At 41.5% G+C, this 288,358-nt stretch overlaps 2 protein-coding genes and 3 pseudogenes across 2 annotated transcripts; 4 read left to right on the forward strand and 1 right to left on the reverse strand.

Annotated features, from left to right (window-relative positions):
- The first annotated feature begins 9,556 nt into the window (after positions 1-9,556).
- On the forward strand, positions 9,557-36,193 carry LOC108407689 (immunoglobulin superfamily member 10-like; annotated as a pseudogene).
- A 32,097-nt stretch (positions 36,194-68,290) lies between these two features.
- LOC108386324 (pleckstrin homology domain-containing family G member 4B-like) lies at positions 68,291-78,362 on the forward strand. Its single transcript, XM_073221415.1, is given in 12 exon segments — positions 68,291-68,341; positions 69,856-70,090; positions 70,093-70,199; positions 72,270-72,278; positions 72,505-72,744; positions 74,290-74,379; positions 74,452-74,682; positions 75,943-76,111; positions 76,765-76,944; positions 77,812-77,928; positions 77,973-78,024; positions 78,158-78,362. Coding segments are annotated over 12 exon segments (1,686 nt in total).
- Positions 78,363-86,128: 7,766 nt separating this feature from the next.
- Positions 86,129-89,000, forward strand: LOC118969340 (leucine-rich repeat-containing protein 14B-like; annotated as a pseudogene).
- Positions 89,001-93,662: 4,662 nt separating this feature from the next.
- LOC140846150 (coiled-coil domain-containing protein 127-like) lies at positions 93,663-100,770 on the reverse strand (annotated as a pseudogene).
- A 1,438-nt stretch (positions 100,771-102,208) lies between these two features.
- On the forward strand, positions 102,209-189,631 carry LOC140846149 (1-phosphatidylinositol 4,5-bisphosphate phosphodiesterase eta-1-like). Its single transcript, XM_073221638.1, has 4 exons — positions 102,209-102,436; positions 183,616-183,749; positions 187,233-187,404; positions 189,557-189,631. Exons 1-3 carry the CDS (start codon positions 102,374-102,376, stop codon positions 187,315-187,317), a joined length of 282 nt encoding a protein of 93 aa, XP_073077739.1. The 5' UTR covers positions 102,209-102,373; the 3' UTR covers positions 187,318-187,404; positions 189,557-189,631.
- Positions 189,632-288,358: the final 98,727 nt, after the last annotated feature.

Consider the following 288,358-nt stretch of genomic DNA (forward strand, 5'->3'; position numbering starts at 1 on the left):
TATATTTATGAAAATACAATAAATACAACAATTCCTAAAAGAGACACCAGTGGATGCAGTACAATAGCCAGGATGCATCTACATCTGTGAGAACTCAACATCACATGAAGGCGGTAAGATACAAGACGTGGCCAGGCAGGACCCGAACACTCCCCCACCCCAGAACCTGGCAGGAAGAAAGGAGTCAGAATGGGGAGGGAGTGAAAGCCCAGGACTGCTAAACAACCAGCTCTAGAAACTGCACACACAGCACAGACACAAGGTGCACAGGGTGCTGGATATTAGAGAAATGGAAAAGCAAAACCTGCGTGCAGGTCCCCACAACCAGAGACCCTGAGACAAAAGAAAAGCGAGTGCTTTCTGCAAGTCTTAAAGAGACAGGGACCCCATAGCTAGAAGAAGTCGTCCCAGCACACTTAGCCAGCAGCTGGGAATCCCAGGGAACCTTAGGAGCCCTAAATCCCGGGAAGGCAGCACAGCTATGAAGCTCCTCATGGGACTAAGCAGCCTGCCAGTCATTCCTCCAACTGGCACGGACCGCGTCACACCAGCCCAGTAGCGGAAGAGTGGCAGCGCATGCCGGGGGCGGCAGTGCCAGAAGGGGCAGGGAGCAGATCGCATGCACCAACGGTACCAGAGGGGACCAGGAGAGGCTTGTGCAAGGCGCAGCAGCGGCGACCGAACAGCCTGGGTGCAGCTGGCATGCTCCGGCGGCAGTGGAACCAGAGAAGCCCGGTACAGGCCAACGTGGGAGAGCCCCGCACGCACCTGCAGCGGAACCAGAGGGAGCAGGCATACTCCCAGAAGCCAACCAGAATCCCAGCCCAATGCACAGCCGTCTGGGCCAGACACAAAGGCTGCTGCTGGTACACAGCTGCCTGGCAGGGGCACCGCTATCACAGAGGAGTGCACCTGGCATGCCTGCCACTCCCTGCAGGGCTCTGCACTGCTCTGATGGAGACCCCACCCACAGCAGCTTAGGGGACTAAACCAGTAGCTGCTCCAGTAATGTGGGTAACTGACACAGGCAGCAGAGAAGGGCAAGGCATCCAGCAAGCAGGAAAGGACTTTCTCTCCCAGTTGACACACCCACAACCTGCCTATAGCCACTGCTATCACCATGAAAAGGCAAAAAAATTTAGTCCAGTCCAAGGTAATTCAGACAACACCTGAGAGAGGAGCTGCAGAGACAGACCTAACCAGTCTCCCTGAAAAAGAATTCAAAATAAAAATCATAAACATGCTGACAGAGCTGCAGAGAAATATGCAAGAGCTAAGGGATGAAGTCTGGAGGAGATTACAGACATCCAGAGGGAGATCACAGAAGTGAAACAAACTCTGGGAGGATTTTTAAGCAGAATGGATAAGATGCAAGAGGCCATTGATGGAATAGAAACCAAAGAACAGGAACACATAGAAGCTGACACAGAGAAAGATAAAAGGATCTTCAGGAATGAAACAATATTAAGAGAACTGTGTGATCAATCCAAAAGGAACAATATCCACATTATAGGGTTACCAGAGGAAGAAGAGAGAATAAAAGGGATAGAAAGTGACTTTGAAGAAATAATTGCTGAGAACCTCCCCAAACTGGGGGAGGAAATAGTTGCTCAGACTACGGAGGCACACAGAACTCCCGAGAGATGGGAACCAAAGAGGACAACACCAAGACACATAATAATTAAAATGGCAAAGATCAAGGACAAGGACAGAGTACTAAAGGCAGCCAGAGAGAGAAACAAGTTCACCTACAAAGGAAAACCCATCAGGCTATCATAAGACTTCTCAACAGAAACCTTACAGGCCAGAAGAGAATGGCATGATATATTTAATGCAATGAAACAGAAGGGCCTTGAACCAAGGATACTGTATCCAGCATGACTATCATTTAAATATGAAGGAGGGATTAAACAATTCCATGACAAGCAAAAGTTGAGGGAATTTGCCTCGCACAAATCACCTCTACAGGGTATCTTAGAGGAACTGCTCTGGATGGGAGTACTCCTAAAAAGAGCACAGAACAAAACACCCAACATATGAAGAATGGAGGAGGAGGAATAAGAATGGAGAGAAATAATCATCAGACTGTGCTTATAAAAGCTCAATAAGCAAGTTAAGTTAGACAGTAAGGTAGTAAATAAACTAACCTTGAACCTTTGGTAACCATGAATCTAAAGCCTGCGATGGCAATAAGTATATATCTTTCAATAATCACCCTAAATGTAAATGGACTAAATGCACCAGTCAAAAGACACAGAGTAATAGAATGGATAAAAAAGCAAGACCCATCTATGTGCTGCTTACAAGAGACTCACCTCAAACCCAAAGACAGGCACAGATTAAAAATCAAGGGATGGAAAAAGATATTTCATGCAAACAACAGAGAGAAAAAAGCAGGTGTTGCAATACTAGTATTAGACAAAATAGACTTCAAAATAAAGTAACAAGAGATAAAGAAGGACATTACATAATGATAAAGGGCTCAGTCCAACAAGAGGATATAACCATTATAAACATATATGCACACAATACAGAAGCACCAATGTATGTGAAACAAATTTTAACAGAATTAAAGGAGGAAATAGAATGCAATGCATTCATTTAGGGAGACTTTAACACACCACTCACTCCAAAGGACAGATCCACCAGACAGAAAATAAGTAAGGACACAGAGGCACTGAACAACACACTAGAACAGATGGACCTAATAGACATCTATAGAACTCTACATCCAAAAGCAACAGGATACACATTCTTATCAAGTACACATGGGACATTCTCCAGAATAGACCACATACTAGGCCACAAAAAGAGCCTCAGTAAATTCAAAAAGATTGAAATCCTACCAACCAACTTTTCAGATCACAAAGGTATAAAACTAGAAATAAATTCTACAAAGAAAAAAAAAAAGGCTCACAAACACATGGAGGCTTAATAACATGCTCCTAAATAATCAATGGATCAATGAACAAATTAAAATGGAGATCCAGCAACATATGGAAACAAATGACAACAACAACACAAAGCCCCAACTTCTGTGGGACACAGCAAAAGTTGTCTTAAGAGGAAAGCATATAGCAATCCAGCCATATTTAAAGAAGGAAGAACAATCCCAAATCAATAGTCTAATGTCACAATTATCAAAATTGGAAAAAGAAGAACAAATGAGGCCTAAGGTCAGCAGACGGAGAGGCATAATAAAGATCAGAGAAGAAATAAATAAAATTGAGAAGAATAAAACAATAGAAAAAAAATCAATGAAACCAAGAGCTGGTTCTTTGAGAAAATAAACAAAATAAATAAGCCTCTAGCCAGACTTATTAAGAGAAAAAGAGAGTCAACACACATCAACAGAATCAGAAACGAGAAAGGAAAAATCACAATGTACCCCACAGAAATACAAAGAATTATTAGAGAATACTATGAAAACCTACATGCTAACAAGCTGGAAAACCAATGAGAAAGGGACAACTTCCTAAAAAAATACCTTCCAAGACTGACCCATAAAGAAACAGAAAATCTAAGCAGACCAATTACCAGCAATGATATTGAATCAGTAATCAAAAACTACCCAAGAACAAAATTCCTGGGCCAGATGGATTTACCTCAGAATTTTATCAGACATACAGAGAAGACATAATACCCATTCTCCTTAAAGTTTTCCAAAAAATAGAAGAGGAGGGAATACTCTCAAACTCATTCTATGAAGCCAATATCACCCTAATGCCAAAACGAGGCAAAGACCCCACCAAATAAGAAAGCTACAGACCAATATCCCTGATGAAAATAGATGCCAAAATACTCAACAAAATATTAGCAAACCTAATTAAAAAATACATCAAAAGGAGCGTACACCATGAACAAGTGGGATTCATCCCAGGGATGCAAGGATGGTACAACATTCGAAAGTCCATCAACATCATCCACCACATCAACAAAAAGAAAGACAAAAACCACATGATCATCTCCATAGATGCTGAGAAAGCATTTGACAAAATTCAACATCCATTCATGATAAAAACTCTCAACAAAATGGGCATAGAGGGCAAGTACCTCAACATAATAAAGGCCATATATGATAAACCCACGGCTAACATCATACTGAACAGCAAGAGACTGAAAGCTTTTCCTCTGAGATTGGGAAGAAGACAGGGATGCCCACTCTCCCCACTGTTATTCAACATAGTATTGGAGGTCCTAGTCACAGCAATCAGACAAAACAAAGAAATACAAGGAATCCATGTTGGTAAAGAAGAATTCAAACTGTTACTATTTGCAGATGACATAATATTGTACATAAAAAACCCTAAAGACTCCACTGCAAAACCACTAGAACTAATATCAGAATTTAGCAAAGTTGCAGGATACAAAATTAACACACAGAAATCAGTAGCTTTCCTATGCACTAACAATGAACTAATAGAAACCTACAAGGCACTCTTAAGAGAAATTAAAGAGGTCACTAACAAATGGAAACTCATCCCATGCTCCTGTCTAGGAAGAATTAATATCATCAAAATGGCCATCCTGCCCAAAGCAATATACAAATTCGATACAATTCCTATCAAATCACCAACAGCATTCTTCAATGAACTGAAACAAATAGTTCAAAAATTCATATGGAACCACCAAAGACCCCAAATAGCCAAAGCAATCCTGAGAAGGAAGAAGAAAGTCGGCGGGGGCAGGGGATCTCGCTTCCCAACTTCAAGCTCTACTACAAAGCCACAGTAACCAAGACAATTTGGTCCTGTCACAAGAACAGAGCCAAAGACCAGTGGAACAGAATAGGGACTCCAGACATTAACCCAAACATATATAGCCGATTAATATAAGAAAAAGGAGCCATGGACATACAATGGGGAAATGACAGTCTCCTCAAAAGATGGTGCTGGCAAAACCGGACAGCTACATGTAGGAGAATGAAACTGGATCACTGTCTAACCCCATTCACAAAAGTAAATTCGAAATGGATCAAAGACCTGAAGGAAAGTCATGAAACCATAAAACTCTTAGAAAAAAACATAGGCAAAAATCTCATGGACATAAACATAAGTGACTTCTTCATGAACATATTTCCCTGGGCAAGGGAAATAAAGGCAAAAATGAACACGTGGGACTATATAAAGCTAAAAAGCTTCTGTACAGCAAAGGACACCATCAATAGAACAAATAGGTATCCTACAGTATGGCAGAATATATTCATAAATGACAGATCTGATAAAGGATTGACATCCAAAATATATAATGAGCTCATACACCTCAACAAACAAAAAGCAAATAATCCAATTAAAAAATGGGTAGAGAGGCTGAAAAGACAGTTCTCTAAAGAAGAAATCCAGATGGCAACAGGCACATGAAAAGATGCTCCACATCGCTAATTATCAGAGAAATGCAAATTAAAACCACAATGAGATATCACCTCACACCAGTAAGGATCGCCATCATTGAAAAGACAAAGAACAACAAATGTTGGCGAGGTTGTGGAGAAAGGGGAACCCTCCTACACTGCTGGTGGGAATGTAAATTAGTTCATCCATTGTGGAAAGCAGTATAGAGGTTCCTCAGAATGCTCGAAATAGAAATACCGTTTGACCCAGGAATTCCACTTCTAGGAATTTACCCTAAGAATGCAGCACTCCAGTTTGAAAAAGACAGATGCACTCCTATGTTTATCGCTGCACTATTTACAATAGCCAAGATATGGAAGCAACCTAAATGTCCATCAGTAGATGAATGGATAAAGATGTGGTATATATACACAATGGAATATTACTCAGCCATAAGGAAAAAACAGATCCTACCATTTGCAACAACATGGATGGAGCTAGAGGGTATCATGCTCAGTGAAATAAGCCAGGCGGAGGGAGACAGGTACCAAATGATTTCACTCATATGTGGAATATAAGAACAAAGGAAAACTGAAGGAACAAAACAGCAGTAGAATCACAGAACCCAAGAATGGACTAACAGTTACCAAAGGGAAAGGGACTGGGGAGGATGGGTGGGAAGGGAGGGATAAGGGTGGGGAAAAAGAAAGAGGGCATTACGATTAGCATGTATAGTGCGTGGGGGGCATGGGGAGGGCTGTGCAACACAGAGAAGACAAGTAGTGATTTTACAGCATGTTACTACGCAGATGGACGGTGACTTTGAAGGGGTATGTGGGGGGGACTTGGTGGGGAGCCTAGTAAATATAATGTTCTTCATATAATTGTAGATTAATGATTCCAAAAAAATATTAGGTAAGCTATAGTAAGATCTAAGTAAGATGGCAAATGATCCTGAAAGTACAGGTGAATGCCCATAGTCTGGGAAACAGGGTGAGGAGTTCAGATAAAGTCCAAATTCCCATTCTCAGGTGTGAGGCCTAGGAACAGAAAGTATGGTCGGAAAGGAGAATGGTCATATGTCAATCCTCGGTTTGCTGTTTTACAATAGTGAACATGGAAACGGAAGCAGAGGTGGCTGAGAAAGCTCGGGTTAAATGCAGGGCCCTTGTGGTCTAAGATTAATTCAGTGTTGTATTATGGCTCTGAATCACTTAGCTCAGTGGTCCACCTAAATAATAGGTATACTTTTGAGTATCTACCTCAGATGAATATTTCTGAGAATTGAAAAACATGTATAAAGCCGTTGGCACACACATGCTCTAAATATGAAAGCAATTATTGACTTTATTATTTTAATTATTATTACACAGAGCAAGTTGAATAAAATTAGTCCCAACATGCCTTTCAATTTTCTAGTAATTCTAGCAGAAAAAATAAAATGCAGAAAATACATGGAGACCTCTGACGCAAAACAGTTGTAGAAAGGCTTCTCATTAAAAGCCTGAAAACAAGAAACACTCCTAATGAAAGTTCTTAAAACAACAACAAAAATGACCACTGACAACCCTCCTGAGAAAACGAGTAACGTATCACAATCATCTTTCTGTGGTTCATCCTAGCATAGCAGGGCTCTGAGAGTCTAGACCTTGGGTAGAAACTGGCTAAAGAATATGAAGCCATGAGGTTGGTCGCCAAGGTGCTTTGAAAGAAAAACTGTGGATGCCAATAACCCATCAATATACCGTGTTTCCAGAGCAAACGTCCAAGTTTGGACATCACATGTGAATTTTTAACTTAAAGAACCATGTCAGCTCTGAAGAGCAAAAGACCAAGTTCATATCACACATGCTTCTAGATTTACTTCTAGAGTCCCTGATTCTATAATTCTGCCTTGGTAACTGGCTTGCTGATTACTAACTATAAATCACTTCACTGCTTAGACACTGGATATGGGAACAGTCCCAGTGTGTAGCTAAATAAGATAGCCTCGTTTCTGTTGTTAAACATTCAGACTACCGTGCCAGACTGCCTTGGTTTGAATCAACTTTGGCTTTGCCTACTTAAAAGCTGCAGTGACCTGGGGTGAGTCACCGTTATGTGCCTACAAAATGCAAGTGACATAAATAATTTTCTTTTAGGTTTTTTGGTGGTGGTGTGAGGTTTTAGTGAGTCAGTATTGTGAAAATATTTGTAATTGTATTTGTCATGGAGTAAGCCCTCAATAAATATGAACTACAGTCATTACAAGAAGTTATTTTCCTAAACCAGAAATTCTCAACATGAAGCTGCATGGAAATCATTTGCAAGGCTTGTAAACACGCAGACCCCTTCACCTTATTCCTTCAGTTTCTGATTCAGTAAATCTGGGGTAGAGTCTGAGAATTTGTATTTTTAACAAGGTCTATGTTTCTGGCCCCTAAGGACCACTGTCCTAAAAATTCTAAATGAAAGCTCAAATGCAGTGTAAAATAGAAAGAGTGAAACAAGGTCATTTTAGTTATATTAATTGTTTATGAGTCAAAATATTGGGAGGCCTATCTACAGTTGCAGGAACTGGTAAACAAGGTTTGAGCTGCTAGGGGCGATTCTAGAGGCTATTTTCATGGATGGTGGGGGTGGAAGTGAGTGGGGAACCACAACCCAAACAAACCATAAGATTTTAATGCAGTTTTCTGAGAATCGCGTTCTCCAATTGGGCCAAACAGAAAATTCAAACTGAAGGTATCACAGGTGCTCATCACTAATTCTCAACCTTCAAACACAAGTTTGGGAAGCCCCAGAACCAAGGAAGCCCGCCATGATTACAGCAAACCCGTCAACCAAAAAGGCGCATCTGCCAACAGGTCACGGTGGCATGAACTTCCCCGCGCTGAAACTGCCCTGCCCACCAGCTCGGACAAGCCTGGAGAAATCCCGGGAATTAGAAATCAAGCAGGAAATGAGACCGCAGAGAAAGAAGAAATTGGTGATCGTTTATTTTTCATGCTGCGCGAAGTCCCCAGACACAAGTCATCGTCACCCCGCCCCGCCCCGCCTCCCCTCCGTCGGCTCCAGACGGTCCCCAGACGCGGACCACCGAGCTCTGGACACCGCCGGGGGCCCGAGCCCATCGGTCACCTGAGCAAAGAGGTGAGCGGCCGTGTGGAGGGGAGCAGCCTGGGGCCGGGCATGGGAAGGCAGCTGTCCCGCCGCAGGAGCGGGCAGCAGGCAGGGTAGGGGCGGCGGAGGGCTGAGTGCCGATGGACGCCCAGGAGAGCGCGGAGGGCAGCAAGCAGGAGCGCCCCCTCTTCAGTGACTGATGCCGGAGACCCTAACTGTGAGGCACCTATGACAGATTCTTCCAAAAAGGCAAATTGAAATTTAACTCCTGGGACCTGGGGGAAAAAATGGGGTGACACTTTTAAGAGGAATTAAAGCACACTGTTGAGGGAGGAAAAGGAACTTTTAAAACCCCACTTTGCCTTTGTTTCTGTAATAAGAAATTATAATAAAGGAACACTTCTTATGGATTAATGTGGGCACGGTTATAATACCCTGAAGTTGTGGAAGCGCCTCCGCGTCTCTGTCCAGAGTATTAATTCTCAACTGCAAGCCAAAAAGACTAAGCTATTTGCTTACTTTGGGAGCAGAGAAATTTTTTTCCATTCAGGCTTGAATACAATTTTTCATTTCCTGGGAATATTCTCTGTCTTTATATCAGGAAAGGATTCAGGACCAGGGAAGAAGAGCTTAGGTATTGTCAATTTCTAGTTATTTCATTATGTACATTTTAGGGGTTAAGTTTGTGGAATCCATTATCCGCATGTTCTTTTAGACTTCTGATTTCTTCTTAAATGACTCTTATGTGGGCATACCCAGAACTTTATAGCTAAACAAGAGAATTACCTTCATCCTACTGATCCTTTCTTTGCTTACATAATAGTAAGAAGGTGGAAATGCTGTTTCCAATAATACAATCTTTAACGTTTTAGAAACCAGATGTTACAATTAAAAAAGTGGTCATGGGATTAGTCCCATATTAATTTTAATGTGTTCTAAATGCTAACAATAATTCCATTATCTTTATATTTATATGGAGATTCAAGCAATTTCGTATCTATGTTATTTTTTGCAATTTATGGCTAGAGGATGATTGCTGGTAGAATCCAAAAGAAACTATTCTATTCCAAAGAACGTTTGGATTTATAAATTATGAAGGTCACTCTTCTTAGAAAGCATAATGAAGATTTTATTGCAACCTTTGTTATGCTCTGAATTTCAGGAAAAAATTAGGTATCCCTGGGCTTGCTCCACATGTAGGTAACATCAGTTTTCCAACAAACAGAGCATATTTCTTTCCTGTTAATGCTCCTCAACCCCCATGGCAGATGTGGGGATAAAGGAGCAAGGAAAGAGGCTAAGCAGAGCAAAAGCAGAGAGCCACATATGTCAGCAAGGGTCGGTGTGACCCACTACAGTGCAGGTACAAGGCTCAAGCCCTCTCAGCAAGTCACTGTTGCTTATGGTCATCATTTGTCAGGGAAGTATGTAATGTGTCTTTTTTTGGCAAGAGTTTGACATGTTAGAGATTTATTCACCTTTCCAGTGGATTATTACAGCTCTTAAAAATGTTTTTGAACAAGGCTTAATAAAGTGAAAAGTATGTATATATATATATATATATACATTTAACAATAAAATGTATTATAAAATTTAGTTTGATTATATACATATATTCAGAAATATACATACTATCTAAAAGACTGGAGGAATACAGCAAAATGTTGATTATATATGGGTGGTAGGAATATGAGTAATTTTCCACTTTTTTACAGCTGCCAAATTTTCTATGATGCACATTTTTAGTTTTATAAAGTTTTTTAAAAGTTAGTCTAAAAGAACTAATATATAAACAGAAAACTGAGCTGTATGTTTTCCAGTTATCATAATATCTTCATTATAGTCTTCATTTTCTCTCCTTAAAGAATTCCTGAGTAATTGGGATTGCTGCTTTTCACTAAGAAGGGAGAAGCTGTGAAGCAGTTTTCACAACAATAAATAACCTGCATAAGCACAAATCTCCAGCACAAACTAGGGTTTTTAAAAAGTAAATTTTACCAAAAAAGTTGTGAATGAAATTTTCCACCTAGTGACCTTTCAGGAAGGTCTCCCAGACTGCCAGAGTAACTGTGCATGGTCAAACTGGAACTCTGTTCAAACCATGTCTATAATTTCAAGGTGTGATGTTTTTTCAGGATGAAGGTAACGGACAGAGAAATCACTTGCTGGCTGTTCTTCACTGTGATCTGCCTGGTGGCCTCCACCAGGGGCAGGGCCTGTCCTCGCCTCTGTGCCTGTTATGTGCCCACAGAGGTACACTGCATGGTTTGGTACTTGACCTCCATCCCAGACAACATCCCCCGTGATGTGGAGCGTTATCAATTTAGGGTACGTGGGGGCCCTTGTGTTGTCCGCTTCTCAAAGAGGGATGGATCACACTGGTGACTTGTCTCCAAAACACTTGTGACTTTGAGAGATTAACCAAAGTTGTTTTAACAATATTTTTCTTCTGAAATGAGTGCACAAAGACCTTAGTTTGTTAGAGGCAATAAAAAAAATTTCCTGGTAAGATTTTACTAGGAGGCAGTTTTTTTGGAATCTAGAGTCACTCTTGGTAGGTTGAAAGTCCCATGAATTTTGAAAAGCTTCCTTCTGGCTACATTTTAGCTGGAAAATAATATAGCTCCTGTTAAGAATCAGGGTTATGATATATTTGAGATAACAGGACAAATGGAAGTGTCCTCCCTTATATAAAAGATATGTATGAAAAGGTAGCTAGATCCTTTTTTATGCCCTTGGAATTTCCCTGTACAAAGTGACTTACTTAAAATGCTTTTTAAAATGCATATCTAATTAAATCTAACAAAAGGTGATTATATTTTAAAGTTTCATGAAAACTGTACATGGGCACACGTAGTCAGACATCAGTTATTTGATATTAATGAGCACCTACTAGTTGCCAAACACAATGAGTGGTACCAGGGATGGAGTGATGAAAAGATGTATTGTTCAATTCTATAAGATATAGTTAAAAGAAAGATGACAGTCAGTACAATTTAATAAGAACCATAAGAGAGCATAAACACTGCCTTGGGAAAGATCACTAGTAATAATGAGCATATTAACTGTGTGCTTATTAAGTCCTGGCATTGAGCTAAGCACTTGTCATGTATTCCATTTAATCCTCATAACCCCTTTGGAGTAAGTTATATTATTGTATCTATTTATAGATGGGGAAACTCAGGCACAGAAAGATTACTGATTTTACCAGTGTGTCAACACTACCAAGCACCTGAGTTCAGAATCATGGCCAAACCATCTGGCTTCAGAGCCCAGGGTTCCTAACCACAGGGATGAATTCCAGTTGGGAGAGTAACGAGACATGTCATGAAATAACGGGTCTTAACAGTGCTCACAAATAGGGCTGTAATCAATCCAACCCAAAGAAACAGCATATCCCTACAGCTTTGAAAATGAGAAGGAATATGGCATGTTCTGAGAATGTGGATGGTAATGTTAACTAAGACTGCAAGGGCTAGGTAGACGGTAAACCCTCTGTGGCATTTGATGAGTTCTAATCATATTTCAAGCATTTGTGTATCCCTCACCACAAGTTAAAGAACAGGAGACTTTGGGCTTGGTATGTGCTTGTGTGTGTGTTTGCTTTGACATTTGAACTTTAGTTGACAGTCTTGGCTTATGCTGGGTATTTTATTTCAGGTACAACAGCTTGGCTAGACTGACAGAAATGGATTTTTCTGGCCTCAAAAAATTGGAGTTACTAATGCTTCACAGCAATGGCATTCACACAATCCCTGCTAAGACCTTCTCAGATCTGCAGGCCTTGCAGGTAAGACCGGTGAGGGAAAGTGGTAGTTTCAAGAAGCGAGAAGTACTTCCAAATGCTGGCTATTCATGGAGAGTCCAGAAATCAAAATTCTGTAAGTTAGAAATAGACATCAAGGAGGATATGAAAGAATGGATTTCTTATTAAATGCAATAGTATGTGAAAATTAGAGTAAGAAAATTTTGAGGCAAGTTTTCTGAGACCTCAGGCTAACAGATAAAGAAAAGTCAATACACCAAGATTACTAAACCTTTAACATTTAATCTTGAAAGGAAATTTCCAGTCATACTCATTGGGGAATTGAATGAGGTTCCTAAAATTAATTGCTGTCTTAGACAGAAGTTAGCTTTCCATTACATCAGCATAATTTTCTTCATTTCACTTTGCTTATTTATACCCTTTATTTATACCTTATTTATTTATAATTGTCTTCAAATCTTTTAAAGTTATGGGGCCATCCAAGAATGCATCAAATGTTGGAAAAATTACATTCCAGTAGGTAATAAAGTAATGGTAAAAACAAATCAAGGGATAAGAATAAGAGGAATACAGGGAAATGTATACATAAAGATCAGGATGTCTGCTATAGGTAGAACTTGAAGCTTTCGAGAAACTGACTCACAATTTGTACAGTCTGCTAAATTTCTCAGGAAATAAAAAATTGTTCAGGAAAAGCACAACCTTATTTGATTTTTTAAATTAAATTTTTAAGTGAAATGTAGTTTATATGTAATACTAGTTTCCGGTCTTCAACACAGTGCTTCAATTTTTATATATATTAGGAATTGATGAGGATAAATCTAGTTACCATGCAAATTTGTTACAATATTGTTAACTATATTCCCTATGCTGTACATTACATCCCCTTGAGGTCTTTATAACTGAAAGTTTGTATCTTTTATTCTCTTCCCCTATTTTTCCCATCCCCCCAGATCCTCCCCTCCAGCAACTACCAGATTGCTCCCTCTATCTATAAGTCTGTTTTGTTTTTTAGATTCCACATATGTGAAACCTTATAATATTTAATGTCTTTCTTTGACTGATTTCACTTAGAATAATACCCTCTAGGGCCATCAATGTTGTTACAAATTGCAAGATTTCATTCTTCTATGGCTAATATTCCATTATACATATGTGTGTGTGCACGTATGTTTGTAAAATTAGTGATATTAATTAGTGATATTGAGCATCTTTTCATTTGTCTATTGGTCATATATATGTCTTCTTCAGAGGAATGTCTGATCAAGTCCTCTGCCCATTTTTTGATTGGATTATTTTTTTAAATTGAGTTGTATGAACTCTTTACAGCTTTGGATATTAACCCCTTATCAGTTATATCATTTGCAAATATCTTCTCCTGTTCAGTAGCTTGCCTTTTCATTTCCTTGATGGTTTTCTTCAATGTGCAAAAGCTTTTCAACTTGATGTAGTCCCATTTGTTTATTTTTGCTTTTGCTGCTCTTGTCTGAAGAGACAGTTAAAAAAAAATTAAGACCAATTTCAAAGAGCTTACTAAGTTTTCTTCTAGGAGTTGAATGGTTTCTGGTCCTAACATTTAAGTCTTTAATGCATTCTGAGTTTTTTTTTTGTATATGGTGTAAGAAAACAGTCCAGTTTAATTATTTTGCATGTAGTTGTCCAGTTTCTCCACCACCATTTATTGAAGACACTATGTTTTCCCCATTGTATAGTCTTGCCTCCTTTGTTGTACTTATTTTGGGTATATAGCCTTTTCTTTTCTGCTTAAAAAAGTTCCTTTAACATTTCTTGTAAGACTAGTTTGGTGTTGAGAACTCTTTCAGCTTTTCATTGTCTTGGAAACTCCTTATCTGTTCTTCAATTCTGAGTAATAACCTTGCTGGGTAGAGTATTCTTGGTTTTCAGGTTTTTCCTTTCAGCACTTTGAATATATCCTTCTGGCCTATAAAATTTCTGCTGAAAGTAAGTTGATAGTCTCCTGCCAGCACTGGACCAGCAAAGGAGAAGGGAAGTGGGAAAAAATGATGCCCATCAGTGCTTTTGTCCCTGGAGAACATTCTAACAGATTCCTGCTCCTCTGGAACATGTCCTCAAAGTTGTCAGTGAATCCCCTTCATGTGTAACCCAGGCACTTTCAAACTGCTGTCACTGCCCTGGGACTCAGGGCGAGTGAGGTTGTGTGTGTGCTCTTAGAAGTAGAGTCTTAACTTCTTACTGCTTTCCAGCTCTCCTGGGTATAAGCCCTGCTGGTTTACAAAGCTAAATGTTATGGGGGTGCAGGCCCATCATGTCTTCCTGATACAGGTTCCCTGGGCTTGGGAGCCCAATATGGATTTCAGACCTCTTGTTCCTCAGTGGGGTTCTCAATTGTTGTGATACCCCTCTTGTTTGTGGGTCACCATTCTGGGGGGCCCTGACTAGACTGCAACTCCATGCTTCTTGTCCATCTTGATGTGGTTGTTTCTTCATATCCTTGGTTGTGTAAAAATCTTTTCTGCTCATCTATAGTTTGATCTCAAAGATAGTTGTTCTACATGCACTTGAAATTCTGGTTTTTCCATGGAAGGAGATGAGCTCAGGATGTCTCTACTCTACCATCTTGATCCACAAGCCACAACTTCTATCCCAAAATTCTCATAAAAAGATACATTATAATAAAATAGGTCAGTAATATCTTTATAAAAGATAAAATGCCAGTGTTCACAAAGCCTTTTGACATATCAGGGCTGCGTTAAACGATGAAATTCAGTCTAGTTATGTACTTCTGTTGCTTTGGCTTCATCAGGCTTTATTTGGAATATATGTCTTCAGAGAATGCAGGTGTCCATAACACATTTATTCTGCTGACCAGCTTAGCAATAGATACTGAGGAGCTCTGAGCACTGAGTTTAAGAGTGTGCTGTCAGGGAATGTTTCTATGTTGCCTATTTAAGTCTAATCAGGAAACATAGGAGAAATCATTGTTTTCACTACCATTTCTTTTTCTTTTGGGAGAAAGAGTATAAGTAAAGAAGGTATTGGAGAATACCCACAAACTGTGGAAACACTCAAAAAGTTATTTTAATTTCAATTAAATTCAAAATCATGTGACTCATAATAGCCAAAAAGTAGAAACATCCCAAATGTCTATCAGCTGATAAGTGGATAAACAAAATATGTTACATGGAATACTCTTTGGCAATAAAGGGCTGACACATGCTACAACAGGGATGGGTCTGGAAAATATTAGGCAAATTGTAAAAAGCCAGACACAAAAGACCACATACTGTATGACTCCATTTGTATTAAATGTACAGAATAGGAAAATCCATAGAAACAAAGTAAATTAGTGGTTTTACAGGGGCAGGAGGAATAGGGAAATGACTGCCAGAGGATATCGGTTTTGATTTTATGGCAATGAAAATTTTCTAAAATTAATACAGGTGGTTGCACAACTCTGTTAAATACTACTTAATTGCATATGTTAGACAAGTGACTTTTATGGCATGTTAATTGTATCTCAATAAAGCTATTAAAAATGTGAGAGGTAAATTAAAATCACTATTTTTATTAAAGATTTAGTATCAAGATACTTTTTATTATGGAACTTTTCAACCATACACAAAAGCATAATGAAACCCAACGTATCTTCAATAGTTAACAGATCTTGTTTCACCTGCACCCTACCAACTACTTTTCTTCTTCACTGCATTGTTTTGAAACAAATTCATGACATCATAATGTTCCATTTTTAAGCACCTCAGTATATCTATGTCTCTCTATCTATAGAGATATATTAAGGTTAAGGAATCTTTTAAAAAAACAATTTCATTTGTATCTTAAATTTTTAGCAATAATTTATCAAATATTCAAAATTATTCTAATTTTCCCTGATATTCTCATATTTAATTTGTAGCTAACATGCTTGAATTAGGATCCAGACAAGGTACACACACTGCATTTGATTAATCTCAACATGTTTTCTATTATTGATATGTTTTTCCTTTTTGTGACAACCCGTTTGACAAACTGTGTTCTTTTTATTCTTAGGTCTTAAAAATGAGCTATAATAAAGTCCAAAAACTTCAGAAAGATAATTTTTATGGCCTCAGGAGCTTGACATGGTTGCTTCTGGACCACAACAGTATTGAGTTTATAAACCCAGAGGTTTTCAATGGACTTACCTTTCTCCGATTGGTGCATTTGGAAGGAAATCAGCTCACTAAACTCCATCCAGATACATTTGTGTCTTTGCGATACCTCCAGATATTTAAAGCATCATTCGTTAAGTATCTATACTTGTCTGATAACTTCCTGAGCTCCCTTCATCAAGAGATGGTCTCTTATATGCCTAATCTGGAAAGTCTTTATCTTCATGGAAACTCCTGGACCTGTGATTGCCACTTAAAATGGTTGTCTGACTGGATACAGGAGAAGCCAGGTATCTATGCCACTTACTCCTTTGTCCTAAGTAAGTAGAGGAAACCTGACTGAAAGTGTTATATCAGTCAGTGGGGAGGCAAAGATAATTTAATATCAGTCAGTGGGGAGGCAAAGATAATTTAGCTGAAGAGTAAATGAACTCTTATTAATTCAGTCATTAATGAATTCTCTTAATTCATCTGTGTATTAATGATCCATTGTTTCAGTCAACTATCCACTAATTACTCCTGGCTTTTGGAAAAATCTGGAAATAAGAAATGTATGTATGTGTTGCTCTTGCCTATCTCTTTTCAGCCAGTGCCTATTTTTTTGGCACTCTATTCAAGGTCTTGTGCTTGGCAATGGGAATACCAAGAGCACTGTTTCTGCTCTAACCACACGTCTAGAGGGTTACAGATAAGCATGTAATCAGAGTATGAAATGTGCTTTGAGGGGGAATGTAGAATTTGCTGTGCAGGGGGCAAGGGCCCACTGGTTTTGGCATCTGAAGGGTGCTTGGTTACTTTGGAAAGAGCAGTGGGAACTGGATTGCCATGCATCGAGGATGGAAGTGTGCAGTCACACAGGACTTGAGACTGTTGAGGGCGAAGGTGAGTCCACTGCAGAGGGGCAGGTCATCACCTAAGCAAGTCCTCTGAGAAGACTGGAAGGTAAGCACTCCAGCCAGAGGTGGAGAGCTTTTCCTTAAGAGAGAAAGGAGACCTAACTGGACACAGAGGTAGGGGAGCTCCTGCGCCTGGCGGAGGAAAAGGGAGCTCATAGAGGATGGCTTCTCCTCCTCTGTGTCCTTGTAGGAGAGGTGACTGATGAGGGGTCAAGCTTAGAAGCTTGAGAAAAATGGGAAAGGTTTGAAGTTGCTGCTATGATATATACTGTATCTATGTGTATAGGTATGTCCAATCATATGTATGTAGGTGTATATATAGATACGTAGTCAGTTAATATAAATAGCTAAAAAGCTAATCAAAAAATAAATTGAACATTGTGAGGTACTGTAGAGTCTTTTAGGTAAATACACTAAATACATAGACAATAAGGCTATGCATGAAAACATCAAAATACTTTAGTTGATTATTTAGTTCCAGAGGAACTGAGACTCACTAAAAATTACTTCTGCCTTGACTAAAAAAGAGGGAAATATGGCACAAAGGTTACTTTGAAAGAAAAAGAAGGAATAAGAGCGAGCAGGGAGGTAACATACTCAGTTTGTGCTTGACATTGTGCTAGCTGTTTTCTATTTAGTCTTCACAAAAATCCACAATTTACAGATGAAGAAATTGAGGCTTAGAAAAGTTGGTATTTTGGACTAGTAATTTGGACACTTTATTCCCATAAATGAAGCTTCACAAGACATCTAAAAGGGGAGCTATTGAGTGGGGTTTTCTCAATATCCTCAGTGCCATGGAGACAGACAGGAGAATGAGGTCACTACCTGAATTATAGGGGAAGGATGGTGCAAACAGAGAAAACTTATTTGAGAAATGTCGCAGTGAAAGGAGAAATAAGAGGGAGAGAATTGTATAACCAGAGAGAAAATGAGTCTGTTCAGTTTCTGCAAGGTGGGAAACCTACTTGCCATTCTGCTCATTACATGCTCAGTAATAAAATCAGGCTAATATATATTGTTACCAGCTAACATTTTACCAAATGGATTATGCCACTGATTATAAGATATTTAGTTATTCTACATACTAAAGGAAATTTTTTAATGACCAAAAAGAGTTCAGTAACGGACAGGCTGTAGCTCACGGGCCAGTTCCAGCCCTTCACAAGCTTTTTGTAAGTAGTCATGCCCGGTCTTTACAGACCATTTAGGGCAGCTTCGGTGCTACAGTGGTGTAGCTAAATCGTGTCAGAGATCTATAGTCCAAATAATCTGAAATCTTTACTACCTGCCTCTTTATAGAAGAGGTTTACTGACCCTGGCCTCGAGAACAAAGCCTGTGCATGCCAGGTCCTCCTTGACCAGCCTCAGCCTCATTTCCCACCCTCTGCCTGCCCTCACCCCAGACTCCCCATGAGCTGTACCACCTGCAGCTACTGCTTACCTGACTACGGGGCTTCCCTTTCTTTTCTGCCTGATGGGCTCCCAGCCAACCAGCAAACTGCCCAGCATTCACCAGTTCTAGGAAGCCTGGAAGTTCCTCCAACCACCTCATCTGTATCAGAATAATCATTTACTACTTGTAATTTCCCACACTTCTGTTCTTGACTGGATAACACTTTATTATATTTATTAACATTAAATGCCTGTTGCCTTTTTTATGTCTAATTTATTGATCCTTGGCCCCTAGAATGTGCCTAGAAAAATAGTTTAACAAAAATTACTCAGTACCTACTAAGCTTTTATCATTATCCATTTCGATGGTGAGTACAAATGAGTTCACGGCCCATCTGTGGTCTTAATATGCCCCCAAATTGTACATGTATGTCTGTAAAATAATTAGGCAAACCCACTAGCACTAACAACTTTCAGTTGTGTCTAAAATATGATGTGTTCTCCTTTTGACTGAGATGCTAATGATAATCCTACAAGACTCATAAATCAGTCATGTCAACTTCTCTGAAATAGTTTTCATCTTTTCTAAGAGCTGTGACAGTTTCTCATGCCTTCAGTTCCCTCACGTGCCATGTGATATGTAGTCAAATGAAACCCAGCTTCATCTATTTGTGGGCATCTTCCATTCTTAGATTCTACAAAGCTCTTGCCATTGCTTTTCTATCAAATAAGGGTTTGTAGCCATTTTTCTAGTAAACATTTGTTTCACAGATGATAAATTTATGTCCTAATGTTCTGCTTCCAGGCCTTTCTACAAAATAACTTATTGTTTTAATGTCAAAGTATAATAACAAATACATTTTAAGTGGCAAAAAATATATGTATTACCAACAGAGCATGTAACTCAAGTGAAGAGAAAACAATAAAATAGGTATGACAGTCTGTGTGTGACCAGGCAGCCAGCTGCCACTCTAAAACACGTTCAACTGTTAAGACACACCTCAATTTATTAGTTAAAATATGGAATAAATATGGTTGTAGAATTAAGCCTATCTCCTTCCAATCTTTCCTGGGCATCCTAGGACAGCACTAGGGACATACAGGTGAACAGCATGGAGCTGGAAGTCTTGTGGAGGACACACAACCTGACAAATAATTTGAAGAGTGGGTGACAAGGGTAGGAGAGGAGAAGTGAGAGACACTAGGAGACAGTAAAGCAGGGAGCCCACCCAGAAGAAGTGCTGTCCTGCCTGGGTCATGAAGGGCATCAGTAAACGTGGAAGAATGTGTGTCAGATACCAAGTGTATGCGAAGTGGAAGGAACAGCATATACCAGAGGAGGACAGGCATGGCAAGGTTGAGGCATGGAAACCATTTATGTGTGACAGGAACCTAGTGTGAGAGAGGCAGTGGAAGTGAATGATCTGATTTGCATCTCAGGTAAAATACCTGATGTCCAATAATAGGCATACCAAGATGTGAGCAAGAATAATTCTGTGATAAGGCTTAATTAAACCAGAAGTCTGCCATGATCTTTGCGACAGCAGGGTCTGAGCCCAGGGTACTGATAAGTAGGTAAAGGTGCATAGCTGCTTGGTAAGTGGGTGGCTGAAAAGAGCCTCTTATGAATGTTCAAAGGCTTTCAGGATTTTCAGCTACTTCATCTGCATAGTAAACTTTAAAGTGTGCTGAAGAATTCTGAGTAGCCAGATATATATGGCATTACCTGTCATACTGAGGTACACACTAAAGGGTTGGGAGTCCCTGGTCAGACGGACTTAAGCCTTTGAGAGGATTTGTGCACATGGGGGAAGGTGATCTGACCCTGTCCAGCCTCTGCCAATGGGATAATGTTCCCTTAAGTGCCATGTCCAATGCATGATATGGGAGCTACTACCGGAAATGGCATGGAAGTCCCGGGTTGCATTTTATGTAAGATTCAACTCCGTAACCTCTTATCAAGTATTTCAGTGATCAATTACTTTAAATAGGCTCACCAGAGTGGTGTTTTTTAAATGATTAGGTATAAGTGATATTTGAATACCTGAAAGAAAAGCCTTCCATGATTCAGAAAGACTGAGGGTAGGTCTCGTGCTCTAAGACTTTCAGGCTTCTGACGTCACCGAACTGTCACCGTGAATGGGCCGCCCCTTTATGGGGACATGCTGTTCTCCTTCCCCATTAAACTAGATCCTCCTCCAATGAGTCTGCCTCAACCAATGCATCACCAAAGTCAGGTGCACGTGTCTGCACTCGTGCCCTCAGTCGCCCCCCATGTTCACCCGAATCCTCACCCCTTGTTGATCACTCCCACCTGTTTCCCTGTCTCCATGATCTATAAGTCACTCTCCATTTCTACTGAGACTAAGTGAGACCAGACCAACACATCTTATAATTCAGGTGTTGTTCTTTTGGATAATGGGAAAAGAAAGTTTGTGTGTTTAATGATAACTTATGAAAACAGTTTCTCTCTTAAAGGGCAATGAAATTCTAGGACTCTTAAAACATCAAAATGAGGAATTAGAACTCAACTACTGTTAATAAAAAGTGACAATCATAAGCATATCATTATGTTTCCCTAGATAAGGAAACTATTCACTGAAACAATATTTACTGAGTATCAGATACTTTCTAGGCATGGGAAACACATCAGCGAACAAGACAAATCCCTGTGTCTACGGATATAATATTGTGGCAAGGGAAAGTGTTATTTTTTTTAAGAAATCAACAACAGAATTTCCAAATGGTTTTAAATTCTAACAAAAACTATTCAGTCTTCAAATATTAATTAATAAGAAGGCTACAAATGACAATAATTCAATTGTCATTTTTCCTAGATATAATAAAATGCAAAAAGAACAGAATTCCCCCCAGTCCTCAGAAATGTCCACTTTGCATGAACCCCAGGACCTCTAAAAGCAAGCCCTTAGCTATGGTCCCAGCTGTGGCTTTCTGGTGTGCCAAGCCAAGCATTGACCCATCCCTGAAACTGAAGAGCCTGCCGATTTTGGAAGACAGTGGTTCTGTGTCCATGTCTCCCCAAGATTTCATGTCACCCTTGGGCTCCCTCACATTGAATCTGACAGACCAGTCTGGAAATGAAGCGAACATGGTCTGCAGTATCCGGAAGCCCTCCCAGACATCCTCCATTGCACTCACTGAGGAAAATGACTACATCATGCTAAATACATCATTTTCAACATTTCTGGTGTGTAACATAGATTACAGTCACATTCAGTCAGTTTGGCAAGTTGTGGCTTTGTACAGTGACTTTCCTCTGATACTAGAAAGGAGCCACTTGCTCCCTGAAACAACACAACATGGCTACCAATATAATCAAGTGGTTCCTGAGCCCAAAGACATTTTTACCAACATAGAGGCTGTTCTCAAAGCAGATCCCCTTTGGCTAATGCAAGACAGAATTTCCTTGCAACTAAACAGAACTTCCACCACACTCAGTGCACTGCAGATCCAGTACTCTAGTGATGCTCAGATCTCTTTACCAAGGGCAGAGATGAGGCCAGTGAACCACAAATGGACCATGATTTCCATGGATAACAATACTAAGCTGGAACGCACTGTTTTGGTCAGTGGGACCATTGACCTAAAATGCTCAGGCCTGGGAGATCCCACATCTGGAGTGGGTTCTAACTGATGGAAGTAAAGTGACACCCCTTATGTTAGTGAGGATAGATGAGTCCTAATAGACAGAAGTGGCTTCAGATGGCTAACAGCTTTGACACAGGCACATACCACTGCATAAGCACCAATTAAGATGATCCAGATATTCTCACCTACAGGATTACTGTGGTAGAGCCCTACATCAAAACCTACCATGAAAATTGTATTCATCACACAGCATTCATTGATGAAACACTTGACCTCCCATGCCATTCTACTGGTATCCCAGATGCCTCTGTTAGCTGGATTCTTCTAGGAAGAACTGTGCTCTAAAAGTCCTCAAGAGACAAATTCTCAACAACGGCACACTAAGGATATTACAGATCACCCCAAAAGACCAGGGTCATTATCATTGTATAGCAGCCAACCCATCAGGTATAGATTTTTTGATTAACAAAAATTTCAATCAAAACAAAAGGGCGAAAGACAGTGGACCGTGATGTAGAAACAGATGGCTCTGGACTGGATGAGCCTAATCCCGCGGCTCACTCTCAAGAGCCCCCAGTCACCCAACCCCCTACAGCTGCTCCAGTGGAACCTGCAGTGGGAAACCAAGCCTCCAGCACGAGGGAGAAGCACAACTACTGGGAACCAGTGCACCTGGGGGGGTGGAGATTCAACAACCTGCCACTTTAGGGAGCACAGGAAGCAGTTCCCTCCCTCTCTTCAGAGAATTGACCCATTACGCTGGGCAGCACTTTTGGAGAAAGAATGTTGTGTCAGAGAGGAAGGAGAAAAGCACAACAAGGCCACTTCCCCTGGTCACCGAGCTCCTGGACATACATGGTGAGGAAGTGGACTCTTCAGGCCTGCTCTCTCCAAATGAGGAATTTAAGGTCCTGGCAACTGAAGTTCGCAGTGTTCTGGTAAGGATCAGGGCTGCCCACCCCAGGACAGTATCTAACAGCCCTGTGACAAATACAACAGCTGGCACCAAAGTCTCCCACATTGCAAGTCCACAAACACTACCACCAGGGAAACCAGTAGATTCCAAACGGTATGCTGCTGCTGAAACTACAGCTGTGTCAATGGATGTAAACCGAGCCACATCAAGCAAAAGGCAAGGTGCAGCAAACCAAAAGGTACCCACCATCTCTCTTCTGCTACCTAAAGAAACTCAGTTTCATGGCAGTGATGACATGGGGAAGAGGAGAGAGCATCTGGAAACTGTCCACCCAGTAACAGAGGGAACTGCAGCTGAAGATGTCAATATCAAAATGCTTCATAGTGCTAACAACAAAGCTGATGTGTTCTCAGGGGCAGTAAGTGCCATGGAAAGTCATCAGACATCTGTAACAGGAACCAGTAAACCCAGGAGCAACTGCATCTCTTCTCCTATGACTCAAAAGCTTAGCATCTCTAAGCGCCCGTTGAGCACACACACTCCTGCATATTCTCAGTTACAGATTTCTAGAAATAGTACAATTAACATCCCGTTATACAGACGCTTTGGAAGATGGAGGAAAATCTGGGGCAGGGGGAAAATTATCAGCTCATACAGAACTCCACTTCTCTGACAGCACAGATACAGCTTTGTGAGACCAATTTTCAGAGGCTCTTCTGAAGAAAGTGGCAGTGCATTTCCATCCACAGGGCACAACAAGGGCTGCCCGTCCAGTTCTCCCAAAGGCTCGCCACTTCCACAGCAGCAAGGCCTTTTCCAAGTTCTTTGACCATTTCCTCCACTAAAGCTGAAATTGCCACAGTCACTGCAGCGCATCTACAACTCTAGTCCACGGTCCATTGTTACCATTTGAGAACAGACCAAATGTACACACTGAGAAAACAACACCCACGATAAAATATTTCAGTACTGAAGGTACACAAGTGACTCCAGCTGGTGCAGTCATGACTCTTGCCGCAATAGCCTGGGTATTTATGGAAAAAGCTCACATAAAAAATATTGTTTACCAAACTCAAAATGGATCAAAGACCTGAATGTAAGTCATGAAACCATTAAACTCTTGGAAAAAAACTTAGGTAAAAACCTCTCAGACATAAACATGAGTGACCTCTTCTTGAACATATCACCTCAGGCAAGGAAAACAACAGCAAAAATGAGCAAGTGGGATTACATTAAGCTGAAAAGCTTCTGTACAGCGAAAGACACCATCAATAGAACAAAAAGGAACCCTACAGTATGGGAGAATATATTTGAAAATGACAGCTCTGATAAAGGCTTGACGTCCAGAATATATAAAGAGCTCACACACCTCAACGAACAAAAAACAAATAACCCAATTAAAAAATGGGCAGAGGAACTGAACAGACAGTTCTCTAAAAAAAAATACAGATGGCCAACAGACACATGAAAAGATGCTCCACATCGCTAATTATCAGAGAAATGCAAATTAAAACTACAATGAGGTACAACCTCACACAAGTAAGGATAGCTGCCATCCAAAAGACAAACAACAAGTGGAGAAAGGGGAACCCTCTTTCACTGCTGGTGGGAATGTAAATTAGTTCAACCACTGTGGAAAGCAGTATGGAGGTTCATCAAAATGCTCAAAACAGACCTACCATTTGATCCAGGAATTCCACTCCTAGGAATTTACCCTAAGAACGCAGCAATCAAGTTTGAGAAAGACAGATGCACCCCTATGTTTATTGCAGCACTATTTACAATAGCCAAGAATTGGAAGCAACCTAAATGCCCATCGGGAGATGAATGGATAAAGAAGATGTGGTACATATACACAATGGAATACTACTCAGACATAAGAGGAAAAATCCTACCATTTGAAGCAACATGGATGGAGTTGGAGGGTATTATGCTCAGTGAAATAAGCCAAGTGGAGAAAGAGAAATACCAACTGATTTCACTCATCTGAGGAGTATAAGAACAAAGGAGAAACTGAAGGAACAAACAGCAGTGGAATTACAGAACCCAAAAATGGACTAACAGGTACCAAAGGGAAAGGAACTGGGGAGGATGGGTGGGCAGGGGGGAATAACGGGGGGAAGAAGGGGGATATTAAGATTAGCATGCATGGGGGGGAGGGAGAAAGGGGAGGGAGGGCTCTACAACCCAGAGAGGACAAGCAGTGATTCTACATTTTGCTATGCTGATGGACAGTGACCGTAATGTGGTTTTTAGGGGGGACCTGATATAGGGGAGAGCATAGTAAACATAGTATTCTTCATGTAAGTTTAGATTAAAGATTTAAAAAAAAAAGGGGATTACTCCTTAATAGAATAAAACTATTGGTAAATCAAAGATTAAGGCATGCTTTAAATATCCTTAATGTTGATCACTTAAAGGGTGTCAGATGATCAGCTGTGGAGGTACTCTCTTCTGACAATATTCCTTTCTCTTAATAAAAATTTAAAAAAAAAGCAGTTCCTGTGTGCTGACCTCCAATGAGTTCTACACAGTGGTATAGAGGGCATGTCAAAGTGTGGGCAAAGGGGCTGTTTGTTTCTATGCAGATCAAGGCCTAGCTTGGATACCCAGAAAATGAACTAAGATACGATATGAGGAGGAGCTTCCAGCATCAGCACTCTCTGGAGGACTCGTACCGGGAGATCATCATCAAAAAGCCTTCACAGGGATCCGGGCGATGCTGCAGTTGTGGCTGCGTCCACCCCACCATTTCCTGGACTTGCCATTGGAATGAGGAGGGAGATGTCTAGGCTGGCATGTGCATACAGTGAGACAACGAATTTGACCAGATCTGTACTGTTGGAACTCAACCAGGAGTTGGGAGGGGTGCAAGTTGTAGCGCTCCAAAATCTTACGACTATAGACTATCTACGGTTAAAAGAACATAATGGGATGTGAACAAATCCCAGGAATGGGTTGCTTTATTCTGTCTGATTTCTCAGACTGTTCAAGTACAGTTGGACAATATCCATCATATCATACACTAATTTTCAGAAATGCCTAGGGTGCCGAAATGGTTTTCTTGGCTTCACTGGAGATGGATGGTAATTATAGATTTGCTTTGTTTATGTCACCGTATTCCTATTATGTTAATATGTGTGCACAAGTTAGTAGTTTAAAACCTGTATGTTTAAGGTACTCTACAAGAAGATATGTCAAAGAAATAATCAATCCTCCCATGTTTTCTTCCATATGCTACCTCTATAGCTTTTCTTCTTCCTTCCTAATTACAACCCTTAAATAGAATTCGTGCCGCATATCGAATTTACTGAGTATCATAATTCCTCCAGGTGGTAAAGATACCTCGAGACAAGTGCTGGACATAGAAGCCACAGGGCATAATTCTGCAAAGAAGTAAAAAGCTAACCTTTTCAAACAATATGGCTTCTCTCTCACCAACTTTACATTTCCCTGTATGGTCCTGGAAGATGATTGGTTAGCCAGAGACGGGTAAGATTCCTCAAGGGAGGAACAACCTAAGACAGGCACAGTTGCAGGGGGGCCATCAGGTGAGAAATTGGGGAACAACAGTGGTGAAGCTTAGAACCTCAACCGCCCCTGTGTTGAGAGAAACATCCATGGATGTTTTATTGCCCTTGTCTAGCTCAGGTTAGCACATAGTCTACAGGCACACACCTGATCATCTACAATTGCTCTCTTACAACACTAAACTATGTTTTCTACCTTTATCTGGCATCTACCTACCACTTCAGCAGTTTATTAAAAATAAAAATAAAAATAAAAATAATAATAAAAGGAGAAATGTGGGATCCACATATAAATCAAGTATAAAAATCAAACGAATATTCATATTTGACCTGATTGTTTATAGTTCATAATGCGTGATCAGAACCGAAAGTTTCTGTGATGACTGCCCTTGTACTGTTCACCATGTAAGAACTTATTCACTATGTAAGAATTCGTTCACCATGTAAGAACTTGTTCGTTATGCTTCAGAAGTTGGAGACTGACGAGAACTAGGCTTGAGATGGATTAATGACTGTGCATTGAGCATTGACCCCCCATACAGAATTTTGTTGTTGTTAACAACCATTTGATCAATAAATATGAGAGATGTCCTCTCAAAAAAAAAGGTGATTAAAAAAAATATTGATCATAAAAGTCAAAATTTGTCATAAAAGGGATTACATTTGGTAAGAACATAGTTTGCCCACACAGTGCTGTACATTTTTTAAATCATTGTCAATATTTAATAATGGATAAAATGCACAGGAAAATTTTAGGTTTCTGTGAAAAATCAGTAAGTCTGTCAACCCTGGGCCTGCATTCCACATAGCACCAATTGACTGGAGGGAGCTTAGTGGTGGGTTCAATTCTTTAGAAAGACATGTTTTGTTATGCCCTGCTTTTCATATTCACATTATCTAGTGACTGCCCTGACCCTTAGAGGTACTTCAATTTGTAGTCTCTAACCCATACTTAGAGCATTTCACAAGTAATGTTGAACCAATGATTCAGCAAGCTATTTGGAATTTGGCCCAATTTGAGACTCAAGACCTTTTTATGTTCCAAATCTGCAGTGTACAATATGGTAGCTATGAACCACATGTGACTATCAGGAACTTGAAATGTTCCTAATGCAACTTGAGATGTACAAAGCATAAAGCATACACAGGATTTAAAAAACATAGTACAAAATAATGTAAAATATCTTATCAATAATTTTTATATTGATTGCATGTTAAAGTGATAGCATTTTAGATACTGTATGAAATATAATATATTATTAAAATTAATTTCACCAGTACTTTATATTGTTAAAGAATATGGTTATGAGAAAATTTAAAATTAGATATGTAGCTCACATTATATTTCTATTGAACTATACCATTCCAAATCACTTTAAAGTTATACCATACTTTTTTTAATCAAAAAGCCTTAGTTTAAAAATTTCCAATAGTAAAAATGATACACATTCATTTTGGAAAACACAAAGGAGGAAAGTTTTAAATATCATTTTAATCTAATAAACATTGTTAAATATTTTTTAAAAAATATTGTTTACCCAAGTGCATCTAACACCGGTTAAGTTAAAAGAGATTCAGTGATTACACCACCTCTGCCAGGTCCCAGCACAAAGCCATCTATGCCTACTTCTATAGCCATTACAAGATTTTCAAGAAGGAAAATTCCCTGGCATCAGATTTTTGTAAACAACTATATGCAAAAAGGGAGGATAAAGAGTCACCATAAATTTGGTCCACAAAAGAGCAGAAACACAGTGCTTGCTAAAATACCCCCTGCTTTACCCAGGAAAAAAGTTTCCCCCACCTTCCCTAGCACAACACTCTCAGCAGGTGTGATGCAGATTCTATCAGTAACATCAGCTGCAACTCACCACGATCTCACCGCAACACAGTCCTGTCAGTCTCCCACCAGTGAAGCAGCTGCTCTTCCCTCCTGTTCACACTGTACCTCCTAGTATCTCAATCAAAGAATCAAGTAACACATTTCATATCAATGCAGACAGCCACCCTGACGACTCCCTCTCCTGCCCCTGTATCTGTCATCAGTAAAACCCAAATAATCAGACCCAGGACACGAAAAGTCCAAAGGAAAAAGGAGCCTCAGGAGAACAGGAATGACCCAAACACCTCTCCAAACCAGAGTTCTGGCTTCAGAACAACCAGGGCTATGACACCTCCTGATCTCACTTCCCATGAAACTTCAGCCCAGCCCAGTGTCTCTGTTTTCACTCATTCTCCCATAGAAAGCACAAAAGGAATCTCAAGCATAATTGGTCTTCATCCAAGAACACTTAATCTGACAGATACAGGTGAGAGACTACCCCAAGAGAGTACTCAAACTTTGAGCACAACTGCTTCTGAAACCACTTGGTCCAGAAGACCACACCAGACTACATCTAGAAATACAATCCCTAGGCACTCAACCGTGCCACCCGTCCTGAGCAGCTGTGCTACTCCAGCACCCATCCACACCTCCCTGCCTCTGAGCGATCAAAGTGCAGTTACGGGTAATGTGGCAAATTACTCTTCCAGGATAATGACAAATATAATGGCCAGGCCCCATGAGTCCTCAGGGCACAATGCTAATCCACAGGAATTAGTGGCAGAGATTGCTACACCTTCCAAAGCTCGCCCAAATGCCAAATACACAATGGGAACCACCACTTTCTCTATTCCAGTCTCTTAGTCTACTCCTGTGCCAGCACTAACAATAGTCAAACCACAGAGTTCTAAATTGACTCCCTCTTCCTTGTCAGAAAACCACTTCTGGAACAAGTCATACCGAGAAATTGCTGAAAAAGGCAAAAAGTCAATAGTGAGCATGTTGCCCACCCCAGGCTTGCCAGAGGACACCACTCGTGTTTCAAACTGGGATATACGGAAGATTGCAAAGAAAAGTCGCTTTGATAAGATACCAGTTCAGATAACAACTTCTGAACTCCTTCCCTGTGACTCTTTGTCCAGGAATGTATTAGAAAGGCCCAGAATAGTTGGAGGAAAAGCAGCAAGTTTCACTGTTCCAGCTAACTCAGTTGCCTTTCTTCCTTGTGAGGCTGTTGGGAATCCCCTCCCCACCATCCACTGGACCAGACTCTCATCAGGTATTTGAAATTGTTTCTTTAAACTTAGTCTTCTTTGGTTATAAAACAAGGAAAAGATTATGCTGTTTCTGGAATCAACCCATTTCAAATTTCTCTAAGATACAGAAACTATTAATGTCCTCATTTGACATTTTTGCTGTGCAGCTTTTTTGCTCATTAAAAGGTTTTAAAACATGTTAATTAGGAATGTTTAAAAAATATTTGAAAGTGGATCCAAAGAAATGTGATATGAAAAAGAGAGAATGGGTATTGAATTGGGACATCTGGCTTTTAAATTAAAATTATGGTGATAAGAAATTCCAGGAATAATTTTAGCAATCTGAAGAACAGGCATCATAACTTTAAATATATTTGTTCTCAGGAGCCTAACAAAAAGATGGCTTTCCTCTTGAGACTTCCACTTGAACAATTTATGTCTCCTATCTAAACTTTGATGACCTATTGCTATAAATTCCTTTCTTACCAGGATTTCATTTGTCTAAAAGGAAAGAGAACAGCAGGTTCCAGGTGCTCCTGAATGGCACTCTGGCCATAAAGGAGGTGGACATTCAGGACCGTGGACAGTACCTGTGCTCTGCTTCCAATGCCCTGGGCACAGACCACCTTCACGTCACCTTGTCTATGGTTTCCTATCCTCCCAGGATCCTGGAGAGACGTAACAAAGAGATCATAGTCCATTCTGGAAGCACTGTAGAATTGAAGTGCAGTGCTGAAGGTAGACCAAGCCCTATGATTTATTGGATTCTTGCAAACCAAACAGCGGTCTCAGAATCCTCTGAGGGGAAAAGGCAGGCCCTGGTGAAATCTGACGGAATGCTGGCCATTCACAGTCTCAGCATCTACGACAGGGGCTTTTACAAATGGATGGCCAACAACTCAGCTGGCTAGGACTCACTGCTGGTTAAACTTCAAGTCATTGCAGCCCCACCTGTCATTGTAGAACAAAAGAGGGAAGTCATTGCAGGGATGTGGGGTGAAAGTTTGAAACTGCCTTGTACTGCAAAAGGAACTCCTCAGCCTAGTGTCCACTGGGTCCTCACTGATGGCACCAGTGACACCATTACAGTTGATCAATTCCAAGTTGTTCTTATTTTCAAATGGGACACTGGATGTAAGAAATGTAGTTTCTTCAGACAGGAGCACTTATGAATGCATTGCTACCAGCTCCACTGGCTCAGAGAGAAGAGTGGTAATTCTTACATTAGAAAAGCAAGAGACCATCCCCAGGATAGAATCTGCATCCCAGAAGTGGACTGAGGTGAATTTTGGGGACAAATTACTACTGAAATGCTTAGCCATTGGGGAAACCAAGCCCAAAATAATCTGGAGGTTACCATCCAAGGCTGACGTCGACCAGTGGCACAGGTAAACCATACCATTGTGTTGAGATTATCTTCTTTATCTATTTAGATGTACAACTTCTGAAATGAAAAGTCATACAGTGAGGCTGTTTTAGAGAGCCCTTAGACTCTGCAAGTAACTCTGAAGAGACCTATTCCTTTTGAGATTAATATAATAAATAATATAAAAACCAAGATTCTTTTATGCTAAACTCTAAGGCAAACTTGTTGAGTTTATATAGTTAAAGAAGAATAAAATTCTTATTTGCTTTCATACTTGTAACAGTTTTAAAATGGTAACTGTGTAGGCACACTCATAATTCCTCTATCCAGGAAAGAGGAGGGAGTTTTGTAATGCAACCAAGGCTCTGGAAAGACATACTCTTACTTCACTCTTGAAGGGCCTCCTATCCAACATTTTAAATTTCAGTATAATCTGTCATTTCTTCTAGCCTAAGATTGCAAAGCACTTTATGAAAGTCACATTAAGACCTTCACAAAGTGAAATATATTCTGGATCTGCATCACTCCAATGCTGTCAGACCCATAAACACACATAAAAATTTCCTCTAATATGCTCTCTTACAGGCATATTCATTTTTATCTGATTTTCTGTATATATTAAACCCTGTCTCTGAAAATAATTATAGCTTATAAGAGTTACAAAGTTAGGCCATTTGAATGACTTTGTGCAGTGGCTTTCTGTATGACAGAAAAAGATCGGAGTGAGCATTTACATTTTTTATATTTTCTTATTCATTAATAGAAAATATCCATGCAGAAGAGACTAGACATAATAGAGTTGAATTTGTACTCATGCTCAGATGTTGAAGAATAGAGTTCTTTTTCTAGTGTCACACTATAAGCTGGTTTTGAATGTAGTAAATGAATTTGGCTTGTGATCTTTAATTCAAATGTGTTTATTTTCAGGTTTTTCAATAAGACATCAAGATTATCTGCCCAGTGTTAAATTGAAATTAGTTTAGATTTTAAATGTTTTTAAATGCTGAGTTCTAAGATGTAAACTTTAGGAATGACATGTTTACTATACATACAACCATTTATGACAAAATATTTTTGATGTTTCATCAATTTCTGCATTTACTATTATATTAGCAGGTCTCATTTGTTTGCCTTTAAGTACTTATTTTATTAATGTTGAATGGCAGTTCTCTTTTCTGAAATGAATGCATTTAAAATAAATTCCATGGAGCATGGTGATGATTCTCATTTACCCAGAGAGAGCTCATTATTCTGTGTAATTTCCAACATCATTTTCATTACCAATACAAAACGTATAAAAGGCATTACATTTGTGATGGGAGTAAGAAATAAAGTTCAAAACCTAGGTTGTAAAGTTGAGGCCTACAACATTTATCTTCATTAAGTCAATTATAGAAAGTGGAAATCTTTTGTCAAGAGCTATGAAAAAATGTAAGGGAATGTGTTAACAAGTTAATCCAGAGGAAGTCTGGTGAGTATTCTAAAGCACATTACCTCAATATCTCAGAATACACCTTGACCAAATGTTCCAACAAATCCCTCAGAGATATCGAGCAGAAGAACAGGTAGCCATTTTAGATTTTGTTTTGGGAAAGTATTTACAAAACATGGAAAGATAGTTCATACTATTGAAGAGGCAGCAGAGTGTGTAAAGATCACAGATGCTATCATGGGCCACCACGGGTACTGGTGTTTTTGACAGTGAAATTCAACTTGTTTGCTAACTGAACAAGCCAATGATTATTTTGCAACTCACTCCTAAAGAAGGCCAGAATATTCATTACTTAGATGCTTTACATATGTCAACAGAAAAACAGCACTGATATTGAAACATCCTTACTCTTCCTACTTCTTAGTTTTAGAAATGTGAATTTTAGATTATGAAAATGAGAAAACTTTCATCAAAGCTGTGCTTATCCAAGTCCACTCCATACTCCCCCATGACCTAAAGAAGCAAAACTCTTTCACTTTCTGAAAACCACTCATCAGCTGAACCAAAAAGCTTTCTCTGAATTTTTTCCATGGTCCCAGATTCCGAGCACTATCAGTCTACCTCTACTACTTTCAACATATGTTACCTACACCACAGCACAGAACTGTGCTTCCTCTCTTTTGGAACCCTGCTCCTCATGACCTTACCTGACCTGGGAGCTTATTCTAAGAGCAGACCTCAGGTTCCCCCAACTGCTGAATCCGAACCTTCACTTTAACAAATCCACAGTGAATCAAATGCACAATAAAGTCTGAGAAGTGCTGCTTTACAAAGACTGCAGATGCCTGCACAAATAAATCTTTTTCTTTTGTTGGATAAAATTTTTATTTTATAAAATAAATACTCTTAAAAATATAAATTTATAAGAAGCAGCAGCTATACTTCTGTTTATTTTCATAACCTCCAGATGCTTCAGCTTTGGGGGATGTCACTATGAATCACTGGTTTTCAAAGTGTAGTCCCCTGCCAGAGTATTGCCTAATAACTTGTTGAACCAGAAACTCTGAGTCTGCATTTTAAAAAGCAATCTGTTAGAGGCAGAGCCAGGAAGGCGGCGTGAGTAGAGCAGTGGAAATCTCCTCCCAAAACCACATATATCTATGAAAATATAACAAAGACAACACTTCCTAAAATAGAGACCAGCGGACACAGGACAACATCCAGACCACATCCACACCGGCGAGAGCCCAGCGCCTCGTGAAGGGGATAAGATACAAGCGCCGACCCGGCGGGACCCGAGTGTCCCTCCCCCTGGCTACCGGTGGGGGGAAAGAAACGGGAGTGGTATTTATTTTTTCTTGGCGAGTGCTTTTTGGAAGCCTTAAAAGGACAGGGACCCCAATACTAGTGAAACAGCGCAGCAAGACCGGTGAGCGGGTGCCTTAGACCGAAGCCTGAGGACAAAGAAAATAACATGTTTTTCCCTTTTTTTCCCCCCTCTTTCGTTCCTGCTGTAGTTGTTTTGGTTTGGAGAGTGCTTTTTGGAAGTCTTAAAGAGGCAGGACAGGACACTTAGACCAGAGGCAGGGAATCTGGGGATCTCTGGGCACTCTAACCCCCTGGGCAACAGGGAGCACAGAGGCCCATTAGGGATATAAATAGCCACCTGGCCGCTCCCCCTCCAATGGGGCTCCACCATTTTGGAGCAGCCCCAGCCAGGCCGCGCCCACAGCAACAGCGGAAATATACTCTATAGCAACCGGGCAGGTAGCAGAAGACCTGTCTGCGCACAGCTGTCAAGCATAAGCCACTAGAGGTCGCTATTATCCCAGGAGAGGAAGGCCACAAATGAATAAGAAGGAAAGCTCTTCAAGCGGTCACTCGTACCAGCTCTGCAAACTATCTCTATCACCATGAAAAGGCAAAGTACAGGCAGACAAAGATCACACAGACAACAACTGAGAAGGAGACAGACCTAACCAGTCCTCCTGAAAAAGAATTCAAAATAAAAATCATGAACATACTGACAGAGATGCAGAGAAAAATGCAAGAACAATGGGATGAAGTCTGGAGGGAGATCACAGATGTCAGGAAGGAGATCACAGAAGTGAAACAATCCCTGGAAGGACTTATAAGCAGAATGAATAAGATGCAAGAGGCCATTGAAGGAATAGAAACCAGAAAACAGGCACGTATAGAAACTGACATAGAGATAAAAGCATATCCAGAAACGAAACAACACAAAGAGAATTATGTGACCAATCTAAAAGGAATAATATTGTATTATAGGGGTACCACAAGAAGAAGAAAGAGGAAAGGGGTAGAAAGTCTCTTTGAAGAAATAATTGCTGAAAACTTCAACAAACTGGGGGAGGAAATGATGGAACAGACCACGGAAATAAACAGAACTCCCAAATGAAGGGACCCAAGGAGGACAACACCAAGACACACAGTAATTAAAATGGCAAGCATCAAGGACAAGGAAAGAGTTTGAAAGGCAGCTAGAGAGAAAAAGGTCACCTATAAAGGAAAACCCATCAGGCTAACATCAGACTTCTTGACAGAAATCCTACAGGCCAGAAGAGAATGGCATGATATATTTAATGCAATGAAACAGAAGGGCCTTGAACCAAGGATACTGTATCCAGCATGACTATCATTTAAATATGATGGCGAGATTAAACAATTCCCAGACAAGCAAAAGCTGAGGGAATTGCTTCCCACAAACCACCTCTACAGGGCATCTTACAGGGACTGCTCTAGATGGGAGCACTCCTAGAAAGAGCACAGAACAAAACACACAACATATGAAGAATGGAGGAGGAGGAATAAGAAGGGAGAGAAGAAAAGAGTCTCCAGACAGTGTATATAACAGCTTAGTAAGAGAGTTAAGTTAGTTAAGTTGGGCAGTAACATACTAAAGAAGCTAACCTTGAACCTCTGGTAATCACGAATCTAAAGCCTGCAATGGCAGTAAGTAAATATCTCTCAATAGTCACCCTAAATGTAAATGGACTTAATGAACCAATCAAAAGACACAGAGTGATAGAATGGATAAAAAAAGCAAGACACATCTATATGCTGCTTACAAGAAACTCACCTCAAACCCAAAGACAAGCACAGACTAAAAGTCAAAGGATGGAAAAACATATTTCAGGCAAACAACAGTGAGAAGAAAGCAGGGGTTGCAGTACTAATATCAGACAAAATAGACTTCAAAATAAAGAAAGTAACAAGAGATAAAGAAGGACACTACAAAATGATAAAGGGATCAGTCCAACAGAAGGATATAACCATTCTAAATATATATGCACCCAACCCAGGAGCACCAGGCATTTGTGAAACAAATACTAACAGAACTAAAGAGGGAAATAGACAGCAATGCATTCATCTTAGGACACCTCAACACACCACTCACCCCAAAGTATAGATCCACCAGGCAGAAAATACGTAATGACACAAAGGCATTGAACAACACACTAGAACAGATGGACCTAACGGACATCTATAGAACTCCACATCCAAAAGCAACAGGATATACATTCTTCTCAAGTGCACATGGAACATTCTCCAGAATAGACCACATACTAGCTCACAAAAGGAGCCTCAGTAAATTCCAAAATACTGAAATTCTACCAACCAATTTTTCAGACCACAAAGGTATAAAACTAGAAATAAATTCTACAAAGAAAACAAACAGGCTCACAAACACATGGAGGCTTAACAACACGCTACTAAATAATCAATGGATCAACGAACAAATTAAATAGAGATCAAGGAATATAAGGAAACAAATGACAACAACAACACAAAGCCCCAACTTCTGTGGGATGCAGCGAAAGCAGTCTTAAGAGGAAAGTATACAGTGATCCAGGCACACTTGCAGAAGGAAGAACAATCCCAAATGAATAGTCTAACATCACAATTATCCAAACTGGAAAAAGAAGAACAAATGACGCCTAAAGTCAGCAGAAGGAGGGACATAATAAAGATCAGAGAAGAAATAAACAAAATTGAGAAGAATAAAACAATAGCAAAAATCAACGAAACCAAGAGCTGTTTCTTTGAGAAAATAAACAAAATAGATAAACCTCTAGCCAAACTTATTAAGAGAAAAAGAGAATCAACACAAATCAACATAATCAGAAATGAGAATGGAAAAAACACAACAGACTCCACAGAAATAGAAAAAATTATTGAAGACTACTATGAAAACGTATATGCCAACAAGCTGGAAAACCTAGAAGAAATGGACAACTTCCTAGAAAAATACAACCTCCCAAGACTGACCAATGAAGAAAACCAAAGGTAAACAAACCAATTACAAGCAAAGAAATTGAAACAGTAATCAAAAAACTACCCAAGAACAAAACCCCGGGGCAGGACGGATTTACCTCGGAATTTTATCAGACACACAGAGAAGACATAATACCCATTCTCCTTAAAGTGTTCCAAAAAATTGAAGAGGAGGGACTACTCCCAAACTCATTCTATGAAGCCAACATCACCCTAATACCAAAACCAGGCAAAGAGCACACGAAAAAGGCAAATTACAGACTAATACCCCTGTGATGAATGCAGATGGAAAAATACACGATAAAATATTAGCAAACAGAATTCCACAGTATATCAAAAGAATCAAACACCATGACCAAGTGGGATTCATCCCAGGGATGCAAGGATAGTACAACATTCGAAAATCCATCAACATCATCCACCACATCAACAAAAAGAAAGACAAAAACCACATGATCATCTCCATAGATGCTGAAAAAGCATTTGACAAAATTCAACATCCATTCATGATAAAAAATCTCAGCAAAATGGGAACAGAGGGCAAGTACCTCAACATAATAAAGGCCATATATGATATACCCACAGCCAACATTATACCGAACAGCGAGAAGCTGAAAGCATTTCCTCTGAGATTGGGAACGAGACAGGGATGCCCACCCTCCCCACTGTTACTTAACATAGTACTGGAGGTCATAGCCATGGCAATCAGACAAAACAATGAAATACAAGGAATCCAGATTGGTAAAGAAGAAGATAAACTGTCAATATTTGTAGATGATATGCTACTGTACATAAAAAACCCTAAGGACTCCACCCCAAAACTACTAGAACTGATATCGGAATACAGCAAAGTTGCAGGATACAAAATTAACACACAGAAATTCATGGCTTTCCTATACACTAACAATGAACCAATAGAAAGAGAAATCAGGAAAACAATTCCACTCACAATTGCATCAAAAATAATAAAATACCTAGGAAAAAACATAACCAAAGAAGTGAAAGACCTATACCCTGAAAACTACAAGTCACTCTTAAGAGAAATTAAAGGGGACACTAACAAATGAAAACTCATCACCATGCTCATGGCTAGGAAAAATTAATATCAAAATGGCCATCCTGCCCAAAGCAATATACAGATTTGATGCAATCCCTCTCAAATTACCAGCAACATTCTTCAATGAACTGGAGCAAATAATTCAGAAATTTATATGGAAACACCAAAGACCCCAAATAGCCAAAGCAATCCTGAGAAAGAATAATGAAGTAGGGGGGATCTCACTCTCCAACTTCAAGCTCTACTACAAAGCCATAGTAATCAAGACAATTTGGTACTGGCACAAGAACAGAGCCACAGACCAGTGGAACAGATTAGAGACTCCAGACATTAACACAAACAGATATGGAATTAATATTTGATAAAGGAGCCATGGACATACAATGGCGAAATGACAGTCTCTTCAACAGATGGTGCTGGCAAAACTGGACAGCTACATGTAGGAGAATGAAACTGGACCATTGTCTAACCCCATACACAAAAGTAAATTCAAAATGGATCAAAGACCTGAATGTAAGTCATGAAACCATAAAACTCATAGAAAAAAAACATAGGCAAAAACCTTTTAGATATAAACATGAGTGACCTCTTCTTGAACATATCTCCCCGGACAAGGAAAACAACAGCAAAAATGAACAAGTGGGACTATATTAAGCTGGAAAGCCTCTCTACAGCAAAAGACACCATCAATAGAACAAAAAGGTACCATACAGTATGGGAGAATATATTTGTAAATGACAGATCCGAAAAAGGCTTGACGTCCAAAATATATAAACAGCTCACACACCTCAAAAAACAAAAAGCAAATAATCCAATTAAAAAATGGGTAGAGGAACTGAACAGACAGTTCTCCAAATAAGAAATACAGATGGCCGACAGATACATGAAAAGATGTTCCACATGGCTAATTATCAGAGAAATGCAAATTAAAACTACAATGAGATATCACCTCACACCAGTAAGGATGGCTGCCATCCAAAAGACAAACAACAACAAATGTTGGCGAGGCTGTGGAGAAAGGGGAACCCTCCTACACTGCTGGTGGGAATGTAAATTAGTTCAACCATTGTGGAAAGCTGTATGGAGGTTCATCAAAATGCTCAAAACAGACCTACCATTTGACCCAGGAATTCCACTCCTAGGAATTTACCCTAAGAACGCAGCAATCAAGTTTGAGAAAGACAGATGCACCCCTATGTTTATCACAGCACTATTTACAATAGCCAAGAATTGGAAGCAACCTAAATGTCCATCAGTAGATGAATGAATAAAGAAGATGTGGTACATATACAGAATGGAATACTACTCAGCCATAAGAAGAGGGAAAATCCTATCATTTGCAGAACATGGATGGAGCTGGAGGGTATTATGCTCAGTGAAATAAGCCAAGCAGAGAAAGAGAATACCAAATGATATCACTCATCTGTGGAGTAAAAGAACAAAGGAAAAACTGAAGGAACAAAACAGCAGCGGAATGACAGAACCCAAGAATGGACTAACAGGTACCAAAGGGAAAGGGACTGGGGAGCATTTGTGGGTAGGAAGGGATAAGGGGGGAGAATAAGAAAGGGGGTATTAAGATTAGCATGCATAGGGGGGGAGAAAGGGGAGGGCTGTACAACACAGAGAAGACAAGTAGTGACTCTACAACATTTTGCTATGCTGACGGACAGTGACTCTAAAGTGGTTTATAGGGGGGACCTAGTATAGGTGAGAGCCTAGTAAACATAATATTCTTCATGTAAGTGTAGATTAAAGATGTAAAAAAAAGAAAAGGGGGATTACTCCTTGATAGGATAAAACTAATGGTAAATCTACAATTAACGCATGCTTTACATATCCTTAATTTTGATCACTTAAAGGGTGTCAGATGATTAGCTATGGAGGTACACTTTTCTGATAATATTCCTTTCTCTTAAAAAAAAAACAATCCAGTTCCTCTGTGGTGACCTCCAATGAGTTCTACACAGTGGTATGAAGGGCATATCAAAGTGTAGGCAAAGGGTCTGTTCGTGTTTATACAGAAGATCAAAGCCTAATTTGGCTACTCAGAAAATGTACTAAGATACGATATGAAGAACTTCCAATATCAGCACTCTCAGTTAGACTCATACCGGAAGACGATCGTCAAAAATCCTCCGCAAAGATCCAGGTGATGCTGCAGTTGTAGCTGCATCCATCCCACCGTTCCCTGGACTTGCCATTGGAATGAAGAAGGAGATATCTAAGATGGCCTGTGCATACAGTAAAACAACAAATTTGACTAGATCTACACTGCTGGAACTGAACCAAGAATTAGGAGAACTGCAAGTTGTAGCACTCCAAAATCTTACGACTACAGACTATCTACGGTTAAAAGAACACATGGGATGTGAACAGTTCCCAGGAATGGGTTGTTTTAATTTGTCTGATTTCTCTCAGACTGTTTAAGTACAGCTGGACAATACCATATCGTAGACAAATTTTCACAAATGCCTAGGGTGCCTAACTGGCTTTCTTGGCTTCACTGGAGATGGCTGGTAATTATAGATCTGCTTTGGTTATATAACTGTATTCCTATTATGTTAATGTGTGTGCACAATTTAGTTAGTAGTTTAAAACCTATACATGCTTAAGTTACTCTACAAGAAGATATGTCAAATAAATAATCAATACTCCCATGTTTTCTTCCATCTTCTACCTCTATAGCTTTTCTTCTTCCTTCCTAATTACAACCCTTAAATAGAGTTCGTACATCATATCGAATTCACCGAATATCATAATGCCTCCAAGTGGCAAAGATACCTCAAGACAAATGCTGGGCATATAAGCCACAGGGCATAAATCTGCAAAGATGAAAAAAGCTAACCTTTTTCAAGCAATATGGCTTCTCTCTCACTTACCAAATTTACATCTCCCTGTATGGCCCCGGAAGATGACTGGTTAGCCAGAGATGGGTAAGATTCCTGAAGGGAGGAACAACCTAAGACAGGCACAATTGCATGGTGCCCATCAGGTGAGAAATAGGGGATCAACAGTAGTGAAGCTTAGAACCTCACCCCCCGTTTTGAGAGAAATCTTCTGTATCTATGGATGTTTTAATGCCCTTGTCTAGCTTGGATTAACACAGTCTACAGGCACACACCTGATCATCTACAATTGCTCTCTTACAGCACTAAACTATGTTTTCTACCTTTATCTTGCATCTACCTACCACTTCAGCATTTTATTAAAAATAAAAATAATTATAATAATAAAGGGAGAAATGTGGGATCCACATGTAAATCAAGTATAAAAATCAAACGAATATTCATATTTGACCTGTTTATAGTTCATAATGCGTGATCAAAACCGAAAGTTTCTGTGATGACTGCCCTTGTACTGTTCACCATGTAAGAACTTATTCACTATGTAAGAATTTGTTCACCATGTAAGAACTTGTTCGTTATGCTTCACAAGATTGGAGACTGATGAGAATTAGGCTTGAGATGGATTAATGATTGTGCATTGAGTGTTGACTCCCCTATACAGAATTTTATTGTTAACAACAATTTGATGAATAAATGAGATGCCCTCTCAAAAAAAAAATTGGAAAATGCAAAACGTACATAGAAACTTGAAAAAGACGTCTCAATCTCCTCTCCTCCTTTTTAGTGAATTTATTTGTATGGGTTTGTGGATTTCATGAGTCTCTCCTAAGTTGTATGTGATTTTCACCACTGTTTTTTTAAACAATCATTTGTCACCTCAAAAGTTAAAGAAAATTTGGTTACAGGGCACAAAAAACATAAATAATATAAATAAAAAAGCTGAAGGTATCCCTATACAGAGTATTGGTAATGCTTGTTATAGACCTTATTGAATATACGCTAAAAATAGAGTCTGTGGGGGCACTGTAGGAGAAACATTAGAAACATCAGAGCTTCAGACATACAACTTGAGAGTATTAACTCTAATAGTAGTAGTTGGAAGAAGAGCGAAAAGGAGTGCAGAAAATGGTGGTAATTAAAACAGGGAGCACTGCTAAGAGAACGTCACTTCAAGGATGAAAGGCCTGCTGCTTCTAAATCACTAGAAAATCATCACCTCTTCCTTAAGACATTTCGGGCCCTTGTTTCATCAGACATTAAAATCCAGAGGAGGAAGAGCATTTACGAACCATTAGCAGAGCTCCGCCCACGCACACACACACACAGAGGCACAGGCACACGGACTATGCAGCACCGCCCACACTCCCTGAGCAGGAGGCGCTATAGAAGGCATAGCACCACCCAGCCTGCTGCACACAGCTGTTGGAATGGGCATGTCTGGGCTTCCCTGAGAAGCCACTGCTGCTGCACTAGCTTCATATGCACCAACTCCTGCTGTGAAGTGATGGCGTGAAGGGTCGGCTGCATCACAGCACCGCATCACAGCATCCGAGCGCCACTGCAGCATGTTGCACAGAGTTTCTTTGGTATTGGTGAGGACAAAGGAGCCTGTGGGGTCCAGTCTGGAGGCACCTGCAAAAGCAACCAAAAAGAAGGGCTTTCTGCAAGGGTCAGTGCAACGGGTCTCATTTTATCAAAATGTGGAAACCTCACCTTCTAAACCTCACTGTATGAGACAAATGGCAAACCAGGCACTGCTGCCAACCTGTACAGATATTAAGGATAAGTTAATAGTTCCTTAGGTTCCAAAGGGCAGTGATGACAATGGGGAATCTGGGGGCAGCTTGGTGATGGGGGACTCGACTAAACATAATGTTACCATGTAATTGTAGTTGAGTTATAAGCAAATAAATAGATACAAATAAACGAATGATAGATACATAGATATAGATGATGGGTAGATGATTAGACAGAGATAGGTATAGATACTAAATAAGTGAATAAATGAATAAGTACATACATACATAAAGAAAGAATGCAGCAGCAGTATCAAAACAACATGGGCACCTGTATGTTTATAACAGCATTAATCATAAGAGCCAAGCTCAGAGTGCATCAGTAGATGAAGAGAGGAATATTATACAGCCATATCAAGTAAACAAATCCTACCATTTCCAAAAACATGGATGGACCGAGAGGGCACTATACTCTGTGAAATAAGTCAGGAGGAGAAACACAAATATCAAATGATTTCACTCGCCTGTGCAGAAGGAGAACCATGGGAAATCTGAAGAAGCAAAAGAGCACCAGTTTCACACAGCCCAACAATGGACTAAAGGTTCCCAAAGGGAAAGGGATTGTGGTGCATAGGAGGGAATGGAGGAATAACTGGGGCGACGGGGGAGAACGCGCCATTCCGATTAGCATGTACAATGTGGAAGGGAAGAGAAGACAACTAGGGATTCTACAGTATGTTACTATGCTAATGGGCAGTGACTGCAATGGGGTATGTGGCGGCATCTTGATGATGGGGGAACTTCAGTAAACTACATGTTACTCACGTAGGTGTAGACAAATGACAAATAAACTACAAATAAATAAGTAACTAACTAACTAAATACATACATAAATCCACACATACAGAAACGAATAATAGAATACAGCACTGCAGATTGAAAAAGAGATGGGCACCCCTAGGTTTATCACAGCACTGTTCACAAAGCCAAGGTAAGGGTCCATCAGAAGATGAACAGTGAGTAGAATAGAATTCAGCCATGGGAACAAACAAATCCTACCATTTGCAACCACATGGACAGAGGTAGAGGGTATTATGCTCAGTGAAATAAGCTACACAGACAAAGAAAAGTGTCAAATGATTTCACTCACACCTGTGGAGTATCAGAAATAAAGAGAAAGACTGAAGGAAGAAGACAGTAGCAGCCTCACCGAACCAAAGAACGGACTCACGGTTACCAAAGGAACGTGACTGAGGAGCATGGATTCGAAGGCAGGGAAGGGAGGGACAATGGGGCAGTACGACTAGCACACACAATGTGGGTGGGCGGCGGGCATGGGGAAGGCAGTATACCACGGCGAGGATCGGCAGCACTTACAGAGCATATTCCTGCGCTGATGGACAGTGACGCTTACCGGCTATGTGGTGGGGCTTGATCATGCTGGTAGTCAACTCACCATAGTGTTGCTCATGTACCTGCTTAGTGCGGACTCCAAAATAAAAAGAAACACACACTACACCTTGGTTCTGGATTCCATTTTCCCTAATGTTGTCAGCTGGGTCAGCATCCACCTCACCGGAATGACAGCTGCCCCTCTCAGCATGCACACTCTGTCTCTAGGAAACAGGCACCACTGTAACATCATGGCATCTCCTGGCAACAGTGATGCTCTCGAAAACTCCACTCCCAGATGGCAGGCACTGCACAGCCGAGTGGAGCTGCATCATCTTCGCAAACATTAGTGGATCTTGCCTACATACACATACATATATGTATACATATACATATATATATATATAATGATTTCACTCATCTTGGGAGAATCAGAACAAAGAAAACACTAAAGAAAAAAAGACCAGCAGTCTCACAAAACCTAAGAATGGACTAAAAGTTACCAAAGGGGAAGAACCTGGGCTAGATGAGTGGGAGTGGAGGGATCAGGGTGTGGGGAACAAAGCACACATTAGAATGAGCATATATAATGTGAGGGGGGGGCATGGAGAGGGCTGTACAATACAAAATAGATAGGTAGAGATTCTACACTACCTTACTTTGCTGACGGGCAGTGATGGCAATGGGTATCTGCGGGAGCTTGGTGATGGGGGGTCTGGAGTAAATATAATGTTACCATGCAGTTGTAGATTAGTTATAAATAAATAAATAGATACACAGAGACAATGATAGATATAGATTCCGGTTAGACGATTAGACAGATGGAGAGAGAAATAGATACGTACATAATAAATGAGTTAGTGAATGAATAAATAAATACATATATAAATTCATACGTACATTCATACATAAAGATAGAAAGAATGCAGCAGCCCAGTTCAGAAGTCACGTGCACCTGTACGTTTATCACAGCACTATTCACATTAGCCAGCCTAAGTGTCCATCAGAAGATGAACAGTGGAAAATTATTCTGCCAGATGAAGAAACAAATCCTTGGCTGGAGCAAGAGGGTATTGTGCACGGTGAAAAGACGAGGCGGAGAAAGACATGTATCAAATAATTTCCCTATCCTGTGGAGCCACAGTTCCAAGAGAAACTGACTGAGCAAAACAGCACCAGTTTCATAGAACCCAAGAATGGACAAACAGTAACCACAGGGAAGGGGACTGGGGTGGATAGTTGGGAAAGGAGGTATCAGGGAAGAGGGAAAGAAAGTGTGCCTTACGATTAGCATGTATAGTGTGGGAAGGGGGGTCACAGGGAGGGTTACACAACACAGAGAAGACAAGTAGTGATTCCACAGTATCTTACTATGCTCATGGACAGGGAATGCAATGAGGTATCTGGCGGGCATCTTTGTGATGGGACGAGTCTAGTAAACCTTATGTTACTCATCTAATTGTATATTAGTGACAGGGAGACAGACAGATGGACAGACAGATGGATAGACAGACAGATAGATTAGATAGATGATAGAAAGATAGACAGATAGATAGATAGATAGATAGACACATAGATAGATAGATAGATAGATAGATGATAGATATAGTTAATGAACGAATGAATGAATGAGTATGTACATACATGTATACATAAGGAAAAAAGAATGCAGCGGCCCAGTTTAAAAATGACACATGCATCCCTATGTTTATCACAGCACTATTCACAATAACCAATGAAGAATTCTTTGAAGCAATATTGTTTACTAGACTGCCCAGATCATCATGTCACCCCACATACACCATTACACTCACAGTTCATCAGCATAGGAAAATGCTATAGAATCACTGCCTGAATTCTCTGTACTATACTGACTTCCCCACTGGAATACCCCCACATTACGAGAGCTAATAGTAATGGCACCTTCCCAACCTTTTCCCTCACTTCACAACAAGCCTTCCTAGTTCCTTACCCTTTGGTACACTGGTGATGGGGGGAGTGTACTAAACATAATGATACCCATGTAATTGTACATGAATGATAAATGAATGAATGAATGAATAACTAACTACTACTAGTATGCAGCGGCCCAGTTTCAAAACAACATGTGCACCCCATGTTTATCACAGCTCTACTCACAATAGCCAAGCTCAGTGTCCATCACTGGAGGAACAGTGGAATAGTATTCAGCCATATCAAGTAACAATATCCTACCATTTCCAAAAACCTGCATACACCGAGAGCGCACTCTACTCTGTGAAATAAGCCAGGAGGGGAAAGACAAGTATCAAATGATTTCACTCGCCTGTGCAGCAGGAGAACCAAGGAAAATCTGAAGAAGCAAAAGAGCACCAGTTTCACACAGCCCAACAATGGCCTAACAGTTGCCAAAGTGAAAGGGATTGTGGTGACCAGAAGGGAATGGAGGAATGACTGGGGGGAGGGGGGAGAATACGCCCATTTCCATTAGCATGTACAATGTGGAAGGGAAGAGAAGACAACTAGGCATTCTACACTATCTTACTATGCTCATGGACAGTGACTGCAACGGCGTATGTGGGGGCCTCTTGTTGATGGGGGTACTTCAGTAAACTACATGGTACTCATGTACTTGTAGACTAATGATAAATAAACAAACAACAAATAAATAAGTAACTAACTAACTACATACATACATACATCCACGCATACAGAAACGAATAATAGAATACAACAGTGCAGATTGAAAAAGAGATGTGCACCCCTAGGTTTATCACAGCACTGATCACAATAGCCAAGGATAGGGTCCATCAGAAGATGAACAGTGAGTAGAATAGTATTCAGGCATGGGAACAAACAAATCCTACCATCTGCAACCACATGGACAGAGGTAGAGGGTATTATGCTCAGTGAAATAAGCCACACAGACAAAGAAAAGTGTCAAATGATTTCACTCACACCTGTGGAGTATCAGAAATAAAAAGACTGAAGGAAGAAGACAGTAGCAGCCTCACCTAACCCAAGAACGGACTCACGGTTACCAAAGGAACGTGACTGAGGAGCACGTATTGGAAGGCAGGGAAGGGAGGGACAATGGGGCAGTATGACTAGCACACATAATGTGGGTGGGCGGCGGGCATGGGGAAGGCAGTATAACACGGCGAGGATCTGCAGCACTTGTACAGCATATTCCTGCGCTGATGGACAGTGACGCTTACCGGCTATGTGGTGGGGCTTGATCATGCGGGTAGTCAACTCACCATAACGTTGCTCATGTACCTGCTTAGTGCGGACTCCAAAATAAAAAGAAACACACAGTACACCTTGGTTCTGGATTCCATTTTCCCTAATGTTGTCAGCTGGGTCAGCATCCACCTCACCGGAATGACAGCTGCCCCTCTCAGCATACACACTCTGTCTCTAGGAAACAGGCACCACTGTGACATCATGGCATCTCCTGGCAACAGTGATGCTCTCGAAAACTCCACTCCCAGATGGCAGGCACTGCACAGCCGAGTGGAGCTGCATCACCTTAGCAAACATTAGTGGATCTTGCCTACATACACATACATATATGTATACATATACATATATATATATAAAAATTTCACTCATCGTTGGAGAATCAGAACAAAGAAAACACTAAAGAAAAAATGACCAGCAGTCTCAGAAAACCTAAGAGTGGACTAAAACTTACCAAAGGGGAAGAACCTGGGCTAGATGAGTGGGAGTGGAGGGATCAGGGTGTGGGGAACAAAGCACACATTAGAATGAGCATATATAATGTGTGAGGGGGGGGCATGGAGAGGGCTGTACAATACAAAATAGATAGATAGAGATTCTACACTACCTTACTTTGCTGACGGGCAGTGATGGCAATGAGGTATCTGCGGGAGCTTGGTGATGGGAGGTCTGGAGTAAATATAATGTTACCATGCAGTTGTAGATTAGTTATAAATAAATAAAGAGATACACAGAGACAATGATAAGATATAGATGCCGGTTAGACGATTAGACAGATGGAGAAATAGATACGTATATAATAAATGAGTTAGTGAATGAATAAATAAATACATATATAAATTCATACATACATTCATACATAAAGATAGAAAGAATGCAGCAGCGCAGTTCAGAAAAGTCACGTGCACCCGTATGTTTATCACAGCACTATTCACATTAGCCAGGCTAAGTGTCCATCAGAAGATGAACAGTGGAAAATTATTCTGCCAGATGAAGAAACAAATCCTTGGCTGGAGTTAGCGGGTATTGTGCTCGGTGAAAAGACGAGGCGGAGAAAGACATGTATCAAATAATTTCCCTATCCTGTGGAGCCACAGTTCCAAGAGAAACTGACTGAGCAAAACAGCACCAGTTTCATAGAACCCAAGAATGGACAAACAGTAACCACAGGGAAAGGGACTGGGGTGGATAGTTGGGAAAGGAGGTATCAGGGGAGAGGGAAAGAAAGTGTGCCTTACGATTAGCATGTATAGTGTGGGAAGGGGGGTCACAGGGAGGGTTACACAACACAGAGAAGACAAGTAGTGATTCCACAGTATCTTACTATGCTCATGGAGAGGGAATGCATTGAGGTATCTGGCGGGCATCTTTGTGATGGGACGAGTCTAGTAAATCTTATGTTACTCATCTAATTCTATATTAGTGACAGGGAGATAGACAGATGGACAGACAGATGGATAGACAGATAGATAGATTAGATAGATAATAGAAAGATAGGTAGGTAGATAGATAGATAGACAGACAGATAGATAGATAGATAGATAGATGGATAGATAGATGATAGATATAGTTAATGAACGAATGAATGAATGAATATGTGCATCCATGTATACATAAAGAAAAAGGAATGCAGCGGCCCAGTTTAGAAATGACATAGGCATCCCTTTGTTTATCACAGCACTATTCACAATAACCAATGAAGAATTCTTTGAAGCAATATTATGTTTACTAGACTGTCCAGATCATCATGTCACCCCACATACACCATTACACTCACAGTTCATCAGCATAGGAAAATGCTATAGAATCACTGCCTGAATTCTCTGTACTATACTGACTTCCCCACTGGAATACCCCCACATTACGGGAGCTAATAGTAATGGCACCTTCCCAACCTTCTCCCTCACATCACAAGCCTTCCTAGTTCCTTACCCTTTGGTACATTGGTGATGGGGGGAGTGTACTAAACATAATGATACCCATGTAATTGTCATTGAATGATAAATTAATAAATGAATGAATGAATGAATAAATAACTACTACTAGTATGCAGCGGCCCAGTTTCAAAACAACATGTGCACCCCATGTGTATCACAGCTCTATTCACAATAGCCAAGCTCAGTGTCCATCAGTAGAGGAACAGTGGAATACTATTCAGCCATATCAAGTGACAATATCCTACCATTTCCAAAAACCTGCATGCACCGAGAGGGCACTCTACTCTGTGAAATAAGCCAGGAGGGGAAAAACAAGTATCAAATGATTTCACTCGCCTGTGCAGGAGGACAACCAAGGAAAATCTGAAGAAGCAAAAGAGCACCAGTTTCACACAGCCCAAGAATGGCCTAACAGTTGCCAAAGTGAAAGGGATTGTGGTGACCAGGAGGGAATGGAGGAATGACTGGGGGGAGGGGGTAGAATACGCCCATTTCCATTAGCATGTACAATGTGGAAGGGAAGAGAAGACAACTAGGCATTCCACACTATCTTACTATGCTCATGGACAGTGACTGCAATGGCGTATGTGGGGGCTTCCTGTTTATGGGGGGACTTCAGTAAACTACATGGTACTCATGTACTTGTAGACTAATGATAAATAAACAAACAACAAATAAGTAAGTAACTAACTAACTACATACATACATACATCCACGCATACAGAAACGAATAATAGAATACAACAGTGCAGATTGAAAAAGAGATGTGCACCCCTAGGTTTATCACAGCACTGATCACAATAGCCAAGGTAAGGGTCCATCAGAAGATGAACAGTGAGTAGAATAGTATTCAGCCATGGGAACAAACAGATCCTACCATTTGAAACCACATGGACAGAGGTAGAGGGTATTATGCTCAGTGAAATAAGCCACACAGACAAAGAAAAGTGTCAAATGATTTCACTCACACCTGTGGAGTATCAGAAATAAAGAGAAAGACTGAAGGAAGAAGACAGTAGCAGCCTCACCGAACCCAAGAATGGACTCAGGGTTACCAAAGGAACGTGACTGAGGAGCACGGATTGGAAGGCAGGGAAGGGAGGGACAATGGGGCAGTACGACTAGCACACACAATGTGGGTGGGCGGCGGGCATGGGGAAGGCAGTATAACATGGCGAGGATCCGCAGCCCTTCTACAGCATATTCCTGTTCTGATGGACAGTGATGCTTACCGGCTATGTGGTCGGGCTTGATCATGCGGGTAGTCAACTCACCATAATGTTGCTCATGTACCTGCTTAGTGCGGACTCCAAAATAAAAAGAAACACACAGTACACCTTGGTTCTGGATTCCATTTTCCCTAATGTTGTCAGCTGGGTCAGCATCCACCTCACGGGAATGACAGCTGCCCCTCTCAGCATACACACTCTGTCTCTAGGAAACAGGCACCACTGTGACATCATGGCATCTCCTGGCAACAGTGATGCTCTCGAAAACTCCACTCCCAGATGGCAGGCACTGCACAGCCGAGTGGAGCTGCATCACCTTAGCAAACATTAGTGGATCTTGCCTACATACACATACATATACATATATATATATATATATAGTGATTTTACTCATCGTTGGAGTATCAGAACAAAGAAAACACTAAAGAAAAAAAGATCAGCAGTCTCACAATACCTAAGAATGGACTAAAAGTTACCAAAGGGGAAGACACTGGGTTAGATGAGTGGGAATGGAGGGATCAGGGTGTGGGGAACAAAGCACACATTAGAATGAGCATATATAATGTGTGAGGTGGGGTCATGGGGAGGGCTGTACAATACAAAACAGACAAGTAGAGATTCTACACTACCTTACTTTGCTGACGGGCAGTGATGGCAATGGGGTATCTGCGGTAGCTTGGTGATTGGGGTTCTGGAGTAAATATAATGTTACCATGCAATTGTAGATTAGTTATAAATAAATAAATAGATACACTCAGACAGGTGATAGATAGGTATATATAAATGATGGTTACATGATTAGACAGACAGGTAGATAATAAATGAGTGAATGAATGAATGAATAAATAAGTACATACATGAAAGAAAGAAAAAGAAAGAAAAAGAATGAAAAAGAAATGAAGAAAGGAAGGATGGAAGGAAGGTACGAAAGAAAGAAAAGAAGGACGGACGGACGGAAGGAAGGAAGGAAGAAGGAAGGAAGGAAGGAAAGAAAGAAAGAAAAGAAAGAAAGAGGGACAGAAGGAATGGGAAGGAAGGAGGAAAGGGAAGGGAAGGAGGAAAGGGAAGGGAAAAGGAAAGGGAAAGGGAAAGGGAAAGGAAGGAAAAGGAAAAGGAAAAGGAAAAAGAAAGGAGGAAGAAAAAGAAAGAATGCAGCAGCCCAGTTTAAAAAAGACACGTGCACCCGTATGTTTATCACAGCACTATTCACATTAGGCAGGCTAAGTGTCCATCAGAAGATGAACAGTGGAAAATTGTTCTGCCAGATGAAGAAACAAATCCTACCATTTGCAACAACATGGATGGAGCTAGAGGGTATTGTGCTCGGTGAAAAGACGAGGTGGGGAAAGACAAGTATCAAATAATTTCCCTAACCTGTGGAGGCAGAGATCCAAGAGAAACTGACTGAGCAATACAGCACCAGTTTCACAGAACCCAAGAATGGACTAAGTTACCAAAGGGAAAGGGACTGGGGTGGATAGTTGGGAATGGAGGTATCAGGGGAGAGGGAAAGAAAGTGTGCATTACAATTAGCATGTATAATGTAGGAGGGTGGTCAGGCTTGGGAATTCCTGCTGTGACACACGGAACCACTCTGTTCCTTTTGGTTTTGAAACATGTTTAATTCTGTGTGTGTGTGTGTGTGTGTGTGTCTTACGTTAGTCTGACTTTGGCAAATCACCCTCACACATTCCCCCTTTCCCACTAGAGAACGGATTGGGCATCCAGGGCCTCGAGGCTGGAGGAAAACAGAAGGAAGTGCTCCTGCCTGTTCTATGATTTCTAAAAATTTAAGCTTGCTTAAAATTTTTCACGTAGCTTAGAAATATCAGAAAAGATCCTCTTTAATGACTGGCTTGACTCTAACCTAAACTGCTAAAATGTCAAACCATGTTGTGGTACAACTGTGCCCACTTCTAGCTGACCCTCGAGTCTGCAGGGTCGCCACCAGACTTAATACAGGTGGAATTCCTAGCTTGTGGAGACTACATTCTAGTTGGAGGGGAGGAAAGAGACAATGAACATTTGTAAGTTTTCCTGTAGGTTAGCGGGCAGCAAACAAACACTATGAAGAATAAAGCAGTATATGGAGGACTGAGACTACAGGCAGAGTAAAGTAGGGCTTTCAATATAAACAGTGCACAGGGTAAGACTCACCTGGGAGGTGGGACTTGAACCATCTAGAAGGTGACTAAACCAGGTATCTGAGGGAAAAGCATTCCATAGAATGGGATAAATTAGTGAAAAAGCCCAGAGGAAGGATACTTGTGGTCTTCAGGGAGCTGTTAGTCAACAAATGTGGCTGGAATACAGTCAGAAAGTGGTAAGGAGGGAAAAGAGGACCGAGGAGAGAGAGAATGGGTTGAAGTCCCTGCACCACTGTTTATTAGTTTCGTAATCACACGCAGCTGACTCGAGGATGCACGTGTCTCAGTGAACCCAGTGCTATCTCTACGGCCTAGTTACCTTGCAAGTTTTTTTGAAACATAATGTAGGGAAGGGACATTTAAGCCATGCTGTTGACTGTTCTGTAAACATAAGGATAGATGGGTAGAAAAAAAGATGATAGATAGTCATGTTGTTAACTATTCTGTACATAAGGATAGATAGACAAGATGATAGAAAAATAGATGACAGATAGATAGAGTTATGGACTGTATTTTTGGGCTCTCACCTCACCTTCTCCTGCTCCTCCTAACCCCCGCTACCACACACACACAAATTCATATTTGAATGGAGTCAGGGTTGAAGCCCCAACCCCCACTGTCATGGTATTGGGAGGTGGGGCCTTCGGGAGGTAATTAGATTTGGAAGAAATCATGAGGGTGTGGGTGGAGCTGCCATTACACAATTCAGTGCCATTAAGAGGAAGAGAGGACAGAGCTTTATCCCTCGACCCTGTGAGGGCACAGCAGGAATGTGGCCGTCTGCAAGCCAGAAGAGGGAACCTCACCAGGAACTGAATCAGCCTTGCTTTGGACTTCTGCCTCCAGAACAGTGAGAAATCAGTGTCTATGGATTAAGACCCCACTCAATGACACTCTGGTTATCAGCTAGAGTAGACTGACACAGATATGTAGGTGAACAGATGCGCACTTAGACGATGGACAGAGAGAGCCTACACATAGATATTTGTGCTTATGTGTCTGCATAGGTATCTGCATCCATCCGTCTCTGCACTTTGAAGTCTGCTTCCTATAAGGGGAATGCCAGGAGCCCAACTTGTGCACATTTTTTTCTTAAAGTGTGGGCTGCAGCTTCCTATACCTGGGGTCTCCATTAAGACTCAGCCTTGTTTGGGAAACAGGGCCCACAGGGACACACTGTGACTGACACCCAAGGAAGGGAGGCCATGAGCAGGGCACCCGGAGGGACCTGCGCAGCGGGGAAGAGCCTGCCCAGGCAACCTCCTGCAGGACCTCTCCCCCAGCCACCTCCTGCTGCTCCATGTCTTTGAACAAATCTCACCCAGGCCCCTTCACGAAGCACACTGGATGCTCACGGAAGCTGAGGGATGAACAATGGAGCTTCAGCTGGGTGTGTGTCTTTGTGGGGGGGGGGGAGAGGGGTTCGGAGTGTGTGTGTGTGTGTGTGTGTGTACCACTGCCCCTATTGGTCTAAAAGTAACAAACGGACGCGCGATAGAGTGAACAGGTTGCAAACAGTGACCAGAAAGGGTAAACTTTTCCACTAGGCTCTGGGGATTTCCTTGCCAAGTGTTTCTATGCAATTTTAGAAAGATTTTGCTGGAAATCACTGGGACCACTCTGAACCATCATGTTAGTTAAGGTAATAAGCCAGGACAGGAAAGCAGCAAAGAGCACCCACAGTGTGTCTCCTATGTATCAGGCCAAGGGATACAGACTTTACTTCTACCACCTCACTTCATCTCACCATGACTGACATGGAATGACCTTATGCACCACCTTCATACATGAGCAAAAAGTTACTTCAGAATCACTTCCCTTAACAGAAAATAAATAAATGCAAGGACATAAACATTCCTAGAATTCCAGCCACCACCACCCAACTCTTTATGCTCAGCATCCTTTTCAAAGCAACAAGAAACATAGCTCTAAATTCTATGCTATTCCATTTCAGGTAGACCTCACTCCCATCTAAATGCCTAAATGCACTGAAACTCCACCTCCACCTTGACAGCAGAGGGGAGCAGTTTCCCCATGAGCTAGCTGGCCTGCCACCTCAGCAAGCGCATGGGCCACTAGCCCACACCAGCCCTGCATGTCACCAAAAGGTGGCTCACTTAACCTGTGACTACACATGCTCTCTTGGAGATGGGCAGCCAAGCAGGGCCACCAAGGTGACATGGGCGCGCAGGCACAAAGACCTACTACTGGGCATACACCTGCCTCAGCGCCAGCAGGCCAGCTGGGGTGCCCTGTGTGGGGCCTCGGATCTGCCCCACAGCTCATGCAGCCACCCCAGCAGGGCCAGCCCCAGGGCAAAGCACCCGGATGGTCCTCGCCTGCACCAGTTAGAGAGTCCAGGTGGCCATCTACACCCATCGGACTCGTGCCACCTACCCAGATGTTCCAACCCACGGCCACTCCTCTCAAGACCCAAAGTCACAGCTAACTCACAGAAACAAACACAAGGAATCAAGAATGAGGAGGAGACAGAGGAATCACTGTGTGCCTAGTGACAGTACGTTGACAAAAATGGGCAAAATAAGTAAATAAGTAGATACATTAGGTAGATGGATAGATTAGACTGATAGATTGATGGAGATGATAGATAAGATAAGATACAAAGATAGATTGATAGATTAGATAGATGATATAGATACATATAGAGAGATTAGATAGATTAGACAGATTAGATAGATGATAGATTAGGTGGACAGATTAGACAGACACCTACAGACACATATAGATGATAGGTAGACAGACTGATTAGATAGACTAGATAAATGATAGATACATTAGATAGATTAGATAGATGATATAGATTCATACAGATTAGCTAGACACATTGGTATAGATACATATAGATGAGAGATAATAGATGGACAGGTGATAGATTAGGTAGTTTGGATAGACAGACACATAGATGACAGTACATAGATGATAGTAGAGAGATTAGATAGATAGATAGATAGATAGACAGACAGACAGACAGACAGATAGGGAAGCATAATACTAAACAAAGCTATAGCTCATAACCAGGAGAGCAACAATGAAAGCACAGAGAAGAACTGTAAACAAAAAGAAGAAAGAAATCAAGTTTAAGAAGTGCAATAAGAACACAGCTATCAATTATCACACTAAAGGGACTTTAAATGCTCCAATCGAAAGACACAGGGTTGAATGAATGGATGAAAACTCAAGACCACCTACATGCTCCCTTACAGGAGGCTCACTTGAGATCCAAGCACACAGACAAACTACAAGTTGAAGGGGTGGGAAAACATACCCTACACAAGTGAAACTGAAAAAGAAAAAGAAAAAAACTTTAAAGATGGCTTAGTAGGATTAAAGACAGCAGGCAGCGTGAGAAGGGAGGCAGAAACCTCCTCCGAAAACCACATACATACATATATACATACAGTATGGGAATATGACAACTACACCAGATCCTGGAAGAGAAGCAGGAAAGAAGGGGGCCATGCCAGGCCGTCACCTCAAGGTGGAGGGTGATGCACCAAGGCCGTGATCCAGAGGGACCCCACAAGCACTTCCTCCTGCACCCGAGCTCAGGGGAGGGAGGAAGAGAAACGGAGCCAGGGAGGCAGGTGGAGGCCCAGGACTGCTAAATACCCAGTCCTGCAGATCTGCTCTGGGGGCACGAACCTACTTTACAGGATGCTCTAGAGGATCGGTGGGGTCGGAAAGCGAAGACGGGCGGAATACTTCGAGAGACTTGAGATTCCTGCCACTTGCGGAACACAGGGATCCACATCCGGCCGCTGTGGGAAAAAGAAAGGCAGGCAGTCTGAGAGGCTTCCTAACAGCCAGAGAGCTGCTAAAGGGGCAAGGGCTGGTCAGAAGAAAGCACAGGTGCGCAAAACTGTCCCAGTGCACTCTGCCCAGCAGGTGGGGGAACTTTTAGGAGCTCTGGGTGCTCCAGCCCCCTGGCTGGCTACGCAGCTCCAATGCCCTCCCACCATGATGTGACTGATACACAACACGGCCTGCTGCACCTTCCTCCCCAACAGCACCAGCTCGCAAACCGGCTGCCCCCTCCATCATGCCAGGCCAGCAACAGGATGGCCTCACCTATGGCAGCTACAGGTGCAAAGCACAGAGGCTTCTCCCTGCATGCTCCCCAAACTGGCCCCGGCAGTGGAGACAGGCACTGCAGTCGGGAAGCAGGAAAGACCTCTTTCGTACTGCGGGAACCAGCGCCGCTCCTCTGTGACCCCTGCCTGCCATCACCCCAAGGGCTGAGCAGCTCCAGAGAGAAAACCTTCTGGGCGCTAGAGGGCGCCACCTACAAATAGGAAATGTCAAAGTCAAAGGAACCTGGTAACTGGACTCGATCAATCTTTGTGAAAGGGATCTCAACATAAAAATCAGAAACATGGTCATGGAGCTACAGCAAAAAATTGCCCCTGTCTCTTGAGCATAATTACCTCTCTCTCTCTCTCTCTCTCTCTCTACCAGGAGCACTTTTGAGGCCTTGTTCTGAGAGGGATATTGGGACAGCCCAGCAGGAACGGGCAGAGCTCTCATCCACCCTGGCCGGTGTCAGGGCAGTCCCACTGGGGTCTGACCGAACTGCAATGGGGGGTGCAATGGGGGGACGCTGCACGTGCAACTCCGCAGGAGATAACAGTGCCGCATGCTAAGCCTTCCCATGAATGCCTAGTGGCTAGGTGGCTCCACCGATACCAGGTGATGTCCACATCCCCGGCCTTATCTCCGTGGCAACCTTTTCTTCCTATGAAAGTTGAAAGCAGCACATGGAAAGATACTATCAGTCTCCACCATGTCACTTCTTAGTTTAGGCTCGATGTTCCTGCATCACATCTTCTCCTCTTCATTCCAGTTCTCTCGACAGGTTGGTGTCCTGAAAAAATATTGACTAAGAATTGGAATGAAATGGGAGGGGGTATAACATTCTGTTTAAAACACCATCAGCAGAACAAAGACATCCTACAGTACGGGAGGATATATTATTAGATGACATATCCGATAAGGGGTTGACATCTAAAATACGTCTTATGTGCTCAGGTGCCTCCACACACAAAAAGCAAATAATCCAATCAAAAATGGTCAGAGGATCTGAGCAAACACTTCTCCAAAGAAGGAATTCAGGTGGCCAACAGGCACATGAAAGATGCGCCACATCACTAATTATCAGAGAAATGCAAATTAAAACAACCATGAGATAGCACCTCACACAAGTCAGGATGGCCACCATCCAGAAGACACTCCACAACAGACATTGGTGAGGATGTGGAGAAAGGGCAACCTTCCTACACTGCTGGTGGGAATGTATGTCAGTTCATCCATTGTGGAAAGCAGTGTGGGGGTTCCTCAAAAAGCTCAAAATAGAAATACCATTTGACCCAGAAATTCCACTTCTAGGAATTTACCCTAAGAATGCAGCAGCCCAGTTTGAAAAAGACAGATGCACCCCTATGTTAATCACAGCACTATTTACAATAGACAAGAAATGGAAATGTCCATCAGTAGATGAATGCATAAAGAAGAGGTGGTACATGAACAAAAAGGACAAAAACCACATGATCATCTCCATAGAAGCTGAAAAAGCGTCTGAAAAAACTCAACATCCACTCATGGTAAAAACTCAACAAAATGTGTAAAGAGGGCAAGTACCTCAACATAATAAAGGCCATATATGATAAACCCACAGCCAACATCATACTGAACAGTGAGAAGCTGAAAGCTTTTCCTCTGAGATTGGGAACAAGACAGGGATGCCCACTCTCCCCACTGTTCTTCAACATAGTACTGGAGGTCCTAGCCATGGAAAGTAGACAAAACAAAGAAATACAAGGAATCCAGACTGGTAAAGAAGAAGGCAAACTGTCACTATTTGCAGATGACATGATATTGTACATAAAAAAAAACCCTAAAGACTCCACTCCAAAACTACTAGAACTGATATCGGAATACAGCAGAGCTGTAGGACACAAAATGAACACAAAGAAATCTGTGGCTTTCCTATACACTAACAGTGAACTTAATAGAAAGAGAAATCAGGAAAACCATTCCATTCACAATTGCATCAAAAAGAATAAAATACCTAGGAAGAAACCAACCCAAGGAAGTGAAAGACCTAAACCCTGAAAACTATAAGACACTCTTCACAGGAATTAAAGAGGACACTAACAAATGGAAACTCATCCCATGCTCTTGGCTAGGAACAATATCATCAAAATGGCCATCCTGCCCAAAGCAATATACAGATTTGATGCAATCCCTATCAAATTATCAACTGCATTCTTCAACGAACTGGAACAAGTAGTTCAAAAATTCACATGGAAACACCAAAGACCCCAAATGAATAGCCAAAGCCGTCCTGAGAACTAAGAATAAAGTGGGGGGTGGCAGATCTTGGTCCCCACCTTAAACCTCTACTACAAACCCACAGTAATCAAGATAGTTTGGCACTGGCACAAGAACAGAGCCACAGACCAGTGGAACAGAATAGAGACTCCAGACATTAACTGAAACATATATGGTCAATTAATACATAATAAAGGAGCCAATGGACATACAATGGGGAAATGACCATCTCTTCAATAGACAGTGCTGGCAAAACTGGACAGCTACATGTAAGAGAATGAAACTGGATCACTGTCTAACCCCATACACAAAATCAAGTCCAAAATGGATCAAAGATCTGAATGTCAGTCATGAAACCATAAAACGCTTAGAAGAAGACATAGGCAAAAATCTCTTGGACATAAACATGAGTGAGTTGTTCACGAACATATCTCCCCGGGCAAGGGAAACAAAAGCAAAAATGAAAAAGTGGGACTATATCAAGCTGAAAAGCTTCTGTACAGCAAAGGACACCATCAATAGAACAAAGAGTTATCCTACAGTATGGGAGAATATATTCATAAATGACAGATCCGATGAAGGGTTGACATCCAAAATACATAAAGAGCTCATCACACACCTCAAAAGACAGAAAGCAAATACTCCAATCAAAAAATGGGCAGAGGAGCTCAACAGACACTTCTCCAAACAAGAAATTCAAGTGGCCAACAGGCACATTAAAAGATGCTCCACGTGGCTAGTCATCAGAGAAATGCGAATTAAAACCACAATGAGATATCACCTCATACCAGTAAGGATCGTCACCATCCAAAACACAAACAAGAACAAATGTTGGCAAGGCTGTGGAGAAAGGGGAACCCTCCCACAAGGCTGGTGGGAATGTAAATCAGTTCAACCATTGTGGAAAGCAGTGTGGAGGTTCCTCAAAAAGCTCAAAATATAAATACCATTTGACCCAGAAATTCCACTTCTAGGAATTTACCCTAAGAATGCAGGAGCCCAGTTTGAAAGAGACAGATGCACCCCTATGTTGATCACAGCACTACTTACAATACCCAAGAAAAGGAAGCAACCTAAGTGTCCATCAGGAGATGAATGGATAAACAAGAAGTGGTACATACACACTATGTTATATCATTAAGCCATAAGAAGGAAACAAATCCTACCACCATTTTCAACAACATGGATGGAAGTAGAGAGTGTTATGCTCAGTGAAATAAGCCAGGTGGATAAAGACAAGTATTGAATGATTTCACTTCTCTGTGGAGTATAAGAACAAAGCAAAAATGGAAGGAACAAAACAGCAGCAGACTCACAGAACCCAAGAATGGACTAACAGTTATCAAAAGGAAAGGGACTGGGGAGAATGGGAGTGAAGGGAGGGATAAGCGTGGGTAAAAGAAAGGGGGTATTATGATTAGCATGTATGATATGGGGGGCATGGGGAGAGCTGTGCAACAGAGAAGACAAGTAGTGATTCTACAATATCTTACTACGCTGATGGACAGACTCTAATGGGGTTTGTGGGGGGGACTTGGTGAAGGGGGGACCCTAGTAAACATAATGTTCTACATGTAATTGTAGATTAATGTTAACAAAATAAAAATTAAAAAAATAATAAATAAAAATGAGTGAAGTTCTTAGACATAAATCTAACCAAGGAGGAGAAAGACCTGCATTCTGAAAACTATGAGACACTGATGAAAGAAAATGGAGATGACACAAATATGTAAAAATGCTATTCCATGCTCATGGGCAGGATTAGTCAATATGGTTAAAATGACCGTAATACCCCCAAGCAATCTACTGATACAACGCAATCCCTATCAAATACCAATGGTATTTTTTTACAACACTAGAGAAATAAATGTAAAATGTGTATGGAACCACAAAAGACCCCGAATAGCCAAACAAACGTTTAGAAAGAATAATAAAGCTAGAGGGACCATGCTCCATGTCTTCAAACTGTACTGTATAGCTGCAGCAATCAAAGAGTAGGTACTGGAACAAAAAAAAAGACACAGATCAATGGAATAGAACAGATGGCTCAGAAATAAACTTACACTTGCATGGTCAGTTAATATATGACAAAGGAAGCAAGAATACACAATGGTGAAAAGACAGTCTCCAAAAATGGTGCTGGGAGAACAAGACAGCCTTATACAATGGAATTAAACTGCATTGCCATCTTACACCATACACAAAGTAAACTCTAACTGGTTTAAAGACCTAAAATACCAGAAACCATAAAATTCCTAGAAGAAAGCATGGGCAGTAAACTCTTAAACACTGGCATTAGAATTTTTTTCTAGATATGTCTCCCCAGCAAAGAAAACAAAAAGCAAAAATAAACCAGTGAGACTACACCAAACTAAAACACTTCCTCACAGCAAAGGAGGCCATCAACAATGTGAGAAGACAATCTAGTGAATTTGAGAATGTGTTTGCAAATGATATATCTGATAAGGGACTAATACCAAAAATACAGAACTCATACAACTCAACACCAAAAAATAAATGAAAAACAATGTGATAAAAAACTGGGCAAAGGGCCTGAACAAACATTTTTCAAAAGGAGGCACACAGATGTCCAACAAGCACATGAAAGGATGTTCACATCACTAGTCTTCATGGAAATCCAAATCAAAACCAAATGAGATATCACCTCGCACCAGTCATAATAGCCAGTGTCAACAAAACAAAACAAAACAAAACAAAACGAGAAGTTTTGGCAAGTATGTTGTGGAAAAGAAACCTGGGTACACTGCTTCTGGGAATGTAAATTGGTATAAAGAGAGTTGGGATGGGCTAGGGGTGGGTGGGTGCATTTACTTGTGCTAGGCTGCCTGTCTACTCTAGATTTGGCCCTTGGGCCCTTGGAGAGGTTAAGCCAGCAAGTAAAGTGTCGATTCTTTCTTGTAATTCCTAATCATTTAATGTAAAAAAATATTCATTCTTTGCAATGCTTTGCCGTTTCAGGGTTTTCATGCACATGATAAAATCTACAATTTGGAAATAAGGATGTTATGCCCAGTCACAACTCAATTTTTATTAATGTTTAATGTAGCAAAAATAATTAGCTCTCATAATGAGACAAGGACTGTGGGTGTAGTCAAGAGTAGGGTGAGGGCCTCTGGAAAAAGACCCCTACCAAAACTCCGTATTGAACAATTCAGCAAAGACAGAGTCACATTCATTCTCTAAAGTAAAATATCAACTAGGAATATAAGCATTCTTCAGTGAAGATTAGTTAAAACCAAAAAGCCAGGAGTAACCTAGCCTGGAATGTCTGAACATCCCCCAGATAAGAAAGTAGCTGAGCATAGCCCATGTCATCCTTGTGTCGATTAAATGAGGCTATTGTAAAATTTACTTTAGCCTGCTAAAAGGCCAGCTTATCTTTAAGTTTGCCCAGATGCTGCTTTTCCTCCTCCAGCCCCTAATCAAGTCATATATAACCTGGGCAATTTATAGCAGGCAGGCCCAGCCGTAAACAACATAGTGAAGGGCAGGAAGGATTCCACCTTAAAGATAAGATTGCATTTTAACACTCAAAAAGAAGTAAGATTCTTAACTTAATATTTAACAGACAATAACTGAGCCCATGTTGAAAGCAGGACAGGCAGCCTTGATTGATATGCTCCCAAACCAAGAAACTACTGTTCTGGGAAAGAATCAAAGCATTGAATTTATGTTAACTCTGCAAAATAGTCTGGAAAACTGACAAGAAACTTAGTGTCTCAATTTGGTACTGGCACAAGAACAGACCCATAGACCAATGGAACAGACTAGAGAGCTCTGATATAAACCCAACCATATATGGTCAATTAATATACCATAAAGGAGCTATGGAGATAGTGGGAAAATGACAGCCTCTTAAACAGCTGGTGTTGGCAAAACTAGACAGCTACATGCAAGAGAATGAAACTGGATTATTGTTTAACCCCATACACAAAAGTAAACTCGAAATGGATCAAAGACCTGAATGTAAGTCATAAACCCATAAAACTCTTAGAAGACAACATAAGCAAAAATCTCCTGAATATAAGCACGAGCAACTTCTTCCGGAACACATCTCCTCAAGCAAGGGAAACAAAAGCAAAAATGAACTCATGGAACTACATCAAACTAAAAAGTTCCTGTATGGCAAAGGACACCATCAACAGAACAAAAAGCCATCCTACAGTATGGGAGAATATATTTGTAAATGACATATCTGACAAGGGGTTGACATCCAAAATACATATAGAACTCACATGCCTCAACACACAAAAAGCAAATAACCCTATTAACAAATAGGCAGAGGATATGAAGAGACAGTTCTCCAAAGAAGAAATTCAGATGGCCATCAGGCACATGAAAAGATGCTCCACATCACTAATCACCAGGGAAATGCAAATTAAAACGATATTATCACTTCACACCAATAAGGATGGCCAGTATCGAAAAGACTAAGAACAAATGCTGGCGAGGATGTGGAGAAAGGGGAACCCTCCTACACTGCTGGTGGGAATGTAAATTAGTTCAACCATTGTGGAAAGCAGAATGGAGGTTCCCCAAAAAGCTCAAAATAGACATACCATTTGACCCAGGAATTCCACTTCTAGGAATTTACATTAAGAATACAGCAGCCCAGTTTGAAAAAGACAGATGCATCCCTATGTTTATCGCAGCACTATTCACAACAGCCAAGAAATGAAAGCAACCTACGTGTCCATCAGTAGATGAATGGATAAAGATGTGGTACATATACACAATGGAATATTATTCAGCCATAAGAAGAAAACAAATCCTACCATTTGCAACAACATGGATGGAGCTGGAGGGTATTATGCTCAGTGAAATAAGCCAGGCAGAGAAAGACAAGTACCAAATGATATCACTCATATGTGGAGCATAACAAAGAAAAACTGAAAGAACCAAACAGCAGCAGACTCACAGAACCCTAGAATGGACTAACAGTTACCAAAGGGAAAGGGACTGGGGAGGATGGGTGGGAAGGGAGGGATAAGGGCGGGGAAAAAGAAAGGGAGCATTACAATTAGCATGTATAATGTAGGGGGTGCATGGGGAGGGCTGTACAGCACAGAGAGGACAAGTAGTGATTCTACAGCATCTTACTATGCTGATGGACAGTGACCAGTGGGGTATGTGGGGAGGACTTTGTGAAGGGGGGAGCCTAGTAAACATAATGTTCTTCATGTAATTGTAGATTAATGATAACAAAATAAAAAATAATAATTACTTCTGGCAAGTAAATTATACAGACAAAGCAATGTTTAAAAACAAACAACTAAGATCAACTGTTCAAAACCTCCTAAATATAAAAAAAGTCTTTTAATTTCAACTGCTTGATGAAAGTAGAAGTTTCTAAATTGTAATCAGAGACCAAAAATCAAAGCATAATAAGCCTATTTTTTTATTAAGACAAGCTCCTGAAAAATAAGATACTTTGATTTTATGTGGCAATCTTTAAGAAAAAAATCTCAATTACACAACTCAAAAAATCACACAACTAGAAGCTATTCCTGGGATCATTTTTAATTCATACTTCAGAAAAAAAAACTTAAAATATTTACCTGTGAGCATTAAAAATCAAATACTTAATCAGGTTTATATTTACTGTTTGCAAAATAAAATTCTAATGTACTGATACAGAAAAAAAAATGACAATAAAATCAGTAACAATGAAAAGAACACCCCAGTAGATATGACTGTAGCAGGAGTACAGAATCTCATCAGATTTCATTACAAGCTCTTAACTGTGTGTCATTTGAAAAGAGTATGTATTCAGTCTTGAATAACCTTGATGCAAGTTGCTAATGACCACCTTTACTACGATGATACATTAATAAATTTTCAGAAAACTATGGCTAAGTTCCAGCTGAACAAATAAAATTAAATACTTCAAACATCCTGTTGTTATCTGGAATGCAAACACAACCCTTACTTCCTTTATAGAAAATTCGATATAATTCTAACTAAATAGGTAGCTTTGATTATGTAATGCATGTAACAAAACAAAATTTTAAATTAGAAAATTATTATTTCAACTATTTCAAAGATCATGACTGTCTAAGTTCAACACAATGGGTCAAATTTAGAGGTTATTGAATAGAAATATAAGGGTGAAGAAAATAAATTTGAAATTTTGCTTCATTCAAGGTAACTTTTATCATTAGTCATCAAATTTTAGTATTAGTTTATAACTCAATCAAAAGGGCCAGGACAAAAACCAAATACTATCACCCTGTGAGTTAGAAAGAGACCCCTTCTGAGCCAACAAATAAGAGTAAGTCACCTTTTCCTTCTCTAGGATGTATTTTAGCCCTACTTGTTCTCTCAGTCGGGCACTTTTGCGTAGGGCACACTCAGCCTAACAAACTATACCTGGTAACTCTGTACAAGCAAAAAGCTTCAGAAAGGATTTCCCTGCCCCCTTGCAAGTCTGAGAAAGTACAGAAGAGTTCAGTCCTCCATGACTTAAGAAATTCGTGCAAGATGAAGGAGGGAGGATGCAGGGAAGGGAACACAAGGAAAAAGAAAGGCTCCTCCTCTTATTTGCTCGCCTTCTCCTTGCAATGAATAAGCTTCACAATTATTTATATCCCATTTTACTCCAAAATTATTTAATGTGACTTACAGAAATATTAGTAAAATAGAATGCTTTCAAAATACAAATTAGTATGAATAAAGGGAAAATAAGAGGATGCAAGAAAGTGCTTCAATAGTTTAGGCAAGAATGAAGGGTCTCATCTAAGATTGTAGCAGTAGAGTCAAAAATATGGAGATGAATATGAATGAGATAAAATGAATGAAAAATTTTTTTACTTCATGGCTGGGCAAAGAAGAGCTAGAAATAAAAAAAATGGAGAAGTAAAATCTACTGGACTTTATAGCAAGTTCTATACAGAGGAAGTGGGAAGGCAAAAAACAAGGAAATCCCAAAGATTGGCAAAAATGTAGAGCAGGAAATCTCCTATGCACTTGGTGGTGCCAACTGGTATAAACACTGTATAAAAACATTAAACAATACATAGTAAAATCAAAGCTGTATGCCATTTCCATCACAGCAATTCCACTTCCAGATACAGAATCCAGAGAAGTTCTCACCCATGTGCACAAGAGGTCATATACAAAAATGTAAATTTCAGCACTGTTTGTATAGTGAAATACTGGAAAAATTAATTAAAAGGTTGTGGTATGTTTATAAAACAAAATAGTATAAACCAGCTAAAATGAATGAACTAGAGCTACACATATTAACATGGATATATATCTTTAGTATATAAACACAACCACCTGAGGAAAGAAAAAGTTGTATTTACTTCTTATCAATTTTAAGACAGAGCAATCCTAAATAAATCAGTGAAAAAAGGAAATGGGTATGTCTTACGAATGATCAATGTAACAAGTCTCTGGAGGACAAAGAGACTGAATAACAAAAAGCACGTCTTAGGTTTAGTGGGGGGGGGATTAAACAGTTTTTGGTTTTTACAAATGTAAGACTTGAAACCATAAAACTCTGGAGAAAAAATAGGTAGTAAGCCTTGGATGTTGGTTTCAGCAAATTTTTTCTGCGTATGTGTCCCCAGGCAAGGGAAACAAAAGCCAAAGTAAACAAGTGTGGGTACATCAAACTAAATGGCTTCTGGGCAGGAAATGAAACCCTCTAAAATACAAAAAGGAAACCTATTTGTTAGGCAGGAAATTACTATCAGCGGGGTGGAAAAAGAAAAAGGCCAGACAGTCCACTAAAAAGACCCAAAATTAATCAATTAAATCTCAAAAAACCAAGAGCAACTTAATTACTTCTTGGCAAATAGTGAATCTGTGGCATCTTATTACACTGATGGACAGTGACTGCAGTGGGGTATGATGTGGGGGGTAGGACTCATGCGTTAATGTAGTAACCATTGTTTTTCCATGTGAAACCTTCATAGGAGTGTATATCAATACCTTAATAAAAAATTTAAAAAAAGAAACTTACCTGTTTAACTTCCTGGGTGTTACAATGCAATCTTATCTTTAAGATGGGATGCTTCCTGCCTTTTAGTACGTTGTTTGTGGCTGGGCTTACTTGCCATATTAATTGCCCAGGTTATGTATCACTTGATTAGGGGATGGAGGAGGAAAAGCAGCATCTGGGCAAAGTTAAAGATAAACTGGGCCTTTTATCCAGCTGAACTAAAAGTTACAACATCCTCATTTAATTGACACAAGGAAGTCATGGGCTACATGGAGGCATTTTCTTATCCGGGGGAAATTTAAACAAACATTCCAGGCCGGGTTACTCCTGGCTTTTTAGCTTTAACTAATCTTCACTGAAGAATGCTTATACTCCTAATTTGGTATTTGACTCTGACTTTGCTGAATTGTTTAATACCGAGGATTGGCGGGGGTCTTTTTCCAGAGGCCCTCACCCTACTCTGACTACACCCACTGTCCCTGTCGCAGAATCCCTGTGGCTGGTTATAACTTACTCAGCTGCAGATTACAAACCGAAATGACACAAAGATATGAATTTCTAAATACAATAAACTGCACTGTCAGTTCCCAGACCAAAGTAAAGAAACTTCATTCCCAAATAAAAAACACGAGAGTACCTCTTGAGAAAAATTTTAATCTTAAAGGCGCTGCCTCTGGGCGGCCTCTCGCCCACCGCCCCGCCGTGGGTCACACTTGAACCTCAGCCCTCCCGGCCCTCGCCCTCGAGGACCCCGCCGAGAAAATCCACACACGGCAAAACACCCACCGGCCTCCCCGTCTGCGCGGCCCGGTCCGGCCCCTCCGCCTGCGGCCCCCGCCAGAGCGGCGGCAGCAGGTCGGCGGCGCGGCCCCGGGCCGGGAGGATGCGCACCGCGGAGCGGAGAGCAGCCGCCCTCACCACCCGGCACGGACGGAGGAGCAGCGGCTCTGGCCTGCCCCTCCCCCGCACCCCGGCGAACTTCACCGGCCGCTCGCGCACCCGCTCCGCTCCCTCCCTTCCCGGGAGGCCCCTCCGTCGCAGCTCGCCAACTCCCAGCCTCCGGCCGGGCCCCGCGAGCTCACCACCCGCGTCGGCCGCTTCCCGGCCCCGCGGGCCACGCGCTGCCCGCCGAGCCACTCGCACGGCCGCCCCCTCGTCCGGGTCCCCCGCGCCCTCAGGCGGAGGCAGGGTTCCCGGCGCCCCGTCCGGGTCCCGCTGCGACCCGCAGCCACGTACCTTCTGGCCCGCAGAGCCGTCGCTGATGCCTTCACCCTGAAGCAGGGCCCGCTCTGGACCCTCCACCGCAGATCCGCAGGAGCGGGAGCCGCTTCTCCGCCGAGTTCTCTGAGGTCCAGCGGGGGCAGCGACACCAAGTCCGGATCGGTGCCGCCCCCGCAGGCGCGCCGAAAGGACGGTGCAGCCGAGCACGGCGCGGGTTCCTCAGCATCTGGTCTCCGCCCAGCCCGCTGCGCGGACAGGACAGCGCGGGCAGCTCCTCCCGGCCGGCAGGCCATACAACTGAGAGCAGCAGCAGCGGCTTCTCTCGGCGGCGCTCGCGATGCTACAGACTGAATATGGCGGCGGCAGCGCCTGCAGCTACTGCGCAGCCGCAAGACTCACGTGATCGGCGCTCTCGCCCAGTAGATGTCAAGAAATGGAAGCAACCTAAGTGTCATCAGTAGATGAATGGATAAAGAAGAGGTGGTACATATACACAATGGAATATCATTCAGCCATAAGGAGAAAACAAATCCTACCATTTGCAACAACATGGATGGAGCTGGAGGGTGTTATACTCAGTGAAATAAGCCAGGTGGAGAAAGACAAGTCTCGAATGATTTCACTCCTCTGTGGAGTGTAAGAACAAAGAAAAAACAGAAGGAACAAAACAGCAGCAGACTCAGAGAACCCAAGAATGGACTAACAGTTACCAAAGAGAAAGGGACTGGGGAGGATGGGTGGGAAGGGAGGGAGAAGGGGGAAAAGGGGGCATTACAATTCGCACACATAATGTAGGGGGTGGGGGGCTGGGGAAGGCAGTATATACACAGAAGACAAGTAGTGATTCTACAGCATCTTACGCTAATGGACAGCGACTGTAATGGGGTATGTGGGGAGGACTTGGTGATGGGGGGAGTCTAGTAAACATAATGTTGCTCATGTAATTGTAGATTAATGATACCAAAATAAAAAGAAGAAAAGAAAGAAAAGTTTCTAACACGGTAATTTGCTAATTTTTCCAAGAAGCAGTAGGAACTCTACCACTACAGCACAGTCATGCAGCACAGCGTGCCTGCTCCCAGTTCAGTAACAGTCAAACCCGAATATGTTGAAGGGTTTAGAAAATACCCGTCCTAACCTGCACACCCACTTCCCCTCAGAGAGCTCAACAGGAGCATGGGGGCCGTCTTCTCACACTCATCCCATCCTCCCCAGGGCTTTACTCTGACAAAGGGAAGCTCAGGCCCTCCCCTCCCACTGAGGCAAACACTATGCCGCAGGACACAAACCCCTCAGGCTCAGACACAAACTCACCTGGTCTCCCAGTGGGAAAGTCCAGCCAGCAGCTGCCACTGTGGGCAGAGGGGTCTTCCTGCCTCTCCGTCTGGCTCGCCCTGGTCCTGCGTCTAAGTGACCTGCATAGCAGTCCTGTGACCTGAGTTCACACGAGCCACCCTTGGCCTCACAGCATCAGGCAGGCCTTCCAGGCCATCTTGGCAGCGGTGGCCCCCTGCTGCCCTGACCAGCTCGCACCTCTGCTGTGCAGGTGAGTGGGTGGATGCCTTAGTGCCATGAGCTCCCAGAACCCGTGGGCCCAGAGCCAGTTGCCAAGTATCTGATGAGCTGTCACCAGGAGCCCACGGAGGTGACTGAGGGGAACTTCCCTGTGGCAAGGCAGTGGGTGCAGCACTGGCACAGGGCATTGCAGCTTCAAGAGACCATTTCTGTGACCACCCGGGCCCCAGTGCCCCACCTTTGGACTGGAGCCCCCTGAAGCAGGTGCTTGCCCAGGGGGCTGAGAGGGGACACCATAAGCAATCCTGGACTTGCCTCAGTGACTCTGAGGTCCACACCAGACAGTGGGCCCCACTGCTCCCTGGACAAACCACTCTGTGTGGGTAGGAGAGTAGGCAACTGGGCCCAGGTGTGCATGTCCCGGACGACAGCTCCACCTACTCTGAACCCATGCAGACACCCAGTGGCCACCCCAGGAAACACCCCCTGAAGAAAATAATGAAGAAAACACAAAGCTTTGAGATTCCATTAGGCTGTGGCCCCAGGAATGTGCACCGGCCAGGCCACACAGGGTTCTTCATCAGAGGACTGGAGACCACCACTGCCACAGCCCCAGAGAAGGTGGACCCCTGAGCCAGGGTGCTGAGAGCCCCCCTCAGAACCGGAGTCTGTCCTCTCCTGCCAGGACCCAGCCCTGTGAGGATGACGGGAGGAAGAGAGAGAGCAGGAAGGTGAGAAGGGAGCCCTCTGGCCTTCAAGCGCAGTGCTCAGTGGAGATCTAAACATCCAGAGCCATTCCATGTGCTCCTACAAAGCAGAGAATCCATAGGCACCCCTCCCAGCCCATCCTGTCCAGTCCAGGCTGAAACACATGTGCCTTTGCTTTTAAGCACGGTGTTACTTTCCATGTTTAGAACAGAATCCTTGAAAACTGCTTCTTTTCCATGACCTGAGGTAATGTGGCATACCCACTCTGATGGTTACATAGCCAAGTCTAATTATTTAAGGAGCCCTGATTTTAGAAATTTACAATAGGCAAATAAAGGCCACAATATGAAAATTTTACCTTAAAAATTGCTTTTACAAAAAGACCCTAAGTGTTGAGACTAGAGATATGCACCCATTTACCTATTGCCCAAACAGATGTGTCCATTTTAATGTGTCAAATATTTAAGGAAATGTTTGTAAACATTTTTTTATTAATAGTTTGGATAAAAGTGGGCAAGAACTCCACCCATGCCTAATGGCAGATAGCAGCATTGCTGGGCATTGCTTGTCCCTGGGCTGTTTGTCCATTTCTCTAGTGAGTGGTGGGCTGGCTGGAGGTGGGTGTCTTCCAGAACAGGCCTTAATCTGACCTGAGGGGGTTACATAAGTCTTCTGAAACACTCCTTCAAGTTTCCCTACCTCTGGCAGTTACAATATGCTTCTTAAAAGGTGGGACTTTTGGGACTTTGGGAGCATCTGCATTGCAGGGAAGGCAACAGGTTTGTGAACCGCCTTCCAGCTCCACCAAACTCATTTTGAAGGTTTAGGGGCCTCAGAACACAGGGGCGGAGCTGTCCACCTGCTGAGAGCGGCCCTTGGTTGTTCTGGGTCTGGGAGAACATGTGGGGATCTGTCCCACTTTTGGCCCTGAGGATAGGTCCCCTGCCTGCTGCATCCAGGCCACAGACCCACCAAGCCCAGGTCTGGAGTGGGGCCCTCCTCAGACACCAGGACAGTGGAGACAGTCCTGCTGCCTGTCTGGGGATGTTCCTGTCACTTGGCCAGCAGGCATCTCCCAGGAAATTCCGAGCCATCATGTCCACAAATCAACTTCCATTTGGTCCAAATACCCAGACCACTAATTTTATTTTGTTCCAAAGTATTTAAGGATGCTTATTTTCAGTGAGTGTTGACAAGAGGTGACTCCATGGCCCATGCTTGCTGTAACAGTGGCCCTCTGGTTTGCTGGGGGCTCCTCCAGGCCTGCAGCAGGTACTGACCGACCAGAAGGTGCCATTTTTTGTGAAAACAATAGCATTTGTAAAATTTGTTGTGCAGGTGTGGGAAAGCACACATTCTCCAAGCCAGCTGCAGTGGGTGCTCTCTGTAGCTCTTCAGACCACCACTGTATTTCTCGTCATTAGCTGCTATTAATTTTTCCACTTGAAAAAAACAAATATATGCAAAAGATTTGCCACCCCCATTAGCATCATTGGGATTGAGTACTTTAAGAAAGTTGCTGGTAGGATGCTGTCAAATAGAGAAGAAAGCAATGTGTCTCGCTGTTGTCAGGGTGGGGCCCCAGTTCACTAGCAGACTGCTCAGTGCCCAGGTGAAGTGCAGCCAATTGGTACAATGTGCATCCTTGAGACATGTACAGTGCTTGGACACCAGCAGGAACCGGGGAGGAGAAGAGGTCTGCCCCCTGCTCACATCCTTCCCTAGCCTCAGGGTCAGATATCACTATATAAAGCTGATTTTTCAGAAATAACTTCTGGTGGGTTAGCAGCAGGTGTGCATCAGAAACCCATGTCCCCATACATCTTCACAGCCTTCTTTGCAGAGGCTCCCTGCTGGAAGTGTTTGGATGTCCCCCCAGAGCAACCCCTGAAGAGGGGCTAGAATCACACCCTCTGGAAACAAGAGGCCTCATGACTAGGGCTTAAGTCAGGAGCCTGTGAATCTCACCCTTTCAGTTTCCAAAAGGATCTCTCATTTGTAAAGGCCATGATCAATAATGGGGAAGTTATTTTTTGTGCTAATAAGCATCCCTCCCTGCTTTTATCTTTCCTATTTATACTGCATCAAAGGAGCAACTCCAGGTAACAGTGAGAGAATGACTCAGGGCTGGGAGCACTCCTGTGAGCACTTGATGAACTGGAAGTGCTCTGCTTGCTGGGAACCTCCTGTCTGCATGCTGCCACTGTCCTTCTGGATTTCCATTGCTTCTGTCTCTGTAGGAGGCGGAAACGTTGACACGGTGTTACAGGGCCTTTGCCTGCAGCCTGACTGTCCCACCGGCTCTCTGTCTTCCAGCTGCCACCACAGCACATAATGGCCGAGATGATTTCCACAGAGAGGGAGTATGTCAGGTACTTAGGATATGTCATCAACAACTATTTTCCAGAAATGGAAAGAGCAGACCTGCCCCGGGACTTCTGTGGGAAGAGCCATGTCATCTTTGGGAACGAGGCAGAACTCCATGACTTCCAGGGCCAGCACTTCCTCATGGAGCTGGAGTGCTGTGGGCTCTGTCCACTGGCCGTGGGCCAGGGCTTCCTCAGACACGTGAGTCCCTCTGGGCTACAGGGAACCCAGGGCCAGGAGAGTTGGACCACTGCTGTCAGGGTTAGGCATGGGTCCCTAGGCACAGTAAGACTTGTGGCCCAGCCAGTGGCCCACAACAGGCAGGCAGCTGTGGGTCTAACAGCACTGGCCACACCCTGTACACATCGCCTGATGGCAGCCTTGTGGAGAGCCACACACACCGCTGGGTCTCGCCCACATCCTCATGCTTAGATCTGTACCCACCCTGCTCCCTCATGCCCAGGGCTAATTGGCTAAAGCAAGTCCCAATCAGCTTGCTTCCCATACCCAGGAAGCCCACTGGCCCCCTTCAGAACCCTTCCCAAAGTTCCCTGGGGCAAGGCCTGCCTAGTTCTGAGAATCTGGTGAGGACTCTTGACAGAAGCACATGGAATGTACATATTAACTGAGGGGCCTGTTTGCTCTCTCTTCAGCCACGAGTATGGACCGTCTCCCCATTAGGGTCTTTCACAAAATTCTTAATTCACTTTGGAAAGAAAATCCTTTCAGCAAATGCTTACCAAGCACTATTCTAGGCACAGGGACCCAGGGGGTCTGCACTGTGGGCAGATGAAACATTTGCCTCAGCACTTTTAAATAGAGATTCCGAAAACACCACAGATGAAAGAAATTCCACAGGTTATGTCTTTTCAGCTAGTTTTTTAAAGACACTTGTAGTCATAAGCTGCAATTTCTGTATTTTTTGCAATAATTTCAAGAATTTTAAATGTTTGGACAACTTTGGCTCTTGAATCTTAGTAACATTTCAAAGCCCCCCATTCTGAACCCTCCCAGAGTTGCCCTCTTGCCCCTTCCCCCAAACTCCACTTTAAGACAATTCCACGACTTGGCATCAGGCCTGGGGCACTCCCACACCTTCAGGAGCTGAGTAGTCTTGATGCAAGTCCAAGCCTCCAGCCTCCTGCCTCCTGCCTCCTGCCTACAGCCTCCTGCCTCCTGCCTCCAGGCTCCAGCCTCCTACCTCCAGCCTCCTGCCTCCTGCCTCCAGGCTCCAGCCTCCTACCTTCAGCCTCCTGCCTCCAGCCTCCTGCCTCCAGGCTCCAGCCTCCTCCCTCCTGCCGCCAGGCTCCAGCCTCCTACCTCCTGCCTCCAGCCTCCTGCTTCCTGCCTTCAGCTTCCTGCCTCCTGCCTGCAGCCTCCAGCTTCCTGCCTTCAGCTTCCTGCCTCCTGCCTCCAGCCTCCTGCCTCCTGCCTCCTGCCTCCAGCCTCCAGCCTCCTGCCTCCTGCCTCAAGGATCCAGCCTCCTGCTTCCTGCCTCCAGCCTCCTGCCTCCAGCCACCAGCCTCCTGCTTCCTGCCTCCTGCCTGCAGGCTCCAGCCTCCTGATTCCTGCCTTCAGCCTCCAGCCTCCTGCCTCCAGCCTTCTGCCTCCTGCCTCCAGCCTCATGCCTCCAGCCTCCTTCCTCTAGCCTCCTCCCTCCATCCTTTGGGAGAACTTTCATGAATGGCAGGGACAGCAGCGACTCCAACCCCACCAGGCTCAGGTGCCCTGTGTTCTCTTCTGCAGGAGGAACAGCTTGGCTTGTATGTGCTCTACAGCAAGAACAAGCCCCAGGCAGACGCCCTGCTCCACGGCCATGGCAATACCTTCTTCAAGGTCATCCCCCCTCCCCGCGAACCGCGTCGCCCTCAGCCTGGTTGCACCTGACCCCCTCTCCTGCCTGTGCAGGACAAGCAGTGGGAGTTGGGTCACAAGATGGACCTGGACTCCTACCTGCTGAAGCCCATGCAGCACATGGGTAAGTATGCGCTCCTGCTCCAGGACCTGGTCAAGGAGGCCGGCCTCTGCCCGGCCCAACAGCAGGAGCTGGGGGAACAGGGAGCTGCCAAGGACGTGGTCCGCTTCCAGCTGCACCACAACAATGATCTGCTCACCGTGGATGCCATCCGCGACTGCGACATAAGCATCCAAGGCCCTGATGGGCTCTCATGCGCTCAGGACTCTGGGCTGGTGCAGGGGAAAAACATGATCAGGGCCAAGAACACATGAACTTTCCTTCAGGAAAGTCCTCAAAACAGACACCTCCCAGAGGCCCCCCCAAAGACTCTACCAGAGGGGCAGGAGGGTGAGAGGAAGGACCCCAACATCTGGGCCACTGGGGCAGTAGCTACATGCATGAAAAGCAGGCTGGCTGCAGACCAGACTTATTGGAGCTGTTTTAAATCAACTGGATGCATCGACATTTCAGCTGTACTGTGGGGCTTTGGGGGTGCTAAGGCCAATGCCCACACACTCCCATGGTGGCGTGGCAGGTCCAGCACATGAGGAAGAGGAGACTGCCCTCTCAGATGGGACCCCTTGTGTCTGCAGGTCAGAAGGCATGGATACAGAATTCCCCACACAGAATGAGAACACTATGCCTCGCTGAAACGGGGCTGACCTCAAGATGGAAGGCTGTGGGATAGACCTGCTGTTGTTTGGGATCCATCTCACAAGGGAGCAATTGCCTGGCAAGGGTGCAGAGACTGCAGCCCCCCTCCCCCCACAGCATCAGCCCAGATGCTGCTCAGACGGGATCCTGGGGGTGAGGGAACTGCACTGACATGCGTGAAAGGGCTTTCACAGACCCTTTGTGTGAACCGGCAAGCACAGGAACCCGCTGAGGGTTCAGCATCCGGTTCCAGACCTAGTGTATAGGTTTTACCCTCACATCCAGGCAACTCTTGAACCCCAGCTGGATGTCCTATAATTCAACCCAGTTCTGACACCATCTCTTTGAGTCAGTGTCAGACCCCACAGGTTAAGGGCTCTGTCCCATGAGATTGCCCCCTACCCCACCCAGTCACAGGCTGGAGGTTCCAAAAACCCCCTCCTTAGGTTTGAGTAATTTGCTAGAGTGGCTCAGAGAACCTAGGGAAGCATTTTACTTCCTAGATTTACAGCTTATTGTAAGGGATGTAACTCAGGGGCCAGAGGGAAGAGCCGCACAGAGCTGGGCATGTGGGGAGGGCCGTGAGTCTCCACTGCCCTGGGTGCACCGGTCTGCACACTACAAGCCTGGCCTTTGGGGTTTGGGGGAGGCTTCATTCCCAGGCAGGACTGATTGAGTCAGTGGCCATTGGGGATTGAACTCAAGTCTCAAGTCTCCTTCCCAGAAGCCAGGGTGGATGTAACAGCTGGAATCTAATCATCCCTGAGGGAGACTTGCTCTGTCTGCAGGTGAATTTGAAGGAACAGGGGCCACTGAGATGCCAGGATGCATTCATCATTTGCTGTGGAAGGAGAAAGTATTTGAGGCAAGTGCTCCCCTTTGAAGACCCCATTCTGTTCAGCAAAACCACAAAGGTGGGTGGGAACTACAACACCTACACATACAAGCAGTCCTTCAAGGGGTCCCTCCTCCCATGTGCCCAGTGCCACTGGGGGTCAGGCCTGGTCCACTGGAGACAAAGCAGGGAGCACGTGGTGTCTGCTACTTGCTGTGGTGCTCTGGCTGTTTTTGAAAACCTCAGACCTCCCAAAGCTGCAGGGACATTCACCCTTTCCAGTCCTGTGTGCTGGCTCAGGCTGGAAAACAAACATCTCCTCAGTCCGTAACTCCAGCCTGGATTTTGGTCATGGTGAATGGAGGCGGCCTTCCCTCACCTGCCCCTCGCTGATGGAAGCTAAGGGTGAGGTCTCCTGCTCCCAGGCTCCTCCCAGGGAAGACCACCCCTGCGAGCCCTAACCTACCAGCACTGAGGGACATCACAGGGGTCCTGCAGCCCTGGGTGAGAGCCAGAGGACTCCATAGAGCCTTCCCATTCCACCATCATTTCTCCAGTGGGAAAATGGAGGCTCCAAGAGGGAGCCAATGCAGACGGGGGCACTCCACCCATCCCATGCATGGGAGCCCCTGGCCCAGCCTTGTCCACACCACCTGGTGTCTGCAAATCTCCAGCACTGACGCGCTGGGGTCAAACGGTCAGCCAGAATGTGGTCAGCTGCTCAAGGGAGGGCCTTGGAGTTCTTGACAGTGCTGCCCCTCGGGGCTTGTGATGCAGACAGCAGAGATCAGGATGATGGAGAATGTGGGTGACAGCAGTTTGAGGTTCAAGATCTGGTTCTACAGGTGGAAATCCCAGGACACCTACATTCTTCAGGCCAGCTCTGCGGAGGCCAAGACCACCTGGACTGACGTGATCAGGAAGATCCTGCGGCGGCAGGCGCTGAGGAACAGAGGTGGTGGGATGTCAGGGGGCTGGGCTTGTGGCAGGTTTAGACTAGGGTTTGGGGTGAGTGGGGGCAGGGTTTAGGCTGGACTTTGGTCTGTGCTTGGATCAGTGCTTGGGGCGGCTTTGCTCAGGAAGCACAATGGCCCCTACACCCCTTCCAGTGGGTCAGTCCTTTGCAGGAGCTGGAAGCTGTGGTACCTGGTGGGGTCTTCCTCCCCAGCCTCCCCTTCTCTTGCCCATACCCCTGCCCCACCTGGCTCTGATTATCGCCTTCCTTCCTCTGCTTGGGTCTCCAGGGGCCGCCTCGTCACCTGGGCTCATGGGCTCATGCCCATGGTCATCTGGTCACCTGGGCTCATGCCCCACCCAGCACTCAGCACACAGCATGTGTGCCTGGCCTGGGGGCCTCTGTCCCCGACTGTTCCCCTCTGTCTCCTGCTGTCCTCATTGTACCCCATTGTCCCTTCTAACCCCCTTTGTCCCCTAGTGCCTCTACCATTCCCTGCTGTTCCCAAGTCCCTCCATCTTCTGCTGTCCCTTGCTGTCCCCATTGACCCCCACCATTCTGTCTGTCCCCACTGCAGGCTGTACCTGCTGCCCAGCTCACCGCTCTTCACCAGCAGACAGGGTATTTCCCCTTCTCTCCCACTGGATACCCAGTCTCCGAGGCCCCTCACCTTTCTCTTGGTCCCTGAAAAGGGCCACTGTGAGGCCAGGTTGGAGGCACTGCCACCTCTAGGCCCCAAGAACACTCAGGGAGCAGGGCCGGCCAACCTGACATGCGCCTGGCCTAACGATTCTGGGTGTAGAGCATCATCGGCGGCATCGTACTCAATGAACTGCTTGGGGAATGGGCCATATTCTTTCATCTTAGAACTCAGAATGCAGGAGGTGGTGTGTATGGGGATGGGCAACAAGCTGTTTGTGGACATCAAGCCCAGCGATGCAACCAGAAGTGACCAGGCTGCCAACTACATCACGAAGGAGACAGGTGAGGTGACTTGGCCCTCACTCTCACCCTGCCTGCCCACTCAGACCCAGGCCCCACATGTCTGGTGGGCCCTGTGGGCCAGCGGGAGGGTGGACGGTAAGGTCCACACCATGCCTGGGTGACCCCAGGGAGAGGAAGTTGGCCAGTGCTCTGGATGGGACTCTCATTCTTGAATCTGGCTGCGCTTCTGGAGCAGAGGCCAGACTCACGTGTTTTCTGTCCTCTCCAGAGTCACAGACCCAAATGTCCACAGCTGTGCCTGCTCCCGGTGGCCAGGCCGCCCCCTTCAAGAGGCCACATTCCACCATCTCAGAGAGCAGCACATCCTCCTGCAGCAGCCAGCCCTCCACCTGAGGGCCATGGCGCCTGCATGGACCCCGCTGCCCAGCCCACGCGGGAACGCTGAGCCCCACCCACTGCCACTGGCCATGTGACATTCCCACCTGCATCGAGGAGGACAAGCAGGAGCAGGGGGCAGGGAGTCAGCCTTCCACATGTGAGTACATTTGCACATGGGAGCCATGCACACTCAGCTTCCCGCAGCTGGTTTGGGTGAGGATGCCCACACATTCATTTCTTTCTTTTTTGTGTTATGTACTTCTAAAAGTTTTCAAACAATTTATAATTTCTCTTTTGTAAAAACAAAAAACTTCCAGTTTCATCCAAGATGTGGTAACAGGGAACAGATTTAAAGCAAAGACCAGACAAAACAAGACATAAGCAGACAAAAGATATGAAACAGGAAGTTTTAAGGCCTGGACTTCCAGCATCAAAGGACAGGAAGGCAGGAGAGCCCTGCAGCTGTGCTAATTTCCTCCGTGAGAGTCCCCAGGGCCTGTGCGGGGATGAGGGACCAGGAGGGGCCCGGCAGGCTGCCCGAGCTGAGATGAGCAAAGGCGGCTGGGCTTGCAGGACTGAGCAGAGGCCTGTGCAGAGCGGGAGGCCACATGAGGCTGGAGCCTTTAGCAGAACTGGAGCACTCCCCTGTGCTCATGTGATGCCTGATGGAACCCTGGAAACTCGCAGGACACAGGGCGGCCACAGGGGGACCCAGTACTGCCCAGACCCACCCTCCAACCACACCCTGAGGATCCAGCTGTTCTCGGGTAACCTAACTATGTCCCAGAACAAAGCACCAGGAAATTTATACGACGACAATATCCCACACCCAACACAGAGAATTCCCATTGCCAGACATCCAGACACAGGCCTGCAACAAAGCAGGAAGCATAAACCATAACGAGGAGAATGATTGGTCAAGTAAAACCAGCCCAGAGCGATATGGTACTGTCAGCTGTGGGTTGTTCTGTGTCCCTGATATCCACAAAGTTAAATAGGACAGGGTGGATACAAAACGATACCCAGGCTGAACTTAGAGGGGTAGAAGACCACAGCATCTAAGATGAAATGCATAGGGGTTAAGTCAACAGAGGAAATTATCTGAACTAAAGGCATGTCAGTAGCAACTGTCCCAAAAGGAACACGGGGTCAAAAGAACATCAGTGGGCTACAGGACAACACCAAGCAGCCTGATAAATGTGTAATTAGAGTTCCCAAATTGGGGTCAACACAATTTTAAAGGAACAATGGCTGAGTACTTCCCTAATTTGACAAAACTACAAACGCACAGCCCTAGAAGATGTGTGAACCCCAAAAACAGACATAACCAGACTGCATGGCGCCAGTGGCAGGCAAGAGCTCCCGAAGGTAACCAGAGGAAAATGGCAGGCTCTGTACAGGTGAGTGGTTGGGGGTGGCTGCAGGTCCCCCACTGGGAGCAGGACGGCATCTCATCTGTGACAGCCTAAAAGAAGAAGCTGTCAAACTAGAATTCGTACCTGACAAAAGTGTCTTTCAAAAATGGTGAAATAAAGTCATTTCAAGCATGCAGAAGCTACAACGACTGCACATGAGCAGGCTGAAACATTCAAGGGCCTCTTCAGGGACAGGGAAACTGCTGACAGATAGGAGGCCTGTGCATAACAGAGTGTGGGGCACCAGGCTTCTCCATCATCTGGATCTGCAGAAGACAGGCAGCTGCCACATATACGGAAAACACAAACATGACAGCATTGGACTTGAGGTTTATCACACGTGTGGGCAAGACCAGTGACATGGCAGCATATGGCAGGAGGGTTGGAGGAAGGTTTCTGGATGGGTGAAATTACCCCACAAGCACCACGGAAATAACAAAACCAAGATTCGGCAAATGCAACACCAGAGCAGCTGAGGTGGGTTCATCAGAGAAGCTCAGTCCGAAAGCTCACAGGAAAGAGAAGTAGTGAGGAGCGGAGGGCTAACCAGGAAGGGGCCTGGGGTGGCCGCACACAATCACATCAATGCAAATGAGGACAAGGGTGCTCCTGCAGGCTTTGAGCCTCACGGTGCGCACAAGGCCAGAGCTGTCACCCTGCACTTGGGGAGTAGTTGCTTTGTCAGTCATTTCCCAATTGAGCAGCATCTTGTATAAGCACAAGCAAGCACACATCCCCATGGAGATAGAGCGGACATGCACACAGAACCACGGGGGCTTGTTTTCTCACCCCCTGCAAGTGGACAGTAGGCAGGCATGGTGTGGACAACCTCAGTTTCTGGTGACCCCCCAGAACACCCATTCCATAAACAGGCCCATCCCTGGCTGATAGTGCCAGGCCAGGTGCCCACTCAAGCCCAGAATGTGCCATTGCTACCATGAAAACATCTCTGAGGCATCACCTGACCACAAAGGTGTCTGTGTATGGGCCGACATCGGGTGAGACCTACTTGGGGCGCCTAGGTGCTGTGTGTGACCTTGGGCTGCCCTCCCCACCCACACTCCAGGTCTGGGCTGATGCCCTGGGAAGGTCTGCATGGAGCAAGGCTGGGCATGTGCCAGCATTGCCAGCCCAGAGCGGTGACACTCTCCCAGAGGTGATGGAGGTGGCTCGCACCTGGGCTGGCAGGTGGGCTCTGCCTTCCCCCATCACAGAGCCAGAACTACAGACTTGGGGAAGGTATATCTTCACAAGCTCAGCTCAGCCATCCTGCACTAGGGTAGAAACAGCACCTTATCCCCACAGAGCAGCAAGCAGGCAGGCACCAGCTAGACACACGGGAGGTGTGACTGCACCAGTTAGGCTTGACCCCATGCCTGGACCCTGAGGCTCTGCTTGTCCCAGGGTGACGCAGGACAGCCCCTGCAGTGGAGACTGTGCAGAGGCTGCTCCTGCCCTGCCTGGAGCAGCTTCTGATTACACCTGAAGTCCTCCCTTGGCCTCATTTTCTGTCTCCCTTTTGACCTGCACATCCTGGCCTGTGAGCTGGAGGCCTTCTGATGGTGGAGAGGTCTCCTGAGCACCTCTCCCCAGGCCTTAAATCCCACGGGCCTGCTCTGTTGCAGATGGACAGGCCAGGGACCTGTTCATAAGCACAGCAGTGCCAGACTCCTAGCTGTCTGTCCTTTCTGCTTAGAGCCAGCCTCACAGGTTGTCACATCATAAATCTGCATGCTGAGCAGGAAACACCTCATTCCCAATTTAAGAGCTTCAGGGGCTCCTGAGTGGTGGGCACGATGGGTGGGAGCGGCAGCTAGGCACTGGAGGGTGGCAAGCTGATGGTCCAATCCTGAAGTGGCTTTTCTTCTCAGGGACCAGGTCCACACAGAGCATCTTGGGGGACAGCAGCCCCATCCTCCCAGGGGCTTTTCTCTAACAAGGACCCCAGTGTGCCTCCCCCCAGTCTTCCACAGAGGGGCTCACATCTGCCACTCAGCAGAGGCCAGGTCACCAGAATCGTGAGTACCTTCTGAGACCCCTACGCAAGAGGCCCAGGTGGGGCTGGGATGGGGCCCCATGCGTGCCAAATGATGCTGGGTCTCCCTGGGCCACACAGACCCCTGGGGACTGGCTCCTCACCCACACCTCCATGCCAGGTGCCCAGCAAGCTTGGCTGTGGAACCAAAGGTCTGGCGCCATGCTGGGTGCCACTGAATAGCAGAGACCTGGGGTCTTCTCCAGGCACTGATTCTACCCACCACGCAGAGGCCTGCACCCATGCCATCGGCCACGTCCCAGGCAGGTGGTGTGGGTCCCAGGCAGGTGGTGTGGGCTCTGGCTTCCTCATCAGAGCCCCACATCCTGGGTGGAGGGCTGGCGGTCAGTGGGCAGTTGCTGAACCCAGCCCTGTGAGATGTCAGCTGGATGCCACTGCTGCTGAGGGTCAGGTTTCTGCCTAGAGTAGGGCCCCTCTGGGAAGTGTGCAAGGCCCACCCTCCCTAGGGCTGATACAAAATGTGCTTTTAGCTTGGGGTGTTGAGAGGGCCTGGTGTCTGCCCCCACCTGTTGCAGGGAGAACAGGAGGCCCCAGACACCACCCTAGATGTACACATCGAAACACGGTCCCTTGAGAGAGCCTGAGGCGACCTGGGAAAGGGGCCAATCAGACAGGAAACCACAAGCCATCTCCTTCAAAGAGACCTTCTCAGAGCCTCAGCCAGCCCCCACCCACCCCTGGTCATGGACACCTTCACTCTGCAAGAGCAATCCCCGCCTCTGGGAAACACCCCCACATGCCTGCCTGGGCAGCACCAGAAGGGAAGGCCCAATCTTGAGGGTGTGTTGAGCCTAGAGTCCGATGACCGGGCCCTTAGGGCACATCCTCTAGGTCACTCCTGATGGCCAGTGACCCCAGTTCTGATTGGTGACTCCCTCCCCTTCCAGCAGATCAAAACCACCCATGACTTAGGATCCTGGACTGTGGTTTGATGGGCCGGCAAAGCACACCCTGAGAGTGACAGGCTTTCCAGGCAACCCCCAAGTAATGGGGCCTCCCACTTGCTGTCACTGCCCAGGCTTCCTCAGATGCTTCCATGGCACAGCTGCCCCACCAGGACAGATGTTACAGCATGGAGGGGAGGTACCTGGCCAGGAGGCTGCTCCCCTGCTCCCCAACCCCTACTGACCTCCCTAGGTTCTTGCTGCCTGAACCCCCTGCTAACCAGCATATCCAAGAGGGCAGAGCACATATTCTTGGAGCACCGCTCAGCCAGGAGCAGCTCCTAGGGGACGAAGTGCCCTCTCCTTCCAGACGGGGTTTCCCTGACACCTGTGTGTGCCCCGGGGCATGGCACCCAGCCAACAGGGGCTCTGAAGTCAGCAGAGCCACAGCATGGCACAACAGTTTCCACACATACCACAAATCCACATCACAGCAGTCACATAGCAGAGCCATGGCCCACTGGCCGGGCAAGTCCAGCAGGTTCTCAGGGCCTGGATGTTCTGCGCATGGAGCTGGGGAGGCACAAAGGACATCAAACAACACAGCAACAGCCTTACCACTGCCGTGCCCCCAGCCCATCAGCTCCCACCACCCCACTGCTTCCCAAGGCCAAGCTTACACAGACCACCTCCAGGTGCGTACGTGGGTCGGAGATCAAGTTCCAAGTCTGCATGTCAGTGTGGACTCCGTGTGCCTGTAAAATAATGAGACTGTTTTACACAAACCACATTTCAAATCATCTAAGTTCCTTCAGCTCACACGAGTGGCTGCTTCTGAGACACGCGCAAATGCACTTTACACACCCATGTTTCAGGACTGCAACAGCAAGCAGAACTGACATGTTTCAAGGCCAAACCTTTTTACCCACAGGCCCCGCGTGCTGGCTGGGGGGTCCACCAGGGCAACCGCACATGGGTGTCTGTCCAGGGAAGTCAACCATGCAGAGGACACCGTTTCCACTGGCCTGGCCTCAGCTACTGCCTTTTTAAAGGAACCTGTTGGGATTCTGAGAGCACCTTGTGGGCACCCTGGCCACACAAGGCCTCTGCTGTCCCAGGTGGGGCAGGGCTGGCGGGGTCCAGCAGGTGGAGCAGTTCATTCTTTTGAGTCTGTGATGGATGCTTCTCTGTAGGGAGAGTCCCAGTCACAGAGGGAGGAACCACCAGCAGACTTGTGCCCAAAGAAGCAGGACACCCCCCATGCCCACTCAGCAGCCTGGAGGTCACATGCCTTGGGTCCCACCTGCCTGGGCATTGCCCAGCCTTCCTCCCACCTGCCTGCCCAGCTCCTCCTGCCCCCACGAGACCCCCAGGCCCATGCTGCCCTGGCCTCCCACATACCCTAGCCCCGCCAGAGTGGAAGCACATGGACTGCCCCAGTGTGCAGGGGCCCAGGCAGGTGGGGGCATCTCAGCAACCTTCCTGGCAACATGGCCTGGTGGGTGAGGATCACAGCAGCCCCTCCAAGGTGTGTCCTGGCACAGGTACCTCTGAGTGCAGCTGGAAGTTCGATTCCATTTCCTTTTTAACTGGGTGCACTGCTAGTGAGGGGCTGAGGCCACAGGTTGTGAGGTGGGACCCCGGTTGTGGCAGGGGCACGGCCAATGGGATGGTGCCCTCGTGGAAGGAGGTGACGTTGTGCCAAGGAGAGCTCCGCACCTGCGGAGGAAGAATTCGTGTGTGGTCTGCTAGTAACAGTTTTTTTGTTACTTTGTTTCAAGGATGGCATGTTCCAAAGTTTAGGAACATAAATAAATGGGACTTACTTTCCCATGACCTGGTTGTGCTTCTCTTACTTGGTCTGTGGGATCCAGGATGTCACCTATGCACCCCACCCAGGGAGCCAGCTCCTGCCACCCTGAGGGGAAGTGGCCCTGTGACTAACTCTGGGGTCTGCCCAGTCTAGACCCACATCCATGCCACTCACCCTCAAGTGATGTCAGGGGCAAAGTCCCACAGGCTCATGCACACAGCTCACCTGCCTGACAACATGGGTTTCAGCCCTTCCCCCCAGGGACTGCAGGGAGGGCAAGCCCTTGGGCACCAGTGGGTGGCAGCCCATCCGGCACATCCATGGGCCCACTCCCTCCTCTTCTCACATAGCCTCTCTGTCTCTGTCTCCCTCTGTCTCCATCTTTTTCTCTGTCTTTCTGCCTCTCTCTGTCTCTCTGTCTCCCTCTGTCTCTCTATCTCTGTCTCCCTCTGTCTGTCTCTGTCTCTGTCTCCCTCTGTCCCAGCCATGACCCCCAAGACCAGCATGGCCCTGCTGGCCTGTGAGCTAAATGCCCAGCCCTGCCCTCAGCAGTGATGTTGGCAATGGTGTCTGGTCATGAGATAATCATTTGACACCCATGAGTACTGGGTGCCACTGGAAGAATTTTTTTACTCCTCTTAGGTCTAAGCTGGGGCTCTGTAACAAAAAACAGATTAACAAGAGAAAAGCATACAATTTATTTCATGTAAGTTGTGCATGCAATGGGAGCCCCCATAAGCAAATAAGGACCTGAAGAAGTGGGCGGCCCAGGGGTTTCTGTACTAGGAGAAGTGAAGAGGCAGTTGTGGAAACAAAGTCCCACCGAGGAGTCTGTCAGCACAGAGCTCCAGGCCCGCCTCTGGTGACAACGCTTCTTTCTTCCCGATACAGTGGTACGGGGGCAGGACTCTCACTGGAGTTTCTGCTCCTGTTTGGGACGAAGAGAGGGTCAGTGCCCTTATGCTTGCTGCTTCTCAAGAACCCTCAGCTCAAAATGATCCTGGCACCAAGCAGCATACATCAGGCGCTGGGTTCTGCCACCCTGCAGACACCACATGGTGGACTGTCACATCTCACCTGCTGCCAGGTCCTGAGAGCAGATAAGGAGATGGACTCAAAAGATAGGCAGACCCTTGGGCTGGTGGCAGCTCTGAGCTCGGCCCCTCCCAGCCCAACAGGATGCATTGCGTGTCCTCCCAGCTCACTCCGGCTATGGTTCCTCCCATGGAAGGTGGGGAAGCCAGAGAGTGCCCAGGTCCTCAAGGAAGATAGAGGAAGAGGAGGGAGGAAGCAAATGGAAGAAACAGTTGTCAGTAGAGCCATCCCCATTCCTGGTACCACATCGCCAGGGCCCAGACAAGTCAAGGGTGGGTGTCCATCCCTGGGGCCCCTGATGAAGTTTGTGGCCCAGGGCCTGACTTCATTCTCCATGGAGAGTCCCAGACATGTTCCACCCTGGGTGCAGCAGACCCCCCCAGCCCAGCTAAGCACAAGGGACAGGGTGGTCACCTCCTGACAGCCCTGCGGCCAGAGCCAAACAGGCACCCAGGACCAAAATAGCCATCAGATGACTGCAGCGCTGGCTGGTGCCTTCTGCCCAAAAGCAAGCAGCTTGAGCAGATGCAGCTAAAATTAGCGAGAAGGGTGCATGCCCCTTGGAGAAGGAGGAGGAGGGAGGCCAAAGACAAACAGGATGAGGTTGCTGCGTTCCTGTTCTGCTGAGGCCATGCTGTCCCAGCCCCAGGTGGCCCAGTGGAGCCTGGAAGCTGTGGCCCACAGCGTCTACCTGCTCCTGTTCAAAGCCAGCTACTTTCTGAAGCAGGCAGAGGTGATCCGTGTTCTTCTGGGGCACTGGCCACTGGAGGAATTCAGGCTGAGTGCCCTGCTGGGGCCCAGCACAGAGCATCCAGTGGACCTGCGGGACCGGGCCTGCCAGGCCTGCCTGGAGGCCTCTGTGCAGGGCCTCTCAGATGATGTGCTCCAGGCCAAAAGCTGGAGGCGGCTGCAAATGCCAACCTCACAGGAGTCCAAGATGTGCAGGTGCAGCAGTGCCCCTGTGGGAGGGTGCTGGGCAGGTGGGGTTGCATGGAGCTGCTGTGCAGGACCTGCTGCCAGCTGCAGACAGAGCCCTGCACAGCCCAGAGGCCCATCCAGGTCCTTGCTGATCTCTTTGTCACTGATGGCAACTTCAAGGTGGTGGTGCAGGCCCTGGGGCCAATAGGCCCCACTCCCCTGCAGCTGCACTGCCTCTCCTTCAGGGCGGACAGCCTGGACCCTGGCCAGCTCCTACATGTGCTGTGTCTGGCAGGGCCCCAGGAGCTGCACAGGCTTAAAGTGGTACACAATGTGTGGCTGCATGCAGGCCACGTGCAGCAGCTGCTGCCCAGGTGGGCCTCCCCTGGCTGGTCTCACTCACCTTGCCTGCCAAGGCCTTCAACCCTCCCCCTGGTAGCCCCCCAGCCCCTGACGGTGAGGACCCCTTCTTCACCCCTATCTCCTGGGATCTCAGCCAAATGAGCCAGCTCACTGAGCTGAGTGTGGCCTTCTCCACACTGACAGGGAAGATCCAGAAACTGCTTGGGTGAGTCTGGAGTGATAGCACGGACAGCCCCCAGCATCTCAGTGGGGTCAGGCTCACACAGGGCCTCCTGGGCAGGTTGAGGATGCACTGAGGGGCCATAAAATGGTACCTGGCCATGAGGCGGGGTTAGGTGGGTATCTCAGCCTGGCACACACCAAGAGGCCAAAAAGGGGCAGGTGTTTAGCATGAACCACACTATTCATACAGACAAGTGGGTCAGAGATGCCGCCCAAATCCAAACTCCCAGACACAGGCTTCCTAGGCTTGGCTGTCAGGCCTGTTCCCTCGACCCTTTTATGAATGCAGATTCAAGGTGCAGGTATGAGTGGGGCAGGTGGGAGAAGTGCTCAGCCCCAGGCCTGATGTGGATGAGAGTTGGTGGGGTTTCCTTGTGGGTGGAGGAGGGGGTAGGAAAGATGCACGTAGGAACGTTTTCCACCATGCAGGGCTGGGCAAGGCTGCAAAGAGCTCGCTGTGGGTTAGATGCCAGGGGCTCCATGCAGGGTACAGGGGTGAGAGGTGGGCAGGAGGCTATCTCAACAGGAGGATGTGGGACAGACCTCAGGACTCTGGACCTCCTCTTCACTGAGCACTCAGCCAAGTGACACCAGACCCTGGCCCATTGTGCTGGAGGGCAGGGGACCAAGCAAGTACCCAGATAGGGGTGCCACTCCTCACCAGCCAGAGCAGAGCCTCACCCCAGCTGTGCATTTACTGGTGCCGGCTGCCCACCCCACCAGCATCAGGACTCAGCGGGGTCCCAGGCAAGGCTGAGGCTGGGCTAGATGGCTCCAAGGCCCTTCCTGCCCTAAAACTGTGGGCTTCCTCTCTCCACTCAGAGGGAAACCAGTGTTTCAGTCCCTGCCAAGCCACACATCTCCCCCTCCAGCAGACATGGAACGCTCGGCAGGGAGCCAAACATGTCCCCACACTCAGAGCCCGTGGCTCATTGACAAGATGGATCTGCCATTCTAGCCGCTGAGGACAAAGCCAGGCCTGTTTTCAGGTGAAGGTGATTCTTCACCCACAGGGCAACACAGTCTCAATGCCTCGGCCCTCCCACTGGAGCCACAGGGCAGCCACAGCAGCCTGTAATGAATAAGTGTGGCTGTGTTCCTATAATGCTTTACCTATGGACCCTGGCATGGGAATTTCATATAATTTTCACCTGTCACTAAGTATTCTTTTAATTTTTTCAGCTATTTAAAGGTGTAAAAACCATTTCAGCTCTCAGACTGAGCTAAGGCAGTGGGTGGATTTGGCCCAGAGGCTGTAGTCTGCTGGCCTCTGAGACAGGCTCAATCGGTCTGCACCCAGAGTCCCTCTCACCTGTGCTGTCTTCTCCCAGAAACCTAGGAACCCCTCTGAGAGTGCTGGACCTGGCCAATTGCTCCCTGAACCACGCGGACATGGCCTTCCTGGCGGCCTGCACCCACACCACCCACCTGGAGGTGCTGGACCTCAGTGGGCACAGCCTTGTTGAACTGTTCCCCTACACCTCCAGGCTGCTGGGCTGGGCCGCCCCGACATGGAGGGTCAGATGCTGGAGGAGTGCAGCATCCGAGACAATCACGTGGACACACTGGGGCTGGCACTGAACCCCTGCTGCAGGCTCCGTGAGCTCTGGTTCCTGGGGAACCTGCTGTCGGCTGTTGCCCTGAGGTGCCTCTTTGCCACTCTCTGTGAGCTCCCGGAGCTGCAGTGCATAGAAGTCCTGGTTCCCAAGGGCTGCTACCCTGAGAGTGCCACCTACCCCCAGGATGAGCTGGCCATGTCCAAATTCAACCAGCAAAAATATGAGATTGCCAGGGACCTGCATGCACTGCTGCTGCGGGCCGGCAGGGATGACATCCGGGCCTGCACCCCAGTCTTCCGAAGCTTTGACCCAGACATTCAAGAAACAAGCAATGAACTTGGAATGTTCTTGCTGCAAACTTTCAAAACTGCTCTGGAGAATTCCAGAGCACTGGAGCAGATGGAGTAGGGCCTTGCACAGGCCAGGGCAAGTCTCACACCTCAGCTGCCAGGTGGCCTGGGCCGCACATCTGCTCCAAAGCATTACTTAATGAATGCTGCACACAGCATCCATTAGGTGCCAGCACAGAAGAAGCCCTGGCTTCCAGGAGTCACCTGAGACCACTTTAGCATGAGGGCAACTCGCAGCCAAGCCCTAGAGTGGGAATGCTGAGGGGTCAGCAGGAGCACCCCACACAGACGTGGGCATCAGAGAAGCATTGAGAACCAAAGGTCAGCATGGGGTGGGTGCTCAGAGGGTGGCCAGTGCGAGGCTAGCAGGAGGCAGGAGGATCAGTGCCGGCCCATCACAGGATGTGGCTGGGCTGAGCAGAGGGAGGGGCAAGGAATGACCAGATTGCGTACCTGGCAGCCTCGCCAGCAGGTGTGGGAGGCAGTGATGTGTTTGCACACTTAAAAGCTCCAGTCCAGCACGGAACAAGGGATTTGGTTTTTAATGGTTCCTGTCTGATCTTGGAAGGCGTGAGAAGCAGGCTTGGGCTCTGCTGGCACAAGGCTGAGCCTTATGGCGCAGGGTGGCTTCTGTCCCTGGATGGAAGACAGTAACTGTGAGGACACTATCCCCCATCTCCCACCTCCAACAGGACCCAGACCCTCTACTCAGGCCCAGAGGAGTCTCCTGCATGGTTATTTGAGTCCTAGCACTTGAAGGGTGGTTAATTTCAATACTGAGATTTGGTTTCTACCAAGATCTGACTTGTGAAGGGTTGAGCATTATGATGATTACATACTAATAAAACAGGTGGTGCCTTATTCAGCTGTGGATTTAATTTCAATGCAATTCAGAATTTTTAAAAGGACCCGAGTCTGAAAACAGTGTTTTCTGAAGGTAAAGGCCAGCTCTTGATGGGGCCAACCCCTCACCCGAACCACTGCAGCAGAGGTGGTCTTCGTGTGTGCATGTGGTGTCCCGCCAGGACACCAGTGCAGGGCACGTGAGCAGTGCAGCAGTGCGCCTGGCCTCTGGCCTTTCTCCACTGTGCCCATTCCCTTAGGCCACCCCAAGGTCTTGCCTTCTCACGGCCGTGAGGTGCTGGGCACCCACTGAGGTCTTGGAGGGGGCTGCCTGGGCCGTGTGAAGGGCTCACATGAATTGGTGTTCCAATTCTCAGGCTCCCCACTGATGTCCCATCCAAGCTCAGGCCCCAACTCTTCGGCATCACAACTCTGGCGTGGGACCCATCAAGGCTTTGGGTGCACTGCTTGCCATCCATCACCTTCACGAGAGACTTGGTTTCCCTGAGGACTGCAGGAGGCCACTGCCTGCAGAGCTACCACAGAGGCCCGTGGCTCCCTCTGCACACCTGCAGGGAGGGTCGGCTTACAAGTCCTTTTCTTTTCTCAAGATTTTCTGTGAGGCTAACAAAAGACACCCCCATTTTTCCCACTCCCACTCCATTGAAATGCCCAGCATTGTTTAACCCAGGGGTTCCCAGGCTTTGCCTCACTCAGGAGAACCGTCGGGACAGAAGCTCAGGAGTGGTTCTGACCCTGAGACCCAAGAAGAGCAGGCTGTTTGCAGGGAGAGATCAGAACACATGCTGAGCTGGGATCCAGGAGGCCCACTGCCACAGAGTCCCTGGTGGCTGTTTATTCACCATTCCTGGTTCCTCTCTGAAGTCTGGCCTTTATTCTCCATTATCACCCTGAGGCTCCATCAGCCTTAAAATAAACCCCCTTGTAAAGTAGCTTGAACTGATGAATTCTGAGCTAGCTTGACTTGATCTCTGTTGCTCACAACCAGGGTCCTAATGTAGAGAGAATCAGAGTGGCTGTTTCTGTCATTCCTAGGATGGATGAGAGTTCTTCTGGCATAAGCCCCTGGAACCCAGTTCAGACATGTTGGGAGGACCTGTCTCGGGTGGACCAGGCCCGTCAGCAGGCCCATCTAGCTGGCCTCCAAAGCTGAGCTGCAAGGTCCAGCAGGACCCAGGAGGGTGCATTTCCACCCACAGTACCACATCTGCTGTGCCCATGGCCGTCCCTCATGCTTGGTCACGAGACACCCAGACCTTTATTAGTTGTACACTTATCACAGATTTGCTTTTATGCAGTAAGACTGAGACAAAGCCGCTAATCAGAAAGCCTTTCCTCTCCTGAGATGATCTCAGTAAATTATTCAGCTATTAGACTTCTTTAAAAATTCAGCCTGGAATGCATAGCTACACATTGTAATTAGATACTTTTCTCTTTTCAAGAACACAGTTTTTTTGGTGATGTTTCTTCTCTGTCATAATATCATATCCTTGGTACAGTGTTTGCAATTATTTTGTTATCATTAAATCAACACTATATTCCAATCTATATACATATATATATATTACACAGAGAAATACATGTAAGAGTTCTATAGCTATCCCTATGAATTTTAACAAGGGGAAAAAGGCTATTGAACAGATGAATTGACTATATCAACTCATACAGTAATAGCCTGCTCCTCATTTTAGTTTTGGAACGTCCAGGTCAATCCTGATACCTTCTAACTTTACTCCAAAATAGAGCACCTGAAATAGGTACTTCCACAGGAAGCCCAATTAGAAAACAAAATCTGTCCCCTGCCCCCTGCCCTAAAGTCTTTCCAAGCCACTGCAACCTCATCCACAGTGTTACATTACCAAATCAATCAAGAACACACCCCCAAGCAATGGCAACCTCTCTCTACAGCAGAAAAGGCTCCTTCCAGGGGTGAGGACCTGTCTCCTCCAGGATCCTGTACCCCAGAGCACTCTCCTCACCTTGGGGCTCAAGGTTTCGGTTTCTGAGACTTCAGGGAAGGGAGGGAAAATAATGTTTTACACTAAAGTCCTTGTAAATTCTTCACACACATCAAATAGCTCTTGGGCTCCGAGTCTTTGTCCTAATTATACAAACCATTTTAGCTCAGTACTGTTCCACTACAATCTCACTTTATCCAGACTCCTCTTGGGACCCCTGTGAAATCATTACAACATGCAAACATTCCAAAACTAATAAAATCATTTTTAAAAGGAAGAATGGCATCAAATTAACCCTAATTAAACTTGCTAATGGAAGACAGCCATGCCACACAAATACAAACTCTGCCCAGTATCATTTTCTATAGAAAACTGGTCTTCCTGCAGTCTCAAGCCAGTATCTAAACTGATTTGAATGATCTGAATATGCTTATCTGGCTATTCAAGGAGGCTACACTGAAGCATGCTGGACATTAGAAAATAGGGTAAGAGTTAACAATTTACCTTGAAAATCATTTAAATTCATTTACTAAATGGCTGGCTGTATTTTAAAGACAAAAACAATAGAAAAGCATTAAGTGGGTTATCCAAGCCCAATCAGTGGCATGACAGGAACTAGAATACATCCCACTCTAAGCAAGGGTGTAAACCTCCAGGAAATACCACCAGAGAAACTTTTTAGTCCATATTTACCTGAAGAAATTATGCTCAGATCAAGTGGTGGCAGCGCAGCAGGAAGACGGCACTCCAAGCCACGAGAAGCGTTCTGAGCAGAGGCCCCAGAACGTATTGGGTGACTTATTTCAGCTCCCTTACCTGGCTCCCTGATCTCTAAAATGGCACCAAAGGTTGAAAACACGTGCAAGCATGAATTATGTAAGCTTCAGTGTGTGATACTCAACAAACAACCTCTAATCATTACTACCCCATAATTAAACTGGTTTCCTTTAAGTTTAGTATTTTAGAAGTGTATATTACCATATAGACAGGATTCAAAAGCAGATGGACCTTCCCCCAGTCACTGCTAGACCGCCCAACAACTGCATGGAGGGCACCAGCATTCTGGAGCCAGACTGCCTGGGCTCATCCCGGCCCACATTACCCGCATGACTTCACCAGGCTGGCTTTCCCTCACCTGCTCTACTTCCTTCATCCCTGTACAATGAGGGTGTGCAGAAGAGATCACATGGAAGGCCTGACACTGAAGTCCTTTCAAAGGCCTGCTCACCAGGCTGACTCTTGGCTGGCCTCTGGGAACCTGGATTTTGGGAGGGCTCCCACCACCATTAAACTAGTCAGAGAAGGTTGCAGTGCCTCAACTTTGTGCTAAGAGCTTAGAAGCCCTGCTTTCCTTCTGGGAGTTTAGAACTGGGTATGTGCCAGGCAGAGGGCGCCTGCATGCCAGCCCTCCATGGAAGCCCTGGGTGCTACTCAGCAACATGTCCCATGCATCCTTGAGACTTGTCACCGGGGGAGTGAGTGGATCTTGGGCGGCTGCATGGGAGGGGGCTCTGCAGGCCGGGTCCCCTCCCTCTGCCCTATGTGCCTTCTCCCTTTTGATTCTGCTTTGGACCTTCCCACATAACACACCTTAGCTGTGGAGCAACTAACCCTCCGAGACTTCCCAGCACATCATCCATCTGAAGAATGGGCTGGGGGCCCCTGACCCGAGGGTAGTAGCAATCTGTACTGACTGCCTAAGGTCAGGACTAGGACGTAAAGCGCAGTAAAGCCCGATTCACAGCAGCTTCATGAACAATGGGGCCACAGGGGCCTGCCCACCTTTTAGTTTGTGGTAAGAATTCAGATGTACGCAATAACGTTTTGCAAATAATAAAGAATGACACACATAAAAAGCACTGATACTTTTAAATGGCAATGTTTTATTGTCACTGCTAATAAATACTATCTGCTTACTGAATACAGACACAAGCCAAATTCCAAAAACACTAGGGTATCAAACTAGAAACACATTTTTTCCCCTTTGCAGGGAAAGCTCTTCAAAACAATATAAATCCTTGACACTTTCTATTGTCATCTGTTAGGCAGTTTTATCCATTACTGACAAAAGCTAAATGTAATTTTAGGAGAGAGAAAGAATTTGAGGAGAAAATAATTTAGGGGGTGATGAAAACAGAATATTACTTTAACAGTGAAGATCTGTATTTGACTTTTTGAAAAAACAATTTACCATAGAGCTAAAATAGGACATTATACTTTCCACTCAGTAAAATTCTGATGGCTTAAAAAATGCTTCTGGGAAACTGCATCCTTAACAGCAGAGGAGGATCAAGGGGGACACCCTGTGTCCTGAGGCCTTGATGTCCTGCGCAGAGGGCAGGTGGCTGTATGCTCACAAGGCCACAACACAGGCAGCAGGGCAGGAGGAGGAGGGAAAGCGTGGGGCACCCCAGAGTGACCTGTAGTCACAGGAAGCAGCTTTATATAGCTTTCACCTCACTTCTCCAGTAGGGCCCTCTCTACTCTCTTAAACGTCTTCAGTTGGACCATAAGCTCCCAATATTTGAGGTACAGCCACATGAGTCTCCCATTCTGGCATCTGTTGGTATTCCAGACATCACCAGAGTGCGTATCATGCTGAAATATGTCAGCCAGGCCAGTCGTCATGCCAGGACAGCAGCAACTGGGTCAGAGGCCGCATGGACCAGCAAGCTCTTCTCTATCCCCAGCCACTTGCTGTGAGGGACGATCAGGCTGCAGTAGATGCTCTGCTGTTCCGTAAGACCATCTTCAAACTCTTTCAGCAGAAGCCTGGCTTTTCTCTGCCAGTCGTCTTCCTTCTCCAGGTAACTCAGGTAGGCACTTACCAAGGGCTGTAGCTGTCTCTTTTCTCACATGACCAGAGCCCATTCCTGTTCCAGAAGCTTCTTATCTTCTACCAACTTGCGCCCCTGAGAGATGAGGGCTTCCTGGTAGCTGGTTGTCCTGTTTTGTTCCTTTTCAAGTTCCAAAGACAACTGAGGAACTGCACGCCGATTTTCAGAGATCATGACATGGTACTTGGCCTCGAGGTCCCGCTGGAAAGCAGTTGTCCTATGGCAGTATGCTTCTCTCTCCTTCTCTATTTCTTTCTGGGACTCCCTAGACCAAATCTAACCTGACATGAAGAAATTGGGGGAGAAAAACACACATAACAGAACATCAGAGCTGAAGTTCTCTGATCTTTATTCAAAGAAAATATAATGCTAAGGGCAGCATTTCAATGAAGTCTTAGGCACTTCTGCTTCTGCTGAGAGGTATGAAAAATATAATATTTTGTATGAAATCACATAATATACCAAGTTCTTATCTTAAAATCAGGTAAGAGCTCCCCAGAGACTAGTCTGACAAGACTGCATCCAGGGATCCCTCCGTTGCCTGAATTTCCATGGCTAAGAACTACCAATTTGCTTGTGCTCTCAAACCTACACCAACTGCCCCCTCTGGCCACAATGCCCCACATGCTATTGGCGAGGTTTAAAAATTAACATGGGTGTGGAGGGCTGGAAGCAATATCACCCTGGAAGTGATGTCACTCCAGAAGTGACATCTGGGTACCACGAAGTGCTATAACAGGAAGTTCTATCACCAGAAGCAGAAGTGACAACACCAGATATGAGATTAGCCCGGAAGTGACATCTTTGTGAGCCTGTGCTCAGAAATAAAACTGCAACACTCATTTGCCATCAGCGGGCAGTGAACCTCCTGATCCCAGCTTTGGTTTCCGTGTCTTTTTTGTATATTTCTCTGTGTTTCCTTTAAGCTCTTCATACACTCCTCTCAAGTTCAGCTGGTTTGTGGAGCTGGTCTCCGCACATGGGCATGCTTCAAATATTATTGGCCAAGTTACTTCAGAAATGAATAAATTTCAAAATGTGTTCCATTACTGATGATCACTAGTAAGCAGCTGAAGTCTGATAGGGTATACAAGTGGGGTGTAGTAAGAAATTCAACCTAAAGACATGGCTTGGCTGCCCTGCCCCAAACTAGAGCACCCTGGGACAGAGAGTGAGTGGAGGCTGGAGTGGATAGTCTCCACTTGGCCCTGCTGCACAGCAGCATCCAGGCCTCGGCCCTCTTCTGTGCCCCAGGTCCAAGGAGAAGGAGGTGCCAGTTCAGCACAGGAACACCTCCTCTCCCTGAAGTATTGCACATCAAAGTTCCAGGTGCTTCAGTATAAAACAGAAGCCACTGTGGTGACAGGTGACACTTTCTGGTGCAGGAAATCAGCACATTCAGAACCAGTGCCACACGCCCAAGCCCAGCACAACTGTCATTCCCAGTCCCAGCACAAATGTCAGAGCCACACGCCCAGTCCAGGCATGAATGTCAGTACCAGTCCTGGCATGACTGCCAGGGCCACATGCCCAGTCCTGGCACAAATGTCAGGGCCACATGCCCAGTCCAGGCATGAATGTCAGTCCCAGTCCTGGCACGACTGCCAGGGCCTGGCACAAATGTCAGGGCCACACGCCCAGTCCCAGCACAAACGTCAGGGCCACACACCCAATACTGATTCCTCACAATTGCAGGTTCAGCCTGTGCAGGACACATGTCCTGCATGGACTCATCCCTTGAAGACAGGACTGTGCAGCAAGTCTTCAAAGCCCAAGGTCTCCAGGCCACCAAGGGTGGCAGTCCAGCTCTGAGGGGTCACCTGTGCAGGCTCTCTCACACACACAGCCAGGCTGCCCCCATGCTGCTCTCCCACCCCTGGGAACCACTGGAGTGCCTATAGCCTTCCTGGTCCTCTCCCTCCTTTTGGTGTCCCTTCCCCAGGTCCCTTGGGACTCCAACCAAGTCCCAACATCAACTATCACACCCTGAGGCAGCAGAACCTCCACATGTCCAAAAGCTTCTCCCATCTGCACCAACATTGCTGGTTCCCTGGGCCTAAAACCACACTCATCTCCCAGCTTAAAACAGCTCTCAGCCCCATTTCAGTTGCTACTCAGGCTCCTCCTTCTGCCAGAGGCCACAGCAGGGGAGCTGATCTGTAAAGGAGCAGATTGGTGTAACTGACAGGCATGGAAAGGTGGGCAAAATGCGAGGCGGAGAGAGGAAAGAAGAGCCAGTGAAATTTGGAGTGGGTTCAGGGAAGGCTTCATAAGTAGGTGGATGTGAACAGAGTCTAGAGGGCCAAGTGTGACCTGGGAGAAACGCTCCCTCTGCGCAGGAGGAGTAAGTACAACTGAGCAGATCACATGCCTGTGCAGACAGCAGACAGCTCCAAGAGGAGCTGGGGAAGTCACTGGGAAAGCCCCCACAGATGCTGATAAGGAAGTGAAATCAGACCTGACACCACTCTGGTGTGAGCAGAGGGTCAGAGGTGAAGGAGGGAGATGGGCAGGGCCACCTCCTGTGCTGGTCTAGGTGCAGTCTCATTCAAGTCCTGTACTGACACACGTCAAGTGGTGCAGACACAGGGTACCCTGGACCGCATGGCACAGGCTGTAGTCACCAGGAGTTCTGGGGGGGTGTCCTTAATCAGGAGGTCTCCAGGAAGACATGCTGGGTGGAAATCACCAGGGAGGGTCAGAGTTAGTAGCATGTCAGTCCAAAAATCCTCAATTCTGGGTCTGAACTAGAACACTCTTGCCTTACAACTTTAGGCAGACACAACTTTCTGGAGCCTTAGTTTCAAAAGGCAGAGAAAAGAGAGCTGGGGCTCCCATGCCTGGGACAGCAGAAGTGCTCTCCCTATTCATTCTACTGAAAACAGCCACTGGACATCTGTGCACAACAAGCAGCTGACTATGAAAGGGAGACAGCAGGCAGATGGGGGACTCTGGGACCCACAAACACCTGGGAGTGTGCCCAGGGACTCTGTTTTGCCTCTAGATAAAACTTGATACTTAAGTGCCAATGGGTGCAGATTTTCTTGTAAAAGCCCAACAAAAATCTCTCTGCCAAAGGACTAGGAAAGGGGCCCCCGTAAGACAAAAAAATGTTAAGACAATGACCACTCTACTCACGCCAAACTGTTAGCAGACAACTGTATCCCCACAACCCCTGGGTGGGCAAAGGCTAGGGGAACCCTCCTGGACCCCCTGGGGTGATGGCAGAGGAAGCTGTATGGGATGTGGCAAAAAGACGTGCTCACTTCTCGGCTCTCCAGCCACCTGTGAGAGCCCCAGTGGAAGCCTGGGTAGTGGGGCAGAAGGTCTCCTGCTTGGGCCTTCTTCCTGGTGCCAGTGGGCTGGAGGCCAAGTGGGAAGCGTGACCTTCCATCCGTTCCTGCAGGAAGGAGGCAGTCACACCTTTCCCCTGATGAGCACCGTCAGAGAAACCAGCCTGGAAAAGATTGAGTAAGAACCAGAATGTCACAACATAGTACTCAAAATGCCCAGGTTTCAAGCAAATGAGAATCAGGAATATCTCAATTGAATTAAACAAATATAATCAGTAGATACCAATACTGAGATGACAAAAGACGTTATTGTCCGATAAAAGTTTAATGCAGCCATAAGATGTCTAAACAAAGAAATAGAAAGTTTCAGAAATGAAATAGAAGACATAAAAAACTAAACAGAAATATCAAAACTGATAAATAAAATAACCAAACAATTCTTAAGGATCCACAATAGGTGTGGGGAGAGAAGCTGGTTAAAGTGATAAACTACTCAGTATGTCCCTTATAAACATGGACAAGACATTCTTAGCCAGACACTGGTAAATATATTCTACAATATTTAAGAAAAATTATATTGCATGATCAAGTGGGAATTATTCAAAACACACAAGGCTGGTTCTACACTCAAAAGTCAATTGATATAACCCAACACGTTAGTGGCCTAAAGAACAAAAAGCACATGATCATATCAACTGGCATAAAGACAAAACTCAACACCCATTCATGATAAAAACTCAGAGAAAGAGGAAGGGAAGGGAATGTTCTTGCCTTGATAAAGACATCTATGAAAACCCACAGCTAATGCTGTACTTGATGGTGAAAAGACTGAATCCTTTTACTCTCACATCAGGAACTATTTAAGAGTCCTGGAAGTTCCAGCCAGTGCAGGAAAGCAAGAAAAGGAAATAGAAATAAACAGATTGGGAAGGATGGAATAAAACCTAAGTTTTCTAAGTTAAACAGAAATTAACTCAAAATGGATCATGGACTTTTATGCAAAAAGTAAAACTAAAACTTTAAGAAAAAACAGACGGGGGAGTCTTGAGGATGTAGGGCTAGGCAAAGAATTCCCAGACCTGCATGCAACGCATGATCCTTAAAAGGGAAAACTGATAAACTGGACTTCATCAATATTAGAACCATTGTTCTGTGAGAGATTCCATTAATGGAATGAAAAGACAAGGTACAGACTCAATGTTCACAGACCAGAGTCCAGCTCTCACAACCCAACAATCCTATCAGAAGATGGCTGTCAGACCAGAACGGACATTCCATGCAGAGGACAGACTGATGTCAAGTATGTGAAAAGCTGCTCCAATCTTTAGCCATCAGGGAAATGCAAATTGAAGTCACAGCAGAATGGGTAAAATAAAACCACAAAATAAAAATAATGACCACAACAAATACCAGCAAGGATACCAAGAAACTAGATCACTCACACTGCTAGAGAGAGCTAAAACCTTGCAGCCACTCTGGGAAACATTCTGGCTCCTCCTTAAAAATTAAACATCACCTCCCAGGCCGGCTGATAACAGCAGGCTGATCATGGCTCAGTGATCTGCACAGGGCCTGCAGACCCAAATCCGGCCCTGAGGACACTGCCATTTAGAAGCTCAGGAGCCTGCCGCCTTGCAAAACACGACTTAAAAGTTGGAAAGGTGAGGAACCTGGTGAGAGAGCTGATGGCTTAGAATCGCACTGACTCCTGTAGTCATCAGAGGCCCCGAGGTGACTCCCACTTTCCGTCTGTTTTCAGACCTATCTCCAGCTTTATAGCCTTCCCCAATAATCTTTGCTTCTGATGTTCTTGCCTTCTTGGACTTCTGATATGATGCTTTCTGATCCTGAGAAGGGTGAAGTATTTTTTTCTTCCTGATTATCTTGCTTAGGTAATGTGATTGAAGAAAAATTTTAACTTTGCAATCTTATAAGAATTCTCCAAAAATGTGTCATTATATAGTTAAGAAGTTATATTACAAAATATGGGCATCAACTAGCCTCCTAGCTGGTCCAGGAATAGCCTAGAAGTAAAGGCAGATAAAAGAGTAGTTGATAAATTCCACTCTTAATGGCTTCCACTTCCCGTATGAAACCCTGCTGACCTGAGAAACCCAGTCCACAGCAAGCGCCAATGCAAATAGAGGGCAGCTTCTTCGATACAATTTCTCAGTTCCTCAGATGCTTAAGTGCCAGCCAAGAAGCATGGGATGTGGGATACAACTCCTGAATATTAGGAAACGTATCATGTAGTGGGGATAATTACAACTGACTTGTGGTCAGTAATTTCCCGAAGTAGTACACAGTCAAAATGGTGAGGATTTCTGGAAAAGATGAGCAGAGGTGTCACGGATGAAGTCTCCCAAAGACTTATTTTCTGAACATTAAACAGATATCCAAGACTGGCTTTCTTTCATGTCTATTTTATTCTTCTCCATCCATCCTTACAAAGGCAATTGGAGCAAGGGAGCCCCTTAGGGCAGTGAAGCCTCGACAGGGTGCTAACAGTTATCGACACCCACTCCACACAATGCTTCTGAATATATTGTCTTATTCACCCTCACAATGCATTGAGGTAATCATGATGCTACCTACCCCTGGACAGGGAAACAAGCTCAGAGGGTTAAGTAATTTACCCAAAACAAACTGTATGAGACAAAACTAGGGTGTACACTTTCATCTGTACCATTTCCAAGGTCTTTGGGCTCCCTACTTTCAACCCAGAAAACACAATTATTAGGAAAATGATAACTTACTAAAAGCAGCCAATCCCAGCATTGGCACCAACAAGACCTAATTCCATCTGCTTCCTTCACCCCATCAGCCCTGGAATTAGGCCGGATATTCCAATTTGGGGGGTCATTTAGGTTATTCATGGAGATACACCTTGAGGCAAATAACAAAACTATTAAGCACACAATAGGAATAAAATACATTTGTCACAGGTGTATCATCTACAGGCTCATGTGAATCCCTTTTTAATTCCCAAAAATTTTTGTTCAGTTCCACCTGAGTATTGTACAGGGTAAGCCTTATGGGATTCAAAGGAGAAATAAACAATGCCTTAAGACAAAAGCAACTCACACTGTAGTCAGGACAGAGACATGCCTCACATAACTGAGATGCAAGCAGAATGAGATATGTTCTCTAATGAAAATGTTTAAAAGTACGGTTATAGGTAAAAATCCGTAAATAGGAAGATGTGAAAACACTGGCTGCTTCAGAGAATGGTGTATAGGGCTGAGAGGCTGAGGCACACGGTGTGTGGAAGACACTGGTGGCGATGAACACCAGGACTGCAGGCATTTCTGCTTAAAGATCTCGCTTCCTCAATAACTAGGCTGGGACCTAATGTTAACATGAATTTACCAATTTACTAAGTACCTACACTAGGTTGGGGATTTTCACAAAAGAGTCATGAAAGCTTTCAGCTTATTTCTATGGACTGCCACAAAAAATGCTGATCATAACAAAGAATCAAATAAGAAAAAGGAACTTAGTTTGAAAATTTTAATAGGGTTTTCAATAAATACTTAACACCTAGAAATATAAAATTCTAATTGGTAATAAAGAAATGCCGAAAAAAGAAGGTGGCTCATGACATAATGTTCAGGAGTTTGTGGTAATCAAATAACAGAAATATTGGTTATCTAATAATTCTAACTTTTAATGGTGCTCATTCCCTCCAAGGCGGTAAAGCCCAGACTGAGGATTAAGTAATTCTAATAAAGACAAAGTCAGTGCACACATATTTTTTATGGCCTTAGTTACCAGTAGCAAAAACTTTTAAGAAAAAACATAAATGTCAATAAAAGGGGCCGGTCCATTGTAAACATAATGAAATAATTCAAAATTATGTTTGCACAATTTTGCACGAGGAAGGTCTTAATAAAGTTAGATGAAAAACAATAACGGTTACAGGAATTATGACTACTGGTTTATTTTCCACCCCACTTCTTTCCACAGATTTCAGATATCTGACATAAACACTCGAAAATAAAAACACTCTGCGGTCCAGAGGTGAATGATGCGAGTCAACAGGGACACCTTAGCCCCGGGGGCTGAACCGGGTCCACAGAACCGACCCGGGCGCCACCCCATCCCTGGCCCCAGACCCACCGCGACGCCCGCCCGCTCCCACCGGACCTGCCCCCGACTCCAGAACCCATCCCGACACCAAATGGACCTCCGACCGCGGCCCCGCTCCGGCCCGCAACCCACCCTCTGTGCCAGGCTTACCCCTGACCCTCCGACACACCCCTGGCCCCCGAACACCGCCACCTCCCGACCCCGGGACGCCGGACCTACCGCAGGCCTAGAGCGCCAGCTTCCACGGGTCCTCCTCCGCGCAGGCGCGGGGACCCCTAGCGATCACCCCGTGACGCGGCACGGTGCGCAGGCGCAGTGCCCCTTTTCGACACGGTGCTCGTGCGCAGACGCGGCACGAGGACTGGTGGGACGGTGCTGCGAAGGGCACATATGTCGCGGGTCCGGGCGGTGTTGCTGTTGCTGCGCGCCCAGCGCCTGGCGCTGACCAAGCCGGTGAGTTGGCAGCGGGCAGTCCCTGCGCCTCCACCCCAGGCGAGACTGGGCTAGCGGGCGGGGGCGGGAAGGAGGCCGCTCGGGGACAGGGGCCGCCGACTACGGCCGGGCCTGCGAAGGGCACGACCCCACGGATCCCCCCGGGCCCTCCCCTGCGTCCACCCGGGGCCCCGCGGGCTGAGGCTGCCCCCAGCTCAGGGCCCTCGGGGCAAGTGGATGGGCGTGGTGGCCTCCGTGTGCCCTCTGAAGGGCAGGACTCTAGCCCCGACGGTGGAGCCGGGCGAGGTCGTTGGGCTCGCTGCACGCGGTGTGTTGCCGCCGAGGGTCGGTCCTCCGATGACGGACGTCAGGGCTCCGTCCCAGCCCGGGTCTGTGCCCTGCGCACCTGAGGTTTAGCAGTTGCCGTTCTGTTAAGTGACTTCGCCCCCCACTACACCTCCGCCGATTTAGTGATTTAACCTTAAAAATCCTGAGGGGAGCCAAGGTATTCAATAGTATTGACTTATACCTGTAGTATTTTACCTGAAGTTTACATTTTGAAATAGAGATATTAAAGATGATAGTAAATGTGAGAAGATTTAGTCAAAGACCCCTCCAGCCTCCGGAACTCCCTTCCCCCACCACTCACCCTTTGTCAGTTCATGAAAAACATTGTCTTTATCTGTGCGAGACTAGAGGAATTCTGGCCGTGAGCTTCTGAGAATGAGAATAATGTTTGAGCACAGGTCACAGCGTGCAAACCTCTCCTTTCCTATTGGCTTGATTCAAAGAGATCTGGGTTGAATCATTTGTCAGTGCCAGCGCTTTACTTCAGTACCTCTCTGAACCTTCACCTCTGTCCTGTGTTTAGGTACTTGTAAACATGATGGCAAGATAGAGATAACAAAATTGAACCGCAAGTTGGGCCTTCTAAAAGATGGTTTGGGGTTTTTAGGAAGTATTTTTATCTTAAAGCTAGCTTATCCTATGAAAATTAATTCTACCCCCAAGCAGTATCATTTATTGGAGTTAAAGATTGTCAAGAAGAAAAGCATCCAATTAGCAGAACAAAAAAAGAACTTTATGATCACTGACAGAGAAATGCCTGTGGAGAGCAGATGATGAGAATAATTTGAATAAAGTCGACAGAGAGTTTTCCTTTGTCTCATTTTATTCAATTCTGTGATATTTCCGAGTGATTGTGTATTTGCAGCTGCTCTTAGAAGTTAGAAAATTATCAAACCAGTTCTGTGTTTGTCCTTTTCAGTTGCCCCAGGGCACTGATGCAATTTGCAGATTGTTCCAAAGTCATTTAATGGAAAGGGAAGAAAAACCAAGAACTTTAATAGTTGGTGAACTGCTCACTTCAGATGAGATTTTTCAAAAACTTTAATAAGAGGAATAGCCCATGTATTGTTCTAGAATAGGCCAGTCTCTTTTCTTTGACCGTATTGTTCTGAATATTTTAATGATGTGTCCAGAATTACTTTATTCAGGCCATTGTAGCAACCCTTTGTTTTGTTTCATGGGATAATTACAGTGCAGGGGGTATTCATTTCTGCATTCTGTGTGATGCTTTTCCTGGGTCCCTTGAAAAATTGTGGTTTTGTTTTAATACATAACCTGGATGTCTGTGTTATTAGAATACCAGAGATTTTTCCAAGCCTCATTGAATAGTGGGGAAAGTACAGCATTTGTAGCCAGCCAGGCTGACCCAAGTTCAGACCCCACTTACTCTGGATAGACTCTCTTTTTCTGTGTGGGGTTAGGGAGCATTCTGTGAAGTAACATGAAACATTTGTGTGGTGCTCCTCACAGCCTCTGCTTTGTAACCTTGTGAACTTGTTTTTAAGCATCTCTGTTTTTAAAACCTTTAAATTTTTATAGGGAATATTTACAACTGGTTGTAAAATAATCAGTAAGTATAGAAGGCCTTATATTAATGAAAAGTACTAAGACCTCCTGTTCCACAGATGTGTTCCCAATTGTAATCCATTCTGAGCTGTTTCTGGTATTGGCCCCTGGCACGTACCTCCATTTCCTCAGCTAATATGCAAGTGATTTTTATTCATTTTTGACATTAACTTTTGCTGGTAATTCAGGATTTCATTCACTTAAGCCTGCTTCCCATATCCTCAGTCCTCCCATGCAACCACTTTCAGATCCTTTATTGGCTACCTTTGTAATTGTACAGATGGTACTTACTAGTAGCTTTGGTTCATGATTTGTAGGCATCTTTTGTTAGATGAGGGCTCCCACTCTGCTAGATTGAGGATATCCATATGTCTACCCTTCTCACTTTTGCCCAACTCAGCCATCTGTGCTTTTATGCTATTAAAAGATCTAAGTGTTCCTTTTAATTCTACCTTAGGGAGACTTCCCCATTCTTCATATCGCCCTATGAGAAAATTGATAGTTTTATTAGATTAGTGACAACACAGGAGTTTTATCTAGATAGAAATTGGGTTAAAATTGGGCTTTTCAAATTCTAAAATCACTCTCCAAATCAGATTTAGATGCAAAGTTAGTATTACTGTTTTCCACAGGGAAAGAGTGCTGTAATTTGTTAAAGATTTCATTATAGCAACTGCCACTTTTTAACATTGTGTGTGTGTGTGTGTCTGTGTCTATTCAACATGAATATCCTAGAAAGAAGAAATAAATGCTTAAGAAATTTCACTGTTTTCTATTTTAATTTCAGTCTGGTATTACAAAATATACTGTTAGTATTGGTAAGATTACCTATATTTATGTTGTAACACATTTTTAAGAAAATTCATCCAGTGACTTAGTTCTCTGTTAAAATACGATTTTAACATGTAAAAAATTACACTAAAAGAAGTTTCTTTTTGCTTTTTAATTAACTTTGTGAAAGAAAACAACTAATTTGGTTTAAGTCAATAACAAATGTACTTAAAATGGAAATTAGAGAATTCAACAATATCACTCTGATCAATTCAAATCTATTTAAAAGTATGAGAAACTGCTTTGTAATTGGTGCTAACCCTGAAATATTTGTGCAGGCCACCATCTGGTCCCAGAGGAGCCCAGGAGGTGAGAGCCACCTCGACTTTTCTCGCAGGGGGTCTTGCGACCCTAGCCTGAGCCTTCTCATCATAGATCCCTTCAGCATAAAATAGCTCAAGAGTTCATTTTTTATTTTGTCAAACTCCTTCCAAATTCCCACTTTTTTATCCTATAGAATAATTTTTTTAACCCACAGGATAAATAATGTCTCTTCCTGATTACAGAATACATGAAGACATCTCTCACATCCCCCTTTGTTTTTGGACATACCTTTTTCCTAAAACCATTCTGTATATTTCTAAGACTCTTGGTTCTATCAGTAGTCTTCTAAAATGCATAAGCATGCCAAAAAGACTGTGCCCTAAGGGCTGACTGTGTTTAGCCTACGAGGAGTAGCCTCTCATGCTAGGCTCTTGTAGAGAAAATGGAAGCTCCATGGCCAGGATTCTTAACTGACCCCAGTCTGCTTGCCCGCTGAGGAGAGAAGGGTTAATGACTTAGGGTTATAAGTCCCTGTTCTTAAGAGGCTTTGCTCTCCCTCCCTCTCAGCAGGGGCCAGCAACCACACAGACCAGAACAGGAGGCTTTCACTTCACTGTTGATGGGAATAAGAGGTTGTCTGCTTAAGTTTCAGATTCAGTAAGTTTGTGGTGTTTTGTTCCATTATAAATGATTTTCTAGGTTTAACAGGGCTAATGTCTGTACTAATTTTTAATGTATTGGAGTAATACACGGGTCTTACAGGAAAAATTTCTTATTCCAGTGCAATGCTCACAATATTTTGGGTATAATAATTATAGTACAAATATAAACATAGATATTAACAGTTTTGCTGATAGCTGTTATGTATTTATTAACCAGATTAAAATTTAAGTGAAGCAATGACAAAAACATACAAATAAACAGTAAGTGACAACGTGTAGTATTTACTGTGACAGATGATCAAGCAGGACCATACCCACTTGTGTGTAGACAGCCTATTGTGGGTTTGGTGGGCCATTCTGCTCCCTGTTGAAGAAAACGAAATTTGCTTGTGAGTTTTCTCAGAAGCCCACCATAGCTGCTGAACACTAGTTGGTGCCCTCTCGGTGGTCATGAACAGACATGCGGTCCTGAAACAGTCGTAGCTCTCAGTTCTTAGGTAGTCTCCAGCTGGAATGTGGACCTCTGTGATTGGCGTCTATTCCTTTCATCATACGTGGTCATGGGAAACGGAGGTTACAGGTAGAGACTCACGATCAACACCATGTTATCAGTTTAGATGTATAGACGCATATGTTTATGGGTATTAACACAAAGGGATGGTTAACTAAAGTGACAGTTGGAAAGAAGCCACGTTTAGAGCTGGTGTTTTGGTCCCTGTTGCTGCTTCCCTCTTCTACTGTCCCCGCGTGAGGTGTACTTTTAGTTCTCAGCATTTCACCTAGTGGTGGGTTTCCTAGTCCCACAGGGTAGATGCTCTGCCATTCCTGAGCTCTGTGTGCTGGCCCCTCTCACTGTGAGGGTACCCATCACCACTCACACACCTCCAGCCTTTGTAGCTTATTTTTGCCTATGTTTTTTTCTAGGAGTTTTATGGTTTCATGACTTACATTCAGGTCTTTGACCCATTTTGAATTTACTTTTGTGTATGGGGTTAGTCATTGATCCAGTTTCATTCTCTTACATGTAGCTGTCCAGTTTTGCCAGCACCATCTGTTGAAGAGAGTGTCATTTCCCCATTGTATGGCCATGACTCCGTTATCATATATTAATTGACCATATATGTTTGGGTTAATGTCTGGAGTCTCTATTCTGTTCTACTGGTCTGTGGGTCAGTTCTTGTGCCAGTACCAAATTGTCTTGATTACTGTGGCTTTGTAGTAGAGCTTGAAGTTGGGGAGAGAGATCCGCTCCACTTTAATCTTCCTTCTCAGGATTGCTTTGGCTATTCAGGGTCTTTGGTGTTCCATATGAATTTTTGAACTATTTGTTCCAGTTCATTGAAGAATGTTGTTGGGAATTTGATAGAGATTGCATCAAATCTGTATATTGCTTTGGGCAGGATGGCTATTTTGACTATATTCTTCCTAGCCAAGAGCATGGGATGAGTTTCCATTTGCTAGTGTCCTCTTTAATTTCTCTTAAGAGTGACTTGTAGTTTTCAGGATATAGGTCTTTCACTTCCTTGGTTAGATTTATCCTAGGTATTTTATTATTTCTGATGCAATGGTGAATGGAATTGTCTTCCTGATTTCTCTTTCTATTAGTTCATTGTTAGTGTATATGAAAGCCACAGATATCTGTGTGTTAATTTTGTATCCTGCAACTTTGCTGTATTCTGATATCAGTTCTAGTAGTTTTGGAGTGGAGTCTTTAGGGTTTTTTATGTACAGTATCATGTCATCTGCAAATAGTGACAGCTTAACTTCTTCTTTACCTATTTGGATTGGTTCTATTTCTTTGTTTTGTCTAATTGCCATGGCTAGGACCTCCAGTTCTATGTTGAATAACAGTGGGGAGAGTTGGCATCCCTGTCTTGTTCCCGATTTCAGAGTAAAAGCTTTCAGCTTCTCGCTGTTCAGTATGATGTTGGCTGTGGGTTTATCATATATGGCCTTTATTATGTTGAGGTACTTGCCCTGTATACCCATTTTTCTGAGAGTTTTCATCATGAATGGATTAAACATAGGGTATCTTGAACATATTTTCACCTTTAAGAGAGTATGTGTTTGCTATGAGTACTTAAGAGAGGTGTTTAACATTCATACTTATTTTATTAAAGCATTATACTATAATACTCATGTTTATTTTATTTTTAAAATATCACCCTTTGGTATTCATGCTTATTTTGGAAGTAGCCCCAGATATTTTAGATAGAATTTTCAGGGTGTGAAAAGCCCTCAGAGACCTCAAAAACTTATTTAATGCTGCTAGTTGGTGAGATCCCCTCTAGAATGAAAGCTGTAGAAAACTAAGAGATGACTTTAGGTCCCAGGATATGGGAGATGTCCAGTATGTGAATGGATGAGTAACCTCTCCAATTCTATCAGGGAGGATCCTGTGGCCTGGTAAGGCTAAACGGTGGGCCTAAGGTCTGTTAGCAAGCAGGGGGAACTAAGTCCCTGGGCCATGTTCCAGGGTGTGGTACATACCAGGCCGCACTGTGAGCCCATGTTCACAAGAGTCCTTGGTCTCATTCTAAAAGGAGGCAGCTCCTCAATTCCCAAGTGCTGGCATGGCTTTCAGTCACTTGTCCCTGCCCGGGGTCCTTATTCTTCAAGCCATTGTGAGCGCAGGATGTTGCTCCTTCTCTCCTTCATGCCTTAATTGTTGACATAGGTTCTGTGCTGGGGATTCAGCAGCTGACAAAGGAGAAATGGTCCATCTTTGTATGGAACTTACAACTTTTCCTATCTTTGCTGTTACTCTGTTCCTCCCTCTGTACTCCACCCCCAAGCTCACATGGGACTTTTATGTTATGTTAACTTTTTCTTTGGAAATAATTTTATCATCACAGAAAAGTTGCAAGAATGCAACAAAAATCCCCCATATATCCTTTACACAGATTTACTTACCGTTAACCTTTACCTCAATTACTTTATCATTAACCACTCACACACACTTTATACACATGAATACAATTATTTTTTGTGAGCAATTTGAGAATAAGTTGCATACCTTATGGTCCTTTGCCCCTAAATACCTCAGTGTATGTCCTAATAATAGGGATATTCTCTTACATGAATCATGGCACTGTTACCAACTTAAGTAAATTTAATATCAATAAGGCCCTTTTGTTTTCTTTTTTTTTTCCAGAGGGCATCTCTCGTATTTATTGATCAAATGGTTGTTAACAACAATAAAATTCTGTATAGGGGAGTCAATGCTCAATGCACAATCATTAATCCACCCCAAGCCTAATTCTCCTCAGTCTCCAATCTGAAGCATAACGAACAAATTCTTACATGGTGAACAAATTCTTACATAGTGAATAAGTTCTTACATGGTGAACAGTACAAGGGCAGTCACCACAGAAACTTTCGGTTTTGATCACGCATTATGAACTATAAACAATCAGGTCAAATATGAATATTCGTTTGATTTTTATACTTGATTTATATGTGGATCCCATATTTCTCCCTTTATTATTATTATTATTTTTATTTTTAATAAAATGCTGAAGTAGTAGGTAGATGCAAGATAAAGGTAGAAAACATAGTTTAGTGTTGTAAGAGAGCAAATGTAGATGATCAGGTGTGTGCCTGTAGACTATGGGTTAATCCAAGCTAGACAGGGGCATTAAAACATTCACGGATGCAGAAGATTTCTCTCAAAACAGGGGGGGTGAGGTTCGAAGCCTCACCACTGTTGATCCCCAATTTCTCACCTGATGGCCCCCTTGCGACTGTGCCTGTCTTAGGTTGATTCTCCCTTGAGGAATCTTACCCGTCTCTGGCTAGCCAGTCATCTTCCAGGGCCATACATGGAGATGTAAAGTTGGTAAGTGAGAGAGAAACCATATTGTTTGAAAAGGGTAGCTTTTTACTTCTCTGCAGATTTATGCGCTGTGGCTTCTATGCCCAGCATTTGTCTTGAGGTATCTTTACCACCTGGAGGAATTATGATACTTGGTAAATTCTATATGAGGCACGAATTCTATTTAAGGGTTGTAATTGCGAAGGAAGAAGAAAAGCTATAAAGGTAGCAGACGGAAGAAAACATGGGAGGATTAATTATTTCTTTGACATAACTTCTTGTAGAGTACCTTAAGCATGTATAGGTTTTAAACTACTAATTAAATTGTGCACACACATTAACATAATAGGAATATAGTTACATAACCAAAGCAAATCTATAATAATCAGAGCCATCTCCAGTGAAGCCAAGAAAACCAGTTAGGCACCCTAGGCATTTGTGAAAATTTGTCTATTGTATGATGGATATTGTCCAACTGTACTTGAACAGTCTGAGAGAAATCAGACAAATTAAAACAACCCATTCCTGGGCACTGTTCACATCCCATGTGTTCATTTAACAGTAGATAGTCTGTAGTTGTAAGATTTTGGAGCGCTACAACTTGCAGTTCTCCTAATTATTGGTAGAGTTCCAACAGTGTAGATTCAGTCAAATTTGTTGTTTTACTGATAGCACAGGCCAGCTTAGATATCTCCTTCTTCATTCCAATGGCAAGTCCAGGAAACGGTGGGATGGATGCAGCTACAACTGCAGCGTCACCTGGATCTTTGTGGAGGTTTTTTGATGATCATCTTCTGGTATGACTCTTCCAGAGAGTGCTGAAGTTGAAAGTTCTTCTTCATATCATATCTTAGTTCATTTTCTGGGTAGCCAAATTAGGCTTTGATCTTCTGTATAAACACAAACAGACCCTTTGCCCACACTTTGATATGCCCTTTATACCATTGTGTAGAACTCACTGGAGGTAACCACACAGGAACTGTTTTTTTAAGAGAAATGAATGTATCCAAAAAGTGTACCTCCATAACTGATCATCTGACACCCTTTAAGTGATCAAAATTAAGGATATTTAAGGCATGCATTAATTGTAGACTTATAGTTAGTTTTATCCTATCAGGGAGTAATCTCCCTTCTCTTTCTTTCCTTTTCTTTTTTTTAAATCTTTAATCTACACTTACATGAAGAATATTATGTTTACTAGGCTCTCCCCTATACCAGGTCCCCCCTTTAAACCACTTTACAGTCACTGTCCATCAGCATAGCAAAATGTTGTAGAATGACTACTTGTCTTCTCTGTGTTATACAGCCCTCCCCTTTCTCCCTCCCCCCCATGCATGCTCATCTTAAAATCCCCTTTCTTCTTCCCCCCCTTATCCGTCCCTACCCACCCATTCTCCCCAGTCCCTTTCCCTTTGATACTTGTTAGTCCATTTTTGGGTTCTGTAATTCCACTGCTGTTTTGTTACTTCAGTTTTTCCTTTGTTCTTATACTCCACAGATGACTGAAATCATTTGATATTTCTCTTTCTCTGCTTGGCTTATTTCACTGAGTATAATACCCTCCAGCCCAATCCATGTTGCTGCAAGTGGTAGGATTTGCCCTCTTCTTATGGCTGAGTAGTATTCCATTGTGTAATTGTACCACATCTTCTTTATCCATTCATCTACTGATGGACATTTAGGTTTTTTCCAATACTTGGCTATTGAAATAGTGCTGCGATAAACATAGGGGTACATCTGTCTTTCTCAAACTTGATTGCTGCGTTCTTAGAGTAAATTCCTAGGAGTTGAATTCCTGGGTCAAATGATATGTCTGTTTTGAGCATTTTGATGAACCTCCATACTGCTTTTCACAATGGTTGAACTAATTTACATTCCCACCAGCAGTGTAGAAGAGTCCCCTTTCTCCACAGCCACGTCAACATTTGTTGTTGTTTGTCTTTTGTATGGTAGCCATCCTTACTGGTGTGAGGTGATATCCCATTGTAGTTTTAATTTGCATTTCTCTCATAATTAGGAATGTGGAGCATCTTTTCATGTGTCTGTTGGCCATCTGTATTTCTTTTTGGAGAACTGTCTGTTCAGTTCCTCTGCCCATTTTTTAATTGGATTATTTGTTTTTTGTTTGTCGAGGCGGGTGAGCTCTTTATATATTTTGGACGTCAAGCCTTTATCGGATCTGTCATTTACAAAAATATTCTCCCATTCTGTAGGGTTCCTTTTTGTTCTATTGATGGTGTCTTTTGCTGTACAGAAGCTTTTTAACTTAGTATAGTTCCACTTGTTCATTTTTGCTGTTGTTTTCCTTGCCCGTGGAGATATGTTCAAGAAGAGGTAACTCATGTTTATGTCTAAAAGGATTTTGCCTAGGTTTTTTTCTAAGAGTTTAATGGTTTCATGACTTACATTCAGGTCTTGATCCATTTTGAATTTACTTTTGTGTATGGGGTTAGACAATGGTCCAGTTTCATTCTCCTACATGTAGCTGTCCAGTTTTGCCAGCACCATCTGTTGAAGAGACTGTCATTTCGCCATTGTATGTCCATGGCTCCTTTATCAAATATTAGTTTACCATATATGTTTGTGTTAATGTCTGGAGTCTCTAATCTGTTCCACTGGTCTGTGGCTCTGTTCTTGTGCCAGTACCAAATTGTCTTGATTACTATGTCTTTGTAGTAGAGCTTGAAGTTTGGGAGTGATATCCCCCCTACTTTCTTCTTCTTTCTCAGGTTTGCTGTGGCTATTCGGGGTCTTTGGTGTTTCCATATGAATTTTTGAATTATTTGTTCCAGTTCATTGAAGAATGTTGCTGGTAATTTGAGAGGGATTGCATCAAATCTGTATATTTCTTTGGGCAGGATGGCCATTTTGATGATATTAATTCTTCCTAGCCATGAGCATGGAATGAGCTTCCATTTATTAGTGTCCCCTTTAATTTCTCTTAAGAGTGACTTGTAGTTTTCAGGGTATAGGTCTTTCACTTCTTTGTATTTTATTCTTTTTGATGCAATTGTGAATGGAATTGTTTTCCTGATTTCTCTTTCTATTGGTTCCTTGTTAGTGTATAGGAAAGCTACAGATTTCTGTGTGTTAATTTTGTATCCTGCAACTTTGCTGTATTCCTGTATCAGTTCTAGTAGTTTTGGAGTGGAGTCTTTAGGGTTTTTTTGTGTACAATATCATATCATCTGCAAATAGTGACAATTTACCTTCTTCTTTACCAATCTGGATTCCTTGTATTTCTTTGCCTGATTGCCATGGCTAGGACCACTAGTACTATTTTAAATAGCAGTGGGGAAAGTGGACATCCCTGCTGGTTCCCAATCTCAGAGTAAAAGCTTTCAGCTTCTTGCTGTTCAGTATAATGTTGGCTGTGGGTTTATCATATATGGCCTTTATTATGTTGAGGTATTTGCCCTCTGTTCCCATTTTGCTGAGAGTTTTTATCATGAATGGATGTAGAATTTTGTCAAATGCTTTTTCAGCATCTATGGACATGATCATGTGGTTTGTCTTTCTTTTTGTTGATTTGGTGGATGATGTTGATGGATTTTCGAATGTTGTACCATCCTTGCATCCCTGGGATGAATCAAACTTGGTCATGGTGTATGATTCTTTTGATATGCTGTTGAATTCTCTGTACTAATATTTTATTGAGTATTTTTGTGTCTACATTCATCAGGGATATTGGTCTGTAATTTCCTTTTTTGGTGGGGTCTTTGCCTGGTTTTGGTATTAGGGTGATGTTGGCCTCATAGAATGAGTTTGGGAGTATTCCCTTCTCTTCTATTTTTTGAAACACTTTAAGGAGAGTAGGTATTATGTCTTCTCTGTGTGTCTGATAAAATTCCGAGGTAAATCCATCCGACTCCGGGGTTTTGTCCTTGGGTAGTTTTTTGGTTATCATTTCAATTTCTTTGCTCGTAATTGGGTTGTTTTACTTTTGTGTTTCTTCCTTGGTCAGTCTTGGGAGGTTGTATTTTTCTAGGAGGTTGTCCATTTCTTCTAGGTTTTCCAGCTTGTTGGCGTATAGGTTTTCATAATAGTCTTTAATAATTCTTTGTATTTCTGTGGCATCTGTCGTGATTTTTCCATTCTCATTTCTGATTCTGTTGATTTGTGTTGATTCTCTTTTTCTCTTAATAAGTTTGGCTAGAGGCTTATCTATTTTGTTTATTTTCTCAAAGAAGCAGCTTTTGGTTTAATTGATTTTTGCTATTGTTTTATTCTTCTCAATTTTGTTTATTTCTTCTCTGATCTTTATTATGTCCTTCTTTCTGCTGACTTTAGTCCTCATTAGCTCTTCTTTTTCCAATTTCCATATTTGTGATGTTAGACTATTCGTTTGGGATTGTTCTTCCTTCTTCACGTGTGCCTGTATCGCTATATACTTTCCTCCTAAGACTGCTTTCGCAGCGTCCCTCAGAAGTTGGGCCTTGTGTTGTTGTTTTCATTTGTTTCTATATATTCCTTGATCTCTATTTTGATTTGTTCGTTGATCCATTGATTATTTAGAAGCATGTGCTTAAGCCTCCATGTGTTTGTGAGCCTTTTTTTTTCTTAGTAGAATTTATTTCTAGTTTTATACCTTTGTGGTCTGATAAATTGATTGGTAGAATTTCAATATTTTGGATTTTGCTGAGGCTCTTTTTGTGGGCTAGTATGTGGGCTATTCTGGAGAATGTTCCATGTGCACTTGAGAGGAATGTATATCCTGTTGCTTTTGGATGTAGAGTTCTATAGATGTCTATTAGGTCCATCCGCTCTACTGTGTTCTTCAGTGCCTCTGTGTCCTTACTTATTTTCTTCCCGGTGGATCTGTCCTTTTGGGTGAGTGGTATGTTGAAGTCTCCTAAAATGAATGCATGGCAGTCTATTTCCCTCTTTAGTTCTGTTAGTATTTGCTTCACATATGCTGGTGCTCCTGTATTGGGTGCATATATATTTAGAATGGTTATATCCTCTTGTTGGCCTGAGCCCTTTATCATTATGTAGTGTCCTTCTTTATCTCTTGTTACTTTCTTTGTTTTGAAGTCTTTCTTCTCGCTGTTGTTTGCCTAAAATATGTTTTTCCATCCCTTGACTTTTAGTCTGTGCATGTCTTTGGGATTGAGGTGAGTTTCTTGTAAGCAGCATATAGATGGGTCTTGCTTTTTTATCCATTCTATTACTCTGTGTCTTTTGATTGGTGCATTAAGTCCATTTACATTTAGGGTGACTATTGAAAGATATGTACTTATTGTCATTGCAGGCTTTAAATTCGTGGTTACCAAAGGTTCAAGGTTAGCCTCCTTAGTATCTTACTGCCTAACTTAGCTCGTTTATTGAGCTGTTATATACACTGTCTGGAGATTCTTTTCTTCTCTCCCTTCTTATTCCTCCTCCTCCATTCTTTATATGTTGTGTGTTTTGTTCTGTACTCTTTCTAGGAGTGCTCACATCTAGAGAAGTCCCTGTCAGATGCCCTGTAGAGGTGGTTTGTGGGAAGCAAATTCCCTCAGCTTTTGCTTGTCTGGGAATTGTTTAATCCCACCATCATATTTAAATGATAGTCATGCTGGATACAGTATCCTTGGTTCAAGGCCCTTCTATTTCATTGTATAAAATATATCATGCCATTCTCTTCTGGCCTATAGGGTTTCTGTTGAGAAGTCTGATAGCCTGATGGGTTTTCCTTTATAGGTAACCTTTTTCTGTCTAGCTTCCTTTAAAACTCTTTTCTTGTCCTTGATCCTTGCCATTTTAATTATTATGTGTCTTGGTGTTGTCCTCCTTGGATCATTTCTGTTGGGGATTCTGTGTATTTCTGTGGTCTCTTCGATTATTTCCTCCCCCAGTTTGGGGATGTTTTCAGCAATTATTTCTTCAAATTATTTCAGCAAATTATTTCTATCCCTTTTCCTCTCTCTTCTTCTTCTGGTACCCCTATAACATAGATATTGCTCCTTTTGGATTGGCCACCTAGTTCTCTTAGTATTGTTTCATTCCTGGAGATCCATTTGTCTCTCTCTGTCAGCTTCTATACGTTCCTGTTCTCTGGTTTCTATTCCTTCAATGGCCTCTTGAATCTTATCCATTCTGCTTATAAATCCTTCCAGAGTTTGTTTCACTTCTGTGATCTCCTTCCTGACATCTGTGATCTCCCTCCGGACTTCATCCCATTGCTCTTGCATTTTCCTCTGTATCTCCATCAGCATGTTCAGGATTTTTATTTTGAATTCTTTTTCAGGAAGACTGGTTAGGTCTGTCTCCTTCTCAAGTGTTGACTCTGTGATCTTTGTCTGCCTGTAGTTTTGCCTTTTCATGGTGATAGAGATAGTTTGCAGAGCTGGTATGAGTGACGGCTGGAAGAGCTTTCCTTCTTGTTGCTTTGTGGCCCTCCTCTTCTGGGAGAATAGCGACCTCTAGTGGCTTGTGCTGGGAAGCTGCACTTGGACAGGGCTTCTGCTTCCTGCCCAGCTGCTTTGGAGTTTTTCTCTGATGTCCCTGTGGGCGCTGGCCTGGCTCGGGCGGCTGCTCCAAAATGGTGGAGCCCCGTTGGAAGGGGAGCGGCCCGGAGGCTATTTATCTCCGTAAGGGGCCTCTGTGCTCCCTGCTGCCCAGGGGGTAGAGTGCCCAGAGATCCCCAGATTCCCTGCCTCTGGACTAAGTGTCCTGCACTGTCCCTTTAAGACTTCCAAAAAGCACTCTCCAAACTAAAACAACAACAGCAAAAAAAAAAATGAAAAATGCACGATTTTCTTTGTCCTCAGGCACCGGTCTCAGGCACCCAGTCTCCGGTCTTGCTGCCCTGTTTCCCTAGTATTCGGTTCCCTGTCCCTTTAAGACTTTCAAAAGCACTCGCAAAAAAAAAAATGGTGTCTCCCGTTTCTTTGTTCTCCTGCGCCAGCCTCAGGCACTCACTCACTGGTCCTGCCGCCCTGTTTCCCTAGTATTGGGGTCCCTGTCCCTTGTAGACTTCCAAAAAGCACTCGCTAAAAAAAAAAAAAAAAAGAAAGATATGGCCGCTCCCGTTTCTTTGTCCTCAGGCGCTGGCCTCAGGCACCCGCTCACCGGTCTTGCTGCCCTGTTTCCCTAGTATCCAGGACCCCTCACATGCACTATGTCTGCGCTCTGGTGCGGATGGCTGGGGCTGGGTGTTCAGCAGTCCTGGGCTCCTTCTCCCCCCTGCTGACTCCTCTCCTCCCCCTGGGTACTGGGGTGAGGGGCGCTTGGGTCCCACGGGGCTGGGGCTTGTATCTTACCCCCTTCACGAGGCACTGGGTTCCTGCAGGTGTGGATGTGGTCTGGATGTTGTCCTGTGTCCTCTGGTCTCTATTTTAGGAAGAGTTGTCTTTGTTATATTTTCATAGATATATGTGGTTTTGGGAGGAGATTTCTGCTGCTCTACTCATGCTGCCATCTTGGCTCCCAATCTAGTTTTCTTTTTTTTAGTTCCTTTATTTTTGAAAGTTATTTTTTTCCCCTAGCTGATCTCTGTAGGGAAACAGATCTGGGAGAAGGAAAGTAACAGACATGGAGAAAATGTTATGATATCGTAAAGCCTACCAGGTTCCTAGAGTTAAGGCTGGCTTCATGTGTGCAGTCACACAGGGCCCTGTGCTTGGTTTGTTGCTCTTCTGTCTTGAAATTCTTAATTTTTGAAAACCCGAATTTTCATTTTGCACTGGGCTCCAAAATTGTGTAGCTGGTCCTACTTAGAGTACTTAGGTAATGCACTGTTAACTTCTGATTCTCATACTGTAGGTCCTGCTGTAGATAAGGAAACTGAAGCTGGCAGGGATTTAAAATAATTTGACTCAGATTGCCGAGCTACCTGTGGGCCCAAGAATTGAACTCAGGCCTTCCTGATTCCATATACAATGGCTGTCACATTATTTCCAACTACTCCATGTCCCTGCCCCCACTGTGTTTAGTGATAATTTCTGGATTTGGAAATGACCTGTTTTTCCCTTTTTCTCCTAAGGAATTCTACCTTTTTTTGGTACCACAGTCTGTCTCATCCTAAATCCCTGGGCTGAAGTGTCCATGAGAAGACCATTTGGAGAGCTTTAATAAGTCATGATTGTCTCAAGGGACGTGCCCATGAGTAGTTTCCATCTCAGTACTTTCCCTGTCTTTCAGAGAAAAGGCTGTCTGTGGCCATTCCTTCATTTATACTTCCCCATAACACAACTGCAGCAACTGGTTTTGTGTTCCCAGCTTTTGGAGTCCCTTTGTCATCCTTTGGAGTCTAGGTCCTGCCTTATTCCCAGTGCCTTCCTGAAAACTGGAGAACTATCTGGAATGGGAGTTTCTTGTTAGGGTGAGTCTTCTTGTTCTCAGACCTCGTTGGTGCACACGACTGGCTGGATCCATTTTAGACCCAGGGAATACATCAGTGAACATGGATACATTCTTGCTCTCAAGGAGTTTATATTGTGGTCCTCCCTGTTGCTATGTCTGATCTACCTGTTTGGCAGAAAAAAATTAATGAATCAGTACTGTTTTTGAGAAAACAAAGATAAGAAAGGCTAAATAAATGAAATTATTTGACTTGGGGAAGAGAGACTGCAAAAGTGTTAATATATTTAAAAATTCACAGTTGTAGTTGTGGAGAACAGCCACTTTCTATTTCATGAGAAAGAAACAAAGCAGTCAGTTTTTCATTTCTGTAGAGTAATTTAGGTTAGGAATTTACACTCTTGTGATATGGAAATGCACTGTCGCATTGGAAGAGTCAGTAAATGCCATCTCTGTCCTTGGTTTTCTTCCAGAAACAGGGGTGCTGTTTCTCTGTCCAGGTCATTTAAGGAAATTCTTTCCCTAAAGGTCATATTTAGTTATTAAAATGTCTTCCCCAGGCATTCCAGGATTAGGTTTTCAGAGGCGTGCATCTCCTGTGCTGTCCTCCAGGGGATTCATGGTGGTCCAGCTCTCCTGGAAACCTGCCTCCTGTTCTTGGGGAGGGTCTCCAGCCCACTGCGCACAGACAGCCCTGAAGACCGCTGGGGCTGGGGTGACCTTGATGAACAAAAGGAGCCTAGAGTTTGGTCCCTCCTTCCCCTGGCCAGTGGGAGGCTTTCCAGAGATGGGCTGCTTGGTGTTAGGCTTGAGCTGCTGTGGCTACTGACTCTGTATTCAGGGAGTGTGGATTGTTCCCAGCTCTCTGTACTCAGAAGTGCATTGTTCAGAAGGGTGTTATTTAATATTCTAGAATCTCCTTCTCCTCTTTCCCTCAGTCCTCAATCCTTATGGTTATCATTCTTGGCATTCCTCATGGGACCAGGCTATATGTGCAGTGCTCTGTATTACCAGGTAAGTGGCTTTGCGTTATGATGACCACATGTACCTCCTGTTTGAATGCACATAGTGTAATCTCTGTTTAACTGGCTGTAAGCTAAGTCATGCCAGGGCAAGTAATATCATTTATCTTTTATTAGACCCAGAGATGTCAGATTAAGGCATGGTAAATGGCCTTTATTAAAATATGAGATACGAAAAGTATGGTTATTTTATAAGCAAACAGTCCTCCTTTAGGTGGAGTGTAGAAATACTTAAGGTTTATTCTGGGCATTTACACTCCAGCTGTTCCCGGCCAGGGCGGAGGTAAAGGGGATTCTCAGTTGCAGGGAACGAGTGCTTCCCGAGTGCTGTGAGGGAGTCTGAGTGTGTTACTACTTACATTATGAGAATTTAATTAAAGCTTGCACCCTCAGAGTAGCTACTTGTTTTAGTATGTGTCACTGTCAATGACCATTAAAGATTCCCATGTGCCCCCCTATCTGGTTAATTCTCCTCTGTTAATGTTATAATGAATACTGATCAGAACTAATGGTAGATATCCCACCAGTTGATGCTGATTTGTAAAGTCTGTGTGCCTTTATTTATATCTGGATATGTGCTCATGAAACCCAAATGTCAGTTGAATTTTCACATTTCCCGTCTCCACCAGCATCAGGTCAAGTGCTGTATGTGTTTGCCAGCCTCAAGTTCCTGGGTTTCTTACAGGGCCTGTGAATGAAATCTTGCCCGTGAGGGCTCAGTGGTTTTGTGGTTAGCTCAAACTGAAATCAAGCTCTGAGCCTACCAAGGGTTTTATTTTGAATTATACTGACATCTTCATCAAACTGACAGTGAGGGGCCTGTAAATTTTTATGCCAACCTGTAAAATTTAAAGTGACGTGACCAATAAGTAATCACATCTTTCAGAAAAAAGAGAAAAATTTAAAGCCAAGAGTCTTGAAGAGGAGATCAATAAATCACCAAGGAGGCGTCATTTCAGGGAGGCAGTCAGGCTAAAGGGTGATTCATCTCTGTCCTGTGAAAGAGAGCGAAATTAAATTTGGGTAATAGTCTGTGTGTTTTGGGATTCAAGTGCTTAAAAATGTGCAACAATTACTGCCCAGTGATGAGTGTCAGGTTTTAAATGTAGGGCAAGTCCAAACTGGCTTATTTGACAAGCATGTGCAATTTATAGGACCTGTTCTATATCACTGGAATATACAGTTATTTCTCTCCAGTGATGAATAAGAGCCAGGTTAGGCCTGCTACCTAAATAAAACCCTTGTTTATGCCGTTCCTAGCATGGGTTTAGCAGGCACTGGATGGACGCCTGCAGCCCACCAGCTCTGCCTTTCCTCTTGGCTGCAATCTGTGGAGTACACTTGGGTTTGCAACTTAAGTTTTTGGTTTTACTCTGGTTACCAATTTTTGTAATAATATGCTAAGTATGCATGCACAGTATGTGGGAAGAACACTGTGTTTGGATCAGAAAACTCAGTTTCAGGTCATTTTCCCCCATGTGCTAGTTTTGTGATCCCAGGCAAGTCATGGAGAGCCTCCAAGTCTCATTTCCTCTCCACTGAAGGCAGAATGGTCATGAGTGATCATGAGCAGGATGACCCACTTCTGTAGCTGTCAGGTACCTGTTCCCGAAAGGACTTTGTAAGGGGTAGGTTGTAGAGGGGCAAGATTATCATTTTTACTTCTATTGAGCATTTAGGTACATTGCATACCTCTTTGTGGAGTGCCTTCATTTTTCTTTTGAAAATGAACTCATTATAGTGTTCCATGACTTGATACAAAGATGTAGCAATTGTCTAGAATAGTCCCAACAGGGTTTTCAGAGCTTTGTATAATAGTGATTTCCTTAAATGCATTGGTGATGAACAGGCCTAGGTGTATACTGTGCTGTTTTGTTTGAACTGATAGAGGATCGTTCTTTTTAATCCATTTAACTCCAAATTTTCAATGACTGCAGCAGCTTTAATCTAGTGAGTTGAGTCCATTGAAAATACAGAGAGCAGATTTCTAGTACCGTCCATAGATTAATAGACACTCAGAGGCCAAAGTCTCTACTCTTCAGTTTGCTACTTTTCTTTTTCTTAGCTCTGTGACTGGCACAGGTGTAGTAATGGCATGGTGCTGCCCCTACTTCAGAGTCAGAGATTGCTCAAGATAGCTAGTTGAATACAGGTAGCCTTGAATGGTGCCCAGTGTCCCCAGAATGATCTGAAACAGCAAATAAGGGGGACCCAGATAGGATGCCACAGTGGTAGGTACTTTCTGTCATATGGAAGCAAAAGTGCTTGCTTATCCTGGAAATATCTCCCTGGAGAATCCACTTGGCAATTTTCCTGCACCTGGCTCTGTGTCTTTGTATGTACTTATAGGATTCAAACCCTTGATACTTAGAGGAGTTTCATTTGCTTTTGTAATTACACTAGTGTTTTGCTATATGATTTTAATTCAGGATTTTGGGTTTCCTTTGTAGTTGAGTGCACAGTGAAATTTCCTAAAAGGAATTAAGTGGCAGTAGTTCTGTTTATTGTTCTAAAGGCTTTCAGATGAAACACTGTATTGCATGATACAAATGGCATGCTCAGCATCTCCATGCTGCCTTATCTGGTGAAGAGCACTAGTACTAGAGACAAACTGAGGGGTTTCAAATCCCAAGGCTGTTAGTAATTTGTTGTGCCAGCTCAGGGAGATTATTTAACCTCTCTCTGCCTCAGTTTCCACATTTGAAACTAGAGAAAGGTTTATACCTAATGCACTCATAGGAGGCAGTGTGAAGATTAAATAAGGCATGCACAATGGTAGGAGCAGTGTTTGAAAACAGTGCATGCTTCATAAATGTTAGTAATTCTCAAAGTTCTCTATTGTTTCTATACACCAGTGGGAAGGGATTATCTCTTCCCTAGTTCAGTGTTACTAAAAGCTGGCTATTCTTTAAAAAAAGTCACTTTTTTTTCTGAATTAATGAAATGTTGGTTCTAAATAATTTTAGTTAAATTTCAGAAGAAAAACACCTTGAGATCCCTCTGTTAATCTTTTTCAGATATTTTTCTAGTCTTTCATTCTGTTTCTATATATGTATATTTTACATAATTAAAATCACATTGCATATCTAGTTTGTATCCTCTTTTCACAGTGTGTCAAACATTTTCCAGGTACTTGTAGTATTTTAAAAACATTGTTAATGGCTATAAAGTATTCCAAAACATGAATGTATATTTAGTCATTCCCTTGTTGAAAGGCACTTAGATTGTTGGTAGTTATTCCTTGTTATGACTAATGCTAAGGAAAGATCCTTTCCTATAGGTTTTTGTATTTCTTATGATTGATTGTTTTATGGTAGCTTTCGAGCAGTAATGGTCACTAACTAAGTGTAAACATTTTTACAAATCATACTGCATCTTTCCTGATGACTTTACATTAAGTTTATTAACAATTTCTGCTCTCAATTTTCAATTGGTCAGCAGTCTGTGAAAGTTCCTGTGAAATATACCCCTTACCAAGCTATCTAGGTGCTTAGAGGAAAGGGCGGGGCTGGCTGGGCACCCCGAAGGCTGTTCACAGTGAAGCTGTTCTCACCTGCTTTTGCACAGCTTTACATCTTGTGAAGAAAACTGAGTATGTTAAAAAGTGAATGGGTAATTTGGGATTACAGGGTTACAGACTGTTTTTCTTATTAAGCATCTCCATGTTCCTATGCCAGAGACACTAACAGCTTCTGGCATTGTGTGGGAATAGCCTCTAACTGGGGAAAGTGAGGACTTCTGCAGTTAGGCCTGAAGTCTTGCAGATGGTTTCCTTGACCTGAAGCATGGAGCCGGTGGGAAGAGCGGGTGGGAAGGGCCAGCTGGGATTTGGCTCGGTCTGAATCCTCGTGCGAACTTGGTTATCTTGTCCAACTTGAATCTGTTTCCTTACCTTTAAAATATGTGTTCTCATATATCTCCTTGCAGAATTTTCATGATGACTAGAGAAAGTAATGTTTGTATAATGTGGTGTTTGGTAAAATGGTAGCTTTAATAAGAATTGTCTCATGAAGTGACATAGCTTCCATGTTTGTGACTGACTGGACCTAGGAGTTTTGGGGCAGTTACATGCTATGCTTTTGCCCTGAGTTGGTCTTGATTCAAAGTTATGGGACTGGTGGTATGGAGGTGTGTGTGTGTGGGGTAACGTGTAGAACCCCTTCAGTGGGAGACTTGATTAAATGAAGTTCTGTTACACCGGTGATTGGAGTGGCCATTCCCTTCCAACCATCAGGTACCTACTTGTCCAGGTGCTGCATCGGCTCTTGGTCTCCACGAGCTTACTTACTCCTTAGACATACCTGGTACTGCCTTGGAGGGGTCCCCTCACTTGGGTTGTCAGATTTAACAAATAAAATACAGGAAAATTGCATGGGACATACTTATACTAAAAATGTTTGTCGTTTATCTGAAATTCACATTTAACTGGGCATCCTATTTTATCTGGCCACCTACTCCTAACTTCCCATGATCCTGCAGTGAGCAAAGGAGAAAGCTGAGACTTGGACTTTCCTCCATCTGACTCGAAAGCCCACGCTGTAACCTGTTACTCTGTGATACTTCTTTAAGAAATCGGAAGTAGAAGTTAGGTGTGAGAGGTGAGGAAATGCTGTCAGATAGCTTAAAGTCCTTTACCTGTAAACTTCGAAGCTGACCTTGGAGGCATTGTTCCCTATGTTTCACCTGTTTGGAAAGATAATTCCATATTAGGTCTAATTTAAAACTGGAGAAAGGTGATGCGGTTTTCTAAGATATGTAATGTATATACCAAATCCTGTGCTCGAACTAATCTGGAAAAGTCCAATCTTTTCAAATGAAGGTTTCATGTAAGAAGTTAAGGCTTCTGAAGCTGTAGAGTTGTTGAGGTGACCTGTCAGAGCAGCATCACTGCCCACCAAAGTCTATCAGCCTAGACGTGACATTACATGGGATGTTCTGTTGGCAAAATCCTGGGGGTTAGTCAGAGGCCATGTGTCACTCATCCAGTACCTCTGTCAGCCTTAGTATAGGAACACTGGGCTCCGAAAACCCTTGAATGTTCTTTGACGGTCCAATGCATACTCATGGGCTATGCCTATTCTTTAAAAGCCCACCCACCTGCCCTGTGGAGCTGCTGTGTGCTCGCCCTGGGTAAGTGGCTTGGCCTTTGAAGGTTCCCCATTCAGGATGAATCTGAGGCAGGGCCAATCCTACAGCATTGGGCTCCATATCAGACCGTCATGCCAGTCTTCTCAGGGAGGAGCCTGGGCGAGTTTTCAGGATGAGCTGGATGAAGCCCTTGGAAGGAGAAGCCCCCCCGTGCATGAGGAGCATGAGTGGCACTTTGCTCCCGTCTGCCCTCCTGACTCCTTCGTGTTGCCGTCACAGTAACGTGGATGGGGATCTTTGAAAGGAAAGGGGAGGGGAGGTTTTCCAAACTTTCGTTTCCATCTTTTTCTGGATTGAGTGGGAAATTTACACAGAAATTATTTTTGCTTTTGGGGTATTCCAGGAAGTTGAAGGAACTAGAAATCCATCACTTGGCACCAATTTTGTGTTATGGGAACACTGTTGCCTCTATGTGTAAGATTATATGAGAGTGTTAATCATTTGAATAATTTAACAGGAGTGGGTAGTTCTGAGATCCTCAGGTTTTGGGGTGCTACTCTGTATTCAAAGTACTGATCAGTTCAGATAAAACAATGAAGTCCACTGCTTTTCTGGGTTGATGTAAAGGATTTCAAAACTAATAACAATAGTGTAATAATGGTAATATAAAATAATTGTGGTTCTGACCACTTTATATTTATTAAATTAATTCTTGCAAAAACACTTTGAAGTGGAAACTCTTATGCCCATTGCACAAGTAAGGAAACAAAGGAGCAGAGAATTTAACTTGCCTAAGGTCACACACACGGTTGGTGGCACAAGCAGGATTTGAACCCAGACAGATGAGTTCCTAACCTCTTAACTGCTATTTTGTATAGTTGCGTACATATATGTATGTTAGGGACAATCTTGCAAGAAGGGTATTCTGTTTGTGTACCTCCCATCACACCATTGGAATTTAAATTTCTCAAGAGTATTTAAGAGTAAATGGTGGGGTTTGCAAATTGGCTGAGGGGTATGCCACTTGGGAAACACATGAATGGGAATTGGGGTAGACTTAACAACTGGGAAAAGCTGGGTAGGTCGGCAGGCTGTGCTGGGTGGTCCCGATAGGAAATGGAGTAGAGGAATTGATGTTGGCATGTACCCAATGGGAGGTGCTGGGAGTCTCAGGGGCTACAGCTGAAGCTGGGAATAAGAAAATGGAAAGAGGGTTTGATGTTAGAGAATTCTGAGATTAGGGGAGTTGATGCTTAGGATGGAGTGACCTAGTTATAACTCTCAGCTGCAGACTAGTAGTAAATTGCTTGTGAAAAATCTTCCTCTTGGTCTGTCTACTTATCATCTATAAAGAAGTTGATTAAAGCATGCAAATAACGCTGACATATACTTTTGGGAAAACTGTAGTCTAATAATGTGCTTGCTCATTCACTAAACACTGTTTTTTTTTATCAGACCCATTCATACTGCTTACCTTGCCCATAAGGCTGTGATTTTAGCTGAGAAGTAGCCCTCACTTCCTGTGTTTTGAAACTGTAATCTCATTCATTCTAAGCTGGAAACATTCTAGTCTTTTCTGTGATCACTGCTGTGTTTGTGGAATCAAGAAAAATAATCAAGGAAAATCTTCAACACTGTCAGTTTATACGTGCCTATCCTGATCAGCCCAAAAGTATTGTACTGTGTAAAGGACTACCCGTAACTTATTTTTAATGGATTGTTTTTTGCCTCAAACGGTGTGATGTTTGCTTCCCGAGAGTGTGTATGTCTCTGTGTGTGTGCATGTTCATTTTTCTGCATTCAGCCTGCGTCACTACCATGGCAATCACTGTTTCTCAGTGGCCGCTGTAGGTGAGGAGGGTTCTTTGATGGTTAAAGACCTCTGCTTCCCAGATATTAAATGTGCATAATGCCTTGAGGGCTTTAAGCACTATGCTAAGCATGCATGTCTCATACCCAGAGTAGCCACAGCGCCTGCATTCCTGCAATAGCGGCAGCCCTGAGCAGCTGCTGCCAGTGCTCTTGTCTGCCTGTGCTTTTCACTTTGTGACAAAGTTCTATAATCATATCCCATGGATTTGTTTTCTCCTCACTATAAAGACTGAATTGTGAAGATCTCATCATGCCATAAAGGGCAGCATGAGCCATGGTCTTGGAGCTGCTAAAGATTTCTTTGCCTTTTTTCTTTTCTTTTTTTCAAGATGTGTATCAGGAAAAGGTTTTGCCTTTAGAGAGAAATTTTACTGCTCTTGCTAATAATGTGTAATAATATAAAATTTAATGGCAGACCTTGAAGTGTACAAAAACTTAAGTCCAGAAAAAGGCAAGAGTCATACTACTAATTTTAAGGTAAGTGTAATGGTCCTAGAAAAAGATGGTATACATTTCTTATTTTATTTCATGTTTAGTTAAGTTTAAAGATTCACTTAACTCTTGACAGTATGTTTGAGATATTTCAATATGAGATGAAAAGGTAACAAAGTGGGGCTGTTTTTTCTTGCAAATATGTACTTTTGTAATGGTAGAGTTTGAATGCTAATGAATTGGAAGTGCATTATTAGAATAAAATGGTCAGTGACAAAGCCATTTATATTCTTAGGCTACAAGTCAAGAATACAGACATGCTTAAAAATTTCATTTGACACTTACAGTGGGTTTTAATTTGAACATTGTCAAGTCTTATTCAGTTTGAATAATGATGAATAAAGGTATATTTTAACTTTCTACAATAAAATAGACAGAATGATTCCCAATTTGTATCAATTAAAGATTGTACAGTGAAAATAATTAGCTTTGTACAATGAAGTTGTGTAACTATTTAGCATAGATAAAATGGAGGCAGAATCCGTATGTCATGTTCTTAGAGCCTGTCAGGTCCAGTAGCATGAGAGAAACAGTTGAAGGTATGAGTTAGGGAGATCAGGAATTTAAAATATATAGAGATTGTTCTTGTATTGTAAGAAATGTTCCTGTGTGGTTAGACGAGTAAATGATGTGTCAAGAAATGTTTTCTAAAGTTATTTGCAAACTGATACTTATGTTATTTCAGATTATTCATGTGTGTCCACTCAAATATAACATCGTCATGTCAGTGCTCCATCTGCGAGCCTGTCTTATGATCACTGCTACTTTGCAGTATTGACTTTGATGTGCCATGTTCACTGTAGCAGCATTGATGCTTGCTTTTTATTCAAAATGTAAATTAGACCATGGTTGACACTTCCTGAGTATAATTGAATTTTCTAAGCCTCGGGAAGGGCCTTTTAACAAAAATAGGGCAGGATTTGGTTAACTCAATATGCAATTTGTCAGAAAGATTTTCCATTTAGAGTTTTGTCTTTTAATATGTTTGGAAACTCTTTTGTATGCCGAATGTAGGAATTAATTGAATTGCATAGCATACTCTCAGGATTGTCTTGCATAATATACATCATGGAAGTAGTGGTGAAAGTGACAGAAGTCACTTTTACCATATAAAATAATATTTAAACTTAAAGTTATACTTTAATTCTTACTCATTGTGGAAATCTGAATGCATTTCTCTAGTCATACAAGCTTTTAATGTTGACAAATGTAAGGTGTCTTGTTTCAAGGTAGATGTCTTCACATACAGATGGTGTTACTAGAGGTTTTTTTAAATAAGCGCATATCTCATACTTAACAGATTTTCTGTTATCTATTTTAATAATCCATTTTGTTGAGTGAAAAATTTACTGGCTGTACATCTTAGTATTAAATTTATAAATCTTAGTGGGTAGCAAGACTATTTTTAAATACATTTTTTTCTGAGTTCCAGGTCAGTTTTAAGAGGAACACCTTAAATTATACAGATGGACACTATTTCAAAGTGTGTGAAATTAATAGATTCTAAATTTGTATTAAACAGTAATGTGAGTGGAAGTGGTTTCAATCAATGAGAATGCAAAGTTGAAAAATGTTCGTTCAGACCCAAGAGAAGAAACCTGAGTTTTGATGGTATATCCTTAGTCTTAAAGTATGTATTAAGTATATGAAGTATAGAACTCATGTTTGCTCCTACATCTTGTATTTATACATATACTTAGGAAATTATGATTATGATCATTGGCCTCAAAATTTAGTGTGATATACTAAACATTTGACTTACAGAGTCATCGCAGTGATTCTTAAAACAACACTATGTAGGGGACTTGAACTGCAGCATAAAAACAGAAGTGAGTGCAAGCTTCAGGCGTGTAAGGCAAGTGTTTTCATAATCTTTTTATGTCTGTGAACACCAACTTCCTTTTTAGTAACTAGAGATAAAATTATTTTCTTGCTTACTTCGTAGTGTTGCTGTAAGAATTACTGGCATAATGTCGCTGAAAGGCATTTGGGATATGGAAAAGGGCTACAGAAATGTAATAGGATATGATCATAGAAGTAAAGATAATGCACATTTCCTTTACTTTAACTGAAAAGCCATTGTATTTATTTTGGAATGCAAATAAAAAACACTTTGACCTGGAACTTTGGTAGCTCTGCTACTAATTTTCCTCTTGGCTTAGTGTGACCGATATGCCAGCAGTGTGCGCAGTGTGTAGGCATGCCTTACGGAGGGCGCTGATGTCAGTGTAGTAGTGAGTCCTAGCTTTCTAGATGAGGAAGAAGCCATAGCAATTTCACTCTTTTTTAAGGAGAGAAAGCAGGCGGTAAAATTTTCTCCAAGATGTGGAGCAGACCTGTGGCTGGAATCAGAACTCTGGTTTCCAGATCAGTACTCTTCTCAGTTATGCAGATTTTTGCTTTTTGGAGATGCTAAACGTTTAGATACTTGTGATTTCTCTTGTTGTGCCATTTATTATTTATCCAAGGCCGTTTTTGGGGAGGGGAAAATTGAGAGTTGCCTGTGGAATCCTTTGCTGCTAGTGGTGCAGTCAAAGATAACATTGAATGCACGTGTTGGTTGGGGCTATGAAAATGAGAAGTATTAACCTCCTTGTCAATACCTCGTGATACTGTGGAGGCAGGCTTATATCACCAAGTCTGGTAGCACTGTGACAGAGAAGCATTCTGGTGGGACCGTGAATGTGAAGAAGTCAGCAAAGGATTTCTAGTGATGATATTTGAAATGAGCCTTGAATAAGAAGGATTACAGTAGGTGGATAAGCAAGGATAGAAGATGAAGGAAGTATTCAAGGGCCAGTTGAATTTTAGAAAGATCTCTCTGACAATGGTTAACAAATTGAGGGGAGAGGTGAGGCTGGAACACAGGAGACTGGAAGCCTCTTGCAATAAATAGGTGAAATACAATAGTCCCAACTCAAGTTTCTTAGCTGACATACATCTTTCATGAGAAAACACAGCACTCTCAAGTCCACATTTGCCCCTGATTGAAGCTACGCTAGAATTCACATACTTTTTCCTCAGCATACACTTTTTCATCCAGTCACTGTTTTGTAGTTGGGGTAAATAAGCTGCAAGTAGGTGATTGATTACCTGATATTAAATAAAACATTTCTGCTCTATTAGACAGAATAGTGCTTAGTTATGAGTATTTCTTTTTTTTTTACAGAGGACAAAAATTATTTCCACACGAAGCTCTGATTATCCCAACTCAGCCTTTTTTTTTTTTTTTTTTTTTGAGAGGGCATCTCTCATATTTATTGATCAAATGGTTGTTAACAACAATAAAATTCAGTATAGGGGGGTCAACGCTCAATGTACAATCATTAATCCATCTCAAGCCTAATTCTCGTCAGTCTCCAATCTTCTGAAGCATAACGAACAAGTTCTTACATGGTGAACGAATTCTTACATAGTGAATAAATTCTTACATGGTGAACAGTACAAGGGCAGTCATCACAGAAACTTTCGGTTTTGATCATGCAATATGACCTATAAACAATCAGGTCAAATATGAATATTCGTTTGATTTTTGTACTTGATCTATATGTTGATCCCCCATTTCTCCTACTATTATTATTATTTTTATTTTTAATAAAATGCTGAAGTGGTAGGTAGATGCAAGATAAAGGTAGAAAACATAGTTTAGTGCTGTAAGAAGGCAAATGTAGATGATCAGATGATCAGGTGTGTGCCTATGGACTAAGTATTAATCCAGGCTAGACAAGGGCATCAAGACATCCACGGATGCAGAAGATTTCTCTCAAAGCAGGGGGGGTGAGGTTCTGAGCCTCACCTCTGTTGATCCCCAAATTCTCACCTGATGGCCCCCCTGCGACTGTGCCTGTCTTAGATTGTTCCTCCCTTGAGGAATCTTACCCGTCTCTGGCTAACCAGTCATCTTCCGGGGCCATACAGGGAAATGTAAAGTTGGTAAGTGAGAGAGAAGCCATATTGTTTGCAAAGGTTAGCTTTTTACTTTTGCAGATTTATGCCCTGTGGCTTCTATGCCCAGCACTTGTCTCAAGGTATCTTTACCACCTGGAGGAATTATGATACTCGGTAAATTCGATATGAGGCACGAATTCTATTTAAGGGTTGTAAATTAGGAAGGAAGAAGAAAAGCTATAGATGTAGCATACGAAGGAAACTTGGGAGGATTGATTATTTCTTTGACATATCTTCTAGTATAGTACCTTAAGTATGTATAGGTTTTAAACTACTAACTAATTTGCACACATAAATTAACATAATAGGAATACGGTGACATAAACAAAGCAAATCTATAATTACCATCCATCTCCAGTGAAGCCAAGAAAACCATTTAGGCACCCTAGGCATTTGTGAAAATTTATCTATGATATGATGGATATTGTCCAACTGTACTTGAACCATCAGACAAATTAAAGCAGCCCATTTCTGGGATCTGTTCACATCCCATATGTTCTTTTAACCATAGATAGTCTATAGTCATGAGATTTTGGAGTGCTACAACTTGCACCCCTCCCAACTCCTGGTTGAGTTCCAACAGTACAGATCCGGTCAAATTCTTTGTCTCACTGTATGCACATGCCAGCCTAGACATCTCCCTCCTCATTCTTATGGCAAGTCCAGGAGATGGTGGGCTGGATGCAGCCACAACCGCAGCATCGTCCGAATCCCTGTGGAGGCTTTTTGATGATCATCCCCCGGCACAAGTCCTCCAGAGAGTGCTGATGCCGGAAGCTCCTCCTCATATCGTATCTTAGTTCATTTTCTGGGTATCCAAGCTAGGCCTTGATCTCCTGCATAGAAACAAACAGACCCTTTGCCCACACTTTGACATGCCCTCTATACCACTGTGCAGAACTCATTGGAGGTCAGCACACAGTAACTGCTTTTTTTTTTTTTTTTAAATTAAGAGAAAGGAATATTATCAGAAAAGAGTACCTCCATAGCTGATCATCTGACACCCTTTAAGTGATCAACATTAAGGATATTTAAAGCATGCGTTGATCTTTGATTTACCAATAGTTTTATCCTGTTAAGGAGTAATCCCCCTTTTCCTTCTTTCTTTCTTTCTTTCTTTCTTTCTTTCTTTCTTTTTTTTTTTTTTTTAAATTTTTAATCTACACTTACATGAAGAATACTATGTTTACTATGCTCTCCCCTATATCAGGTCCCCCCTAACAACCACATTACGGTTACTGTCCATCAGCTTAGCAAAATGTTGTAGAGTCACTACTTGTCCTCTCTGTGTTGTGCAGCCCACCCTACCCTTGCTCCATCCCCCCCATGCATGCTAATCTTAATAACCCCCTTTTTCTTCCCCCCCCTTATCCCTCCCTGCCCACCCATCCTCCCCAGTTCCTTTCCGTTTGGTACCTGTTAGTTCATTTTTGGGTTCTGTAATTCCACTGCTGTTTTGTTCCTTCAGTTTTTCCTTTGTTCCTATACTCCTCAGATGAGTGACATCATTTGGTATTTCTCTTTCTCCGCTTGGCTTATTTCACTGAGCATAATACTCTCCAGCTCCATCCATGTTGCTGCAAATGGTTGGATTTTTCCACTTCTTATGGCTGAGTAGTATTCCATTGTGTATATGTACCACATCTTCTTTATCCATTCATCTACCGATGGACATTTAGGTTGCTTCCAATTCTTGGCTATTGTAAATAGTGCTGCGATAAACATAGGGGTGCACCTGTCTTTCTCAAACTTGATTGCTGCGTTCTTAGGGTAAATTCCTAGGAGTGGGATTCCTGGGTCAAAAGGTAGGTCTGTTTTGAGCATTTTGATGAACCTCCAAACTGCTTTCCACAATGGTTGAACTAATTTACATTCCCACCAGCAGTGTAGGAGGGTTCCCCTTTCTCCACAGCCTCGCCAACATTTGTTGTTGTTTGCCTTTTGGATGGCAGCTATCCTTACTGGTGTGAGGTGATACCTCATTGTAGTTTTAATTTGCATTTCTCTGATAATTAGCGATGTGGAGCATCTTTTCATGTGTCTCTTGGCCATCTGTATTTCTTTTTTGGAGAACTGTCTGTTCAGTTCCTCTGCCCATTTTTTAATTGGGTTATTTGTTTTTTGTTTGTTGAGGCGTGTGAGCTCTTTATATATTCTGGACGTCAAGCCTTTATCGGATCTGTCATTTTCAAATATATTCTCCCATACTGTAGGGTTCCTTTTTGTTCTATTGATGGTGTCTTTCGCTGTACAGAAGCTTTTCAGCTTAATGTAGTCCCACTTGCTCATTTTTGCTGTTGTTTTCCTTGCCCGGGGAGATATGTTCAAGAAGAGATCACTCATGTTTATGTCTAAGAGGTTTTTGCCTATGTTTTTTTCCAAGAGTTTTTTCCAAGAGTTTAATGGTTTCATGCCTTACATTCAGGTCTTTGATCCATTTTGAGTTTACCTTTGTATATGGGGTTAGACAATGTCCAGTTTCATTCTCCTACATGTAGCTGTCCAGTTTTGCCAGCACCATCTGTTGAAGAGACTGTCATTTTGCCATTGTATGTCCATGGCTCCTTTATCAAATATTAATTGACCATATATGTTTGGGTTAATTTCTGGGGTCTCTAATCTGTTCCACTCGTCTGTGGCTCTGTTCTTGTGCCAGTACCAAATTGTCTTGATTACTATGGCTTTGTAGTAGAGCTTGAAGTTGGGGAGTGAGATCCCCCCTACTTTATTCTTCTTTTTCAGGATTGCTTTGGCTATTCGGGGTCTTTGGTGTTTCCATATGAATTTTTGAATTATTTGTTCCAATTCATTGAAGAATGTTGCTGGTAATTTGAGAGGGATTGCATCAAATCTGTATATTGCTTTGGGCAGGTTGGCCATTTTGACGATATTAATTCTTCCTAGCCATGAGCATGGGATGAGTTTCCATTTATTAGTGTCCCCTTTAATTTCTCTTAAGAGTGACTTGTAGTTTTCAGAGTATAAGAATTTCACTTCCTTGGTTAGGTTTATTCCTAGGTATTTTATTCTTTTTGATGCAATGGTGAATGGAATTGTTTTCCTGATTTCTCTTTCTATTGATTCGTTGTTAGTGTATAGGAAAGCTACAGATTTCTGTGTGTTGATTTTGTATCCTGCAACTTTGCTGTATTCCGATATCAGTTCTAGTAGTTTTGGAGTGGAGTCTTTAGGGTTTTTTATGTACAGTATCATATCATCTGCAAATAGTGACAGTTTAACTTCTTCTTTACCAATCTGGATTCCTTGTATTTCTTTGTTTTGTCTGATTGCCGTGGCTAGGACCTCCAGTACTATGTTAAATAACAGTGGGGAGAGTGGGCATCCCTGTCTGGTTCCCGATCTCAGTGGAAATGCTTTCAGCTTCTCGCTGTTCAGTATAATGCTGGCTGTGGGTTTATCATATATGGCCTTTATTATGTTGAGGTACTTGCCCTCTATTCCCATTTTGCTGAGAGTTTTTATCATGAATGGATGTTGAATTTTGTCAAATGCTTTTTCAGCATCTATGGAGATGATCATGTGATTTTTGTCTTTCTTTTTGTTGATGTGGTGGATGATGTTGATGGATTTTCGAATGTTGTACCATCCTTGCATCCCTGGGATGAACCCCACTTGGTCATGGTGTATGATCCTTTTGATATACTGTTGAATTCTGTTTGCTAATATTTTATTGAGTATTTTTGCATCTACATTCATCAGGGATATTGGTCTGTAATTTTCTTTTTTGGTGGGGTCTTTGCCTGGTTTTGGTATTAGGGTGATGTTGGCTTCATACAATGAGTTTGGGAGTATTCCCTCTTCTTCTATTTTGTGGAACACTTTAAGGAGAATGGGTATTATGTCTTCTCTGTGTGTCTGATAAAATTCCGAGGTAAATCCGTCCGGCCCCGGGGTTTTGTTCTTGGGTAGTTTTTTGATTACTATTTCAATTTCTTTGCTTGTAATTGGTTTGTTTAACTTTTGTGTTTCTTCCTTGGTCAGTCTTGGGAGGTTGTATTTTTCTAGGAAGTTGTCCATTTCTTCTAGGTTTTCCAGCTTTTTGGCATATAGGTTTTCATAGTAGTCTTTAATAATTCTTTGTATTTCTGTGGAGTCTGTCGTGATTTTTCCATTCTCATTTCTGATTATGTTGATTTGTGTTGACTCTCTTTTTCTCTTAATAAGTTAGGCTAGAGGCTTATCTATTTTGTTTATTTTCTCAAAGAACCAGCTCTTGGTTTCGTTGATTTTTGCTATTGTTTTATTCTTCTCAATTTTGTTTATTTCTTCTCTGATCTTTATTATGTCCCTCCTTCTGCTGACTTTAGGCCTCATTTGTTCTTCTTTTTCCAGTTTTAATAGTTGTGATGTTAGACTATTCATTTGGGATTGTTCTTCCTTCTTCAAGTGTGCCTGGATTGCTATATACTTTCCTCTTAAGACTGCTTTCGCTGCATCCCACAGAAGTTGGGGCTTAGTGTTGTTGTTGTCATTTGTTTCTATATATTCTTTGATCTCTATTTTGATTTGTTCATTGATCCATTGATTATTTAGTAGCATGTTGTTAAGCCTCCATGTGTTTGTGAGCCTTTTTGTTTTCTTTGTAGAATTTATTTCTACTTTCATACCTTTGTGGTCTGAAAAATTGGTTGGTAGAATTTCAATATTGTGGAATTTACTGAGGCTCTTTTTGTGAGCTAGTATGTGGTCTATTCTGGAGAATGTTCCATGTGCACTTGAGAAGAATGTATATCCTGTTGCTTTTGGATGTAGAGTTCTATAGATGTCTATTAGGTCCATCTGATCTAGTGTGTTGTTCAGTGCCTGTGTGTCTTTACTTATTTTCTGCCCGGTGGATCTATCTTTTGGGGTGAGTGGTGTGTTGAAGTCTCCTACAATGAATGCATTGCAGTCTATTTCCCTCTTTAGTTCTGTTAGTATTTGCTTCACATATGCTGGTGCTCCTGTATTGGGTGCATATATATTTAGAATGGTTATATCCTCTTGTTGGACTGAGCCCTTTATTATGTAGTGGCCTTCTTTATCTCTTGTTACTTTCTTTGTTTTGAAGTCTATTTTATCTGATATTATTAGTACTGCAACCCCTGCTTTCTTCTCACTGTTGTTTGCCTGAAATATGTTTTTCCATCCCTTGACTTTTAGTCTATGCTTATCTTTGGATTTAAGGTGAGTTTCTTGTAAGCAGCATATAGATGGGTCTTGCTTTTTTATCCATTCTATTACTCTATGTCTTTTGATTGGTGCATTAAGTCCATTTACATTTAGGGTGACTATTGAAAGATATGTACTTATTGCCATTGCAGGCTTTAGATTCGTGGTTACCAAAGGTTCAAGGTTAGCTTCTTTAGTATCTTACTGCCTAACTTAGCTCGCTTATTGAGCTGTTATATACACTGTCTGGAGATTCTTTTCTTCTCTCCCTTCTTATTCCTCCTCCCCCATTCTTCATATGTTGTGTGTTTTGTTCTGTGCTCTTTTTAGGGGTGCTCCCATCTAGAGCAGTCCCTGTAGGATGCCCTGTAGAGGTGGTTTGTGGGAAGCAAATTCCCTCAGCTTTTGCTTGTCTGGGAATTGTTTGATCCCACCATCATATTTAAATGATAGTCGTGCTGGATACAGTATCCTTGGTTCAAGGCCCTTCTGTTTCATTGCATTAAGTATATCATGCCATTCTCTTCTGGCCTGTAGGGTTTCTGTTGAGAAGTCTGATGTTAGCCTGATTGGTTTTCCTTTACAGGTGACCTTTTTCTCTCTAGCTGCCTTTAAAACTCTTTCCTTGTCCTTGATCCTTGCCATTTTAATTATTATGTGTCTTGGTGTTGTCCTCCTTGGATCCTTTCTGTTGGGGGTTCTGTATAATTCCATGGTCTGTTCGATTATTTCCTCCCCCAGTTTGGGGAAGTTTTCAGCAATTATTTCTTCAAAGACACTTTCTATCCCTTTTCCTCTTTCTTCCTCTTCTGGTATCCCTATAATACGAATGTTTTTCCTTTTGTATTGGTCACATATTTCTCTTAGTGTTGTTTCATTCCTGGAGATCCTTTTATCTCTCTCTATGTCAGCTTCTATACGTTCCTGTTCTCTGGCTTCTATTCCTTCAATGGCCTCTTGCATCTTATCCATTCTGCTTATAAATCCTTCCAGGGATTGTTTCACTTCTGTGATCTCTTTCCTGACATCTGTGATCTCCTTCCGGACTTCATCCCACTGCTCTTGCATTTTTCTCTGCATCTCATCCCACTGCTCTTGCATTTTTCTCTGCATCTCATCCCACTGCTCTTGCATTTTTCTCTGCATCTCATCCCATTGCTCTTGCATTTTTTTCTGCATCTCTGTCAGCATGTTCATGATTTTTATTTTGAATTCTTTTTCAGGAGGACTAGTTAGGTCTGTCTCCTTCTCAGGTGTTGTCTCTGTGATCTTTGTCTGCCTGTAGTTTTGCCTTTTCATGGTGATAGAGATAGTTTGCAGAGCTGGTACAAGTGACCGCTGGAAGAGCTTCCCTTCTTGTTGGTTTGTAGCCTTTTCCTGGGAGAATAGCGACCTCTAGTTGCTTGTGCTGGACAGCTGTGCGAAGACATGGCTTCTGCTTCCTGCCCAGTTGCTTTGGGGTTTATCTCCGCTGTTGCTGTGGGCTTGGCCTGGCTGGAGCTGTTCCTCCAAAATGGTGGAGCCCCGTTGGAGGGGGAGTGGCCAGGAGGCTATTTATCTCCATAAGGGGCCTCTGTGCTCCCTGCTGCCCAGGGGGTCAGAGTGCCCAGAGATCCCCAGATTCCCTGCCTCTGGTCTAAGTGACCTGTCCTGCCCCTTTAAGACTTCCAAAAAGCACTCTCCAAACCAAAACAACAACAGCAACAATGAGAGAGGGAACAGAAAGAATGGAAAAAAAAAAAAAAAGGAAAAAACAAGCGATTTTTTTTTTTTTTTTTTTTTTTTTTGTCCTCAGGTGCCGGTCCCAGGCACCCGCTCACTGGTCCTGCTGCCCTGTCTCCCTAGCACCAGGGTCCCTGTCCTTTCAAGGCTTCCAAAAAGCACCCACCCACTGGTCCCGCAGGGAAGGAACGCTCGATATTCTTTGTCCTCAGGCACTGGTCCCAGGCACCTGCTCACCAGTCCCGCCGCCCTGCCTCCCTAGCACCGGGGTTCCTGTCCCTTCAAGGCTTCCAAAAAGCACTCGCCAAAAAGAGAGAAAAAAAGGGGAAAAACGCGCGATTTCTTCCGTCCTCAGGTGCCGGTCTTAGGCCCCCACCCACCGGTCCCACAGGGAAAAACGCGGGATATTCTTTGTCCTCAGGTGCCGGTCCCAGGCACCCGCTCACCAGTCCCGCCGCCCTGCCTCCTTAGCACCGGGGTCCCTGTCCCTTTTAGGCTTCCAAAAAGCACTCGCAGAAAAGAGAAAAAAAAAGGGGGAAAAACGCGCGATTTCCTCTGTCCTCAAGTGCCGGTCTCAGGCACCCGCCCACCGGTCCCGCAGGGAAAAACGTGGGATATTCTTTGTCCTCAGGCGCCGGTCCCAGGCACCTGCTCACCAGTCCCGCCACCCTGCCTCCCTAGCACTGGGGTCCCCGTCCCTTCAAGGCTTCCAAAAAGCGCTCGCCAAAAAGAGAAAAAAAAAAAAAAAAAAAGGGGAAAAACGCGCGACCTCCTCCGTCCTCAGGCACCGGTCTCAGGCACCCGCCCGCCGGTCCCGCAGGGAGAAACGCGGGGTGTTCTTTGTCCTCCAGCGCCGTTCCCAGGCACCTGCTCACCGGTCCCGCCACCCTACCTCCCCAGCAACGGGGGCCCGTCCCTCTAAGGCTTCCAAAAAGCGCTCGCCAAAAAAAAAAAAACTGCTCCGGTTTCTCTCCACCGGCCGGGAGCCGGGGGGAGGGGCGCTCGGGTCCCGCCGGGCCGGGGCTTGTATCTTACCCCCTTCACAAGGCGCTGGTTCCTTGCAGGTGTGGATGTGGTCTGTTTGTTGTCCTGTGTCCTGTGGTCTCTATTTTAGGAAGATTTTTCTTTGTTATATTTTCATAGCTCTATGTGTTTTTGGGAGGAGATTTCCACTGCTCTACTCACACCGCCATCCTGGCTCCGCCCTCCATGTAGAGTCAACTCAGCCTTTTTTTAGGTTACGGTACATTTGTTGAAATATTGTCATGTTGCTTGCATCATCAGTCCAAATACAACATTAGAGAAGAGAGGTCACCGGCCATTTCTTGGTATTTCACTTTGCTAAAAATGGCTATTTACATGTAATGCAAAAGATGATGCCCAGGATACTGTATACTTTATTCTGTTCCACAGATCCGTTGGTTCAGAACTAGATTGTTAGGGCAAGTTCTCCATCATTGTTCCTATTCATAACTGTTTGGATCTTTTCATGTATTTTCTGGTGTGGATATATTTTAGAAATAGCCTGTCTAGTCCCAAAAGTAATCTAGTCCCCTGAGTAGGGATTTTTAATTGGAATTGCATTGAATTTATAGAATAACTGAGCAGCACTGACTTTAAGACACTGAGCCCTCCCTTTCAGGAACATAGAATTCACCATATTTGAGGTTTTTATATCAGCAAAGATCTAGAGTTTTCTTGCTGTAAGATATGCACATTTCTTACTAGGTTTATTTTTGTGGTTTTAGTTGGTGTGCTTAGTTTTTTTTCAGTTACATTTTCTTTTAAAAACAGTTGAAAATTTTAAGTACAGTAGTATACAAGAACTAGAACAACAAGTATGGTCCCTCTTTCAGCCCTCTTCACTTCTTTGCTAATAAATAAGCTATTTTTAATTCTTTTTGTAGGATTTTAGTGTTATTTTGATATCTCGAAATGATGCACTTATACTGCTGCCTAGTGGCGTTTCAATTTTTGACATTATCTATTGATTTTCTTCTATGGAAGATGATGAATTAACCCACTTAACACCGCTCCCCACTCCATCTCTCAATGACTCCATGGGTTGGCTACTTTTGTACCTTTAGTAATTTGCTTACACTTCTGCTTGTTGCTCTGCCAAGTACAAACACTCCACCTAGTGGCCACAGCACTCGCCTCACCAAGCCTTTCCCTCACCCCTTCTGAGTTCTGTCTTATTTTCCCACTCTTTTTCTGTACTTATAATTACTCCTTCCATGTTTTGATCATAGGTTGTTTTTAAACGTTTAATATCAATAAGCAAAGTTTATATACGATGACTACATAAAATTGCATCAGAGCAAAGTAATCATCCAAGTCAATCTTAATTAAGGATATTGCTTCAGAAGATGGTATCTGAGGAAAAGGAAAGATTCTGGAGATTTCTATATCAGATGGTGGCATTAAGCTTATTTCAAAAAGTCTCTGATAATTTTGACAATTAGCAGTCTTCATCATAACTCAATGAGGTGAGTGTAATTATCTCTATTTTTGGGATGAGGAACCTGAGGCTCAGAGAGAGTAAAATAACTTCCCTAGGTCATACTGTCATTGGTAGAGCTGACATTTGAATCCCGTTGGTGGACTTTGGAGTCTAGACTTGCAGCCAGGTCCCCCTGCTTAATGCTATTGTTGCTTTCTTGGAGGTAGTAAGATATATAAGCAGGACTCAATTCATTGTCTTCTCTTTATTAAAAAAAATCCAAACCCCTACCATCTCTATAAAGACATTTCAACTTAGCTTCTGCTTTCTGCATATGCCTTTCTGCAGCTGACAGGTTGGCCTGACTTTCCCTTGAGTAAATGGACCTGCCAATGAGTACTTCTGGAGTGAGAGACAGAGAGTGGTGTGGTGGAGCCCACAGGGAGGGGTGTAGGGTAGCAGTGGGAGTTAAGAATGATTAGGGTGGAACCAGATTATGCAAGGTTTTTAACATCCCTCTGGAGAGTTTGGGCTGAATCTAATGAAGAAGGGGAGAAGATGATAAGCTTTGGAGGGGATGATTATATACAAGTGGTACTTTAAGGAAAAAAAGTACTGTGAAGGATTGATTCAACAAGCCAAAGATAAAAGAGTCCTGCCGTCTGCTGGAGAAATTGGTTCAGGCATGTCAAGGCCATGAACCCTGGTCATTGAAGTTTTGACAAATGAGTCATTACTGTCTCTACTTAATTGTCAGCAAAACAGAAGCTACCATAGAGAGATTGAGTTACTTCAGTTGTCTCTTTGAAGAAAGTTGAATGATTGTTTCTATTGATCTGTTTAAAGAATAAGTCATGGCTGTAGATGTGTGTAACATAAGGTTTTCATCTAATCCAGTGACCTGTTGCTTCTTGCTTTTCTTTAAAATCAATGTCACTATTGACTGTTTTTCCAGGGAGGGTGTGAAAAGATAAAACTTGAGAGAATATACAGAGGTCTGAGACCACCCACTCCAATGCAGATATGAAATCAGGAGAAAAGAAGGGAAGAAATAAGGCAGCTCTAAAGGGCAATTTTTTTTGCTCTCTCTTTTATAGTTTCTCTTTGTTAATTTTCCCCCCTCATTATCATTTGCCTTTTATTCTCTATTTTGAATATCCAAAGTTATACTTGATGACTGTTACAAAAAGCAATGTTGACTTATATTAAATACTGGATGAAGCTTCTTGCCTTTCTCACTTCTCAGCTATAACCATGGTTGATATCTTTGGCACGTGGGTTTGCATGCTTCCAAGAGTGTGTATGTACATGCACACATATACAGAAAGGAGTCACAGCATTAGTGCAGGTCTCACAGGGAATTCAATTTTTATGTGCTTAACAAGGAGAATAAAAAATATAAATTGTGTGGGCCAGTCCCTAACCCACCTTCCTGATCCTACTCGTTGAGCCCCAGAATGAACATGAAATAGGCCTTAATCTATACTTAGTAATTAAATGCCTCTCATCCAGTGAGCATTATCCTGATGTTGAGGTTTTTAAGGTTAATTTCAGTTATTTTATAATTTCCTTATTCTCTCACTTTTGTGTTTAGAAAATTTACTCATTCCTTTTCTCAGGTTTTCACTGATGTTTTGAAAATGAAAAGGCCAGAAAGAACTAGAAAAATGAGAGAAGACAGGAATGGGGAGCATAATAAATAAAAATACACCAAATTTGGTGGTGGTGGAAGGGAGAGGGACCATGGTTCAAATTCTTATTTACCACTTAATTTTAATATTATTTAATGAATGTGGCTGGCCAGTCCTCTCATTTGGTCATAGTAAATAGTCATTCTGAACTTTATTTTATATTCTCTCACTGTTTACTTTTTTCTGGCTCAAATTTCCTCTTTTTCTGAAGAATGGTGAATGGAAGCAAGGTAAACACAAAGGGGAAAAAGAATAAGACTAATGAAGAATATGGTGTTCCTTCTGCTGTGTTTTGATTCCCACTGGTGTCTTGTGATTTCTCCTCGACGAAGTCTTCCTTTATGTTTTGAAACTTCCTTTCCCTAGTTTTCTCATTTCCTTTTGTCTTTTCAGAGAAATAAAATTTAGAATGCATTTGATTTATAAAGCCACATGCAAGTCCATGAAGATAAGAACCAGTAGTTGGTAATGGCTCTGACATGCATCAACTCTAAGACATGGAGCAGTTGCTCACCCTTGGTGTTGTGGACCTTTCTGGGATGCTTTCCATGCATTTTCTTACTCAAATCACAGAGGAGTGTCTTTTAAGAACAAAATCCGAGCAGCACAAATATTGGCAGTCATGGCAGAAACCCCAAGGATCATGGAAAAATACATATTGATGAAGTTCTGACATTGTCACATTGTCAGCTCTCAGTGCAGATAGCGTCAGCAGGTCCTGGGTAACATGCTCTTTGTTGCCACAAATGGGTGGATATGACCCTGTTGGACGAGACATCAGTTTTGGTCACTAAAAGGGTGGTGGGGAAATTGTCATAGGATAATGAATAGTGACAGAATGGGAAATGGGTTCCATAAGGAACAGGTCAAGGTTAAGAGGCTGGACATATTGTTTCTTGGTTAAACCATCCAGGTTTATAATTGTGTGGTTTGTAGCTATTATTTTTCTATTTGTTTTTTTTCTTTGACTAGTGTGTATTTTTTAAATGTTTATATAGCCTGTTGTATTATGCTACTTCTTTATCATGTGCTCATTTATTCTGTCTCCCTGACACAATTCTTAGTTTACACTCCTTTCCTCAACCTCTCATTTACTCAATACATTACTTATTTTATTTTTTTTATTTATATGTCTGGGACCTTTCCCCATTATCACATGCAAACTTTCTTTTTTATTTTATAATTTTTTATAACCTCCAATGAGAGAAGAGAAACACTGAAGGCAGGGAGAGCACAAGGATTTCTTCAGTGCTTTGGTATAGTTGATGAGACTATAGGATTTGGAATAAAATGACAGCAAAAGACAACCAAAAGTTGTAATATCAGCTTAGATTTTTAGGTAATCATGTGGGTCAATTTCTCTGGCACTCATTTTAAAAACAAGGATTCTGTATTTTAAAGAGTTGTGAGGATTAAATGGGGGCTGGCATGAGTAATCTTCCCCAGTGCTCAGTACATAGACCTTCAGCACATTATGTCCTTCTCCTGACAGTGCATGCCTGCTCAGCTTATTATCTGTGTTCCACACACGCACGTCCTCTGTGTCCCATCGCTTCCTTTCTCTCAGGTTGACAATCTCTATCAGTTTTCTATTTGTAATTTTCCTCTCATCCTTGTAGACTTACCCTTTTACCTAGCTACTCTACAATGAAAACCAAAAATAAGTCAAGCATGTGGTAAATGTGTGAAAGAAAAACAAAAGGAAGCAAAAAGTTAAATCCTTAGGTGATTTTAATTAGAGAAACAGCTTATTTAGATGCAGAAACAGATTATGCACTCAATCCTGATAATCACAGTTTACCAACAGTATTTAGTATCCCCCGTGAAGAACTAATATTTGATTATTTGTATAATTTTTTTCATGCTAAGTCTTTCACATCCAAAAGCTGTGCTTCTAGTTACTTAGACCTATAGCATGTTGTTACCTTACTAAACTAACTTCTAAATGTTAGGTCTTCTGCAGTCCAAACATGATATTTTAACAGAATACAAGGAAGAGGACTAAAAAATTGTTAATTTTTACAAACTCAGTTAAAAAAATTAGAGAGTTTTTTGCCATACCTGATTGGCAAAGGTAATTAAAGGTTATATACAGTGTTAACAGAGGTGTGTGAAAATGGATATTTTATACACTGCTTGTGGGAAACCTGAGTTAGTATTTCTGGAGGGTAGTTTGGCAGTAGACAAACACATTGTCTTAGAAAATTTACTTCCAGAAACTAGTCCTATAAAAGTACTTGCACATTTGTGCAGAGATATAGTGATAGGAATGTTTACTGCAGTATTTTTGTGTGTGTGCGATAGCAAGAAAGGTGGAACAGCCTAAATGTACACTACTAATGATTTTTAAAAATGATAGCACATCTCTACCATGGGGACAATGCAGCTACTCGCAATGTTGTGAAGATCTATGTTGATTGACATGAGAAGGTGCTCATGATTATAGTCAATGGAGAAATATATTCCTGTTTTTCTAAATGCCTTAATGTATGCACAACAGAAAGGTGAAATAAACTAAAAAATATATGCCTCAAAATAGTGATAGCAGTTATCTTTGATAAGGGATTAGGTATGATTTATTTTCTTTATGCATTCATAATTAGCATATATTACATTTATAATCAGAAAAAATCAAATCTACTTAAAAATTGAGTTATATAAATAATCTTTTACTGGCCCACAGCTCTTCTCTGATGAGGCCAGTGCTATTTGGAGACCCTTGAGGTGGTCTCCCTACCCCCGCCACCTCTCCCTCCGGTGGCTGCTCCAAAGGCAGGTCTAATTGCCTTCTCTTGAGTCCTTTTGCTTCAGGCCATAGACAAGTCCTTTCCCAATGCTTATCTTTGCGGCCTCTCCTTTCACTCCTTTGCTTCTTTACTACCTAACCATTCAGAACAATTTGTTCTTTCTTGAAGGTACCCTTTGCTTTTTCTGATATACCCCTGTCTAAAATGTGATCTTCTCTGCCTCATTAGCCTGGTTAAACTCATCTTTGTCCATTATAGTTCAATGCAAACTACACTGGACCTGGACACAGGATGTATTGGTTAAGGTAATGCTAGCTGCTGTAACAGATAATGCTCTGTATCTTAGGGGCCTAATACAAGTGTCTTACTGCTTTCACAGTCTAATGCAGGGGCTCCCGTTCAAGGGGCTCTCTTCCAGGTGGTGATTCAGGCACTCAGACTCCTTATTTTATGGTTCAGCTGTTGTCAACATATGACTCACAAGTTACCCTACGTGTGTCTTACATACCTCATAATTTACCCTAGGTCTGTCTTCTTTGCAGCCAACTAAAAGGGGAAGAGAAAATAGAGAATCATATGAGGAGATTTTTATGAGGAACTTTTAATAGGCAAGGCCTCAGTTCTTCTAGCTAGACCCAAGCACTTAGCAATGCCTAACTTCCAAGGGGCCTGGGAGGTGTAATCTGGAGTGTGCCCTGGTGGAGGAGGAAATGAGTTTTGGTGAACCCATAGTAATCACTACCTATTAGGCAGAAGCTCAGATCCTAGCTCCACCCCTAGCTGTGTGATGACTCAAACTTCTTTATTTGAGCCTTGGTTTTCTCATTTGTAAAGTGAGAATAATTAAGACCTACTCATTATTACTAAGAGTTGGCATGAGGATTAAATTTTGAGTCATCATACATGAAATATTCTTAAATATTATACAAATACAAGGGAGACACTTTCACGAACACAGATCTCACTGTGCTGCATTTTTAGAAATAATGTACCTGACCCCTGGATTTTACCAGGAATTTAAAAACTATATCCTGTGGATCCAAACTGGCCAGCCACCAGTTTTTGTAAATAAATATTTATTTGAACACAGCCATGTTCAATAGGTTACAGATTTTCTAAGTCTGCTTTTGTACTACACACAAAGGTGAGAGATTGCCAGAAACTGTATGGCCCCTAAAGCCTAAAACATTTACTATCTGACTCTACAGAAAACATCTGCCAACATTTGGAGTAGACTGTGAGTGGCTGAGATCTTAACTCATTTGTATACAGTACAGTGAGATGTGGCAGATGCTCAGGGATTATACTCAGGGGCTGAAATCTCTTTTTAGAGCACTGTAGTTCAGAAATTATGTGGCCCAAAGGCAATTTCAGTAGGAGAGATGCCTCCCTCCTGGACTAGATGAGGGCCTAAGTTTCCCTTGCACTCTTTGAATCACAGAATAGCCATGAGAATCAGGCAGCCTGAATTCAGTCCCAGCTGAATCCCCTCTACTGTGCTGTTTTTGCCAGGTTCTTTTCTAAACATAAGCAGGTGCCCCTTGTCATCCTTGTAATTGATACAGTCATCAGACTTGTTTCTGATGCATCATTGTTGAGCTCATGGGTGGTACATAATAAGTTAATAAGTATTTCAGGAAGTAAAAGAACTGTGGACTGAGGAACGCTTTGATACTATGAGCATGCTGTCTCATTAATGTTTGCTTCTGCTTGTTATGTAGCCTGAATTTTGCTAGTTTGAAGACATAATAGCCTCAGCAATAGTGGTATAAAATTGATAGTCACTCTTCCCTCTGATTGGCAAATTAAGAATTTATGTCAACTGATCAGTAAAAATTCAGCATTTAACATGGAGAAATATTAAGCTAAATGATGGAGAGGAGGTTCATTGAGTTAACTTTTATCAATGGCCAACTAGCTGTTAATGCATCATGCGTTTTATAAGGTGCCAAGGACAGTAGGATAAATAAGCTACTGTCTCTGCTTCAGGCACATGCACCTTATTGGAAGAAGATACAAAACGAATGCACCAATCCCTCCTTACCTTTGAGAGAGGGAGAATTTTGCTGTGAGATAATATTTTTATAGACAGTAATATCTGGAGCAAAAATCTCTTCAGCTGGAATAATTAGGAGGTTAAATACTTTAGCTGGTTTTTGGAAAGTTGGGGAGAGAGGCAGAAGAGAAAAGAGAAGAGAATAAAAGATTTCAGCACATAGTGATGGAACTGGGTCAAGATTTGTTTCCCCATGCATATTGTTAGTTACCCAAATCTAACCAAAGGCACTTGTCTAAATTGATTAAGTCACATGTTACAGAAGAGGTGTGTTTGCAGCTATGTTTAGTCCATACATTATTGTAGTGTTCTCTTGTTGTTTTTGAGCAGTTACCTTTGAAAAGAATAAACACAAGATACGTATTTAGAAAACCTTTTTAAAATTTAGCCATTAAAAACACCAGAGTATGTTATCCCAAGAAATTTACAGAACAGGGACAAAGTCTCATTCCACTTGGCACCCTTGGAATCTATATGTAGTCAGTGCTCAATAATTTTTTATTGATAAAATAGATTTCTGCAATTGGAATGAAAGATTTAATACCCCTTTTAATGATTACAAAAAAGAAATGCATAAATGGAAAGCAAAGATCAGTGAACAATTCAGATTTCTCATTGGGGCTGGGATACTTGGTTACAGTGCATTCTCTGCTCTCTCTCACCTCATTTGGCTCTTCTCAGGCTTGTGATAATTTCTTTATTTAATCATGCAGTAGTTCCTCTTATTCTAGTGAATGTCCCTGTCATAAGCTCATCTAAATAGGACTTTCAGGGCCTTTTATCGAATTACGCAGATGATGGGCCTCAGCCAGTCTATGCAGATTGACAGTTCCTGTTGGGGTCTGTTGTTGGGCTTTCCCTATAAATTCTGTGGATTCACTAATTCACTGCTGATTGCCTCCTGTTTCTCAATATGCCAGTTCTTCATGTGGCATTATGTTTGAAGGCTCCAGGCAGGTAGGGGTTTGGCTATATAAAATGTTCTGCAGAACACATCAGACCTTTGTTATTTGGTAAATTTCATATGAAATTCAATTACCTATGAAGTTATCCTAGGGGAGCCACGCATCCTAAGGTAACATAGGAAAAGGAAAATAGTCAATTTATTTTCCAATAAAGGATTTTTTTAAAAGAGCATGTTGATTTTCTTTTTTTTTTTATTTTCTTTTAATAATCTAAAACCCAAATGCACAAAAGATGAGTAAAACTCATGAGACTGATATGGGTGAATGGGTAGACGGACTTTTTTAGGACTCCCCTTTCTCCTGCAGCAGTTGAAATATAAAGTTCAGTTGCAGCTGTAGTTAAATCACCTCTAATATTAAGATGGAGTACATGTTCCTCAGGGAAAGAAACAGTGCCGTTTTCCTTTGTATTCCTGTACTTTTTAGTACACTGCTGTGTATATGGCAGGTTTCCAAGGACTGTTAACTATTGAAAAATCCTTATCGTAGGAGAGCTTGTATACAGCTAGCTGGTTGGGAATAAGCTTGAAGTTTGCTGCTGGGATCTCAATTTCAAATGCCTTCAATTTCTGCAGCATTTTTAAGAATTTGAGAATTTTCTCTGAGAGCCAGCTTGAAGATAGACTAGATTGGCAAAAGTGACTGTTGACTTCTGAAAAGAATATAGTCCCCTTAAAGACACTGGTTCAGAATGCCATAGGTCTGCACTTTTAGGAAAAGTCTGACTTTGAGTTGTGTTCAGCCTGTTAGGCAGTTAGGATCATTGCACAGAGCAAGCAGTGCCTTTATCATACGGGTTTAGATGACTTCTCAAAAACTCCATTCATTCTAGGAGACATCTGGCACCCCTGGTCATGGGTTATAATATGAATCTGAAGATGTATAGATAACTATCTGAAGAAATACTTTCCATGGTAAGTAAGAGAAATCACATAGTAGGCACTGGATAGACTAGTGTCAAATGAAGCAGAAGGTCCTTTTCTCTAATGATCGACTGATGTTGGAAAAAGCTTAGGAGTGAATGAACATCTCACTCTGGCATGTAGTCAGGAACAGTAAAGGAATACTGTGCAGTTTTGAGCTCAGGCAGGCTCCTTGGTTCTTAAGATATCCCCCCTTATTCTCTGGGACTAGGAAATTACATGACTGTGCCTGATGTCCTCCATAGTCTTCAGTCTGTTGCTTCATGATGCTGCAAGGTCACCTATGAATATTCGTTTGATTTTTATAGTTGATTTATATGTAGATCCCACATTTCTCCCTTTATTATTATTATTACTTTTATTTTTAATAAAATGCTGAAGTGGTAGGTAGATGCAAGATAAAGGTAGAAAACATAGTTTAGTGCTGTAAGAGGGCAAATGGAGATGATCAGGTGTGTGCCTATGGACTAAGTATTAATCCAAGCTAGACAAGGGCAGCAAAACATCCACGGATGCAGAAGATTTCTCTCAAAACAGGGGCAGTGAGGTTCTGAACCTCACCTCTGTTGATCCCCAATTTCTCACCTGATGGCCCCCCTGTGACTGTGCCTGTCTTACGTTGTTCCTTCCTTGAGGAATCTTACCCATCTCTGGCTAACCAGTCATCTTCCGGGGCCATACAGGGAAATGTAAAGTTGGTAAGTGAGAGAGAAGCCATATTGTTTGAAAAGGTTAGCTTTTTACTTCTTTGCAGATTTATGCCCTGTGGCTTCTATGCCCAGAACTTGTCTCGAGGTCTCTTTACCACCTGGAGGAATTATGATACTCAGTAAATTCGATATGAGGCACGAATTCTATTTAAGGGTTGTAATTAGGAAGGAAGAAGAAAAGCTATAGAGGTAGCATATGGAAGAAAACATGGGAGGATTGATTATTTCTTTGACATATCTTCTTGTAGAGTACCTTAAGCATGTATAGGTTTTAAACTACTAACTAACTTGCGCTCACATATTAACATAATAGGAATACGGTGACATAAACAAAGCAAATCTATAATTACCAGCCATCTCCAGTGAAGCCAAGAAAACCATTTAGGCACCCTAGGCATTTGTGAAAATTTGTCTATGATATGATGGATATTGTCCAACTGTACTTGAACAGTCTGAGAGAAATCAGACAAATTAAAGCAACCCATTTCTGGGATCTGTTCACATCCCATATGTTCTTTTAACCGTAGATAGTCTATAGTCATAAGATTTTGGAGTGCTACAACTTGCACCCCTCCCAACTCCTGGTTGAGTTCCAACAGTACAGATCCGGTCAATTTTGTTGTCTCACTGTATGCACATGCCAGCCTAGACATCTCCCTCCTCATTCCAATGGCAAGTCCAGGAAACGGTGGGGTGGATGCAGCCACAACCGCAGCATCGTTCGGATCCCTGTGGAGGCTTTTTGATGATCATCCCCCGGCACAAGTCCTCCAGAGAGTGCTGATGCCAGAAGCTCCTCCTCATATCGTATCTTAGTTCATTTTCAGGGTAGCGAAGCTAGGCCTTGATCTTCTGCATAGAAACAAACAGACCCTTTACCCACACTTTGACATGCCCTCTATACCACTGTGTAGAACTCATTGGAGGTCAGCACACAGGAACTGCTTTTTTTTAATTAAGAGAAAGGAATATTATCAGAAAAGAGTACCTCCATAGCACATCATCTGACACCCTTTAAGTGATCAGCATTAAGGATATTTAAAGCATGCGTTGATCTTTGATTTACCAATAGTTTTATCCTATCAAGGAGTAATCCCCCTTTTCTTTCTTTCTTTCTTTCTTTCTTTTTTTTAATCTTTAATCTACACTTACATGAAGAATACTATGTTTACTATGCTCTCCCCTATATCAGGTCCCCCCTAAAAACCACATTACGGTTACTGTCCATCAGCTTAGCAAAATGTTGTAGAATCACTACTTGTCCTCTCTGTGTTGTACAGCCCACCCTCCCCTTTCTCCCTCTCCCCCATGCATACTAATCTTAATACCCCCCTTTTTCTTCCCCCCCCTTATCCCTCCCTGCCCATCCATCCTCCCCAGTTCCTTTCCCTTTGGTACCTGTTAGTCCATTTTTTGGGTTCTATAATTCCACTGCTGTTTTGTTCCTTCAGTTTTTCCTTTGTTCTTATACTCCACAGATGAGTGAAATCATTTGGTATTTCTCTTTCTCCGCTTGCCTTATTTCACTGAGCATAATACTCTCCAGCTCCATCCATGTTGCTGCAAATGGTTGGATTTTTCCACTTCTTATGGCTGAGTAGTATTCCATTGTGTATATGTACCACATCTTCTTTATCCATTCATCTACCGATGGACATTTAGGTTGCTTCCAATTCTTGGCTATTGTAAATAGTGCTGCGATAAACATAGGGGTGCATCTGTCTTTCTCAAACTTGATTGCTGCGTTCTTAGGGTAAATTCCTAGGAGTGGAATTCCTGGGTCAAATGGTAGATCTGTTTTGAGCATTTTGATGAACCTCCATACTGCTTTCCACAGTGGTTGAACTAATTTACATTCCCACCAGCAGTGGAGGAGGGTTCCCCTTTCTCCACAGCCTCGCCAACATTTGTTGTTGTTTGTCTTTTGGATGGCAGCTATCCTTACTGGTGTGAGGTGATACTTCATTGTAGTTTTAATTTGCATTTCTCTGATAATTAGCGATGTGGAGCATCTTTTCATGTGTCTGTTGGCCATCTGTATTTCTTTTTTAGAGAACTGTCTGTTCAGTTCCTCTGCCCATTTTTTAATTGGTTTATTTGTTTTTTGTTTGTTGAGGCATGTGAGCTCTTTATATATTCTGGACGTCAAGCCTTTATCAGATCTGTCATTTTCAAATATATTCTCCCATACTGTAGGATTCCTTTTTGTTCTATTGATGGTGTCTTTCGCTGTACAGAAGCTTTTCAGCTTAATGTAGTCCCACTTGCTCATTTTTGCTGTTGATTTCCTTGCCCAGGGAGATATATTCAAGAAGAGGTCACTCATGTTTATGTCTAAGAGGTTTTTGCCTATGTTTTTTTCCAAGAGTTTAATGGTTTCATGACTTAACATTCAGGTCTTTGATCCATTTTGAGTTTACCTTTGTATATGGGGTGAGACAATGGTCCAGTTTCATTCTCCTAAATGTAGCTGTCCAGTTTTGCCAGCAACATCTGTTGATGAGACTGTCGTTTCACCATTGTATGTGCATGGCTCCTTTATCAAATATTAATTGACCATATATGTTTGGGTTAATTTCTGGAGTCTCTAATCTGTTCCACTGGTCTGTGGCTCTGTTCTTGTGCCAGTACCAGATTGTCTTGATTACTGTGGCTTTGTAGTAGAGCTTGAAGTTGGGGAGTGAGATCCCCCCTACTTTATTCTTCTTTTTCAGGATTGCTTTGGCTATTCGGGGTCTTTGGTGTTTCCATATGAATTTTTGAATTATTTATTCGAATTCATTGAGGAATGTTGCTCGTAATTTGAGAGGGATTGCATCAAATCTGTATATTGCTTTGGGCAGGATGGCCATTTTGACGATATTAATTCTTCCTAGCCATGAGCATGGGATGAGTTTCCATTTATTAGTGTCCCCTTTAATTTCTCTTAAGAGTGACTTGTAGTTTTCACAGTATAAGTCTTTCACTTCTTTGGTTAGGTTTATTCCTAGGTATTTTATTCTTTTTGATGCAATGGTGAATGGAATTGTTTTCCTGATTTCTCTTTCTGTTGGTTCATTGTTAGTGTATAGGAAAGCTACAGATTTCTGTGTGTTAATTTGCAAATTTCATTTTTTAAGGAATAGTCTTTACTAAGTAAATTGTTTTGTGCTTTACTGATGAAGCTTAAGGAGTAAATAATGGGAATTGATTGGGATTGTCTCAGCTTTTCCTCAGAAGTATGGTTACATATTTTACAATTCAATGAAATATTTTGAAATATTATATGAGAGGAAAAATTTTATCTCCTATTACCCCCTTAGGTTCTCTGGCCCTGTAAATTGGATTAACAAAAGTCAGAATAATGATAAAAAACATTGAGATTTATTTAATATATGTTTATATGACACAGGAGTCTTTACAAGGAAATTAAAATCTAAAGAAACAGTTAAGCCTGAGTGTTTTTATACTAGATTTGATAAACAGTGGGAAAATGTGTTAGAACAAAAGGGCATGAGCTAAGGGTAATAAACTGGGGGAATCATATCCAGCCTGTTCTTACCACTGCTTTGACTCCAGGTCCTACTATTTCTCCTATCATTTATTTTGCCTCCACTGCCATGGCCTCCCTTGCTGTTCCTTAAGAAAACCTTCTTGTCCCCTCCACAGTAAATGCCACAACCCTTCACATTTACTTAGTCCTCTTCCAGGAACACTCTCCCTTCAGCTATTACATGACTCACTCCCTCAGATTGTTCAGACTTTGGGCTCCTCTTAGCATCCTCTATCTTCACAGGATGCTCCTTATAAGGAGTTTTAGAGAGGGTATCCCTCTGCAAGAAAAAACTTTTGTCTATTTTCTACCACCACAAGGACTCCACTGCTGCCTTCTTTTCCCATTCATTTGATGTCTGACTTGGGGGCTGGCTATGTTGAGAAATAACTACTTCTTTTATCAGTTATATGTAGTATTCTTTGATTCCTATTTATGCCCTGGGTGTAGGTAATGGATTGTTTTATTTGCTCTTCTTTGGTTGATATGCAGACAGATCTGGATTTGGGCAGTTGCTGTTGTCTGCGAGCATTCTGAAAGATTGCTCCAATAAAAGATTGATCCAGTAAAATAAAAAGGTGCAACCAAAAAATAGTGACCCAAGGGGAATATTTTAGATAGAATCTAAGAGAAGACCTTTATAAGAGGTGACACTTGAGTAGAAGTCTGAACAAGCTGAGGGAATGAGTCATGTAATAGCTGAAGGGAGAGTGTTCCTGGAAGAGGCATAAGTAAATGTGAAGGGTTGTGGCATTTACTGGGGCGGGTCCAAGAAGGTGTTTTTAAGGATCAGCAAGGGAGGCCATGGTAGTGGAGGCAAATCAATGATAGGAGAAATAGTGGGAGATGGAGTCAAAGCAGTGGTTAGACCATGGGATTTAGATTTTTTCTAAGGGTAGTTGGAAGCCACTGGAGGGGTGTGGCAGTGCCCTTCCAAGATACCTCTTCTGTACTGGAGAAGTTGAGCTTTCTAAGACTTAAGAGAAACAGGGAGACCAGTTAACCATGTTGTTATTGCATGAGAAGTTGGTGGCCTAGACCTGAGTGGTTCATGGGTAGATTATGCGAAGTGTTCAGATTTAGAATAAACTTTAAGGGTTGACTTGAAGGCACTTTCTGATTAGTTGAATGTGGGATGTGCAAGAGAACTATGCAGGGCAAATGGGGTGAGGATGCCATTTTCTAAGATGGGAAGACTTGGTTGAAGAGCAGTGTTGTGGGAGTGGAGGAAGGGAGGTGTGTGTATATCACAGGATTTCTTTGGCACGTTAATATGGAGATGTCTGTCAGACATCTATGTAGGTGGAGATATTAATAGGCACTTTGAATGCTTGATTCTGGATCTCAGGAGAGCAGTCATAGCTTTGTAGATATACATTTTGGAATTACCAGCATATTTAAAATGATTCTATTTGTTAAGGTCACTAAGGAGTGAGTGAAGGAGGAAGGTCCCAGACTGAGTTCTGGGTTTCTCCAGATTTACGGCTCTGGGAAGGTTTGTTCTTTACTCAGCAAAGGAAGCTAAGGAGTGCTGGCGAGTGTGCTGTGAGGAACACCGAGGAGGAGATGCGGTAACCCAGGAGCCGCGGAGCCCCTTCAAAGAGGGTTGTGGTCAGCTGGGTCAGATGCCCCGTGGAGCTCAGTGCAGTGAATACTGAGAAGTGGCCATTGGATTTGGCGACATGGAGGCTATGCGCCTGCTTGATCAGTATGGTTTCAGAGAGAAGTGGGGACGATGGCACGGTGGGAATGGATGAAAGTGAAAGTGGTAGGGAATGAAGTAGGAACAAACATTTTTTTTTTGAGAGGGCATCTCTCATATTTATTGATCAAATGGTTGTTAACAAAAATAAAATTCTGTATAGGGGGGTCAATGCTCAATGCACAGTCATTAATCCATCTGAAGCCTAGTTCTCTTCAGTCTCCAATCTTCTGAAGCATAACGAACAAGTTCTTACATGGTGAACGAATTCTTACATAGTGAATAAGTTCTTACATGGTGAACAGTACAAGGGCATTCATCACAGAAACTTTCAGTTTATATCACGCATTATAAACTATAAACAATCAGGTCAAATATGAATATTCATTTGATTTTTATACTTGATTTATATGTGGATCCCACATTTCTCCCTTTATTATTATCTTTATAATGAACTGCTGAAGTGGTAGGTAGATGCAAGATAAAGGTAGAAAACATAGTTTAGTGTTGTAAGAGAGCAACTGTAGATGATCAGGTGTGTACCTGTAGACTATGTGCTAATCCGAGCTAGACAAGGGCAATAAAACATCCATGGATGCAGAAGCTTTCTCTCAACACAGGGGCGGGGGGTGAGGTTCTAAGCTTCACCACTGTTGTTCCCCAGTTTCTCACCTGATGGCCCCCCTGTGACTGTGCCTGTCTTAGGTTGTTCCTCCCTTGAGGAATCTTACCCATCTCTGGCTAACCAGTCATCTTCTGGGGCCATACAGGGAAATGTAAAGTTGGTAAGTGAGAGAGAAGCCATATTGTTTGAAAAGGTTAGCTTTTTACTTCTTTGCAGATTTATGCCCTGTGGCTTCTATGCCCAGAACTTGTCTCGAGGTCTCTTTACCACCTGGAGGAATTATGATACTCAGTAAATTCGATATGAGGCACGAATTCTATTTAAGGGTTGTAATTAGGAAGGAAGAAGAAAAGCTATAGAGGTAGCATATGGAAGAAAACATGGGAGGATTGATTATTTCTTTGATGTATCTTCTTGTAGAGTACCTTAAGTATGTATAGGTTTTAAACTACTAACTTGCGCACACATATTAACATAATAGGAATACAGTGACATAAACAAAGCAAATCTATAATTACCAGCCATCTCCAGTGAAGCCAAGAAAACCATTTAGGCACCCTAGGCATTTGTGAAAATTAGTCTATGATATGATGGATATTGTCCAACTGTACTTGAACAGTCTGAGAAGAGTCAGACAAATTAAAGCAACCCATTTCTGGGATCTGTTCACATCCCATATGTTCTTTTAACCATAGATAGTCTATCGTCGTAAGATTTTGGAGCACTACAACTTGCACCCCTCCCAACTCCTGATTGATTTCCAACAGTACAGATCCGGTCAAATTCGTTATCTCACTGTATGCACATGCCAGCCTAGACATCTCCCTCCTCATTCCAATGGCAAGTCCAGGAAACGGTGGGGTGGACGCAGCCACAACCGCAGCATCGCCCGGATCCCTGTGGAGGCTTTTTGATGATCATCCCCTGGCATGAGTCCTCCAGAGAGTACTGATGCCGTAAGCTCCTCCTCATATCGTATCTTAGTTCATTTTCTGGGTAGCCAAGCTAGGCCTTGATCTTCTGCATAGAAACAAGCAGACCCTTTGTCCACACTTTGACATGCCCTCTATACCACTGTGTAGAACTCATTGGAGGTCAGCACACAGCAACTGATTTTTTTTTTAAATCTTTAATCTACACTTACATGAAGAATACTATGTTTACTATGCTCTCCCCTATATCAGGTCCCCCCTAAAAACCACATTATGGTCACTGTCCATCAGCATAGCAAAATGTAGAATCACTACTTGGACAGACAACCATTTTTGAAGTTTTCCCCTAAAGATATGTAGAGATATGGAGCAATCACTAGAAAGGGATGTGGGGTCAAAGTATGGAATATTTTAAGGGACTTTTTTGTAAAAATTAAGGTATCATTGATATATAATCTTATGAAGGTTTCACATGAGCAACATTGTGGTTTCAACATTCACCCCTATTATCAAGTACCCCACACCCATCAGCGTAGTAAGATACTATAGTCATTCCTTGTCTTCTCCCTGCTGTCCTGCCCTTCCTGTGACCTACCTGTATTGTGAATGCGAATTTTAGTGACTGTACAGGACTTTTTATAGCACACTTGAAGACTGTGATGAACTAGTAAAAAGAAAACAAGGTGATAATGCAGGAGGGATGGGAAGCAGTGTATGTGGAATAAAGGTAGAAATAGTGGGTGGGATGAGGAATTTCTTTGCCTATTTCTCCTGTTGGTGAAATTAGAAGCAAAGTTAGCTCAGAGTGGGAAGGGTATTGGAGATTTTAAGAGAAAATTTTGTAGAAATCATTTTGGAGTATGATAGAATGAACTGAGAAGGGATATGAGGGCCTATTTGGAAAATGAAGAATAATTTAAAAATGGGCCTTGTTTCTGTATTTTGTTCTAACCAACTAACTGCAGGCTCAGAGGAGATGGGGAAGAGGACACTGATGTATCAGGGTGAGGGAGAAGTGGGGTGAAGGATCATGTGTGTACGCAAGGCTGTGGGAGAATGCCGGGTGAGGAGGGCTACCAAGGACGCATATGGACAGCAAAAAAGAAAAAAAAGCCAATGGTTTGGCATTCCTGACAGGCTCAGGCAACTGGGATACTAGAAGGAGGGAGAAAAAACAAAAGCAGTGGTGGTAGTTTGTGGAAACCTGAAGTGGTGATTTTAAGGATTATACAATCAGTGGTAATTGTATAATTAGAAATCTGGGGTGGGATCATTGAGGTGAGTCAAGAGCAAGATTACTGGTGGTCCAGGAACAAAAATGCAGAGTGTTGGGTGTATTATCCATTATTAAGTCAAGGTCACCAGGAATGATGACAGGACAGAAGTAGAGTGCGTTGCAGAGATTGTCAGCAAATGAGAGTGAGGGCCTGAGAGGGCGGCATGTGGCCGCAGTGAGGCGGGGCCGCAGGTGCAATGAGCAGGGTGCGTGCTTTGTTTATAGGTGTGTATAGTGCAGGTGGGCATCAGTGGTCTGAAAGCATCAGCAAGGAGGACAAGTAAGTGTGGGGAAGCACTAAGTGATCTTCTTGCATATAAGCTCTTTACAAATGGTGCATGATATCTGATACTAAATGTTTGGTGAATAAATGATCTTGAAAATGCAGCGATGTGTTCAGAGTGGGCTCAGGAAATGTGAATGTGTTCAGTAGGATCCCAAATGATAAACACAGCAATTCTCTCCTTTTACTAACCTGAAAGGGAATTCTGGACTCCTCTAACTGAATGTGGATTTTTCCTACTGACCCTAGAGGACCCTAGTGGATAATAATCTTAGTCTAGCCATCTATGCTGCACTAGCTTCTTTGTGTGTTAGATAAATGATGCAGTGCAAATGTAGATTATCAGCAATCTATAAAATGATGAGATCTAAGAAGTTTAACATGGTGATTTTTGGTTTAGATATTATAGCTATATGAGAGATCAAACAGCATGAGTGATTAAAGTTAACTGGCTCCCTATTGCCCAAACTCTCCTAGAATGCCTGGAAAAAGAGAAGTAAGGTTAGATGGAAAGTCACATAAATGCTATCAGCACTCTTGGGCTTTGCTCTGTCCTTCTGCTCACTGCGAATGATTTGATCATTATGTTTGCTGAGAAAGTCGAGTTAATAAGCTTCTTCTGTCTGGTTAACTGCATGGCTCCAAAGTCTCTGAGGCATAACATACATATTTTTAGAGATTCCTGGAGGGAGGAAAACCTAGGAAGTTAGGACTTGAAAAATGGAAAGCAATAGATACTCAGGTTTCCTTTTAGTTTATCCTAGGTAAGAATTGATCATTTCCAAAGACTGATTAAGAAATGACACTTCAGAGAAAATAATTGGAACATCCAATCTGCCTGTCAATGAGTAGAAGAAGAAAGCAGGGATTTCTTACATTAATGTTTCATACGAGATCAGCTGGTAGTTTCATATTGAAACAGAAAGCAATCCAAAAGTGGGGTGAATGAGATTGGAGTATGTTTAATCAACATCTTAGTTTACTTGCTGAAGGACATTAAGCTCTAATGGTTTTTTTTAATATTAAGATATTCTTATTAATTTAAAAAATTATATTAATATATGCTGTCTTGCCAATGGGTTTCAGCCCCGGGCAAGTTCGCTATGGATTCAGTGTGACCAGAGAAAATGACAGCAAACCGTTCTTGGTGTGAAAGGGTTATACCCATCTTTATTTCCAGGTGGCAGGTCAGTCAGTAAAATCCTATTCACTCAGAGTGAGTCTGCATGCAGCAAGTCGGTGTTTGCCTCTGGGCCTCTCAGCCCACACAGCCATCCTCTGGGCCTCTGTCCTCAGCGCTGCCACCACTCCAGCCTCTGCTCTGCTCTCCTTCAGCCTTGCAGCCCTGCCACCGTGTCATGCCCAGAGCACTGGGAAGAGCTCTTTTTATAGAGTCAATAGCCATGTATTGCCCACAGGTGTGCAGTGAGCTAGTCAACCAGGGCCAGGTGAGAATCCCGGCCACAGGAGCTCTCATTTTATCCACATATGCTAATCACTAGAAATTTTAGTACAGAATTATAGGCATACCTTGTTTTATTGTGGTTCACATTACTGTGCTTCACAGATTCTGTGTTTTTTACAAATTGAAAGTTTGTGGCAACCCTGTGTTGAACAAGTGTATCAGTACCTTTTTTTCCAACGAATGGAAAATGGTGAGCATTTGCTCACTTTGTGTCTCATGTTTTTGTATCACATTTTGATAATTCTTGCAATACTTAAAACTTTTTTGTTGTTGCTATATTTGTTATGGTGATCTGCCAGCAGTGATCTTTGATGTTACTATTTTAATTGTGGGGTGCTATGAACCACGTCCATATGAGATGGTGAACTTAATTGATAAATACCGCATGTGTTCTGTCTGATCCATCCAGCCACCATGACCCCATCTCTCTCCTTCAGGCCTCTATTCCATGAGAGATACTAATATTGAAATTAGGCTAATTAACAGCCCTAAAATAGCCTTTAAGTGTTCAAGTGAAAGGAAGAGTGACATCTTTCGCTTTAAATCAAAGACTAGAAATGGTTAAAGTTAGTGAAGAAGGCATGTTGAAAGTCTAGAAAGGCCAAAAGGTAAGCCTTTTGTGTCAAACAGTTAGCCAAGTTGTGATTTCACAGGATACGTTCTTGAAGGAAATTGAAGGTGCTCCTTCAGTGAACACACAAATGATAAGAAGGAGAAAACAGCTTTATTGCTGAGATGGAGAAAGTTTGAGCAGTCTGGATAGAAGATCAATCCAGTCACAGCATTCCCTTAAACCAAAGCCTAATCCAGAGCAAGGCCCTGACTCTCTGAAAGTCTATGAAGGCTGAGAGGGGTGAGGAAGCTGCAGAAGGAAGGTTGGAAGCTAGCAGAGGTTGGTTCATGAGGTTTAAGGGAAGAAGCTGCCTCCATAATATAAAAGTGCAGGTGAAGCAGCAAGTGCTGATGGCAGCAAGTTATCCAGATGATTGAGCTGAGATAAGTAATGAGGGTGATGATGCTACACAACAGATTTTCAGTGCAGATGAAACAGCCTTCTACTGAAAGAAGGTGCCATCTAGGACTTTCATTGCTATAGAGGAGAAGTCAATACCTGGATTCAAAGCTTCAAAGGAGAGGTTGACTCACTTGTTAGGGGCTAATGCAGCTGGTGACTTTAAATTGAAGTCAATGCTCATTGACCATCATGGGAATCCTAGGGTCCTTCAGAATTATGCTAAATCTACTGTGCCTGTGCCCTATAAATAGAAAAACAAAGCCTGGATGATGGCACAGCTGTTTACAACATGGTTTGTGGACTATTTTAAGCCTGATCTTGAGACCTGCTCAGCAAAGAATATTGCTTTCAAAATATTACTGCTCACTGATAGTGCACCTGGTCACCCAAGAGTTCTGATGGAGATGTACAATAGATTAATGTTGCTTTCATGTCTGCTAGCACAATATCCATTCTGGATTATTCTGAATCATCCTGGATCAAGGAGTCATTGTGACTTTCAAGTCTTATTATTTAAGAAATCCATTTCATAAGGCTCTTGCTACTATAGTTAGTGATTCCTGTAAGGCATCTGGGCAAAGTAAAATGAAAACATTCTGGGAAGGATTCACCATTCTAGATGCCATTTATTTACGTTTTAATTTAAAAATTGTATTGAAGTATCACTGACATACAACCTTGTATTGGCCTCAAATATACAACAGAGTGGTTCAACAGTTACCAATACTATTAAATCCTCACCCCCTCTAGTACAGTTAGTATCCAGTACAGTTACTATCTGTACTAAAAAGATGTTACAGAATCATTGACTATATTCTAAATGCTTGACTACTATTCCTGGGACCAACTTGTGATTGAGAAGTTTTGTGCCCCTTTATCCCCCTCAACCTTACCACCCGCCCACTCCAACCCCTCCCCCATGGTAGCCACTAGCCCCTCCTCCATGTCTGTGAGTCTATTGCTGTTTTGTTCATTTTGTTTTTAGTTTCCACATACAAGTGAAATCATATCGTATTTGTCTTTCTCTGCCTGGCATATTTCACCCAGCGTAATACCCTCTAGATCCATCCATGTTGTTGCAAATGGCAGGATTTCATTTTTAATGGCTGAATAATATTCCACTGTGTATATATACCACATTTTCTTTATGTATTCATCTATTGATGGCCACTTAAGTTTCTTCCATGACTTGGCTATTGTGAATAATGTAGTGATAAACATAGGGGTGCATATATCTTTTTTTATCGGGGATTTTGTTTTCTTTGGGTAAATTCCTAGAATTGGAATTATTGGATTGAATGGTATTTCTATTTTTAGTTTTATGAGGAAACTCCATACTGCTTTTCACAGCAGGTGTACCACTGGAAAAATAAACTGAAACTTTCTGGAAAGGATTCACCATTCTAGATGCCATTTATAACATTTATAACTCATGGGAAGAGGTCCAATATCAATATGAACAGGAGTTTGGAAGAAGCTGATTCCAGCCCTCATGGATGACTTTGAGCAGTTCAGGACTTCAGTGAAGGAAGTCACTGCAGATGTAGTGGAAAAAGGAAGAGAGCTAGAATTGGAAGTGTAGCCTGAAGATGAGACAGAATTGCAATCTCATGATAAAACTTGATTGGATGATGAGTGGCTTCTGTGGGTGAGCAAAGTGGTCTCTTGAGATGGAATCTATTTCTGGTGAAGATGCTGTGAAGATTGCTGAAATAATGACAAAGGGTTTAGAATATGACATAAACTTAGTTGATAAAACAGTGGCAGGGGAGGGGCAGAGCCAAGATGGCAGCGTGAGTAGAGCAGAAATCTCCTCCCAAAATGACACTTATCTATGAAAATATAACAAAGACAACTCTTCCTAAAACAGAGACCAGAGGACACAGGACAACATCCAGACCACATCCACACCTGCGAGAACCCAGTGCCTCGTGAAGGGGGTAAGATATAAGCCCCGGCCCGGCGGCACCTGAGCACACCTCCCCCCAGCTCCCGGTGGGTGGAGAGGAGTCAGCAGGGAGGGAGAAGGAGCTCAGGACTGCTGAACACCCAGCCCAGCCATCCGAACCAGAGCGCAGACACAGTGCATGCGTCTGGTCCTGGATACTAGGGAAATAGGCTGGCAGGACCGGTGAGCGGGTGCCTGAGGCTGATGCCGGAGAACAAAGAAACGGGAGCGGCCTTTTTTTTTTTTTTGGCGAGTGCTTTTTGGAAGTCTTAAACGGACAGGGACCCTAACACTAGGGAAACAGGGAAGCAGGACTGGTGAGTGGGTGCCTGAGACTGGCGCCTGAGGACAAAGAAAATCGTGCATTTTTAAAAATTAATTAATTAATTAACTATTTTTCTCTTTTGTTGTTGCAGTTGTTGTTTTGGTTTGGAGAGTGCTCTTCGGAAGTCTTAAAGGGGCAGGGCAGGACACTTAGTCCAGAGGCAGGAAATCTGAGGATCTCTGGGCGCTCTAACCCCCTGGACAACAGGGAGCACAGAGGCCCCTTACAGAGATAAATAGCCTCCTGGACGCTCCCCCTCCAACGGAGCTCCACCAATTTGGAGGAGCAGCCCGACCCAGGCCACACCCACAGTAACAGCGGAGATAAACTCCAAACCATCTGGGCAGGTAGCTGAAGCCCTGTCCGCGCACAGCTGCCAAGCAGAAGCCACTAGAGGTCGCTGTCCTCCCAGGAGAGGAAGGCCACAAACCAAGAAGAAGGAAAGCTATCCCAGCTGTCACTCATACCAGCTCTGCAAACTATCTCTATCACCATGAAAAGGCAAAACTACAGGCAGACAAAGATCACAGAGACAACACCTGAGAAGGAGACAGACCTAACCAGTCTTCCTGAAAAAGAATTCAAAATAAAAATCATGAATATGCTGACAGAGATGCAGAGAAAAATGCAAGAGCAATGGGATGAGATGCAGAGAAAAATGCAAGAGCAATGGGATGAAGTCCGGAGGGAGATCACAGATGTCAGGAAGGAGATCACAGAAGTGAAACAATCCCTGGAAGGATTTATAAGCAGAATGGATAAGATGCAAGAGGCCATTGAAGGAATAGAAACCAGAGAACAGGAACGTATAGAAGCTGACATAGAGAGAGATAAAAGGATCTCCAGGAACGAAACAACACTAAGAGAATTATGTGACCAATCCAAAAGGAATAATATTCATATTATAGGGGTACCAGAAGAAGAAGAAAGAGGAAAAGGGATAGAAAGTCTCTTTGAAGAAATAATTGCTGAAAACTTCCCCAAACTGGGGGAGCAAATAATCGAACAGACCACGGAAATACACAGAACCCCCAACAGAAAGGATCCAAGGAGGACAACACCAAGACACATAATAATTAAAATGGCATGGATCAAGGACAAGGAAAGAGTTTGAAAGGCAGCTAGAGAGAAAAAGGTCACCTATAAAGGAAAACCCATCAGGCTAACATCAGACTTCTCGACAGAAACCCTACAGGCCAGCACCAGAAGAGAATGGCATGATATATTTCATGCAATGAAACAGAAGGGCCTTGAACCAAGGATACTGTATCCAGCACAACTATAATTTAAATATGATGGCGGGATTAAACAATTCCCAGACAAGCAAAAGCTGAGGGAATTTGCTTCCCACAAATCACCTCTACAGGGCAATTTACAGGGACTGCTCTAGATGGGAGCACTCCTAAAAAGAGCACAGAACAAAACACTCAACAAATGAAGAATGGAGGGGGAGGAATAAGAAGGGAGAGAAGAAAAGAATCTGTAGACAGTGTATATAACAGCCCACTAAGTGAGCTAAGTTAGGCAGTAAGATACTAAAGAGGCTAAACTTGAACCTTTGGTAACCACAAATCTAAAGCCTGCAATGACAATAAGTACATATCTCTCAATAGTCACCCTAAATGTAAATGGACTTAATGCACCAATCAAAAGACACAGAGTGTAATAGAATGGATAAAAAAGCAAGACTCATCTACATGCTGCTTACGAGAAACTCACCTCAAACCCAAAGAAATACACAGACTAAAAGTCAAGGGATGGAAAAACATATTTCAGGCAAACGACAATGAGAAGAAAGCAGGGGTTGCAGTACTAATATCAGACAAAATAGACTTCAAAACAAAGAAAGTAACAAGAGATAAAGAAGGACACTACATAATGATAAAGGGCTCAGTCCAACAATAGGATATAGCCATTCTAAATATATATGCTCCCAACACAGGAGCACCAGCATTTGTGAAACAAATACTAACAGAACTAAAGAGGGAAATAGACTGCCATGCATTCATTTTAGGAGACTTCAACACACCACTCACCCCAAAGGATAGATCCACCAGGCAGAAAATAAGTAAGGACACACAGGCACTGAACAACACACTAGAACAGATGGACCTAATAGACATCTATAGAACTCTACATCCAAAAGCAACAGGATATACATTCTTCTCAAGTGCACGTGGAGCATTCTTAAGAATAGACCACATACTTCTCACAAAAAGAGCCTCAGTAAATTCCTAAATATTGAAATTCTACCAACCAATTTTTCAGACCACAAAGGTATAAAACTAGAAATAAATTCTACAAAGAAAACAAAAAGGCTCAAAAACACATGGAAGCTTAACAACATGCTTCTAAATAATCAATGGATCAATGAACAAATCAAAATAGAAATTAAGGAATATATAAAAACAAATGACAACAAAAACACAAAGCCCCAACTTCTGTGGGATGCAGCGAAAGCAGTCTTAAGAGGAAAGTATATAGCGATCCAGGCACACTTGCAGAAGGAAGAACAATCCCAAATGAATAGTCTTAACATCACAATTATTGAAACTGGAAAAAGAAGAATAAATGAAGCCTAACGTCAGCTGAAGGAGGGACATAATAAAGATCACAGGAGAAATAAACAAAATTGAGAAGAATAAAACAATAGCAAAAATCAATGAAACCAAGAGCTTGTTCTTTGAGAAAATAAACAAAATAGATATGCCTCTAGCCAAACTTATTAAGAGAAAAAGGGAATCAACACAAATCAACAGCATCAGAAATGAGAATGGAAAAATCACGACAGCCCCACAGAAATACAAAGAATTATTAAAGACTACTTTGAAAACCTATATGCCAACAAGCTGGAAAGCCTAGAAGAAATGGACAACTTCCTAGAAAAATACAACCTCCCAAGACTGACCAAGGAAGAAACACAAAAGTTAAACAAACCAATTACGAGCGAAGAAATTGAAACAGTAATCAAAAAACTACCCAAGAACAAAACCCCGGGTCCGGACGGATTTACCTCGGAATTTTATCAGACACACAGAGAAGACATAATACCTATTCTCCTTAAAGTGTTCCAAAAAATAGAAGAGGAGGGAATACTCCCAAACTCATTCTATGAAGCCAACATCATCCTAATACCAAAACCAGGCAAAGAACCCACCGAAAAAGAAAATTACAGACCAATATCCCTGATGAATGTAGATGCAAAAATACTCAATAAAATATTGAATTCAACAATATGTCAACAGTATATCAACAGAATTCAACAGTATATCAAAAGGATCATACACCACGACCAAGCGGGATTCATCCCAGGGATGCAAGGATGGTACAACATTCGAAAATCCATCAACATCATCCACCACATCAACAAAAAGAAAGACAAGAACCACATGATTGTCTCCATAGGTGCTGAAAAATCATTTGACAAAATTCAACATTCATTCATGATAAAAACTCTCAACAAAATGTGCATAGAGGGAAAGTACCCCAACATAATAAAGGCTATATATGATAAACCCACAGCCAACATTATATTGAACAGCGAGAAGCTGAAAGCATTTCCTCTGAGATTGAGAACTAGACAGGGATGCCCACTCTCCACACTGCTATTTAACATAGTTCTAGAGGTCCTAGCCACGGCAATCAGACAAAAAATAAATAAATACAAGGAATCCAGATTGGTAAAGAAGAAGTTAAACTGTCACTATTTGCAGATGATATGATATCGTACATAAAAAACCCTAATGACTCCACTCCAAAACTACTAGAACTGATATCGGAATATAGCAAAGTTGCAGGATACAAAATTAACACACAGAAATCTGTAGCTTTCCTATACACTTACAATGAACCAACAGAAAGAGAAATCAGGAAAACAACTCCATTCACAATTGCATCAAAAAGAATAAAATACCTAGGAATAAACCTAACCAAAGAAGTGAAAGACCTATACCCTGAAAACTACAAGTCACTCTTAAGTGAAATTAAAGGGGACACTAAGAAATAGAAACTCATCCCACGCTCATGGCTAGGAAGAATTAATATCGTCAAAATAGCCATACTGCCCAAAGCAATATACAGATTTGATACAATCCCTCTCAAATTACCAGCAACATTCTTCAATGAACTGGAGCAAATAATTCAAAAATTCATATAGCAACACCAAAGACCCCAAAGTGCCAAAGCAATCCTGAAAAAGAAGAATAAAGTAGGGGGGATCTCACTCCCCAACTTCAAGCTCTACTACAAAGCCATAGTAATCAAGACAATTTGGTACTGGCACAAGAACACAGCAACAGAATAGTGGAACAGATTAGCAACTCCAGAAATTAACCCAAACATATATGGTCAATTAATATTTGATAAAGGAGCCATGGACATACAATGGTGAAATGACAGTCTCTTCAACAGCTGGTGCTGGCAAAACTGGACAGCTACATGTAGGAGAATGAAACTGGACCATTGTCTAACCCCATACACAAAAGTAAATTCAAAATGGATCAAAGACTTGAATGTAAGTCATGAAACCATAAAACTCTTAGAAAAAAACATAGGCAAAAACTTGTAGCCATAAACATGAGTGACCTCTTCTTGAACATATCTCCCTGGGCAAGGAAAACAACAGCAAAAATGAACAAGTGTGACTATATTAAGCTGAAAAGCTTCTCTACAGAAAAAGACACCATCAACAGAACAAAAAGGAACCCTACAGTATGGGAGAATATATTTGTAAATGACAGATCTGATAAAGGCTTGATGTCCAAAATATATAAAGAGCTTATATGCCTCAACAAACAAAAAACAAATAATCCAATTAAAAAATGGGCAGAGGAACTGAACAGACAGTTCTGCAAAAAAGAAATACAGATGGCCAACAGACACATGAAAATATGCTCCACATCGCTAATTATGAGAGAAATGCACATCAAAACTACAATGAGATATCACCTCACACCTGTAAGGATGGCTGCCATCTAAAAGACGAACAGCAACAAATGTTGGCGAGGCTGTGGAGAAAGGGGAACCCTCCTACACTGCTGGTGGGAATGTAAATTAGTCCTAACATTGTGGAAAGCAGTATGGAGGTTCATCAAAATGCTCAAAACAGACCTACTATTTGAACCAGGAATTCCAATCCTATGAATTTACCCAAAGAACGCCGCAATCAAGTTTGAGAAAGACAGATACACCCCTATGTTTATCACAGCACTATTTACAATAGCCAAGAATTGGAAGCAACCTAACTGTCTATCGGTAGCTGAATGGATAAAGAAGATGTGGTACATATACACAATGGAATACTACTCAGTCATAAGAAGAGGGCAAATCCTACCATTTACAGCAACATGGATGGAGCTGGAGGGTATTATGCTCAGTGAAATAAGGCAAGCAGAGAAAGAGAAATACCAAATGATTTCACTCATCTGTGGACTATAAGAACAAAGGAAAAACTGAAGGAACAAAACAGCGGAATTACAGAACCCAAGAATGGACTAACAGGTACCTGAGGGAAAGGGACTGGGGAGCATGGGTATGTTAGGGAGGGATAAGGGGGTGGGAAGAAGAAAGGGGGTATTATGATTAGTATGCATTGGAGGGGAGGGAGAAAGGGGAGGGCTGTACATCACAGAGAAGAGTAGTAGTTATTCTACAACATTTTGCTATGCTGATGGACAGTGACTGTAAAGTGGTTTATAGGGGGGACCTGGTATAGGGGAGAGCCTAGTAAACATAATATTCTTCATGGAAGTGTAGATTAAAGATTTTAAAAAATGAAAGAAAAGGGACTATTCCTTGATAGGATAAAACTAATGGTAAATCAACTATTAACGCATGCTTTAAATATCCTTAATTTTGATCACTTAAAGGGTGTCCGATGATTGGCTATGGAGGTACACTCTTCTGTTAATATTCCTTTCTTTTTTTTTAAAAAAAAAAAAGCAGTTTCTGTGTGGTGACCTCCAGTGAATTCTACACAATCGTATAAAGGGCATATCAAATTGTGGGCAAAGGGTCTGTTTGTGTTTATACAGAAGATCAAAGCCTAAATTGGCTGCCCAGAAATGAACTAAGATACGATATGAAGAAGAACTTCCAACTTCAGCACTCTCTGGAAGAGTCATACCAGAAGATGATCATCAAAAAACCTCCACAAAGATCCAGGTGACGCTGCAGTTGTAGCTGCATCCATCCCACCGTTTCCTGGACTTGCCATTGGAATGAAGAAGGAGATATCTAAGTGGCCTGTGCATACATTAAAACAACAAATTTGACCGGATCTGTACTGTTGGAACTCAGTCAGGAGTTGGGAGGGGTGCACGTTGTAGCGCTCCAAAATCTTACGACAATAGACTATCTACGGTTAAAAGAACATATGGGATGTGAACAGATCCCAGAAATGGGTTGCTTTAATTTGTCTGACTTCTCTCAGACTGTTCAAGTACAGTTGGACAAAATCCATCATATCATAGACAAATTTTCACAAATGCCTAGGGTGCCTAAATGGTTTTCTTGGCTTCACTGGAGATGGATGGTAATTATAGATCTGCTTTGGTTATGTAACTGTATTCCTATTATGTTAATGTGTGTGCGCAATTTAGTTAGTAGTTTAAAACCTATACATGCTTAAGTTACTCTACAAGAAGATATGTCAAAGAAATAATCAATCCTCCCATGTTTTCTTCCATCTGCTACCTCTATAGCTTTTCTTCTTCCTTCCTAATTACAACCCTTAAATAGAATTCGTGCCTCATATCGAATTTACCGAGTATCATAATTCCTCCAAGTGGTAAAGATACCTCAAGACAAATGCTGGGCATAGAAGCCACAGGGCATAAATCTGCAAAGAAGTAAAAAGCCAACCTTTTCAAACAATATGGTTTCTCTCTCACCAACTTTACATCTCCCTGTATGGCACTGGAAGATGACTGGTTAGCCAGAGATGGGTAAGATTCCTCAAGGGAGGAACAACCTAAGACAGGCACAGTCACGGGGGCCATCAGGTGAGAAATTGGGGATCAACAGTGGTGAAGCTTAGAACCTCACCCCCCCTGTTTTGAGAGAAATCTTCTGCATCCGTTTTAATGACTTTGTCTAGCTTGGATTAACACATAGTCTACAGGCACACACCTGATCATCTATATTTGCTCTCTTACGACACTAAACTATGTTTTCTACCTTTATCTTGCATCTACCTACCACTTCAGCATTTTCTTAAAAATAAAAATAATAATAATAATAAAGGGAGAAATGTGGGATCCACATATAAATAAAGTATTAAAATCAAACGAATATTCGTATTAGACCTGATTGTTTGTAGTTCATAATGTGTGATGAAAACCGAAAGTTTCTGTGATGACTGCCCTTGTACTGTTCACCATGTAAGAACTTATTCACTATGTAAGAATTTGTTCACCATTTAAGAACTTGTTCCTTATGCTTCAGAAGATTGGAGACTGATGAGAATTAGGCTTGCGATGGATTAATGATTGTGCATTGAGCATTGACTCCCCTATACAGAATTTTGTTGTTGTTAACAACCATTTGATCAATAAATATGAGAGATGCCCTCAAAAAATAATGAAATTATACATGTTCATAACACAAAATTCAAAAGACACAAAAAGTATATCTTGAAAAGTCACATCCTCCCGCTGCTTACACCCTGCCCCTCACCAGCCAGCCTGATCACATAGAGTATCCAGAGAACCTGGTTCAACCTAAACAGAGAGGTACTGCATATTAGAAGAGATTGCTCTTTTACATGGTGCGATTTGAGAAGTGCAGAAAGAGTCGTTGCTTAATCTTGGATTAATACTTAGTCTATAGGCACAGACCTGATCATCTACATTTGCCCTCTTACAGCACTAAATTATGTTTTCTACCTTTATCTTGCATCTTCCTACCACTTCAGCATTTTATTAAAGTAATAATAATAATAATAATAATAATAAGGGAGATATGTGGGATTCACATATAAATCATGTATAAAAATCAAATGAATAATCATATCTGACTTGATTGTTTATAGTTCATGATGTGTGATCAAAACCAAAAGTTTCTGTGATATGACTGCCCTTGCACTGTTCACCATGTAAGAACTTATTCACTATGTAAGACCTTGTTCACCATGTAAGAGCTTGTTTGTTATGCTTCAGAAGATTGGAGACTGTGGAGATATAGGCTTGGGGTTGATTAATGACTGTGCATTGAGTCCCCTATACAGAATTTTATTTTTGTTAACAAACATTTGATCAATAAATATGAGAAATGCCCTATCAGAAAAAAAACAAAAAAATGTGGCAGGATTTGAGATGATTATCTTTAGTTTTGAAAGAATGTGGGTTAAAAAATGCTTTTAAACACTGTCAGGCTACAGAAAAATGGTAGTTGATGGGAAGAATCAACTGATGTTGCAAACTTCATTGTTTTTTTGTAAGAAATTGCTGAAGCCATTTCTCTGATCAGTCAGCAGCCACCACCTGATCAGTCAGTAGCCATCAACAGTGAGGCAAGACCCTCCACCAGCCAAAAGATTGCAACTTGCTGAAACCTCAGATGATGGTTAGCATTTTTTAGCAATGAAGCATTTTTAAATTAAGGTATGAGCATTGTTTTTTTAAGACATAACGCTATGGCACACTTAATAGACTACAGCATAGTATAAACATAACTTATATGCACTGGGAAACCAAAAATTCATGACTTGCTTTATTTTAATATTAACTTTATTGTGGTATACTGGAACTGGAGCCTTAAGATATCCTCCAAGGTTTGCCTACACATGAACTGAAATATAAAAATTTTTTGTTGAGCTATACTTCTCCACCCTTTGTAGGTATTCACGATTGGCATTTTGGTGTATATCTTTGCTAACTTTACCCTATGTACATGCAAACATATACCATCTTAACAATACAAAAAATTATTATATGTTCTTTCTGATTAGTTGGTTTTGCTTTATTTTCTTCTCTATGTTATACATGTTCATATATCTTTGTGAATGTAAATATCTGCCTACTTTTTAGTAACTATTGTTTCCAATACAACTACATCATAGTTTAAGAAACTAACTCTCTATTGATGGATATTTAAGTTTTTTGCTATAAAATCATGCTATAACAGACATACATTTGCATATGCCTTTGTACCCTTGTATATATAGTGTGTGAATTCTAAGAATTGAAGTTGCTGGCTTGGAGAATAGGAAAATTTGGATAGATGTGACTAATTCCATAGTCTATGAGAATGCATGTTTACCCACACTGTAGCCAACACTGGATGTCAGCCTTTTAAATCCAGCCAACAGTGTAGCAGCAATGTTTTAATCTGCACTTCTGGAATCAGCAGCATTGTTTGCTACCTTCTCATGTGTATTGTTGATTTCCTCTTCTATATATTGTCTATGTCCTGTAACCATTTTCATATCAGGTAATATTTTGTTTTTGATTTATGATAGCTCATTGAATGTGAGACAAATGCAATGTCTGTCACATGTTAAAAATATATGAACACATTTTCTTTTCATTTCTGAATTTATTCATCATCTGTTTTGCCATTTCTTCAGGTTAAAAGAAATTCTCTATGTTCTGAAACCATTATAAGATTGTATATCAATGATGCTTCAATTAAAAAAAATAAAAGGAATACTTCTCTTTGGTGCTGTAATGCTAATTCCAGGCTTCCAAATTACATTTGATTTGAGAGGCCTCTGGCCCCGTGGCCATAGAATCCCCCTGCCAGGTCTGCCAGCGGTCATGTCCTCCCACAGGCTCTCCATAGGAGGACCCAGTGAGTGCTTGTTTGTGGCACTTGTAGATGATCGTGTCAGTTGCAGGCAGTGTGTTTCAGTAGCAGGAGCACAGACGTAGATCAAGAAGTTCTTGGTCTGGCTTCTTTTTTCCCTCTGTACACTGATCTGTGTGATGTTTAGTAAGTGTCACTTCTGAAATAGGGATCAAACTTGTGTCTCATAGGACTGCTGTGATAGTCATGGTATAATGACAGCAAAATGGTATAAGCTGTAAAGGGCTCTATACATATTTTTATTAGTAATATGACAGGTCTTTGGGGAAGACTGGAGGAAGTTGCAGAAGTATGACACTCTCCTCCCCCATGCCTCCCTGTGTCACACATTCGGAGTCTTACTAATTCTACTTAGTAGAGTTTGGAATTGTTCTCTTTTCCTCCACTCCCACTGCAGTCATCCCAATCCAAATCAGAGCTGGACTACAGATGCGCCAGCTGAGTAGCTGGCCAGGCTGCTGTGTGGTGACGGAGTGCTAAAATGACCAGGACCGTGGGGTGGAGAACACTGGATGCACGTCCCTGGGGTGGAGAAGGGAGAGCCGTGGCTGCCACCTCCTTGAGCGGGGCTTTTCTGAGCAGGGTGTGTACAGGATGTGCACTGTAGCCCTGTGGTCTGCACAGCCAGCCCCCCGCATGGGGGTCCTGCCTGAGAGTACTTGCTTGGCAGGTCCCCAGGCCTACTTGTGAGGACTAGGTCTGCTGAGTGACATGGTTTGTTCTGTTGATCAGGACATTACTTGGGGGCCAACCAGATTTCCACAGAGCAGTGGAGGAGAGGCCTCTTTGCCTCCCATTTCTCAAGCAGTTTCGGATGTATCTCTAAGTCGGTGGTAAACAAATATGTGAAGACCCCAAATCATGAGCCTGCATGTCTCAGTTCTGTCCTTTTCTGAGACTCTCGTTGTGCACTTGGGTCTCTCTTGTTGAACTCTCGGGCCTACCCTTGTGCTCCGAAATTATCCTCCAAGCCACAGTCAGGCTCATCTTAAGAAAAGGCCAATTTTATTCTGCCACTTCCCTGCTTAAAAGCCTTCAGTGGATTCATGTTTATTTTAGTATGAACACCAAGATCTCTAGTGTGCCTGAGGCCCTAGGAGGCTGGCCCTGCTTCACCTCCCACCTCGTCACCGTGCTCCTGTACCTGCCCATCCCTTGTCATGATCTCCCACCTGCCCTTTTCTTGTTTAATTGCTGCTTAGCCTGAGCTCATATTAAAAGCCACCTCTTCAGAGAAGCCTTTCCTGGCTGCCCAGACTCTATTAGGTCTCCTGTAATTTGCTTTGTCTCTCTATCCTGCTCTTTTTCAGCACTTTGGACACATGTTATAAAATCCTTTATTGTCTCATTTGTTGTAAATTGTCACTCACTCTAGTTTAATGAGAACAGGCATTCTGTCCTGCTCTCTGTCCTGTTGAGCATTAGCTCCCAGAAATACATCTTGTACACTATTTGCTGAAAGGTAGAATTGATGACTAAATAACTGTGGCACTTTGGAAAATTTAAACATGACCAGGCCTTTCTCCTGCTCAGCTGGACATTTGCTGGGGAATTGAGGCCTTTGCAAAGGAGGAGCCTCCTTTTGTGGGGACCAAGGTGGAGGCCGGTAATCATACTGAGGCTATAAGTGGTCCTACCTACCCTAAAACTGCCTTCTTATGACTTTTTTCCTTTTGAGGCAACCAACATATTATGGGTATGGCCTTCATCCTGTTTTTATTTCTTTATTGACTTGATGAGTATAAGAGGGGAAGAATTTAAATTCCTGAGCTATGACCCTATGGATACAGTCTCCTGAGCTTTGACCTATGGATGCTACTTCTAGCGTTGGGGACCTTAAGATGACTGTGTCATTGATTAAATCATGTTATTTCTCTCATTTGATCCAAGGTCAAATTTCCAAGTCTTCTGATCTTTCAGTTTGAAAACATCTACTCTATTTCTCTTTTATTGCCTTCTGGTAAGCTTTGCAGGCTGAAGATACAAATTGCTTCTTCCCAGAGTCCTGCCAAAATTCCTCTGCTACGTAGAATGAAGAAAGTCAATACCAAGGAAATGGAAGAGAACAGGTTAAATTCCCAGGATTTCATAAGACTCTAGCTTTGTGATAGTCTTAGAAATTCTTACAGTACTCAATTAGATGGCCATAGTTGCTTAAAATCTACTTGCTGAATGGATAAAAGAGCGATGTTTACTCTTTCTTATCTTCAGACAACTATTTCTTTTTCTCTTATCTCAGGGCTTAAGATTTTTAAAACAACTTTATTTTTTAAAGACTTCTGAAATTCTGTTAAGCCTTAGAGTGAGGGTTCAGGATAAATTGAAGTGCTTGCTAGTCATCAATTGAAAGCTTTCTATGTCAAAAACTATGTGGGCATTGTTTTACCAGGAGTCTTTGCACTGCAGTTTTTTCCTAAAGCTATATGTACATCTTTATTTCTCTCTAATCTAAATTGGCTGCTTTGTTTGTCTGAAAAAGAAATACAATTTCCTGTTAATTATGTCCTTTGATGTATCTAAAAGTTTCTGCAAGTTTGGGAGAAAGGGATTTAGGAAAATGTGCCTTGGCTTGTTAGTGCTATCCTCAGGAACATACTTATTAAAGTACTTTTGAATGAAGTGGTCAAGCATCTTTCATCTTGGGAATGTTAAAGTGTATGTAGGGAGTTATTTAAATTGTTAGGAGTACAAATGCTTGTTACACTGGGTGAGAGAGAACATCCATTTTCCTTATTGACTATCAGGTTAAGAATGCATGCATTTTCTATTAGCTAAGCTTTTACATTCTAGCCTGCCAAATAGGAAAAGCAAATGTGGTTGGCCCTGCATGACACTGTATTTATACAGAATTGTTTCACTCTCTGGGAGGAGAGTTGGAGATGAACAATGAAGGTGATGGTTAATTTTGCACAGCTGCAGGAAGTCTCAGCTGTATATCAGTATTTGTTCTGATGAAGCATTCTGTTTGTGAAATATGAGTCACTAAGGTTAGCCCATATCCAAGAGATGGGGAATTGGACTTATGTCTCCATGACAGGAGTGTCAAAGACTTTTGTGGATATATTTTAAAACCACCGCAGGTATGTATCATAATGTCTTCTGTCCTTCATTTCTCCATTAAGGCCTTTATCAAAAGCCAGCCCGCCAAAACTGAGTCAAAGACTATCAGAGGCACAGTGTGTTGGTTCCTGGGTTTATGTTTTCAGAGTTAGTGTCATATCAAAGGGCGTGAGTTTGGGGCAGGAGAAAGGTCATGCAGGAAATGAGGCTGGCTGATTAGGGGGACTGCTCCAGAGGGACTTGCTTTAGGTTCTCTGTTTGTGCCTATGTTTTCCAAATTGGGGTGACTTTACCCTTCAGTCATTTGGACAGAAAAAGGGCTGGTCCTAAAGGCCAGTTTTACTTTGTGGTATTTGGGGACTCAAGGAACTGAAGATACAATTTCTTACACTTTTAAAGGGTAAAACAAAAATCTTTAAAGGAGTTGAGCATGTGATTTGGGAGGTTAGAGGTGCACATTGCAAAGGGTGCTACTGTTGTCAGTGTGGAGAAGGGGAGAGGGTGAGGTGGGTCTGTGAGGCCAGCTAGCCTCCAGGATGTCATCTGAAAGATTGCTGTGAGAGCCAGGGTTAGAGGTGAGGGCTGGGCAGTGAGGGCAGAGAGGGGAGGCATCCAGGAGGGGGCAGTGAGGGTGTGCAGTGTAGGAGAATGGAAGAGCTGGTGGTGACGAGGTGGCTGCAGCCAGTGGAGGTTGGTGATGCCACCCATTCATGAGAGTGAGACCAGGAGGAAGGACAATATGCAGGCTGCTATGTTAACCATTTCTTTTGTATGTCATCCATTTATTTGATTTTCTGGGTTCTGGTGCTTTCATACTTGGGGCCTTCCTGGACCCTGGAGGACTGCCCTGCCCGGGTCAGCTAATTCCTAGAAATAGTTGACCCCCCACCCGGGAGGGCAGTTTTCATATACAAACCAGCCCACCCAGAGTCCCCATATGCACTTGGCTCCTTCACCCATCTGTTCCACCAGGTCACTTTTTACCTGCCCTAATCACCCCAAGACCAGGCACCAGGTGACTGGGAATAGCCTCTGAGCCCCAGAGCCTGCTAAAATCACCCCAGCTAGCCAACCCCAAGACTGCTTGCCCTGCCCTGCCTGTTCCTTCATGTGGAAATACAGTAAAAGCTCTTGCCTACCTTCCCCTCCACCGCAAGCCCATCCCTCTGCCTCCAGGTGGACCCAGCCACTTCCCTGTGTGTCCTGCCTGCAGCTCAGTGCCTTCTGGTTCTTAGGAACAGGACACATGAAATGTCTTCCTTATTATGGTCATTTCTGTGTCTTTGTATCTTGCCATACATAACAGGATTTTAAATTGAATCCCAGGGGCACTTGAAACAGTGGGGCTGATGGAGACTTTGATTTTACACTTGAAGTGTTGTGGTACTGGGATATCTGGCTTGAAATGTCGGACAGCAATTGGACATAAGGATTTGGGACTTTAAAGGGAAAAGGTCTCAGCATTTCCTTCCCATTCTGTCTTAACAGGGCTGCTGTGGGCAAGGTGAGATCATGTAGGAGAGAGGACTTTGAAAATTATGAAGTGCTATGTAGATAAAAGGGATTCTTATTTTATCACTTTCCTTTACAGTCTGGGGCCCTGTACTTTTGAAATAGCCATACTTCACTGAGGATAAGTGAAAAGGGTATTTTGCCTTATCCCCTTGTTTGCCAATTTCTGTTCAGACAGAAGCTTTTATAGGAGTTCCACTGGCTGTATGTTGCAGCCACCATACTGCTTTGGGTCTGATTTTTCAAAGAAGTAGCCTGTCCTAACAATGAAAGAGGGGAATATTAGGAAGTGAACATTTTCTGTTGTTCCAATCCAGCAATAGTAATTGAACACGTAAAGAAAGAATAAACTAAACATGATTTAGAATAAAGTCAAGCTTTGAATTTCCTTTCTTATAAATTCTTATCCTTGGTTTCCTCAAAAAAAATGTTCCTTCTATTGCATATTTTTTGGAATCAGTGTTTTTAGACTTTTAGATTCACTTCCAGTGTTTCTCAAATTGGGTATTGAATAGTTATGGGCCCCGGAGACCACAGATAGAAAATGATTAGGGCTCTGACTTTGGAAAGCAGGACCGTGTAACCCCACCCCGCATGTCCCTTGATCTTCCCATAGCTTTGTGTTTGTCTCCTCTTGTGTTACTAGGTGTTACCTCTGTGATTAGGCCTGTTAACATCATTATTGATTTTTTCATTGCAGTGACTCTGTTTTTTCTTTGAACCGCAAATCAAAAAACGTACTCCAACAATGGAAACCAATGCACTATGTGACCTCAAGTTACTTTTCTGGGCCTTGTAACAATCAGAAACTGGCAGGATCTTCTAGGTACAACATGCTACTGGATGGGCAGGACTGGCTAACAAAAGTAGAAGAAAATAAAAATCCCTTACTTAAATAGATCTTAGTATCTGAATTCCATTTATTTCTTCCTTCTTCATTCATATATTTATTCATTTTTCAATAAGTACTCACCAAACATGTCTTCCTTGACAAGTACTGTTGTATACATGGGGTAATGCAATGGTGAGCAAAACCAGACATTAATACTGTCATCATGGAACTTACATGCTATCAGGCGGCAGGCATGTTGGCAAGTCTAATGAAATGGTAATGCAGAATATAACTAATGGAATGATTTTGAGCACTTCAAGATTAATTCCATGGTAGTTGTATCACAGTGCCAGGCCATTCCGAAGAATGAATGCCAGTAGACACACAGACACTTCATTATCTATTGTTGATAACAAATTACCCCCAAATGAATTTCACAGTTTATTTTTACATTTCACAGTTTCTCTGTCAGGAATTCAGCAATGTCTTGGCTGGGTGGTTCTGGCTTGGGGTGTCTCAAGAGAGTAAAGTCAGATACCAGCTGAGACTGCAGTCTTCTGAAGGTTTGACTGGGGTTAGAGGATTTTTATTCATGTGGCTTTCAAGTTGTTGCTGGTGGGAGGCCTCAGTACCCCTTCATGTGAGTATCTCCACAGGGCTGCTTGAGTGTCTTCATGAATTGATGACTAGCTAACCCCAGAGGGGTATGATCCAAGAAACCAAGTTGGAAGATGCAAGGCCCTTTACGACCTAGCCTCCGAAGTCACACTGTCATATCTAATATACTCTGTGGACTGCCTGATTCATTGTGGGAGGAGGCTATACAAAAAGATAAATACCAGGAGTCAAGGCCATCTTGACTATCTGGCAGGGTGGACTCTCTTGGAGGCTGGCTCCCATAGGTATCATTTCAGGATTAGATGCTGGTATACAAAATATGAATTCTAAATAACAGTATCTTAAAACAAGGTAAGAATTCATTTTCCTACATGAAAAATTCTGAGGATGCTTAGTCCAGAACTATTGTGGCAATTCTGGGACTTTCCAGGTCTCAGGAATCTTTTATCTTTCAGCTGAACCACTGTTAAGACTTTTGTAATTATAAAGCTGTGTTATAGAAGGGAGAAGGATGGTGGTGTAAGAGAGCTTCTTGTTCAAGGAGGCTTTGTGCATGCAAGATGGCTGCTCCAGCCATAAAATCTGCATTGAGATAGCAGGAAGGGTCAAGAACAAAAGGGCACCTGTTAATTGAATCAGCCCCCTTTTAGAAAAACTTTCATAGAAAGCCACTCATGAACTTGTACTTATATCACACTGGCCAGAACTTAGTCACATGACCCCTCATGTGTGCAAAGGAGACTGGGAAATACTTTTACATTAGGCACATGGCCACAATGTGCTTGTAGAAGCAATGAGTGGTATCTGCCAGAGGTGAAAGAGAAAACCAAGTCATCTCATACTCTTTGCTTCTTGTGTAGATTGTTGACTACTACATCCACCCTTGCTGTTAATAACAAATAGAACTTGCAAGTATGTGATTCTGATCACATGGGCCATTATTTTTAGGGAAACACATAACAAAATAAAGCCAAAATGTATATTTCCCTGGATGAAAAGATTTCTATGGTCCCAATGTGTGAGAACCATTTTACCAGGAGAATTTGTTTTCTTTAGTGCACAGAAATTCAAAGACTATACAGTTCCTGTATATGAGTGGTTCTCCAAAGAATTTCCTGTCTTTGTGCAAGTGTTTGACACCTTCCAAAATGAACAGAGAATATGTGTGCATCCTATTCTGTACTTTGTAATTGGGTTAGCTAATTATCATGGTTATGGATTTTTTTTTTTGCTTGTTTCCCAAAGCCTTATCTCTCTGAACCAGAAAATAGGGATGTTTTGGTCTCAGTTCTACAGTGAGTTCTAATTCCCTGCTTATTTAAAAAGCCCAAACATAAATTTATTCTTAAGAGAGTTTTGGGAAAAGGCAAAATTCTCTTACCTAGCAAGGGAGGTAGATTGTTACTTAGAATAAATTGTAAGATTAATCACAAGGGATAAGAGGGTCTTTAGATGAGTGATTCTTAGGCTATATTCCCGTCAAATAAAATTTGGTGAGCTAAACTAAGGTTAGTTAGTTCATATTTGGTAAATACAGGTTCTCTTAACCCTTACTACACAAATTGTAGAAAAATCTAAGTTAAAGGAAGGATATTCTTATGCATTAAAAAAATTTCTTTTGTATCTGTTCCATTTGTGTACAGACAGTTGACAACGGAACAGGTGGCCAGAAATATTAATGGGAAAAGCCCTAATAGCTGATCATACTTGGTTGATTTCTTTGTTGATGTTTTGGCCAATTATCTGCTGCGTAATTATGACTGTTGTGTATGATGGAGTTGTGTGCGTGAGCACTCCTCAGAGCCTGGGTTGTAGAGCACAAAGCATGCTGTGACCTGCTATTGCTCTGCCCCTCATGCCCTGATAGTCTTTCCTGCCTGAGGGTAGGGGGTTCTGTGACCTTTGATTGGGAAGTGCATTGCACCCTCCTGTTGCCACTGGACTGAATGTCACTTTAAAACAGGAAGTCATCCCAGAGTGGAGTCCCTTAGGCTTCTTTTGATGAAAGTGATGGTGCCCTTGCTGGTAAAGATGAAGTTTTATCTCAAAGTTGTAGACAGGTTGTAATGAATATGTTTTAGGAAGTGCAGCCATGTTCTAGAATGTATTGATAGGGAATTATATAACTGATAAGCAAAATAAGTAAATAGTTATGAAATAAGTTAGATAATTTGGGGTGAAAAAATCAGTATATGAATGATACAGCTGCAGACCATAGAATGAAAGGTACACTCAAGCTGCTCAGGGTCATTTTAGTTTCCATGTAAGCCTGGCCTACCAATCAGACACCAAGCATTTACTCTGTGTCTAGCGTGTACTCAGCTGGCTGGAGACTGCCACACACCAAAAACTGACTCTAATGTTTTGTGAAGATATCCACAATCAAAGGTCACTGGGTGTACCAGCTGTGAGAGCTGCAGCTGAAGCAAACAGAAGAATGGCTAATTCCTGGACCACATAGCCACCCACCCCACTTCACAGCTTGCTTTCACTTGTTGTTTCATTTGTTGACGGGAACAAAAACTGAAAGTTGCAGTAGAAAAAATAATGTGATGGTGGAGAGAACATGGAAGAGTCTGCAATCTACCCCAAGAAGCTTTTTCTCCCCTTCATTTTCTTTGTACCGAAGAATGCTGTCATTTTAGATCCAAAGTGACTCCTGAGCCTCGGGAAGTAGTTCAGTGTGGGTGCAGGAATCTCCATCACTTCTTGGTTGTGTGACCTCATGGAAGTTAGTTTATGCCTCAGTGTCCTCTACTGTAAGAAGAGATCGCAGTGCTTGCTTATAGGGTGGGTTTGATTATTCAGTGACTACAGTCATGCCAAGTATTGTGAATAGTACATTGTGAGTGCATGCTAAGTGCTACCTCTTTCAGCAGCTACTTTTTCTTTTTTATTATTGTTAATGCTTTTGCTACTCTTGTGACTGGAAAAAAAGACAGTTGGCCCATTTATATTGACATTCTTCAGCATCTGGTAAATCTTCAAATTAGTGGTTTTATTAAGATTTTTGGCTGATTTAAACAGGATTAATGTCTGGTCTAGTGTTTTAATAACTTCTCTGCCAGAAAAGTAGTGTTTCTGAGGGTTCAGTGTGAATTTTCTATTAGCAGGATTCAGGTGCCCTAAACTTGAGTTTTAATGAGGATCTCCTACCCCAAAATTTTGATCACAATGGATCAGAATATTAGGAACACAAGATCAGGGAATATTTGGGTTTATTGCATATGTGGAAATACAAGCAGTATAACATTTATGACCATTTAAGTGTAAGAACAGATCTATAAAGACAGGTCACAGGAAACACTGAGTCAAGTTCTCAATTTTTAATTAGGAAAAAAAAGTCAGAACCAGTGAAATGATCTGAAAATATGTTTTTTTTTGTGGTTAATTTTTTAGATAGAAAGTTTTAAAAATATATTCCAGGAGACACATGTGCTGTAGGGCTCAAGTAGTTGTAGGCAGTGAAGTTCATTCTTATTGCAGGAACATTATGGTCCCCATTTCAAAATCTAACTTGGGTTCCACCTCTCATTAGCCTGCTTACTATTCAGTTATATTTAAAGGAAGCATAGAAAGCCCCAAATCTTAAGAAATTTAGAAAGATTTTGTGAAATTGGCCAAAGTATCTGCTACCAAGTGTTACTTTATGAATTTATTTGTTGACATTTACTCTGGAGGCTTGGGAAAGGATCTACAACATTCAGGAAGAAATGTTAGCATGCTAAAAGAGCAGGAGAGAGATACTCTTCCTGAGCCATTCTGAAAGTCAGCACTGTTAAATAATGGGAATTCCCCAGTGACTTAATCTTTAGTCTTAATGACTTAATTACATAATCATGGAGATTTTGAACTAACAGTCTAATAATTTACTGTTCTGGGGTGACAAAGCATGAGTTTTCATGTAATGTGTAGAGATCTTACATAAAACATGACCTTTTGAAGAGAAATAGCCCATCTGTTTCAATGATGCCAGCAGGCAGCATTACACGTTAGCAGTGGGTATTTCCCTGGGACCATGGCTGTTGAATGGCCACAAAAGCCTACTCTTTTCATTCTTAACTTCATTCCAACCCATTCTTTACTCTCAGCTGGGGTGGCATTTGTAGACATGATTCTCATTTATGGGTCACTCTCTATTTAGATAAGCAATGTGAAAGGAAACATTTCAATTGATCTTAAATGGAAGAAGCAAAGGAGTGGGTTGTAAGTGGGAAAACTTGCCAAACTAGGAGAACAAAAATGTGTGTAGGAGAAAATAAGGTTGATTGGTCAGACAGGAGCTAGGAAAATAAGTCAGGCAACACCAGTTCCTTTCACAGTTAAACCTGGAATCTCAAAGTCCTAAAACAACTCAGATTTCTTTCTTGCTTAAATAAAATCCAAAATAGGTGTTCCTAATGGATGAGTCTTTCAAGCAGTGATTGAGAGGTCCAGGCTCCTCTATCTTGTGGCCATGCCACCTTCAGTATATGCCTTTTAAAGTCACAGAAAAGGAGAGAGTATGGGTGACTGTGTAGGACAGGTTTTTATACACCAGACCTAGAAGTAATCCACATCATTTTTGCATACATGCAGTGGCCACATCCTATGGCAAGGGGAGGCTGGGCAATGTTGTCCAGATGTGTGCTGAGGCAAAAGAGAGTACAGGCTTAGTGAACAGTAGCCGGTCTCTAGCACAAGCAAAGGAGACCTTGGGTTACACAGGCAGGAGCTACTGTAGGATATTCATTAATAAATTTAGCACATAGCTGTTTACTACATACTGTGTATGTGTTGGATGCTGGTTATGCACAGAGTAGGCTTTTGAGCAAAGGAACAACATCGTGAAAATGGTGTTTTGAGAAATTAGTCTAAGTGGCAGAGCGTAAAACAGGGAAGGCAAACTTAAGTGAGGGAGGACGTCGAGGAAGCTGTTTTCTCTGGCGGAAAGCCAATGAGGGTGTCTGTACACAGAGTGATATTAGTATCTTCAATAATAAGAATAGTGACTCTGTCAGGTGGTATTGTGAGCAGTTTTATGTATATTTTATGTGTACAACACTCAAAATTATGATGCAAGTGCTACCATTATTTCCCTTTTATAGATGGGGAAAGCAGGGCTTTTAAAATTTGCCCGTATTCACATAAATGTTGGCAGGGCCTCAGGATTTGAACCTAGAAAGGCAATTTTATTTTATAACTATTGTGGAATTAATAAAATGGAAATAAATCTAATGGAAACATAATAAGTTTAAGTGAACAGTAATGAAAGACCCTGTTATTGAGTTGAGCAGGCCACTGTGAAACACTAAAAGGCCTTAGTAAACTGAAGAACTGAAATTAGATAAACAATACATTAAGAAATGTCTCTATTCTTGGGTACACTTAATTGGATTTAGATCTGTTTTAATGATAGTTCTCCATAAGTGCTAGGCTACTTATGAATATGAAATCTTTGTTAACTGTAAATGCTCATAAACCAATCATTTATGATCTTTATTCCCTTATTGTGATAAGTATGCCAGAACACACATTTCTCTTTGTCATCTTTGTCATGATCATAATACATATAATCTCAAATAATAAACAAAGTATTTGTCTGATATTTCCAGAAGTATTAGTGAACACCAGAAGGTTTGGGTTGTTGATGTGAAGTTCTGTTTTTGGCAGTTGACTGCTGGGATGGCCCAGATGGAGAGCCAGTGGTACACCATGGCTATACGCTCACTTCAGAAATTCTCTTCAGAAATGTTGTGGAATATGTTGATGTGGACCATCAACAAGCATGCCTTTGTGAAGAATGAGTAAGTATAGCAACATCCGGGAGCGAAGCCAGCACACAGAGCAACAGCTGGTGTGACATGGCTACAGAACCAGCCATTTATCCTTGGAGTCTGCATCGCCCTTTCTGCTATCCTAGTTCTTTCCTTCCTTTCCAACAAAACACTGTGAGAAAATAATATGAGCTCCATGTTTGTACCTTCCCATGATCCATTTATTCCTTACCCTATTCCCTCTTAAGATGTTGCTTCCTCAAAGCATGTTCTTGCAACGAGTGGCCTTAAAATTTCCAACCCGGGCATATACAGTGTGTACATGAAGTCTGGAAATACAGGTCACTATATATAATAGTTTATTGCTATTGTATTACAATACAGTAAAATAATATGTAGGTTTCCAGAATTGCTGGATGTCATGTATATATTGAAATGTCTAGTGACCTTGTGCTACATGACCTCTCCTTGGCATTTGATAATGATGACTATTTTCTCCTCAATACTTTTTTTGGGAGGGAATTTTATTAGAACTTTTTCTCCTCTATTGCTATTATTGCTTCTCACCTTTTCTGACCTCTGGTCTTCTATACCATTTTCTTACTCCTGTAGTAGTCACTATTTTCTAAGTTATTGCTCTTGGTCTACTTCTTGGTTATTTGTCTAATTATGTGTCCAGAACTAAGTTTCAGAGCTATACAGAAAAATTCTCAGTAGAAATGCATCTGAATATCTCAGAGGTACTTCAAAATCAACAAATGTCATCATTTATTTAGGTATTTATTCATGCCCACTGTAAGCCAGGCATGCTGTAATAGGTGCCAGGAGCCACAGCACTGAACAAAAGGTGTGGCTCCTACCATCCTGGGACTTACATCCCAGACTGAGCTCAGCACCTCATCCTGCCAAACTTCTTCTTGATCTGTCTCCTCTTAGTTAAGGGTAGCACTGTCTACCAGGGGCTTCAGCCTGAAACTGGAAGTCTTTATGGATTCAGCCAGTTCTAGTCAATTCTACTTCTTCAATTGTCTTTTGTCTCCACTGCCTTCTCTTCATTTTCATTTCCCATTTGTTCGTCTTCCACAATGGTACATTTTTTTTCTGTCTGTAAATATAAGTACAGTGTAATTCTTGTCTTAAAGTCCTTCAAAAGCTCCCTGTAGTATATAGTTGTGTCTTCCATGCCGGTCAAGGCCTGGTCCCTCCTTCTCTTCCATGCTGTCTTCAGCCACTGCTCCTCAGAGACTTAGGCTTCTCCTTTCATTGGATGTCTTCTGGATTCCCCAGTGATTCCAGTTCCTTCATCACCTCCTGCCCTCACATATGAAGTTCTCTCTGGCTGCAACACCCTTCCCCACTACTCCACCCATCTGATTCTTGCTCATCCTGTAAGACTGCTTAAGGACTGTTGGCAAATGTACTGACACTCCAAGCTGATGTAAATTCTCCTTTTCTCTGTTCTTAGCACCCTTAGCATATTTCTATCAAATCATACAGCACCCTCTCACAACTTGTTGGTTACTTGCCTTCTTTTAAGTCTTTAAAACCACGAACTCATTGAAAATATGGGGTTATGTGTTATTCATTCTTTATTGTCTAGCAAGTGCCTGAAATCTCCAAGAAAGGTGTTTTGAACTAAAAGAAGCAAATTTAAATTGCAATTGCATAAATAAATTATATAGAATTTAGTAGCCTTTAAAAATTCTAATATTTGGTCTTCTAATTAATCATGAGGTTAACATACTGTTCTTAGCACGAGACTCTTGCTGCATGGCACGTTTAGTTTGTAGTGTCTTCTGTGTGGAAGAATCTCAGGTGCTAAATTCTGATGGGTCTTTTCTACCCTGATCGATTGCTACTAGTCTTAGCCAAGATTTTGCCTTTGTTTTCCAATATGCAAAGTGGGGTGTTGAGAAGACCTGCTACGTATATACCTTAAAAGATTCTCTGGTGACTCAACAATGCTTATTTCAAATTTGGAAATCCTTAGGAGGAAAGCACTTCAAATTAAAACAGTACACTTGTTTAGCACATTTCTAAAGTTCAGTCTTTTTCCTTTCTTCCTTAAGTTTTAGTTGCATCTTAGCAGCAGGGTTTCTCAACCTTAACACTGTTGACATTTTGGACCAGGTAATTCCTTGTGGGGAACTATCTTGCACATTGTCAGATGGATGAACAACATTCTTGACTTCTACAACTTCTACCCACTAACTGTCAGTAGCAGTCCCTCATACTGTGCCCACCAAAAAATGTGTCTTCAGACATTGACAAGTGTCCTTTGGGAGGGGTCCTGCACCATCTCCCTGCCTGCCCCCCCACCGCTGTTGAGAAGCACTGCTTTATACTAAGCATCATTAGGCACTAATAAGCTTTTTATAAACAGATTGACAATTTAAAAAATAATTGCTCGAGCTCCCTGATGTGATTGCATAGACAACTAGGGTTGCTAGTTTGTTATTTTTCTCTCTAATACCCTGGGGTGAAATATGTGAGGACACAAGAGAAAACAGATTATAGGCAGATTACCCAAACACCTTCAGTCACAAGGGCTCATCTTTTATATTACCTTTGGCATCAGCTTTTACCAATGAGGGTAGAATATAATTTCAGGAGGTCACAGTCCATATTTTGGAGCTTGGGTGTGTCATATAAGCCCAGAGGTAAAATTTTTTCTCCACACAAATACATCAGGCAATTTAAATGTTGGTATGTATACTCTAGAAAAAGTATGTTGCCTATTATTGCAGAAGATATGTGATGATGTAACAGAGAAAAAATAAAAATAAACCTCAATTAAGCAGTGAAACAAGGTCATCAGCCCTGTCTCCCTCTCTGCCTCCCCACCAACTGCTTGGGCTGTCTGACAATCCCTCTGCTGGGGCCTCCCAGTCTGTGCAGGAGCCTGATGGCTGCAGAGAATGAATGATCACCTTTTTTCCTTTCCTTTCTGAAGGTGAAGACTAGTATATGATTCTATACAAATGATTTTGACATGCCTGACATAGAATGCTTATAAAACACAAAATTTCATTATGGTATTTTATTCTCAACAGTAATTTTCAATTGGGTATTGATTATATGTTTTTAGATTAAATATCTATATTTAATGACATTCAGTAGTCTCTCAGATGTTTCTAGACTTTAGAAAAAAGAACATAAAATTTCATTTATCTGCATGTTCTTTCTTTAGGCTGATCTCAAATTTTTTTCTGTTTTTTCTTTTTAAGGGACTTAATGTATGTACTATTTTTCTGTGTGATACAAAATATTAGACTAAGTTATCCCATGTGAATGGGTATTTTGTTCAGACATTATGCCTGGCAAAGTACACTTGGTCAGAGGGTTTTAAAAAAAATACATCTAATTTACCTCATTTTGGAAGCATTTTAATCAACACCCCTCTCACAAATACCGTCACCAGGATTGTAATAATATAGTGAATACACCATGGTTTCTAAAAATGCCTTTGGGTTGCCTGTCCCCGCTGCCTGTAGACTGTTGCTGTCCTCACAGGTTCCTGGTCATTCTGTCTATCGTTAATTACTGCAACATCCAGCAGCAAAGGAAGATAGCGCAGTACCTGAAAGGAATATTTTGAGACAAGCTGGACATGTCATCTGCAGACACAGGAGAGACCAAGCAGCTGCCAAGCCCTCAAAGTTTGAAAGGCAAAATCCTAGTGAAGGTAAAAACTGCAAGGAACAGTAAGAGGCAGAATGACCAGTTAAACCCTCTCTCCCTTAAGGACTAAAACCTGTTTTATCAAAAGAACAATAATTAGAGTCAGTACATAAAGGGTTGTGTCTGCACCTGGTTCCAATTTATTTATAGTGATACCTTCAGAAAATGCTTGCTATTGACTGACTGTGTACCCTGGGATTTGTTTTGATGAAGCAAGAACATCAATACTGTTAGCCAAGTGTTTAATAGTTTAGTCTGCAATAGTTCACAATGGAGAGAAATGCATGTATAGGAGTGTGGGATACAAGGGAGAAGAAAGCTCCTTGTGTCCATATCTGAAAACATTTCTTTCAGATTCTTCTCTCCCATTTCAAGCTCCAATAACTGTCAAAAAGAAAGCCTTCACAGTTGGTCCATCTTGGTTATGTCAGTGAGAGCTCTCTTCAAAGAGGAGCACAGGCCCAGACAGTGCCCACAGGACTTGTGTGTCTGCAAAGGAGCAGTAGGTGAATAGAATGATATTTTATAAAAAGATCTCCTGAGGGAGGAAACTTACTACCTGCAGAGAATATTTTTAATGCAATGAATAACCAGAAAGTAATGTGAGATTTCAGATCACTGACTTTGTGGTTCTACTTAATTCAAGTTAATTTTATGTGTTTGGACTAAAACCACCTTGGAGATTTGTATTGTTTTGAGACTAAAAACCTAAGGAATAGCAGTAGGGCATTAATATTCAAACTGGGTTATATTTTACTTAAAAGTGGTGTGTACAAAAAAACCAAATATCACATAGGAGGCAAAGGAAAGTCAAGGAAATGGTTGATGAAAAATTATTGCTCATTTCATAACAATACTTTAAATGGGGTCTTTAAGGCAGGGCAGCAAATCAGAAAAATGTGAAGTATTCATTTTTGGAATTGGTGAAAACTTATTTTCCTGTCAGTCAAATGATAATTATAGACTGAATCCATCAACGAGGCATTGTGGGGCATTTGTATGTAGGAAAGCATTTTGAATAAAAGCTCCAAATAATGCAAGAGATAACATTAAGGCCAATTTTTCTGAATTCTTGCTAAAGTACTCTTTGGGTGAAAACTGATTCCTGGATTAGAAAGCTAAATGTCATCTTTATAGCCCTACAACTGTTTCCGTATTTCCTGAATAGTCCTTAGCCAGCAGTCAGAAGGTTAGATACAGAGTAAGTCCATTTGGTTGAAATCTTTCCCTTTTTCCTGGTGGAACTTCAGGTAGGTATTTGATGGGAACTGAGTCCCTTCTACATAACTGGACTTTGGGTCATTTGGCAACAGATGTCCTGGGGCTGATGGGCACCAGGATGTATTGGAGCCACAATATCTGAGGCTATCATTGGAAGGAGTGGTAGCTGTCTGGACTGTGCGTGTTTCAAGGGACTTTTTGCTTGACCCCATTTGCAAGTAGTAACTTCTCTAGACTTTGAGATTTCCTAGATCCATGGACCAGCCCACATCCATTTGCAGAAAATACAAGAGAACTAATTTTGCTCTGTTCCTTAGCATCAGAGCAATCTCTGATCCAAAGAGCAACATTTGTTTTACTACATACCACTTTCAAAATAGACAAATTATTTATAATTATAATTATAATATACTTTTTTCCAAACACACATTGCTATATATTTATACATATACATATGTGTGTATACACATGTATTTGTGTGTCCTTAAAAGTAAACAGAAAGTTGCCTTTAAACAAAAATAATAAGCTTAGAATTTTCCATAGACCTTTATTGCTGAAAGAAACATTAATTATCTGGTCCAAGCTTCCAACTTCTTACAGATGTGAATCACAGAGTTTTTACCACTCTCCTGGGGCCATGCAGCTTGGAGGTGAGAGGTAACTATAGTTCTAGGTAACTTGCAATGTTTCCATGTACTATGAAGCAATTATTCTAATTCTTGAGTCTAACTCCCACATGAAATGGTATATAGGTCAGAAAGGGATGCCTTGAAGATACCTGAACATTCTTTGTTTGTATCTACACTGGACCACAGCTAAGTTCCTTAAGTCCCATTAACTTTTCCCGAAATGTATCTTATAATTTTCCTTAGGAGTAACACTACTGATAAGGGGCTTTAAGAAACAATGTTCTGTTGTATTGCTTTTCTTCCTAGATGCCTGGATAAAGTATCTTTTGAGAATCAGGAATGTGGAGAAGATACGGCCCTCATGATTTTTAATTCAATTTTTTTTTTTTTTTTTTTGAGAGGGCATCTCTCATATTTATTGATCAAATGGTTGTTAACAACAATAAAATTCAGTATAGGGGGGTCAATGCTCAATGTACAATCATTAATCCATCTCAAGCCTAATTCTCGTCAGTCTCCAATCTTCTGAAGCATAACGAACAAGTTCTTACATGGTGAACGAATTCTTATATAGTGAATAAATTCTTACATGGTGAACAGTACAAGGGCATTCATCACAGAAACTTTCGGTTTTGATCATGCAATATGACCTATAAACCATCAGGTCAAATATGAATATTCATTTGATTTTTGTACTTGATTTATATGTTGATCCCACATTTCTCCTATTATTATTATTATTTTTCTTTTTAATAAAATGCTGAAGTGGTAGGTAGATGCAAGATAAAGGTAGAAAACATAGTTTAGTGCTGTAAGAAGGCAAATATAGATGATCAGATGATCAGGTGTGTGCCTATGGACTAAGTATTAATCCAGGCTAGACAAGGGCAGCAAGACATCCACGGATGCAGAAGATTTCTCTCAAAGCAGGGGGGGTGAGGTTCTGAGCCTCACCTCTGTTGATCCCCAAATTCTCACCTGATGGCCCCCCTGCGACTGTGCCTGTATTAGGTTGTTCCTCCCTTGAGGAATCTTACCCGTCTCTGGCTAACCAGTCATCTTCCGGGGCCATACAGGGAAATGTAAAGTTGGTAAGTGAGAGAGAAGCCATATTGTTTGCAAAGGTTAGCTTTTTACTTCTTTGCAGATTTATGCCCTGTGGCTTCTATGCCCAGCACTTGTCTCGAGGTATCTTTACCACCTGGAGGAATTATGATACTCGGTAAATTCGATATGAGGCACGAATTCTATTTAAGGTTTGTAATTAGGAAGGAAGAAGAAAAGCTATAGATGTAGCATATGAAGGAAACTTGGGAGGATTGATTATTTCTTTGACATATCTTCTTGTATAGTACCTTAAGTATGTATAGGTTTTAAACTACTAACTAATTTGCACACACATATTAACATAATAGGAATACGGTGACATAAACAAAGCAAATCTATAATTACCAGCCATCTCCAGTGAAGCCAAGAAAACCATTTAGGCACCCTAGGCATTTGTGAAAATTTATCTATGATATGATGGATATTGTCCAACTGTACTTGAACCATCAGACAAATTAAAGCAGCCCATTTCTGGGATCTGTTCACATCCCATATGTTCTTTTAACCATAGATAGTCTATAGTCATGAGATTTTGGGGTGCTACAACTTGCACCCCTCCCAACTCCTGGTTGAGTTCCAACAGTACAGATCCAGTCAAATTCGTTGTCTCACTGTATGCACATGCCAGCCTAGACATCTCCCTCCTCCTTCTTATGGCAAGTCCAGGAGACGGTGGGCTGGATGCAGCCACAACCGCAGCATCGTCCGGATCCCTGTGGAGGCTTTTTGATGATCATCCCCCGGCACGAGTCCTCCAGAGAGTGCTGATGCCGGAAGCTCCTCCTCATATCGTATCTTAGTTCACTTTCTGGGTATCCAAGCTAGGCCTTGATCTTCTGTGTAGAAACAAACAGACCCTTTGCCCACACTTTGACATGCCCTCTATACCACTGTGCAGAACTCATTGGAGGTCAGCACACAGTAACTGCTTTTTTTTTTTTTTTTTAATTAAGAGAAAGGAATATTATCAGAAAAGAGTACCTCCATAGCTGATCATCTGACACCCTTTAAGTGATCAACATTAAGGATATTTAAAGCATGCGTTGATCTTTGATTTACCGATAGTTTTATCCTGTTAAGGAGTAATCCCCCTTTTCTTTCTTTCTTTCTTTTTTTTTTTAAATTTTTAATCTACACTTACCTGAAGAATACTATGTTTACTATGCTCTCCCCTATATCAGGTCCCCCCTAACAACCACATTACGGTTACTGTCCATCAGCTTAGCAAAATGTGGTAGAGTCACTACTTGTCCTCTCTGTGTTGTGCAGCCCACCCTCCCCTTTCTCCCTCCCCCCCATGCATGCTAATCTTAATACCCCCCTTCTTCTTCCCCCCCCTTATCCCTCCCTGCCCACCCATCCTCCCCAGTTCCTTTCCCTTTGGTACCTGTTAGTCCATTTTTGGGTTCTGTAATTCTGCTGCTGTTTTGTTCCTTCAGTTTTTCCTTTGTTCCTATACTCCTCAGATGAGTGAAATCATTTGGTATTTCTCTTTCTCCGCTTGGCTTATTTCACTGAGCATAATACTCTCCAGCTCCATCCATGTTGCTGCAAATGGTTGGATTTTTCCACTTCTTATGGCTGAGTAGTATTCCATTGTGTATATGTACCACATCTTCTTTATCCATTCATCTACAGATGGACATTTAGGTTGCTTCCAATTCTTGGCTATTGTAAATAGTGCTGCGATAAACATAGGAGTGCATCTGTCTTTCTCAAACTTGATTGCTGCGTTCTTAGGGTAAATTCCTAGGAGTGGAATTCCTGGGTCAAATGGTAGGTCTGTTTTGAGCATTTTGATGCACCTCCATACTGCTTTCCACAATGGTTGAACTAATTTACATTCCCACCAGCAGTGTAGGAGGGTTCCCCTTTCTCCACAGCCTCGCCAACATTTGTTGTTGTTTGTCTTTTGGATGGCAGCTATCCTTACTGGTGTGAGGTGATACCTCATTGTAGTTTTAATTTGCATTTCTCTGATAATTAGCGATGTGGAGCATCTTTTCATGTGTCTCTTGGCCATCTGTATTTCTTTTTTGGAGAACTGTCTGTTCAGTTCCTCTGCCCATTTTTTAATTGGGTTATTTGTTTTTTGTTTGTTGAGGCGTGTGAGCTCTTTATATATTCTGGACGTCAAGCCTTTATCAGATCTGTCATTTTCAAATATATTCTCCCATACTGTAGGGTTCCTTTTTGTTCTATTGATGGTGTCTTTCGCTGTACAGAAGCTTTTCAGCTTAATGTAGTCCCACTTGCTCATTTTTGCTGTTGTTTTCCTTGCCCGGGGAGATATGTTCAAGAAGAGATCACTCATGTTTACATCTAAGAGGTTTTTGCCTATGTTTTTTTCCAAGAGTTTAATGGTTTCGTGACTTACATTCAGGTCTTTGATCCATTTTGAGTTTACCTTTGTATATGGGGTTAGACAATGGTCCAGTTTCATTCTCCTACATGTAGCTGTCCAGTTTTGCCAGCACCATCTGTTGAAGAGACTGTCATTTTGCCATTGTATGTCCATGGCTCCTTTATCAAATATTAATTGACCATATATGTTTGGGTTAATTTCTGGGGTTTCTAATCTGTTCCACTGGTCTGTGGCTCTGTTCTTGTGCCAGTACCAAATTGTCTTGATTACTATGGCTTTGTAGTAGAGCTTGAAGTTGGGGAGTGAGATCCCCCCTACTTTATTCTTCTTTTTCAGGATTGCTTTGGCTATTCGGGGTCTTTGGTGTTTCCATATGAATTTTTGAATTATTTGTTCCAATTCATTGAAGAATGTTGCTGGTAATTTGAGAGGGATTGCATCAAATTTGTATATTGTTTTTGGCAGGATGGCCATTTTGACGATATTAATTCTTCCTAGCCATGAGCATGGGATGAGTTTCCATTTATTAGTGTCCCCTTTAATTTCTCTTAAGAGTGACTTGTAGTTTTCAGAGTATAAGTCTTTCACTTCCTTGGTTAGGTTTATTCCTAGGTATTTTATTCTTTTTGATGCAATGGTGAATGGAATTGTTTTCCTGATTTCTCTTTCTATTGATTCGTTGTTAGTGTATAGGAAAGCTACAGATTTCTGTGTGTTGATTTTGTATCCTGCAACTTTGCTGTATTCCGATATCAGTTCTAGTAGTTTTGGAGTGGAGTCTTTAGGGTTTTTTATGTACAGTATCATATCATCTGCAAATAGTGACAGTTTAACTTCTTCTTTACCAATCTGGATTCCTTGTATTTCTTTGTTTTGTCTGATTGCCGTGGCTAGGACCTCCAGTACTATGTTAAATAACAGTGGGGAGAGTGGGCATCCCTGTCTGGTTCCCGATCTCAGTGGAAATGCTTTCAGCTTCTCGCTGTTCAGTATAATGCTGGCTGTGGGTTTATCATATATGGCCTTTATTATGTTGAGGTACTTGCCCTCTATTCCCATTTTGCTGAGAGTTTTTATCATGAATGGATGTTGAATTTTGTCAAATGCTTTTTCAGCATCTATGGAGATGATCATGTGGTTTTTGTCTTTCTTTTTGTTGATGTGGTGGATGATGTTGATGGATTTTCGAATGTTGTACCATCCTTGCATCCCTGGGATGAACCCCACTTGGTCATGGTGTATGATCCTTTTGATATACTGTTGAATTCTGTTTGCTAATATTTTATTGAGTATTTTTGCATCTACATTCATCAGGGATATTGGTCTGTAATTTTCTTTTTTGGTGGGGTCTTTTCCTGGTTTTGGTATTAGGGTGATGTTGGCTTCATAGAATGAGTTTGGGAGTATTCCCTCTTCTTCTATTTTGTGGAACACTTTAAGGAGAATGGGTATTATGTCTTCTCTGTGTGTCTGATAAAATTCCGAGGTAAATCCGTCCGGCCCCGGGGTTTTGTTCTTGGGTAGTTTTTTGATTACTGTTTCAATTTCTTTGCTTGTAATTGGTTTGTTTAACTTTTGTGTTTCTTCCTTGGTCAGTCTTGGGAGGTTGTATTTTTCTAGGAAGTTGTCCATTTCTTCTAGGTTTTCCAGCTTGTTGGCATATAGGTTTTCATAGTAGTCTTTAATAATTCTTTGTATTTCTGTGGAGTCTGTCGTGATTTTTCCATTCTCATTTCTGATTATGTTGATTTGTGTTGACTCTCTTTTTCTCTTAATAAGTTGGGCTAGAGGCTTATCTATTTTGTTTATTTTCTCAAAGAACCAGCTCTTGGTTTCGTTGATTTTTGCTATTGTTTTATTCTTCTCAATTTTGTTTATTTCTTCTCTGATCTTTATTATGTCCCTCCTTCTGCTGACTTTAGGCCTCATTTGTTCTTCTTTTTCCAGTTTTAATAGTTGTGATGTTAGACTATTCATTTGGGATTGTTCTTCCTTCTTCAAGTGTGCCTGGATTGCTATATACTTTCCTCTTAAGACTGCTTTCGCTGCATCCCACAGAAGTTGGGGCTTAGTGTTGTTGTTGTCATTTGTTTCTATATATTCCTTGATCTCTATTTTGATTTGTTCATTGATCCATTGATTATTTAGTAGCATGTTGTTAAGCCTCCATGTGTTTGTGAGCCTTTTTGTTTTCTTTGTAGAATTTATTTCTACTTTCATACCTTTGTGGTCTGAAAAATTGGTTGGTAGAATTTCAATATTGTGGAATTTCCTGAGGCTCTTTTTGTGAGCTAGTATGTGGTCTATTCTGGAGAATGTTCCATGTGCACTTGAGAAGAATGTATATCCTGTTGCTTTTGGATGTAAAGTTCTATAGATGTCTATTAGGTCCATCTGTTCTAGTGTGTTGTTCAGTGCCTGTGTGTCTTTACTTATTTTCTGCCCGGTGGATCTATCCTTTGGGGTGAGTTGTGTGTTGAAGTCTCCTACAATGAATGCATTGCAGTCTATTTCCCTCTTTAGTTCTGTTAGTATTTGCTTCACATATGCTGGTGCTCCTGTATTGGGTGCATATATATTTAGAATGGTTATATCCTCTTGTTGGACTAAGCCCTTTATCATTATGTAGTGGCCTTCTTTATCTCTTGTTACTTTCTTTGTTTTGAAGTCTATTTTGTCTGATATTAGTACTGCAACCCCTGCTTTCTTCTCACTGTTGTTTGCCTGAAATATTTTTTTCCATCCCTTGACTTTTAGTCTATGCTTATCTTTGGGTTTAAGGTGAGTTTCTTGTAAGCAGCATATAGATGGGTCTTGCTTTTTTATCCATTCTATTACTCTATGTCTTTTGATTGGTGCATTAAGTCCATTTACATTTAGGGTGACTATTGAAAGATATGTACTTATTGCCATTGCAGGCTTTAGATTCGTGGTTACCAAAGGTTCAAGGTTAGCTTCTTTAGTATCTTACTGTCTAACTTAGCTCACTTATTGAGCTGTTATATACACTGTCTGGAGAGTCTTTTCTTCTCTGCCTTCTTATTCCTCCTCCTCCATTCTTCATATGTTGTGTGTTTTGTTCTGTGCTCTTTTTAGGGGTGCTCCCATCTAGAGCAGTCCCTGTAGGATGCCCTGTAGAGGTGGTTTGTGGGAAGCAAATTCCCTCAGCTTTTGCTTGTCTGGGAATTGTTTGATCCCACCATCATATTTAAATGATAGTCGTGCTGGATACAGTATCCTTGGTTCAAGGCCCTTCTGTTTCATTGCATTAAGTATATCATGCCATTCTCTTCTGGCCTGTAGGGTTTCTGTTGAGAAGTCTGATGTTAGCCTGATTGGTTTTCCTTTATAGGTGACCTTTTTCTCTCTAGCTGCCTTTAAAACTCTTTCCTTGTCCTTGATCCTTGCCATTTTAATTATTATGTGTCTTGGTGTTGTCCTCCTTGGATCCTTTCTGTTGGGGGTTCTGTATAATTCCATGGTCTGTTCGATTATTTCCTCCCCCAGTTTGGGGAAGTTTTCAGCAATTATTTCTTCAAAGACACTTTCTATCCCTTTTCCTCTTTCTTCCTCTTCTGGTATCCCTATAATACGAATGTTTTTCCTTTTGTATTGGTCACATATTTCTCTTAGTGTTGTTTCATTCCTGGAGATCCTTTTATCTCTCTCTATGTCAGCTTCTATACGTTCCTGTTCTCTGGCTTCTATTCCTTCAATGGCCTCTTGCATCTTATCCATTCTGCTTATAAATCCTTCCAGGGATTGTTTCACTTCAGTGATCTCTTTCCTGACATCTGTGATCTCCTTCCGGACTTCATCCCACTGCTCTTGCATTTTTCTCTGCATCTCATCCCATTGCTCTTGCATTTTTTTCTGCATCTCTGTCAGCATGTTCATGATTTTTATTTTGAATTCTTTTTCAGGAAGACTAGTTAGGTCTGTCTCCTTCTCAGGTGTTGTCTCTGTGATCTTTGTCTGCCTGTAGTTTTGCCTTTTCATGGTGATAGAGATAGTTTGCAGAGCTGGTACAAGTGACCGCTGGAAGAGCTTCCCTTCTTGTTGGTTTGTAGCCTTTTCCTGGGAGAATAGCGACCTCTAGTGGCTTGTGCTGGGCAGCTGTGTGCAGACAGGGCTTCTGCTTCCTGCCCAGTTGCTTTGGGGTTTATCTCCGCTGTTGCTGTGGGCTTGGCCTGGCTGGGGCTGTTCCTCTAAAATGGTGAAGCTCCGTTGGAGGGGGAGCAGCCAGGAGACTATTTATCTCCGTAAGGGGCCTCTGTGCTCCCTGCTGCCCAGGGGGTTAGAGTGCCCAGAGATCCCCAGATTCCCTGCTTCTGGTCTAAGTGACCTGTCCTGCCCCTTTAAGATTTCCAAAAAGCACTCTCCAAACCAAAACAACAGCAGCAACAATGAGAGAGGGAACAGAAACAAAGAGAAAAAAAAAAGGAAAAAAAAGGAAAAAACAAGCGATTTTTTTTTTTTTTTTTTTTTTTGTCCTCAGGTGCCGGTCCCAGGCACCCGCTCACTGGTCCTGCTGCCCTGTCTCCCTAGCACCAGGGTCCCTGTCCTTTCAAGGCTTCCAAAAAGCACCCACCCACCGGTCCCGCAGGGAAGGAATGCTCAATATTCTTTGTCCTCAGGCACTGGTCCCACGCACCCGCTCACCAGTCCCGCTGCCCTGCCTCCCTAGCACCGGGGTCCCTGTCCCTTCAAGGCTTCCAAAAAGCACTCGGCAAAAAGAGAGAAAAAAAAGGGGAAAAATGCGCGATTTCCTCTGTCCTCAAGTGCTGGTCTCAGGCACCCGCCCACCGGTCCCGCAGGGAAAAACGGGGGATATTCTTTGTCCTCAGGCGCCGGTCCCAGCCACCCGCTCACCAGTCCCGCCACCGTGCCTCCCTAGCACTGGGGTCCCCGTCCCTTCAAGGCTTCCAAAAAGCGCTCGCCAAAAAGAGAGAGAAAAAAAAAAGGGGAAAAACGCGCGACCTCCTCCGTCCTCAGGCACTGGTCTCAGGCATCCGCCCCCAGGTCTCGCAGGGAGAAACGCGGAATATTCTTTGTCCTCCAGCGCCGTTCCCAGGCACCTCCTCACCGGTCCCGCCACCCTGCCTCCCCAGCAACGGGGGCCCGTCCCTCTAAGGCTTCCAAAAAGCGCTCGCCAAAAAAAAAAAAAAAACCGCTCCGGTTTCTCTCCACCCGCCGGGAGCCGGGGGGAGGGGCGCTTGGGTCCCGCCGGGCTGGGGCTTGTATCTTACCCCCTTCACAAGGCGCTGGGTTCTTGCAGGTGTGGATGTGGTCTGGATGTTGTCCTGTGTCCTGTGGTCTCTATTTTAGGAAGATTTTTCTTTGTTATATTTTTATAGCTCTATGTGTTTTTGGGAGGAGATTTCCACTGCTCTACTCACGCCACCATCTTGGCTCCGCCCCCCTAATTCAATTTTAAAAGGACTGAAAATGAGAATACCATGTGGATGCTCTGAGAAGGCTGTCTCTCTTTATTCCCTTGCCCACTGCCCTACTTACAGGAAGTGGGAGGGCAGCTTAGTGTAGACCCCTACCTACTCAGGACTGCCTGCTCATCACCGTCACACTCTCCTGGCTACTCTGTGGTGTCAGGACCCTTTGTATCACTCAGGGATTGCTATTCCTTACTCACTGATGCTATTTTTCATTTGTTAGCTTTGTTCTATCAAACATTTAAAAAAGATACTGAATTTTGATGTAATTTCAAATGAGGAAATTGCTATCACTATTATTTTAAGTGTCTGTGTGCAAGTCCATCTTGGTGTCTCCCATTATGCCCAAAAGGTATAAATAAAGGAGGGTGTTCACTTGATGTCTGTAATTTTCTGACTGTGTCTGGTTACCACTTAATTGAGGACCTTATTTCTGGTGCTGCCATATCACCATAGCTACTCTCCAATGCCCTCTAAAACAGAGAAAAATCAACTCATTTTATAGAAGCCTTTTGTGTCAATAAGACAGTATGTAGACATAAATGCTTTAATTCTGAGCTTTCTTGTTAATTGTTGATACACAGGAGGAAGCAAAAACCTGTTTTGCCATATTTACTTATATTCATAATATATGTACATATCCATATGTCTGCTTGCCTCTATATTCTTGTGGAAAGGACAGAAAAAGGTGTAGGTTTCACTTTGCAGAAAGCACATACAAATAAGAAGTGAAATACATACTCATACAAAGGGAAGTTATATCCCACCTTTTGAATCCTACAAACATCCTTCTGTAAATTAAATGAAGTGTTAAGTATCCAAACCCCCAAAGCGTGGATTCTTCATACAGATTTTGTTTTCATTACATAAATGACTTGATTGAAACTATTACTCTGCTAAGTACCCAAGGTCAAGAGCTTTGGCTATCAGGGAGGGCACGTGAAAAATGAGAGGGAAGTTCTCAGAAAATCTGACTATGCTGGTGGCATTGTGGAAGGAGACAGTGGCTGAGGAGGAGGTCCAGAATGCTGGAGGGGAGCCAATAATGCTTTGGGGAGCAGAAACACCAGAAGTCCCTGGAGCTCAGGTTTAGAGATCAGACTAGATAGTAGTATGGGATGATATTTAGAATTTTATCATTATTTTTGGCTGCCCAGTAGATGAAGCTCCTTCCATGTTTAAGGAATTCCCCCAATCCTTGTAGTTTAAGGAACCCCCCCCTCCCGGTATTAAAAATGCTGGACATGTGCTTTTGCAGCCTCTCTTAGAGCTATGGTGTGGGCACATGGTTTAGATGCCAACAATCACATGAACCTGCCTTACACATCAAATCAGAAATGAAAACAAACTAGTGATCATGGTGAGGGGTGGTGGAAGTGGTGGCAGCTATGTTTAGGGCTCAAGGGCACATCTCTGGCAGGAGTCCTTGGTGTCTGTGGTGTGGATAATGGGATTGAAAGCATAAGGTCTGTGCTTAGTTGTGTTGGAAATGGTGCCCCATGATTTTGGTTGGTGATCCTAGTAGTTACCTACAGCTGCATAACAAATCACGCCCAAACTTAGCATCGTAAAACAACAAACCTCTATTACCCAACAGTTGCTGTAGATCAGGAATCTGGGTGTGCTTAGCTGGGTCCTCGGCTTAAGTCCTCTCACGGGGCCACAGCTGAGATGTTGGCTGCTGTCATCTCAAGGCTTGCCAGGGGAGTATCCGCTGCCAAGATCCCTTTAGTGGCTGCCGGCAGGTGCCCGTTCCTTACCGGCTATTGGCCAGAGACCTCCGTCAGTTCCTTGCAGTGTGGGCCTCTCCATAGCATAGCTCAGAACATCAAAGCTGAGAAGGAGAAGTTCTCTAGGAGGAGAGGAGAGGTGAGCAAGAAAGAAGCCACACTCTTTCTGTAATCTAACCTCAGAAGTGACATCACACCACTTTTGCTGTTCTCCATTTATTAGAGGTGGATGACTAGGTCCAGCCCACACTCACGGGAAGGGATTGCAGAAGGGCCTGAATACCAAGAGGTAGGAAACACTGGGGGAGTTTTAGAGGCTGCCTCGCACAGTGGCCTTGGCCACTTAGCTGCAGGGCCTGATTTTTCCCCATCTGCTTCTCTAGGAGATTCTAGGAACCATTCAACTTCCTATCAATGTTTTTTATGCTTGAAATTAAGATGCCTAGTAAGATCCAAATGCTGAAGTGCCTAGAAACCCTTATCAGGTCCCTGGACTTGCCCTCTGCCTCTGCCTTTTTTTTTTCACTTCTACATTTTCTGAATATAAATTGGGAAATGTAGAAAAGGAAAAAAATGGCATCACCCATGACACTATTACCCAGAGATACTCTTAATACACTATATTGATTGCCAGAGTTTTTCTGAGTTGTTATCCATCACTGAGATCATGTGTGTGTACATATATATATATATATATATATATATATATATATATATATATATATATATATAATTCTATAATTTAGGTTTTCTACCATGTTATTGTAAGAGTAAATTACAGATTTATGCATTTGTGGTCAAAAAGCCCCTGATTCCTAAAGGATGGTAAGTAGTCATGAGACCATGTTTCAGCCAGGCAGGAGTCTCATCGCATCATCGGTGACAGAGGGCTTGTCATGCAGAGGACACAGCAAGTCTGAGGTGAGGGTGCATTTCACCTGTTCAGGAGAATATACCACTCTTAAGGGCATGAGATGGGTGATGCATACTATGATGAGTCCCATAGTCTCAAAAAGAAGCCTGGGATAATTTTTATTTGCAAATATAGTGTCCCCAGTTAATTATATTTAATTGAAAGTAATAAAACTGTCTGTTTTTCAAAGTCTGTTCCCCACTTGTTTTGCCCCCACATTCAAGCTCTGTATCTTCTAGTCTGAGTCCTGATTAGCAAAGGGATACCACATTTTATTTTCATTTCTCACTTTTTAAATATTATTTTTAATTTTGTTAAAAAGCATATAACAAAATTTACCAGCCAACTTAACTCTTTTAAGTGCATAGTTCAGTTGTGTTAAGGACATTCACATTGCTGTGTATTCTTTCCATTTTGCAAAACTGAAACTCCATTGCCATTAAATAACTCCCTGCTCTCCCCTCCCCTCAGCCCTGGTAACCACTGTTCTACCTACTAGTCTATGAATTGACTACTCTGGGTGCCTCATGTAAGTGGAATCATACAGTATTTGTCCTTTTGTGAGCAGGTTATTTCAATTAGCTTAAGTTCCTCCAGGTTCATCCACATTACAACATGTCAGAATTCCCCTCCATTTATGGCCAAATAATATCCCATTATATGCATATCCACATTTTGCTTTATCAATTACCAACTCATCTGTCTGTGGACACTTGGGTTGCTTCCACATTTTGGCTATCATGAATTTATTTTTATTTTAAAATCGGGTGTTTTGTTGTGTTTCAGGGCAAGAAGTTGCCATATCATCTTGGGGATGATACAGAGGAAGGGGAAGTCTCCGATGAAGATAGTGCAGATGAAATTGAAGATGAATGCAAGTTCAAGCTCCACTATGTAAGTTACAGGCATGGCCATCGTTTGTACCCTCCCTGTGCTGCAGTGAAAGATGGGGCAGTGTGGCATCCTCCCAATAAAGTGGCTATGATGTGAAAAGGATACTTACTGAAAATTACTTTGTGTGCTGGCACACACACACTCAAATGTTTGAGTGAATGAGTTGAGGATTCTTGTATCTTAGAGTTAGAAGAATGTTAGTGGTTAACCCATCTGACCTTCTCTCTGGGGACACATCCTCTCCTATTATAACTTGGTCAGAACTTAAATAGCAGTTGGAAATGTCACTGATGTTGATGAAATAAACTGGTCTAGCATCATTTCCCCTGCTTGCTGCTAGCAGCCCCACTGTGCTGTCTGCTAAGGCTGGCTCACACAACCTGGTCTGCTTCATTAGGATGCCTGTCCCCCTGTAAGGAAATGTACCCTGGAGCAGAGGATTGCCAAGCTCTTCCAGACACACATGCAACTCTTGACTAAATCTTTAATTTGACATCTCTTATATAAAATGGCATAGAATAGTTTGTCATCTTTCTGGTGCTTCAGACCGCTATCCTAAATCATCTAAACAGATTTACATAAATGAAAGTATAGTTAATATTTTAAATAGCTTCTTTCTTATGCTTTCAGATATTTGCTGTTTTTGTAATTACATGTAATTATGGAAATTTATCTGTTTTTTAGCTTGATTTTATAAACCAGATTTTAATCTCTGATTTTCATTATGTATACTTTTATACATATGTGCATATATGTATACACACACATATGTATTTGATTGCATCTTATTTGGAAAATAAGTTGGTAGCTTCATCATAGTCTATCATTTGAAAGCAGGGAACAGAGAGGCTTGACTAAATTTTGTGTTTAGAGAATGCTGTTTTTTTACTGAAAATGAGTGGTAGAAATTTATGTATTATCCCAATGTAGTCATTTATTGCTGTGAGGAAGAACCAAGTTCTAGATCCAACTAGTTACATAATTTTTCTTGTAATGTCAATGAGCCTCCTGACTTTCTAAGTTAAATATATCTGTGGTTACTAAAGAGAGTTAGCCATAGTTTTATGGAAACAAATCAGTAATTTCACCTGTTAAAATATCCAATTGGGTTCCTTTCATTTTCAAAATCTTAGTTGGGTTCTAGGAACCCATACCAGTTGGTGGCTTAGAACATGATTCCATAAAGATAGAGTATTTCATTCAGATTCTTTGATTTGGGCCTTGGTAAAAGCAGAAAGCCCCTTAATTGTAAAGTTTTACAGGTGTCTCTTTGTCACACTTCAGGAGAGAAAATACATAAACCAACATTCTAGTGGAAAGTATCCTTACTTCACTTTTTCAAATCTTTTTTCTCTCCTTTGGACCTCTTTTGATAAAAGGCAATTCTGTACTGAGAAAACCAAAGGGTTATCCTATAATCAGTCAATTTATAGTCTTATCAGCAGAGGGCTCAAATGCCTTATCTGAGTGTCGAATGTAAATTGCCTCATTTAAAATGAATGCCTGATTATGTTCTGTAGAAAGATGTACTGTGCATAGTTTATGTGCAACAATAATTACCTTAGAGGAAGTCTTAACCCCAGTTTTAAGTTAACAGAATGTGGTTAGATTTATAAATTATATTTGAATTATTGTAGTAAAGATTTTAGTGTAGCATTCATGGATACTTTAATAACTTGTGAGGCTTATACAAGATTTGTTTGCACATTCAGCAGTTATTGAGCATCTTCTGTTACTCAAAAGGGCATATGAGGCCCTCGTGTTGAGGGTGTTGGGTCATATATCAGTAAACAAAACAGACAAAAATCTTTGCCTTCATGGACTTTTACATTAATGGAAGAATGGAAGGATAGACAAGAATAAAACAACTAAGTAACATATATAGTGTACTAGGCAGTGCCAAGTGTAAAAGTAAATAAAAGGGAGGGACGAAATGTAAAAAAGTGTCATGTGTGTGTATGTGTGCATATGTCAGCATGTGTGGAGGGTCTGTTGAAGTTTTAGATGGGATGGCCTGGAAAGGTCTCACAGTGAAGGTGACATTTGAGCAAAGACCTAGGAGAAGTGAAGAGTTAGCCGTGCTGCTCTCAGGAGGAATGCTCCAGACAGAGGGAGCAGCCAACTGTAAAGGTCAGAAGCAGGCTTTGCGGCTCACCCAGCATCGCTCTGGGGCTGGAAGCAAGACCCTCACACATTCTTACTCCTCTGCTTCCTGTCCCTTGTAATTAAGGGATTCAAATAATACCAAAAGTTTTTTGCTTACATCATAAAGGCTTTCTGTTGTTAGATTAATTGAATCCTTTAAGCTGTGTTTAGTGACCCAAGAAACATGCACCTCAAAGACAAGGGACAGAGTCCTTTCAACCACAGTGCAGTCATCTAACATATTTGGTCAGGTCAGTTCACCATTGTTCATCTTTACAGGGTCCTTTCATACAGTGTTCCTTATGGATTCTCCACCCCGATATTTCAGCTTCACTGATCTTTTCCCTTTCCTGCTGAGTTATTCAATATTTTCTTCTTGTACTCCCTGAATCTATATTCACCATCCTCTTAGGCACAAATATAAGCTATCTCCTACATGACTCATTCCATAAACATGAAGCCTTCCAACAAGTTTAAATGAGCCCTAGGACAGCATGTACATCTCACACTACACATACTCAATGTTTCCCTCTCTTCTCACTACTTTAGCTACAAATCCATCTTCCCTTAGTGATTCATTTGATGATTTTTGAGCCATTTTGAGATTCATGGATTTAAGACTTGTAAGCAGTTATAGAAGGGATGAGTGACCTCCTGAGGTTGTGAGTGTTACTGAAAGCATACACTCAGACACTCAGTGCCCACACACTGAACATGCTGTTGCATTCTGGAAAAGGTGACCTGGAAGATCTCTGGAAGATTCTGATTGTTTCTCATACATGGTGCAACATCTGACATTCTGCTTAAAGAGTTAAGGTGGTGGATATTTAAGGTCTAACAATGTGTATGTTATATATATATATATATATGTATATTTTCCCTTGTATTTTAGAGGTGTTGTCTTCTTGGGATTACTATTGCTGAGAAGTCTCCGATCAGTCTATTTTGCTTTCCTTGGTGATCATCTCTTTCTGTCCTCATTGTTCTGTACTTTCACGATTAAATGACTAGGGATGGACTTATTTATTTAACACTCAGTATTCATTTCCTACTAGAGAACTCATGTTTTCTTTCATTCTAGAAAACTCTAAGCCATTTTTTTCTTTGTTGTGTATTTTTTTCTTTGAGCAATTGTTCTGTTCCATTTCCTCAGCCCTTTTTTTTGAGAAGTCCTGTTGCATTTATGTTGGAATCTGTCCCTTATATCTCTTAATTATTTTTAAATTTTGCTCTGTAATATTTTCTCTATCTCTGTGCTGGCTTCTGGGTACTGTTTATGGTATTAATTTTCAATTCTTGAATTGCCTTTTTGTGCCTGGTCTAGAGTTTAATCTAGCCAGTTACTGTTCTTTTAATTCTAATTCTATACTGTTTATTTACAAAATTTATTATTGGTTCCTTTTTACGGGTACTTGTTCTTAAATCATTATCTGGCTTCTTTTTGTTTCTAGGGAGTCATGACTCAGATTTTTTTAATGAAAAGAAATGGCACAGAATACCCCACCCTCAGGGTTACCATTGTGTAATGAAATTTTTGCTTCAGTTATATAAATGGAGAGAATGTAATATGGATGTGAATTGGGATACCATATAAAATGAACTCATTACTGTAGGTTTCCATCCAAAAAACTTTAAACTAGCACAGTAGTTATTGAACTTTAGCCTGCATCAGAATTCCCCTGGAGGACCTATTAAAGCACAGATTGCAGTGCCCCTTCCTGAGTTTTTGATTCAGATCTGGTGTAAGGCCTCAGAATTTAAATCTCTAACAAGTTTCCAAGTAATGTTGATACTGTTGGTCCAAGAAACATTCCCTGAGAACAACTGCTCTAGAACAGTGGTTCTTAATGTTGGCTTGCACATTAGAATCACCTGTGGAGCTTTTAAAAGTCCTGATTCCCAGGCTGCACTACAGATCAATTACCTGAAACTTTCTGGAGTGAAGCTGGGTCATTAGTTTTCTAAATCTTTCCATGTGATTTCCAATGTGAAGCCAAGAAAGAGAACCACTGCTCTAGAAGGATAGTGGAATAGAGGCTGGGCATCTACTTTTTTTTTTTGAGAGGGCATCTCTCATGTTTATTGATCAAATGGTTCTTAACAACAAGAAAATTCTGTATAGGGGACTCAATGCACAATCATTAATCAACCACAAGCCTAATTCTCAACAGTCTCCAATCTTCTGAAGCCTAACGAATAAGGTCTTACATGGTGAACAAATTCTTACATAGTGAATAAGTTCTTACATGGTGAACAGTGCAAGGGCAGTCATCACAGAAACTTTTGGTTTTGATCACGCATTATGAACTATAAACAATCAGGTCTAATACGAATATTTGTTTGATTTTTATACTTGATTTATATGTGAATCCCACATTTCTCCATTATTATTATTATTATTATTTTTAATAAAATGCTGAAGTGGTAGGTAGATGCAAGATAAGTTATGAAACATAGTTTAGTGCTGTAACACGGCAAATGTAGATGATCAGGTGTGTGCCTATAGACTAAGTATTAATCCAAGCTAGACAAGGGCAACAAAACATCCACGGATGCAGATTTCTCTCAAAACAGGGGCGGGGAGGTTCTAAGCCTCACCTCTGTTGATCCCCAATTTCTCACCTGATGGTCCCCCTGTGACTGTGCATGTCTTAGGTTGTTCCTCCCTTGAGGAATCTTACCCGTCTCTGGCTAACCAGTCATCTTCCAGGGCCATACAGGGAAATGTAAAGTTGGTAAGTGAGAGAGAAGCAATATTGCTTGAAAAGGTTAGCTTTTTACTTCTTTGCAGAATTATGCCCTGTGGCTTCTATGCCCAGCATTTGTCTTGAGGTATCTTTACCACTTGGAAGAATTATGATACTCGGTAATTTTGATATGAGGCATGAATTCTACTTAAGCGTTGTAATTAGGAAGGAAGAAAAGCTATAGAAGTAGCAGATGGAAGAAAACATGGGAAGATTGATTATTTCTTTGACATATCTTCTTGTAGAGTAACATAAGCACGTATAGGTTTTAAACTACTAATTAAATTGCGTGCACAGATTAACATAATAGGAATACAGTTACAAAACCAAAATAGACCTATAATTACCAGCCATCTCCAGTGAAACCAAAAAAACCAGTTAGGCACCCTAGACATTTGTGAAAACTTATCAATGATATGATGGATATTGTCTAACTAAATTTGAACAGTTTGAGAAAAATCAGACAAATTAAAACAACACATTACTGGAAACTGTTCACATCCCATATGTTCTTTTAACAGTAGATAGTCTATAGTCTCAAGATTTTGGAGCGCTGTAACTTGCACTTCTCCTAATTCTTGGTTGAGTTCCAACAGTATAGATACAGTCAAATTTGTTATTTTACTGTATACACAGGCCAGCTTAGATATCTCCTTCTTCATTCCAATGGCAAGTCCAGGAACCGGTGGGATGAATGCAGCTACAACTACAACAGTGCCAGGAACTTTGTTGCAGTTTTTTGATGATCATCTTCTGGAATGACTCTTCCAGAGAATGTTGATGTTGGAAGTTCTTCATATTATATCTTAATTCGTTTTCTGGGTAGCCAAATTAGGCTCTGATCCTCTGTATAAACACAAACAAACCCTTGCCCACACTTTGATATGCCCTTTATACCATTGTGAAGAACTTATTGGAGATCACCACACAGGAACTGCTTTTTTTTAAGAGAAAAGAATATTATGAGAAAAATGTATTTCCATATCTGATCATCTGACTCCCTTTAAATGATGAAAATTAAGGATATTTAAAGCATGCATTAATTGTTGATTTACAGTTAGTTTTAACATACCAGGGAGTAATCTTCCTCTTCGTTTTTTGTTATCATTAATTTATAATTACATGAAGAATATTATGTTTACTGGGCTCTCCCCTATACCACGTTCCTGCTATAAACCCCTTTACAGTCACTGTCCATCAGCATAGCAAAATGTTGTAGAATCACTACTTGTGTTCTCTGTGTTATACAGCCCTCCCCTTTCTCCCACCCACCTATGCATGATAATCTTAATACCCCCCTTCTTCCTCCCCACCCTATGCCTCCCTACCCACCCATCCTCCCCCATCCCTTTCCCATTGGTACCTGTTAGTCCATTCTTGGCTTCTGTGATTCCACTGCTCTTCTCTTCCTTCAGTTTTTCCTTTGTTCTTATGCTCCACAGATGAGTGAAATCATTTGGTATTTCTCTTTCTCTGCTTGGCTTATTCCACTGAGCATAATACCCTCCAGCTCCATCCACGTTGCTGCAAATGGTAGGATTTTCACTCTTCTTATGGCTGAGTAGTGTTCCATTATGTATATGTACCACATCTTCTTTATCCATTCATCTACCAATGGACAATCAGGTTTTTCCAATTCTTGACTATTGTAAATAGTGCTGCGATAAACATAGGGGTGCATCTGTCTTTCTCAAACTTGACTGCTGTGTTCATAGGGTAAATTCCAGGAGTGGAATTCCTGCGTCAAATGGTAGGTCTGTTTTGAGCATTTTGATGAACCTCCATACTACTTCCCACAATGGTTGAACTAATTTACATTCCCACCAGCAGTGTAGGAGGGTTCCCCTTTCTCCAAAGCCTCACCAACATTTGTCTTTTGGATGGCAGCCATCCTTACTGATGTGAGGTGATACCTCATTGTAGTTTTAATTTGCATTTCTCTGATAATTAGTGATGTGGACATCTTTTCATGTGTCTGTTGGCCATCTGTATTTCTTTTTTGGAGAACTATCTGTTCAATTCCTCTGCCCATTTTTTAATTGGATTATTTGATTTGTGTTTGTTGAGGTATGTGAGCTCTTTATATATTTTGCATGTCAAGCCTTTATTGGATCTCATTTTCAAATATATTCTCCCATACTGTAGGGTTCCTTTTTGTTCTATTGATGGTGTCTTTTGCTGTACAGAAGCTTTTCAGCTTAATATAGTCTCACTTGTTCATTTTTGCTGTTGTTTTTCTTTCCTGGGGAGATATGTTCAAGAAGGGTCACTCATGTTTATGTCTAAGAGGTTTTTGGCTCTGTTTTTTTCCAGAAATTTAATGGTTTTATGGCTTACATTCAGGTCTTTGATCCATTTTGAATTTACTTTTGTGTATGGGGTTAGACAATGGTCCAGTTTCATTCTCCTACATGCAGCTGTCCAGTTTTGCCAGCACCATCTGTTGAAGAGACTGTCATTTTGCCATTGTATGTCCATGGCTCCTTTATCAAATATTAATTGATCATATATGTTTGGGTTAATGTCTGGAGCCTCTAGTCTGTTCCACTGGTGTGTGGCTCTGTTCCTGTGCCAGTACCAAATTGTCTTGATTACTATGGCTTTACAGTAGAGCTTGAAGTTGGGGAGTGAGATCCCCCCTACTTTATTCTTCTTTTTCAGGATTGCTTTGGCTATTCGGGGTCTTTGGTGTTTCCATATGAATTTTTGAATTATTTATTCCAGTTCATTGAAGAATGATGCTGGTAATTTGAAAGGGATCAGATCAAATCTGTATATTGCTTTGGGCAGGATGGCCATTTTGACGATATTGATTCTTCCTAGCCACGAGCATGGGATGAGTTCCTATTTGTTAGTGTCCCCTTTAATTTCTCTTAAGAGTGACTTTTAGTTTTCAGAGTATAAGTCATTCACTTCTTTGGTTAGGTTTATTCCTAGGTATTTTATTCTTTTTGATGCAATTGTGAATGGAATTGTTTTCCTGATTTCTCTTTCCATTGGTTCATTTTTAGTGTATAGGAAAGCTACAGATTTTTGTGTGTTAATTTTGTATCCTGCAACTTTGCTGTTTTCTGATATCAGCTCTAGTAATTTTCGAGTGTAGACTTTAGGGTTTTTTATGTACAATATCATATCATCTGCAAATAGTGACAGTTTAAGTTCTTCTTTACCAAACTGGATTCCTTGTATTTCTTTGTTTTCTCTCATTGCCGTGGCTAGGACTTCCAGTACTATGTTCAATACCAGTGGGGAGAGTGGGCATCCCTGTCTATGTCCCAATCTCAGAAGTAAAGCTTTCAGCTTCTCGCTGTTCAGTATAATGTTGGCTGTGGGTTTATGATATATGGTCTTTATTATGTTGAGGTACTTGCCCTCTATTCCCATTTTGCTGAGAGTTTTTATCACGAATGGATGTTGAATTTTGTCAAATGCTTTTTCAGCATCTATGGAGATGGTCATGTGGTTTTTATCTTTCTTTTTGTTGATATGGTGTATGATGTTGATGGATTTTCGAGTGTTGTACCATCCTTGCATCCCTGGGATGAATCCCACTTGGTCATGGTGTATGATCCTCTTGATATACTTTTGAATTCAGCTTGCTAATATTTTATTAAGTATTTTTGCATCTACATTCATCAGGGATATTGGTCTGTAATTTTCTTTTTTGGTGGGTTCTTTGCCTGGTTTTGTTATTAGGATGATGTTGGCTTCTTAGGATGAGTTTGGGAGTATTCCCTCCTCTTCTATTTATTGGAACACTTTAAGGAGAATTGGTATTATGTCTTCTCTGTGTGTCTGATTAAATTCCTAGGTAAATCCATCCAGCCCCGGGGTTTTGTTTTTGGGTAGTTTTTAAATTACCATTTCAATTTCTTTGTTCGTAATTGGTTTGTTTAACTTTTGTGTTTCTTCCTTGGTCAGTATTTTTCTAGGTAGTTGTCCATTTCTTGTAGTTTTTCCAGCTTGTTGGCATATAGATTTTCATAGTAGTCTTTAATAATTCTTTGTATTTCTGTGGAGTTTGTCTTGATTTTTCTGTTCTCATTTCTGATTCTGTTCATTTGTGTTGATTCTCTTTTTCTCTTAATAAGTTTGGCCAGAGGCTTATCTATTTTGTTTTTTTTCTCAAAGAACAAGCTCTTGGTTTCATTGATTTTTGCTATTGTTTTATTCTTCTCAATTTTGTTCATTTCTTCTCTGATCTTTATTATGTCCTTCCTTCTGCTGACTTTAGGCCTCATGTGCTCTTCTTTTTCCAATTTCCATATTTGTTATTTTAGACTATTCATTTGGGATTGTTCTTCCTTCTTCACGTGTGCCTGTATCGCTATATACTTTTCTCTTAAGACTGCTTCACTACGTCCCACAGAAGTTGGGCCTTTGTGTTGTTGTTGTCATTTGTTTCTAGATATTCCTTGATCTCTGTTTTAATTTGTTCATTGATCCATTGATGATTTAAGAGCATGTTGTTAAGCCTCCATGTGTTTGTGTGCCTTTTTGTTTCCTTAGTAGAATTTATTTCTACTTTTATACCTTTGTGGTGTGAAAAATTGGATGGTAGAATTTCAATATTTTGGTTTTTGCTGAGGCTCTTTTTGTGGGCTAGTATGTGGTCTATTCTGGAGAATGTTCCATGTGTACTTGAGAAGAATGTATATCCTGTTGCTTTTGGATGTAGAGTTCTATAGATGTCTATTAGGTCCATCTGTTCTAGTGTGTTGTTCAGTGCCTGTGTGTCCTTACTTATTTTCTGCCCAGTGGATCTATCCTTTGGGGTGAGTGGTGTATTGAAGTCTCCTAGAATGAATGCATTTGCAGTCTATTTCCCCCTTTTGTTCTGTTAGTATTTGTTTCACATATGCTGGTGCTCCTGTGTTGGGTGCATATGTATTTAGAATCATTATATTCTCTTTTTGGACTGAGCCCTTTATCATTATGTAGTGTCCTTCTTTATCTCTTGTTACTTTCTTTGTTTTCAAGTCTATCTTGTCTAATATTAGTACTGCAACCCTTGCTTTTGTCTCAGTGTTTGCCTGAAATATGTTTTTCCATCTCTTGACTATTAGTCTGTACATGTCTTTGGGTTTGAGGTGAGTTTCTTGTATGCAGCATATAGATGGGTGTTGCTTTTTTATCCATTCTATTACTCTGTGTCTTTTGATTGGTGCATTAAGTACATTTACATTTAGGGTGACTATTGAGAGATATGTACTTATTGCTATTGCAGGCTTTAAATTTGTGGGTACCAAAGGTTCAAGGTTAGCCTCTTTAGTATCTTACTGCCTAACTTAGCTCAGTTATTGAGCTGTTATATATGCTGTCTGGAGATTCTTTTCTTCTCTCCCTTCTTATTCCTCCTCCTCCATTCTTCTTATGTTGGGTGTTTTGTTCTGTGCTCTTTCTAGGAGTGCTCCCATCTACAGCAGTCCCTGTAAGATGCCCTGTAGAGGTGGTTTGTGGGAAGCAAATTCTATCAGCTTTTGCTTGTGTGGGAATTGTTTAATCCCACCATCATATTTAAATGATAGTCGTGCTGGATACAGTATCCTTGGTTCAAGGCCCTTCTGTTTCATTGCATTAAATATATCATGCCATTCTCTTCTGGCCTTAGGGTTTCTATCGAGAAGGCTGATGTTAGCCTGATGGGTTTTCCTTTATAGGTGACCTTTTTCTCTCAATCTGCCTTTAAAACTCTTTCCTTGTCCTCGATCTTTGTCATTTTAATTATTATGTGCCTTGCTGTTGTCCTCCTTGGATCCTTTCTGTTGGGGATTCTGTGTATTTCTGTGGTCTGTTCAATTATTTCCTCCCCCAGTTTGGGGAAGTTTTCAGCAATTATTTCTTCCAAGATCGTTTCTGTCCCTTTTCCTCTCTCTTCTTCTTCTGATACCCCTATAATATGGATATTGTTCCTTTTGGATTGGTCACGCAGTTCTCTTAATATTGTTTCATTCCTGGAGATCCTTTCATCTCTCTCCACGTCAGCTTCTATACGTTCCTGTTGTCTGGTTTCAATTCCATGAATGGCCTCTTGCATCTCATCCATTCTGCTTATAAATCCTTCAGAGTTTGTTTCGTTTCTGTGATCGCCTTTCTGGCATCTGTGATCTCCCTCCCGACTTCATCCCATTTCTCCTTTGTATTTCTCTGCATCTCTGTCAGCATGTTTATGATTTTTATTTTGAATTCTTTTTCAGGATGACTGGTTAGGTCTCTCTCCTTCTCTAGTGTCTCTGTGATCTTGGTTTGCTTCTAATTTTGTCTTTTCATGGTGAAAGGAATAATTTGCAGAGCTGGGACGAGTGACGGCTGGAAGAATTTCCCTTCTTGTTGGTTTGTGGCCCTTCTTTCCTGGGAGAACCATGACCTCTGGTGGCTTGTGCTGGGTAAGTGCGCACAGACAGGGCTTCTGCTTCCTGCCTGGCTGCTGTGGAGTATCTCTGCTGTTGCTGTGGGCGTGACCTGGCTTGGGCTGCTGCTCCAAAGTGGTGGAGTCACATTGGAGGGGAAGCGGCCGGGAGGCCATTTATCTCTGTAAGGGGCTTCCGTGTTCCCTGCAGCCCAGGGGAGTAGAGTACCCAGAGATCCCCGGATTTCCTACTTCTGGACTAAGTGTCCCACCCTGCCCCTTTAAAACTTCCAAAAAGCACCCACCAAAACAAAACGACCACAAAAAAAAATTTTTTTTATTTAAAAAATTTTTAAAAATGGCCGCTCGTTTTTCTTTATTCTCCCTAGTATTGGGGTCCCTGTCCCTTTAAGACTTCCAATAAGCACTCGCCAAAACAAAACAATGAAAAAAAAAGTAAATGGCCGCTCGCTTTTCTTTTTGTCTCCAGCGCTGGCCTCCAATACCCCCTCGCCGGTCTTGCTGCCCTGTTTCCCCATTATTGGGGTTCCTGTCCCTTTAAGACTTCCGAAAATCACTCACCTCAACAAAACAAGAAAAAAAATTGCCGCTCACTTTTCTTATGTCCTCCGTTGCCGTCCTCCGGTGCCCACTCACCATTCTTGCTGCCCTGTTTCCTGAGTAACCAGGGCCCCGCTCATGCAACTGTGTCTGTGCTCTGGTCCGGATGGCTGGGGCTGGATGTTCAGCAGTGCTGGGCTCCTTATCCCTCCCACTCAGATCTCTCTTTTCCCACTGGGAGCTGGGGTGAGGGGTGCTCGGAACCCACGGCTGGGGCTTGTATCTTACCCCCTTCACAAGGCGCTGTGTTATCACAGGTGTGGATTTGGTCTGGATGTTGTCCTGTGTCCTCTGGTCTTTATTCTAGGAAGAGTTGTCTTTGTTATATTTTCATAGATATATGTGGTTTTAGGAGGAGTTTTCCACTGCTCTACTCATGCCACCATCTTGGCTCCACCTCCCAGGTTGGCCATTTTATGACATTAATTCTTCCAAGCCATGAGCATGGGATGAGTTTCCATTTGTTAGTGTCCCCTTTAATTTCTCTTAAGAGTGACTTGTAGTTTTCTGGATATAGTTGTTTCACTTCTTTGGTTAGGTTGAATCCTAGGTATTTTATTCCTTTTGATGCAATTGTGAATGGAGTTGTTTTCTTGATTTCTCTTTCTGTTGGTTCATTGTTAGTATATAGGAAAGCCACAGATTTCTGTGTGTTAATTTTGTATCCTGCAACTTTGCTGTATTCTGATATCAGTTCTAGTAGTTTTGGAGTGGAGTCTTTGGGGTTTTTTATATACAATATCATGTCATCTGCAAATAGTGACAGTTTAACTTCTTTTTTACCAATCTGGATTCCTTGTATTTCTTTGTTTTGTCTGATTGCCATACCTAGGACCTCCAGTACTATGTTAAATAACAGTGGGGAGAGTGGACATCCCTGCCTTGTTCCCAATCTCAGAGGGAAAGCTTTCAGCTTCTCACTGTTCAGTATAATGTTGGCTGTGGGTTTATCATACATGGCCTTTATTATATTGAGGTACTTGCCCTCTGTACCCATTTTGCTTTGAGTTTTTATCACGAATGGATGTTGAATTCTGTCAAATGCTTTTTCAGCATCTGTGGAGATGATCATGTGGTTTTTGTCTTTTGGTTCATGTGGTGGATGATGTTTATGGATTTTCAAATGTTGTACCATCCTTGCATCCCTGGGATGAATCCCATTTGGTCATGGTGTATGATCCTTTTGATATATTTTTGAATTCTGTTTGCTAATATTTTATTGAGTATTTTTGCATCTACAATCATCAGGGATATTGGTCTGTAATTTTCTTTCTTTTTTTTTTTAGAGGGCACCTCTCATATGTATTGATCAAATGGTTGTTGACAACAATCAAATTCTGTATAGGGCAGTCAATGCACAATCATTAATCCACCCCCAGCCTAATTCTCATCAGTCTCCAATCTTCTGTAGCATAATGAACAAGTTCTTACATGAACAAATTCTTACATAGTGAATAAGTTCTTACATGGTGAACAGTACAAGGGCAGTCATCAGAAAAACTTCTGGTTTTGATCACGCATCATGAACTATAAACAATCAGGTGAAATATGAATATTTGTTTGATTTTTATACTTGATTTATATGTGGATCCCACATTTCTCCCTTTATTATTATTATTATAATTTTTAAAAATAAAATGCTGAAGTGGTAGGTAGATGCAAGATAAAGGTAGAAAACATAGTTTAGTGTTGTAAGAGAGCAAATGTAGATGATCAGGTGTGCGCCTGTAGACTATGTGTTACTCCAAGCTAAACAAGGGCAATAATACACCCACAGATGCAGAAGATTTCTCTCAAAACAGGGTGGGGTTGAGGTTCTAAGCCTCACCTCTGTTGATCCTCAATTTCTCACCTGATGGCCCTCCTGCAATTGTGCCTGACTTAGGTTGTTCCTCCCTTGAGGAATCTTACCCGTCTCTGGCTAACCAGTCATCTTCTGGGGCCATACAGGGAAATGTAAAGTTGGCAAGTGAGAGAGAAGCCATATTGTTTGAAAAGCTTAGCTTTTTACTTCTTTTCAGATTTATTCCCTGTGGCATCTGTGCCCAGCATTTGTCTTGAGGTATCTTTACCAATTGGAGGAGTTATGATACTCGGTGAATTCGATATGAGGCACGAATTCTATTTAAGGGTTGTAATTAGGAAGGAAGAAGAAAAGCTATAGAGGTAGCAGATGGAAGAAAACATGAGAAGATTGATTATTTCTTTGACATATCTTCTTGTAGAGTAACTTAAGCATTTATAGGTTTTAAACTCCTAATTATATTGCTCACACACATTAACATAATAGGAATACAGCTCCATAACCAAAGCAGATCTATAATTATGAGCTCTCTCCAGTGAAGCCAGGAAAACCAGTTAGGCATCCTAGGCATTTGTGAAAATTTATCTATGATATGATGGATATTGTCCAACTGTACTTGAACAGTCTGAGAGAAATCAGACAAATTAAAACAACCCATTCCTGGGAACTGTTCACGTCCCGTATGTTCTTTTAGAAGTGAATAGTCTGTAGGTGTAAGATTTTGAGTGCTACAACTTACACTTCTCCTAATTCTTGGTTGAGTTCCAACAGTAGAGATCCAGTCAAATTTGTTGTTTTACTGTATGCACAGCCCAGCTTAGATATCTCCTTCATTCCTATTGCAAGTCCAGGAACCAGTGGGATGAATGCAGCTACAACAGCAGCATCGCCTGGATCTTTGTTGAGGTTTTTTGATGATTATCTTCCAGTATGTCTCTTCCAGAGAGTGCTGAAGTTGGAAGTTCTTCATATTGTATCTTAGTTCATTTTCTGGGCAGCCAAATTAGGCTTTGATCATCTGTATAAACACAAACAGAACCTTTGCCCACACTTTGATATACCCTTTATACCATTGTGTAGAGTAAGGAATATTATCAGAAAAGTGTACATCCATAGCCGATCATCTGACACCCTTTAAGTGATAATAATTAAGAATATTTAAAGCATGCATTAATCATTGATTTACAGTTAGTTTTATCCTATCAGGGAGTAATCCCCCTTCTTTCTTTTTTTGTTACCTTTAATCTACACTTACATGAAGAATATTATGTTTACTAGGCTCTCCCCTATACCAGGTCTCCCCTATAAACCCCTTTACAGTCACTGTCCATCAGCATAGCAAAATGTTGTAGAATCACTACTTGTCTTCTCTGACCTGTGTAGCCCTCCCCTTTCTCCCACCTCCCCATGCATGCTAATCTTAATAGCCCTCTTCTTCTCCCCCTAGCCCTTATCCCTCCCTATTGAGCCATCCTCCCCAGTCCCTTTCCCTTTGGTATCTGTTAGTCCATTCTTTAGTTCTGTGATTCCAATGCTGTTCTGTTCCTTTAATTTTTCCTTTGTTCTTATACTCCACAGATGAGTGAAATCATTTGGTATTTCTCTTTCCCCGCTTGGCTTATTTCATTGAGCATAATACCCTCCAGCTCCATCCATGTTGCTGCAAATAGTAGGATTTTCTCTCTTCTTATGGCTGAGTAGTATTCCATTGTGTATATGTACCACATCTTCTTTATCCATTATATACCGATGGATATTTAGGTAGCTTCCAATTCTTGGCTTTGTATATAATGCTGCAATAAAAATGGGGGTGCATCTGTATTTCTAAACTTGATTGCTGCATTCTTAGGATAAATTCCTAGGAGTGGAATTCCTGGGTCAAATCTATGTCTGTTTTGAGCATTTTGATGAACCTCCATACTGCTTTCCGCAATGGTTGAACTAATTTACATTCCCATCAGCAGTGTAGGAGGGTTCCCCTTCCTCCACAGTCTCAACAACATTTGTCGTTGTTTGTCTTTTGGATGGCAGCCATCCTTACTGGTGTGAGGTGATACTTCATTGTAGTTTTAATTTGCATTTCTCTGATAATTAGCGATGTGGAGCATCTTTTCATGTGTCTGTTGGCCATCTGTATTCCTTTTTTGGAGAATTGTCTGTTCAGTTCCTCTGCCCATTCTTTAATTGGATTATTTGTTTTTTGTTTGTTGAGGCGTGTGAGCTCTTTATATATTTGGACATCAAGCCTTTATCGGATCTGTCATTTACAAACATATTCTCCCATAGTGTAGAGTTCATTTTTGTTGTATTGATGGTGTCTTTTGCTGTACAGAAGCTTTTCAGCTTAATATAGTCCCACTAGTTCATTTTTGCTGTTGTTTTCCTTGCCCGGGAAGATATGTTCAAGAAGAGGTCACTCATGTTCATGTCTAAGATGTTGTTGCCTAGGTTTTTTTCTAAGAGTTTAATGGTTTCATGACTTACATTCAGATCTTTGATCCATTTTGAATTTACTTTTGTGTATGGGGTTAGACAATGGTCCAGTTTCATTCTCCTACATGTAGCTGTCCAGTTTTGCCAGCACCATGTGTTGAAGAGACTGTCATTTTGCCATTGTATGTCCATAGCTCCTTTATCAAATATTAATTGACTATGTATGTTTGGGTTAATGTCTGGAGTCTCTAATGTGTTCCACTGGTCTGTGGCTCTGTTCTTGTGCCCATACCAAATTGTCTTGATTACTATGGCTTTGTAGTAGAGCTTGATGTTGGGGAGTGACATCCCCCCTTGTTTATTCTTCTTTCTCAGGATTTCTTTGGCAATTTGGGGGCTTTGGTGTTTCCATATGAATTTTTGAATTATTTGTTCCAGTTCATTGAAGAATGTTGGTGGTAATTTGATAGGGATCTAGATCAAATCTGTATATTTCTTTGGGCAGGATAGCCATTTTGACGATATTGATTCTTCCTAGCCACGAGCATGGGATAAGTTCCTATTTGTTAGTGTCCCCTTTAATTTCTCTGAAGACTGACTTGTAGTTTTCAGGGTGTAGGTCTTTCATTTCTTTGGTTAGGTTTATTCCTAGGTATTTTATTCTTTTTGATGCAATTGCGAATGGAATTGTGTTCCTGATTTCTCTTTCTATTGGTTCATTGTTAGTGTATAGGAAAGCCACAGATTTCTGTGTGTTAATTTTGTATCCTGCAACTTTGCTGTATTCCTATATCAGTTCTAGTAATTTTCGAGTGGAGACTTTAGGGTTTTTTATGTACAATATCATATCATCTGCAAATAGTGACAGTTTAAGTTCTTCTTTACCAATCTGGATTCCTTGTATTTCTTTGTTTTGTCTGATTGCCATAACTAGGACTTCCAGTACTATGTTCAGTAACAGTGGGGAGAGTGGGCATCCCTGTCTAGTTCCCAATCTCAAAGGAAAAGCTTTCAGCTTCTCGCTGTTCAGTATACTGTTGGCTGTGGGTTTATCATATATGGCCTTTATTATGTTGAGGTACTTGCCCTCTATGCACATTTTGTTGAGAGCTTTTATCAGGAATGGATGTTGAATTTTTCAAATGATTTTTCAGCATCTGTGGAGATGATCATGTGGTTTTTGCCCTTCTTTTTGTTGATGTGGTGGATGATGTTGATGGACTTTCGAATGTTGTACCATCCTTGCATCCCTGGGATGAATTCCACTTGGTCATAGTATATGATCATTTTGATATATTTTTGAATTCTGTTTGCTAATATTTTATTGAGTATTTTTGCATCTAGTTTTATCAGGGACATTGGTGTGTAGTTTTCTTTTTTGGTGGGGTCTTTGCCTGGTTTTGGTATTAGGGTGATGTTGGCTTCATAGAATGAATTTTGGAGTATTCCCTCCTCTTCTATTTTTTGGAAAACTTTAAGGAGAATGGGTATTATGTCTTCTCTGTATGTCTGATAAAATTCCAAGGTAAATCCATCCAGCCCAGGGGTTTTGTTCTTGGGTAGTTTTTTGATTTCCATTTCAATTTTTTTGCTCGTAATTGGTTTGTTTAACTTTTGTGTTTCTTCCTTGGTCCGTCTTTGAAGGTTGTATTTTTCTAGGAAGTTGTCCATTTCTTCTTGGTTTTCCAGCTTGTTGGCATATAGGTTTTCATAGTAGTCTTTAATAATTCTTTGTATTTCTGTGGAGTCTGTCGTGATTTTTCTATTCTCCTTTGTGATTATGTTAATTTGTGTTGATTCTCTTTTTCTCTTAATAAGTTTGGCTAGAGGCTTATCTATTTTGTTTATTTTCTCAAAAAACAAGCTCTTGGTTTCGTTGATTTTTGCTATTGTTTTATTCTTCTTAATTTTGTTCCTTCTCTGATCTTTATTAAGTCCCTCCTTCTGCTGACTTTAGGCCTCATTTGTTCTTCTTTTTCTAGTTTCTGTAATTGTGATATTAGACTATTCATTTGGGATTGTTCTTCCTTCTTCAAGTGTACCTGGATCGCTATATACTTTCCTCTTAGGACTGCTTTCGCTGCATCCCAAAGAAGTTGGGGATTTGTGTTGTTGTTGTCATTTGTTTCTATATATTCCTTGATCTCTATTTTCATTTGTTTGTTGATCCATTGATTATTTAGAAGCATGTTGTTAAGCTTCCATGTGTTTGTGAGCCTTTTTGTTTTATTTGTAGATTTTATTTCTACTTTTATACCTTTGTGGTCTGAAAAATTGTTGGGTAGAATTTCAATATATTTAATTTTGCTGAGGCTCATTTTGTGGGCTAGTATGTGGTCTATTCTGGAGAATGTTCCATGTGTACTTGAGAAGAATGTATATCCTGTTGCTTTTGGATGTAGAGTTCTATAGATGTCTATTAGGTCCATCTGTTCTAGTGTGTTGTTCAGTGCCTGTGTGTCCTTACTTATTTTCTGCCCGGTGGATCTATCCTTTGGGTTGAGTGGTGTGTTAATGTCTCCTAGAATTAATGCATTGCAGTCTATTTCCCCCTTTAGTTCTGTTAGTAGTTGTTTTACATATACTGGTGCTCCTGTGTTGGGTGCACATATATTTAGAATGGTTATATCCTCTTGTTGGACTGAGGCCTTTATCATTATGTAGTGTCCTTCTTTATCTCTTGTTACTTTCTTTGTTTTGAAGTCTATTTTGTCTAATATTAGTACTGCAACCCCTGCTTTCTTCTCGGTGTTAGCCTGAAATATGTTTTTCCATCCCTTGACTTTTAGTCTGTGCATGTCTTTGGGTTTAAGGTGAATTTCTTGTAAGCAGCATATAGATGGGTCTTGCTTTTTTATCCATTCTTTTACTCTGTGTCTTTTGATTGGTGCATTAAGTCCATTTACATTTAGAGTGACTATTGAGAGATATGCAGGCTTTAAATTCATTTTTACCAAATGTTCAAGATTAGCTTCTTTAGTATCTTACTGCCTAACTTAGCTCAGTTATTGAGCTGTTATATACGCTGTCTGGAGATTCTTTTCTTCTCTGCCTTCTTATTCCTCCTCCTCCATTCTTCATATGCTGTGTTTTGTTCTGTGCTCTTTTTAGGAGTGCTCCCATCTAGAGCAGTCCCTGTAAGATACCCTGTAGAGGTGTTTTGTGGGAAGCAAATTCTATCAGCTTTTGCTTGTCTGGGAATTGTTTAATCCCGCCATCATATTTAAATGATAGACATGCTAGATACAGTATCCTTGGTTCAAGGCCCTTTTGTTTCATTGTTTTAGATATATCATGCCATTCTCTTCTGGCCTGTAGGGTTTCTGTCAAGAAGTCTGATGATAGCCTGATGGGTTTCCCTTTATAGGTGACCTTTTTCTCTCTAGCTGCCTGTAAAACTCTTTCCTTGTCATTGATCCTTGCCATTTTCATTATTATGTGTCTTGGTGTTGTCCTCCTTGGATCCTTTCTGTTGGGAATTCTGTGTATTTCCGTGGTCTGTTCGATTATTTCCTCCCCCACTTTTGGGAAGTTTTCAGCAATGATTTCTTCAAAGACACTTTCTATCCTTTTCCTCTCTCTTCTTCTTCTCGTAACCCTATAATATGGATATTGTTCCTTTTGGAATGGTCACATAGTTCTCTTAGTGTTGTTTCATTCCTGGAGATCCTTTTATCTCTCTCTATATCAGCTTCTATACATTCCTGTTCTCTGGTTTCTATTCCTTCAATGGTCTCTTGCATCTTATCCATTCTGCTTAGAAATCCTTTCCGGTTTTGTTTCACCATGGTAATCTCCTTCCTGGCATCTGTGATCTCCCTCTGGACTTCATCCCATTGTTCTTGCATTTTTCTCTGCATCTCTGTCAGAATGTTTATGATTTTTATTTTGAATTCTTTTTCAGGAAGACTGGTTAGGTCTTTCTCCTCCTCAGGTGTTGAGTCTGTGATCTTTGTCTGCCTGTATTTTTGCCTTTTCATGGTGATAGTGATAGTGTGCAGAGCTGGTACGAGTGACGGCTGGAAGAGCTTTCCTTCTTGTTGGTTTGTGGCCTTCTTCTCCTGGGAGTACAGCGACCTCTAGTGGCTTGTGTTGGGCTGCTGCGTGCTGACAGGGACACGCAGACAGGGCTTCTGCTTCCTTTTCAGCTGCTATGGAGTTTATCTCTGCTGTTGCCCTGGGCGTGGCCTGGCTCGGACGGCAGCTCCCAAATGGTGGACCCCCATTGGAGGGGGAGTGGCCGGGAGGCTCTTTATCTCCGTAAGGGGCCTCTGTGCTCCCTGCTGCCCAGGGTGTTAGATTGCTCAGAGATCCCCAGATTCCCTGCCTCTGGACTAAGTGTCCCTCCCTGCCCCTTTAAGACTTCCTGAAAGCACTCACCAAACCAAAACAACTACAACAACAACAACAAAAAAGAAAAATGCACGATTATTTTTGTGCTCAAGCGCCAGCCTCAGGCACCCGCTCACTGGTGTTGCTGCCCTGTTTCCCTAGTATTGGGGTCCCTGTCCCTTTTAGACTTCCAAAAAGCACTCGCCAAAAAAAAAGAGGAAAGAAAAATAAATGGCTGCTCCCATTTCTTTATTCCATGGTGTCTGCCTCAGGCACCTGCTCACAGGTCCTGCTGCCCTGTTTCCCTAGTATACAGGACCTCACGCATGCACTGTGCTTGTGCTCTGGTGCGGATGGCTGGGGCTGGTTGTTCAGCAGCCCTGGGCTCCCTCTCCCTCCCCGCTCTGACTCCTCTCATCCCGCCAGGAGATGGGGGGAGTGGTGCTCAGGTCCCGCAGGGCTGGAGCTTTTATCTTACCCCCTTCATGAGGCGCTGGGTTCTCTCAGGTGTGGATGTGTTCTGCATATTGTCCTGTGTCCTCTGGTCTCTATTTTGAGAAGAGTTGTCTTTGTTATATCTTCATAGATATATGTGGTTTTGGGAGGAGATTTCCACTGCTCTACTCACGCTTCTATCTTGGCTCCGCCCCCTATCATTCCATTTTTAATCCCTTTAGTTATTTATATGCTATACACTCTCCTGAAATTCTGTGCAATGTGTTTAGTGGGGTTTTTTTTAGTGAAAATCACATTTTTTATTAAGTTATCATTGATATACACTCTTATGAAGGTTTCACATGAAAAGCATTGTGGTTACTACATTCACCCATATTATAAAGTCCCTCCCATACCCCATTGCAGTCACTGCCCGTCAGTGTAGTAAGATGCCACAGAGTCACTACTTGTCTTCTCTGGGCTAACCTGTCTTCCCTGTGACCTCCCCACAAACCATGTGTACTGATCATAATACCCCTCAATCCCCTTCTCTCTCCCTTTCCACCCACCCTCCCTCTCCCCTCACCTCCCCTTTGGTAACCACTAGTCCCTTCTTGGAGTCTGTGAGCCTGCTGCTGTTTTGTTCCTTCAGTTTTGCTTTGTTGTCATACTCCACAAATAAGTGAAATCATTTGGTACTTGTCTTTATCCCTCTGGCTTATTTCACTGAGCATAATACCCTCTAACTACATCCATGTTGTTGCAAATGGTAGGGTTTGTTTTATTCTCATGGCTGAGTAGTATCCCATTGTATATATGTACCACAACTTCCTTATCCATTCATCTACTCATCTACTGATGGACACTTAGGTTGTTTCCATATCTTGGCTATTGTAGATAGTGCTGTGATAAACATAGGGGTGCATGTGTCTTTTTGAATCTGAGATCTTGCTTTCTTTAGGTAAATTCCTAGAAGTGGAGTTACTGGATCATATGGTATTTCTATCTTTAGTTTTCAAAGAACCTCCATACTGATTGCACCAATTCATATTCCCACCAACAGTATAGAAATGTTCCCTTTTCATATCCTCATCTTCAGTTTTAAATGTTTGTACCAGTGGAAAGTGTTCATATAATGTCAGATTCTATATACTTTTTGAAATTGGAGCCAAGACAAGTTGCTAATGTGGAATGTGCAGTTAAGAAGGGATCCAAAAGAAACAACAAGTGTACTTTGCTCTTCAGAAGACAGGAATTTCTGAATATTATGCTTCTCCACCCCTCTGGGGAGTCATACAAGAAGGGCACCTGTGAGACCTGACTGTTGTTTTAAGTCTACTCTCTCTCTCCTGCCTGTATGCACAGCTTCTCCTGGTTAATTGTCCTTTAGATGTATGTCACAACATGGAGCCTTATAATCCCTAAATGCATAAACACATGGCTCTGAAAACTCATTTTTCTACCCCATATCTACTCCTTCAGAAGTGTTAAAATTCTTCCATGCCATCTGGAAATTATTAATCAGCAAAATCCTTTAGAGTTTAAAACTTTACCCTGCGTGTCCATTCAAACATCATCATCTCCTTAAAGTGCAGAATACATCCAACCCTGAAGTCCTCACAAATGGTGTTGATATGTCTCTGGAAGAAGCACTTGCTGCCAAACTGAGGTCAGCAGATATGCTCAGGTATCACCATCTCAGGACCTACTTGGGTAAAAGAAGTCCATACCCTGCCATGACAGCCCACTATGACTGAGCAATGTTGGGGTGAAGGGACACCACAGTAGAAAATAATGGCTCTGAGCCCTAACAGGATGTTTGTTCACGACCTTGGGAGTTCTACGGATGAGATTCAAACTGACCACCACTCAATGGATGGCAAGGAAAACTAAAGAAAGAGGCAGGCCACTCCATGTACGTAGGCTGCAGGTTTGATAAGCAAAGGAACTTACATAAATTGTTATTCTTGGGTGGCTGCAAGATGAATACATGTCTGTGCCTGCCCACCAGTATCTTAAAAGTGTACACAGAGGTCTTAATGGTTTCAGGAATTTATAGGATCCAGATGGTCTCAATAACACTAATCTGTCATGGCTGTATTCTTGAATCAGCTCCTACAGTGGGAAGGTGGCACAATCTAAGGAGAAGGGAGAGAGAGAAGCCTTCCCCTTCCCACTTTCAGCTTTCTCATCAATAGCAGTTATACCCTCTCCATGACCTCCTCCAACACTAGGTAGGGAAAAGCTTTGTTGACTCACCCTCTGCCCAATCCTACTTCTTTATAATTCTTTCCACTGGTCGTGTTGATTTCTGGAGTATATCCATCTCAATTTAATATCTGTGTCCAGGAAACCCTACCTGCAACACAGGAGGGGTTGCCTTCTCTTTAACTCCCTTCTATCACTCAGTCTAAGGAAGAACATGTCTGACTTACTGTCCATCACCAGTTCTAGATCCTTCTCCTTGCTTCTTCCAGGGGTGATGAGTTGCTTGAATTTTATGTCATAAGCCTGTACTTCATTCTCACCACTTTTATTGAGTCATTTACCCTCTAAGATTCCCCACCTGGATTATCATGCCCAGTTTGACTTATCATTGTCATTATCCTAGACTAAATGAAAGATGAGGAATGTGGTATATGATTAATATAATTATTTTCAGAATGATCTATTTCAATAACTGAATTTTTATAAGACCAATATAACTTAATGCATATTTAGAATGAAATTCTTCAGTTCCAAAGAAATTAACTGCAGTGATGGTGTGATTTCATTTTATTTATTAGTGCTTCTGATAGCAGCTTTCAATTATGATATGTTTTAGTCTCACATCTGAATGTAGAATTTTCTCAAAGTACGACATATTTTTGAAAACTTGAAGTTTTTTGCAAAATAGATTTTATAATTACCCTTAAATGCTTTACAAAATTGGTATATCTTGATTTTAACAATATTATGATATCTGTAATATTTTTGGTGTGCATTTTACAAATAATGGAGAAAATATATTATATTTTATTATTTTATTTTTTTACTGAAACCATTCCAGTTTCATCATATATTAGATTAAAAAGATTTTTCGGTATTTAATTTTTAAACTTCAACTTAAAAATTATTCTTCTGAAGATCTTTATTGTGTTCATATAAGTTTAATTGTTAATGTATTTTAAGATAGATATGTGACTTAAAGAGAAAAGGAAGTTCAAATAATAATTGAATCATGTATACAGTCTGGAATTTTTTAAAGAGATCTCAATTCGACTAGGATACAGACACTACCTTTGTTATATTGTTCTTCCGGTTATATATATGAGAGTTTGGAAGGTTTGAACAAGAAATGAACTGGATTATTTTTAAATAATCATTAGTCATATCAATAAAACCAAAAAAATTTGATTTTCTTTGAAATGTTCAATGTATTCAGATTACCCTCTTTTAAAACAAAAATACTTGGAGTATATTGGAGGGGAAAAGATGGCAGTGTGAGAAAAGAAGCAGAAACTTCACCAAACCACATATAACACAAAAATACAGCAAATACAACTAATCCTGAAAAAACAACCCAAAGATGGCAGAACCGACTTTCTACATCTGTAGAAAATAGAACTCACAGAAAAGGATAAAGTAGCAAAGCTGTCCTCTGGCAGGACCCAAATTCTCTAGAATATAAACATGAGCCACTTTTTCCTGCAGATATCTCCTTGGGCAAGAGAAACAAAAGCAAAAATGAACAAGTGGAACTATATCAAACTAAAATGTTTCTGTGAAGCAAAGTATATCATGAGCAGAAAAAAAAGGCATCCTATAGTATTGGAGAATATATTCATAAATAACTTATCCAATAAGAGTTTAACACCCAAAATATATAATGAGCTCCCTCACACATCTTAACACCCTGAAAACAAATAACCCAAATACAAAATGGGTGTAGAATCTGAACAGACACTTCTCCAAAGTAGAAAATCAGATGGCCAAAAGGCACATGAAAAGATGTTTCACATCACTAATTATTAAGGAAATGTAAATTAATACCACAACAACTTATCACCTCACACCAGTTAGGGTGGCCAATATCCAAAAGACAAGAAACAACAAATGCTGATGAGGATGTGGAGAAAGGGGAACCCTCCTACACTGCTGGTGGGAATATAATCTAGTTTAACTATTGTGGAAAGCAATATGGAGGTTCCTCAAAAAACTAAAATCAGAAATACCATTTGACCCGGAAATTCCACTCCTAGGAATTTACCCAAAGAAAGCAACTTCTCAGATTCAGAAAGACATATGCACCCCTATGTTTATTGCAGGACTGTTTACAATAGCCAAGATACGGAAGCAACCTAAGTGTTCATCAGAGGATGAATGGATAAAGATGTTGTGGTACATATACACAATGGAATACTATTCATCCATAAGAAAGAAACAAATCCCACCATTTGCAACAACATGGATGAAGCTAGAGGGTATTATGCTCAGTGAAATAAGCCAGAGGGATAAAGACAAGTACCAAATGATTTCCCTCATTTGTGGAGTATAACAATGTAGCAAACCTGAAGGAACAAAACTGCAGCAGACTCACAGACTCCAAGAAATGACTAGTGGTTACCAATGGGAAAGGGTTGGGGAGGGTGGGTGGAGAGGTATGGAGAAGGGGATCAAGGGGTATTATAGTTAGCACACAATATAGATAAATCATGGAGAAAGCAGTATAGGACGGAGAAGACAAGTAGTGACTCTACAGCATCTTGCTCTGCTGATAGACATTGATTGCAATGGGGTGGGAGGACTTAATATGAGTGATTGCTGAAACACAATGTTGCTCATGTGAAATCTTCATAAGACTATATATCACTGATACCTCAATTTAAAAACCAAAGAGAACTCAGGAAAAAAGTTCATTTCCTGTAAAATTCTTAAATTGATTTAAAATGTAGGATCTATTCTGAACTCTGAATTCTACTGCATTTGTCTATATGTCTGTCACATATAGTTGACTACTGCACCTTTCCAGGAAGTTTTATGTAAGGAAGTATATTCTCTAATCTTGAATTTTCTCCCAAATCTTGAATTTGGCCTGCTGTGTACCACACCTTGTTGGCTATGGAGCCCATCACCAGAACAGCTTCAAGATGACCACCTATCCCATTGAGGGGTGTGTGCAAGACTGGACCAAAGGGCCATGGAGTGGTGTGGCATAGATGGGGCATACTGGCCAAATTGGGCACATATTTACAGCATCATAACAACTGCTCTACTAGCCCCTTAAGTGGAGAACTTGAATACTTACTAGTGTCAGTGATGTATACCAGTGGAAAGCAGAAAAAACTTGCTTTTGAGCCATTGGTAGCTGAGAGTCCTTGCCAGGAGGGAAAAGCCCCTACATATACGTGGTATAGTGGTATACAGTTGTGGGCAGCCCCCAAAGTGGAGAGCTGTGGCTTTTCATCCTAAGACTGAGACAATATGGATCGAGGATGGAGAGGGAAAGAGCATTCAATTCACTGAGTTGCCGGCAGTATGGCTCATGATCACCCAGGAGCCTTCCCCTATAGTTGTCTACACTGACAGCTGGGCTGTTTATCGGGGCTTGACCCTGTGGCTACCAACATGGTACCATGTCAACTGGACGGTTGATCACTGGCCCCTTTGGGGCTAAGAGTTCTTGCAAGACCTGTGGGCCTCTGGTCAGACTAAGACTGTTACTGTATAACATGTGACTGTTTATTTGCCCTTGGCATCCCCAATGAATGATGAAACAGACACACTGGCCCAGGTGCACTGGTTAGAAGGAACGCCTGCTTCTAATTAACGCAATGGTTGCAAATGGGAAAAAGACAATGTGGGCTGTAGCCTGTCAGTGGGTCTTGCTGTTGACCTTTGAAGAAGTCAGCAGAGCCTGGAAGGAGTGCCCTATGTGCTCTAAGGGGGACTTACACTGAGTCCTACAACAACATGGGATAATAGTAAAGGGGCTGATACCCCTTGCCTGGTTGCAGATAGGCTCTATTGGGCTTCTGCCCATAACAGAAGGTATGCCATGATTTGTGTGGATACAGCTCCTGGCCTATTGGTTGTTTTTCTTGCATGTGGTGCAAATCAGCAAACCCTCAAGAGGGGTCTAGATTATCTCGGTGCAGCCTATGGCCAGCCACAGGTCATTGAGTGATCAAGCACCCACTTTATTGTACATGCATTACAAGGATGAGTGCAGCAATTAGGACTAAAGTGGAAGTTTCATGTACCATATAACCCTCATGGAGAAAGCATGACAGAGAGGTACAATGTTTTATTGAAATCTGGCCTGAAATCAGATACCAGTAGTCTATTGGGTGGGTCAGTTCAATTATGAGACAGTGCTATGGTGTTTGAATGAGAAGCCCTGAAAAGGATCTTTGAGCCCTGTGGATATAATAACACACTTTGCTGCGTCTCCTATACACCTGCATGTGCTAACCAAAGAGGAGTTATTGAAGCTGGGATATGGCCAACAGAGTAACATCCTGCTGTCATCCCCTCCTTCAGTAAGCTCTGTAGACACTGTTGATTCGACATGGCCCTGGACATTTTGCCACATGGACAAGAGATGGCTGGCCCTTTTGGCACCTTAGGAAAAAGGCCTGAAAGCTGGCTTCATGTGTATTCCTGGAGGAACAGCAGAGTGGGCCCCAAAGTCACAGTAGTGTACCAAATACATCTGGGAGGTAAAAGCATCTTACTGGGAAATTTTGTTTTATCTTTATGGCCAGTGCATGTACCTCCCACAGCCCTACATAATGACCCACCTGTAACTCCCACAGGGAGAGGGGTGAAAGTCTGGTATGCTAGACCAGGATGAGATCTCATTCCTGCCACTGTCCTATCACAAGTCCTCTCCCTTTCACTTATCCTACCTGATGGACAAGAGTTGCCTATGCTGGAGTCATTTAAAACATTAATCTTATCACTCTTAAGGTTATTTTCTTATACAGTCCTTATGGCCTGGATGTGTCCCCTGGCTGCAGGTGTGGCATGATGATTGCTCTGAATTACCTGTTCAGCTTCTTACTGCCTGTGGAGTAGGGTATCTTTGGACCTAATCTGCCTAGGACTTTGAACCTAGATGAAGCCTCCTACTTGAGAATTATCATGATTTTATTACTTTTGTTATTTTATGTTTTTAGCCTCCTTGCAATGCTCCAGTTTCCTTGAACAGGGCCATTGCAGAAAATGCAGAAAATGGGGAATGTGTACACTGTGAGATGAGATTTCTGGAGTGATGGGCTGTGGATAAAATGTAATATTTCCAGAATCTCTCATCTGGTTTTGATGCATCTGCATATCAATTGATGTTTCCAAGGGGTGGAGATTAGTAGTCCATCTTACTATCAATAGGTAATTACAAGGGTGTGAGAGGGTTTATTTGGACCGGGAAGGTTTTGTGATCTTTTTTCTGCTGCAGCCTGGTCAAGAGAGAGGTGGGATGACTGCCTGCAAGAAATAAACAGGTCTCTTACCTTAATTTCTCCCTTTGACTAATTTTGGTTTCAGAGGTGTTTTGCCCCAGAACTGTCCCCCTTGGACTTGCACTACCATGTCTTTCACCTATGGTATCTCTAATAGCATGCTATTTAGGACTCCTCATCCTTACATCTTCCTAATGACAAGCAACAATTTAGATATGATTTTTGACAACACATATTATATTTTTACTGTGACTTCCATGGCTTGGTATGTGTCCTTCATTAGTCATTATAAAGTGACTAAATTCAATATTTCACACGTGGTTATATTAAAAAGTCTCAAGTTTGGTTGCTGGTAAATTTGACACAACCCTGGGAAGGGTTCAATGGTCTTGCTAAATTAACTCTTGCCTTATCTAAATGGAGACCAAAGAGATTTACTGGATGGTGCATTGTCTTCCTCATTGCTGCAGTCATTATTTTAGCTAATGTCTCTGTAGCAGCAGTGTCTCTTATCGAATCTATTCACATGGCTAAGGTAGTGTAACTCCAGGGGGAAAATATTTTCCCAACCTGGGGCAAAGTAGCTTTGAACTGAAATCAGTCAAAGGAAGAAATGAAATGGGAGAAACCTCTTTATTGATTACACAAGGTTGTTCACTTCTACTTACACATGTCTCTCACAACCTGGCTGCAAAAAGGACACCACCAAATCTCTCTAGTCAGATATTCTCTGCTCCCCTTGTAATTATCTATTGATGTGGAGAAGGCCAGGTGAGATATTCTGGAAATATTGCAATTTTACCTAACCTACAGGTAGTTAACCATGTTATGACTAACATCACTTGAGCAATGATAACACAAACACAAATTGATAAGGGCATTATGCAGAGGCTGCAGGCTATGGAGGCTGCCCTTGAGTGGCTTGGGGACCAAAAACAAGCTCCATTGATGAACAACACATGCAATGTGATTGACAACATGACAAAATCTGTGTCACCCCATTGCCATATGATCAATCCCAGGACTCATGGGACTTTGTAAATTGACACTTGCAAGGAGCCTTTTCCTCTAATCTTAAGATGGGAATTAATGCTCTCTCTACTCAATTACATCAACAATTACTTGACATCTAACCAGAAACATAAATACAGGTTGAACAAGATTCATCCAATATCATGAAATGGTTACATAACAGAATGATTCCATAGCATTAATTTATGTATTGGGTCATTGTAGCTCTTGGTCTGTTACTCTATTTCATTTTTCTCACAGTCTTATGAATGATTTGTATTGTTAAAACCGACTCCAAGCATCATGAGCAAGAGCTGGTTATGTTGCTGTTTTCTGAGAAAGCTGAAGGATATTAAAACCAAAAATGGGAATATGTGGGCAACCAAATGTCTATGTCCTGGACTGAAAAGCTGTAGGGCCACCTGGCAAAGCAGAACACTGCTTCCTTTTCATGTTGAAAACAGCACAATATGCTTCACTTATCTATTCACAGTTGCTTAGGATTTTACTTTCCTTTGAAGTCAAGGACATGGCTATACTTGACTGCCTGCATGTTCCCTGCAAAATCCTATTTGGCACATAGCCTTCTGACATACCATACATTGCTTTTGTAAATGTAGGCTTAATAAATATGAGAACTTGAGAGCAGTTCGGGGAGACCTCCCTTAGCCTCCCTCTCACCTCTCCTGACTTCCCCATCTTGAGTAGTTCTTTCCGCCACCGCTGACTATGTGGGACAAAGCCCACAGGCAGAGTATTCTGCACTTCAAAATTTACTAAATGAGTAGATCTCATGTAATGTTCCTATGACACACACGCTCATGCACAAACACACATAAGAAAACAAGGAAACTCTGGGAGATGTTGGCGATACCCATTACCTTAGTCGTTATGATGGTATGATAGCTATTTGCATATGTCCAAACATGTGAACTGAATATGCTAAATATGCACAGTTTTGTATATCAATTATGCCTAAATGAAACTGTTGAAATACATAAAATGTAACAAAAATGAATAAATGAAGTTTTTCAAGCCATCATCCTTACTCCCAACACAAAACTATTAGGGCATTGAAGCTTTGGAGATCTAATTTTATGAAGTCAGCTAACTTATTAAGCTTTAAACAGTGAAAATTACCTGAGCTTAGTCTTTATCCATGTTATCTTTACTTCTCAGACTAACCTACTTTTTTGCTGTTTCTTAAAACTCATTACTATTTTCAAGTAGTGCATTCCCTCTTCATGACATCTCTCCTCACCGGAGAGTTAGAATACCGCTTTGGGATCGTGACAATGAAATGTAGAGCATTTACTTTTTTCCCACTCTGGACTTACCTCAAAGTCTTTGTACTCAAATATTGATGATATCATCTCAAAATCAGTCAGGATTCTTTCTTTCCTATCCTTCAAAAGCAGTAAAGGAGCAGAGACTAATTCTAAGCTTTAAGGTTAGGATCTTACATTTTGTTTTAATAGATATTTTCCTGTTGTATTCTGTGTTTTGTGATCTTCAAACTTCTCATAGTTTATTTACTATTAATGTTGGTGACATTGAGGCTGTTTCAATCACTGAATTGTAGATTTAAGAGGTGGGTGAGTAGATATTGTTTTATTTCATATTTTCACACATTTTTAGAAATTTATTTTTCAAATGTGATAATCATATTGATAATACTTTAATTTCAATATGTTATAATATTTATATATGCATATACATACAAATAAAACATTATATTATATAGTTTTAATTTTCCCTCCAAGTATATTGTTCCTATTATCATGAGGCCTTAACTTTGAAATGTTATTAAACCAACACTGTCCTAGACCCCATTTTAGAGAAATTATATTTTCTCAGGTAGTATAAAAACCTCTAGTCAAAGTTATCTCCTAAAAAAATCTACTATAAATCTAATTAATCTCACTGGATTGGCCAAAATATCTATGGGAAACAAGGTGTTGAAGGCTCTCAGCTTTTCAGGAGTGTGCAATTATTAGTTCCTTTGAGGGCTGTAAGATATATAAGTACCACAGTGCCCTGCAAAAAGAAATCACAGTGCAAAATGGAGAAACAGTACACACTTCCTCATGTGATTTAGTGTAATGATACACTCTGAGAAAGGGCGCTCAGGATCATGAGTCATCAAATAAAATGAAGGTTAATGGTATTGCACTTCAGTGATTCTGTAAGAGATGCTGGTGTGTGGGAAGACAGACCTTATGTCTAAGCTCTCAGGTATATCTGTTTTTTCATCATGTTCAGGTCTTTGTGGGACTGTAGTTTAGATTTTTAAATTACATTTTACAAATTTCTAAGATGTCCAGTTTGCAGTTGCAGCATTTGTTGTTAGCACTTTTGTATTTTCCTGTATTTTATTTTATTGATTTCATTCATTTGACTAATAAGTACTGCACATTGCATGATAATTATATGGCATGCTACCTTAAAGTTAGTAATCAATTCATAAAAATTATTTTACCATATATGACAATCATTTTGTTCTCTATTTTGAGTGTAGCATCAGCTTACTATGTCATCTTCAGACTCGAGGTTACAGAGCATGTTAGTAGACATGGACAGTCTCACCATCTTCACAGAATTTGTTCTCATGGATATTTCCAGTTCCTGGGAACTTGAAATCTTGCAAGGTCTCATGTTCTTAGTAATTTATCTAGGTGCCTTGGCTGGAAATCTTCTGACCATTATTATCATTGTGATAGACTCAAGTCTTCACTTCCCTATGTACTTCTTTATAGGTAATTTATCTCTCATCGATTTTGGTTTCATCTCAGTTATCATTCCCAAATCGATCATGAATTCTCTAATAGGCAGTAAACTGATTTCTGTCAAAGCATGTGCTTCTCAGACTTTCCTGTATATTTTCTTTGGGTCCACAGAGATCTTCCCTGTGGTCATGTCCTATGACCGCTATGTTGCCATTTGCCATCCTCTGCACTATGGGCTCACCATGACCCCACGTCTGTGCACACAGGTGGCAGGTGTCTCATGGGCAGGTGGGCTAGTCAACTATGCTGTCCACACAGGGACCATGTTCAGACTTCCCTTCACAGTATCCAATGTGATTCACCAGTTTTTCTGTGATGTCCCTCAATTCCTGAGCATCTCATCACAGGAGGTGCAGTTTCCTGAGTGTGTGACTCTTGCTGTAAGTGCTTGCATTGTTTTACTCTGCTCTGTCATCTTATTCAGCTCATATATTCACATATTTTCAGCTGTGCTCCAGATGCGTTCTGCGGAAACCCGGAATAAAGCCCTGTCAACCTGCTCCCCCCAGATAGCTTCTTTCATCCTATTTGTAATGTCTGCATTGTTTGCTTACTTGAGCCCCATTTCACATGTATCAACCATTCAAAACCTTCTTACAGCCATGTTCTATTGTGTGGTGCCCCATTTGCAAACCCCATTATCTTTAGTCTACAAAATAGGGAAATTAAGAGTGCTCTGGGTAGAATGTTTATTAGAATGCTTCATTTCCCTAAAAGAGTTTGTATGTGTGTGTGAATGGAAATATTATTTTCAATAATCAAAGTGAAAAGTGAGTTCCTATTAACCATTAATCTAAAATTCAAATATAGTTAAAATTAAAGCCACATAATTTTTTTATACTTCAAAGGTTATATAAATAAATTAGGTGTATTTAATCATTTGAATTAGATCATGGATTGTGTATAAATAATTTCCTATACACTTGTTGAAAGATAACATACGATAGTAAATTTTTTGTCTTATCATCTCATGGTATAAATGATTTAAGATGTCAAAAGAAAATCTTTTTCCTTTGGGAATAATGATTTAATTGCAGAAAATCTAAGTTGCAAATGTAGTCATAACTAACTGCAATATTGTGCCATAATCTATTTAATCAATGTTTAATGTATTTAGACATACAGGTCTATTGCATATTCATAAACATAAGGGGTAGAATACTGAAATAAAGTTCTGCATTTCAAATACATATATATGCATATGTCTGTACATATGCGCATATAGAAATAAATATATAAGATATAAATGCAAATAAATACAAATTTTATATATAATATATAGGAGTTACATAAACAAACAAAGATCTGATTTTAAATAACTATGTATATATTTGCATTAAATATGTGTGTATATGCTTCATTTTATGTAAAATATATATTTATAAAATTTGAATAACACAATTTTGTTTTAGTATATCTACTTATTGTATCTATGAAAATATAACCTGGGCTTGTTCTGCACAATTTCAAAGAGAAGTACTTACACCTACAAAGGGATTCAATCATATTTATAACATATACAGTTTAAAATACTTTTCAAAGTTCCTGTAACTCAATGACCTAATTGTGGTGAGAAAAGGGCAGCTGGTAAAATCACCAGTTTGTAAGAGGTTACTGGTTAGTGGACATGAAAAAATGTAGATGAACAATATGTAATCATATCCAACATAGGAAACAGATGCTTCTAGTAAAGTTTTAATGCTTAACATAAATATAAATACTTTAGTAAAACAAAGACTAAGAAAATTACAATAAGGTGGCCACATCCGTTCATTTATACTCCAATATATACGGCAATAATAACAGGAAATAGTGAAGGACAATGAATTAAAATGTAGATCTAGGAGAAGCTAGCAACAATGCAGATTGGACAAGAAAACAGACTTCGGCACACTCTATGTATCACAGGGAAATATATTTTGTTCTCAGTACCATTTAAAACTGCTTATGCAATGATTACTGTCTTATAATGTTTAATTCTGTGTGTGGTTGAATAGTTTAGTTCCAGAAATGATGGAGGTTATATGTTCAGGAAAAAAAGCATTTTCTAATTCAAAGATGCCTGCATATTAGATATTTTTGTTCTACTGCAATATTAATCTTTCATTGAACACATTATGAAAACTGGCATTCAGGCCTCAATAGGCAGTGCCCAAAAACATTTTTCCTTCAAATGCAATTAGTACTGAAGGCTTAAGTCATATTGAATGTGTTTATGCATTTCAATAATTCTAATAAATATGGTTGTAATATAATATCAGTTGTTCGGTTTTGTTTAAATCAGGTGGGTCAGTGAAAGCTTTTGAACTTAAAATTAAATGTAAAAATTTGTACTAATTGCATTGAATCTCATATGACTCACCACATTTCAACCATTTATTCCATAGTTCATGAATATCTAAGTAGTTACAACCCTTAGCATATAAAATGTTTCTGTTTTCAGAAAAAAATGTCACATATTTAAACTCCTATCAGCAATTCACCAGCATGGCACTTATTCCACGACTATGCAAAAATGTGGTCAAACCTAGCTTTCCAATTGTTGCTTTTTTATGTTTATTAAGTTATGTGTAATTTTTGTGTGTCATTGGAAAACAGGATCTTCCTTCTAAGAAAATCTCAAGTACACAATACATTAGTGTTACTTATAGTCACTGTGGTATACATCAGGTCTCCAGAAAACTGGAGTTATAGGCAGGGTCATACTGAAAGCCACACCTTAACTAAATATAGACTCTCAAATGAAAACCACCATTGGAATCAGTACAGGGATGGATAGGAAAACCTGAAGTGCAATTGACTAATTGCTGGAGACTCACTTTTGCACTCAGTTTGCACAACTCTTGGAGTCAAAAGGCCAGGAAACTCAGTCAAAGTAATGCTGATATCTCACGTCATTTTGATTTGCACACCATGATGATTAATGAAGAGGAGCATCTCTTTAAGTGCCTGTTGGCCATTTGTATTTCTTCTTTTGACAGAAGATCTGTTACGTTCTTCCACCCATTTTTTAATCAGGTTATTTGTTTGGTTGGTGTTGAGGCATAGGAGTTCTATGTATATTTTGTATGTTAACCCCTTCTAGGAGAAATCATTTATGAATATATTCTCTTATACTGTAGGTCGTCTTTTTGTTCTGTGGATGGTGTCCTTTGCTGTATTGAAGCTGTTTAGTTAGATGGTAGTCCCACTTGTTCCTCTTCATATTTTGTTTCTCTCACCTGCGATGCGTCCAGAAAAAAACAATTTGCTCCTGCTTATGTTCAAGAGGTTTTTGCTTATATTTTCTTAGAAGAGCTTCATGGATAAATGTCATCATTTAGTTCTTTAATTGATTTTATTTTTTTGTAATAGCCAAATATTCATAGCAGCTTTATTTGTGTTAGTCAAAAACTACAATCAGCCCAAATGCCTTTTTTTTCTTTTTTGAGAGGGCATCTCTAATATTTATTGATCAAATGGTTGTTAACAACAATGAAATTCTGTATAGGCGAGTCAATGCTCAATGCACAATCATTAATCCACCCCAAGCCTAATTCTCAACAGCCTCCAATCTTCTGAAGCATAATGAACAAGTTCTTACATGGTGAACAAATTCTTAAATAGTGAATAAGTTCTTACATGGTGAACAGTACAAGGGCAGTCATCACAGAAACTTTCGGTTTTGATCACGCATTATAAACTATAAACAATGTCAAATATGAATATTCGTTTGATTTTTATACTTGATTTATATGTGGATCCCACATTTCTCCCTTTATTATTATTACTATTTTTTTAAATAAAATGCTGAAGTGGTAGGTAGGTAGATGCAAGATAAAGGTAGAAAAAATAGTTTAGTGTTGTAAGAGAGCAAATGTAGATGATCAGGTGTGTGCCTGTAGACTATGTGTTAATCCAAGCTAGACAAGGGCAATAAAACATCCACGGATGCAGAAGATTTCTCTCAAAACGGGGGGGGGGTTGAGGTTCTAAGCCTCACCTCTGTTGATCCCCAATTTCTCACCTGATGGCCCCCCTGCGACTGTGCCTGTCTTAGGTTGTTCCTCCCTTGAGGAATCTTACCCGTCTCTGGCTAGCCAGTCATCTTCCGGGGCCATACAGGGAGATGTAAAGTTGGTAAGTGAGAGAGAAGCCATATTGTTTGAAAAGGTTAGCTTTTTACTTCTTTGCAGATTTATGCCCTGTGGCTTCTATGCTAGCATTTGTCTTGGGGTATCTTTACCACTTGGAGGAATTATGATACTCAGTAAATTCTATATGAGGCACGAATTCTATTTAAGGGCTGTAATTAGAAAGGAAGAAGTAAAGCTATAGAAGTAGCAGGCAGAAGAAAAAATGGGAAGATTGATTATTTCTTTGACATATCTTCTTGTAGAGTAACAAGCATGTATAGGTTTTAAACTACTAACTAAATTGTGCACACACATTAACATAATAGGAATACAGTTACATAACCAAAGCAGATCTATAATTACCAGCCATCTCCAGTGAAACCAAGAAAACCAGTTAGGCATCCTAGGCATTTGTGAAAATTTATCTATGATATGATGAATATTGTCCATCTGTACTTGAACAGTCTGAGAGAAATCAGACAAATTAAAACAACCCATTCCTGGGAACTGTTCACATCCCATATGTTCTTTTAACAGTAAATAGTCTGTAGTTGTAAGATTTTGGAGTGCTGCAATTTGCACTTCTCCTAATTCTTGGTTGAGTTCCAGCAGTATAGATCCAGTCAAAGTTGTTGTTTTACTGTATGCACAGGCCAGCTTAGATATCTCCTTCTTCATTCCCATGGCAAGTCCAGGAACCGGTGGGATGAATGCAGCTACAGCTGCAGCAGTGCCTGGATCTTTGTTGAGGTTTTTTGATGATCATCTTTGGTATGTCTCTTCCAGAGAGTGCTGATGTTGAAAGTTCTTCTTCATATCACATCTTAGTTCATTTTCCGGGTAGCCAAATTAGGCTTTGGTCCTCTGTATAAACACAAACAGACCCTTTGCCTACACTTTGATACGCCCTCTATACCATTGTGTAGAATGCATTGGAGGTCACCACACAGGAACTGCTTTTTTTTTAAAGAGAAAGGAATATTATCAGAAAAATGTACCTCCATAGCCCATTATCTGACACCCTTTAAGTGATCAAAATTAAGGATATTTAAAGCATGCATTAATTGTTGATTTACAGTTAGTTTTATCCTATCAGGGAGTAATCCCCCTTTTCTTTCTTTTTTTTTTGTTATCATTAATCTACACTTACATGAAGAATATTATGTTTACTAGGCTCTCCCCTATACCAGGCCCCCCCCCTATAAACCACTTTACAGTCACTGTCCATCAGCATAGCAAAATGATGTAGAATGACTACTTGTGTTCTCTGTGTTGTACAGCCCTCCCCTTTCTCCCACCCCCCCATTATGCATGCTAATCATAATAGAACTCTTCTTCTTCCCCCACCCTTATCCCTCCCTATCCACCCATCCTCCCCAGTCCCTTTCACTTTGGTACCTGTTAGTCCATTCTTGGGTTCTGTGATTCCGCTGCTGTTTTGTTCCTTCAGTTTTTCCTTTGTTCTTATACTCCACAGATGAGTGAAATCCTTTGGTATTTCTTTTTCTCCACTTGGCTTATTTCACTGAGCATAATACCCTCCAGCTCCATCCATGTTGCTGAAAATGGTTGGATTTGCCCTCTTCTTATGGCTGAGTAGTATTCCATTGTGTAATTGTACCACATCTTCTTAATCCATTCATCTACTGATGGATATTTATGTTGCTTCCAATTCTTGGCTATTGTATATAGTCCTGTGATAAACATAGGGGTGCATCTGTCTTTCTCAATCTTTATTGCAGCGTTCTTAGGGTAAATTCCCAGGAGTGGAATTCCTGGGTCAAATGGGAAGTCTGTTTTGAGCATTTTGATGTACCTCCATACTGCTTTCCACAATGGTTGAACTAATTTACATTCCCACCAGCAGTGTAGGAGGGTTCCCCTTCCTCCACAGCCTCGCCAACATTTGTTGTTGGTTGTCTTTTGGATGGCAGCCATCCTTACTGGTGTGAGGTGATACCTCATTGTAGTTTTAATTTGCATTTCTCTGATAATTAGCGATGTGGAGCATCTTTTCATGTGTCTGTTGGTCATCTGTATTTCTTTTTTGGAGAACAGTTCCTCTGCCCATTTTTTAATTGGGTTATTTGTTTTTTGTTTGTTGAGGCGTGTGAGCTCTTTATATATTTTGGACGTCAAGCCTTTATTGGATCTGTCATTTACAAATATATTCTCCCATACTGTAGGGTTCCTTTTTGTTCTTTTGATGGTGTGTTTTGCTGTACAGAAGCTTTTCAGCTTAATATAGTCCCACTTGTTCATTATTGCTTTTGTTTCCCTTGCCCAGGGAGATATGTTCAAGAAGAGGTCACTCATGTTTATGTCTAAGAGGTTTTTGCCTATGTTTTTTTCCAAGAGTTTAATGGTTTCTTGACTTACATTCAGGTCTTTGATCCATTTTGAGTTTACTTTTGTATAGGGGGTTAGACAATGGTCCAGTTTCATTCTCCTACATGTAGCTGTCCAGTTTTGCCAGCACCATCTGTTGAAGAGACTGTCATTTTGCCGTTGTATGTCCATGGCTTCTTTATCAAATATTAATTGACCATATATGTTTGGGTTAATTTCTGGAGTCTCTAATGTGTTCCACTGGTCTGTGGGTCTGTTCTTGTGCCAGTACCAAATTGTCTTGATTACTATGGCTTTATAGTAGAGCTTGAAGTTGGGGAGTGAGATCCCCCCTACTTTATTCTTCTTTCTCAGGATTGCTTTGGCTATTCGGGGTCTTTGGTGTTTCTGTATGAATTTTTGAATTATTTGTTCCAGTTTATTGAAGAATGTTGCTGGTTGTTTGATAGGGATTGCATCAAATCTCTACATTGCTTTGGGCAGGATGGCCATTTTGATGATATTAACTCTTCCTAGCCATGAGCATGGGATGAGTTTCCATTTGTTAGTGTCCCCTTTAATTTCTCTTAAGAGTGACTTGTAGTTTTCAGGGTATAGGTCTTTTACTTTTTTGGTTAGTTTTATTCCTAGGTATTTTATTCTTTTTGATGCAATTGTGAATGGAGTTGTTTTCCTGATTTCTCTTTGTGTTGGTTCATTGTTAGTGTATAGGAAAGCCACAGATTTCTGTGTGTTAATTTTGTATCCTGCAACTTTGCTGTATTCCAATATCAGTTCTAGTAGTTTTGGGGTGGAGTCGTTAGGGTTTTTTTATGTACAATACAATGTCATCTGCAAATAGTGACACTTTAACTTCTTCTTTACCAATCTGGATTCCTTGTATTTCTTTGTTTTGTCTGATTGCCATGCCTAGGACCTCCAGTACTATGTTAAATAACAGTGGGGAGAGTGGGCATCCCTGCTTAGTTCCCGATCTCAGAGGAAAAGCTTTCAGCTTCTCGCTGTTCAGTATAATTTTGGCTGTGGTTTTATCACAAATGGCCTTTATTATGTTGAGGATCTTGCCCTCTATACCCATTTTGCTGAGACTTTTTATCATGAATGGATATTGAACTTTGTCAAATGCTTTCTCAGCATCTATGGAGATGATCATGTGGTTTTTGTCTTTCTTTTTGTTGATGTGGTGGGGTGGATGATGTTGATAGACTTTCGAATGTTGTACCATCCTTGCATCCCTGGGATGAATTCCACTTGGTCATGGTGTACGATCCTTTTGATGTATTTTTGAATTCAGTTTGCTAATATTTTGTTGAGTATTTTTGCATCTACATTCATCAGGGATATTGGTCTGTAGTTTTCTTTTTTGGTGGGGTCTTTGCCTGGTTTTGGTATTAGGGTGATGTTGGCTTCATAGAATGATTTTGGGAGTATTCCCTCCTCTTCTATTTTTTGGAAAACTTTAAGGAGAATGGGTATTACGTCTTCCCTGTATGTCTGATAAAATTCCGAGGTGAATCCATCTGGCCCGGGGTTTTTGTTCTTTGGTAGTTTCTTGATTACCGCTTCAATTTCGTTGCTGGTAATTGGTCTGTTTAGATTTTCTGTTTCTTTATGGGTCAGTCTTGGAAGATTGTGTTTTTCTAGGAAGTTGTCAACTTCTCCTAGGTTTCCCAGCTTGTTAGCATATAGGTTTTCGTAGTACTCTCTAATAATTCTTTGTATTTCTGTGGGGTCCTTCGTGATTTTTCCTTTCTCGTTTCTGATTCTGTTGATGTGTGTTTACTCTCTTTTCCTCTTAATAAGTCTGGCAAGAGGCTTATCTATTTTGTTTATTTTCTGGAATAACCAGCTCTTGGTTTCATTGATTTTTGCTATTGTTTTATTCTTCTCAATTTTGTTTATTTCTTCTCTGTTCTTTATTATGTCCCTCCTTCTGCTGACCTTAGGCCTCATTTGTTCTTGTTCTTAAAATTTCAATAATTGTGACATTAGACCATTCATTTAGGATTGTTCTTCCTTCTTTAAATATGCCTGGATTGCTATATACTTTCCTCTTAAGACTGCTTTTGCAGCATCCCACAGTAGTTGGGTATTTGTGTTGTTGTCGTTTGTTTCCATATATTGCTGGATCTTCCTTTTGATTTGGTCATTGATCCATTGATTATTTAGGAGCGTGTTGTTAAGCCTCCATGTGTTTGTGAGCCTTTTTGCTTTATTTGTAGAGTGTATTTCTAGTTTTATGCCTTTGTGGTCTGAAAAGTTGGTTGGTAGGATTTCAATCTTTTGGAATTTACTGAGGCTCTTTTTGTGGCCTAGTATGTGGTCTATTCTGGAGAATGTTCCATGTGCACTTGAGAAGAATGTGTATCATGTTGCTTTTGGATGTAGAGTTCTGTAGATGTCTATTAGCTTCATCTGTTCTAGTGTGTTGTTCAGTGCCTCTGTGTCCTTACTTATTTTCTATCTTGTGGATCTGTCCTTTGGAGTGAGTGGTTTGTTGAAGTCTCCCAGATTAAATGCAATGCATTCTATTTCCTCCTTTAATTCTGTTAGTATTTGTTTCACATATGTTGGTGCTCTTGTATTGGGTGCATATGTATTTATAATGTTTATATCCTCTTGTTGGACTGAGTCCATTATCATTATGTAATGTCCTTCTTTATCTTTTGTTACTTTCTTTATTTTGATGTCTGTTTTGTCTGATACTAGTATCGTAACACCTGCTTTTTTCTCTCTGTTGTTTGCATGAAATATCTTTTTCCATCCCTTGACTTTAAGTCAGTGCATGTCTTTGGGTTTGAGGTGAGTCTCTTGTAAGCAGCATATGGACGGATCTTGCTTTTTTATCCATTCTATTACTCTGTGTCTTTTGATTGGTGCATTCAGTCCATTTACATTTAGGGTGATTATTGAAAGGTATGTACTTATTGCTATTGCAGGCTTTAAGTTTGTGGTTACCAAAGGTTCAGGGTTAGCTTCTTTACTATCTTACTGTCTAACTTAACTCACTTGTTGAGGTATTATAGACATGGTCTGATGAATCTTTATTTCTCTCCCTTCTTATTCCTTCTCCTCCCTTCTTCATTATGTTGGGTGTTTTGTTCTGTGCTCTTTTTAGGAGTTCTCCCATCTGGAGCAGTCCCTGTAAGATGCCCTGTAGAGATGGTTTGTGGGAGGCAAATTCCCTCAACTTTTGCTTCTCTGGGAATTGTTTAATCCCTCCTTCATATTTAAATGATAATCGTTCTGGATACAGTATTCTTGGTTCGAGGCCCTTCTGTTTCATTGCATTAAGTATATCATGCCATTCTCTTCTGGCCTGTAGGGTTTCTGTTGAGAAGTCTGATGATAGCCTGATTGGTTTTCCTTTGTAGGTAACCTTTTTTTTCTCTCTGGCTGCCTTTAATACTTTGTCCTTGTCTTTGATCTTTGCCATTTTATTTATTCAGTGTCTTGGTGTTGCCCTCCTTGGATCCTTTGTCATGGGAGTTCTGTATAGCTCTGTGGTCTGAGAGGCCATTTGCTCCCCTAGTTTGGGGAAGTTTTCAGCAATTATTTCTTCAAAGGCACTTTCTATCCCTTTTTCTCTCTCTTCTTCTTCTGGTACCCCTATAATGCAGATATTGTTCCATTTTGACTGGTCACTCAGCTCTCTTAGAATTCCTTCATTCCTGGAAATCCTTTTGTCTCTCTCTGCATCAGCTTCTCTGCACTCCTGTTCTCTGTTTTCTAGTCCATTAACCGTCTCTTGCATCTCATCCATTCTGTTTTGAAGTCCTTCCAGAGCTTGTTTTATTTCTGTATTCTCCTTCCTTCGTTCTTGCATATTTCTCTGCAAGTCCATCAGGATGGTTATGACTTTTGTTTTGAATTCTTTTTCAGGAAGACTGGTTAAATCTATCTCCCCAGGTTCCTTCTCAGGGGAAGATGTAGCAGATGCCGAAACTGTCTAGGTTAGTCTTGTCTGGATCATATTTTTTTGCCATTTCATGTTGATAGGTGCTATTGACTGTCAGTTGGGAGGGCCAAACTTTCTACTTGCTACTGGCCTTTCTTTACTGGGACAACTGCGACCCCTAGTGGCTTGTGTTGGGTAATTGCATGTAGAATGGGTCTTTGTGTCTTGCCTTCTCGTATGGAGGAAGGTCCCTTGCTGAGAGGTGGCCAGCTTCAGGCTGCTTCTCTACTTTCACCATGCCCGGAGAGGTAATGGACGGGGGGCTATTTGGCTGTTTACCTCCATGAGGAGTCTCAGAGATGTTGACCAGGGGGTTAGTGTGCCCGGTTTTTCCTGTAATTTTCAGCTGCTCAACTGTGACCTGTGTTGTTTCTGTCCAACTGTTGTGTTCCTGTCCCTTTAAGACTTTCAAAAAGCACTTGCTTTTCTTTGTCACAGGGACATCAGCTTCAGAACCCCCTCAGAGGTCTTGCTGCCCTGTTTCTCTAGTTTCCAGCCCTCCATGCATGCACTCTGTGCTCTGGTGCGGATGGCTAGGGCTGGGTGTTTAGCAGTCCTGGGCTACCTATCCCTCCCTGCTCCGACTCCTCTCCTCCCACTGGTAGCTGGGGTGAGGGGCACTCAGGTACTGCCAGGCCGTGGATTGTATCTTACCCCTTTCACCAGGCGCTGGGCTCTTGCACGTGTGGATGTAGTCTGGCTGTTGTCCTGTGTCTTCTGGTCTCTCTTTTAGGATTAGTTTTATTTCTTGTATTTTCAAAAATATATATGTTTTTGGGAGGAGATTCCCACTGTCCTACTCACACTGCCATGTTGGCTCCACCCCCTCTTTAATTGATTTTGAGTTTATTTTTATGTTTGGAATTAGAGAGTAATACAGTTTCATTGTATTGTATGTAGCTGTCTAGTTTTCACAACAAATGTTATTGAAGAGACTTTCTATCCCTCATTGTATTTTCATGGCTACTGTATTGTATATTACTTTACCATAGATTATTTGTGCTCTAGTCTCTTACATTGATCTCTGGGTCTGTTCCTACATGAGTACCATACTGTTTTGTTTAGTATAGCTTTGTGATATAGCTTGAAATCAGGAAACATACTCTCAGCTTTGTTCTTCTTTCTCAAGATTGATTTGACTATTGGAGTTTTTGTGGCTTCATATGACTTTATGGTGATTTGCACCAATTCTTTGAAAAATGCCATAGATATTTTGATAGTTATTATATGGAAGCTGTACATTACTTTGAAGATAATGGAAATTTTGACAATAATAATTCCTCCTATCCATTAGCATGAGATAAATTTCCATTGATTTTTGTCTTCTGTAATTTCACTCATAAGTGTCTTATTGTTTTCATAGATGTCTTTTACGACCTTGGTTAGGTTTATTTGCAGGAATTTTATTCCCTTGGATTATGCAATTGTAAATGGAATTGTTTTCATGAGTTGACTTTCTGCTATTTCATTGTTAGAATACAGTAATGCAACAGATTTCTGTTTATTAATTTTATGTCCTGTAACTGTTGAATCCTGTTATTTTTCTAGTACGTTTTGGTGGAGATTTTAGGGTATTCTGTATGTAGTATCACTTCATCTGCAAATAATGATAGTTTTACTTCATCCATACTATTTTTGATGTCTTTTACCTCTTTATCATTTTCTGATTACCTTGCCTAGGACTTTCAATACTTCATTGAATTAAAGTGGTGAGAGTGGAGATCCTTGTCTTGTTCCTGATCTTAGAGGGAAATCTTTCATGTTTTCACTATTTAATATAATGTCAGCTTTGGGTCTGTTGCATATGGCATTTGTTATTTTGAGGTTTGTTTCCTCTTGAACCATTTTGTTGATAGTTTATAATCATGAATGGATGTTGAATTTTTTCAAATGCTTTTTTAGCATCTATTAAGGTGATCACATGGTTTTTATCCTTTATTATAATGTGGTGTATCACATTGACTGATTTATGAATAGTGCAGCATTCTTTCATCTTTGTAATTAATGTGACTTGGAAATGGATGAAACTTTTGATATATATTTGAATATGGTTACTAATATTTTGTTGAGGATTTTTGTATCTATGTTCATCAGGGATATTGGTTCATTGTTTTATTTTTTGTAGTGTCTTTAATTTGTTTTTTGGAATAATGCTGCCCTCATACAATAAGTTTGCAAGATATTCCCTTCTCTTTTACATTTTACAATACTTTTAAGAAGTTCTGTATTGTGTTTTCTTTAAATATTTGATAGAAATTAGCTGTGAAGGAGTCTGGTTTTGGAATTTTTTCTCTTGGGAATTTTTTTATTACAAATTCAATTTCATTGCTGGTCCAGATTTTCTGCTTTTTCTGGGTCAGTCTTGGATGCATACTCTTCTAGGAACTTTTCTATTTCTTCTAGATTTTCCAATGTATGGGCATATTATTATTCATAGAATTATCTAAAAACTTCATATTTCTGTGGAATTAGCTGTAAGTTGACATATTATGTTGACTACTGTTTTCTGGCATAATGTAGGTATATATGTAGAATGTTTCATGTGCTCCTTGGAAAATTAAAATTTTTTAAATTTTTAATGAAATACATTTTCTTGTTTGAGGGTATTGTCAACATGTCTTTTATGTCAGGTTAGTTTATCATGCTATTCAAAATCTGCACTCACCAATGTCCTTTCATTGATATTACTCATGTTCTTTAAGAGATGTTAGCTGAAAAGTATATCAGCCTGGGGTTTATTAAAACAATGGTCATCCCTGAGGCCATCCCAGAGGAAAAGTGTGGCTTAACAAAACACAACACATATCCTTATAGGACAAGGTTCTTACTGACCAACCCGACACCCACACATGAAGTAAAAACACAGTCCACAACATCCATCTCTTTCTCTCATTCGATGGAGTAATGTGGGTTGGTAGCCTTTCAGTGAAACATCAGAATTCACCTAAACTTGGAAGTGTCTTTCCTCCTCAGACATGTTCCCGAATGTTGCCAATGTTATTCTGGAGCTCTGATATAGTTTTCCTGACAGATATTTCCAGATCAATAGTTTTGGTGAATGGACTAATACCCAGACTGTCTTCTATGACATAACTTCATTTTCTTACAGTTTTACAGATTTTACTTTTTCCTGGGACATTTTTATTTTTGCTATATACTGTGAAAATCTCATTCCTGTATTTTCTTACTTATATTGTTTAAATAAAAGTATGCAATCAAGCTTATTCTTTGTCCTGTATATGTTTTTTTTCCAGCTGATTTTCAGTTCTACTCTTTACAATTAGGAGTAATTTTACCATGATGTGTCTTTGTGAAGCTTTCTTCATGTTTGTTTTGCTTACAATACATTTATCTCAGATATGGTGGTTTATAGTTGACATCAAATTTGTAAAATTTTGGCCATTATTTTTTTAAACATATTTCTTCCTCTTTTTCTTACTCTTCTCCTTTGTGGATACTGATTATATGTAAAATGGGCTAATTTTAGTTGATTATTTACATTTAAAAAACTCTTTTGCATGCTTTGTTTCCAATCGTTTCTATAACTATAATTTCAGTTTCATTCTTTTCTTTTGCAATGCCTAAAATGCCATTGTCCACAAATATATTTTAACTCTAAAATTCTGATTTGGATAAAAGATCTGGGTCTTTTAAAATTTAAACTAAACTATAGTCCTCATAGACAGTTTCTTTGTTTTCCTTCATTTCTTATTTTTTTTTTTTTTGCTCTCATTTCAATCCAGCATCCAGTTATGAGATGGAATCATGGCATTCAATCCACTATATTACATGGTATTTTGTGATCATGTTACCTATTGTCCTCACATCTGTGACCAATTCTCAGTCTTCCCTGTGTTTCATGACCATTATTTCACTTCTTTGGAATATAGTGGTCAACGATTTTACAGAATGCTTCTCATTTTGTGTCTGATGCTTTCTCATGATTAGATTTGAGCTATAAATTTTGGGAAGGGCAACACAGAAATGAAGGTCCCTTCCCTTCCACTATATCACTGTATATTTTAGATAAAGTTAATTAACACTGAATATGCTAATACTGATATTTTGTTAAGGTGCTGTCTGGTGTCACCACCACCATATACATATGCTAGGCAAAAGGACCAATATATCTTGGCCCTGCACCTGGCTATGGAAACAAGAGCAATGACATTGGTGTGAGAAAAATGGCCAAGGAATGGAGCCTGCATGACAAAGAATCTCAAAACTTACCAGTAAAACTATAATGTATAGCATTTGGCTTAAGAGAAATGGGGATATTACTATTGATGGGATGAAGGTGAAAGTTTGGATAAAATCTGGAATATTTGAACAAACTTTATGTGAGTAGTTTCATTTGTCTGAATTTATTATGGAAACTAATATTATGTTTAATTGGACAACACTTCTGTCTACTTTTGTACGAAAAAAGTGGCATGTATATCCAACATTCTTCATGTACCAACTGGATATACAAAATGGGAATGTATAGAAATGCTGAAATGCCCCCAGATAGTTGTTTTGAAATAGATAAATAGACCTGGTGGATAAAAAGAGATTAATATTTTAATACATAACATGATAGAAGCCCAGTATTTTTTTGGAATACTTTAGACTCCATATTCCACATCTGGGGATAATGCTGTCTCTTATCCATAAAATTACCTAAGTACATCTTTAAATAGTGAAATAAATAGTGAACAATCTGATCTGAAAATAGTGGTCTTCCTCTAGATGCCCTGGGCACTGAAGATCCACACTCATATTTGATTTTGGAAGTGCCTATAACACATCCTTTTGCAGGATGGAATTTGTGGAAAGGTCCGTGGGAAGGTTCTAACAGGGACTAGTTGAATTTAGACCATAGAATTTTCATTGGAGAGATACTAGCTTGGTATTTCCCTTAATAGTATTGTAGTCTGGCTGAAGGACCAACAGTAATCATGAAAGCTAAGATAGCCCACGTATTTGGTTGATATTGAATACTCTAATGGGGATGGTGTTGTCCAGAGGAGTTCCACAGTAAAGTGGAAATGGATTCTGCAAGAACATGCTACCAGGTAATGAAACCACCTACCTTATTCACAAGATGACAACATCTTTTTTCCAAAACAGACATTGGAACCACCTGAGGAACTTCTGAATCCTGTAGTCCCATGGGCAGTCCTATGAACAAATAAATTTTGAACAACAAAGAGCTGCCTGGTTTATGGTTTGTCATTGCAACATGAACAGACAGCATCCTACTGGGGAGCCATCCACTGTGATAGAAAAGGAAAATATATCAGCCTTGTGGGCTGAATTACTTGTTGTTTGTCCTTATCCCTAGGCTGTTACTGCTTCATCATCAGTGATTATAGGCCTGTCAAAAATGTATTTTTTGAGCAATGGAATACTTGTTTGTTTAAGGAAAACCCTTGTTGACTATGGACCTTGAAAATTACCATAGGAATTCAAGGCATCAGCAGACCCCTTCACAGCATTGGAAGTGATTGGAATTGAAAAGAGGGCATCCTGATGCTCTCATGGAGGTGGCCACTGAGTTCATGAAACGATAGGAAATGGAAGAGCTGCTGTGATGGAGAGATAATTGGATATTTTGCTTCCATCCTCTAATCACCAAATTCTATCTCCCATGTAGCTGGAAGTTTGGAATGACGCATGTACACACAAGAGACTTCAAATGGGTCCTGACAGGAATAACAATAAACTCCTGAATGGGCTTGCATACACAGTTGTAAAAGCAACTGCTTACAAAAATCCTGAAATGGAAGACATTGGGATAGTGATATCACATCAAATGAATATACTATCTTGCATATCATTTTCAGAGTAATAGATTCCTAGGCAATTGGAATGAGCAACCGAAATATTTGTTGACAGTAACTGGGGAGATACAGGCATGAAAGGCTGTCTTATAACCTTCATAGATCTGAGAACCACACCCAATAAGAGGAAGACTAATGAATGTCCCCTAAATAGATTCCTCTCCTTTTTTAGGACTTGTGGGGAGGAGGGAGGGGTAGATGCTGCTGTGACTATACAGTTCTTCAGTACATGACTTCAGCCTTATTTTTGTCCAAGATCACCTCAACCCTTTATTTCAACCAGGTTTTGTTGCCCCAGGCCAACACTTCATCAGTGGGTGCTTGAAGAGAGGATGTTCTCTAGACAAGAAACCACAACTATACTCTAAAATGTTTTGGTTAGTATTTGTAAGGGCCTGATGGAGTGGATTTTGCATTTGCCTCATCTGGAAACACTGTAGTTTATACTAAAATCTACATTGCTTAATCGTTGAAAGGGCCTACAAGTTCTTACTTATGAAACCCTAACCTATATGATAGGAATGGACCAAAGGTGATAGTAGCCCAGTACGGTTTTCATGAAATAGACCATCACAATAGGTGAACTAAACAACCCTTCCAAAGACAGAAGAGTATACAATATATTTTATGTTACTTTTATCTCCAAAGTTTACCTAAATATCAGCCACTAGTGTCTCATATATTTAGGAACACAGGCACATGCTATATTTGATAAAGTAAATATCATCACACTCTTTTTGTCATGTTTCAAATCCCTATGTAGCTCTCCTCCATGACAAATCAGGTGGGCTATGCAGAAATCACTAGTAGAGATATTTGGTCATATAGTACTTAAGCTCTAGATGAATGATATTCAATTATGATAATATCTGTATGCTCTCAATGAAAGTGGATGTATTAGTTCCTAAGTTAATTATGTAACTCCTTTAAGTATACCAATTCACTCAAGATGAAGTGATGTTAGACTTTATTAAATATAGAAATAATATTAGGAAAGAACTGTAAAAGTATTAGACTGAGAAAGTAATTCTAAAACTATTGGCATATCTAGCTTGATGTCTAGACAACTACTTAGAGATACACTGTGTGTCCTGGTGGTTAGGAAACTGGTTTTACTGGTTTCATGATACTGCTGATTATATGGTTACTCAGGCTTTCATCTGATTTAATTAGCTGAATATTACTGTACTAGGAGCAATTGTACCATTTAATTAATTATTAACAGTGGAATAGTCTCATTTAAATATTGGGAAGTATTTTATGCAAACCTGAGTCAAAACTTTTGTGTTGACTTTATGTTTTTAAATCAAATCAATGACTTTAAAGAAAAAACAATTTATAGCATGAAAAGTATAAAATGGGGTAGTAATTTATTGATTGTGAAAATATATATTAAGACACTTTATGAATTATAAATAATAGCATAAAAACTAGAAAATAAACCTAGATAACCAAAATTAACCAGAAAGTAACAATCATTTCTCAGGTGAGAGAAAATCAGAAAGAAGAAACTTTGGACAGAGTGTCAGCTTATGCTTGAGCAAAGAGATGTTCCCGGTGCAAGGAGGCCACAGCAGGCCTTCTACACACTGGGTGCAGCCATGATAAGGTCTGAAGTGGTCCACAGGCATCACCCATTCTCCTGAAATTGCCACAAGGAACTTCTGAGGACCTATCAGCCCAGGAATTTTTAATAATTGTTCATTCAATGTGCTTGTTAAATTGTTCAACAGTGAAGAGTACACTATGTTTTTTATCATATTTGCCTTCTACACTCATTTACTTTTGATAACTACATATCCCAAAGCTGGGTACTATTCTTACTATATTTGTCTTGTTAATATACCTCTTACTGGTGTCATGGTTATTAAAATATAAAATTTTTAAGTTTTTCTCCTAGGATTTATTCAAGATTTTTCTACTCATTCTTCATGACAGTTTCAGAATCACCTTAATATTTTGTCCATTTGACTTTTTCATTACAATCTTTGCATCAGCTACTCATAAGGGACTCATCCTAGCATAGGTAATAATTTACATTGTCATATATAATAGCCATTTTCATTTTTCATCCTGTGACAGCCAATTTTCAAAATTATAGCAGTAATTTCACCACTTATAAGGGTGAATTTGTCTCTGCATCAGACACTTTTGGTTAGTTTAATTCAGATATGAAAGTTGAACACACCTTGTAATTTTTTCAGTTGAAGTATTACTGATATATGATCTTATATTGGTTTCAAGAATAAAGCACAGTGGTTGAACAGTTACACATATGATTAAATCCTCATCCCCACTAATGTGGTTGCTATCTGTCAACATAGAAAGATGTTACAGACCCATTGACTACATTCTCCATGTTCTATTACTATCCTCTTAATAAACTTACATTATGATTGAGAATTTTTTGTCCTCTTTTATCCCCCTCACCCTCCCAATCCATCCACGCCAATTGCTCCCCCATGGTAACCACTAGTCACTTCTCAGTGTTTCTGAGTCTGCTGTTGTTTATTTTGTTTTGCTTTGCGTTACAAAAGAAGTTAAGACATATGGTATTTATTTGAGTCTATTGATACACATTTTATAAATTTATTTATTTATTAAGCTACTATGGACCTATGAACAATTTGAGGATTTGTACTTTCTCAAGTTTTATGAAACATGTTTCAAATACAATCTCTAAAAATGGACTTTTGCCTATTTAATTAATCTCAGTGGACTGGCCAAAATATCTGCGGAAAACAGGGTATCGAAGAGCCTTTTACATTTCAGAAATGTGAAATTACTACTCTCCTGGGGCTTCCCAGGTGTACAAATAAACCATTGCCTTTCAGAAAGAGATCACCTAGGATAAGAGAAGAGCCCAATGCATGTTATCTCATGTAGCTTATAGTAAAAGTCCTTTCATCTTCAAGAAAGGACTCTCTGGTGTGCCTAATGAAGGAAATTGAAGTGTATGGTACTGGCCTTTACTGAAGCAAGTCTTTGTGAGAAGTAATGATATGTGGGAGAGAGACCTCACGTCTCAGTCATCGGTATATCGGGGTTTACCCTTCCTGCTCATTCCTTATTTGGACTTTATTTAGATTTTTATACCCCATTGGACAAAACAGATTTTTTTAAGGTACATAGACATTATTTAATATTTCAGCTTTATTGTATTTCTTATATTTTGATTATTTCATTTGATTAATTAATAAGCACTCTTCAAGGTAAAAGCTTTGTATATGAGTTGTGCATATTTAATTCAGTAAACCAATTTATACCACATATTTACAGCATATAAGGACATAATTGTTCTCTCACCAATTTGTTGCTGGCACCATCTTATCCCTTTTCAATTGACTACAGGTTTCTGAAGTATGTTAGCAGATATGGACAACCTCACCATTTTCACAGAATTCCTCCTGATGGATGTCTCAAGCTCCCGAGAGCTCCAAATCTTGCAAGGTTTGATATTCTTAGTGATTTATCTGGGTACCCTGGCTGGAAATCTAGTGACATTTACCATCATTGTTATAGATCCACATCTTCACTTCCCCATGTACTTTTTTATGGGCAATTTATCAGTTATAGATTTTGGATACATCTCAGTTACTGTTCCCAAATCCATCACAAATTCTTTGATGGGTCATAAAGTGATTTCTATCAGAGAATGTGCTGCTCAGACTTTCCTATTTATTTTCTTTGGATCTGCAGAGTTTTCTTCCTTATGATTATGTCCTATGACCGCTATGTCACCATCTGCCACCCTCTGCACTATGGGTCCACTGTGATCCCCCGTTTCTGCACACAGGCATCATGTGCCTCATGGGCCAGTGGGCTGGTCTATTCTGCTGTCCACACAGGGACCATGTTCAGTCATTCCTTCACTGATTCCAATGTGATTCACCAGTTTTTCTGTGATGTACCTCAAATTATTATGTTGATTTGTGTTGACTCTCTTTTTCTCTTAATAAGTTGGGCTAGAGGCTTATCTATTTTGTTTATTTTCTCAAAGAACCAGCTCTTGGTTTCGTTGATTTTTGCTATTGTTTTATTCTTCTCAATTTTGTTTATTTCTTCTCTGATCTTTATTATGTCCCTCCTTCTGCTGACTTTAGGGCCTCATTTGTTCTTCTTTTTCCAGTTTTAATAATTGTGATGTTAGACTATTCATTTGGGATTGTTCTTCCTTCTTCAAGTTGCCTGGATTGCTATATACTTTCCTCTTAAGACTGCTTTCGCTGCATCCCACAGAAGTTGGGGCTTAGTGTTGTTGTTGTCATTTGTTTCTATATATTCCTTGATCTCTATTTTGATTTGCATTGATCCATTGATTATTTAGTAGCATGTTGTTAAGCCTCCATGTGTTTGTGAGCCTTTTTGTTTTCTTTGTAGAATTTATTTCTACTTTCATACCTTTGTGGTCTGAAAAATTATGAGCATTTCATCCCAGGCTGTGAAATTTTCTGAGTTTGTGGCCCTTGCTGTCAGTGTCTGCATTACATTATTTGACTTTGTCATCTTATTTGCCTCATATGTTCACATCTTTTCAACTGTGCTGCACATGCATTCTGTGGAAGCCCATAACAAAGCTTTGTCCACCTGCTCCCCCCAGATAGTTACACACTCTGTTTATGATTTCTGGATTGTTTGCGTGCTTAGGCCCTGTTTCAAACTCACCAAGCATTCAAACCCTCCTCACAGCTATGTTCTACTCCATGGTGTCCCCCTTAGTAAACTCCATCATCTTTAGCCTGAGGAACAGGGAGATTAAGTCTGCTGTGCATAGAATGTTAAAGAAAGTTTTCCAGTTCCATAGAAGAAATTTTATTTCTTAACCAGAAATTAATGTTGCTCTAATCAATGTGGGAAAATGTGTACAAAAATATTAACTTTAATTTTTAAGTTACATATTAGTAATGTGGTCATTTAATAAAAGAAAGATGGATGAATTAATAAATTTGAAGTAAATCATGTGAAGAAAATACCTGTTTGAATAAAATGAGCTAGTATTTCTTGTAGCACTGTTTTTAAACACTGATTGTTATGCAGCATGTAGTGGTATTTTATGTAGTTTCATTCCCATGATTTTGCAAGTGAATAAAGATCTAAAATGATAAATTTATTTCCCCACATGTGCGCTGAATTTTTTGTAAAGCTGAGATGAAAAATCAGTTCTGTGTTTCTGTAAGATAATCTATACCTATAGTTTTCACCTTATCTCTTTATTTCAGTGTATTTTCACATTCTATAGTTGAACATAAAGCATGTAATATTATTAGATGGCTATAGAAAATAATACATGTATCTGTTAATATGCCCATCATATGAATAAACATGCACCACATAAATCCTTTTGCATATTGTCCAACTCTCATAGACTTAGCAAAGTGAAAGTTAATAATTAGTATGCATACTAGGAAACCCTGAATAGCTCTTATAGACATATAAAACAAAGCATCATAAAATAGTATTTATCATTGCAAAGATATAATTGTGATAGTGTTTTAATTAATGCTTAAAAGAAGTATTAATCATTTATAAGAATATATATATAATATATACAATATATAATAATATATGTAATATATATAATAATACATAATATATAATATATAATATATAATATTAATATAATATATTATGTATAATATGATTATATAATATATAATAATATATATAATTATATATATATATATATATATATATATATATATATATATATATATAAACATGGAGATAAGTTATTTGAAGTCAGTCATTGACCTTCCTTCACCTGGAACCTGGTCACATGTGATGGGGTGAGACACAGGGAAATACAAATTTGGGGCCAGGAAAAGCTAGCCATTATGGTAGGTAGGAGAGAAAATACAGCTTAACACACATTGCATGATTCCTATAAGAGAAAAAATATTTGTTGTTCTCTGTAACCTTAACAAGTTCTGGTGAAATTGTGTGTATAATTCCTATTTCAGAGTTGAGTGAAACATTTTTATTCCAGCAGAGGTGAGGAACGTATATTTATAAAAAGACATACGAATTCCATGAGTTCCAGATACACAGTAACCTTGATCTAGCCTAAAATTAAATCTTAAATTGAACAATCTATGGCATGTCATGATCTATAGCCCTAACTGAACAAACTAAAAGGGAAACTCCCTCAAATTCAGTTGTTATATGAGTCAGAATTCATACTAAATATGGCCATCTGTTTTTGTTTGGTGATCCGTTAATTCTAATAAATATTACTAAAAATAAATCTCATGTCTGTTTTGTTTTAACCCAAAGGGATTGTTGAAGTTGCTGAGTATAACTGTTTAATTTATTCTTCCTACAGCATTGCACCTCATAGGACTTGCCATATTTCATTTATTCATACCTAACCAGTGAATATCTACATTATTCCGACTCACCTACACTAAAGGTTTTGTTAAAAAAGATCTCCACCCATTTCTACTCCATTCTTATTCCTCTATATGATGATTACTACACATCCTTAGACAATTGAAAACCCAGTTTCCCAATTGTTGTCATTTATGTGTTAAAGTTTCATCTCAGTTGTATTTCAGAATATTAGAGAATTAGAATTTCTTTTAAATGATATACATATTGTACTTAAAATATATAAGGGAGTTTTACTTTATAAACATATAAAGCTAGTTTTTTGCCCATTTTTGTTGTTATTGAATTACTGATCATATCACTGATTTGAAAATGTTAGCATATAAATTAATTTTTTAATAGTATATATATTCCTTTCTCACTTTGAAGAAAGAGAAGCAATTCCGATATTTACATGTCAATTTAGGTGGTGGTGTCTTCTCTTTGAAGAAAAAGTTTTATTACCAACAAACTATTTTATCAGAATTTTCTGGGTTTCAATATTATTTGAGAAATTTTATCAACCCAAGAGCATAAAAGTATCTAAGTTTTTATTTTCTCTGGGATTGTACTGTTTATAGTTTGATTTTAATTATTCAAACTTCAGCATTTTAGAGCTGAAAGAATGCAGGTGATTATACAGGTGATTAATCTCCTAATGATGATACAGTTTATTTGTCACTATCTACAAATCCTCTTTTCTTTTGCTTTGGGAAAACCCTTAATTAAAATATAAATTTACCTTGAATGCATACACTTATTTATGAGGACTTTATGTTCATTTTATATATTTACTTCTCCATCATAATATTAGTCTGACTACCTAGAGCTTCTAAAGAAACATTAATTTTATTTATATACTTGTTCTTTTTCAAGTTGAGTAATACCAGGAATACTCTGGGAAAACTGATTTTACAAATATGAGGTAATATAGTCTTTTTTCAGATAATACTTAGGCATGGAATTAATACATATTAATTGCAAAATTGAAGTATAGAAAGAAATGATATATTTTAATAGTTCTCCATAAAGAATATCCAAATTTCCTGAATATAATTGCATATTTATATGTATTTATCCTAAACTTCATTGCTTTCTAATTTCTTTTGGTACCATTAATCTACAATTACATGAAGAACATTATGTTTACTAGGCTCCCCCCTTCACCAACTCCCCCCCACACCAACTCCCCCCCACATAACCCTTCACAGTCACTGTCCATCAGCATAGTAAGATGCTGTAAAATCACTACTTGTCTTCTTTGTGTTGTAGAACCCGCCCCATAACCCCCTACATTACACATGCTAATCATAATGCGCGTTTCTTTTTCCCCGCCCTTATCCTTCCCTTCCCACCCATCCTCCCTAGTCCCTTTCCCTTTGGTAACTGTTAGTCCATTTGTGGGTTTTGTGATTCTGCTGTTGGTTTGTGCCTTCAGTTTTTCTTTGTTCTTATACTCCATATATGAGGGAAATCATTTGGTACTTATCTTTATCCACCTGATTTATTTCACTGAGCATAATACCCTCTAGCTCCATCCATCTTGTTGCAAATGGTAGGATTTGTTTTCTTCTTATGGCTGAATAATATTCCATTGTACCACATCTTCTTTATCCATTCATCTACTGATGGACATTTAGGTTGCTTCCATTTCTTGGCTATTGTAAATAGTGCTGTGATAAACATAGGGGTGCATCTGTCTTTTTCATACTGGGCTGCTGCATTCTTATGGTAAATTCCTAGCATTTCTTTCTAATTTCAAAGGTACACTTGAATACTTTCAGTAAATATGTTGAGTTTGGTACAATGGTAATATAATCCATTTCTGCATAGTGAAAAATGCATTGTTATATCAAACCTTCCCTCTCCTAAGATATACCTACTATATGCTTAGGAATTTAGAGTTGGTGAAAGGAAAATGTTTATCCTCTCCACTTTTTATTATTCTAAATGTTATCTATTTACTAGCTTCTGTTTAGGCATTAACAGACGTAGGGCCGGAGAAGAAAGCAGATAAAGTAAAATAAAGAAAATTCTAAATGGCTATTTTACTGGTAATTGTCATTGATGCTCTATGTGTATAATCAATACACATTTGAAGACCTTTTCCAATGGTACACTATTTATCCACATATACTAGCATACATTTTTATCAGGCTTATTGAGTGATAACTGAATGCCATGATGTGGAAGAAACCAAACTGTCCATTGAGAGATGAATTGATAAAGAATAGTGTCATGTATATAAAATGGGATATTATTCAGCCATCAAAAGAAAGAAATCTTGCCATTTCTGACAACATGGAAGTATCTAGAGGACATTATGCTAAGCGAAACAAGCCAGGCAGAGAAAGACAAGTACAATATGATTTTATTTACTTGTGGAATCTGAAATAAAAACAATACAAAATGAACAAAAGAGCAGTACACTCATAAACACTGGGAAGTGACTGGCAATTACAATGGGGGAGGGTTTGGGATGGGGGTTGGGGATGTTGATGGAGATAAAGAGGAACAAAAATTCTTAATCATTATATAATTTAATGAATCAGACATCTTGTGGATGGTAGTATAGAATAGAAAATACATCTAATGATTCTGTAGCATGTTCCTATATGGGAAGATCATAATCGCACTGGTCAGGGTGAGGATTTAATTATATGGGTAACTGTTGAACCACCATGTTGTACACTTGGAACCAATATAAGATTGTATATTGATTACACTTCAGTTAACAAAAAGAAAAGTAACATTGTGTATGTTTATGGTGCAAACCACGAAAATTTAAAACCATATATGTGGTGAATGACAATTGCAATAATGTTGCTAAACACATTACCCCACATAATTATATATTTTTGTTGCATGACGTCTTTTAGAATTTACTCTCAGCAACTTTAAATTATATATTGCAGTATGGTTAATTACGTTCAACATGCTGTACATTAGATTCCCAGGACCTATCATTTTTTACTTGTTGTATAAATTTATTTTACATTTTTTATTAAGGTGCAATTGACATACACTCCTATGAAGGTTTCACATGAACAAACAATGTGGTTACTACATTCACCCATATTATCAAATCCCCAACCATACCTCAATGCAGTCACTGTCCATCAGTGCAGCAAGATGCCACAAATCCAGTATTTGCCTTCTCTGTGCTACACTGTTCTCCCCATGACTCCTGAACACCATGTGTACTAAACATAATACCCCTAATTCCCTTATCACTCCCTCCCACACCCCTCCTCTTTGGTAACCACTAGTCACTTCTTGGAGTCTCTGAGTCTGCTGCCATTTTGTTCCTTCAGTTTTGCTTCATTGTTAGACTGCCATTATATAAATTTTAATAAAATCATAGAGCTGTGTAACCACTACCACAATCAAGATACAGAACATGTCCACCACCTTCCAAAATTTCCCTGTGCCCTTTTTGTAGAAAATTCCTTTTTCCCTCCTCACCGTGGCAACCACTCATCTCTTTCTGACCCTATAGGTTTGCCTTTTACAGAATATCCTGTAAATATTATCATGAAGTATGTAATCTTTTCTTTAAATTAAACTTTATTTTAAGATAATTGTAGATTCACATGCTGTTGTTAAAATTCGACCTAAAAGTAATGTCTTGTAAAAACTATAGTGAAATAACAGAATCAGGAGTAGCTTTGATACAGTCAAGGTACAGAACATTTCCATTACCACAAAGAAACCCCCGTTGCCCTTTTATAGCCATGCCTACTTCACTCTCTCTCAAGCCCAAAATCCTCACCCCTCGGCAACTACTAATTTGTTCGTTGTTTCTAATTTTGTCATTTGAAGATTGTTGTATAAATAGAATCATAGAGTGTGTGTAATATTTTGGGACTAGCTTTTACTTTTAATTTATGGTATCATTGATAAATAATCTTATGAAAGTTTCTCATGAGCAACATCATAGTATCAACATTCTTCCATATTATCAAGTTGCTCCACACTCCACGGCAAAAACTGTCCATCAGCATAGTAAGATGTTATAGAGTCATTACTTGTCTTCTTCCTGCTGTACTGCTTCCCTGTGACCTACTTATATTATGTGTGCAAATTACAATGCTCCTTAATCCCCTTTTCCTTCCTTACTTGCCAACCTTCCCCAAACCCTTTCCTTTGGAAACTGTGAGTCACTTCTTAGAGTCTGTGAGTCTGCTGTTGTTTTGTTCCTTAAATTTTGCTTTGATGTAATACTCCACAAATGAGTGAAATTATTTAGTACTTGTCTTTCTCCAACTAGCTTATTTCACTGAGCAAAATACCCTCTAGCTCCATCCATGTCGTTGCAAATGGTAGGATTTGATTTTCTCTTATGGCTGAATAGTATTGCATTGGGTATATGTACCACATCTACTGATGGACACTTAGGTTGCTTCCATATCTTGCCTATTATAAAAAGCGCTGTGATACACATAGTGGACCATGTATCTTTTTGAGTCAGGGATCTTGTTTCCTTTGGGTAAATTCCTAGGAGTGGAAGTCCTGGGTCAAATGGTATTCCTATTTTTAGTTTTTTAAGTAAGCTTCTATTGCTTTCCACAATGATTGAACTAATTTACATTCTCACCAACAGTGTTAGGAGGGTTCCTCTTTCTCCACATCCTTGCCAGCATTTGTTGTTTCTTATCTTTTGGATAATGGCCATCTTAACTGGTGGGAGGTGATATCTCATTGTGGTTTTAATTGGCATTTCTCTGATGATTAGTGATGTGGAGCATCTTTTCATGTGCTTGTTGGCCATTTGAATTTCTTCTTTGGGGAAGTGTCTGTTCAGATCCTCTGCCCTTGTTTAAATCAGGTTATTTCTTTTTTGGGTGTTGAGGGGAGGGAGCTCTTTATATATTTAGGATGTAAATGCCTTATCGGATATGTCATTTATGAAAATATTCTCCCATACTCTAGGATGCCTTTTTGTCCTGCTGATGGTGTCTTTTTCTGTACAGAAGATTTTTAGTTTGATGTAGTCCCACTTGTTCATCTTTCTTTTATTTCACTTGTCTGGTGAGATGTTCATGAAGAAGTTGTTCATCTTTATATTCAAGAGAGTTTTGCCTATGTTTCTTCTAAGAGCTTTATGGTTTCATGACTTGCATTCAGGTCTTTGATCCATTTCAAGTTTACTTTTGTGTATGGAGTAAGACAGCAATCCAGTTTCATTCTCTTGCAGGCAGTTGTCCAGTTTTACCAGCAGCAGTTGTCGAAGAGGTTGTCATTTCCCCATTGTATGCCCATGGCTCCTTTATATATATATTAATTGGCCATATATGTGTGGCTTTATGTCTGGGCTCTCTATTCTGTTCCATGTGTCTGTTCTTGTGCCAGTACCAAATTGTTTTGGTTATTGTGTCTTTGTAGTAGAGCTTGAAGTTGAAGAGACTAATACCCCCAGCTTTACTCTTCTTTCACAGCATTGGTTAGGCTATCTGGGGTCTTTTGAAGTTCCATATGTATTTTAGAACTATTTATTCCAGTTCATTGAAGAATGTTGTCAGTATTTTGGTAGGGATTGCACTGAATCTGTAGATTGCTTTAGGCAGGATGGCCACTTTGACAATATTAGTTCTTTCTACCAAAGTGCAAGGGATGAATTTCCATTTATTAGTGTCCTCTTTAATTTCTCTCAAGAGTGTTCTTGTAGTTTTCAGGGTATAGGTCTTTTACTTGCTTGGTTAGGTTTATAGGAATATAATAGGTGTATAGGAATGCAAGAGATTTCTGTGTATTTAATTTGTATCCTGAAAATTTGCTGAATTCAGATATTGTTTCTAGTAGTTTGGGAATGGATTCTTTAGGGTTTATATATACAATATCATGTTATCTGAAAACAGTGACAGTTTAACTTCTTTCTTACCAATATGGATGCTTTCTATTTCTTTGTGTTGTCTGATTTCCATGGCTAGGACCTCCAGCACTATGTTGAATAAAAGTGGGAAGAGTGGGCATTCCTGTCTTGTTCCCAATATTCAAGGAAAAGCTTTCACCTTTTCACTGTTAAGTATGATGTTTGCTGTGGGTTTGTCATATATGACCTTTATTATGTTGAGGTATTCACCATTTATACCCACTTTGTTGAGAGTTTTTATCATGAATGTGTGTTGAATTTTGTCAAATGATTTTTCATTATCTATGGAGATTATTATGTGATTTCTGTCCTTCTTTTTATTGATATCGTGGATGATGATGGAGTTTTGAATGTTGCACCATCCTTGCATCCCTGGGATGAATCCCACTTGATCATGATGGATGATCCTCTTGATGCATTTTTGAATTCAGTTTGCTAATACTTTGTTGAGTATTTTTACATCTATGTTCATCACGGATATTGGTCTTCAGTTTTTTTGTAGTGTCTTTACCTGGTTTTGGTAATAGAGGGATACTGGCTTCATAGAATGAGTTTGGAAGTGTTCCCCACTCTTCTATTTTTTGGAAAACCTTAAGAAGAATGGGCATTATGTCTTCTCTAAATGTCTGATGAAATTCTGTGGTGGATCCATCTGGTCCAGGGATTTTATTCCTGGGTAGTTTTTTGACTGCACATTCAATTTCACTGCTGGTAATTGGTCTCTTCAGATTTTCTGTTTCTTCCTGGGTCAGTCTTGGAAGATTTTTACTAGAAAGTTGTCCATTTCTTCTAGGTTATCCAGTTTGTTAGCAAAGAATTTTTCATAGTATTATCTAATAATTCTTTGTATTTCTGTGGTGTCCTTAGTGGTTTTTCCTTTCTTATTTCTGATTTTGTTTATGTGTATAGAATCTCTTTTTTTCTTGATAAGTCTGACTAGGGGTTTATCTATTTTGTTTATTTTCTCAAAGAACAGGCTCTTGGTTTCATCAATTTTTTCCATTGATTAATTTGTTTCAATATTATTTATTTCTTCGTTATTATGTGCCTCCTTCTACTGACTTTGGGCCTCATTTGTTCTCTTTTTCCAGTTTTAGTAATTGTTAATTTAAACTGTTCATTTGGGTTTGTTCTTCTTTCTTTAAATAGGCCAAGATTGCTATATACTTTCCACTCAACAAAATGGGTGTAGAGGGTAAGTACCTCAACATAATAAAGGCCATTTCCTCTGCCTTCACTACATCTCACAGAAGGTGGTGTGCTGGACTGCTGTTTTCATTTGTGTCCATATATTGCTTGATTTCTGTTTTAATTTGGCCATTGACCCATTGATTATTTAGGAGCATGTTGTTAAGCCTCCATGTGTTTGTGAGCCTCCTTGTTTTCTTTCTACAAATTATTTCTTGTTTCATACCTTTGTGATATGAGAAGTTGCTTGGTAGAATTTCAATCTTTTTGAATTTACTGAGGCTCTTTTTGTGGCCTAGTATGTGTTCTATTCTGGAAAATGTTCCATGCGCACTTGAGAAGAATGTGCAACCTGCTGCTTTTTGATGGAGTGTTCTATAGTTGTTTGTTAGGTCCATATGTTTTAATGTGCTGTTCAGTGCCTCTGTGTCCTTTATTATTTTGTGTCTGCTTGATCTGTCCTTTGGAGTGAGTGGTATGGTGAATTCTTCTAAAATGAATGCACTTCATTCTATTTCCCCCTGTAATTCTGTTAGTATTTGTTTCACGTATGTAGGTGCTCCTTTATTGGGTGGATAGATATTTATAGTGGTTATATCCTATTGTTGAACTGACTCCTTTATTATTATGTAATGTCCTTCTTTGTTTTTTGTTACTTTCTTTGTTTTGAAGTTCATTTGCCTGATACAAGTACTCCAACAACTACTTTTTTCTCCCTATTTTTGCATGAAATATCTTTTACAATCCCTTCACTTTTATTCTGTGCATGCCTTTGGATTTGAAGTGAGTCTCTTGTAGGCAGCATATAGACTGGTCTGGATTTTTTATCCATTCTCTAATATGTCTTTGGATTGATGCATAGAGTCCATTTACATTTAGGATGATTATTGATAGATATGTACTTAGTGCCATTGCAGTATTTAGATTCATGGTTACAAAATGTTCAAGGGCAGCTTCTTTACTATCTAACAGTCTACCATAAGTCATTTATTACACTATTATAAACATAGTCTGAAGATTCTTTTTTCTCTCCCTTCTTTTTCTTCCTCCTCCACTCCTTATATGGTAGGTGGCATATTCTGTACTCTTTGTATATCTCTTGACTGACTTTGTGGGTAACTCATTTAATTTCATACTTGGTTAGTATTTAATTGGTCTGCTTCCTTTGCTGTGGCTTTATTTTCTCTGGTTATAGCTATTTATTCTTAGCCACACTTCCATCTAGAGAAGTTCCATTAGAATACACTGTACAGATGGTTTGTGGGTGGTAAATACCCTCAACTTTTGCTTATCTGGGAATTGGTCAATCCCTCCATCAAATTTAAATGATAATCCTGCTGGGTAGAGTATTCTTGGTTTGAGGCCCTTCTCCTTTATTGCATTGAATATATCATGCCACTCCTTTCTTGCCTGGAAGGTTTCTGCTGAGAAGTCTGATGATAGCCTGACGGGGTTTCCTTCTTTTAGGATAGGGTAGGTGTTCTTTTTTCTCTCTCTGGCTGCTTTTACTACTCTGTCCTTGTCCTTGATCTTTGCCATTTTAATTATTATCTGTCTTGGTGTTGTCCTCCTTGGGTTCCTTCTGTTGGGAGATCTGTGGACTTCCATGGTGGCAGGCCTTTCTTGACCAATAACTTCCTCCTTGACACAGAGACAACTGCACAATTAAATAAGGTCACCTCCCTGGACCAATTCCAGCAAACCCTCCAGAAACAAGAAGTAGCTCCAGAAGGGAAGAAGTATTCATTTTGAGTGAGGAGACTTCATATTAGTTAAGACAGTGCCCTCTACTGTTTCTTCTATCACCCCCATCTGGGAAGGACTGCTTACAGTAATTTCTCTCACTCCCACTGCAACAAAGGTGACAGAGTACAAGTCTCCAATCCATGACTCCTGACTGAGGGCATTGGTGTCTGAAAAACCAAGCCATCCTCTGATAAAGGAGGATGCCCTCTCTCATTACTCTTGTGAGTTTGTAGGAGATCTGAAGATCCTTTTTAAGTGGCAGATGCCTAAGATAAGCATCTCATGACTCCAGAGTCCTGGGTTCTTTTCGGCAGCACTGTAGGAGTGGAACTTCTTGTTCTCTTATTGTTCAATGTTTTTGTGACCCCCTCTCAGTTGCCAGCAGTATCTCTACCCCTGCTGGGTTTAAAGTACAAGCAATGGCCTTAAACCACACTTATTACTATTATTGACACCCTCCTTATTGACTCCTCTCATGGCAGTGGTTTATCCTCTGACTCCAGTAGTTAACAAAATTGCTACTCTAAGTAACCAGACCAATAGCTGGATCTGCCCCCGCTGAGATCATTTGTTGGATGATACAGATCTCCTCGGAATTCTAGTATCACTAGAAACAATTGCTCATACTGTAACACAATATTGGGGTTTTTCTTATACAAACTACACCACCACCAAAAATGATGGACTAGGTAGAGGCCCGTGGTCCCCTGATCCACAGTGGGTTATTCCATTACTAGCTAAGCAAGTAGGCAAAGTCCAGCACCTTGCTGCCCAAGCCAGTCTGTGCTTCTCTGATTCATGGGGCATGGGTCTTCTATCTCTATAACACCACTTTTATATATAATCATACCTTTCCTGAGTGGAAGCCACAATTCCAGGGGGGTTGGTTCCACTGAAAAGGAAGAGGACTTTGATGTCTATAGCCTTCCTACACCATCTTCCAAGACCCATGTTTGCCTGGAAAATCTCTTGTGTCTGGTTGTGGTGGAGCAATAATAAATTCAGTGCCACCAATCATTATGATAATGAGGTTTGGGCCACAGCCAACAATTCACTGGGGCAAGAGACTCTTGGCACTGGAACTAAAACAAAGATAGCCTTCAACATCTCCTGTGACAACCTCGAGCCTTACCCTTATTTTTATGTTATTCAACTCATTTTTGGAAGCCTTCACTGTCAGATTACTTATACTCATAATGAATCCCTCACCGACTTCTCTCCCTTATGTGCTCATGATTATTTCACTGGCTTAAAAAAAGTCTAGTTTTGACCCCTGTGGGCCAAAGGTTTCCTCTATTTTGGCCAACTATAGTAGTCTCCCAACCTCACACAAATAATCTCAGCTACAAGGATGGTCCCCTGGGGTCTCACTGGCTGGGACTGGAGTATTTTTCTATGTGGAACAAATGTGTGCTTGGCCCTGCTGAGGGGATGGAGAGGGTGGTGCACAATAATTGCAACTACACCTGACGTTCGACTCTTAATGTACCTCCTTCCTCACCTCCAGGCAGCTACCTGACCCAGGTTCCTTCCTGGATGTGTCACTATGGCACCAGCCTAGGAGCCCGGTGCCCGAGACCCCTGATTTCAGTGGCCATCCACAGATAGTGCAATATTAGAGACAAATGACCTAGGATACTTAATATTCCATGGTCTGTTTTGGTTTATAGGAATTCCTGAGTTCAAAAGGAGCATTAGAAACATCTCCATAGTGATGTGAAGCACCTCAAAAGTAATAGTAGGAGCCATAGGAACCCAGCAAAAAGCATCAGACTCCCCAGCTCAGGCGGTTCTTTGATTAGGAGAGCCTTGGATATGCTCACCCATGAGGCCAGGGGCACCTGTGCTGTGCCCCGTGAGACCTGCTGTTTTTATGTTATCACCTCAGGACTAGTAGAATGGAATTTAGAGAGGATCAAGCAGCACATCCATCTCTTTAAAGAGCTCACAGAAAGGGAAATGCAGGACTCCTGACTGGGCCAGATGGTCAAATCCACCATGGGCAGGTGTGGCCCCAGTTGCCACCCTTCATTCGCCTCCCTGGAGTGATATTATTTGCTCTCATATTTGGACGATGTCTACTTAGTCTTCTGATTAAATCTGTCACCTCTTATTTAGAGTCCATCAAGCTCCAGATGGTAATGCAAATGGGACCCCCCATAACAATCATCCTACATTTACCAGGGGTCTCAAGATAAGCCACTCAGAGACTAAACCCAGCCTGCTATTCCCCAGGGGTTGCCCATTGTCAGAGGAAGCAATTCAAGTGGTCTTTGCCCTTCTCCCTAGTGATAGTGAGGGTTACCTCTTCTGAGGTGGGGTTGAGACAGGTGGGACTCGGCAGTTAAAACTCAAGGCCCTGGTAAGGTAAAGTCATGGTCAAGGCTTCACAGTAAACAAGAAGCCTCATCCTGGACATCTGGGAAAATCAGCCAGAGAAAAAAAGATTTTTTTTCTCTTCCCTTTTATACCAGCTTGGCCATAGCAACAGGTTCCAGCAATAACTCCCAGCCACTTGCATGCTTCCTATGCTGATAAACCCCAGATAATGCAGCTCTACTGGCATCCCCTCTTGGAGCCCTCCTGGTCAGTGGGAGATTTACTCTTTCATTGTCACATTTCATTAAAAACTTTGCTGGTTGCTCCATAGTCTTGTCTGCTGACTTCTTCATAGCTTCCAAGACATGATCCTGGGAAAGCAGCATCTTCACTGGTATCAACTTCACTTAACACATATCATTTAAAAATCATTTATATGCAGGAAAAGCTATCGACTAGATCTACCTCTACTACTGTAGGGATACTTCTATTTGATAGGAAAGATTTATACCTGCTTTGTTTTGTTGATTGAAGATTCATGTGTAAAACCATTTCTCATTTCAGTGTGTCTCAGGCAATGGTTTAATAAAAATAAAAAACGTTGGAGTATATTTGGGCTTGAATATATTTTCCCTAAAGAAAGTTCCATTTTAATATATTAAAGGAGATGTATTGCATTTAGAAATCATGCATGGTTATATTATGTTTTCCAGTTGATCCTATAAGATATAGTTTCCAATTAGTTAACCATGTTGGAATCAACACTTCATGATGTTCACATAATTTTATTATGATAGACTTTAATTTACCAAAAAAATACTGAAAAATTGTTTGCTTATTTTATTCTGGGAATGTGGCACATATCACCTTTCTGTGGAATCATAGTAACTCATGGAATTAAAATCTCTTTTGAACAGAGGTTTAAGGTGCATATTAAGAAAATTGCCAAATTACACAAATTTGCTGTGGAAACAAATCAAAATCAGGCCAGCACATTTTTTAAGAGTAATGCTATTTATTTTGTGCTTTCCTCACATATATTATTTTTTTTTTATTTTGTTATCATTAATCCACAATTACTTGAAGAACATTATGTTTACTAGGCTCTTTCCTACCCCAAGTCCCCCCAACAAACCCCATAACAGTCACTTTCCATCAGCATAGTAAGATGTTGTAGAATCACTACTTGTCTTCTCTGTGTTGTACAGCCCTACCATTTCTGCCACACCCACATTATACATGCTAATCAGAATACCTCCATTCTTCTTCCCCACCCTTATCCCTCTCTACCCTCCCATTCTCCCCAGTCTCTTTCCGTTTGGTAACTCTTAGTCCATTCTTGGGTTCTGTGATTCTGCTGCTGTTTTGTTCCTTCATTTTTTCCTTTGTTCTTATACTCCACTGATCAGTGAAATCATTTGGTATTTGTCTTTCTCCACTTGGCTTATTTCACTGAGCATAATACCCTCTAGCTCCGTCCATGTTGTTGCAAATTGTAGAATTTGTTTTCTTCTTAAGGCTTAATAATATTCCATTCTGTATATGTACCACATCTTCTCTGTATGTCTGATAAAATTCTGAGATATGTTCAACTGGCCCGGTGGTTTTTTTCTTGGGTAGTTTTTTGATTACTGCTTCAATTTCTTTGCTGGTAATTGGTTTGTTTAGATTTTGTGATTCTTCCTTGGTCAGTCTTGGAAGGTTGTATTTTTCTAGGAAGTTGTCCATTTCTTCTAGGTTTTCCAGCTTCTTAGCATATAGGTTTTCATGGTAGTCTCTAATAATTCTTTGTATTTCTGTTGGGTCCGTCGTGATGTTTCCTTTCTCATTTATGATTCTGTTGAAGTGTGTTGATTCTCTTTTTCTCTTAATAAGTCTGGCTAGAAGCTTATCTATTTTGTTTATTTTCTCAAAGAACCAGCTCTTGGTTTCATTGATTTTTTTCTGTTGTTTTATTCTACTCAATTTTGTTTATTAATTATCTGATCTTTATTATGTCCCTCCTTCTGCTGACCTTAGGCCTCATTTGTTCTTTTTCCAATTTTGATAATTGTGACATTAGACTATACATTTGGGTTTGTTCTTCCTTCCTTAAGTGTGCCTGGATCGCTATATACTTTCCTCTTAAGACTGCTTTTGCTGTGTCATACAGAAGTTGGGGCTTTGTGTTGTTGTTGTCATTTATTTCCATATATTTCTGTATCTCCATTTTAATTTGGTCATTGATCCATTGACTATTTAGGAGCGTGTTGTTAAGCCTTCATGTGTTTGTGACCCTTTTTGTTTTCTTTGTAGAATTTATTTCTAGTTTTATACCTTTGTGGTCTGAAAAGTTTGTTGGTGGAATTTCAATATTTTTTAATTTACTGAGGCTCTTTTTGTGGCCTAGTATGTAGTCTATTCTGGAGAATATCCCATGTGCACCTGAGAAGAATGTGCGTCGTGTTGCTTTTGGGTGTAGAGTTCTATAGATCTCTATTAGGTCCATCTGTTCTAGTGTGTTATTCATTGCCTCTGTGTCCTTACTTATTTTCTATGTGATGGATCTGTCCTTTGAAGTGAGTGGTGTGTTGAAGTCTCCTAAAATGAATGCATTGCATTCTGTTTCCTCCTTTATTTCTGTTAGTATTTGTTTCACATATGCTGGTGCTCCTGTGTTGGGTGTATATATATTTATAATGGTTATATCCTCTTGTTGGACTGAGCCGTTTATCATTTTGTAATGTACTTCTTTATCTCTTGTTACTTTCTTTGTTTTGAAGTTTATTTTGTCTGATATACTAGTACTGTGACACCTGATTTTTTCTCCCTATTGTTTGCATGAAATATCTTTTTCCATCCCTTGATTTTTAGTCTGTGCATGTCTTTGGGTTTGAGGTGAGTCTCTTGTAAGCAGCATATAAATGGGTCTTGGTTTTTTATCCATTCAGTGACTCTATGTCTTTTGATTGGTGAATTCAGTCGGTTTACATTTAGGGTGATTATCGATAGGTATGTACTTATTACCATTTCAGGCTTTAGATTTGTGGTTACCAAAGTTACAGGTTACTTTCCTTACTATATAAGAGTCTAACTTAACTCACTTAGTATGCTGTTACAAACACAATCTAAAGGTTCTTTTCTATTTCTCCTCCTTTTTCTTCCTCCTTCATTCTTTATATATTATGTATCAAATTCTATACTTTTTGTCTATGCCTTGATTGACATTGGGGATAGTTAATTTAATTTTGCATTTGCTTCATAATTAGCTGTTCTACTTTCTTTACTGTGGTTTTATTACCTCTGGTGACAGCTATTCAATCTTAGGAATACTTCCATCTATAGCAGTCCCTCCAAAATAGACTGTAGAGATGGTATTTGGGATGTAAATTCTCTCAGCTTTTGCTTATCTGGTTATTGTTTAATCCCTCCTTAAAATTTAAATGATAATCTTTCTGGATAATGTAATCTTGGTTCCAGGCCCTTCTGCTTCATGGCATTAAATACATCATGCCACTCCCTTCTGGCCTGTAAGGTTTATGCTGGGAAGTCTGATGTTAGTCTGATGGGCTTTCCTTTGTATATGGTCTTATTTCCGCCTCTGGCTTCTTTTAACAGTCTGTCCTTATCCATGGTCTTTCTGATTTTAATTACTGTGTGTCTTGGTGTTGTCTTCCTTGGGTGCTTGTGTTGGAAGATCTGTTGATCTCCATGGCCTGAGAGACTCTGTCCTCCCCAGATTGGGGAAGTTTTCAGCAACTACCTCCTCAAAGACACTTTATATCCCTTTCTCTCTCCTTCTTCTGGAATTCCTATAATGCGAATATTGTTATGCTTGCATTGGTCACACAGTTCTCTCAATATTCTTTCATTCTTAGAAATCCTTTTTTCTCTCTGTGTCCAAGCTTCTTTGTATTCCTCTTCTCTAGTTTCTATTTCTTTTATTGACTCCTCCACTGTATCCAACCTGCTTTTAATAACCTCCATCATGCTCTTCAATGATTGGATCTCCAACCTGAATTCATTCCTGAGTTCTCGGATGTTTTTCTGTGCCTCCATTAGATTGTTGATTTTTTTCTATTTTGAACTCCCTTTCAGAAAGAGTAATGATGTCCATATGGTTTAAATCTTTCTTGGGTGTTTTATTAATAATTTTATTTTGAACAAGTTTCCTTTGTTTCATGTTTGTATACAGCGCCCTCTAGTGTCCAGAAGATCTATTCTGGAGCTGCTCAGCCCCTAAAGCAATATCGGGGGTTGCAGGGGATGGGTACTGGTGCCTGGGGGGAGGAAAGAGCTGTTCCCCATCTCCCAGTTGCTGTGCCTGTCTCCACTGCCTGAGCCAGTGGGCCAGGCACATAGGTATGTTTTTGTCCCAGAGCAGCTGGATATGGATCCCTGCTTTCCACAAGTGGCCGGAATCCCAGTCTCCCCAGGAACTCTGCGTGTACTAACTTTCCAACCTGCTAGTCATGGGAGTCTCATAAAAGCACCATGAAATGTAGGTTTGTGCTCCCAGTGCAGATCTCCGGAGCTAGGTATTCAGCAGTCCCAAGCCTTCCACTCCCTCCCTGCTCCATTTCTCTTCCTCCCACTGGAGAGCTGGGGTAGAGGAAGGGCTCAGGTCATGGCTAGCCACTGCTCTGGTATGTTACCCAGTTCGGTGAGGTCTGCTCTTTTATCTAGGTGTGTGCAGTATGATGCCATTCTCTTTCCTGCTGCTCTCTCAGGATTAGTTGTGCCAACTATATTTTCTAATTCTATCTAGTTTTACGAGGAAGCCTCTGTCTCTACTCTCATGCTGCCATCTTTAATCTCACCACACCCCTTTGCTCCAATAAGAGTTTAACATCCAAATTATATAATGAGCTCCCTCACACACCTTAACACCCAGAAAACAAATAACCCAAATACAAAATGGGTGGAGAATCTGAACAGACACTTCTCCAAAGTGGAAAATTAGATGGCCAATGAGCACATGAAAAGATGTGCCACATCACTAATTATTAAGGAAATATAAATTAAAATCACAATGAGTTATCACCTCACACCAGTTAGGGTGGCCAATATCCAAAGACAAGAAACAACAAATGCTGATGAGGATGTGGAGAAAGGGGAACCCTCCTACACTGCTGGTGGGAATATAATCTAGTTCAACCATTGTTGAAAGCAATATGGAGGTTACTCAAAAAACTAAAATTAGAAATACCATTTGACCCAGGAATTTCACTCCTAGGAATTTACCCAAAAAAAACAACTTCTCAGATTCAAAAAGACATATTCACCCCTATGTTTGTTGCAACACTATTTACAATAGCCAAGATATGGAAGCAACCTAAGTATCCATCAGTAGATAAATGAATAAAGAAGATGTGGTACATACACACATTGGAATACTATTCAGCCATAAGAAAGAAACAAATCCCACCATTTGCAACAACATGGACGGAGCTAGAGGGTATTATGCTCAGTGAAATAAGCCAGGAAGAGAGAGACAAGTACCAAATGATTTCCCTCATTTGTGGAGTATAACAACGAAGCAAACCTGAAGGAACAAAACAGCAGCAGACTCACAGACTCCAAGAAAAGTCTAGCGGTTACCAAAGGGAAAGGGTTGGGAAGGGTGAGTGGAGAGGGATGGAGAAGGGGATCAAGGGTATTACAATTAGCACACAATATAGATAAGTCGTGGAGAAAGCAGTATAGGACAGAGAAGACAAGTAGTGACTCTACAGCATCTTGCTGTGCTAATGGAGATTGATTGCAATGGGGTGGGGAGAACTTGATAATATGAGTGATTGTTGAAATCACAATGTTGCTCATGTGAAACCTACATAAGACTATATATCAATGATACCTCAATTTAAAAACCAAAAAGAATTCAGGAAAAAAAAGATCATTTCCTATTAAATTCTTAAACTGATTTAAAATGTACGATCTATGCTGAACTCTGAATTCTACTGCATGTGTCTATATGTCTGTCACATATAGTTGACTACTGCACCTTTCCAGGAAGTTTTATGTAAGGAAGTATATTCTCTAATCTTGAATTTTCTCCCAATTTTTCTCTGACTTTTCTGGGCCCTTTGAATTTTTGCATTAAAAAAAATGGAACCCATGCATATCCATGAATTAATTATGTTATTGAGTTATCGATTTTTACAAAAAAACCAAGTGGAACTTAACTGAATATGTAAATCAATTTGGGTAATATTGCCATCTTAAAAGCATCATAATTTCTTAATCAAGAATTTGTGATTTTTTCCTTTTCCTGGTTATTTAATTTCTGTCAACAACATCTTATATTTTTCTGTGTATAAGATTTATACTTGTTTGGTTAAAATTTTTAATAAAAATTTGTAATTTTCTGTTGTAAATTGAATGGTATTTTTAATTTCATACCCCAGCTATGACAGTTGCCTATGGGGTAAGGTAATTAGAGGGAAGAAAATCCAAATCTAATGGAGGATAGGACATTTACCCCCAAAGGAGTATACTGTGTATATTTCTCCCATCAGTGAATATATTTTGGGGGTGGATATAATGCAGGGCCTGTGGTTACAAACCATTGCAGGTGAGTTCAGACCGAGGGTACATGTGGTAAAGGAAGTTCTGAGGGGACATGGTAAGCACACACACATAGCTCTGCCTATAATTAGGTGAGTGAAAAATATTAAGCAGTATAAATTGTTGGAGGGGCACATGAAAATTGGAAAAAACTCTGCATTAGTTGAAGAAGGTGGGCATCATAAAGCCCACTCATAGTCCTTTTAATTCCCCAGTGTGGCCAATGAAAAAGCCAGACAGCTCTTGGCATATGACTTTGGACTATAGTGAATTGAACAAAGTCACACCCCCTTTGCTTGCTGCTGTCCCCTCTATAGCAGCCCTTATGGACACACATGAAGTCATGAACTGGGGACTTATCATTATGTATTGGACATTGCTAATGCTTTCTTCTCTATTGACATAGTACAGGAAAGTCAAGAACAGTTTGCCTTCGTGTGGGAAGGCTGGCAGTGGACATTCACTGTCCTTCCACAAGGATACTTCCAAAGTCCCACCATCTGACATGGACTTTTAGCCCAGGACTTGGCCACATGAAAAAAAACCACAAACAATGCAGGTGTATCACTACATTGATGATATTATTCTCTGCCTGATTCTCTTTCAAATTGAGAAAAACAGTTCCTAGACTGCTCCAACATCTATAGGAGAAAGGATGGACTGTGAACAGCACTAAGGTTCAGGGACCTGGTTTATCTGTAAAATTCTTGGGGGTAGTTGAGTTGGGTAAAACTAAAGTTATTCCTGAAATAGTCATAGACAAGGTCCAGGCTTTCCCTACCCCAACCACCATGGTGGTCTTTCAAGAGTTTTTCAGTCTTTTAGGCTACCAGAAGGTATTTATCGCACACTTGGCACAAATTGTGAAGCCCTCATACAGGTAGGTATGAAAGGTCATCAGGTAGGACTGAGATGAGACATGTGCAACTGCTTTTACTGCTGCTAAGTAAGCAGTCAAGGCCGTATAGACCTTGAGTGTAATGGACTCATCACAGCTCTGTCAGCTAGATGTTCATGCAACCAAAGGTGGTTATGGATGGGGTCTTTAATAGCAGATTGAGAAGACAAGACAACCCATTGGATTCTGGTCACAACTGTGGAAAGGAGCAAAAGTCCAATGCACCTTGATAGAGAAGCAATGGTCTGCTGTGTACCACACCTTGCTGGCTATGGAGCCCATCATCAGAACAGCTTCAAGCTAATGAAAACCTATCCCATTGAGGGGTGTGTGCAAGACTGGACCAAAAGGCCATGGAGTGGTGTGGCATAGATGCCTATATTGGCCAAATGGGGCACATATTTACAGCATAACAACACCCATTCTACCAGCCCCTTAAGTGGAGAACTTCAATACTTACTAGTGTCAGTGATGTATACCAGTAGAAAGCAGGAAGAACTTGCTTTTGAGCCATTGGTAGCCGAGAGTCCTTACCAGGAGGGAAAAGTCCCTATATATACTTGGTATACAGATGGCTCCAGTTGTAGGCAGCCCCCAAAGTGGAGGGCTGTGGCTTTCCATCCTAAGACTGAGACGATATGGATGGAAGATGGAGAGGGAAAGAGCAGTCAATGGGCTGAGTTGCCGGCAGTATGGCTCATGATCACCCAGGAGACTTCCCCTATAGTTGTCTGCACTGACAGCTGGGCTGTCTATCGGGGCTTGACCCTGTGGCTACCAACATGGTACCATGTCAACTGGATGGTTGGTCACCGGCCCCTTTGGGGGTAAGAGTTCTGGCAAGACCTGTGGGCCTCTGGTCATACAAAGACTGTTACTGTATAATGTGTGACTGGCTATTTGCCCTTGGCATCCCCAGGGAATGATGAAGCAGACACACTGGCCCAGGTGCACTGCTTAGAAAGAAAGCTTGCCTCTTGATTAATCCAATGGTTACATGAGCATTTGTTGCAAGTGGGAAAAAGTCAATGGGTTGTATCCCATCATTGGGGCTTGCCTTTGACCTTTGAAGAAGTCAGCAGAGCCCAGAAGGAGCACCTTGTGTGCTCAATGAGGTATTTACGCTGAGTTCTACAACAACATGGGACAATAGTAAAGGGGCTGATACCCCTTGTCAGGTGGCAGATAGACTATATTGGGCCTGTTCCCATAACAGAAGGTATGCCATGATTTGTGTGGATACAGCTACTGGCATATTGGTTGCTTTTCTTGCATGTGGTGCAAATCAGCAAACCCTCAAGAGGGGTCAAGATCATCTCTTTGCAGCCTATGGCTGGCCACAGATCATTGAGTGATCAAGCACCCACTCTATTGTACATATGTTACAACGATGGGTGCAGTGATTAGGAATAAAGTGGAAGTTTCATGTAACAATATAACCATCCTGGGGAAAGCATAATAGAGAGGTACAATGTTTTATTGAAATCTGGCCTGAAATCAGATACCAATAGTCTATTGGGCTGGTCAGTTCAATTATGGACAGTGCTATGGTGTTTGAATGAGAAGCCCTGAAAAGGATCTTTGAGTCCTGTGGATATGCTAATGCACATTGCTGCATCTCCTATACACTTGCAGGTGATAACCAAAGAGGGGTTATTGAAGCCTGGATATGGCCAACAGAGTAACATCCTGCTGTCAGCCCCTACTACACTAAGCCCTGGAGACACTGTTGAATAGACATGGCCCTGGACATTTTGTCACATGGACAAGAGATGGCTGGCCCTTTTGGCACCTTGGGGAAAAGGCCTGGAAGCTGGCCTCGTGTATTCCTGGAGGAACAGCAGAGTGGCCCCCAAAGATCACAGTAGTGTACCAAATACAACTGGGAGGTAAGAGCATCTTACTGGAAATGTTGTTTTATCTTTATGGCCAATGCATGTACCACCCACAGCCCTACATAATGACCCATCTGTAATCCAACAGGGAGAGGGGTGAAAGTCTGTTATACTAGGCCAGGATGAGATCCCATTTTAATATATAGTCCTGATGGCTTGGATGTGTCCCCTGGCTGCAGGTGTGGCATGATGATTGCTCTGAATTACCTGTTCAGCTTCTTACTGCCTGTGGAGTGGTGAGCTTTGGACCTAATCTGCCTAGGACTTTGAACCTAGCTGAAGCCTCCAACTTGAGGATTATCATGATTTTATTGCCTTTGTTATTTTATGTTATTAGCCTCCTTGCAATGCTTCAGTCTTTTTGAAAAGGGCCATTGCAGAAAATGGGGAATGTGTACATTCTGAGGTGAGATTTCTGGAGTGGTGGGCTGTGGATAAATTGTAATATTTCCAGAATCTCTCATCTGGTTTAAATGCATCTGCATATCAATAGATGTTTCCAAGGGGTGGAGATTAGTAGTACATCTACCTATCAATAGGTAATTACATGGGTGTGAGAAGGTTTATTTGGACCGGGAAGGTTTTGTGATCTTTTTTCTGCTGCAGCCTGGTCAAGAGAGAGATGGGATGACTGCCTGCAAGAAATAAACAGGTCTCTTACCTTAATTTCTCCCTTTGACTAATTTTGGTTTCAGAGGTGTTTTGCCCCAGAACTGTCCTCCTTGGACTTGCACTCCCATGTCTTTCACCCATAGTATCTCTAATAGCATGCAATTGAGGACTTCTCATCCTTACATCTTAATAATGACAAGCAACAATTTAGATATGATTTTTGACAACACATATTATATTTCTACTGTGACTTCCATTGCTTGGTATATGTCCTTCATTAGTCATTATAAAGTGACTAAATTCAATATTTCACACGTGGTTATATTAAAAAGTCTCAAGTTTGGTTGCTGGTAAATTTGACACAATCCTGGGAAGGGTCTAATGGTCTTCCTAAATTAACTCCAGCCATGTATAAATGGAGACCCAAGAGATTTACTGGATGGTGCATTGTCTTCCTCATTTCTGCAGTCATTATTTTAGCTACTGCCTCTGTCACAGCAGTGTCTCTTACCAAATCTATTCACATGGCTAAGGTAGTGAAACTCCAGGGGGAAAATATTTTCCCAGCCTGGGGCAAAATAGCTTTGAACTGAAATCAGTCAAAAGGAGAAATGAAATGGGAGAAACCTCTTTATTGATTACACACAGATGTTCACTTCTGCTTACACATGTCTCTCACAACCTGTCTGCAAAAAGGACACCACCAAATCTCTCTAGTCAGATATTCTCTGCTCCCCTTTTATTTACCTATTGATGTGAAGTCAGTGGGTTGTATCCCATCATTGGGGCTTGCCTTTGACCTTTGAAGAAGTCAGCAGAGCCCAGAAGGAGCACCTTGTGTGCTCAATGAGGTATTTACAAGTGCCAGGTGAGAGTTTCTGGAAATATTGCAATTTTACCTACATGTAGTTAACCATGTTATAACTAACATCACTTGAGCAATGATAACACAAACACAAATTGATAATGGCATTGTGCAGAGGCTGAAGGCTATGTAGGCTGCTCTTAAGTGGCTTGTGGACCGAAAACAAGCTCTATTGATCAACAACACATGCAATGTGATTGACAACATGACAAAATCTGTGTCACCCCATTGCCATATGATCAATCCCAGCACTCATGGGACCTTGTAAATCGACACTCACAAGGAGCCTTTTCCTCTAATCTTCAGATGGGAATTAATGCTCTCTCTACTCAATTACATCAACAATTACTTGACATCTAACCAGAAACACAAATACAGATTGAACAAGATTTATACAATATTATGAAATGGTTACCAACAAAATGATTCCATAGCATTAATTTATGTATTGGGTCATTGTAGCTCTTGGTCTGTTAATCTTTTTCATTTTTCTCATAGCCTTATCAATCATTTGTATCGTTATGACTGACTCCAAGCATCATGAGCAAGAGCTGGTTATGTTGCTGTTTTCTGAGAAGGCTGAAAGATATTAAAACCAAAAATGAGGATATGTGGGGAACCAAATGGCTATGTCCTGGATTGGAAAGCTGTATGGCCACCTGGCAAAGCAGAACACTGCTTCCTTTTCATGTTGAAAACAGCACAATATGCTTCACTTATCTATTCACAGTTGCTTAGGATTTTACTTTCCTTTGAAGTCAAGGACATGGCTATACTTGACTGCCTGCATGTTCCCTGCAAAATCCTATTTGGCACATAGACTTCTGATATACCATGCATTGCTTTCGTAAATGTAGGCTTAATAAATATGAGAGCTTGAGAGCAGTTCGGGGAGACCTCCCTTAGCCTCCCTCTCATCTCTCCTGACTTTCCCATCTTGAGTAGTTCTTTTTGCCACAGCTGAGTATGTGGGACAAAGCCCACAGACAGAGTATTCCACACTTCAAATTTACTAAATGATTAGATCTCATGTAATGTTGCTACCACACACATGCTCATGCACAAACACACATAAGAACACATGAATGGAGGTGGAGCCAACATGGCGGCATGAGTAGGACAGTGGGAACCTCCTCCCAAAAACATATATATTTTTGAAAATACAACAAATACAACTAATCCTAAAAGAGAGACCAGAAGACACAGGACAACAGCCAAACTACATCCACACGTGCGAGAGCCCAGCGCCTGGTGAAAGGGGTAAGATACAAGCACCGGCCCGGCGGGACCTGAGCTCGCCTCCCCCCAGCTCCTGGTGGGAGGGAGAGGGAGCACAGGACTGCTAAACACCCAGCCCCAGCCACCCGCACCAGAGCGCAGACACAGTGCATGTGTGGAGGGCTGGAAACTAGGGAAACAGGGCAGCAAGACCTCTGAGCAGTTTCCGAAGCTGATGCCCCTGTGACAAAGAAATGCAAATGCTTTTTGAAAGTCTTAAAGAGACAGGGACATAACAGCTGGATGGAAGCAACACAGGTCACAGCCCAGTGGCTGGAAATTACAGGGAACACCGGGCGCACTAACTGAAGGGCCCCCACCAGTAAGATGGCGAACTTCTGGCTTCTCTTCCGGGTCCTCGGTTCCCAATGGCGCCACCTGAAGACCAATCACCTCTCTCCCCCCTCCCACTCCCAGCACCTAGCCAATAGCCACCAGCCCCATAGAAGTAACACCACAATCACCCCATGCCCCTTCCTATATAACCCAGCACCTTTCCCTAATAAAGCAGATTTCTCCGGTGAATTGCTGCTGTGTGTCGCTCCTTTCCTTTCATTGGTGCCAAAACCTGGGAGACGGGACACCCCAACTGGGCCCCATCTTCCCCCCAACACCAGCAGCAGCTTGCCCTCATCCTCTTTTTCTGGTGCTGGCTCATCACACTCACCACTCCTCTCTGGCCTTTGGGTAAATTTTCCCCCAGAGTGGGCCACTCTTCCCCGAGCTATCACAGTGCCATTGACCGTGATCATCCGGCAAGGCCCTGACGCTCGGGGACGAGGAGGGAACTCTCCCCGCCTCAGGCCTTCACGGCTGTGGTGGACCCTCAGGTCCCTCCTCCGACAGCCATAAATCCCTGCCTCAGGCCTTCACGGCTGCAGCAGACCCTCAGGCCCCCCTCCAACAGCCATAAACGAGGTGAGTCCTTTGCAGATGAGAATGCGCCCTTTTTCCCCCCTCCTCCTTCCGTTCCATCCGCCAAAATCCTTTCCGTCCACCGAAAATTCCTAGTACTAGGTACCTCGTGACTCCAGCACTCTGCCTTCTTAGAGAAGTCTGGGTGATGACCCACACTTCCTAAGAAATTCCGACTCGTATACGAGTTTCCGCAGACCACCAAGGATCATCGGGGATGCCCTTTGTCTCCTTGCAGTCTGCTTCCAGTCCGAGGATCTCCGTTCATCTTCCCCTGTTTGTCTCCTTCTTTGTCCTTTAGCCATGGGAGCCTCCTCATCCCCTCCCTGAAAGTTCACCTCTTGAATGCCTGCTCAAGCATCTGGCTACCCTCTCCCTGATGCCTGATATAAAACCAAAAATTCTCTGTAAATACTGCTCCCAAGATTGGCCGACATACCCCCTAGACAATAACAACCAATGGCTTGCAGGGGAACTCTTGATCCTAACATCACTCGCGATCTTTTTAACTACTACCAGCATGTGAAAAAATGGAAGGAGATTCCCTATATTGAAGCTTTTTGCCTCCTAGCTCAAAATCCCAGCCTCTGCACCACCTGCTCCCCGCCCCAAGTTCTCCTAGCCTGCAAGCCGTCTCCCTCCCCTCCCCACACACCCAGTCCCTCTTTGATTACCTTTGACCCAGCTGACGAACCTCTGCCATACAGGCTTCTCTCTTCAGCCCCCCCTCCTACAACCCCTCCGCCCTCCACCGCCATTGCTGCCACCTCCACCTCCTCCCCTGCAGAAGCCTCCCGTCCTCTCCCTTCCCCCTCCTCTCCTACAACGGTCCCTCCCCCTTCCTCTACCACCGCCATCACCTCTGCCTTCACCCCTGCAGAAGCCTCCTATCCTCTCCTTGCCCTTCCTCTCCTCCCTCCACCACCATCTCCTCCCCCACCTCACCCCCTCCGCCTCCGTCCCGCCCACCTTCCCCCCTCCTGCAGATCAAGCCTGAGCCTTTCAGCCCCCCTCTAAGTTCCAGGAGCCTCCTCTGTCTTTGCCCCCTCAGACTCGGTCCCGAGGGCCTCCCAAAATTATTGCATCTTTGCCCCCATCACCTGTTTCCCCCCCACAGACTGAGCCAGAACCCTTCAGTCCCCCACAGACTCAGTCCTGAGGGCCTTCCAAAATTATTGCCCCCCTCCAGGAGGTAGCAGGATCCGAAGGCATCGTGCGCGTTCACATCCCTTTCTCCTTAGGAGATTTAGCCCAACTTGAGAAACGCCTAGGTTCCTTTTCCACTGATCCCACGACATACATCAGGTAGTTTCAATGGACCCTCCAGTCTTACAGCCTCGCACATCATGACATTTTCATGCTCCTGGCCAATACCCTCCTCCCTGAAGAGCGTAGATGAGTTTGGGACTTCGCCCAAATGCACGCTACCGAAATGCACAGGACTGACCCCACCTATCCCCCTGGCCCCACTGCTGTCCCTGAACAAGACCCACACTGGGATTATAACACTGCTGTGGGTCTCTGCTCTCGAGATATTTTTGCCTCCTGCTTAATAGCAGGTCTGAAAAAGGCAGCTCGTAAAGTAGTCAATTTTCAAAAGCTCCAAGACATAATTCAAAAGACAGACAAAACCCCCTCTGAGTTCTTAGACAGATTCACTCAAGCCCTATTACAGTATACAAGCCTGGACCCAGAAACACCTGATGGAAGATATGTCCTTATGAAATACTTCCTAGCTCAAAGCTACCCCGACATTAAAGCTAAACTCAAAAAGTTAGAACAGGGCCCCACTACCCCACAGAATGAGATCCTAACAATAGCCTTTAAAGTCTTCCATAACCGGAAGGAGGAGAAAGAACGCCATAAACAAAAGGCTGATCAGGCCAATTTCCGAATGTTGGCCCAGCTGATAAAACCACAACCTGGGCGCCCCTCTACAAACAAGCCCCCCCCAGGAGCTTATTTCAAGTGCAGAAAAGAGGGACATTGGTCAAGGGCGTGCCCCTCCCCCAGATTTCCTACCAACCCATGCCCCAGATGCCACAAAAAGGGCCACTGGGGGTCTGATTGCCCAACCACCTGAAGGGGAGGCTGAACGACCAACCCCCATCCTAAGCCCGCTGTAGTGGGGCTGGCAGATGAAGATTGATGGGGCCTGGGGGCTTCTCGCCTGACCATTTCCATCACCAAACAGGAGCCCAGGATTACTTTAATAGTGCACGGTCGCCCCATCTCCTTCCTCCTAGATACAGGAGCCACCTTCTCAGTCTTGCGAGAATACCGGGGCCCTACCATGCCTGCCATTACTCCTATAGTCGGGGTAGGAGGTAAAAAGATTTTCCCATTAAACCCCCCCCTTTTATGCACAATCCAAGACAATCCCATACCTTTCTCCCACTCCTTCATAGATATGCCCCAGTGTCCCATCCCTTTACTAGGACGGGACATCCTTTCTCTCCTCCACGTTTCCATAACTATATACACTCTCGCAGCCCCCAGTACTCCCTTTATGATGGCCCTCATAGCCAACGACCCCCTCTACCCAATGAAAGCTCCAGTTCCACCCTCATACAACCTGTAAATCCCAAAGTTTGGGACATTACAAGCCCCTCCGTGGCTCTATGTCCTCCTGCCTCTATCAAATTACGTGACCCCTCTCAGTATATCTGTCAGGCCCAATACCCCATAACCACTTCAGCCCTCATAGGCCTCCAACCCATCATTCAAGATCTCTTAAACAAAAATTATCTCAGACCCACTCACTCCCCGTTTAATACCCCCATATTAGCTGTTAAAAAAACCAATGGATCTTTCCGCCTTGTCCAAGACCTTCGCCTCATCAACATGGCTGTTGTCCCTATCCATCCCTTAGTTCAAAATCCATACACCCTTTTATTGCAGATCCCTGTCTTGGTCTCCCACTTCTCATTCCTAGATCTCAAGGACGCATTTTTTTCTATCCCTCTGGACCCCTCCTCCCAAGATTTTGCCGCCTTCACCTGGATGGACCCATACACAAGACATTCTGAACAACTCACTTGGACAGTTTTGCCACAAGGCTTCTGAGATAGTCCCCATATTTTTGGACAAGTCCTAGCTCAGGACCTCAAACAGTTTCATCATGATCACTCCGAGTCCACCTTATTACAATACATAGATGATCTTCTACTCTGCAGTCCCTCGTGGGAACAGTCTCAACTTGACACTGCCTCTCTACTTAACCTTCTAGCTTTCAGAGGTTACCGGGTATCCCCCGTCAAAGCTCAAATCTCTTCCCCTTCTGTCACTTACCTTGGATTCCTTCGGTCTCAACAAAGAAAGTCCATTACCTTAGACAGAAAATGACTCCTTTCTGACCTACCCGTTCCCAAAACCAAGACAGAAATCCTTTCCTTTCTAGGCCTGGCTGGGTATTTTAGAGCATGGATCCCTAACTTCTCCCTGTTGGCAAGACCCCTATACGACCTCAGCAAGGGCCCCCCTGAAGAACCATTATCATCCTCACCCCGACACTCCTTCATTAAGCTCTGTCAAGCTCTTGTGGAAGCTCCAGCTCTCCATCTCCCTGATTTGTCGAAACCCTTCTCATTATACATTCATGAGAGGTCCAGTCAAGCTCTAGGAGTCCTAGGCCAATATTATGACCCATCCTTTGCCCCAGTAGCTTATCTCTCCAAGCAATTAGACCCCACAGTTCGGGGATGGGCCCCCTGCCTATGGGCATTAGCCGCTGGGCAGCTCTTGCAGAAAGAAGCTCATAAACTAACATTCGGGGTGCCCCTTACCATTCTGTCCCCACATCACCTAAAATATCTCTTAACCTACAAAAGTTTTCAGACTCTCCCTCCCTCCAGACTCCTGACCATACTGTCCTCTATCCTCCAAAATCCAGACATTTCTTTCCTCCCCTGCCAGCCCCTGAATCCGGCCACTCTTCTTCCTCTACCCTACTCTCCTCATACTCCTTCACATGATTGCCTAGAAGCCCTTCACAGCTTCCTTCTGTGCCACTCCATGATCTCCAAAGGAGCCCTCTCACACTCCGACCTCATCTGGTTTACTGATGGGTCCTCCTTTAAACATGAGGGCACCCACTACACAGGATACGCAGTAGTCTCCCTCGAAAACGTCATTTAGGTACAAGCCCTACCCCCTGGTACAATCAATCAACAGGCCGAACTCATTGCAGCCACCAGAGCTTGCACTCTGGCCCAGGACACGTCTCTCACATTGTACACTGACTCCAAGTACATATTCCACATTCTCTTGTCTCACGCGGCAGTATGGAAAGAACGAGACCTCCTCACCACAAAAGGAAATTCCATAACTAATTCAGCCTTAATTACTAAACTTCTAGAGGCTTCACAACTCCCATACCGCCTAGGTATAGTCCACTGAAAATCACATCAAAAGGATGACTCCCCCATTGCAAGAAGTAACAACAAAGCCAACAGAGTGGCCCGGTCAGTTGCCCTATCAGAAGACACACCAGACAACAATCTGTATCCCCTTGCAATTTTAGCCTTATCACAAGACACCCTCTGTTCCCAGGACAAAGTCTCTCTTCTGCCTCTTACACGATCTGTTCCATCCCAGCCCCCAATCCTTGATCCATTTTTTACAATCCTTTTTTTCTCTCTCTCCTGAAGACAAAACCCTACTTAACCAAATCACCCACAGGTGCACCATCTGCCAATGCACTAACCCTAATACCCCCCTCAAGTCCCGACCCTTCCCAGCTCATCAAGCAAGGGGTAATGTCCCTGCTGAAGATTGACAAATAGACTTCACTAACATGCCCCCTGTATGGCGTACCAGATACCTACTTGTGTTAGTAGATATATTTTCAGGATGGGTCGAAGCTTTCCCCACCACTAACAAACGAGCATCCGTGGTTGCCTCTATCCTCCTCACCCAGATCTTTCCTAGGTTCGGGATGCTCACTTACCTCCAATCAGATAACAGCCCTGAGTTCACTGCCCAAATTATCCAGAACCTCTCCAAGTCGCTCTCGCTCCCCTTGCATTTACATTGTCCTTATTGACCACAAGCTTCGGGAAAAGTAGAAAGAACCAATAGGACTCTAAAGGACATCCTGACCAAACTATCTCTAGAACTACACCTTGACTGGGTTTGCTTACTTCCCTTAGCTCTACTCCACATTCGGGCCCTCCCAAAGAAACCTTCCTTCTTGTCGCCCTTTGAGATCATGTATGGCCACATGATTCTACCCCCGGAGCTCCCTTCCCACAAAGGACCAATTCCTCCCAATATGGCCCTTCTGCTACTCTCTCTCCTCCACACTGAATTGTGGAAATATCAGGATTGACTCCTTCCTGATCCATCAGCCTCCCAAAATCCTCCTGTTTTACAGCTCGGCCAACTAGTGTTTTATAAGCTGCCAGAGGATCAGCCCTCTCTCACCCCGAAATGGGAAGGTCCACACCCAGTTTTTCTCTGCACCCTCTGGCCGCCAAGCTCTTACTGCCTGGTAACTCTGTCACCACTTGGATTCATATCTCCAGGTTGAAAACGAATACCCAGGAACCACCTTCTCTGGACACCCAAGACCCACCAGTCACAATCCAGAGTCCTCCGGATACAGCCCAAGACGCTGTCTACTCTACCACGCCTCATCTCTCTGATCCCTTGAAACTCTGCATCTCCCGTTCACCCCCTTTGCCATCCATACCCGAATCATGACTTTTTCCTCCTTTACTGCTCTCTCGCTTTTTTTCCTCATTCCTATTGTCTTCCCCACCACCCCAGCCTCCTTCATATGGCGATTCAAAGGCAGACAGACTTACACACAGCATCAAACAAAAGTTACTGCCCTCATTGCCACATCAAACTGCCCTCTGATAGGCTGCTCTGAGCCTTCATACCTCCACTTTCCTCCCTCCACTGAAGTGTTCACTAGCAGCTACCTTTATTCTCCCTACCTCTGCTTCCTCTATGACCAAAGACAAACCTATTGCAGGCGATGGTAAGACACCTAAGGGGGATGTCCCTACTGGTCTTACGCCATTCACTACATGGGTAACTCCCGGTACCCACAGTATTACTCCTCCAACCGTTTCATGAAATATCCCAATGGCTCATTCTCCTTATCAATCCCAGATCCCTGGGACTCTCGATGGGCCACTGGAGTCACAGCCTCAGTTTACTATTGGGGGGTCCTCGACCCCCCACGGTACCCTTCATATCTCTCGAGAGTATGTTCCCTCTCACTCCCAGATCTCTCAAGTTGCATCAGATATCAGACATTCCGAAAAAGTCATTATCCAAACTCTTGACGGCGCCTCTTCATCTTCTTATTCCTCCTACTCTTGGTTACAGTTCATTCAAGAAACCACCATCTTTCTCAACCACACCCTCAACACCACAGTTGTTTCTTGTGCACATCACTACAGCGCCCTCTGCTGGCCATCGTGCCCCTTAATATGTCCAACTACTCCTTCCATGCAGAAGGACAACCCCTCTGTCCCCTGGCAGACATTCCCCTATGGAAACCAGAATACGCAGATAATCTCACCATCCACCACTGTGTAGGCCCAACTCCACCCCCCTCCAGCGCACTTCACTGCCTCTCTATCTACATCCCTACCTCTGGCTCTAAGACTTTTATGCAACCAGGGCACTTCTTTTGGTGTAATGGCAGTCTTTTCAACTCACTGCCTCCTAACTCCAATATACCCTGCATTCTCGTCACTCTAATCCCACAGTTTACACTTTACAGCATGACAGAATTTCTTGAGCTCCAACCTCCCTTGCCCTCGCGCACAAAAAGGGCTGCTTTCCTTCCCATCATGGTCGGTATCTCTTTGACCACCCAGCCATTGGGGCAGGGTTTTCTGGAGGAGCTTTGGGTCACTCTCTATGGGCAATTAGAGATCTCAATGCCAAACTTGAGGGAGCCCTGACATCCACTGCCGATTCCCTGGCCTCTCTCCAAAGACAGGTCACTTCGCCAGCTAAGGTCACCCTTCAAAACGGGCAGACCTTAGATCTGCTTACAGCTGAAAAGGGTGGCACCTGCGTCTTCCTTTGAGAGGAGTGCTGCTATTACATCAACGAATCTGGCATTGTAGAAACTGACATTACCAAACTCACCGACCTTGCCTCCAGCCTCCACTCTGCTTCCAATTCCAACCCATTCTCTTCAATACTAACAAACCCCTCCTTACCTGGCTCTGGCCCATTGCAGGCCCCATAATAATCATTCTTCTTGCCTGTCTGTTTTTATCCTGTATAATAAAGTTCATCAAATCCCAAGTCAGAAAAATCTCTAAGCAAACTTTCAACCAGCTTTTACTCAGGAACTATCAGCTTCTGGCCACAGAAGAGCCCTCACCCTCATGTAACCTCCTCACCACACACTGAGATGGACCCCTCTCTCCGCTGGAAACTGTTCCTGGAAACAATGGCCGCAGATGCCTGGCTTCTGGCACCTGTATCCTCTTGGCACCATTGGAATAAACAAGTCCTCGACCTATGGTTACAGGGAACCTTCATTGATTTCCAACCTGAAGAAGTCCACATCTACTCGTCCTTACTGTGGGGAGTCCTATCAAACCTTTCCTCCCAGTCCTTAAGCCCTCACTACCTTCTCCACCCCCGTTCAGCAGGAAGCAGCCAGAGAGAAAGCAACGTCCACAACCCCATAGAGGAGAAAGAGGGGAATGAAGGCCCCCACAGGTAAGATGGCAAACTTCCGGTTTCTCTTCTGGGTCCTCGGTTCCCGATGGCGCCACCTGAAGACCAATCACCTCTCTCCCTCTTCCCACTCCCAGCACC

This window comes from Manis javanica, chromosome 14 (genome assembly GCF_040802235.1).
Source record: "Manis javanica isolate MJ-LG chromosome 14, MJ_LKY, whole genome shotgun sequence".
NCBI lineage: Eukaryota > Metazoa > Chordata > Mammalia > Pholidota > Manidae > Manis > Manis javanica.

Excerpts from the sequence above, each read along its gene's own strand:
- LOC140846149 (XM_073221638.1), top strand. The coding sequence starts at position 102,374 with ATGTCGCGGGTCCGGGCGGTGTTGCTGTTGCTGCGCGCCCAGCGCCTG. Across the intron at positions 102,437-183,615 it reads GCCTGGCGCTGACCAAGCCG|TTGACTGCTGGGATGGCCCA; the intron begins GTGAGTTGGCAG and ends TGTTTTTGGCAG. Across the intron at positions 183,750-187,232 it reads CATGCCTTTGTGAAGAATGA|GTTCCTGGTCATTCTGTCTA; the intron begins GTAAGTATAGCA and ends CTGTCCTCACAG.